This window comes from Prionailurus bengalensis, chromosome C2, assembly GCF_016509475.1.
Source record: "Prionailurus bengalensis isolate Pbe53 chromosome C2, Fcat_Pben_1.1_paternal_pri, whole genome shotgun sequence".
Lineage (NCBI taxonomy): Eukaryota > Metazoa > Chordata > Mammalia > Carnivora > Felidae > Prionailurus > Prionailurus bengalensis.
This window is the reverse complement of record NC_057350.1, coordinates 137,765,847-138,054,204: the sequence shown is the minus strand read 5'-3', so window position 1 is coordinate 138,054,204 and position 288,358 is coordinate 137,765,847. Positions and strand designations below refer to the sequence as shown.

The following is a 288,358-nucleotide window of genomic DNA, read 5'->3' as shown; positions in this document are numbered from 1 at the left end:
TACAAACTTTTTTAAAGCATGTATATATATCTCTGAGTAGCAGCTAGAAAGCATTACCACCTTGGCTAATTGCTTGCTACTGAATCTTTCCCTCAAGACCCTACAGAACTGTGAACGGTTGTATTTTTTTCTCAAGAGTTGCTGATGACTCATGCTAACATCTAGTAGCTAACACACAGACACACGTACGCTCCGATGTGCACACAGACACGAACACACACACATTAGGAAGGACTGGCTGGCTCAATTACCTTGTCATCAATTAATTTTCCAACTGTTCTTCCAACTTTAAGGGTATTTCCTGCCCATGTGCAGAATTTGCCCAAGTGCAAAAAAGGCACAATCGTTTACAAACTGCCTGCTTAAAAAGGAGGTAAATTATTTAGAAAAACCTAAACTGAAGAGTCATTTAACAGTGCAAATACCAGGTCACATTGATGGATGATAAGTAAATTAGATAAAGCAGTGCACCTGCTCTATGTTTTGTGGCCCTATAATCTGAGCAAAGTCCAACAGTTTGCATCGTTTCAAATGTGCACTAGCTGTTGAAAACAAGAAGTGTTTCGTGGTGTTATACTCTACACGTCTGTGTGCGAGTATTGCTGTTGTTCATTTGATGTGTGGCCCTCAATCATTACTAAGGGATTCAGTCATCCTTTCTATAAAGAAAAAAAATTGACATATTCCTCATCTATCCCATTGGGATGCGATATGAATTAATTGAGGATTGTTCTAACTTAGTAATATTTTTAGTTCTTCAATTCCAGACATTATGCAAAAAGCAAATAGCCTTGTCATAAATGTCTTCCTATTTTGTCCTATTTTCAATGTAGTGACACTCGGACAAAGTTAAATCCCAAGATCCCTTCCTGCTGCCAAACTCCAAAATGGAATCAACAGCAGTGACCTCACCTAAGTCTCCAGAAGGACTGGAAAATTACAACACCAGGTGGCTCTTGCTGGCTTATGTCCTCGGGAGACCTTTATAGGCCCTGTGCTGTGGAACACGAGGCCTACACTTGGCAAATTTACTGTGCTGTTTGCTTTGATCTGAATTTGCCTCCAATAAGTACCTTTGAAGCCCACATATTTCCTGAGACTACTACCCTGCAGATGCCCAAAATGAGCCATGAGCACTATTAAACTGTGTCTTGACCCGCTGTGGAAGCTCAAATGAACCATCAGTAATAGCATATAAGAGAACCAAGAGAGACCATAGCCAGTGATGGGTACAATTGCTATCAGGGTACTTCTTATCTATTTCAGAGACAGGCTGTAAAGATCTTGGAAAATGTTTGCCAAGTGCTTTAGGTCCTAGAAAAAAAATATTAGTGGAATCCTTTGAGACAAAAAAAAGGGAAAAGAGGGGCTTTTTTTTAAAGCAGAAAGAGCAAAGGGGATAATAGAAATTCAATTCAACAAATGTTTGTTGAGTGCCTACCAAGTACTAGGCTCTGGGCTCAGTACAAAGATGAATGAGGCGCTTATAACACAGTGCTCTGGAGGAGGAATGGGAAGACAAGTTTAATAACAAGAAGGTAGATTAAAATAAATTTCATGAGAAAGATGTTCCTGTTCTATTATCTGTTTTTTTATTCATTTGTTTTCGTTCCCAGCAACTGGCACTGTGCTTCACACAGAGGAAGTACTCAGTAATACCAAAGACATGAATGAACAAATAATTGGGTAAGTAACACTGGGGGGCGTGGGGGGAGGGAGTGTTTCTGTCCTCTTACCTCTTAATCTGCCTCCTTTTCTGCACATGCCCCTGCCTATGACATTCAAACGGCAGTCATCACTTAAATGGTGCCTTTTAGAAACACCATTTGTAGAATTTGAAGTTAATTAGTGGCAAATATCGCAACCAGCTGGCTGCCATTAATACAGGCACAACTGAAGCCTATACTGAAATAATACTGCTGTAGACTGAATGTTTGTGTCCCCTCCCCCCACCCCAAAATTCATCACTGACACCTATGCCCCAACGTGATGGTATTAGGAAGTGTGGTCTTCGAGAAATGATTACGTCATGGGGCGCCTGGGTGGCTCGGTCGGTTAAGCGTCCGACTTCGGCTCAGGTCATGATCTCGCGGTCCGTGAGTTCGAGCCCCGCGTCGGGCTCTGTGCTGCCAGCTCAGAGCCTGGAGCCTGTTTCAGATTCTGTGTCTCACTCTCTCTGACCCTCCCCTGTTCACGCTCTGTCTCTCCCTGTCTCAAAAATAAATAAAGTGTTAAAAAAAATTTTTAAAGAAATGATTAAGTCATGAGGGTGGCACCCTGATGAATGGGATCAGTGCCCACATAAAAGAGACCCCAGAGAGCTCCCTCACTGTTCCATCATATAAAGACACAGCCAGAGGACGGCCATCCATTAACTAGGAAGCAGGCAGTCACCAGACACTATATGTGCAGGTGCCTTGACCTTGGACTTCCCAGCCTCTGAAACCATGAGAAAAAAATGTCTGTTGCTTAAACTACTCAGTCTGTGGTATTTTCAGGACAGCAGCCCGAACTGACTAGGACAAGTATAGAATGCATGTTAGGAGTAAGGAGACCAGCTCATCCCCTGCTGCCCATGTCTTTCCCCTATTTAACAATGAAAGTCCTGCTTTCTGATGAACTCACTTCCAGGAAAACTAGGATGGTTGCTCGCCATTATGAGGGACTTCCTATGGACTTTTCCCCAAGTATTTTCTCTACCATTTAGTGCTGGCAAATCGAAAATGTTAGACTGTAACTTCCTGGACTGTCAGTGATTTTCCATCCACAAAAACTTGAAGCTCTTCTCCTCTCTCCCTTCCCTGCCAAATAGTCACTCTTTTAAAAGTTATCTGGCTCCTACTGCCCACCTCCCAAGACTCCCTAATTAGGTGTATCAAAAACGTTTGAGAGCTGAAATATGAATAGAATTAACTAATCTTGTCCTCTTTTTACAACTGCAGAAACTGGGATCCCAGAAAGGTAGTTGGCCAAAGTCTCAGCTTTCTGCTTGGCAGAGCAAGGCAAGTGCTCCAGGCTTCTGATTCCCAGATTAGTGCTATTTCTTTCAAATGTAGCTTTTTAAAAAAGTATATTTTATGTGCAAAAGGCCCAAACTTATGTTTTCTTTCCCCTTTTACTAGACTTGACAATTCCTTATAAAGTCTTTCACAATGCTTTTAAGATCAATGTATAATTTGATCAACAGGGATCTAGGTTTAAACACAGCATTTGGCTACTGAAAAAGCTGAAATAACATAAGCTCTTCTATTCGTGATTACAAAAGTCCTTTAAGTTTCCCACCAAAGTAGGGATGTTAAAAAGTACTTTTCTATTGCATTGATTACCGAATTCATTCCTCCACTTGCCAGAGTCCATTACTGCCCACTGGGTTCCATGATTTAATAAGGTGAAAGAGTAACACACACAACGTTTATCAGTTTAACAATGTCACCTAAACTGTACAAAACCCTGCCAGGCAGCATAGAGGATGAATTCCCCCTGAAGAGTTTGGTTTAAAAAAAAAAAAGTTGCCCTCTGAGAGTTGCACTACAAAATCAATAAAATGCATTGTGATGGAGATATGCAGAGTTGATTTATAAAGTCAACTGAATCCCAGACATGCATAAGACAAGTTTGAAGATACTGCCAATGGCTGGGTCATTCATAATGACAAGGCAGAGAAGCTAATAACCCTATTATAGAAAAGGATACATAAAGCTACCCTTTCCCTGGTGCTTCAAAATTCAAACCATGAAACCCCCTACCTTTATTTGAATCCTATTCCCACGTAACGTTCTGACTTTGACTGTACTTCCAAAATAGTTGGCCTACAAAGACAATATGCCCTAACCAAGGAATACTACTGTCCATCCCTGGTGATCTTCACCTTTCTCACTCAAATTAATAAATTCATGAGGTGCCTGGGTGGCTGAGTTGGTTGAGCATCCAACTCATGACCTGGTATCAGCTCAGGTCATGACCTAACAGTTTTGTGAGTTCGAGTCCTGCAGTGTGGAGCCTGCTTGGGATTCTCCCTCTCTCTCTCTCTGCCCCTCCTGTGCTCATTCTGTCTCTGTCTCTCTCAAAATTAATAGATAGATAGATAGATAGATAGATACATACATACATACATACATACATACATACATACATAAATGAATAAATTTCCCTGCTGGTTTGTACGTCAGTCTTCATTAATTTGGTTAACAAATCTTGCCTTGGAAGAAGACACCATTATCAGGACAGGGAAAACCCTAGTCTCCATAGATTTTAGAGACTTCCTCCTGAAATCCCCTGGCTGCCAGCCAGTTCACTTCTCCTAATGGTACACTGGGCTTGGCTCCATAACCTCCACACAGCATATGCCCTCATAATATTATCTTCATCTTCTATATGAGAAAACTAAAGCTGGGAGTTAAATGCTGGGAGCTAGTATAAGTGCGAGCTTGAAAGCAGACCTTTGACTCCAATTCCAGTATAGTTTCCTCTTCTGATTTTGTGGTAGACACGCCTAGTGTCCCAGAGCATATTGTCTTCAACATGTTGAATTTCAGTCTCAGCTGAAACCTACGTAAACTTAGACTACCCTCAGGGTGACGGTGCCCCAAGTCAAGACATGTCATTCATCTCTGCTTTCTGCCAAAACGCCTTTTCTGATGCCACAGAAGCTTGCTCAGCCCATGTGCAAGTACAGTCCAGAGCTTGCTCTCGGACACAGCCCTCAATCCAAGGGGAAACGAGAAGGTTGGATAAATATCTACCTATGGGAGGATATCCCATAGGTAGGATATAGGTAGGAGGATATCCTACCTATGGTAGGATAAATATCCTACCCTATGGGAGGATATCTTTAAGAGGTATGCTTTTCAGGAGCTCCCAGGGAAATCAAGTCTTTGTTTCCTACAACAACCTTGATAACACCCCCTTCTACTGGATCTTTCTCTTTCTAACTCTCCCATTCCCTGTCTACTGCTTTCTGGGATCATTTCCCAAACAAAGGGGAATAAATTGAGGGGAATCCAAACTGTGACAGATACATTCATCCACAGAGTAAACCAAGATAGACTTCCTTTTGTCCTGAAATCCAGAAAGTACCTCTCTCATTGCTGCTCTGGGACTCCCTGTAGAAAATCACACCCTCTGGGTTTCACAAGAGCCACAGAAACAAGTCTGGGGGCAGGTTTTATGGCCCATATTCTGACCCAGTAAGTCAGTCAATCTAAACTCCAGATCAGAGAGACCCTTCTGGGTTCTATAAAAGGCCCTAGAAGCCAAGAGAAGATATTACACTCTCCTAGAATCCAGAAGAACTCAACAGACTTTCCATATTGTGGGCTTTTGCAATTACCAATAGTCAAAGTAGTCCAATGATCTACTGTTCTATAATAAACTATCCAAAATTTAGTGGCTTAAAACAATGTCAACATTTATTTTGCTCACAGCAATACAGTTTTATAAATTCTATCTGTAATACAGCTTTATAAATTCTATCTTGACCCAGTTTTAAGGCCCTAGCTAGAGGCTGGTCAGTTCTTTTCTTGAGCAGCTGATGAAATCCACACTCCAAGCACCTCCTTCATCTGGGTCTCACACTCCGGGCCACTCTGAGCCTGGCATAATCACCCTAGGGCTAGGTACCAGACAAGCAGGGATAGCCCCATGCCCCATAACCTGCTGGTGTTATTCAAATCAGCCAATCTTCAGCCTGCTTGTCCTGCCTTGCCCTGCCTTGCCCTTTTCTTCCCACAGAAATCCCAGGCAAGCCACATTCTCACTGTTCTCTCTTCCCTCTAACTTGTGATGAAACCTGGTGCTTCCCCGAGGGACTCGCACAACATGCCATGTTCCCATCCACCCCCACCCCAGCCAGGGAACTGCAGGTTTAACAAGAATGTAAAATTCTCTCTGGCCTCTTTCTCTTGATCTGCCTCTGACCTCACCTCACCATGCCTCACCAAAGGTAAAATGGCTAAAACACTAAAAAATACTGCAATTTTGGCAGGGATCAATGGCAACATCTCATCTCTGTTCCATGCAGCACCATCTGGGGGGCTCAAAGACTAGGTGATAGACCCATCTGAAGACTTGCTTACTCACTCACCTATCTGTTAGTTGATGCTGGCTTTCAGCTGGGTCCTTAGCTGGAGACGTGCCTGGAATATTTACATGTGGTCGCGCCGTGTGACTGCTAAATGAGGGAGAGTTAAATGCTTTAGGAAAGTCACTCAATAGGTATAATTCTGGACTTGAGCACAGACTGGGTTCCAAGGGTGAACATCCCAAGGGAATATCAAGTGAAAGCTGTACCAGCCTTTCTAACCTAGCCTCACAAATCATGCAGATCATTTCTACTGCATTGTACCAATTAAAGTGAGTCATTCAGGCTCACTTACTGATGAGAGAAGTTTCAAAGAATTTGTGGCCAGAATGACTATCCCTTGCTAAATCTGCTATCATTGACCCTGCCATATCATGTTGTCTTAAAGATCTGGTCCTTGGATTCTCTAAGGTCCTAGAAACAGGTCCTTAGATTTTTTTTAAACCATGAGAGTCTGAGACCTATTGCAGTCTTTAAAAAGTATGCAGTTCAGCTTCCCATAAATCTACCTAGTATACGGCCACTCAGATCATGTTTAACCACTTTAAATGGCAACAGGGGAGGTCAACACTTCTCAAGCTGCCCATTTACACTGTAAACAGCTCTGCTAGAACATTTTCCCTTACCCAAATCTACCTTTGCTTGAAAATTCCAAGTCCTGGTTTCATTTGTAGCTGTAGGATTATCCAAAATAAATCTAATCCCTGTTGTACGTGATAGTCTTTAGATACAAATTATCTAAATAATTTGTGGTATTTAGAAGACAAATTATCACATCTCCTTAAACCTTCACTTTTTCAAGTTTAACATCTTCAGTTTCCTTAGCTATTTCCCATAGAATAGGGGCTTCTAAGATCTTTCCTTAGCCTTATATTTTAAACTGAGGGCAATAATTTAAATTTATCCTAATTCAATTTCATGTTTAAAAGTCTCTGTTCAATTTTCCTACCTGGTCTAATCTTTTCAAATTTTAATTGTCTGAATCTCAAGTTTGTCTTATTTGAAAATTCTCTCTATATTACATATAACTATGTATATATGTGTGTGTGTGTATATATATATAACTTTATATATATGCACACAAAGAGATAATACATATGTTCTGTCAATTCATTAATTAAAATGCTAAAGAAAACGTCAATGTACACCAACAGTGAAAACAGATTTATTCATCAACTCTCAACTAGTTATGCTTGGATGCAAAGATACTGAAAGATAGTTTGTTAAATATCTTTTAATATAAAATATACTATGGCTTATAATAGTATTCTGATCCTCCAGCTTGCTTTTTCTAGTTTTTAAAGGAAATACATTTTATTACTCTATTTAACAAGTATTTCGTAAATGCCCAAAATGCACTTGCCATCCCAGGCACTTGCACACAACAATGACAAAATAGACAAGTTTTTTTGCTTTCTATAGAGGAAGACAGATAAACAAGTTGATCATGGCAAAAAGTGATAAATGCTGGAGTAGTGAGTAAATGAAGCTATTTTAGTGTGAGTAATCGGGGAAAGCATCTTGGAAGGGATAACATGTTTAAATAAGACCTTAATAAAATAATCAACCCTGTAAGTATACAGGTTATATACTTTGTAAGTAATACAACCAAAAAAAAAAAAAAAGCGCATGCAAAGAAGCTATGGCCACACCTGAGAAACAAAGGGACAATGTGGTTGTGGGTAATGTGTGAGGCAGAAAGTGATACAAAACAAGACTGGACAGGTAGGCAGAGGTTATATTTAGGACCCCCAAGGCCATTATAAGTTTTTTTTTCCACACACAAGTGAATGGCCAGTTGCTGGAGTTAGAGAAGTCCCCAAGACTGGCCTCACTTCTGACACCAATTAAAAGCTCAGTGGTCCCTGAGACCACCATCAGGTTTCATAATTCACTTTATGGACCCACCAACTCACTGAAAGCTATTATACTTAGATTACAGATTATTACAAATGGACTGCACTAAATTCTCTTGGCAATCATGTGTAACAATACACGTGGGGTATCACCAATGAGAGAAACTCACTTGAGCCTTGGTGTCCAGAGTTTTTATTGGGCTTTGTCACATAGACATGAATGACTTCCCATGTGCTGACGTTTAGTCTCATGCCACTCTGAAGGTTGAACTGATACCACACGGTCCTAAATTCCCACCACAAATCAACTTGCTGGACTATGGGAAAAGGCAAAGATAGAAAAAATAAATATTAAAAAGTTGGGGCAAAAGACCAGACAGCCTAGGACCAGGTTGCCTTGCCTATACCAAGGCTAGCTCCCAATGATCACTGTACTCTAAAACGACCTAAACCACTCCTTTGTCAATTTACACTAAAATTTTGTCATTAATTGATGGCAAAGATAGCTATCTATCAATAGCTATATCTTATAACCTCTGTAGCTTTTTTTTGTGAAAGTATACATGTTTTCCCAATCATGCAGTGATTTAGACAAAATTTCTACAAATGCAAAGTGAGGAATGAAACAGTTTTTGAGAATGTGATATATATCAGACACTGCTACCCATGTCTATTAAGGTCATTTCATCTAGTTATAAGCAGATTTTTTTTTCAAATATTCTGGGGTATAATTCATCCAGGTCTGAAGTCTCAATTATATTCAAAGGGCCATCTCTGAGGATCAAAATGTATCTTTCTGGTGATAATTTCAGAATATACAGACATTCATTAATTTCATTTATTCAACAAATATTTATCAATTGCCTACTATCTGCCTGCAAGATGCCCTGTACTCACCAATGAGGACAGCAGGCACTGGGACCCACCCCACTGGAGTGGACAGCCCACTGCTATACAATGCAATAAGAAACTCACAAACTGTATCATCAAACAAACCTAGATTTGAACCAAGACAACTACTTAGGAGCTCTATGACTATGAGCAAATTACTGAATTTCTCTGGACCATAATTTTTGACTCTGCTAAATGAGACTAACACCATTCATCTCCAAGGGTTGTTGTGAGGCATAAATGAGAGAAAGAATTCATGGTAAGTACCTGACCTTTAGTGGACTGTTAGTTCTCTTCTGACCCTTATGTGATTTGATCTAAAGGCTGCATGCCTGTCCTCAATAACCTTCTCTTTTTTAAAGCCAAGATAGAGTGCAAGATTCTAGATATGACATTTAAAGTAATGGGATTATGCATTTCCTGAAATAAAAAATATCAATTGTTATAGTCAATTAAAAGATTCCAAGCCCACAGTCCTAGTCTCATTTTTCTTCATGACTTTTGGAAATGCACATTGTGGTAGCCAGTCTCCACAATGGCCCCAATGACCTCCATCTCCTGGTTTTCATACCTTTTCATCTATAATAGGCCTGGCCTGCATAACCAGAGAATATTGTGAAAGTGACAGTGTGTGACTTCCAAAGTTAGGCCATAAACACTGTGAATTCTACCCTGCCCTTTCTTGGATTGCTCCCTCTGAGGGGAGCTGGCTGCCATGTTGTGGGGGTACTCTATTAGCTCTATGCAGAGGTCTGCACAGCAAGAATAGAGGTCTCCTACCGAGAGCCAGCACTAACTTGACACTCTATGGAAGCCAACCTACAGCCCCAGAACAGCATTCAGTCCGCCCAACATCTTGACTGCAACCTCATGGGAGACCCTGAGTCAGAACCACCTAGGGAAGCCACTCCTTGTATAATAGAAGGAAGGTTACTGTTTTAAGCTGCTGAGGGCCATCTCAGAGGATGCTTTCAGGGTAATTTGTAATTCAGCAATGGATAACTAATACATTTGTATTAGGCCACTCGAATAGCCAAGAACAGATAACCAAGTGTTTTCAGAGGCTCAAACATGATGTAAAGACATGTCTCCTTTGTTTTCCAACACACATCAAGAGTTTATTTTCAGATGGTTTTGTTGTTGTTATTTTTGACTTTTTGGCTTTGGTTTATGTGTTACTGGCATGAAGGTACTGGTATAATAAAAGGTGGTCACTCTGATCATGAAAAACTAGGAACTAAAAATGTTAGAAGTGTTTCTAAGGAACTAGCCCTAATCTTGTAAATGTAATTTATTATCTCACCAGCATACCGGGTGGAAATGCAGTTCTTAGTTTTAGAGAGTCAGAAGAAGGCAATGTGGACTCCTCTTGAAATATGGATATAAAACAGCCCATCTACAAACTCTGCTTCCTTCCTGCAGGCATAGCTCTGTGCATCTGGCGGCTGAGTCTTCATACGCCATTATATTATCTGACTAACTTATAGGTACAAAAATTAAACAAGGCACAGAGTTGATCTTTAGGAAAGATGAAGATTAAAAGATGAAATGAAAAAAAAAACCTGAGGACAGGGATGGAATATCGTGAAATAAATGAACACAATTTTCTATAAAAATGTATCTCCTTAGCTAGATTTAATTTATATTAAGTTCTAAGAGATTAAATAAATTAAAGTCATAATTCTCAAATTCGTCTGTTATTCTCTGCTTTTTCACACTTCCCTTTCAAATCCTCTACCCTGCATATTCCATATACCCACATCCATGCTCACAGTCACATACTTCCCCACAAACACACCTCTTTCTTCTTTACAATAACTGTAAATTTCCATCGCTCAACAAAGGAAGGGTGAAAAATCCAAATTATTTGGTCACAGTCAGCACGCTAAAAGAAAAATAAGCCTAAAGTTAAAATCTGCATCCCCAAATGCAGAGACTTTAAGTAGACCTTATTTTTAGCTCCAATAAAAGAATCTACATCCCTTTGGTTCTTTTTAAGCTGGTTTCCATGTTTACAGAAGTATGCTTCTTAGTTCTGCACATCCCAGGAGGGTTAGCTAATCCTGTACCTGCTATTTACACAGTCACATTCCCATCACTGTGCCAGAGCCCTGAGCCGCCCAAGAGAATTTTCCTACAGGCCCTTCAAAACTGGAGGCTGGCCCAGCAAATCTTAGAACCTCACTCACAGAGAAGGTATTCTGAAGTTGCTACAAAGTACTTATTTCAATAAAAATTACAACCCAAAATTTAGTTTGGAAAACTCCCTTTCAGTACAAGAACTAAATAGCATAAAAACTTTCACTACCAAAGATTTTCATTCTGACTCATAGGCATCCTCCCTAAATTCCATTCTACTATTTAATCAAAGACTTTTTTTAAACATTCAATTCCATTTCTTAATCTCAGCTTCCATCCAAAACCAAGAATTATTTTAACAAAGTACTCTAATTGCCACTTCATTTCTCTTATTTACCTTAAGGTAATATTTAGATTAAATTATTTGGAACACGGGGATTTAAATGTCATACTCAAACATTTCAGAATCTTTTCTTAAATTTTTCATTGTAATAATTCAAAATCTTAATCTCCTTTTAATCATCAGCTCATTCACTGAAGTCTCTGATTCAAAGCCTTTATTCCCAAATTATTGTAACTAATATACAAACAACTGGATAGGATTAAGATGAAATGCAAAAGAAGGAAAGAAAGAAAGAAAGAAAGAAATAAAGAAAGAAAGAAAGAAAGAAAAGAAAAAGGAAGGACAACGAAACAAAGGGATCACTTAGAAGATGATGGAGTAGGAAGATTCTGTGTTTACCACCTCCCATGAACACACCAAGGTAACAACTCTTGTGTATTCCAACTCACTCTGAAAACAAGCTAAAGACTAGCAGAAGAGATCTGCAATAGCTGAACACATAAAGAGTAGGTCATATCAAAAGGGTAGAAGGGGTAGAGGCCTGGTCAGGAACCAAACCCCCAGGGGGGCTGCCCACAATCAGGAAGGATATCACAAGGATGGAACAGTGAGGGGATCAAGCCCCACACCAGGCATCTCTGTCCCTGGAAAACTTATAATGGCTGGCTTTGAAAATCAGTGGTGCTGAATTTATGGAGCTTTAAAAATCAGCAGGACTTAGCTCAGGGAGAGCCAGAGATCTATAGGAAAATGAATATGTGCTTTTAAAGAGCCAGTACACTATATCACTCAGTCTGAGACCCAAACCAGAAGCAACAGTTTGAGAAGTACCTAGATAATATGTGAAAAGATTTATAGACTAAGTTTAGGACACGTGCCAGAGGGTCAGAGATCTGTGGAACTCCCTCTGGGAACAGAAGTGGTAGTGGGCACCATTTTTCTTGCCCTCCTTCAGCCTACCTAGTCAGATGCTTATGGGTACCAGTTCTGAAAACTCTCCATCAACCTTGTTAGCACCACTTGCCCTATCCAGCATTCCCCTGTGGATCCACCTGCCTGGCAGGCACCCCTCCAAAGTGGCTCCCACACCACCATACCCAGTGGGCGGGCCCTGACAGGACCAATGCCCCTCTGGAGTAAATCCTTCCTTGGGGAAGGAGGGAGCTAGCCCCACCCACCAATGCATCCACAGTAGCTATAGTCCAACCTCTCAGCAAGCCACACTGGAGAAAAGCTCTGTCCACCAGCGCACCTGCAGAGTCATGGCAATTCATTGCAGCCACCTAGACTGAGAACCAGCCCTGCCCACCAGCATCCATCCCTGCAGTAGGTACAACTGTGCCTCTCAGCCAGCCACTAGTGGGCAAGTCCTGCCCACCAGTGCACTCACAGCAGTTGTGGCCAATGATTGCTAAGAACCAGGTCAAGGACAGCCCCGACACCCAAAGTACCAGCAGCAGTTGCAGCCCAGGCAGAACAAGAGGGCACACACAGTCCACACAACAGACACTCCAGGAGTGCCTGGTTCTGATGACTAAGAGGGATAGTACCACAGGGCACCACAGGACATGGTCTACATAAGACACTATTTTAAGGGGCGCCTGGGTGGCGCAGTCGGTTAAGCGTCCGACTTCAGCCAGGTCACGATCTCGCGGTCCGGGAGTTCGAGCCCCGCGTCGGGCTCTGGGCTGATGGCTCAGAGCCTGAAGCCTGTTTCCGATTCTGTGTCTCCCTCTCTCTCTGCCCCTCGCCCGTTCATGCTCTGTCTCTCTCTGTCCCAAAAATAAATAAACGTTGAAAAAAAAAAAGACACTATTTTAAGAGTAGGACATATAGCTGACCTGCCTAATACATAGAAACAAACACAGAGAATGAGACAAAATGTAAAGACAGTGGAATGTGTTCCAAATGAAAGAATAAGACAAACTCCAGAGAAAGACATAAACAAAACAGATAAGCAATTACCTGATAAAGAGTTCAAAGTAATGTTCATAAAGACACAAAACAGGCTTGAGAGAATAGGGGATAAATTCAGTGAGAACTTCCACAAGCAGACAGAAATATAAAAAAGAACCAGTCAGAGCTGAAGAATATACTAACTGAAATGAAAAATTCACTAAAGAGAATCAACAGCAATTAGAGGATGCAAAACAACAGATCAGTGATTTGGGAGAGAAAACAGTGGAAGAAACCAAACTGAAGAGCAAAGAAAAAAGAATACAAAAAAAAAAAAAAATGAGGATAAGTTCAGGGACCTCTAGAGCTACATCAAGCATACTAACATTCCCATTAGAGAAGTCCCAGAAGGAGAAGAGAAAGAAAAAAAGGCAGAAAACTTATTTGAAGAAATAATAGTTAAAACCTCTCAAACTCAGAGAAGGAGACAGAGGTCCAGGTCCAGAAAGCACAAAAAGCCCCACACAAGATGAACCCAACCAAGGAGGTCCACACGAAGACATACAACTATTAAATTAGCAAAGTGTAAAGAAAAAGAGAGAACCTTAAAAGCAGCAAGAGCACAGCAAACAGTTAAGTACAAGAGAAAGTCCATAAGGCTATCAGTTGATTTTTCAGCAGAAACTTTGCAGGCCAGATAGGAGTGCCATGATATATTAAAAGTGGTGAAAGGAAGACACGTACAGCCAAGAATGCTCTACTTGGCAAGATTATCATTCAGAATTGAAAGAAAGAGAAAGAGTTTCCCAGAGAAATTAAAGTTAAAGGAATTCAACACCACGAAAGCAGCCTTACAAGAAATGTAAGAAAGCACATGTTCAAGTGGAAAGAGAAGACCATTACTAGAAGTAAGGAAGAAATTTCATGAGGAAAAGCGAAGACATAGTAAAGTTAGGAGATCGATCACTTACAGTGATAAAAAAAATTATGTGCCAATAATTTGGACCACCTAGAAAAAGTGGATAAATCCCTAGAAACATACAATCTTCCAAGACATAAAACGCATCCAAATTAGTAGGAAAGAAGTAAAACTGCCACTATTTGCAAATGATATGATACAACATACAGAAGACTAAAGAATCCAGCAAAAAATTGTTATAATTAATAAATGAATTTAGTAAGATTGAAGGATACAAAATTAACATACAGGAATCTGTTGCTTTCCATATAGTAAAAACAAAGTAGTGGATAGAGAAATTAAGAAAACAATCCCATTCACAATTGCATCAAAAAGAATCAAATACCTAAAGATTAATTTAACCAATGAGGTCGAAGTGTTGTGCTCTGAAAAACTATTAAAATTGATATAAAAGATATTGAAGACAATACAAACAAGAAAGATCTACATGCTCATAGGTTGAAAGAATTAATATTGCTAAAATTTCCATGCTACCCAAGGCAATCCACAGATTCGATGCATTGCCTATCAAAATACCAATAGTATTTTTCACAGAACTAAAACAAATAATCTTAAAATTTATATGGAACCACAAAAGACCCCAAATAGCCAAAGCACTCTCCAGAAAGGAAAACAAAATTGGAGTTCTCACAATGCCAGATTTCAAGATATACTGCAAATCTACAGTAATAAAAACAGAATGGTACTGGCACTAAAACAAATACACAGATCAATATAACTGAATAGGAAGCCCAAAAATAAACCCACCCTTATATGGCCAATTAATCTATGACAAAGGAAGCAAGCATACACAATGCCGGGTGGGGAATATCTCTTCAACAAAAGCTGGACAGCTACATGCAAAAGAACGAAATACTACTTTCTTGCAGCACACACAAAAACAAACTTGAAATGGATTAAAGACCTAAATGTGAGACCTAAAATAATAAAACTCCTAAAAGAAAACACAGGCAGTAACCTCTTGGACATCAGCCTTAGCAACATTTTTCTAGGCGTGTCTCCTCAGGCAAGGGAAACAAAAGAAAAAATAAACTATTGAGACCACACCAAAATAAAAAGCTTTTTGCACACTGAAGGAAACCATCAACAAAATAACAAACAGGCAATCTTCTTCTATGGGAGGATATATTTGCAAATGATATGTGATGAAGGGTTAATATCCAATATATATAAAGAACTTACACAACTTGACACACACAAAAAGAATAATCTGATTAAAAATGGGCAGAGGACCTGAAGAGACATTTTTCCAAAGATAGCCAGCAGACACATCAAAAGATGCTCAATATCATTAATCATCAGGGAAATGTAAATTAAAACCACAATGAGATATCACCTCTATTCCAATGGCTAGTATAAAAAAAAAAAACAATAAATAACAAGTGTTGGTGAGGATGTAGGGAAAAAGGAACACTTATGCACGATTGGTAGGAATGTAACTTGGTGCAGCTACTATTTTGGAAAAAAGTATTTACCTGAAAAAAATGAAAACACTAAATCAAAAAAATATACGAACCCCTATATTTACTGCAGCATTATTTACAACAGCCAAACTATGGAAGCAACTCAAGTGTCCATCAAGAGATGAACTGATGAAGAAGATGTGGTATATATATGATGGAATATATTACTCGGCCATAAAAAAGGATGAGATCTTGCCATTTGCAGCAACATGGATGGACCTAGAGGGTATTATGCTAAGTGAAATAAGTCAGGCAGAGAAAGACAAATACCATATGATTTCACTTACGTGTGGAATCTAAAACACAAAACGAATGAACAACAAAATTAAAAATATAAAGAAACAATGGGGTACCACTAGAATGGCCAAAATGTGGAACACTGACAACACCTAATGTTTGCAAAGTTGTAGAGCATTAAGAAGTCTCATTCATTGCTGGTGGTGAAGCAAAATGATACCACTACATTCAAAGATAGTTTGAAGCAGTTTCTTACAAAATTAAGCATCTGATCCAGCAATCTCACTCCTTGGTGTTTACCCAAAGGAGCTGAAAACTTATATCCACAGTAAAACCTGCACTGTGGATGTTTATAGCAGCCTATTCATGATTGCTGAAATGTAAAAGCAATCAGGATGTCATTCAGTAGATGAGTGGATAAGCTGTCGTCCACCACACAATGGAATATTATTCAGTGCTAAAAAGACCAAGCCAGAAAAGACATGAAGCAACCTTAAATACATATCATTAAGTGAAAGAAACCAATATGAAATATTACATCCTATATGATCCCACCTGTATGATATTCTGGAAAAGGCAAAACTATGGAGACAATAAAAAGATCAGTAGTTGATGGCGAGCAGGGGTGCAGGGTGCCAAGCATGGCATGCGGAGGGATGAATAGGCAAAGAACAGGGGATTGTTAGCAATGAAAGTACCGGGTACAATGCCATAATGATGGATACGTGCCATTATACATTTGTCTAGACCCATAGAATGCACACCACCAGGAGTTAGCCATAATGTAAAGCATGGACTCTGAGTGACCATAATGCGTCAATGTGAACTTGTCGACTGTAACAAATGTACCACTCTGTGAGGGATATTGATAATGGGGGAGACTGCATATATGGGGGCAGAGAGTACATGAAAATCTCTGCACCTTCTCCTTAATTTTGCTGTGAATCCAAAACCACTCTAAAAAATATAAAGTCTTACAAAATTTTTAAAAAAGAAGAAGAAATGAAATTGTGTTAGGGCAATTCAAACATCAAGTCCAAATATTTAGATGGTATACATACTTAGCAAAGTGACTAGGGCTACGTTTAAGACATGTTTTACTGCTCCATCCTGTCAATTATGTAGTTTAAATATTAAAATATTTGGGTGGGGAGAAAGAGGCAAAGTGTGAGTCTGTTTTAGAATCTGCAGATCTTTGTTGGAGGAAGAGGTGAGGTGTCATACAACACTGGAGATAATCAAATTTTTGATCTTCGACTGGAGTTTCATTTATTAAGGATATTGCCAGTTTTACTTTTTATGTCTATTTTTGACAAACCATAAGATAGGTCTTCTACGAGATTACTAGTTTCCACCACCACTCCAAATCATAGATTTGAAATGACTGGATCCGTGCCCCATCCTGCCCACATACAGAATAAAACTCTTCCATATAGTACTGTTTTCTAAGGTATACATGTTTAGGTCTTTCTAAATCAGGATAAAATGAGTTGGGGCAAACCGTCTTTTTCAACTTGCTATGAAGTCTTGTTACAATAAAATAAAAAAAAATGGAGCTATGATAAAATAGAAGACATTGTGATGAGGAATCACTGAAGTCCCTGGACTTTCTATTATAAATGTGGTTCTCTTTCAGGATGAGCTTTGCTTCTTCCTTTTTTTTTTTAAATCAAAGCAGAACCAACAAAGGAAGACCTACAAATTCTGAAACAGAATCACAGAGAACTAGGCCATGTTAATAGCAAAGCAGTGTAATTGGGTGCATCTAAAAGATGCCATTGTTCATAATTTCCACAGTTTGCTAAAATAACTGTGTGTGAATAGAGTGGCCATTCTTAGAGCCCCATGCCATTCATAACGCCACTTGGGCATATGAGCAATCAAATGTGTCAAAATAATTTCTCTCTGACCTGGGGTTCAGATGCTAGAATTGCCAAATCCACAAGGAGCTTCCTGCAGGTTTTAGCAGTAAGAGAGTTCATCTCCACTGCCAATAACTAAGGAATAGCCACCAAAATTCCCTAAGCAATGCTTCACACACAGTACTGCGTATCACAATCATCTGTAGGACTTGAAACGTACAGATTTCTGGGTCACATCCTCTGAGCTTCACATTCAGTAAACCTGGGAAGGATTTGGGGAACACTTTTCCAGGTAACGCTGATGCTGTTGGTCTGAAGACCACACTTTGAGAACAATAATCCCAGAGAAGTGGCAAAGGAACAGCAAGCCCTACACAGCCTTTGGGGTCACACCTATATAGAATAGAGGTTCCCAACTTTGAATGCAAAATAGAATCACCTGGGAGACTTTTAAAAATACTAATGCTCAGGCCACAACCCCAGACCACTTAAAACTAGGGGAGAAGCAGCCGAGACAGCAGTATTTTTTAAAGGTCCCCAAGTGATTCCATACGCAGCCATGGTTAAAAACCAGTGAAGACCCCATATAATTGGTTCTCAAACTTGGCTGCACATTGGAATCACCAGGGAGAAAATTTTAAATACTGATGCTTGGCTCCTACTCTCAGATATTCTGGACATCAGGGTTTTAAAAGTTCCCAGGTGAGGGGTACCTGGGTGCCTCAGTCATTTAAGCATTCAACTCTTGATTTTGGCTCAGGTCATGACCTCACAATTCATGGAGTAGAGCCCTGCACTGGGCTCCATGCCGACAGTGCAGAGCCTGCTTGGGATTCTCCCTCTCCCTCTCCCTCTCTCTCTCTGTCCTTCCCCCACTTGAACTCTATCTCTTTCTCTCAAAACAAATAAATAAATGTCTCTTTAAAAATTCCCAGGTCGGGGCGCCTCGGTGGCTCAGTCGGTTAAGCGTCCGACTTCAGCTCAGGTCACGATCTCGCAGTCCGTGAGTTCGAGCCCCGCGTCGGGCTCTGGGCTAATGGCTCAGAGCCTGGAGCCTGTTTCCGATTCTGTGTCTCCCTCTCTCTCTGCCCCTTCCCCGTTCATGCTCTGTCTCTCTCTGTCTCAAAAATAAATAAACGTTAAAAAAAAAAAAATTAAAAAAAAAATTCCCAGGTGATTCTAATGTGCAACAAACCATGAGAACCAATGAAACTTACCTAAGTCAAATTTTCACATTATAAAAAAAAAGAAGAAATTGACCCTAAGTCATAAAGCCACCATAATGAAATTAGACTTATGGATGTATTTTTTCCCAAATTCAAGCATTTTAATAATAATTTTTTATTAAGCCACTACAAATGACTTAAAAAATAGAGAAGAATATGAATGTTTGTAAAAGCAAGTTAGAATTATGATTTTTTAATGTATAATTCATATGTAGAGAATTCACCTTTTTAAAATGTACAGTTCTATGACTTTTGACAAATGCAGCCATAGTCAAGGTATAAAACAATTCTATCCCACTGAAATGTTCTCTTATGCTCCAAAAGTTCTTTTGAATTGCCAGTAGATCAGGATATTCTGCCTCACCACCTCCTCTATCTCATCTCCAATATGTTCCATGATTCTTTCTCTGTCTTAGCAACGGGAGCTCAGTTTCTCTGAGGACACAGAAGTAGACATGGGGTGTATGCTAATATAAGTTAGTATATATCTACCTAATATTAAAATGGAATTGTATCATCAAAACTAAAGGCAACCAATGGAATGGGAGAAGGTATTTGCAAATGATGTATATCAGATAAAGGGTTAGTATCCAAAATCTATAAAGAACTTATCAAACTCAACACCCAAAAAACAGATAATCCAGTGAAGAAATGGGCAAAAGACATGAACAGTTTTCGAAAGAAGACATCCAGATGGCTAACAGACACATGAAAAGATGCTCAACATCATTCATCATCAGGAAAATACAAATCAAAACCACAATGAGTTGCCACCTCACACCTGTCAGAATGGCTAAAATTAACAACTCAGGAAACAACAGGTGTTGATGAGGCTGCAGGGAAAGAGGATCACTTTTGCACTGTTGGTGGGAATGCAAACTGGGGCAGCCACTCTGGAAAACAGTGTGGAGGTTCCTCAAAAAATTAAAAATAGAACTACCCTACAACCCAGCCATTGCACTACTAGGTATTTATCCAAAGGATTAAAAATGCTCCATCAAAGGGGCACATGCACCACAATATTTATAGCAGAACTATCAACAATAGCCAGATTATGGAAAGAGCCCAAATGTCCATCAACTGACAAATGGATAAAGAAGATGTTATATATTGGGGCGCCTGGGTAGCTCAGTTGGTTAAGCGTCTGACTTTGGCTCAAGTCCTGAGCTCACAGCACATGGGATTGAGCCCCACATTGGGCTCTGTGCTTCAGAGCCTGAAGCCTGCTTTCTATTCTGTGTCTCCTTCTATGCCCCTCCCCTGCTCGCACTCTGGCTCTCTCCCTCTCAAAAATAAACATTAAAAAGATTTTTTGTTAAAGACGACATATATATATAGTATATAACGGAATATTACTCAGTAACCATAAAGAATGAAATCTTGCCATTTGCAACAGCATGGATGGAACTAGGGTGTATTATGTTAAGCAAAATAAGTCAGAGAAAGATAAATATATGATTTCACTCATATGTGGAATTTAAGAAACACAACAGATGAACATAGGGGAAGGGAAGGAAAAATAAGATAAAAAGAGGGAGGCAAACCATAAGAGACTCTTAAATACAGAGAACAAACTGAGGGTTGCTGGAGGGGTGGGGGGTGGGGGAATGGGCTAAATGGGTGATGGGCATTAAGGAAGGCACTTGTCGGGATGTGCACTGGGTGTTACATGTAAGTGACAAATCACTAAATTCTACTCGTGAAATCATTATTACACTATATGTTAACTAACTTTGATTTAAATAAAATTTAAGAATTTAATTTAAAAAAATGGAATTGTATTGGGCACCTGGGTGGATCAGTGGGTGAAGTATCCAACTCTTGATTTTGCCTCAGGTCATGATCCCAGGGTTGTGGGATTAAGCTCCACTAAGCATGGAGCCTGCTTGAGATTCTCTCTCTCTCTCTCTCTCTCTCTCTCTCTCTCTCTCTCTCTCTGCCTCTCTCCCCCACTCACGCTCTATCTCTCTCTCTAAAATTAAAGAAAATAGAATTGTACCAAATGTGACTGGATTTTAATCTATAATTCTATTTTTAATTTAATTTTTTAATTTTAATTTATTTTTTTAATTTACATCCAAGTTAGCATCTAGTGCAACAATGATTTCAGGAGTCAATTCCTCCATGCCCCTTACCCATTGAGCCCATCCCCCCTCCACAACCCCTCCAGTAACCCTCTGTTTGTTCTCCATATTTATGAGTCTCTTCTGTTTGGTCCCCCTCCCTGTTTTTATATTATTTTTGCTTCCCTTCCCTTATGTTCATCTGTTTTGTATCTTAAAGTCCTCATATGAATGAAGGACATATGATATTTGTCTTTCTCTGACTAATTTCGCTTACTATCATACCCTCCAGTTCCAGCCACATAGTTGCAAATGGCAAAATTTCATTCTTTTTGATTGCTGAGTAATACTTCATTTTGTGTGTGTGTGTGTGTGTGTGTGTGTGTGTGTGTGTGTGTGTGTAAAACATCTTCTTTATCCATTCATCCATTGATGGTCATTTGGGCTCTTTCCATACTTTGGCTGTTGCTGATAGTGGTGCTATAAACATTGGGGTGCATGCGTCCCTTCAAAACAGCACACCTGTATCCCTTGGATAAACCTAGTAGTGCAATTGCTGGGTCGTCAGGTAGTTCTATTTTATATAATGCTATTTTTTAAAAGATTTAAATAAAAAAGATGGTTGGTCACCACTGGAGGATACTAGGGTAACAGCTCACTATTTTGAAAACTGGTAAGAAAAGGAGAAAAAATGAAGTATTCATTCTTGCTTTCTTTTATCAACTGTACCACTGAGTAATCAAAGCAGCAGATGAGATGAATTTCTCTTCATTGAAGAAGAAGCTACAAAGCACTGGAATAGCATACACAGCAACTCCTAATGAACTGAGGATGTATGAATGAGGTTCATAGGTAGCTGCTATCCCCCCAAAAGAGGAAAAAAACATGCATTGTGTACCTCCAGAAGGAAGAACAATACCCCCTATGAAGTGGTTTTGCAAAAGAAAGAAAAAGAAAGAAAGAAAGAAAGAAAGAAAGAAAGAAAGAAAGAAAGAAAGAAAGAAATGAAACTTGACTCTGATGGAGCCTCTGGATCCAAGTACCAATTTACAGGAAATACAGGGAACATAAAAACATGTTAAACTGCACCATGAGAACACAATCAGCAAAAAGCAGAGTATAGGAAACCAGAGGAGAAATGACCCAGTTCTTTCAACAAATGAATTCCAAAAGAAAGACGGACACAGACAGAGATGAAGGGAGAAGCTACAGTGTCAAAGAAACATCGAATATTTATCCTAATCAAGTGCAGTATGTGAACTGTATTTGCTAATTCAAACAAACTTTAAAATTTATTATACTTATATGAAAATCGTATGTGTGAACACTAAGGCTATCCAATTTAGATTTAAGTATAGAAACTGAAGGAGTCAATGCTACTTTCCAGTATGCTAATGGTATTTTAGTTATCTTTTTTATAAGTGTTCATTTATTTTTGAGAGAGACAGAGAGAGAGAGAGACAGAGAGAGAGAGAGCATGAACGGGGGAGGGGAAGAGAAAGGGATACACAGAATTGGAAGCAGGCTCCAGGCTCTGAGCTGTCATCACAGAGCCCAATGGGGGGCTCACACTCACCCCACAAGATCATGACCTGAGCCGTTGTCAGATGCCTAACTGAGCCACCAAGGTGCCCCGAGGCTTATGTCGATTTTAAAAGGGGCTTATCTTTAAAAAATAAGAAGAAAAGAAAAGGGGCTTATCTTTTAGAGATGTTTACTGAAATATTTATAGATGGAGTGATATGACATCAGATATTTGCTTTAAAATAATACAATTATGAGAAAAGTGAGTGGGGTAGAGGAGAACCAAGACTGGCCATAAGTTAACAACTGTTAAACCTAGCTAATGGGCATGTAAGGATTCATTATACTGTTTTGTCTACTTTTGTAAATGGCTGAAATTTGCCCCAATGAACACAAAAGGCAAGAAAGATTTGATTTAAAATATCCATAATAGCATAATTTTTTTAAGTTTATTTATTTTGAGAAAAACAGCACACGCACATGGGGGGTGGGGGGGTGGGGAGGGGAGGCAGACAGAGGGAATGAGAGGATCCCAAGCAAACTCGGGACTGTCAGCACAGAGCCCAACACTGGATTGAATCTCACGAACCATGAGATCATGACCTGAGCCTAGGGCAAGAGTTGGACACAACTAAGTGAACCACCCAGGTTCCCCCATAATAGCATTATTGATAAGAGACTAAAACTGGGGGGGGGGGGGGAGGAGGGAATGTGTCAATTGGTAAATGGATAAATAAAATGTGGCATGGCCTTACTCTATGCCTACAATGGCTGATCTATATGGTTTGACTACCTGCAATAGTACTATGCATGAGCTTCCGTGCAAAGATTGAAATGTGAGGATTCGAGGCAGAGTGGCCTGCTCAGAAAACAATCCCCACTGTATTCAACATAACGCCCACCAGCACGTCACTTCCCAAATGGTAGAAGGAGCAAGTGCTAGAAGTCTGAAATACGGAAGGTCTTGGGTCCTCCAACATCCTACATTTAAAAGGAAATGATATGATATTGATTTATAATTCTTTTACACTGAAAGTTGGTGTTTCAAATCCTGTTTCCTTAGGTACCTGGTTAATCCTAGATTAATAAGACAAACTAAAACATTCTTGTGTATTACCTGGATATCTAAATGCTTCAATCAGTGATAAAAATAAAAGACATTTAAAGGTAAGTAATATAGGGGGATTTCAGAGAGCATAAGGGAGACATGTTTTATTACGGGGATGGGGTTTCTCAGGAACTCTCCTGAGAAGGTAGCATCAGACGTGTTAATGTACAAGGCTCACAAAAAATAATATAGTTAATAAACACATGCTTCCATTCAGCATATTCTTAGGAATCATCTTCTCTCTACATACCATCAACAATGACAACAGAGAGATACAAAGTCATTGGCAGGGCCATATCTACTTAGACTCATGTCTAAATGAGATCATAAATAAAGGTGGAGGGTAAGCTCTAAGTTTTTGAAACACACAGTAATAAATAAATTTTTAAAATCAAATATTTATATCAGAACTTATTTATAGTGGCGCCTGGGTGGCCCAGTCGGTTAAGTGTCCGACTTCGGCTCAGGTCATGATCTAGTGGTTCATGAGTTCCAGCCCCACATCGGGCTCCATGCTGACAGCTCAGAGCCTGGAGCCTGCTTTGCATTCTGTATCTCTCTCTCTCTCTCTCTGGCCCTCCCCTGATCATGCTCCCTCTCTCTCAAAAATAAATGAACACTAAAAAAAAAATAATAATGACTTATTTATAAAACTGTAAGTTGCATTTAATAATATATCTCAGTGAGCATGCTTGCATGTCAGTACAAAGGCAAGAAATACAACTTGATTACTGCCATGCCATTGCCCATTTTCCAGACAGGAAACTTGAGCTTCCTCAAGTTTCAGTGTTATTTCAATTGTTTTGCAGAATTTAATCAGTCAACATTATACCTAATCACTATGCCGGCATTAAACAAAGCTTCTTGCTAAAATTTTAACAGCGGACCTACAGAACTACTCTTGGTTCCCATATCAGGTTGGGTTAGGTTAGGTTAGGTTAGGTTAGGTTAGCACTATCTAGAAAATGCAAACAAAGGCAGGTCAGAGACCAAGTCAACCAAGACCTGGGATCCAACTTGTCCCTCTCCCTCTCAGGCCCTAATTCTCAAGTTTAGAAGTTGGCCAGCTATTCTTTCCTCAATTTCTAAACAGCCATTCCGTCTACGTCTTCCCTTTCTGAAATTAATTATTGGTTCTGAATATTTTAATAAGATGAATTAAGATAGATTTTTGTTTTACACACTAGATTGAAAAATTTTCCATCTACCTTCAGATAATTAGAGGCCCCCTGGAGTGTTAAAACTTACTGCTTGTGAAATGTTCTTGGCTAATAATAAACATATGGTATAGGGGGCTGTTTCTTAGCAGGAAACTGCTGTCAACATGCTCATAGGGACCTGTCATCACGGGCCCACACAAGGAGGTGAAACAATGGATAATACTGGCTGGCTACATTCCCCCAAGAATAAGCACAGGGTAACTTTTCTGCCCCCCTTCTTGCAACAACCCTGAATATTAAACAAATGCAACTTCTGTCCAAAAGAGTGTTTTGCCTATAAATTTAACATGAAGACATCCAAAACAAAACTGCGTAAGTTCTGTACCTAAGGTCAGCAGAGAGCCGGTTAAAATGCCAGATCAACTCGGGGCACCTGGGTGACTCGGTTGAGCGTCCAATTTCAGCTCAGGTCACGATCTCACAGTTCATGAGTTCGAGCCCCACATCGAGCTCCATGCTGACAGCTCAGAGCCTGGAGCCTGCTTTGGATTCTGTGTCTCCCTCTTTCTGCCCCTCTCCTGCTCATGCTCTGTCTCTGCCTCTCTCAAAAACTAAAAAAAGAAATTAAAAAATTAAAAAAAAAAATACAAGATCAACAATTAACCAAAATAGAAGCTACTTGGGCATCCATAAATGAACATCTAATCCAAGCATGTTCACTTTATTAACTTACAGGGATATATAGTACACATTACATGGCAGCAATAGTTTTAATACGAAATTAAAAAAAAAACACAAGTCTGCAGATTTGGTAGATTTTCTGGGAGGTTAGTGTGCAAAGATGGGTGAGCGCAACTGAAAACCTCCAGTGCGCTCTATATTTAAACTGGATGTAAATAAACCTGTGACTTTCATAAGAGGGTGGCCTGTTCCTGTGCACTGTTAATATACACACACAATATGGACATTGCCCTACATCAGGACAGTAACACAAATCGAATCAGTAGCGTACACAAATATGGGCAGCGTAACTTTGTCAACCCATAGTGGTCACGCAGTGGGGAGCAATTTAAAATAGCGACCGGGGGCGCCTGGGTGGCGCAGTTGGTTAAGCGTCCGACTTCAGCCAGGTCACGATCTCGCGGTCCGTGAGTTCGAGCCCCGCGTCAGGCTCTGGGCTGATGGCTCGGAGCCAGGAGCCTGTTTCCGATTCTGTGTCTCCCTCTCTCTCTGCCCCTCCCCCATTCATGCTCTGTCTCTCTCTGTCCCAAAAATAAATAAACGTTGAAAAAAATTTAAAATAAAATAAAATAAAATAAAATAAAATAAAAAGCGACCAGTATTCTTGCTCAGAGAGGAATTAATTGAAAGTGTAGATGAGCACAGTTTTGATACAACTGTGTTAATATAAATAACTGGTAAGGATGAGTTAAGGCTAATTATACATGAGGTGGGTTTAAAATACGTTAGTAATTTCACCGAAACTCCTCCCTTCAAAAGTCAGACCCTAATTCTCTACCACTTGCATGTGGGCTGAATTTAGTGGTTTACTTCTAATAAATGGAATGTGGTAGAAGTGATGCCATCTTAATTCTAACCCTATATCAAAAGAAGGATGGCTTCTCTCTAGCTCTCTTTCTATCTTGGATTACTCCTTTGGGGAGAAGTCAGAGGCACGTCATGAGGACATTCAATCAGCTGCGTGGAAAAGAGCAGGTGGGGAGAAACTGAGGCCTCACATCAACAATCAACTTGCCAGCCTTATGAATAAGCAACCTTGGAAGTATTTATGCCAGCTCCAGGCAAGTTTCACATAGCTACCAAACCAGTGAACATCTGACAATCCCATGGGAGAACCCAAGCCAAAGCAGCCAAGTTAAATTACTCCTGAATTCCTGACCCACAGAAAGGGAAAGATAATAAATATTTACTGCTGTTTAAGCCACTAAGGTTTGGGGTAATGCATTCCACGGTAACAGATAACTCATACAAAGTATTCTGGGTTTTACTTACTTATTATTTTTCATTTACATCCAAGTTAGTTAGCATATAGTGCAACAATGATTTCAGGGGTAGACTCCTTGATGTCCCTTACCCATTTAGCCCATCCCCCCTCCCAGAGCCCCTCCAGTAACCCTCTGATTGTTCTCCATATTTAAGAGTCTCTTATGTCTTGTCCTCCTCCCTGTTTTTATATTATTTTTGCCTCCAGGTTTTTTGTAGTGTTTATTTATTTGTTTTTGGGGGGGGGAGGGGACTATGAGTGGGGGAGGGGCAGAGAAGGAGGAAGAGAGAGAGAATCCCAAGCAGGCACTGTGCTGTCAGAGCAGAACCAGATGAGGGGCTTGAACTCAAGAACCATGAGATCACAACCTGAGCCAAAATCAAGCTGGATGCTTAACCAATGGAGTTACCCAGGGTTTTGTTTTGTTTTGTTTTAAGATCAAAGATTGGTTACCAAACATTGGATGTGTTGATGTGCTCCTACACCGAGCACCCTTGCAGATGGACAGTTGATCTCCATTTTACTTCGTGAAAATGCTGAACCCAAGAGAACTTCACAAGTGACCTAAAATACTCTACCAGAAATATATCTTTTAAAGCAGAAATTGTTGTTTTGGTAATAAAAGGCAAGTAAAGTGTGGAAAAGCCCTCTACATAACTTCAAAGGTTCCTCCTTTACCCTCATGATGAAAATGGAGATTAAACATGATGTAAAAGGTTCCTCATGACCTAGCCCTACCAAAAATCTCAAGCTTTATTTTCTGTCACTCCTCCTAAATTATTCATACTTTTTGGCTCATAATATTGGTCAGCAACAATTTTGGAAGACTTTACAATGGTTTAAAAGTTAAACTTTAAAAAAAAAACTTTCTAGGGGTCCTGACTAGCATGCTTTTGGAGATTATCTTAACCTTTCATTGTGTTTGAGTTATTTTTCAACTCTTTTTAAGTTATAGAAAATGGATTGTAATGCAAATGGTTTTGTCTATACAAATGCAAATGAATTGTGTCCAGTGGAGATGTGGTTGATTATTGTCCTTTGGAGAGAGACCAGTTTTGCATCTCTTTGTAAATTCATCTCACTACTCCTCAATGTTTATAACTGCATGGTGTTTTTTTTTTCTTTTGAAAATTATGGGAATCCTACCGATTCCCTCAGTAATTACTCAAATAAGTAAAATCTTTGATATGTGTTTGTTTTATATTTGTATGAGACTCATGATTTAACTTTCTTTTATTGAGATATAATTGATATATAATATGCACAAATTTAAGATGCACAATATAATGATTTGATATATGTAAGTATTGTAAAATGATTGCCACAATAACATCCATCACCTCACAGAATTATAATTTTTTTCTTGTGATGACAACTTTTATGATCTACTAGCTTAGCAACCTTCAAGTACACAATACAGTATTGTTAACTATGATCACCATGTTGTACATTACATCCCCAGAGCTTATTTATCTTAGAACTGGAAGTTCGTACCTTTTGACCCCTTTACCTAGCCTCCACCCCTACCTCTGGCAACTGCCAATCTGTTCTCTGTATCTATGAGTTCATTTTTAGTTTTTTTTTTATTCTACATATAAGTGAGATCATACAGTATATGTCTTACTCTGTCTGACTTCTCTCACTTAGCTTGATGCCCTCGAGGGCCACCCATGTTGTTGTAAATGTTGTGGGATTTCCTTATTTTTTTATGGCTGAATGATATTCCATTGTATGTGTGTGTGTATGTATGTTTGTGTGTATATAGATATATAGATATAGATATATAGATATAGATATATAGATGTAGATATAGATATAGATATAGATATATAGATATATAGATGTAGATGTAGATATAGATATAGATACCATATTTTCTTTATCCATCCATCTGTTGATGGACACTTGTTTCCAGGTCTCAGCTATTGTATGTAATGCTGCAATAAACACGGGGATGCAGACATCTTTTGAAGATAGTGATTTTGTTTTCTTCAGATAAATACCCAGAGGTGAAATTGCTGGATCATATGGCAGTTCTATTTTTAAGTTTTTGAGAAACCTCCACTCTGTTTTCCACAGAGGCTATACCAATTTACATTCCCATCAACAGTGCACAACATTCTCCACCTTCTCGCCAACATATCTCTTGTCTTTTTGAGGATAGCCATTTTAACAGGTCTGAGATACTTCATTGTGGTTTTCATTAGCATTTCCCTGATAATTAACGATGTTTAGACACTTTTTATGTACCTCTTGGCCATGTGCATATCTTCTTTGGGAAAATGTCTATTCAGTGTTTCTACTCATTTTTTCTTATGAAAAGGAATTTTGGAGATGTTAGAATCATGTAAGCAAGTGAGACTGCACGTTAAATAATACAGGCTTCAGGGGTGAACTACAGAGTGACCTGCCACAAGTGTTCCCTGTTGCATGGTTTCTACCAGTCAATTTCCTCACTGGCTATTGTGCTTTGAAATATTTTTCCAGTCAAAGGCTATGTCTGCAGTGTTCAGAAGACATGCTCTGGCTTCTTAAGACTGGGGCTCCTTTATATACGGGGTGCTGTCCATGAGTTTCCCAATACAGACCTTTGAAGAGCATTTTAGTAATTCTCAGGAAGGCCAACAATTGCTGACTTCCTCAAGCTTGAACTTCAGGCACAACTGGACATTTCCACCAGCAATCAACCAAATTCGCAGTCTTTTTGATGTCAATTCCAGTATACATAACAATTCTCAGTCTCATTAAACCTGGCTGAAATATTAAGAACGCAATGTTTGCTAATCTAAGACTTGTACCGAGACCACAAAAAACTGCAGTTAGGAATGCCCTACAAAATCAAACAACTGTATTTTCCCAAAGTATTTTGTACAGCACTTTAAATAATTTACCAAGGGATTCCTGGGTGGCTCAGTTTGTTAAGCATTTGACTTTTTTTAATTTCTTTTTTACGTTTATTTATTTTTGAGACAGAGAGACAGCATGAATGGGGGAGGGTCAGAGAGCGAGGGAGACACAGAATCTGAAACAGGCTCCAGGCTCTGAGCTGTCAGCACAGAGCCCGATGCGGGGCTCAAACTCACAGACTGCGAGATCATGACCTGAGCCAAAGTCGGTCACCCAACCGACTGAGCCACCCAGGCGCCCCAAGCATTTGACTCTTGATTTCGGTTCAAGTCATGATCTCATGGTTCCTGAGTTCAAGTCCCACATCAGGCTATCTCTGCTGTCAGCAAAGAGCATGATTCAGATCCTCTGTTCCCCTCTCTGTCCCTCCCCCGCTTGCTCTCTCTCTCAAAAATAAACATTTAAAAATAATAAATAGGAGTTGCGGCAAGATGGCGGCTTAGGAGGACGCTGGGCTCACCGCACGTCCTGCTGATCACTTAGATTCCATCTACACCTGCCTAAATAACCCAGAAAACCGCCAGAGGATTAGCAGAACAGAGTCGCCGGAGCCAAACGCAGACGAGAGGCCCACGGAAGAGGGTAGGAAGGGCGGCGAGGCGGTGCGCGCTCCACGGACTGGCGGGAGGGAGCCGGGGCGGAGGGGCGGCTCGCCGGCCAAGCAGAGCCCCCGAGTCGGGCTTGCAAAAGCGGAGGGGCCGGGCGGACTGTGTTCCGACAGCAAGCGCGACTTAGCGTCTGGGAGGTCAGAAATTAACAGCTCTGCTCGGAAAGTGGGAAGGCTGGAGGACAAAGGGAGGGAGAGCTGCTGAGCCCCCTGACAACAGAGCTCAGTTTGGTGGGGAACAAAGGCGCTCGCCAGCGCCATTTCCCCCGCCCATCCCCCAGCCGAAATCCCAAAGGGAACCGGTTCCTGCCAGGGAACTTGCTCGTTCCGCGCAAACACCCAACTCTGCGCTTCTGCGGAGCCAAACCTCCGGCAGCGGATCTGACTCCCTCCCGCTGCCACAGGGCCCCTCCTGAAGTGGATCACCTAAGGAGAAGCGATCTAAGCCTGCCCCTCCTGCCCCCGAGCACCTTGCCTACCCACCCCAGCTAATACGCCAGATCCCCAGCATCACAAGCCTGGCAGGGTGCAAGTAGCCCAGACAGGCCACGCCACCCCACAGTGAATCCCGCCCCTAGGAGAGGGGAAGAGAAGGCACACACCAGTCTGACTGTGGCCCCAGCGGTGGGCTTGGGGCAGACATCAGGTCTGACTGCGGCCCCGCCCACCAACTCCAGGTATACACCACAGCACAGGGGAAGTGCCCTGCAGGTCCTCACCACGCCAGGGACTATCCAAAATGACCAAGCGGAAGAACTCCCCTCAGAAGAATCTCCAGGAAATAACAACAGCTAATGAGCTGATCAAAAAGGATTTAGATAATATAACAGAAAGTGAATTTAGAATAATAGTCATAAAATTAATCGCTGGGCTTGAAAACAGTATACAGGACAGCAGAGAATCTCTTGCTACAGAGATCAAGGGACTAAGGAACAGTCACGAGGAGCTGAAAAACGCTTTAAACGAAATGCATAACAAAATGGAAACCACCACAGCTCGGCTTGAAGAGGCAGAGGAGAGAATAGGTGAACTAGAAGATAAAGTTATGGAAAAAGAGGAAGCTGAGAAAAAGAGAGATAAAAAAATCCAGGAGTATGAGGGGAAAATTAGAGAATTAAGTGATACACTAAAAAGAAATAATATACGCATAATTGGTATCCCAGAGGAGGAAGAGAGAGGGAAAGGTGCTGAAAGGGTACTTGAAGAAATCATAGCTGAGAACTTCCCTGAACTGGGGAAGGAAAAAGGCATTGAAATCCAAGAGGCACAGAGAACTCCCTTCAGACATAACTTGAATCGATCTTCTGCACGACATATCATAGTGAAACTGGCAAAATACAAGGATAAAGAGAAAATTCTGAAAGCAGCAAGGGGTAAACGTGCCCTCACATATAAAGGGAGACCTATAAGACTCGTGACTGATCTCTCTTTTGAAACTTGGCAGGCCAGAAAGAATTGGCAAGAGATTTTCAGGGTGCTAGACAGGAAAAATATGCAGCCGAGAATCCTTTATCCAGCAAGTCTGTCATTTAGAATAGAAGGAGAGATAAAGGTCTTCCCAAACAAACAAAAACTGAAGGAATTTGTCACCACTAAACCAGCCCTACAAGAGATCCTAAGGGGGACCCTGTGAGACAAAGTCCCAGAGACATCACTATAAGCATAAAACATACAGACATCACAATGACTCTAAACCCGTATCTTTCTATAATAACACTGAATGTAAATGGATTAAATGCGCCAACCAAAAGACATAGGGTATCAGAATGGATAAAAAAACAAGACCCATCTATTTGCTGTCTACAAGAGACTCATTTTAGACCTGAGGACACCTTTAGATTGAGAGTGAGGGGATGGAGAACTATTTATCATGCGACTGGAAGCCAAAAGAAAGCTGGAGTAGCCATACTTATATCAGACAAACTAGACTTTAAATTAAAGGCTGTAACAAGAGATGAAGAAGGACATTATATAATAGTTACAGGGTCTATCCATCAGGAAGAGCTAACAATTATCAATGTCTATGCACCGAATACCGGAGCCCCCAAATATATAAAACAATTACTCATAAACATAAGCAACCTTATTGACAAGAATGTGGTAATTGCAGGGGACTTTAATACACCACTTACAGAAATGGATAGATCATCTAGACACACGGTCAATAAAGAAACAAGGGCCCTGAATGAGACATTGGATGAGATGGACTTGACAGATATATTTAGAACTCTGCATCCCAAAGCAACAGAATATACTTTCTTCTCGAGTGCACATGGAACATTCTCCAAGATAGATCATATACTGGGTCACAAAACAGCCCTTCATAAGTTTACAAGAATTGAAATTATACCATGCTTACTTTCAGACCACAATGCCATGAAGCTTGAAATCAACCACAGGAAAAAGTCTGGAAAACCTCCAAAAGCATGGAGGTTAAAGAACACCCTACTAACGAATGAGTGGGTCAACCAGGCAATTAGAGAAGAAATTAAAAAATATATGGAAACAAACGAAAATGAAAATACAACAATCCAAACGCTTTGGGACGCAGCAAAGGCAGTCCTGAGAGGAAAATACATTGCAATCCAGGCCTATCTCAAGAAACAAGAAAAATCCCAAATACAAAATCTAACAGCACACCTAAAGGAACTAGAAGCAGAACAGCAAAGGCAGCCTAAGCCCAGCAGAAGAAGAGAAATAATAAAGATCAGAGCAGAAATAAACAATATAGAAACTAAAAAAACTGTAGAGCAGATCAACGAAACCAAGAGTTGGTTTTTTGAAAAAATAAACAAAATTGACAAACCTCTAGCCAGGCTTCTCAAAAAGAAAAGGGAGATGACCCAAATAGATAAAATCATGAATGAAAATGGAATGATTACAACCAATCCCTCAGAGATACAAACAATTATCAGGGAATACTATGAAAACTTATATGCCAACAAATTGGACAACCTGGAAGAAATGGACGAATTCCTGAACACCCACACGCTTCCAAAACTCAATCAGGAGGAAATAGAAAGCTTGAACAGACCCATAACCAGCGAAGAAATTGAATCGGTTATCAAAAATCTCCCAACAAATAAGAGTCCAGGACCAGATGGCTTCCCAGGGGAGTTCTACCAGACGTTTAAAGCAGAGATAATACCTATCCTTCTCAAGCTATTCCAAGAAATAGAAAGGGAAGGAAAACTTCCAGACTCATTCTATGAAGCCAGTATTACTTTGATTCCTAAACCAGACAGAGACCCAGTAAAAAAAGAGAACTACAGGCCAATATCCCTGATGAATATGGATGCAAAAATTCTCAATAAGATACTAGCAAATCGAATTCAACGGCATATAAAAAGAATTATTCACCATGATCAAGTGGGATTCATTCCTGGGATGCAGGGCTGGTTCAACATTCGCAAATCAATCAACGTGATACATCACATTAACAAAAAAAGAGAGAAGAACCATATGATCCTGTCAATCGATGCAGAAAAGGCCTTCGACAAAATCCAGCACCCTTTCTTAATAAAAACCCTTGAGAAAGTCGGGATAGAAGGAACATACTTAAAGATCATAAAAGCCATTTATGAAAAGCCCACAGCTAACATCATCCTCAACGGGGAAAAACTGAAAGCTTTTTCCCTGAGATCAGGAACACGACAAGGATGCCCACTCTCACCGCTGCTGTTTAACATAGTGCTGGAAGTTCTAGCATCAGCAATCAGACAACAAAAGGAAATCAAAGGCATCAAAATTGGCAAAGATGAAGTCAAGCTTTCGCTTTTTGCAGATGACATGATATTATACATGGAAAATCCGATAGACTCCACCAAAAGTCTGCTAGAACTGATACAGGAATTCAGCAAAGTTGCAGGATACAAAATCAATGTACAGAAATCAGTTGCATTCTTATACACTAACAATGAAGCAACAGAAAGACAAATAAAGAAACTGATCCCATTCACAATTGCACCAAGAAGCATAAAATACCTAGGAATAAATCTAACCAAAGATGTAAAGGATCTGTATGCTGAAAACTATAGAAAGCTTCTGAAGGAAATTGAAGAAGATTTAAAGAAATGGAAAGACATTCCCTGCTCATGGATTGGAAAAATAAATATTGTCAAAATGTCAATACTACCCAAAGCTATCTACACATTCAATGCAATCCCAATCAAAATTGCACCAGCATTCTTCTCGAAACTAGAACAAGCAATCCTAAAATTCATATGGAACCACAAAAGGCCCCGAATAGCCAAAGAAATTTTGAAGAAGAAGACCAAAGCAGGAGGCATCACAATCCCAGACTTTAGCCTCTACTACAAAGCGGTCATCATCAAGACAGCATGGTATTGGCACCAAAACAGACACATAGACCAATGGAATAGAATAGAAACCCCAGAACTAGACCCACAAACGTATGGCCAACTCATCTTTGACAAAGCAGGAAAGAACATCCAATGGAAAAAAGACAGCCTCTTTAACAAATGGTGCTGGGAGAACTGGACAGCAACATGCAGAAGGTTGAAACTAGACCACTTTCTCACACCATTCACAAAAATAAACTCAAAATGGATAAAGGACCTCAATGTGAGACAGGAAACCATCAAAACCTTAGAGGAGAAAGCAGGAAAAGACCTCTCTGACCTCAGCCGTAGCAATCTCTTACTCGACACATCCCCAAAGGCAAGGGAATTAAAAGCAAAAGTGAATTACTGGGACCTTATGAAGATAAAAAGCTTCTGCACAGCCAAGGAAACAACCAACAAAACTAAAAGGCAACCAACGGAATGGGAAAAGATATTCGCAAATGACATATCGGACAAAGGGCTAGTATCCAAAATCTATAAAGAGCTCACCAAACTCCACACCCGAAAAACAAATAACCCAGTGAAGAAATGGGCAGAAAACATGAATAGACACTTCTCTAAAGAAGACATCCAGATGGCCAACAGGCACATGAAAAGATGTTCAGCGTCGCTCCTTATCAGGGAAATACAAATCAAAACCACACTCAGGTATCACCTCACGCCAGTCAGAGTGGCCAAAATGAACAAATCAGGAGACTATAGATGCTGGAGAGGATGTGGAGAAACGGGAACCCTCTTGCACTGTTGGTGGGAATGCAAATTGGTGCAGCCGCTCTGGAAAGCAGTGTGGAGGTTCCTCAGAAAATTAAAAATAGACCTACCCTATGACCCAGCAATAGCACTGCTAGGAATTTATCCAAGGGATACAGGAGCACTGATGCATAGGGCCACTTGTACCCCAATGTTCATAGCAGCACTCTCAACAATAGCCAAATTATGGAAAGAGCCTAAATGTCCATCAACTGATGAATGGATAAAGAAATTGTGGTTTATATACACAATGGAATATTACATGGCAATGAGAAAAAATGAAATATGGCCTTTTGTAGCAACGTGGATGGAACTGGAGAGTGTGATGCTAAGTGAAATAAGCCATATAGAGAAAGACAGATACCATATGGTCTCACTCTTATGTGGATCCTGAGAAACTTAACAGGAACCCATGCGGGAGGGGAAGGAAAAAAAAAAAAAAAAAAAGAGGTTAGAATGGGAGAGAGCCAAAGCATAAGAGACTGTTAAAAACTGAGAACAAACTGAGGGTTGATGGGGGGTGGGAGGGAGGAGAGGGTGGGTGATGGGTATTGAGGAGGGCACCTTTTGGGATGAGCACTGGGTGTTGTATGGAAACCAATTTGTCAATAAATTTCAGAAAAAAAAAAAAATAAAAAAAAAAAAAATAAAAATAATAAATAAATTACCAAAAAAGCTACAAAAATCGTATTTACCAAGGCACTTCTGTTAAATAAAAATACTGTTTTATGTTAATTTACAGGGCTATGTGTAGTGTATTCCAGTTTTCTCTCCCCTATATCACAAGCATTATCTACACACACACACACACACGTATACTGCTTTCCACAAATATGATGAAAACCAGGAAGCATACTCACAACTTGAAGACTTTGCCCTTGGCCTCTGGGCTGCTACCACCTTCCTCTGCAGACATGTCTGAATTCCCTACCACTGCTGCTGGAGACCTCCTTGTCTTTGTCTCTCTACTGACTATCCTCCGTCTATTCCTAACATTCAAAATATTTTCTTCTGAACCTGAATTCCTCATGTCATACAAACCGAGCACTGCTTCTGACTTCCTATGTGGACAGCGCCTGCCTTCCTTCTTCATAAGCAAGTGGGAGCTTCCCAACATTGGGCAGAGGCCAGCCAAGGTATCTCTGAATGTTGAGAAGGACACACCCTGCAGAAACTGACCAGGGGGGTTCTGCAGAGGCTGGCTTACTCGCCCACCAGGAAAAACCAAAGTGAAGTAACTATATGCAGAGCAGTGGAGAAAAGCCTGCAAAGGGTAGGCTTTTCTAAGAGTCAATTGCCAGGCTGGGCAAGTGCCAGACCTGGCCCTCTGCCCCATCTCTAGCTCCAGAGGCCCCCTTTCCACACCACATCTCTACCATCTAAGTTCAGCACCTACATGCTCTACAGCCAACTCAGGTGGGCTAAGTCACTCCACGAGAGGGCAAGCCCAGCCTGGAATCATTCTCCCTCTCTGCTCCTGGGGTCCGAGTGAGTAAGCTCCAGCTCTCCAGAGTTCTTTAAAAAGGTACTACCAAGGGGGTGCTTGGGTGGCTCAGTCAGTTGAGCATCCAATTCTTGACTTTGGCTCAGGCTGTGATCTCATGGTTAGGGGTTCAAGCCCTACATCAGGCTCTGCACTGACAGCACAAATCTGGTTGGAATTCTCTCTCTCCCTCTGTCTCTGCTCCTCCGCTGCTCGTTCTCTCTCTCTCTCAAAATAAATAAATATACTTTAAAAAAACAAAAAAGGTACTAACAGGGTTTTCTTTTTGGGTGCCAGCTCCCTATGTGGCAGCTGATTGAAAGCACATTCCCTGGTGCTTATGCCTGTTTTTAAATTAGATGGTCTTTTTTTTTTCTATTGAATTGTATAAATTATTTATATATTTTGGATACTAACCCCTGTCAGATAAGTGATTTGCAAATATTTTCTCATTAAGTAGGTTGCCCTTTCACTTTGTTCATGGTTTCCTTTGCTGTACAAAAGCTTTTTAGTTTGATGAAGTCCCACTTGTTTATGTTTGGTTTTGTTGCCTTTATTTCTAGCATCAAATCCAAAAAGATAATTGCCAAGACCTCTGTCAAGGAACTTACCACTTATTTTTATTTCCAGAGTCTTATAGTTTCAGATCTTTAACCCATTTGGAGTTGAGTTTTGTTTAGGGTATAAGATAAGGGTCCAGTTTCATTTTTTTGCATGTGGCTTTCCCAACATCATTTATTGAAGAGAGTATCTTTCGCCATTGGTTTTGTCATAAATGAACTGACCATATATGTGATGGCTTCTTTCTGGGTCCTCTAGTCTATTCAATCAATCTATCTGTTTTTATGCCATTTTAACAATATTTATTCTTCCAATCCATGAGCATAGAATATCTTTCCATTTATTTGTGTCTTTTTCAATTTCTTTCATCAAAGTCTTAAAAGTTTTCAATGTATAGGTCTTTCATATCCTTGGTTAAGATTGATCCTAGGTCTTTTACTCTTTTTGATACAACTGTAAATGAGATTGTATTCTTAATTTCTCTTTCTGATAGTTCATTATTAGAAATGCAACTAATTTGTACATACTGACTTTGTATCCTGTACTTTACTGAATTTGTTGATTAGTTCTAGTAGTTTTCTTGGTGGAGCCTTTATGATTTTCCATATGTAATATATCACATTATTTGCAAGTAGAGATAGTTTTACTTCTTCCTTTCTGATTTAAATGCATTTAATTTCTTTTCTTGCCTAATTTCTCTGGCTTGGACTTCTAGCACTATGTTGAATAAAAGTAGGGATAGTGGGCACCCTGTATTGTTCCTTATAATAAAGGAAAATATTTCATCTTTTCACTGTTGACTATGATATTAGCTGTGGGCTTGTCATATACGATCTTTATTATGTTGAGGTACATTCCATTTATACCCAGTTTATTGAGAGTTTTTACCATGAATGGATGTTCAATTTTGTCAAATACTTGCTTTGTATCTATTAAGATGATCATATAATTTTCATCCTCCATTTTGTTAGTGTGGAGTATCACATTGATTGATTTGCAGATGTTGAACCATCCTTGCATCCCTGCAATAAATTCCATTTGATCATGGTGTATAATCCTTTTTTTTTAATTTTTTTTAATGTTTATTTATTTTTGAGAGACACAGAGAGACAGAGCATGCGCAGGGGAGGGGGAGAGAGAGAGGGAGACACAGAATCTGAAGCAGGCTCCAGGCTCCGAGCTGTCAGCACAGAGCCTGACGCAGGGCTTGAACCCACAAACCGCAAGATCATGACCTGAGCCAAAGTTGGTCGCTTAACTGACTGAGCCACCCAGGTGCCCCAGTGTATAATCCTTTCAATGTGTGATACTACCTTTAAAACAAATTTTTTAACACATGCTGATTTAATCCTCTAAATTTTGTATATGCTGTAGCCAATGACTGGAATGGTTTCTTCACCACATTCAAGACAAAAATCCAAGATATTTAGCATAACATATAAGGTCATTCATGACCAAGCCCTGCTTGGTTATGTAGTGCCTCCACTACTCTCACATCCCAGTGATCTTCTGTTACACATCCTTAATATCCCTGCTCAGACATCATCTCCTTTCCAAGACCTCTGTAATCATTGGTGTATTTATAAGCAAAAAGATGTGGTATTCCAGGTAAATGAAACAGCATTGGGGAAGCCTCCTATATCTGGATGAAGCCAGGCATTTTGCAATACACAAGAAGTTTGGTGTGGCTGGAGACAGAGTGAGAGAATAATGAGAGATGACCATGCCAACCCATGCCTGGTCTAAAGCCAAAGCAAAGCCATTTCTTCAATTTATTGCCGAATGGAGATTGAAGGAAACAGACTGGAAATAAACCGTAAGAGATACAGGGAGGCCATGTGAGGAGGCTATTGCAATTGTTCAGGTGAAAGATCATGAAAACTTGGACCAGAGTGTTGGCAGTAAAGGCTTAAAAAATAATAAATAAAGTATATATAGTGAAAGACATTTGGAAGGTAAAAGAAACAGACCTTGATGATGGTTGAGGATGAAGAGGTAGGAAACATGTAGGAGAACACCTGTGTTTATCACCTAGATAACAGGACAGATTATGGTGCACCCACTGAGAGGATGAATAAGAAGAGAAGTAGAGCTTATGGACCTAAGCATCATACCCTCTGTAAGTATAATCTTTAAAATTATAAGAAAAAGGGTAACACATTTTCTAGAGCAATGAAAGCTCTGAAACATATCTGATTATATATACAAAAGCTAAATTTTCTGGGTAGGATATTTTAGTTCACTGGTAGGCAACCCACTATAATCAAACTACCGTCTCATGAAATCTTCAGGTAGTAAACTCTAGAGAAAGGAGAATAGCTAAGTAGGCTAAATGATACAGAAGGATAAGGCTTATCCTGGCTCAGATGAGAAGAACACCAGGTGGCCCTTTCCAAATGATTTCATCTCTGTCCCTTCATCTGAAAAATGAATTCATGAATAGCAGTCTTACTCCAAGTGCAAGATACATTCAGTCCTTCCAAACTGTGATGTTATTCATCCCAAAGTGGATTTTTTTTTAAGCTGAACTATCCAGTTTGGCTATCTACCTGAATTTAATCATGCAAATAATCACAAAGTATCCTTATTAGTTTGTTATGTTGATTTCCTGACTGAAAGTTCATTTTCTATCAGACATTCTATTTGAACTCTAATTCCTATAGATTTAAGATGCAGGCCTCCCTAGGTTTTCATAAGCAAGTACATCTTGTGTGATTACCTTGAAAAAAGGTAATTTTAAGTTGGTATATATATGAGAAATATTATTTGAGTATTGTCCATCACCACTAGACTGGTCGTAACTTAAAACTGATTGTAAAAATAGTAGCTAAAAAGATTAGAATAAAATAAAAAGAGAAAAATAATGAGCACAAAATATAATGGAAAAATTAAAACAATTAGGTATGGATTATTATGATCTAAGTAATTCCTATAATGTCTACCTAGTTGAAAAATAGTAAGTTGGTCAAAAAACAAAAACATGCAATATCAGATGACAAGATGAGAAATGAGGACAAATAAACTCATCATTTGACCTATTCAAGCAGAAGTATAAATAAGCCAATTCTTAAGATTTTGAAACTTTTGAGTGTGATAGGGACTGCAAACGATATTAAGAATAACAAAAATTTGTTTAGGAGTGAGAATGCAACATAGCAATGCTTTGGTTAATGAGGAAATTACGATATTGGCAAAGTGTGCTCAATAAGGTGATTTCTCATCCTGATAAAGCATAATTTAACTTTTTTAAAAAAATTATTCTACAAAGTCTTACTTTAAATCCTTTTAAGTGTATTATAGATGCTTTATCAGAAGTTTCTGTAGCCAACACATTTATTTAAAGCCTTCCCTAATGTCCAATAAAATGAACCACAGTAACGAAAATGTTACATCAAACGATCTCTAATGTCACCAGAAGCAACCCAACCGTATACATAAACCACAGGGAGTTGCTATTAGTTAGATACCAGGTAGACTAAGTTGAGTACAGATAACAGAACAAACCGATCTCCCAGCTTAAGAGTACTATACAACATTGCAAGAAAAATGTGGAGAATGCCCTTCAGGTTTCCATTGAAACTTTCAGCTCCAAAAATATACAATCCAAACAATGAGCAGGATACAAAAATGCAGGAAGACTGCTCTTACTCTAGTCTTCTTTCCACAGATCAGCAGTGAGGAAAGTTAGTCATACGTCTCTCTACGTATATAAATCCACAGTCTTCAAATCTGCTTCCTACACTGAGAGATATGGCCTTGAGGACAGCCCAATTTTCAGTGAGGAATCAGGTCGCCTGCACTAAGAAGAAAGCATTCCAACCAAGAAAATAAAAAGTCAATCCTTTGTCAAGCATCATTTTAAATTCCAAAATTACCAAAGAGCATGGCTTACCAAGAAAAGGGAGATCATCTATATTCAAAACAACAAAATTCCTCAGATTTCATCACAATAGGACACACCAAATTATCTGACTCATTGGACAGAAGTTACAACAAATTAAGGAAACATAATTCTCAGGCTGTGCCTTTGCACACCAATTTGCCTCTCTCAGGTCATGAAAATAGAAGCAGAGAACATATGCTAAACCATCTCCTAGCCATCCAACCCATTTTCCAGGCAGAGGACCTAAAAATCAAGCAGAAAAACAGCATCAATTACAACTTCATTCAAAGATGAAGCAATAAAAAAAAAGCTTGCGGGGCGCCTGGGTGGCGCAGTCGGTTGAGCGTCCGACTTCAGCCAGGTCACGATCTGGCGGTCCGTGAGTTCAAGCCCCGCGTCGGGCTCTGGGCTGATGGCTCAGAGCCTGGAGCCTGTTTCCGATTCTGTGTCTCCCTCTCTCTCTGCCCCTCCCCCATTCATGCTCTGTCTCTCTCTGTCCCAAAAATAAATAAACGTTGAAAAAAAAATTTAAAAAAAAAAAAAAAAAAAAAAAAAAAAAAAAAAAAGCTTGGGACTTGCACAAAATTTCTTGAAGAGAAGAAAAGAAACACAGAAATTGAAAAGATGGATAAAGATAGCACTTGCGAGGATTCATTTCAGGTTACAAAAGAATTTTTTAGAGTAAACTTACTTTCAATTTACAAATATATTAAAGAAAACATGTGCTTTATAAAATAGGAAAGTTGGAAAAGGAAAAAAAAAAAAAGAACACCAGAATTAGATAAAACAAGATCTGGCAATGCTAAGGAAAGAAATTAAGAAGAAAATAAAATAATAGTGTTGCCAAACTTAAAAATAAACTTCAAGCACACTAAGGAATCTACTCCTGAAATCATTGTTGCACTTACATGCTAACTAATTTGGATGTAAATTTTTAAAAATAAAAAATAAAATTTAAAAAAATACATAACACAAAAATAAAATAAAACTGTAAAATAAAAAAAATTGTGGATTGGATGAATAAACGGTGTTACCATGTTTCAGCATAGACAAATTCATTACAGTAGTGTAATACAAAAGTGTTACAAGACTTTCCATTCTAATTGAGAGTAGTTTGGGCCCCATTCTATATATGTTGAAATATTATTATTGCTAAAATTATCTTATAATTTCACTTTTCAGTTATACAAGTGAAATATTAATTATAGGAAAACATGGAGAATAATATTTTGATAAATTTTTCTTACATTAAAAAAAATAAACTACAAGCAGTAGAGAATGGACTTTGTACTTCAGAAAGCTTAATCAATGACATGAAGAACAGATTTAGGAAAACACAAAGAGGAGCACCTGGGTGGCTCAGTCGGTTAAGTGTCCAACTTCAACTCAGGTCATGATCTCTGAGTCTGTGAGTTTGATCTCTGATCTGTCAGCACAGAGCCTGGAGCCTGCTTCAGATTCTGTGTCTCCCTCTCTCTCTGTACCTCTTCCACTCACTCTCTAAGAATAAATAAACATTAAAAAAAATTTTAACAACAACAACAACAAAAAAAAACCACGGAGAAAACAACAACAGCACATAGACCCAAGATGACAGGCAGAAGATAGACATTAGAGACCCAATATACAGATCAGTGTTATGCCTAAAGAAAAGGGGGGAAAATGTATCATTTTGTCAAAGTTGTCTTCAGAGGCAGAACATAAATATATTGCTGGAAAAAAAAACCAAAATGTTCCAGGAAAAAAAAAGAGGTTAATAAAGATTGAAAAACTTCGAGATATATCCTGGTAAAGTTTTTACATTTCAAAATTGAAAAAGAATTCCACAAGCTTCCTTGTAGATAGAACTCTTCTACAAGGAAAGAGAAACGAGCTGACTGCAGACTTCTCCACAGCTTTAAGTGCTGAACAACAATGGAATCATATTTACTCTGTGAGTGTGTGGGTGTGCACATGCATGCATGTGCATGCATGCACAGGAGCACAAGCTAGTGTGCACACTCTCGTGCTTTTGGAAGACGTGATGAAGGGAAAGATAAGACACAATCCTCATGTGAAGAGAATTCTTGATAATGGAAATGACTGTTCTGGGCAACCTTCCGTTCAAAAACTAATCTTATTTGCATTTTTTTTTAATTTTTTTTTTTTTTTTTTGAGAGAGAGAGAGAGAGACAGAGAGAGAGAGAGACAGGGCATGAGCAAGGGAGGGTCAGAGAGAGAGGGAGACACACAATCCGAAGCAGGCTCCAGGCTCTGAGCTGTCAGCACAGAGCCCGACGTGGGGCTCGAACTCACAGACGGCGAGATCATGACCCAAGCGGAAGTAGGACACTCAACCGACTGAGCCACCCAGGCGCCCCAAAAGCTAATCTTAATTGTTTTTGAGGAGTGATTTCTGAGATTTCTTTTTTTTTTTTAATTTTTTTTCAACGTTTTTTATTTATTTTTGGGACAGAGAGAGACAGAGCATGAACGGTGGAGGGGCAGAGAGAGAGGGAGACACAGAATCGGAAAGAGGCTCCAGGCTCCGAGCCATCAGCCCAGAGCCCGACGCGGGGCTCGAGCTCACGGACCGCGAGATCGTGACCCGGCTGAAGTCGGACGCTTAACCGACTGTGCCACCCAGGCGCCCCTGAGATTTCTTTCCACAGCTATTAGTGGCTCAGGAGAGCAGCACTCGTTTTTAGGCATTCACAGAGAGAAGTCACACGGCAAAGAGTGACACCTCCCACAATTCTCTGATTTCATGCATTTGTGAAATAATGAAGGGGATCAAGAAGAGTTCTGCTAATGAATGAGAAATGAATGAGAAATGAAAACGAGAGTGGAGTAGAATGGCGAGGGTCACGGATTGCAGCCAGACTGCCTGGTCACTTACCAACTAACCGACCTTTAATCACATAACCTTTTGTCCCTGGTTTTCATCCGAAAAACCAGGATCAATAAAATAGTACCTGGTTCATAAGCAACAAAAGGGAGCTAAGGATTCATTAACTCCTTTTCCTTCATTGGTCAAGGATGGGCCCACGGTGCTAAGTCAGCCCCACTTCATTTGAATGCTGACATGATTCTCACAGCTGTCCCATCCCATCCTGGAGCAGAAAGTGAGAGGTATGGGGACTCTGGCTTGGGATGAGCCACTGTCTGATTTGTGTCCCTGTTTTGTGTCACAAAAACCTTCTGGGAACTGATCACCATAACAATGGCTAGAGCCGGAGGTGGTGACAAGAGGATGTGCATTCAACAGAGTGCCTCATTCCTTATCTTTGTAATCCCTCTGGAATTGGGTTTACTAGCTCAATCAGAAGGAGATGTCAGTACGTCAAGAACTGGACTTGAAGAATATGATAACATCTCACTTCAAGGCCTACCAAATTGCAGAAGGTGCCACTAGAAACAACATGAAGTCGTAACTGTCCAAAAGCCTTTTACTTTTTAAGAGGAGCTAGACACGGGCAATATTTAAATTTGCCTATGGGGAGTCTGAGATCTCTATAATGCTGTGGCAAGGGATAAAATTTCTCCTGCTGTTTAGTTTGTCATTCTATGTCATCCTGAGTAACAACAGGATGGAAACAATAAAGGGCAATCAGAACAATGTTCAAAATATCACTGCTCTCATCAGGTGCCTCCTCAAGTTAAATACTACAACATCCAGCCATAAACATAACACCCTTTAGCAGTGATAGCAACAGTTGAGAATTTCTTTAACACATTACTCCATCCAGGCATTAGCTTCTGAATAATCAGCAATTAAATACACTCTCACCTCAAATGCTCCAGGTGAAATAAATTTTCCAGTCTTCAAAAGGTTTTATCTCATGAAGATAAGACCATATTAAAAAGAGTCAATGCTATGTAGACTCACATGCCCTCGTGAAGATGGGAATGATTGTTAAATTAGCCTCCATTTATTTGTTCTGGATTGCCATTCAAGGACTAAGTTGTTCTCAGGGTGACACAAAGCAATGGAGATTTGTCATAGTTTCCTTACGTACTGACTCTTGACACTAGCAGTCTGTAGTCTTCTCAAGTGACTTCTGACTTTAGAACCGAAAACTAGTCTTTTGAGAAAGCATACGGCAGATTGATGAGCATCCTTTCTTTCCTCGAAAAAATCTTTTACCACTGTAATAAGCCAGATGGAGAGCTCTTTTCACTTTGATCTTTCCTCTAAGAATGAGAAATGCACATTTTTAAACCTACGCCCTTTATATTAGCTGAATGCCCGATAATAGTAATAATGATAGCTAACATTTGATGAGTTCTTATTCCATAACTAAGCACTAGTGCTTTGATTAGACACTCATTTTATTGTCACAAGATTATAAAGTAGATATTATTACCCTTATTTGAGAGCTAAAAGAACTGGGACAAAGGGTGTTTGAATAACTGACCCAGTGTCCCTTATGCTAGGCAGGAAATAACAGTACTCAAACTCAGTTCTATTTGGGTCCAAAATCCACACTCTTATTAATCACTACATACTATATTGTCCTAGTTGCCTTAGATTTCACAAAGAATCTGTATAGTTGCTCTCTCTGAGGGTTTTAATCATTAATACAGGTCAGTCAATATTTTATAGATCTACCAATGTTTCCCTTTATTTTTAGTTTTCAAGTCACATTCAGATATAGACTTTCTCGGTTAAGGTTAGCACAACATTCTTACAATTCCACCTTTTGCGTTTCCAGGAAGATAGATGATATCCTGTGATATAAGCTGAAATATTATGTTCTGTTGCTTGTATGTGTTCAACTTTACACTATTATCCACGTTCCATTCTTCTGTTTTGTTGTGACTTACTGTGTTGCACTATGTCAAACAAAAAGCCTTCTCCAATAATATAAGCTTATGCATCATCAGGGGGACTCCACCTAAAAACAATGGCGTCCAGTGACATTTAGCTGTCCTTTTCCTAAAATATTCCCTATTCCAGTCTACTGAGCTATCCCATGGCTGAAGTGGTTTTACTTTTACTTTAGGGAGAGAGAGAGAGAGCGAGAGTGAGAGCGCAAGAGCCAGGGAAAGGAGCATAGGGAGAGAGAGAAAGAATCTTAAGCAGGTTCCATGCTCAGTGCAGAGCCCAACACGGGGCTCGATCCCATGAGCCTGGGATCATGACCAGAGCCAATATCAAAAGTCATACCCTCAACCAACTGAGCCACCCAGGTGCCTCTCTATTTTCTGACATTTTAATACTAACTTCCTTCCCTCTGCTATCAGAAAACTTCAGCACACTATCCCTGAATCTCTGTAACTCTCAGGACTCTTCTGAGATTTACTCTGTACTTCCCATCCTCCGTCCTCTTGATTCCTCTACTATCTTGCTTTCTTCTCACTTATTTTCCTGCTCTCTTCTTGCTACTTCTTTAGCTTTTATGTGGAATTAACAGAACAATTTTTTTTCAAATATGCCAAAATTCCAGATGCTTGAGATTTCAGATTTTCTGCTCACTAAATTACAAAATGTTTCTATAAAAGTTTTCACTTCACTCTTATTTATTTTTTATTATCTACTTACTTCAGAACAATGTGCTCAAGTTCATCTATCACAGTGTACATTTGGGCTGGGTCAGTGGGGCTATGATACTTTAGGTACTGTGACTTTTATAGTTCAATTGCAAAGTCAAGAAAAAAGAGTTACAGGGACTAACACATTTTTGTTGAAGCCTTTAAATTGAACAATTAAATCAAATCACAGTATCTGAATTTCCTTCTGGTACAATTAAAAGAACATACATGTATTTTTATTTGTGAGTCTACCTAAATATTCTGACTTTCCACAAGATATTATAGAAAGCATCTTCTTATTCTACCCTTACCATTGATTCATGTGTAGCTATGATACACTGGAGATTCAAATTATAACTGGTTGGTTGGACATCCCCACACCTGTGATCAGTTTGTGAAAAAAGATACACAGTCATACCAACTTTTTAGTCTCCTTATATCTTCTTTATGTTTGTCATGGTTTGAGTTAATGTGTGTAACTATTACCTTAATGAAATTGATGTTATGGTCAATCTCATCCCCAGCCCAGATTCTTCACCCCTCTCTGCATCCATGCTCTTTGCCATGTGATTCTACAGTTTATCCCATTCAAATTGTAAAGCATATTGCCCTACGCCTTGACTTTGGGTTTAGCCACATGACTTTGACCAACATTTTGAAAAAGATCAGGTGTTATTTCTGAACTTAGACCTTACAAGTCCTCAGATGTTCTCTCTTTTATGTTTCTACTATTGCTAGAAGAGGAGAATGCCTAGAAAACCTGCTGATTCCAAGAGGAGGATGAGAAGTCCTTGGAGCTGACTCACCCAGCCAACCACCTCAGCCAAGAACATCCAACCCCATCTACCCACAGGCACATGAGCTAGATAAACGCTTGTTTTTGTATGCCACTACTTTTCGTGGTGACTGGCTATGTGCCCTTTTTATAACAATAGCTAACTAATATTGATATTTACAAGAGTGAAATGTTCTAAGACCAGCACTTAATGGATGCATGTGCATTCACCATAAGCCAATCTAAATCAAGAAGACTTCTCCACGATTTCTTAAATGTCCTGTTTTAAGCAAAACGAGGATTCAAAACACAGATATAATAGGAACTGCAAATTGCTGAATTCTCATAAACAATAGCTATAGACAACAAGCAATTCTTATTATACATAAGATTTGACTTGCTTTACCAAAAGGCTTAAAAATCACATTTTAGGACTATGACTACACTAAAGAGCAGACCTGAAAGCTACCTTTGAAGGGGATGACAGTTATTTAAAACATAGTCATTACATGACTAGCATTATCACTTGTCAATTAATTTTGGGTGATTTCTTTGATTTTCTTTTGTCACTAGAAGTTTTCTTTTTTTAATTTTAACTCACATGGGTCAATCCCAAAATTTAGCCAGTATAATAGCATGCTTAATTTTATTTTTGCATTCCACAGTGCTTGATAGTAGCAAACTAATTTCTGTGGCTGCATTTGATGAAAATATGCTGATGAAACTCATATTTCACATCATTGACTATAATGAGCCATTTTATCAAACTGTCCTTATGACAGTATTATAGAGAAAATGATAAATTTACTAATTTATTCACTTGAGATTCCATTTGAAATTTTTAAAAGAAAGGAAAAGATCAATGAAGTCAGGTAAATTAGGCTTTCACCAAATGATGTGTCTGAGTCTGTATAAAACAATACCACTAACCATCCCTGCACTTAATGAAATGCTAACACTAAATAAGGGTTGATTAATTATCACTTTTAATAAAATTCTTAAGAACAAATGTGTAGCTGTGCTACAATATGCCCTATCGTGAACACATATTCACAATGTTTACTCATAATCAGTATAATCACTACCATGGTTTTATATCAGAATTGTTTTGGTTTTTTTCACATTGTTGGAATTTTTTATTTTTACTAGATTTTTAATTTGAAAATTATCAGTAAGTAGCTATATCAATTAATGAGAGTTACCAATCATTTTGTGGGACATATCTAAAAACTTTGAAGTAACTGGAAACTGTAGCATAGTATCTCTTTCTGAAATGTTGATGGGGTTGATATTGGTACAAACACCATCACATGTACAATGTGCTAAAATAAAATGTCTTTTGTCAATTATTGTGTTCTATAGAATGTATGCTCTCTGAACTCTAGAAGCAGTATTAACTTAGAGCATGGCAGGGTCTTCATGGTCTGGATATATCCAAACAATCTTCAAGTGTTATATGACCATGACATTTTGTTTTGGAAACCTTTCTCAATATAAAATGAATTCATTGATTTTTTTTTCCATTTACAAGCCATCAGCAATGAAAACAATTGCTCTAATAAATTATTTAACTTGATCTCTTCTTGTGGGGTTTATTCCACCATGAATGACTCTCTTATCTGTAAGAATACACATAAGTAGAGAAAGGTTATTTTAAATGGCAACTATGTTCTTCATAAATGTTCACAGAAAAATGCATCGATGCCATAATAGACACTGTTTCCTTCCTTTCTAACTGTTCCCCTATTTCTACTGTTTCTCAGATACTACCGTAAAACTGCTGCCTTCCTTCAATCCAATTAATACCTTCCCAAATGATGAATTCATGATGATGAATTCTAAAATGATGATGAATTCTAAAAGCAGCTGTTAAGATTAGAAGAACATGACATTCTTAATGGCAGTGCACAGAGAAACAATGAAAGTATAATTCCGGGGAAAACAAGAACAGAAAATCCTCATTAAATAACGGAAACATAGTTTGAACTTTAAAATTTAGTGCTGACTGCCAATATCCTCTGGGGCTGTCAGGTGTGGGGAGAGTCCTTTGAAAATAAACTGTTTCAATATAGATCTATCTCTGCCATTCCAGAGCAATCAGCTGCTCTGTAAAATAATAATAAAAAGAAGGGAAAAGTTGATCTTATCTCTTTCCTCATTTGGTTATAAATGAATGGTCTGCTGTTTATACAATCTTAAAAACAGTACTACAGTAGTCAATGTATCTATGCCTCATCATAAAATATCCAATCATCACCACCATCATCTCTAAAAATTATTGAGTGATTTTTATGTGCCAGGCCCCAAGAATTTGCTCGTATTGGCGTATGCATTCCTCTTCACAACCTTGTGAGGTGTGTAATATATTCCTGTTTAACAGATAAAGACACTGAGGTTCTGAGAGACTCAGGCAATCACATATGTCCTATTATTAGTAGATGGTGGAGCTGGGCTCAGACCCATCACAATCCAGTATTTCTTAATGTCGAAAATTCAACTTCTGAGCCTTTCATTTGAGCCTCTGTGCTGTAATTCATAAAGAAAGATAGATGAGGAATTATTTGCTTTCATGACATAAAGAAATATAGCACATAATTATGCTTCCAAATATCATCAATAAACTACTGAACAAGTGATCCAGTTCTCTTTCTGTTAGAAAAAATTAGGGTTGGTCAACCCAGTATTTAGAAAGTTGACAGGTTTCACAAAGTGACTCTCTAAAGGCTATCTTTGCCACAAGAAGTTGGTCTAACTCCCTCATCCTAGACAAATGAAGAATTCTGTTGACTCAGTAATTAGGTCAACAGTTTTATTTCATGATTACTTTATAGATGGAACACATACAGCATAAAACCGCATGTAAAAAATATCCCATTCTCATTTTCAAAATTACAATGATGCCTTTAAAAGACATATACAAGAGGGTGCCTGGGTGGCTCAGTCTGTTAAGCATCCGATTCACTCAGGTTATGATCTCACCGTTCGTGAGTTCAAGCCCTGCATCCGTCTCTGTGTTGACGGCTCAGAGCCTGGAGCCTGCTTTAGATTCTGTGTCTCCCTCTCTTTCTCTCTCTCTGTCCCTCCCCCACTTGCAATCTCTCTCTGTCTCTCTCTCTCTCTCTCTCTTTCTATAAGAATAAACATTTAAAAAAGGAAGTAAAAGACATATACCAGATTCCCTTAAATAAATAGAAGATGGATGAACGAATGAATGGATAATACTTGGTTTTGATTCACGAGTTTATTTTCAAACGAAACCCTAGGGAGAAGGTGCCGTGTGGTTATGTGAAATTGTCCAGCGACTTCTCTGTATCTTTCTGACATTCAGACTCTGCCTCTTTCTTGTCTGCTGCTCCACGAGAACTCACCTCTGTTAACTGATGACACTGCCTGACGACTGGCCCCTGGGTCTGGTAAAACCCACCCAGCTTATTCTCAGTAAAGGTGGACATTAGAAAGGCTACAAGAAAACATCCAACAACCTTATGTGATCCAACCGAAACACATTTGTCATAATACAGAGGCAGTGTGTCTGCCCCCAAGGAAAGAATGTGTTCTTTCTTCTTCCCATACAGTGAGAATTATGTAGTGAACCATGCTTCTCTTTTGCGTTCACCTCCAGGAAGGTCAAAAACAAATTTAAAGCCAAATCATGCAAGACTTTATTGTGAGGTTGTTGTTTTTTTTTTTCCTTCTGGCATAATTTACTCTATTTTGGCTTTTCCTGCTGTTGGTTTTATTTTTATTTAACTAATTAAGCATCTCTCCAACTGGATTTCCTAGAACACTAATTCTTATATATAAATAGATATTTTGTGGGGAAAAAAGTTTCCTTTTTAAATGTATTTGTGAAATGTTGCATAATAACTATAGCCCCATGCCATCCCCAAGAGTCACTTAGTACTGATATAAAAAAAAAAATTCAAGGGGCGCCTGGGTGGCGCAGTCGGTTAAGCGTCCGACTTCAGCCACGTCACGATCTCGCGGTCCTTGAGTTCGAGCCCCGCGTCAGGCTCTGGGCTGATGGCTCAGAGCCTGGAGCCTGTTTCCGATTCTGTGTCTCCCTCTCTCTCTGCCCCTCCCCCGTTCATGCTCTGTCTCTCTCTGTCCCAAAAATAAATAAAAACGTTGAAAAAAAAATTTAAAAAAAAAAATTCAAGTCCATTTAACCAACATTCTAAACAAATTGGACATGGGTCAGTTTTGCCATGATATCTGTAAATATTCCAGAATATGCCTTGGAAAAGAAACACTGTGCTTTTTCATTATATATATTTCCTGAAAGCCACTTTATATCTTTGGGGGAATAAAGACAGTAAGAATGAATGAATGAATAAAAAAATTAGAATTGAAAATTTTCTCCAAAACTACATAATATATAATTTTAATTTCCAAGTTGTATTCTAAAGCACAGTCTGATATGCAGAAACCTGTATACCCATTATGACCAGACTATTTGAAGAAAGAATTTGAAGCAGCTTAAAGAGACACAAATTTAAGAGGATCACTGAAGAAAAATAAAAGATAAGAACCAAGTAAAGTAAGAGAAAGAAAAGGTTAAGTCAAGAAAAATAAAATCATTGAAAGAGAAGATATTGCAACAGATCACAAAACTTAACCCTGAAATAGTTACCTCCAAGATGTGAAAAAGAAAAAAATAAAGAAAATACACATGTGGTTTTAAAATGAATGCTGTCTGGGGCATCTGGGTGGCTCAGTTGGTTAAGCATCTGACTCTTGATTGTGGCTCTGGTCATGGTCTCATAGTTCATGGGATGGAGCCCCATGTGGGGCTGTGCACTGACAATGCAGAATCTGCTTGGGATTCTCTCCCTCCCTCTCTGTCTCTCTGTGTCTGTGTCTGTGTCTGTGTCTGTGTCTGTCTCTGTCTCTCTCTGTCTCTCTCTCTCTATACACACACACACACACACACACACACACACACACATGCACACATAGTGCTCTCTAATAAAAGAAAGCTGACTGTTATCAAAAGTTATAAAAAAAATTGGTCATTTGGAATTATAAGAAGGGTTTATCACTTAGAAAAATGATATTTAAGAGTAATAGTCTTGTAGACATCACTAAGCAATGTCATTTTAAATGTGTGTAATTACAGATTTGTTAAGTATGTTTTGGGAGATTCTTTTTTGATTTATATCATTATGTTAGTTTTAGAGGTACAACATAATGATTTCACATTTGTTTCGAGTGTGAAATGGTCTCAATAAGTCCATTTAACATCCATCACCACATGATAGGGAGATTTTTAATAAATAGTTCATAAATTGTAAGTGTAATGCTTTCAGTAAATAAAGCTAGAAAGGACTCTTTCTGTCAGTAGGAAACCCAGGTAAATGAGAGAAACGCACCCTCATATACAAACCTTATAAGAGAACAAAGAAAGCCTGTTTTGTAACTCACAGATGCCTTGCAAAGATCAAGGCTATAAAAAGAGGCTAGGTGGTAGATTTTGGAGGGATTGATGAAGAGATTTCTCTGGAGAGAGCCAACATGGCATGATTTAGGTCTTGTTAATAGGGCTCCGTAGGGGACTAGACGAATCAGCAGAAAGAGACTGGAAGCCAGGACCTAAGGAAGAAGATGCAAGTGACTAATCAGGAAGAGTAATAAATCCACTAGCCTGGCCCACTGAACTGTAAGCCTCGTGAGGGCAGAAACCACAAATGCCATGATGACCTTCGTATCGTCTATGCCGAGCACAGTCCACAGCACTACCATTATCTTACTCTCAGCTTGCCTGTTGCATCAAAGTACTATTACCCAATAGCTATCATTATGCTTTATAATGTACAAAGTCCTTCGCTCCACTCTCCCTCCATGAGATTTCATTTCACCCACAGAGTTCCTGTTCCAAAATTCTACTGTGCTTTTTCTCCCTACTTTCCCAATCTCCCTTCAAACTTGTCATTTAATCAAAAGAATAATTTCAACTATTATAATTAAGAAAAAGTAAAGTGCTTAAATATCCTTATTTCTTCATTCTAAGGTATATGGTTTACATTTAATATTTACAAAATTCAGATGTATCTAAAAATGGACCCATATATTTAATATAGCAGCATTTTTCTCCTCTTTAAATGTTATTAAATAAATGATAAACATCACAATCATTGGCCCCTTTGAGTGGAAGAAACATAGTAATTAATATCAATAAATACCTGGTATTTCATATTAACTTTCTTTTCTAATAATTGCTCTCTTGGGAGCAAAAAACAGAAAACAATTCCATCTAGCTAACTCTGAGGAAGGAATTTACTTGCTCACATAACTGAAAATCCAAGGGATCAAGCCTGACTTGACCCAGGCAATTGACCGATGTCTTGAAAGCTCTGCCTCCCTCACTATCTCTACTCTGCTTTGTTTTTTGTTGGCTTTGGGTTTTTTTCTGGTTGTTGGTTCATTTTGTTTGTTTGCCTTCATTTTTGTGGCAGGCTATATCCAAGAAAAATGACCATCCAAAGATTAGTTGGTCCTATGAGTTTTTATCCCATGGATGAGAGGGTTTCTTTGCTAACAGAACTGACAGAAAGCCAAGATTGTGATGAACTGAGGGGGAGAAGGGGAACAGCGAGAAGAGGATCAGGATTTTTTTTAGTTTTTTTTTTTTTAACGTTTATTCATTTTTTGATAGAGAGAGACAGAGAGTGAGTGGGGGAGGGGCAGAGAGAGGAGACACAGAATCCGAAGCAAACTCCGGGCTCCCAACTGACAGCACAGACCCCAACATGCCCGACGCGGGGCTCGAACTCACGCACCGAGAGATCATGACCTGAACCAAAGTCGGACGCTCAACTGACTGAGCCAGCCAGGTGCCCTGAGGATCAGGATTTCTACTGCACTTTCTTAGGTGACACTGCACAATAGAACCTCAGGTGGTATGGGTTTCCCCATGTTTGGATTTCCAATTCTTGTTAAATTCAAGTTGGGCCTCAGTAAAACGGCTTGTTCTAAAGAATGTTCAGAATAGGGTTAACATCCCACAGTGAAATCAGATGTTCCTAATTGACTATGGGAAACAAGAGTTACCATCTTTAAACATCTTCAATCCATTCAATCCAAAGACTACTAATACACTTCTTAGTCGTGTGTTGTTTTTTCATGACCGTTTCAGTGCCCAGGGTGTTAAAATTTTATCCTCTAGGACTTTGTTTATTCTACATTTCTTTTAAAGGAACCAGAAATCATGAGGTCTAGAAGGGACCATCATTGCCACTCGATCTGCCGTGGCTATTACCAGTCACCTCATAGTGAAAGCCAAATTCAGAAGAACCGAGACTTCCCAGAGGTGGCAAAGAAGACAAGTAGCATTCAATGCTCTTTCCGACATACATTTTTGTAAACTTAAAGTGTAAATCTGCCTGTAAAATCATTTAAACACATTTATCTTGATCTCCTTCTAGTTTCAAGGACATGTAACTTATGTTTCAGAGACTACAACATTGCTGGAAAGAAATGGAAGTTGCAACTGAGTTGTAACTCAGGAAATATTTCAGGCTGGCCCGCTGAAGTGTCTCAGTGCTTTCTTTGGATAAGGAGGGAAACAGAGTTGTTTAAAATTGAGAAGTTTCTCCCATTTCATTAAAAAAAAATTTTTTAAAGAACAAGAAATTTTAAAGTGCAACTGTCTCTAAACATGAAAATAACTCCTCCGAATATCCCTTTTAAAAAGTTTGCGAGCTGCAAAGACACTTAGTTTATGCCCTGTAGACTTGACCTTAACACCTTAAGATGTGCTACTGCTTTCAGTTGACTCGAGGGTATGAAAAGCAATTCCTCACACTTTATCAGCTTTTGACAATAGGCACTTATGGGCCTAAGTGATCTAAAATAGATTAATGAGGCACTAAAGTACTTTAATGAATAATGGAGCATTTTAAAATTTATTTTGTTTTTTAATTCATTTAACTGCAATCCATTTAGCAGCTGAAACACTCCCTCCTGAACACATTAAAAGGCATTTTACATTGAGGTTTTTCTTAATTTATTATGTTTCATTTATCATTTATTCATTTTATTAATATATTCATCGAATTGAGCTTCACCCTACAAACACTTTAGAAATCAATAGTTTTATTGGGTTCTACGTGCAACAAAATAACCTTTTAGTAGGTTAACTCGGGAATTCAGATGGAAGAGGGCCCACTCAAGAACTTTGATTCTGTCTCCTTGAAAGGTAGAGTTTTTAAAATAATCAAAGATGGTTTGCGGGCATTTTATTTCCTTCCCCTTTCCTTATCTTAGTCATCCATTAGTAACACTTACCCTCCCTCTCTCAGATTTACTCCTTTAAAGCACACCTGTACCCTTTCCTCATTGATTAAAATAATACAGATCTTAATGAAGTGATCCACGCCAGAGTCCCGTATGTTCCCAGCTTAGACTAATGAGGGGTCATGGTGGAATTTCATGCGTCTACATGCAGCATAAAGAAACTTCTAAATAATAGTCGGCAGACTAGGTAGAAGATCTTCTTTTCCCATAAAGTGACAAGGCTTTGGCAGTGATCTATGTGGGAAGGCTGCTTTGGCCCCTTAGAGCGACTTAAGTCTTTTTAAAATATGGTTTCCTTCTCAGCTGGTTAGAACTTTATCTGTGAGATGTCACCAGAAACAACTTTGTCCTTTGGGTCCACAAAACCAAGGCTCTTCGAAAAAACTTGTTTCCTTGGTCCACTCAACAGCCTTGGCCACCTTAAACCACCATCCTCCAAAGCAGTGGAAAATAAATGACTCTGTACTGCCTTGTTCAGCACTATCATCTCAGGCACCGGGCTGACACATGTAAATTCCACCTGAGGTTTCAGCCCACCCTGACAGGGGCTAAATTCTAGATCATTCTTGCTGCTGAGCCATTCCAAAACTTAGCACTGCAATTCTTCAATCACTGTGTTGTAGCCTCAGTCCTCAGTATCCATCGTTTTCCCTTGCCTTGCACAGTGCTTTACAATTTTCAATAAATATTTGTCACATCAATGAATGAATAAAAGAATCCCAACTTCCTAGGGATCCCATTCCCATCCAGTGTCCCTGCTTTGTACCCCAGTCTCTCAGAAACTAGATCACTGCCCATGTCTGAGTCTCTCAAACCTGGTGTTGGACCGTCCTTGGGACCATCTGGACCACTCCTATTACTTGAAGCTCAGAGTATTTCTTTCCTATCCTGAACTGAAACCACTCACCCTGGAGTTCTATTTAGATTTTTGAGAATTCTTTTTCATGTATTTTAAGACCACTCCTCTAATGTTCAATCTTACCATCTGGAACATAACTTTGGATACATTTTGAAGAGACCATTCCCTAGAATGACTGAGCCTGAGCCATAATTTAATGTTCAAACCTTCAGATTCTACTCTCTCCATCAGGTCTCTTTACTTGGTCTCTGCCTCCATCCCTCCTCCCCCAATGTACACTGTCATTGTCCCATGTCTGATCCACACAGGTGGTTCTTTTCTCTTTTTATACAGAAGGATCAGAGATTTTAAATATATTGGCTTCTACAACCACCTTTAGAAATACATTCTAGTGCATCTAACAAATAAAACATTCAGGTTTGGGGAAGGAGGGGGGAAATCCTCTAGATCATGCCACCAATATTTGCCCATCTCATCTCCTGTGTCAAGCTGTTGAGTATCTTCAGAGAAAATTACAAAATATTTATAGAGTACCTATTATGTGCCAGGTTCTCTGGTAGATGTGGAAGGTATAGATTACAATTCACATACTATCTACTTACTGATAATATCACAAAGGTATAGTTTTTACCTTCTATGAGAAAAAGTCCAAATTAGGTATACCATATGCACCAGGAGAAAAATAAAAGTAGTCCATAATGTCAAGAGAGCAGAAGCAACGACTGTTTAAAGTAAGTAAATAATTAACAGCTAAAGCATCACCTAATCTTTAAGAAATTTTATTCTCCCAATTCTCATCCCTATCTGATGGATAAACATCTATTGAGATGATCATGTGATTTTTATTTTTCGTTTCAGTAATGTGGTACATCATACTGACTGATTTGCAGATGTTGAACCACCCTTGCATCCCTGGAATAAATTCCATTTGATCACGGTGTATGATCCTTTTAATGTATTGTTGAGTTCGGCTTCCTAATATTTTGTTGAAGATTTCTGAATCTATGTTCATCAGGGGTATTGGCCTGTAATTTTCTTGTCTTACTGCATCCTTGTCTGGTTTTGGTATCAAGGTAATGCTGGCCTCATAAAATGGGTTTGGAAGAGGTACTTCCTTTTTTATTTTTTTTTTTGAAGAGTTTGAAAAGGATTGCTATTAATCCTTCTTTGAATGGTAGAATTCACCAGTGAAGCTGTCTGGTGCTGGACTTTTGATTGGAGGTTTTTTAATTTGATTAAATCTCCATACTAGCAATCGGTCTGTTCAGATTTTCAATTTCATCATGACTCGGTCCTGGTAGGTTGTATATCTCTAGGTATTTGTCCATTTCTTTTAGGTGTCCAGTGTTACCATATAATTGCTCATAGTAGACTCACGATCCTTTCTGTTTCTATGGTATCAGTTGTAAATCCCTTTCATTTCTGATTTTACTTATTTGAATCCACACTCTTTTTTTCTTGGTGAGTCTAGCTAAAAGTTTGTCAATTTTGTTTATCTTTTCAAAGAACCAGCTCTTAGCTTCACTCACCTTTTCTATTGTCTTTGTAGTCTCTATTTCATTTGTTTCTGCTCTAATCTTTTTTATCTCCTTCCTTCTACAAACTTTGTATCTCATTTGTTCTTTTTCTAGTTCCTTGAGGTATAAAGCTAAGTTTTTTGAGACTTCTCTTGTTCTTTGAGGTAGGCATTTATTGCTATGAACTTCCCTCTTAAAACTGCTTTTTGTGCATCCCATAAATTTTGGTATGTTGTATTTCCATTTTCATTTGTCTGAAGGTATTTTTTTTCTTTCTCCTTTGATTTCTTCTTTGACCCATAAGTTGTTCAGTAGCATGTTGTTTAACCTCCACGTATTTGTGAATTTTCCAGTTTAATTTACACTTTAGTTTCATAACTTTGTGGTTGGAAAAAAAAATGTTTGGTATGATTTCAGTCCTCCTAACTTTATTATTATCTATCTTGAAAATGTTCCTTGTGCATGTAAGAAGAATGTGTATTTTGTTGCTTTTGGATGGAATGTTCTTATATATATCTAAGTCCATCTGGTCCAACATGCCATTTAAGGCTGATGTTTCCTTATTGTTCTTCTGTCTGAATTGATACAAGTAGGGTATTAAAGTTCCCTACTATTATTGTATTGTTGTCTATCTCTCCCTTTAGGTCTGTTCATATTTGCTTCATATCTTCAGGTGCTCCTATGACGGGTATGTAAATATTTACAAACGTTATATCACCTTTTTAGACTGACCCCTTTGTCATTATGTAATTCCCTGCATTGTCTCTTACTACAGTCTCTGTTTTCAAGTCTTTTTTGTCTAAGTATAGCTACTCCAACTTTCTTTTGGCTTCTATTTGCATGGAATAGCTTTTCCCATCCCTTCACTCTCAGGATGTGTGTCCTTACAACTAGAGTCTCTTAGGGCGCCTGGGTGGCTCAGTCGGTTGAGCATCTGACTTCGGCTCAGGTGACGATCTCACGGCTCATGAGTTCCAGCCCCATGTTGGGCTCTGTGCTGACAGCTCAGAGCCTGAAGACTCCTTCCGATTCTGTGTCTCCCTCTCTCTCTGCCCTCCCCCTCTCGCGTTCTGTCTCTCTCTCTCTCAAAAATAAATAAACGTTAAAAAAATTTTTTTTAAAGTGAGTCTCTTGTAGGCAGTATATAGATGGGTGTCATTTTTTATCCATTCAGCCACTCTATGTCTTTTGGTTGGAGAACAGAGTCCATCTACATTTAAAGTAATTATTGATACGTATGTCCTTACTGTCATCTTGTTAAATGTTTTCTGTTTTTGTAGTTCTTCTCTGTTCCTTTCTTCTTCTCTTGTTTTCTTTTGTGGTTTGATGGCTTTCTTTAGTGGTATGCTTATGTTCCCTTCTCTTTACCTTGTATGCATTTACTATAGTTTTTGGTTGTATGGTTTCCATGAGGTTTACATATAACAACTCATATCTATAACAGTCTATCTTAAGTTGATAACAAATTAAGTTTGATTCCATTGTAAAGATCATTAATACTCTCACCTCCCCCTCCACCAACTTTTATATTTTTGATGTCACATTTTGTATCTTTTTATTTTGTGTACCTGCTATTACTGTAATCACAGTTATTTTTACTACTTTTGTGTTTTAACCTTTATACTAACTTTATAAATGATTAATACAATACCTTTACTATATATTTACCTTTCCAGTGAGATTTATTCTTTGATATGTGTTCTTATGACTAATTAGAGCCTTTCTTATCAGCTTAACAAAGGCTCTATAGCATTGCTTGTAAGGCCAGTTTAGTGGTAAGGAACTCCTTTAGCTCTGGCTTGTCTGGAAAACTCTCTGTCTCTTCTCACAACTGAATGATAATTTTGCCAGACAGACTATTCTTGGTTGGCAATTTTTTTCTTCAGTATCTTGAAATATATCATGCTACCCCCTTCTAGCCTACAAAGTTTCTGCTGAAAAATCTGCTGGTTGGCTTATGGGGGAAGGGTCCCCTTGTACATAAAAAGTTGTTTTTCTCCTACTGCTTTTAGTATTCTCTCCTTGTTTTTAATTTTTAACATTTTAATTAGAATGTGGGTTTCTTTGCATTTCAAATATTTTTTCAAGCAATATGAAAGATTATCACTTTGCAATATTTTTGTGTAAATTTCTACAATTAGAGGAAGGAAAAGTTATATTAAAAAGAATAAAAACAAAAAACCCCATCCTCAGAATAAATATTTGCCACAATGAATCTACTCAAAAAATAACTACACACATGAATACATACACAAAATTCTAAGAATGATTTCAGCAACACTAACATGAACATAGAACCTTCCAATGTGATTATTCTCAAAATGACTTTTTAGTATGGGACTTTGAGATCCCTCTGTGACGTATAGTAATGACTTATTTAATAAATATTTGGGGGTTATTTAAATAAAATCAGACTACAGCAAATATTTTGGAAAACTTTCATTGAAATGAGAAGCACATAAGTCAGGCCAGCATTTCAGCCATCATAAGCCATCAAACAGATTCAGGAATAAGGCCAGCTTGATGGAAGCCCAAGGCTGCCCCATCTTGCCCTGGTCAAACTTGGTATCACTGAACATAGAAACGGAATGAGGGAATTCAAATTCCATTCACCTTTAGACACTATTGAAAACAATATCTAGCTTGAAGGTATCCTTACAACATTTACACCTCGTTCTAAAAATTTCATAAATTGAAGAAAGGGGAATAAACAGAAAGTAAAAGCATACTAGGAAATGTATTTGACTCAGCAATATTTGGCAATGTGATTGCCCAGGAAAATCCACTACATTTTTTAAATTCTGCCCATAACTTGCCTACCCACATATTTCTCCTGAAACTGTGTGACAACAGTTTGTCTACTGTCACTTTTCTAGAATTGTATTTGTTGCTACTGCATTTCATATACTTAAATAGAGCTTGATTTATATTTTTCTTCTTATGTTTAAGACAGTTGAATAAGACTGCAAATAAGCATATCATAAAACCTTTCAGAGAAGGGATTGTTTTTTCCTAAGTAGTATTTGGCCTTTACCTAAAATTGCAATCAATCACACCTGGAAAAATGCATCTATATTTTAAGTGTAATTTTCCATTATTTCAGCTTGATGATACATTTCAGAATCTAAAACATAAAAGGTGTACAACTTTCCTGGAGAAATATGCCATCTATTTTGTTTTATACATCGACTTCCCCTTAAAATGTTTAAGCATGTATAGATAATTGAAGGTCTTTTTACTAATTTTCTACTTAAAATTACCTCCCCCCCAAAAAAAAACTATGCTAAAAATAAAAGTTCAATGTTGGGATGTCTGGGTGGCTCAGTCAGTTGAGTGTCCGACTTCAGCTCAGCTCATGATCTTGTGGTCCTTGAGTTCCAGCCCTGCGTTTGGCTCTGTGCTGACAGCTTGGAGCCTGGAGCCTGCTTCAGATTCTGTGTGTGTGTCTCTCTCTGCTCCCCCCCTTTCCCCCACTCACGCTCTGTCTCTTTCTCTCAAAAATGAATAAATATTTTTTTTAAAAATTTAAGTTCAATGTTAAAGCCATAAAATACAAATAGCTTGCTAGTTAGATTCCATATACAATACCAAAAAATTACCAGATCAAAGCTTAAAGACAGAAATATTTAGCAGCATGTTTTATATGCATTCTAGAAAGTTCACCAGACTAAAAGTACTAGGGAAGATAGGGTGGGGAGGCCTCCTATTAGAAATAATTCCAATTATTAGATAACTTTTTTATTATTCAGTGGACCCAATGACATTCAAAACTAAAGTATTTTACCATAATTATTGATCATGTCTTTGTTTTTGCAGAACATAAGCACTGAAAGTAAACAGGTATTACAGTCAACAGAAATGGGCTTGACTACGCTGAGCTCAACATCTAGATTGATACTGTTACCAGAAGCTGCCTGAAAATTCTGTCTGAGACGTCTGGTATCTTAATTAAAATTCCACAAAATCTAGCAAAGCTAGGAAGCTTTCTTTCTTCAGGAAGATAAAGAGAAAATATGTAATTCTATCTTCTGGCTAGCTCCCAAATGTTACTTCTCTCTTTGTGAGGTTATGAGATATACACAAGATATACTGGGTAACACCCTGTTGAAACGCGTCCCCCTTTTTCATCTTATTGCCTCCACCCTCCCAGGGGTAAACCTAATTGAATGAGAAGGTAGCCTGAGTTCTTACAAGATCCCCTGTAGGATGAATTTCTACCCACTCTGTTTGCCCTGGCTGATCATTTCACCACCCCTACATATACCCTTGGTCAACCTCTTCTTACCTACCTAACACAAGGACATACAGATCCAAATACAAATATATAGAGCACACTTACCTCTGCTTCTTATTTTCCAAAGACTGATTTTTCTGTTCTTTCTAATGTTCTACATTTATTTATTTATTTATTTATGTTTATTTATTTAAGAGTGTGTGAATGGGGGAGGGGCAAAAGGGGAGAGGGAAAGAGAGGGAGACAGAGGGAGAGGGATAGAGAGGGAGACAGAGGGAGACAGAGGGGGACAGAGGGAGACAGAGGGAGGGAGGGAGAGAGAGAAGGAGAGAGAGGGAGAGGGAGAGGGAGAAAGGATCTCAAGGAAGCTCCGTGCCCAGGGCGGAGCCCAGCATTGTGCTCAAACTCATGAACTGTGAGATCATGACCCGAGCCAAAATCAAGAGTTGGCTGCTCAACTAACCGAGCCACCCAGGTGCCCCTCTACATTTATTTCTGTTTCAGACTTTCTTCACTCAAAGCCTCTCTTTTCTCTTGGACAGCTGAATGTATACACTATTCATTGATCATGTGTGAGATTTGTTTCTTAATATGTTATTCTGAAACCTTTTTAAAATAGTTTATCATTCAGAGATGAATTTCCAGATTTATTTCCCTTGTGAGACATTAGTTCTATGGGTTCAAATGTTAAAACTAGGGACTATAGGGGCGCCTGGGTGGCGTGGTCGGTTAAGCGTCCGACTTCAGCCAGGTCACCATCTCACCGTCCGTGAGTTCGAGCCCCGCGTCGGGCTCTGGGCTGATGGCTCAGAGCCTGGAGCCTGTTTCCGATTCTGTGTCTCCCTCTCTCTCTGCCTCTCCCCCGTTCATGCTCTGTCTCTCTCTGTCCCAAAAATAAATAAACGTTGAAAAAAAATTTAAAAAAAAAAACAAAAAAAAAAAACAAAAAAAAAAAACTAGGGACTATATTGCCTGAGCCCAGTTCATAGACCCAAGTCCTCATCAAACAGAACTAGACAGAGGTCCTTTACTGAGTGACTGATATTCTGTCTAAGCAGCAGCCTGAGAACTTTGATCACCCTCATATTTCAACATATATTCCAAACAGAATAAAAAACAAAGACATAGTTGATCATTTGATTTGTTGATCAACTGAGAATCCATTAATCCTTTTCACTTTCAACCCCCTCATGTTCTCATTTCTCCCCTTACCTTAAATTACATCGTCAATCACTCCTTTGCCCTTTTGTTTTATTTTATTGCCTGGAAAATCTCCAACCTTGAGTAAACGCATTAATGCTGCCACTGTCTTGTGCATCTGAAAGGTGATAGAGAAAATCACTCAACCAGACTTACCAGGCTCAATTTAAGTTCCTTCCCACTAACTCCAGAAGGCCCTCCATGGAATGAACTAATAATACCTCATGCCCATTGCTTATCTGCTTCCCTACTTTCCTAGCCCTCGACTTCACATCTTCTGTTCTTGCTTCAAATTATACCACCTCCTGCCTGTCCTCACACTTAGCTGAATGAAAAAACAGAAAGAATCAGAAAAGAACTTGCACAAACTGCTCCCACCATATTTACCTACCTACCAACATCTATGTCCATAAATTCTGCCTTCCCAGATGAACTATCCAACTCCTATCAATGGCGAGCCCCTACGCTTGTAAATCACATGCATGGCCCCCCAAGATATTTCTCCAGTGATTCTTCCTTCTTTCCCCTGCATCTCTTTTGTCTCTCTCCTGGGTTATTTCTATCAACATACAAACTTGCTATATGCCCCATGTTCATATTCTTCCCCCACCTAAAAAATATAATATTTGTTCTCACATTATTCACTGGATACAATCCTATTTCTCTTGTCCCTTTAAGCAAACTCCTAGAAATTCTTGTCTATACTTGGTGTCTCCAAATTCTCTCTTCTCTTCTCTTATAGCACTCCAGTCAGGCCATTGCCCCGTACACTCCACCAAAATTTACCTGTGACCTCCAAATTGATAAGCCCAAAGAATAATTTTCTTTCACCTTCTATTTAAACTATAAACAGTGTTGCACACTGTCTATCCTTCCTTTCTTCCCAGAACTCTTTCTTCATTTGACCTACAAAAACATCACATTCTCTGGTTCTCCTCCTATATCCTAGGGCATTATAAAATCACCATTTTCATCTTTATAAGAGCATTATAAGATCACCATTTTCTATTATTTGTTACTTCTGTTATCTTCTATTATCTTGAAAATTCTAGGCAAGTCAATAAAACATAATGAAGAAATAAGAGGTACAGATATCTAAATGGAGAAAGCAAAATCATCATAATGTGTAGAGAGAAATTATCTACCTAAACTTTTAGTTACCCAGAAATAACTTTAACACAAAACGTGCAGCTCCTAAATGAAGAGAACTATAAAATGTTAGTGAGACATGAAAGAGGTCTTGAACAAATCCAAAGACATAATTGGAGAAACTTAAAATGGGAAGTGAATAGCTTATGGCAAGGCTAGAGAGTGCTTCGGAAACCCTTAGTTACTGAAATAGACACCATGGTCCTGGATTAGAAACCTTAGTATCACAAAGATGTTAATCTTAACAGATTGATCTACATGTTTATAAAATTCGAATCAAAACCACAGGAAGACGTTTCCTAAAAAGTGTTAAAGTGGTTCTCAAGTTTACCAAGAAGCCGTGACAAGCAAAACAAGAGAAAAAGAAAAACATGGAAACACTGGGAAAACTGGGGAAATCCAAATAGAGGCTGAAGTTTAATTAATAATGTTGTGCTAATGTCAATTATACAAGAGATATGAACAGACAATCACAAGAGAAATAAAACTAACAAATACATTTCGTTGTTATTACTGTTTCATTTTTCAGTTGTGATTTAAATTCCAGTTAGCTAATATACAGTGTAATATTAGCAATATTAATATATTACTGTATAATATACAGTATATTATATCTATACAGTGTAATATACAGTATATTATATCTATACAGTGTAATATATATTACACTGTAATAACATATAGTGTAATATTGGTAATATACAGTGTAATATTAGTTTCAGGTATACACTGTAGTGATTAGACACTCCCATACAACACCCAGTGCTCATCACAAGAGCCCTCCTTAACCCCCAACACCTATTTCACCCATCCCCCACCCACCTCCTCTCTGGCAAACATCAGTTTGTTCTCTATAGTAAAGAGTCTGTTTCTTGGTTTGCTTCCCTCTCATTTTCTCCTTTGTTCATTTTTTTTTGGTTTTTAAATTTCACAAATGAGTGAAATCATATGGTGTTTGTCTCTTACTGACTTATTTCACTTAGATAATACTCTCTAATTCCACCCAGATCATTGCAAAGGGCAAAGTTTCATTCTTTTTTATGGCTGAGTAATATTCTTCCGTGTGTGTGTGTGTGTGTGTGTGTGTGTGTGTGTGTCTCACCTGATCTTTATCCATTCATCTACCAATGAATTGCTTGGGTTGCTTCTATAGTTTGGCTAATGTAAATAATGCTGCAATAAACATAGGGGTGCATGTATCCCTTTGAATTAGTATTTTTATTCTTGGGCAAACATTCACTGGTGCAATTGCTGGATAGTAGGGTACTTCTATTTTTAACTTTTTAAGGAAACTCCATACTGTTTTCCAGAATGGTTTGCCAGTTTGCATTCCCATCAACAATGCAAGAAGGTCCCCCTTTCTCCACATCTTATTGTTTCTTGTGTTGTTAATTTTAACCATTCTGACAGGTGTGAGATGGCATCACATTGCAGTTTTGATTTGCATTTCCCTGATGACGAGTGATGTTGAGTATCTTTTCATATGTCTGTTGGCCATCTGTATGTCTTCTTTGGAGAAATGTCTCTTCATGTCTTCTGCCCATTTTTTAATTGCATTATTTGTTTTTTTGTGTGCTGAGTTTTATAAGCTCTTTATATATTTTGGATACTGAGCCTTTATTGGATATGTCATTTGCAAATACCTTCTCTCATTCCACAGTTTGCCTTTTAGTTTTAGTGATTGTTTCCTTCGCTGTGTAGAAGCTTTTTATAGTTTGATGTAGTCCCAACAGTTCATTTTTGCTTTTATTTCCCTTGTCTCAAGAGACATACCTAGAAAGAAGTTGCTACTGCCTATGTTCCCTTCTAGGATTTTTATGGTTGCAGGTCTCACATTTAAGTCTTTAACCCATTTTGAATTTATTTTTGTGTATGGTGAAAAGAAAGTAGTCTAGGTTCATTCTTTTGCATGTTGCTGACCAGTTTTCCCAACACCATTTGTTGAAGAAACTTTTTCCCATTGGATATTCTTTCCTGTTTGTCAAAGATTAACTTACAATATAGTGGTAGGTTCATTTCTGGGTTTTTCTCTTCTGTTCTATTGATCTATGTGTCCATTGTTGTGCCAGTACCATATTGTTTTGTTTACTACAGCTTTGTAATATAACTTGAAGTCTGGAATTGTGGTTCCTTTAACTTTGCTTTTTTTTTTTCCAAGATTTCTTTGGCTCTTAGGGGTCTTTCGTGGTTCCATACAAATTTTAGGGTGGTTTAACAAATAACTTTAAATTCAACTTTTCTAATGGCCAAGAAAGTAAAAGATTAATGAGGCAAGTTTTTGCCATCATATTAGCCAATATACAAATGATTATTAATGTCCAGTGCTGATGAGAATCTGTTCAAATAGACTACACTGTTGGCACAACTGATGAGCGTGTAAATTATACACGCCTCCTGGAAAGAGATTTGGCAATGTATAAAAACAATCTTTAGAATTCAAAAGGTCATTTCCTTTTGCTCAATATACAGGTGAAGATTTATATTTGTCTACTCGTCAATGTGCAGTTAATACTAGCAAAAAAAAAAGTGAAAATGACCTACACACATGCACAAGCACTTATGTACATGCACTAATAGGAAATACACACACACACACACACACACACACACACACAAACAGCATTTATTGGTGAGTGGTGACATTATGGGTAAATTTTACTTTGCTTCCTTTTACTTCTCTAAATTTCCTAATCTCACTGGTAGCATCTATTATATAATTTTGTTTTCTTTATATTTTTGTCTGTTCTTTAAAGTCTCTAATTTTTCTTGTAATTAGGAGGGGAATGCGCATTTTCACACAGAGGAAACAGTGAATATAACACACAAAAGAATATAAGAAATGTTTAAATGCATCAAGATTTTTAAGTAGTTAAATTTTAAAAAACAAAACAGATGAATATGGGTGGGGGGCAGGTAAAAAGAAAGAGGCAAACCATGAAGTCGACTCTTAACTACAGAAAACACATTGAGGGTTGCTAGAAAGGAGGTGGGCAGGAGGATGGGTTAAATAGGTGACGGGGATCAAGGAGGGCACTTGTGATGAGCACCAGGTGTTACATAAAAGTGATGAATCACTAAATTCTGCACCTGAAACTAATGTTACACTGCATTAACTGGAATTTAAATACAAACTTGAATGAATGAATGAATGAATGAATGAATGAATGAACAAAAACATATGACAAGAAATTTTAACATTGTCTGATATTTTGATATTCCACAGAAGACAATAAAATAGATTAGATTGCCAAATTAAAACTGAGAACATATGAAAACTAGAGAATATGCCGGGCTAATTGGCCTATTTTCATTTCAGGAGTGAACCAATCAATTTATGTAGCTTCTGGGTCTTTAGTTTCCTATTTCCAATTGACCCAAACCTCTGGTTGATACATTCTGATCCATCCCCCACTCTCCCCTTACTTCCTGAGGCCGCTAGGATGCTTGAGCCACTAAGACCGTTTAGGGTTCCGGATGGTTGTGTCAGGTGCAGGATTATGGGAGATTCCAACTTGCTCCAGGGGTTCCTATTTCGGTAAGACTTTCGCCCTCCAACACACAACGCTAAAAACTTACGCAATCATCCCCATGGACGTTGGGAAATTGCCACTGGGTTTTCAGAAGTAGGTGATGATGTTCACACTTTTTTTTGGAGGGGGAGGGGCCAAATTTCACAAAACAGTACTTTGCTTTACTGTGAAGTAAATATTCTTGGTGTTTTCTATTCTATTCTTTTCTATTTCTTTAACCTACTAAATTGATTTCATGAGCTTCCAATGGTCCCTCATCACAAGGGTAAAAAGCACTAGAATAGAAAATGTGGAGAATGCTAGCTGACAAAAAAAAAAAGCAAATAACAAAAATACTCATAGTCAGAGGCACCTAGGTAGCTCAGGCAGTTAAGTGTTCAACTCCTGACCTCAGCTCATGATATCAGGGTCGTGAGTTCAGTGCCAGGCATGAGGCCCTACTTAAACAAACAAACAAACCCTCAAAGCCAGGTGTTCAGAAATGGAACACAAGACAAATCTATGCAGAAAGGATATTCATCAGTATTTGGTTCCTATAGTGAGATTTAAAAAATAAATCAAAAGCAGGGGCGCTTGGGTGGCTCAATCGGTTAAGCATCTGACTTTGGCTCAGGTCATGACCTCACAGCTTGTGAGTTCAAGCCCAGCTTGGGCTCTGTGCTGACAGCTCACAGCCTGGAGCCTGCTTTGGATTCTGTCTCCGTCTCCCACTGCCCCTGCCCCACTGGCACAATGAATCTCTCTCTCTCTCTCTCTCTCTCCCTCCCTCCCTCAAATATAAATAAACATTAAAAAATTTTTTAATAAAAGCAAAGGTGGTTTTAGGAGCCATGCAGACCTAACATGAGAGTGAGGCAGCTATTCTCCTTTTGGCTCATTTAATTCCTTCTGATTATCATGTATAGAAAGCCTATCAATTCTTGCTAGAGAAAGCTCTTCAAAAAAAAGTATTTGTTTTTTTTTAATTGATCAAATAAGCACATGGAACAACAATAAAAATAACTGCAAATGTTCATATAGTCTTGCCAAATGCCAGGCACTGTTCTAAACACTTTTCACATATTTTATTTCATCTTCAGTATAATTCTATGAGGTAAATACAATTAATATCACCATTCTATAGATTAAAAAATAGAAATGGAGAGAAACTAAGTAGCTTGTTCAAGGTGACACAGCTAGTAAGTGGCAGAACCAGGATTTGAACCCAGGCAAGTGAGCTTATGCTCTTTAACTGCTATTCTGTGATTTAAAGTATCCAGAAGGATAAACAGTGAAAAGTAAGGATTCCTTCTGCTCCACTCTGAGCCCACCCTTTTCTCCCCACAGGACACAACCACTGTCACAAGTTTCTAATACACCTTTCTAGAGATATTCTATACATATAATAAACAATAGTAGATAAACAATATATATAATAACATATACAATAAATAATACATAAAATATATAATATAAAGCGTATAAAGATCTGTGTGTATAGGCGTATATTCCAAATGAATCTTTTTTCACATAACAATCCACTCTACATAAAATCTTCCACAGTTCTGTTATATTCTGTTGTGTGGATGCATCATAACATTTTACTAAGCACTATCAGTAAGCACTTTATTCTCATCTTTTGGTAGGTCAAATAGTGCTTCAACAGATAACCTGTACATAGGTCACTCGGTACAGCCATAAACAAATCTCCAGTATATATTCATAGAAGTTATATTTGCTGGGTAAAAGAATATGGGCATTTTTTATGTTTGTATTAACAAAGAGTAAGTATGCCTCAGAATGAGAGCCTTCCACAAGCCACAGTAGTTAGCCAGATTTTAATACTTCTTTTCCTTCATTTTCACTTTTAAGTAAAGTTATGAAGCATTTATGACTGGTGATACTGGTTCTCCAATTTATAAAAATTATACAAACTTTCCTTAGTGAAAAAGTCATTTAAAAAATTTTTATCGTATAAATATTAAGGTGGTACATGAAGGTAGTCCTTGGACCATTTAGAACAGAGACAAAAAAAAAGGCAAAGGGGGTGGTAAAGAGTCATCTTAAAACACATCCATATTCACTTCTAGAATTTAATATTTTTCAGTATTTTCAGGCTGATAAGAACAAGTGCCTGGGTAAGTACCAACTGGCTGACAGTCATTCTTTACCACTGGTTTGGCAACTTCAGTCTTATTCAAAATGGCAGGCCCTCAGATGCTTCCGCACGGTGATTTCACTCCCACCCATAGATTATACTGACCTCTTGGTCTACCTCTTGCCAACTCTTTTCATTTCCTTCCTCTCAGTACATAGTAAAAGGTACTCAAAAAATGTTGACGACTCAACATGTTTCAAGTTTTCTACAACCAACTATTCTATCCGTCAATCAAATTCTATCCATAGACATGTTTCATAGATTTTTACAGACGTTCCTAGTCCTATAACTTGTCTAACACCTTCAGTTTGCTAAAACGCTCTAGTTCAATTTTGTTGTCATATCTAATACATCTTTTGTACATTTAAGTTACTCTTAGGATCCAATACTTTCCCCTTCTCACATAGATAATTTGAAATAACAATGCATCATTCCACAAAGCATGTCAGCCATTTTAAATGTGGTCTTGCCTATGGACCCACTGAAGCTCTGTGATAAGAAGCTCCCCTACAGAAACACACAAATACATGCCTATGCGGTTACTTTCCTCGATTCTTTCATAAAGTATGCTCTTCAATGATATCAAAAATATCTAGTTGTGAACTTCAAATCGCTTTGGACTTGGAATTTGTTTCCAAGTTATAGTCCAGACTGTGTAGTCTGTTACCATATATTTCTACATTAAACTGTTAGCCAAATCTACTTACAGAAACTGCTGATCTCTGTCCCAGAGACCATTTTATCAAATCTCAGCTTGAAAACATTTAGTTATACAAACTATGCACTGTGAACTTATAACCATCCTACTGCCAAGCGGCCTTTGTTTCCTTTTTAAGTTTCCATAAAGACTAAAGTTTAAAACTTTGTGGGAGTCCAAGAATTGCTCACGTTATTCTAAGTGGAAAGTGCAACTGCTAATTATTATTTTTTTAATGGCACTGGGGAAATGCCACAGTAATTGTTAACTCTAATCCACAAGCCATTGTTTTTCAATAGCATCTCTATTCTTATTCAAATTTTATATTGAATATATTACTTTTACCATTGGACAAAAATAAAATATTGGGGGAATTATTAACCTTAAGGTTAACAATAACAACCTTCAAGGTCTACAATCCACCAAGGAAATATGAACTACAAACTCTCCAGAGAAACAAGTTCTTAAAATTATCACATAGTTTCATTTCAGTGTGTGACATCAGGTTTCAGTTTTATTCCAAATATCTCCTAATACAAGCTATGTGTGTGTGAGTCTTTTGAATCACTCTGCAAACAAATAGAAGTATCTTTTTAATACTTCTTCAAATCCTCTTTAATTTTATTTAAAATACTAGGATACAGGGGCACCTGGATGGCTCAGTCAGTTAAGCATCTGACTCTTGGTTTCAGTTCAGGTCATGATCTTGCGGTTTTGTGAGCTCAACTCCTCTGTCAGGCTCTGTGCTGGTAGTGCGGAGCCTGCTTGAGATTCTCTCTCTCCCTCTCTCACTACCCCTCCTCCATTCATGCAGTCTCTGGCTCTCTCAAAATAAAGAAATAAACTTAAAGAAAATTTTTTAATAAAATAATTTAAAATACCACGATACATACCAGACTTTCTATTCCTTGCTAAATAATGCATATCCTGCATGTCCTTTTGACAGTATTTTCCAACAGTTTGTCAGTTCTTTACCTTGTTTCTATTACTGCTTATTGAGGAAACTAATCAAGATAAAATCCTTCCCATTGTACTTACTAGAATGGATCTGGATCAGTGGGGTCACTTACTTTGTAACAGTAACCACAGCCACCACTTCCTAAGCATTTGTATGTGTCTGGTGCTGTTGTAAACACAGAAACGTCGACTACTTTCTATAAACATTGCAATGACCCCCCTGATAGAAATAATATTGTTGTCTCCAGTTGTGGATAAGGACACTGAGGGCTGGAAAGTGAAGTATTTTCCCAACGGTACCTACAGCAGAGGAAGCAGAATTGGGATTCAAGCCCAGAGCTCTCAGGCCAAACCCTTAAATGCCATGTTTATTCGCACTACCAAACCACTTAAAGTGGGTCTTGCATTTGACTTATATCTGGTCTCACAGGTGAGAAAAAAAAAAAGAACGTTATTCCAAGGTCACATGTTACAAAATTAATATTAATCAATCAGTAAAGTACAGGTAGACACTATTGACTGGAAAGGAGATAACTGCTTTTAATAAACAGTTGATGTCTTAATTCTGGAAATAACTAAAATATACGTTACCAACAACTAGCCAGTATCGTCTACTTTTATCTAAGTTAATTTATTCTTCATTTACTCCCATTGCTTGTTGATTCATTTTCAATTTTGAACTTCACCATGACTTTTATATTATTTCCTTTTTGCCCTCTTAAGTCTATGTCAGACATTCATGTCAGACATTCATGGTGCAGAATTTCATTCCAAATTGAGATGGATTTTCACGGATATTAGGACTGTGTGTCTGCCTTTCTCTATGTACACACACCCATATTAGCTGTATGTAAAATCCTTTTTATGATGCTAAAAATTGGTTTATCCAAAATTACATCCTCTACGATTTAAAAGCTTTCAGATACCATTTTGTATTTGCACTGTGTCTCGTTTTGTGCGGCTTTTCGAAACAAGAGACTACAGCACAGAATGACATTTTTTGCCAAGGGGCACCTGGAGTCAGAGGCAGAATTGGCACTGAAACCCTGTGCTATTAAATCACAACTCCCCCATCTGTTCCTTAATCTACCCAGCAGCATGGACGCTCAAAGGTTTAAATAAACAGGAGAACCACATATTCATCAATGGGATAAATTTCTCGCTTATCCTTCCTCTTTGAATATGGCTCATTATCACTACTGTATTGTACTGTTCGTCACATAAAAACAGGTAACTGAAGTACAACTGCATTAATCTTAGAAAATACCTGGAAGTAAAATGCATAGTAGAATATGATGCTAGACCAATATGTTGGTTTGGATAGCTTCTCTTCAAATGCATTTCAGCTCTGGTCTGTAGTGTGGCAAAGGAATATAACAGAGATTGATAGGTTTAAGGTGGGTTGTTTTGGGTTTTTTTCGAATTTCTTATACAGATGTCATAGAAGGATAGCAGACACTGGTATAATTGGTTTACTAAGTTCTTCTTTTAATTAATTGCTAACATTTAACCCTCAAAGACTTTACATAAAAACAGATTTCCAGATCTTTTTACTCATGAGGTCCAGTGGGCACCACAAACCGCATGGCCGAGTATCTGCGGTCCCTACCAGACAGAGGCTGTACCTCCAATCCACCACACCCTCCCCTCATCTGCCTCACTGACTTCTATTACCTGACTGATTTGTGTTGAACATGGAATCTGTGGCTTTGGAAGAACTTAACAAGCTGTGAAAGGTATCACAGGAAACTGGGCTCGGCAAAGTGAGATACTGTTAAGTCCAGTGACAGATTCATTACAAAATCTCAGTGAATTCCATTATGCAAAATGGTTAGTCCAGGCCCAGACTACTAGAAGGATTTAAAAACATAATCCATGAGGGGTGCCGAGGTGGCTCAGTCGGTTGAGCGTCCAACTCCAGCCCAGGTCGTGTCTCGTGGTTCATGAGTTCAAGCCCTGCATCGGGCTCTGTGCTGACAGCTCAGAGCCTGGAGTCTGTTTTGGATTCTGTATGTGTCTCTCTCTGCCCCTCCCCCACTCATGCTCTGACTCTCTCTCTCTCTCTCTAAACATTAAAAAAAAATTTTTTTAAGCATCAAAAACAAGATAAATTAAGGAATCATTTAAAAAAACTTAGTAATTTGGCATGTCAATAAATATTATCTGCTCTTGCAATAACCTGAAAATCCTTGATTAAAATTTTTAGCCTGTGACTGAGTCATTTTAATACCTAAGGAAACTGCAAAGTGCATCTATTCTTAACAGTCCCCTGGACCAAGGGTGACTAAAGGAGAAAATAGACTCCAACACTGTGCCCAAGAAATAGAAGGAAATTCCTAAATCTAAGGCCAAACCAGATTATGTCAAGACAGTTCCTCCAAGTAAATGAAGTTATACTACTCCCCCTACCCCCTCACACACACACACACACAAATTCTCATTTGTTTATATCATTTGTGAAATAAGAAACATTCATAAGAAATAACTTTCTAGAGCCTTCCACAGATACAGTCCTGTCTTAAATCCCGACGTGATGCAAAACTGTCAAGATTGAATCGAATTTGACCTAATTAGAAGAGTGGCTTTTCATCATGTCGGCACTGATTAAGGGCTTAGTTTACATTTAGGGAATGCCCCGCCTCCAAATGGCACTGCCATTAATCTGCTCGAGGGCGCCGACAAGAACGTTCAGTCATAATGCATTGTCAGGTATTTTTATCTCTTGCAAGAACTCGCTCTCATGAGCAATTATAATCTAATTAAAGTCATTAATGTTTACTCCTCTGGGAAATACAGTTATTCATAGAGATCAGAATCTTTTATGTTTTTCCATCTACTGTACAATTTATATCTTGCTTCTCACTTCTGAGAGTCTTCAGGAGTTATTTCCCTGTCACCCTAAAATAGAAACGTACCCTTTGGCAATGTTTTCAATATAGCTCTTTGCAGTTAAATTGAATAAAAAATGAATAATGTGTTTATTAAGAGTATCAGGAGCGGAGATGCAACTTTTCTCATTATGTTATATTACTGTTTCTGCTGAGCTACAAGATATTAATAATTTTATAACATAAATAGTATAAGCTTTGAAAAGTCATAACATCTACAGGAACATACCTGGACTGAAAATTCTTCCACAGAGTGGCAATATCCTTTAAATCAAAGTAAAATATAAATCTGGTACAAACTTTTAAAATTTTATCGTCCTGGGAAGTGTTTTTCATTTTTTAAAACAAAAATGCATTTTTATATTGGTGTTATGATATTGCTATCAACACATTCTCCAATATACCTAGGGGGTCCTTCAACAAGTAATATATGCATTAGAAAACACAAAATAAATTGTTTTATACTGTTTACTTAGCACTGCACATGCCACATACTCTATTTCAAAACACAGATAAAATTCAATATTAATGGGCAATAATGACTTACACCTTTTTTCAGGGTTTACTTTGTCAGGCACTGGTTTAAATGCTTTGTGTCACCTCATTAGATCCTCATACCTCATTAATTGGATCTTCTTTTAACAGAAGGGGAAACTGAGGCACAGAAGGTTAAGCAACTTGCCAAAGTCAACCAGCCAGTAAATATGGTGGAGCCAGAATACAAACCCACACAGTTTGACTCCAGTGCTGGACTTCTACTGTCTTTTCCTGTGCTCTACTGTTCCTTAAATATAGAGGTTCTCCTTTTCAAAGCTGTAGTCATTAAACTGCTATCTACAAGTTTCAAACTCTCCTGCTGTCCCTTCATTGCTTCTGTGACAGTACCGCAAAGTAGATTTTTTTTGAGAGAGAGAGAGAGGGCACAAGTGAGTGAGGTGCAGAGAGAGAGAGGGAGAGAGAAGCAGGGCTCACCCAAAGTAGGGCTCCTGTTTTTACCCGAAACGGGGCTCAAGATCACCCAAAGCAGGGTGTGAGCTCACCTGAAGCAGGGCTGGAGACCAGCCAATGTGGGACTCAAACTCAGCAACCACTTGATCACGACCTGAGCCAAAGTCAGATCCCCAACGACTGAGCCATCCAGATGCCCAAAGTAGATTTTCTTTTAAGTCTATGTCAGACACCAGGCCTGCCACTTAACAAACTGCATGGATCTAGGCTTCTCGTAGAAACTCTCTAAAACCTCAAGTTTCTTCATCAGCAAAATGGTACCTACTTCATAGAACTGCTTAGAACTGTTTTTGAATTAAACATGGAATGCATATAAAGCACTTAGCTGAGCGGTGCCTGGCTTGGAGCAATCACTTGATAAATGTTGACAATCCTATTACTATAGTTTTAATGTTCAACAAAGGGAGGACGTGTAGAGGATGCTCTATTAAGGAGTCCAGAGATGTCCTTATAACATTAACCCAAGTGCAATTTCACATTTGATACAAAACTATGTTGGTTTTGATTTGGGGTTTTTTATTTCAATAATGTGAATATGCTCCATGAAATAACCAAGGATATTATTGATGGACTTGCAGATATTTCTGATAGATTAAGAATACAAATTAAATAATAGGAAAGTGACTATGACTTTTAAGTTAAATTTTTTTTGAGAGAGAGAGAGAAAGAGGGTGGGGGATAGGGCAAAGGGACAGAGAGAGAGAGAGAGAGAGAGAGAGAGAGAGAGAGAGAACACTGAGCAGGCCCCACACTCAGTGTGGAGCCCAATGCAGGGCTTGATCCCACAACCATAAGATCACAACCTGAGCTGAAATCAAGAATCAGACACTTAACTGACTGAGCCACCCAGGCACCTCAAGCTAAATTTTTTAATGTTATTTTCAATAGTATACAAAATGAATGACAGTAAATCAGAAGAATATGTAAGAATTAAGCCCATGTTTTTATTTCCTTCAGCACTCTTTGTTAAAGCCAACAAACAATTCTTAAATAACAATATCTTGAAATTACATCCTTATGTGTATCTTCCTTTTTGTACGAGAAATATTTTTAAAGATATTTTTATCCAAACTTACCATCCCTTCACTTGTGAGTGTTCTGAGTGTTAGTGGTTTCCAAATTTTTAATTACCCTAAAGATAATGACAATTTTAACCAAGTAAGGTGCATTATGATAGAATGATTTTTAAAGAGTAAAATTCAAGTGGAGCTATTGAAGTTTACATTTCAGGGCTCCTCATTTGCATGGGACCCTTTGTAGTACCCTGAGATGTTGAGTTGGGGATACATTTAGTTTGAATTTAGTGAGAGTTATTTATGTAGTTTGCAGTAACTTCTCTTTATAGTTTTGTTATCACTGGCTTTCCTGACACACAAATGGATTCCAAAAGATTCCTACTGCCCACTCTAGTGAATTATCCAGCACTGTTTTGTTAAGGTAAGAAACAGAAGTCATATAATGATATAAATATGGTATCCAGCACTGGAATTATATCCATTGTAGAGAAGAAATAAGATTGCAAATATTTGGAGCCAAAAGCTAGTCTGGAAAATTATTACACAGATGTGTTGGCAGTTAATGGACAAAAATATTTATTTCTATGGATCTAGTGATGTTTTAGGGTTTCTCCCAACTTTTCTAAGTTTTCAACTTGCTACTTTTTTTCTAATTTTAAATAAATGCAGACTCTTGTGTCTGATTCTGCATTTCTATGTCCTTTTATATAAAAGAGCCCTAACTAGATGAACATAAGGGAAGGAAGCAAAAATAATATAAAAACAGAGAGGGAGACAAACCATAAGAGATTCAAATACAGAGAACAAACTGAGAGTTGATGGAGGGATGTTAGGTGGGGGGATGGGCTAAATGGGTGATGGGCATTAAGGAGTGCACTTGCTGGGATGAGCACTGGGTGTTATATGTAAGAGATGAACCACTAAATTCTATTCCTGAAATCATTATTATACTATATGTTAACTAACTTGGATTTAAATTTAAAAAAATAGAAAGCTTTAAAAACAAGCTTCCAGGGAAACTGGGAAATCTTTAACTTCTTGGAAGTGACTTTAAAGAGAAGCCCCTTTCTCTTTTCTGATAGCTGAAAAATACCTATGATGACTGGAATCAGAGCATCTATCCTGGATCTCAAGGAAGAAACCTCGTGTTAGGAGTGGCAAAACAACAAGGTAGAAGGAAGGATTGTTAAACTCCCATTCCAGATTTGGCCTGCTCACTTCCATAGTCATTGTTTTTCTGTTTTTAGTTTTGGAAAGAAAAATAAAATCTTTCTTAAGGAAAAAAAAAAAAAGCCCTGAACTGCAAAAGGGCTTCAAGGTCAAATCCTGCAACGCCTGGACCTACCCTCATAATGTGTAACAGAAAGCTTATTAGCCTATTTCCACACTTCTCCCAGATAGAGTCACCTACAGCATCAAATGAAATCTTTCTCACTGCAAAAAAGCAAGCCTTCCAAGAAAAAAGAAAAGATACAGATATGAGAGCATCGAACCAAGCAAAATTAAGAAATCTTTAAAAATCCTCCATTATTCTTTTTCATAAATCAGTTATGTTCCATATCTATGTCAATTTCATCATTTCATCCATATAGTCAAAGCATGCAATGATTTTATCTCACTTAAGATCTCACTTAAGTAAGGAAGATATTAATCTTATTTTAGATTCAATCCTTTTGGAATATACCCACTACCTGAGAGGAAAGGTTGGCAAAATGTTATCTTGATAAAGGCACAAAATTATGCCTATGCACACATAAATATAAATATAAATATTTTTCTTTGATTTTTCAATTTTGGAAAGGTCACAGTTAAGAAAGGCTCTCATCCAGAAACTTTCCTTCAAAAGAGTCCAATTCATTTCTGGGAAGGATTTCTGAAGGCTATAGTGACCTTCATTTAATGACCACCCTAAAATTTCATCTTAAATGCCTGGTCAATTTTTGGAGTGGCCCTAAAATCTCCAACTGGCCCAGCGAATCCCAAAAGCTGATATCTATCAACAAACACTTGTGTAACATCTACTGAGCATTTTGTTCTGGGCACCATGAAGCTACCTAAAAGCCCATCTTGATTTCACGGTAATTGACATAGCAAGTGAAATGACTGTGAGCTTTTAGGAGCCATATGAAATGTGCTAAGATGTCACTGAATCAGTAGTTGATATACCTACTTCACTGACTCCTGGGGTTGGGTATACATAGCGTTGCATCCAGCTTGATAAAAAGACTGCAATTTATTGACTACAACAAGCAAAAGACCCTTAATAAGCCCAATAAGTTTGGTCTTTACTTACACTCGATCACAATTAAAAAAAAAACATTAAAAAGTTTTCTTGAAAGGTTATGTACCCCAGTATTTGACAATTGAGGGTATTAGTCTTGAATTTTGTCGTAAAACCACTTTTTCCCAAGAAACCTGCTGCACAAGTATATTGGAATTGCATAGTATTCTAGCTCCACCAAGTGACAGTTTTGTACCATTGCTATGTTGCTGCTACTCATCTGCTAACCTCTGAGGGGAAGCGAATGAAAGAATGCGTTCTACGTATAACCTGTTCATCCAGCTGGTCAAACTTGAAGGGATTTTGCTCTACTCGCTCACAGTACCAAAAAAACCCTTACATTTCTATTTCTAAAATTCCATCCTCCACTCTGCCCTCCTAAAATATACTAGTTCTAAATAGAAAATCATACAATAGGATTTTTTGAAATTCATTATTTTACATTCCATTCTGAGTTTATGATAACAGTTGTTGAAGAAAATTGGATGAAAGTTTCTTATTCTCCCCAAATATTTGTGTTTTACAAATTAAAGTTTATATAATTCAGAGTAGTTATGCTGGGGGTAGAGATGACTTAAAATAACAAAATAAAATAGTTAAAAGGCAAAAGTTGTGTACTTTGCCCCGATAATTTTTTAAATTAAAATTAAAAATAAAAATCTACCCAGCATATAAGAAAGCATCATGAACATTTTTTTTAATGTAATTTTGAAGAGTAAGGGTTTCTCTGGCTAAAATTCCTGTGTATAAACTACAGAATAATGGGGGAGACCTTTTTTCATCAAATAGAAGGATATATTGTATTTCCAATAATAAAAGTTACACATGATTATTCAAAATAAATAATTCATGATATGGAAAAATAGTTTGTTTGGGTTTTTTTATGAAATTTATTGACAAATTGGTTTCCATACAACACCCAGTGCTCATCCCAAAAGGTGCCCTCCTCAATACCCATCACCCACCCTCTCCTCCCTCCCACCCCCCATCAACCCTCAGTTTGTTCTCAGTTTTTAACAGTCTCTTATGCTTTGGCTCTCTCCCATTCTAACCTCTTTTTTTTTTTTTTTGGAAAAATAGTTTTAAAAGAAACAAAAAAAATTAGAAACCATTCATAATTCCTCTACTAAAATGTAACCAAAATGACATTCTAATGGACATCAGGCTATTTGCTATACATATATTCACACACATTTCTAGAAGGTACAAAAATAGTATCAATATAATACAAGTTACTTTCAAGTTTTCTCTTTTCTTTTTTTTGATTTTTTTTTTAACGTTTATTTTTGAGACAGGGAGAGACAGAGCATGAACGGGGGAGGGTCAGAGAGAGAGGGAGACACAGTATCCAAAACAGGCTCCATGCTCTGAGCTGCCAGCACAGAGCCCCACACGGGGCTCGAACTCACGGACCGCGAGATCATGATCTGAGCCGACGTCGGATGCTTAACCGACTAAGCCACCCAGGCGCCCCAAGTTTTCTTTTTCCTTAATGGAGGTTATAATGTATAATATCATCTGATATAGATGCAGTGTTCCAAAATATGAATATATTATCTTTTTTATAGCCAATGTCCACTTGTTAAACATTTTTGTTGCTGCCAATATTTCCTCTATAATAGACAACTATAAATATATAATTTTGCAAGCCGTAGCTATATTTTAAATTTTTTTTTCCAACGTTTATTTATTTTTGGGACAGAGAGAGACAGAGCATGAACGGGGGAGGGGCAGAGAGACAGGGAGACACAGAATCGGAAGCGGGCTCCAGGCTCTGAGCCATCAGCCCGGAGCCTGACGCGGGGCTCCAACTCACAGACCGCGAGATCGTGACCTGGCTGAAGTCGGTCGCTTAACCGACTGCGCCACCCAGGCGCCCCATGCCGTAGCTATATTAATAACAGATCATCGTATAGCAAAAAAGCATTATTAGAAAAAATAATTAAATTAAACTTCATAATTAAAAGGGTCATTTCACCAGGGATGCCTGAGTAGCTCAGTCAGTTAAACATCCATGCCAATAGTACAGAGCCTGCTTGGGATTCTCTCTCTCCCTCTCTCTCTGCCCCTCCCACTCTCTTGCACACGTGCTCATACCTTCTCTCTCTCAAAAATAAACAAATAAAACTTTAAAAAATAAAAATTAAATTAAAAATACAAGGGTCACTTCACCAAAATGACATAAAGATTTTAAACACGTACACATCTATTTTTTTTTTAATTTTTTTTTTCAACTTTTATTTATTTTTGGGACAGAGAGAGACAGAGCATGAACGGGGGAGGGGCAGAGAGAGAGGGAGACACAGAATGGGAAACAGGCTCCAGGCTCTGAGCCATCAGCCCAGAGCCCGACGCGGGGCTCGAACTCACGGACCGCGAGATCGTGACCTGGCTGAAGTTGGACGCTTAACCGACTGCGCCACCCAGGCGCCCCTAAACACGTACACATCTAAAGTATAGCTTTCAATTTAAAAGCAAAAATCAACAGAACTAAAATATGTTGACATTATATAAAGAATTTATATAAAGAATTTTACATTATATATGATATGCATTGTATATGGAATTTTTATACACTTTGTTTATTGTTATATTATATTCTTATGTATTTACCAAAACATGGTAAGATTATAGAAAATCTGAACAACATAATTAATAAGCATGTTTAGAAGAACTTATCAAGCATACTGAATCCAGCAATGAAAAAATACCTACCCTTTTCAAGAACATGAAAATGTATATAAAAGTTGAGCACCTGTTACTCATAAAGCAAAATTCAACAATTTTTAAATCATTGTTTTCATATGGACCATAATGCAATTTTAAAATGACATTACAAAGATAATTTTTTAAATGTTAAATTTTTTAAATGTTTAAATATTTTAAATTTAAATGAAATTAAGAAATTTTCTAAATAATTCAGACTAGAAGAAAGCATGAAATAAAAATTAGAGAGAACACAGAACTAAGTTATAAGGAAAATAATACTGATGAAAATTGTATTATTTAGTTTGTTAAAAAAAAAAAGAAGAAAAGCTTAAAATTAATTCATCGAGATTTCAACTTAAGATGTTAGGAAAGGAACAAAATAATAAAAGTAAAAGAAGGTAGATATAAAATAATAAAATAGGAATAAAAATTAATTTAATAGGGTAAAAAAAATTAGAGAAAGAAGATCAGTTAACTAAAAATTGGCTCTAGAAAAATATTAATAAAATTGACAAACTGCTAGCAGGATTGATAAAGAATAAAAGAAGCCTTCCCCAAAAATGTTAAGATGAAAAAGTAGATATCATTACAGATGCATCATTATAGAGATTAAAAAGAGACTACTATGAATAACTTTCTCCCCAAAACTGCAAACATTTAGATGAAGTGCATAAATTCTATATATACATATATATTTATGTATAGGTGTACATATACATATATGTACATACATATATACACACACCCACATATACAGAAAACTTTGCCCAAACTAAATCAAAAGAAAAACTTTTAAAAACTAGGGGCGCCTGGGTGGCTCAGTCGGTTGAGCGTCCGACTTCGGCTCAGTTCACGATCTCACGGTTTGGGAGTTCGAGCCCAGCGTCAGGCTCTGGGCTGATGGCTCAGAGCCTGGAGCCTGCTTCCGATTCTGTGTCTCCCTCTCTCTCTGCCCCTCCCCTGTTCATGCTCTGTCTCTCTCTGTCCCAAAAATAAATAAATGTTGAAAAAAAAATTTTTTTTTAAAAACTAATAAATTCATTAATTAAAGAAAGGGAGGCAACAATGCACAATATTTCCACACATACACACACACACACACACACACACACACACACACAAACAGGCCTGTATATTGTATTTCTTGGTCCAATCTTATATAAATGCTTACAGAGACTGGAAAAACAAGGTATAATCCCTACTCGTTTTATGAGGCTAGTACAACTTTAATGCCAAAGGCAGTGTAGAAGAAAGGGCAATATCACTAGTGAATTTAGATAAAAATATGCTAAAGAAAACACTGGCAACCTGAATCTAGCAATTAATTTAAAAGATAATACCACATGATCAGGCTGTGCTTCTTCCCAAGAATATAGGTTGGTTTCTGATTAGAAAACCTATTAATACCGTTCTCTATATTAACATTTAAGGAGGAAAAATCATATGATTATTTCAATAGAATCAAGAAAAAAAAGTTTCATTCATATTTTGATTCTCTCAACAAATATATTACACGCATTAGTGCTTACTATGTTCCAGGCATTTTTCCAGGTACTGAGAAAAATCCCTAACTCCATGAAGTTTGTTTTTCACTGAACAAATGAATGAACAAACAAACAAACAAGATATAGGACAGCAGATGGTGTTACCGGCTATGGAGAAAAATTAAGCAAGGGAGGGCACTGTGGGAAGCTCCAAAGAGGTCAGAGGTTGAAATTTTATATAAGATTGTTGGCTAAGGCCCCACTGAGAAGGTGACATCTAAGAAGACCTGAAGGAGGTGAGGAACATATGGAAATATAAGAATTCTGACAGAAAGCACAGCCGGTACAATGGTTTTGGCCAAGAGGGTACCTGGACAATTTAAAGAACTATGTGTCTAGAGCAGAGTGAAGGAGGGACATTTGAAGGAGTTGGTATCCGGTGATAGGGCATGTATCAGAGAGTAGGAAATGAGGCTGCATAGGGCTTTGTCAGGAAAGCCTTTGGCTCTTACTGCCAGGGAGACAGGATGCCATTAAAGGAGGGAAAGAAAGAAAGAAAGAAAGAAAGAAAGAAAGAAAGAAAGAAAGAAAGAAAGAAAGAAAGAAAGAAAGAAAGAAAGAAAGAAAGAAAGAAAGAAAGAAAGAAAGAAAGAAAGAAAGAAAGAAAGAAAGAAAGAAAGAAAGAAAGAAAGAAAGAAAGAAAGAAAGAAAGAAAGAAAGAAAGAAAGAAAGAAAGAAAGAAAGAAAGAAAGAAAGAAAGAAAAGAAAGAAAAGAAAGAAAGAAAGAAAGAAAGAAAGAAAGAAAGAAAGAAAGAAAGAAAGAAAGAAAGAAAGAAAGAAAGAAAAAGAAATGGGACAAGATGTGATTACACATTAACAGGATCACTCTGACAACTGTAGCAAAATAGATCGTAGGAGGAAAGGATGACTGCAGAGTGACTAGTTAAGATCCAGGCAAGAGATGACAGTGACTTGGTAACACTGAGGGAACGAGAAGTCATTGAATTCTGAAGATATTTTGAATGTAGAGACAATGTTCTTTGCCGGCAGATCGGATATGGAGTCTGAGAAAAAGAGGATCCAAAGGTGATTCCAAAAGTGTGACCTGCACAACTAAGAAAATTCAGCATTCGTTTATGATTCAATACTTTAAATTTTTAAAAAAGAAAAATCACCCTTTTACCAAAGTACACAAATAAAATGTCACTGCGTTAAAAAAGAAAGCAAACCTTAGGGCAATCACAGATGGGGGATGAATAGAAAACAAAAGAAACCTCTCCACCTGACTAGAGAATTGCATGCATTCAACCTCCTAAACCAAGTAGAGGCAGGAAGAGCTATCAAGACACTTACATTCAGGTGACTGAGATCTGCAAGTTCTAGTGAATGACAACTGGGACCACATTTTCTGAACGCTCCCTTATGGCTGTCCTACATCAGTCCCCTAGCCCCCACTGAGAAATGGTCGGCCTCCAAATATTTTTAAGCCCATTTTTTTGGTAACTCGGGATACATTATTCTCTAACAACGTTAGAGACAGTGTATTACAGCTCACAGAAGTCCACTTAACCCATACCATAGATGAGTTGTATTGTGATTAATAGGCCCACAGAATCTAATCATCATTGACAGTATTGTCCCTCAGGGAAAACCGAAGCCAACTTCCACCCCGAACACCACAGAGCTTTTTCCTCTTAATGTAGCTGTAGGAATGGGAAGGTAAATTTCCCCCCTGCCTGCTATCCAAAGCCACTGGGGTAAGACTCCCATTGGCCTATAAGCACCAGAAAGAAAAATTTAGGAAATAAAAAACACGCCACAGTCCTAGACCACCCCAACTCCCTACCCTAACAAAATCCACCTAGATAGTCTCAGACATAACCAGAGACAGCAAGGAAGAGCCCTGATCATACCCAGAAACCACAGAGATCAGAACTTTTGATCCATTCCCAGCATGCTTTGTGAAGAGGACTTAGGGCAGCCAGGCCTAGAAATGGGTCCTTTCGTCAAGATTCCAGCCTAAGATAAATTTTTGAGTTCTATATTCAATCAAGAGCTGTCTGAACTGTAGCAAATAAATATTATCAATAGGAGGTTAGGGGATAATAAGACACTCCCTTCCCTGAGGCAGAAGAAACCAGGAACACATTATTGGGCCAGAGAGGCCCATTGGCCTGTCATTCATAGCACGGGATTGTGGGTAAATGGACTTCCTGTAGATGCTCTACAACACCCTTGGGAGACAAACGGGTGACAGGTACAGTTCCTCCCATTTTTCATGAAGAGGAAATGAAGCTCAGAAAGTATAAGTGGCAGACTTCCAGAAAGCTTTTCAAAAAATATGAAACAAACCTTCCACAGTCAGCCACTTCTCTCTCTAGGTGAAAAGTCCTGCATCAAATGAGAGTATTTCCTCTCGAGACTTGCTGAAAAGTCTTCTGGGATTTGTTGATGAAACATTTCTCAGGTCTCATGGGGGAAAAAAATGGTAATTTATAATTGTGACATTTTACAAATGTTTCAACCTTCTGCATAGCTAATTATGCTTCCTAGGGCTTTTCTACATTTTTCTTGACTATTGGAATTAGTGATGAATTACTTGGCATATTTCTTCTGATTACACTTGAAATTAAATCTTCTTATTTCTAGTGGGTTTTTCTCTCTCTACTTCTTTTCTAATTATCTGGACTATTCAGAAAGAATATTGATATCTATTCTCATTTCTCACAAATACATGTTACATAATTTTTATGCGTATATGTCAGACTTACCAAATTCATCTTCCAGCTCCAGAAAAGACACTCTTGGAGTCTACTTTATGTTCAAATTATCTTTATGAATTGCATTTTATTATGTAAATCCATCTTTCCATACAAACAGGACTTCTGAGAAATCTCTTTGGGCTGAAAGATGTAACGGGTTTTGAAATAGAGTTTTTAAAAAAAGATGATGGATACACAACATAGAGAAGATAAAGAGAAAAAGATGGACAGGATAGTAACAATAGATGCCTCTTACTCTTCAGTTATTTAAGCCATAAGAAATTCTTATTGTACTTTTATTGGCATCTCTGTTGAAGTTCTTCTTTAAGGCATCCAGCCTACCAGCCTTCTTGGAACTTTTCCTTTTTCTAATGAAAAGAGTAATGTACACTTCAGAAAGCTTCATTTTTTAAAAATTCATTTCTGAAAATAGAAGATGACTTTTCTGACTTCACTTGAAGTCAAAATGTAAGGCCCTTAACACTCACCGTCTCCCAGGATAACTAGAGAGAAAGAATAATTCAAAACAACACAAATGCCAGAGAAGAACAATAAGAAAGACTGGCCATTTCCCCCTGTTCGAGATCTAGTTTCCTAACATCTCTGCTGTCATTTGGAATGTGTGAACCATGCTGGTTAGTAGATGAAAAAGCTCTAGGTGGTCGTCCAACCACAATGGTCAGCAAAAGGACAATGGATAAGGGAGAATAAGCCAGACCAAGAAACAAAGAAAAAGACTAAGGACAAAATAGGCTTCTTTCTTTCCATTCATCACAAGGGCCTTTGCCTCTTAGTCCCCCGTGACATGCAATTTCCCTCCGAAACCTGAAAACGAGATCTAAGAATAAAAAGTGCATTTTAGCCTCGAGTCATTCCACCATCAACCAGAGGAACAGTCCCCCACAGAAGCAAGGGCAGGGGCCAGGAGGAAGAGAACAGCTGCTTGGCTCTCCTGTAGGGAGGGGACCAGCTGCTGTCACAGACACTTCCAAGAGAAGTAGCAGCCACTGCCTGAGAAGGGGTGACCCCAAACAGAGCTGGAGAGAGGTTCTACCATACACCAATGACTGGGATTTAAGTCATCCATGCTTTCTGTCTGCAAGGCTATTATTTCAATATATAATCCAGATTTTTTATTCCCTCAGCTTCTCTACCACTGTTTTCTTTTTCACATAATAGTGTTACATAAGAATATGTAACAATGAAACTATATCCTATTATATGAAATGTATATAAAGATGTAGCATTTGCTTTTCTATAACATATATTCATTCACTCAACAAACACAGAGGAATAAATGTAATGAATGGAGCACAGTCGGCCCTTCCCCCAGTCTCACTTTAATTCTTTACTAGTGTTTGAGCTAAATAATGCTTACAGAAACTGTCTGAAATCAGAAACTTCCAGGGATATAACCATGTCAAGGAATATTTATTTATGTGGTGAGATGGACACAGTAGATTGCTAAATTGGAAACGCTAACAGTTTATCACTGGCTGCAAAAGAGTACATCACGGGTATGTTACTATTTTAGTTACGATTATATATTCATTTCTTCCTTCATCAGTTATTGGCTATCTACCATATACCAATCACCTCAAAAAGATCCTTTGGCCTGTAACAGTTTACATTCTAGAAGGTGCGGGAAGCAAGGGGAGTGGGAGAGAGGGCGAGTAAGCCTGGCAATACACAACAGATGTAATAAAACAAGTATGTTCTGTAATATGTTTAAAAATCCTAAGTTCTTGGGGCGCCTGGGTGGCGCAGTCGGTTAAGCGTCCGACTTCAGCCAGGTCACGATCTCACGGTCCGTGAGTTCGAGCCCCGCATCAGGCTCTGGGCTGATGGCTCGGAGCCTGGAGCCTGTTTCCGATTCTGTGTCTCCCTCTCTCTCTGCCCCTCCCTCGTTCATGCTCTGTCTCTCTCTGTCCCAAAAATAAATAAACGTTGAAAAAAATTAAAAAAAAAAAAATCCTAAGTTCTTGAAGAAATGCAGCCTGGAGCAGGCCCAGGGGACCTGGAAATAGTGGGTGTAAGGAAACATGGGGGTGGGCTGCAGTGTTAAAGAGAGTTGTCAGGCTAGGCTATTTTGACAATGTGAGATCTGAGCAGAGACTGGAAGGAGAGGAGTATTCACAGAGACGGCCCCTCTTGGAAAAGAGCTAGAACAAAGGCCGGAAGATAGAGTATGCCTGGTGTGCACCAACAGCAGCAATGAGGTGAGTGTGGCTCAAGTAGAGGGAACAAGGAAGGAAAAAAAGGAAGCCAGAGAGATACTAAAGGCGGGCAGGTGAGGTGAGTCCTCGTAAGACACATAGTACAGTTGACTTTTGAATGCAGGTTCAAACCTCAGGGTTCGAGTTTTTTCAATAAATATAATACAGTTTTTTCACTGTTTTTTCATTAAATATACACAGAGTTTTTTCAATAAATATAATACAGTACTGTACACATATTTTCCTTCTGATTTTCTTTTTTTAAGTTTATTTATTTATTTTGAGAGAGAGAGAGAGAGAGAGAGAGCATGAGCAGGGAAGGGGCAGAGAGAGAGAGGGAGAAAGAGAGGGGATCCTCACACGAAAGACCTCAGGATCTGTGAGATCATGACCTGAGCCAAAATCAAGATGCTTAACCGACTGAGTCACCCAGGCACACCACTTATGATTTTCTTAATAATGTTTTCTTTTCTCTAGCTTACTTTATTGTAAGAATAGAGTATATAATAAACAGAACATAAAAAATATATGTGAATCGACTATGTTATCGGTACGGCTTCCTCCAGGTCAAGAGCAAAGTTCTTGGGAATTCAGAAGTCATACACAAACTCTTGACTGTGTGGGGATGGGGGTAATCAACTGTATTATTTTCTCCATATGAATACTAGAAAAGCATAAGCCAAAAAGGTTGCTTTTTTTTCTTTGAGTGACAGGATTACAAATAATTTACATTTTCTTTGTGCTTTGTTATGTACAGTTTTATTGAGATATAACGGATACACATTACTGTGTAAGTTTAAGGTACACAGCATAATGGTTTGTCTTACAGATACTGTGGAATGCTTATCACAGTAAGTTTAGTCAGCGTCCACCTTCTCAGATAAAGAAAAAGAAATTTCCTTGTGTTGAGAACACTTAGGATCTACTCCCTTAACCCCACCCCATACAGCAGCATTAACTGTAGTCATCATGCTGTGCATTACACTGCTGGTAATGTATTTATCTTAAAACTGCAAGTTTGTACATTTTGCCCACCTTCCCACCACTGTGCTCTGCTGTGCACTGGTTTTACAGCTAGGAAAAAAAAAGTCATCATAGGAAACAATTTTAATAAGATCTTAGAAGAAATCCAGGCTATCTTAACCCCTCATTCTCTGCCACAGCTGTGAAGAAGGTACACCTACAGAATTCAGAGTTCCCCCTGGCTATGGGTGCACACCTTGCAAGCCACGGTCTCCCTCCTCACAGCAAGGAAGATAAAAGAGAATCAACAGCCTCTAGCAGCCAGAAAATCAGAAACCCAGAGCACATCACGGCCTGCTGCCTGTTAGAGTCAGTCTCTCCAGTGGTTTGATCTGACAGAGCCAGGGCTTTGCCATCTAGACCTGGGAGTCTCACCTGCACAATTTTTGCCAGAGTCAGTCATATCCACGGACATTGACAGAACACCAGTGATACAATCTCTGTCGCTGTGGGTTCAATATACAGGAGATTTTTGGCAAAAACCTCTAAAATCTATTGGCTAAGTCTACGATTACAGAAAGCCATAATAAGGGATATGGCAAAGGTAAATAGAGGTCTTCCCAGAAGAACAGCCAGAGTATGTGGAAGGAAGGATGAGGAGGTCTTCCAGGAAGGAGAGGCCAGAGGTCAATTTTAAAGGATAAATGGGAAGGAGCCAGCAGGACGGATGGGCAGGCAACTGGTCAGAGAAGACGGTTTCCGGAAAAGTATAGAACATACAGACACAGTGCTCCCCAGACATGAATGTGAACATAATTACTGGACAGCCTTGTTAAAATGCAAGTTCTGATTCAGCAGGGTGGGATGGGGCCTGGGATTCCACATTTCTAACAAGCTCTCAGCTTTGCTGGTAGAAAGACCACATTTACAGGACGGAGAACCATATTTTGAGTATCCAAGGGCTAGCAGTCCCTTTCCAAGCTTACAAGGACCAATGCCTGGCTCCACCCCCAGACATGCTGATACAATGGGTCTGGCATACAACCTGGGCATCTCCCCCTGGTGGTTCTAATGTGCAACAACATCGGGCATTCGGGGGCCAAAAGAGGGCTCAGCGCCAGTGGGGAATTAGAGGGAAATGTACCATGAGGTCAGCAGATGCCAGTAATAAAGAACCGCCCCCCCTCCCCGAACTTCCACACTAAGAAGTCTGGATACTTGTATACCTATAGAGAGAGAGATACAAGTGAATAGACGGATAGATACATAGAACAACCTAGGAGCCTGTTAAGTTCTCCCTTCTTGAATAGCTAATAGACATCTCAAAACTGCTATGTAAAAATCCAAACTCCTCATTTCCACCCCACCCCACCAGAAAAGGTCTGTTCCTCCATTAGTCTTTCCCATCTCGGCAAGTCTCAGCTCCACCCTCCCAGGTGATCTGTGGGCCATGTTTGAATCCCACAGCTCACGTCCAAAGTGGCAGCAAATCCTATTGATTCTACCGTCAACATAGATCAGAATTGTCTGGGATTTCTTCAAAATAGTATGTGAGGGGAAGAATTGAGTGGTTTATATAGGACAGATAACTGGTCCTAAGTTAACCACTTTTTTGAAGGTGGAGGGACTTGGGAAATTGTCCTCTGAATTTTCCTATATATCCAAAGCTTTCCACCATGAAACGTTTGCATCTATATTTGCACTGCCTTCGTTACCACCCCGATGGCCTAAGCAACCACCAGTTCTTAGTGGATTATTGAAAATGCTCCTTAGGGGCACCTGGGTGGCTCAGTCGGTTGAGCTTCTGATTTCAGCTCAGGTCATGATCTCACAGTTTGTGAGTTCGAGCCCCGCATCAGGCTCTGTGATGACAGCTCAGAGCCTGGAGGCTGCTTCAGATTCTGTGTCTCCCTGTCTCTCTCTCTCTCTGCCCTCCCCCACTCACACTCTGTCTCTGTCTCTCTCTCAAGAATAAACATTAAAAAAAATTTTTTTTAAGAAAGAAAATGCTCCTTAATTGCCTCCAAACCCCTCTCTAATGGGCTTTCAATCTTGCCCCTTTTCCATCTATTCTCAACAAAGCAGCAGAGGCATCCAGTTAGGTAAGTTCACATTGCTCCTCCACTCAACCTTCTCCAGTGGCTTCTCATCTCAGTCACGGGAAAAACCAAAGACTTCACAACAGACCATAATTTGCTCCATCCCTGCTCCCATTTGCTCTTACCTCTTGGATCCTATTTCCTATTTATTTCTCCCTTCTAAATACATAAGTCTTCTCACCTTTCCTTTAAACCATGAGGCATATCCCCTCCTTACTTCCTTTCCAATGGCTGTTCCCTCTACCTGGAATGCTCTGCCGTCAGATGTCTGCAAGCCCTGTGCTTTCCTCCTTCAGGTCCTCACTCCTGCCATCTCCTTTGTGAGACTTCCCAGACTTCTCTATTTTGAACATGTTGCCTGGTAGATGACAGGTGCTCTGTAAATATTTGCTGATTGACTGAATGTTTCCGTCAATCAACTGTGCCTGGCCATCTTGGATGAGAGACCTCTACTCCACATAAAGTACTTGCTACAGTGCACCACACTATTGATAAACAGTAGCTCTTTTTATAATACATATTCCCTACAGCAGAAGTCAACGAACTTTTTTCTCTAAGAGACCAGCCTTTCCATAGGAGCCACACAGTCTCTGTTACAGCTATTCAAATCTGTTAGAGTAGCAGGAAAGGAGCCATATACTACAGATCCGCCAACGGGCACCGTTGTGTTCCAGTAAAACTTTACGGATTTGGCTCACAGGCTGTAATGTGCCAGTCCTTGCCTTATAGCAGAGCCTCCCAGTTTACCCCATACTGAGGGATGTGTAAAAAAATTGCCTATCTCATGTCAAACAATGCAACCAAAAGCAGGAGCAACAACCAAATTCCTCAAAATAGATGAAATAACTTTGAAACAATAAAAGACAGATGTAACCAATTCACTCAAGATGTATTAAGACATTTTGGCATAATTTAATAGCACTCTGTATTTCTTAGAAACAGTGGTGCATCTGACATTGATAACTTTTGATGAAATATGGTAACTTCTTTTCTGCTTGAAATACCTGGAATAGTTTCTACTTCCTGCACCTTGACTAATATAATGCACATTTGTCCAACCTGCCGAGATGAATTTTCTCATATTCTATCTATAGCTTTCTCCCGATCTATCAGTAAATTAACTAGACAGATAACTTGCTCTTTTGAAACAAGGTTAATTCCTAAGAGCTTTTTAATTGTTAATATAATAGTATAATTGTTTAAAATTATTTTAGTTAGTTTAATTGTTTAAAATTGTTTAAAATTATTTCAGGATAGCGAGCAAATTCAGATTATCTGTTTTATGGGCTTTTTAAATATCAGGACTATTTGCCTATCTGTCATTTTCTTATTTTCCTCCAGGCTGACCAATCCTGGCTCAGTGATCTAAAATGAAGCTTCTGGGGCACCTGGGTGGCTCAGTTGTTTAAGCGTCCGACTTCGGCTCAGGTCATGATCTCACAGTTTGTGGGTTGTGTAGGGCTCTGTGCTGACAACTCAGAGCCTGGAACCTGCTTCAGATTCTCTCTCTGCCCCTCCCCCACTCATGCTCTGTCTCTGTCTCTCTCTCTCTGTCAAAAAATAAATAAATGTTAAAAAAATTTTTTAAATGCAGCTTCTTCCAATATTACAAAAACTTTATCAATAAGGAAGCAGATTCATTTAGAGTATCAAAGTATGGCACATGCGGGAATATCTCTGATAAAATGGTCCACTCACAGCAACAGAGACTGAGAGGGAAAGGAGTCAGAATGCATAAGGTTTGCACACTAAAGCAGAACAGGGGACGGGGAACTAACTGAAAACAGGCTTTCGCTTGCTTCAGAGAAGCAGCCAGATGGGAAAGGTGCAATGTCCAAAGGCAAAACAAAATAACCGCATCATTTCTGTCTTCCGGTGTATTAAATCTGTCTTCAGCTGGGACCAATCTACTGTTCAATCTGTCCACTGAGTTTGTAATGTCACTGACTGTATTTTTCATTTCTAAAAGTTCTATTTGGCTGCATTTGTTTCTTTTTTCCAATCTTCTTGGTCTTTTTCATGGTGTCTGCTTTCTTTCTCATAGTTTTGACTCTGGTTACATCCTGAACTATTTTAAGCATGCTTATTTTATCTTTACTGTTCAGCAGTTCTCTTATCTGAGGTTCTTGACAGTATATTACTGCTGCTTATTGTGTATGCTGACTTGCAATGGTGGTATATTGTTTTCTTTTTTTTCCTTTTTTTTTTTTTTTTACAATTTTTTAATGTTTATTTATATTTGAGAGAGAGAGAGAGCGCGCACGTGCGCAGGTGGTGGAGGGGCAGAGAGACAGGGAGACAGAATCTGAAGTAGGCTCTAGTTCTGAGCTATCAGCATAGAGCCTGACATGGGGCTCGAACTCGCGAGCCATGGGATCATGACCTGAGCCTAGGTCGGGTGCTTAACTGACGGAGCCACCCAGGCGCCCCAAGTGGCATATTGTTTTCTTATGCACTTTGTAATTTTGTATTGTGAGTTCTTCAGGATGCTTCAGGACGCTATGGGTGGGAATCGTGTACTATCTGGATTGAAGGTGTTCCTCCAGAGAAGCTTTACATTTTACTTTGTCAAATACTCAGGGTTTTCACGTGCCCAGGCCATGTTCACATATTCACTCAAGAGTTTCCATGGGGCGCCTGGGTGGCGCAGTCGGTTAAGCGTCCGACTTCAGCCAGGTCACGATCTCGCGGTCCGTGAGTTCGAGCCCCGCGTCGGGCTCTGGGCTGATGGCTCAGAGCCTGGAGCCTGTTTCCGATTCTGTGTCTCCCTCTCTCTCTGCCCCTCCCCGTTCATGCTCTGTCTCTCTCTGTCCCAAAAATAAATAAATGTTGAAAAAAAAATTAAAAAAAAAAATAGTTTCCAGAACCCTACAACTAGGAATATCTTAATCCCAACTCTGGGTGAAGATAGGGATATAGTTATGAATTTTCATTAAAGACTTTTTCTATCTAAAATCCAAATGAAGACATACAAACGTCTTTCAGACACTTTTCAGCAGCAGTGAGTGGGTAGACTGTTTTTCCAGGTGAATCTTCAAAGGTCCCAGCTGTCCACGGGGGGTCTCAAATGCAATTTTTAAACTCTTGAAACCCCAAGACATTATCTTCTATTCTTGTGTAGGCACTAAGACAGAAACAAGACTTCCATCGCTCTCTCCTGATCCCACTCCCCAGCCTGCCAAAGCACCATTCAGTGAGATTTGGCTCTGGTTTTCAATTTGTACTTCATTTTCTGCCCATTGGGGATTTCCTCACATGCTTTCTCACTCGGCTATTTATATTTAAAATATAAATATTTAAATTTAAAATATAAATGTCATATTTAAAAATGACATTGTTTTCTGTTTTATCTAGCATGCGTGAGTGTTTTATAGCAGGAAGCTTTCTGGACAACCTGGTTTGTCATGTTGCCAGAAATAGAAGTCGCAAATGGTGGCATGATACCATCAAGATCAGTGGGATACATTAAAACTAAGCATCTCAAACCTGAAGAAAAGCCATTGCAATTTTTCAGAGACTGATAAAGTCATGCAACACTAAAGGTAGAATTTTACAAAGTGTCGTGAAATGTGGTAATAAATATTTAGAAGCTTCTTTTGAGGCTTCTCATTTTAAAGCAAAGGTAAAAGGCACAGCCACATCCAATGGGGAAACACGGGTTCTTTCCCACACAGTTGAAATGACTGAAACATAACAAAACAAAACAAAAAGCATGTGGTGAAACCTAAAATGTGTATCTTTGTCAGCAAATAGTGTTGAATGATATATGGAAAGCATTATAGAAGGGTGAAGAAACAAATGTTAGAACAAATTACGTAGTGTTGAAGGTTTGCTATATATTTCGATGAAACGCTGATGCTTCTAATATCTTTTCAGCTATGGTATTTTCTAGATCCTGTTTCCAATAATAAAACATGTGAAGTGCACTTTTCTAGTGTGAGCTACTAAAAAAAGACCAGATGATAGTTTTCCTCAATAATAAATAACTTCTTTTAGAAAAATTATGATGTTTAGAATGTTTCAGGCAACTATTTGAATTGGGATTTTTTAAATTCTCCAAAAAACAGTATAAAGCACTGTGCGTGAAATGCATTCCCTCTATCTTTCACAGGCAAGCTGCTGCAGCAAAGATGGTAAAGCTATAAGAGAGCAAAGTGCAGGATATTTCATAGGGGAGGTTGGCTTTATAAAAACTAGACATTTGAAAATATAGGGGACTCTTTGCACTCCTTCATGGAGAGTACTTTTCTTAGATCAGATTCCCTGGAGAGAAGATTGTGAGAAGAATAACGTATAGAAATTTTTACTGGAGAGTGCCCTCAAGATCAACTAGAGGGGAGGCGCCTGGGTGGCTCAGTCAGTTAAGCATCTGACTTCGGCTCAGGTCGTGATCTCAAGGGTTCGTGAGTCTGAGCCCTGCGTTGGGCTCTGTGCTGACAGCTCAGAGCCTGGAGCCTGTTTTGGATTCTGTCTCTCCCTCTCTCTCTCTGCCCTTCCCCCACTCGTGCACACTTCTCTTTCTCTCTCTCTCAAAAATAAAAATAAACGTTAAAAAAAAAATCAACTATGGGGAAGTGCAGAAGGCAATATTGAGCAGAGGGAGAAATTAAATTTAGTTACCAGCAAGCCACCCGAGCCTATATATCCAGCTTGGACCAGTCTTTTGATGAGAGCTGCCCCCTGGGAGGGGGTGTGACCTTGGGTGAGGCGTCCTTCCACTGAATGAAATACCTAGAGAATGACTTCTCAGTCACCAACACAGTGGAAAGGGCTGTGAACTGCACACCACAGCATCCAGTGAAGCAATCACACAGAGAACTGCAGGTCTAGACTGGCAAAATCCTTAAAAGAGTTGGCTGACTTAAAGATGAGTTCTTTATTTTCCTCTAACAACAACAAAATCAAGTGATTCCAACGTGCTGACTTTTGCTATGGGGGCAGTTGGGGGACATAAAAATTCAACATACCACAAAACATTCGCTCTAACAATAAGTGAGAAAATAAATTACTTCTTCAAAGACATTTATGCAATGGAGAGAGCATTTTGAAAGCAGAAGTTTGAAAGTGTTTCCATTATTGCATACTATTGTTTCCAAAACTTTTATGGCCTATAAAAACTCTAATACAGGCACACTTAAAGAAACCTGGAAAATTGTTTCAACTTGTGAAAATTCTTCCAGTGCGTGTAAAACCTACATGTTAATTTTTTTTCTTAATTATAAACTTTCAATAGATAGTTTTGTCTTAACAAAAATATTTATGTATTTTTTTAACCAAAAACTAAGTTCTTTGTTTTGTCTTGAGGCATTTCCAACCTGACTGAGAAAACAAGACATGCATTCATTAATCGAAGAGACAACCTACCTTATAACGTAACTAACGTAACTAACTTGAGTTTGCTCTTTGGTGAGTCACAAATAGAGACCAGACCAGGTGGAGTGGTCACAAAAAGGAAATGTTATTTGCAACAAATAAGGAGATCACAGAGAGTAACTTCCAAAGTCCTGACTTCCTGAGCAATGGTGAGTGTGCCTTTTATGTAGGGTTAGGATGAAAGAATATTCAGAAAAGGGACCCTTGTCATCACCTGTAAAAGCAAGCATGAGGTTGCACAGGTATACTTAGAACCTATATATGCATCCTATGTTAATATGTTTTTTTAATTGTAAGATTTATTTTACTTTATTTATGTAATTTTTTAAATGTTTATTTATTTTTGAGAGAGAGAAAGTGTGTGCAGCAGGGGAGGGGCAGAGAGAGAAAGAGACACAGAACCCAAAGCAGGATCCAGGCTCCAAGCTGTCAGCACAGAGCCCATTGTGGGGCTTGAACCCACGAACCCTGAGATCATGACCTGAGCCAAAGTCATACATTTAACCGACTGAGCCACCCAGGTGCCCCCTAATTTATGTAATTTTTTATTAGTTTTGAAAGATGAGTTTTACAGTTTGGAAACCATACTCAAAGATACACTTTTTGTATTGGGGTTTACAATATGTTGGAAGAACTTTTTCAACTATGACAGCCATTAAAAGCAAGTATCTTAATAAATGGAAAGCATAGGTTTTTAAATTTCTATATCACAAGTTTTGAATTAGAGGAAAGCCTTTGATCACAGAAAGATAGGAGGCTTAAAATTTTGTATGGTCTTCATTGGGGAGGGGAAGGGGGAAAAAAGTTAGGGAGGGAGGCAAACCATAAGAGACTCTTAAAAACTGAGAATAAACTGAGGGTTGATGGGGAGTGGGAGGGAGGGGAAAGTGGGTGATGGGCATTGAGGAGGGCACTTGATGGGATGAGCACTGGGTGTTGTATGGAAACCAATTTGCCAATAAATTTCACATTAAAAAAAATTTTTTTTGTATGGTCTTAATCCAGAACCAGGATAATTCATGGGCTCAAGGCTTCTGGGCTCCCCCAGTCCCAAATTAAAAATGTTCATTCTCTTCTAGATTGTGGCTGGTTACCCTCACTATCACTTAGCACAGTGGCCTCCAACTCTTTATCTTCATCTGTCACCATGAGTACCAACATTCTGTGCATGTACCTCCATTTATTTGTTTATAAATTTACACATGTGCTGCTTTTCTGATAAATTGTCTATATTATGTGACACATACAAAAATAGAAATTAAAAAACATAATTCTTTCCCCAAATGCATAAATTATGAGGAAATATCAGGCAGCCTCAAATAAGAGAGACTGTGCAACGTAAGTGGCATTTATTCCTCAAAAATGTCAATTTCATGAGGGAGAACGATTTAGAAATTGTTCCATGCTGGAGAGACAACTCTCCAGTTGCATGATCCTGGATTGATTCTTGGACCCATAAAGGAAATTTTGGAGGAAATAGGCAAACTTTGAATGGGATCTATGGATTAGATGATAATGTTACATAAATGCCAATTTCATAATTTTTATTTTTGTATGGTAAATACAGTCTAAATATGAAAGGGTTATAGGGCATCATGTATGCAACACATTTTCAAGTAGTTAAGAAAAAAAAACCCACAGCAGTATGTAAGTGTATATACTGCATGTTTGTGTATGTGTGTGTGCGCATGTGGGCATGTGTGTGTGTGTGTGCGTGTGTGTGTGAAGAGTGACAGAGAGAAAGAGAATGCTAACAATCTGGATAAAGACCATACAGAACCCTATGGATCTTTTTACTACTTTTGCAACTTTTCTATAAATTTAAAATTGTTTCAAAATAAGAGAGGTTATAACTTTAGTACAAACAAAAGAAAAAATAACTTTAAAAGCTGAGACAAAAATAGAAACTAGTTTAAGAGTATTTCCTTGGGGCACCTGGGTGGCTCAGTTGGTTAAGCTTCTGACTCTTGATTTCAGCTCAGGTTATGATCTCACAGCTTCACAGATTCGAGCACCGGTGGTGCTGAGCCTGCTTGGGATTCTCTCTCTCCCTCTCTCTCTCTCTGTCCCTCCTTCACTTGCGCTCTTTCTCAAAATAAATAAATAAACTTTAAAAATAAAGTATTTCATCCATAAATGTATAAAATAAAGTATTTTATTAAAATAACTTTTTTAACACAAGAATATTTAAAACTCTGGATATTTGTCCTTTCCTCTTCTTTATGAAACTATTCCAGAAGAAAACCTTCAATGATTTTTTCATTAGTAAAGAAAAATGAACTTTCCAGATTATAAAACCAATCCCTCTTGAAAGATCAGATTTAGTAATTTAAAAGTCACTTTTGGGGCACCTGGGTGGCTCAGTTAGATAAGCGTCAATTCTTGGTTTCAGCTCAGGTCATGATCTCGCAGTTCGTAAGATCGAGCCCCTCGTCAGGCTCTGTGCTGACAGTGTGGAGCCTGCTTAAGATTCTCTCTCTCTCTCTCTCTCTCTCTCACACACTTTCTCTCTCAAAATAAACTCTAAAAACAGTAACTTTTTTTTTAAGTTTTTTTTTCAACATTTACTTATTTTTGGGACAGAGAGAGACAGAGCATGAACGGGGGAGGGGCAGAGAGAGAGGGAGACACAGAATGGGAAACAGGCTCCAGGCTCTGAGCCATCAGCCCAGAGCCTGACGCGGGGCTCGAACTCCCGGACCGTGAGATCGTGACCTGACTGAAGTCAGACGCTTAACCGACTGTGCCACCTAGGCGCCCCTTAAAACAGTAACTTTTTATTGGTTGACATTTAATACTTAAGAATTAATGAATCGAGGGGCGCCTGGGTGGCGCAGTCGGTTAAGCGTCCGACTTCAGCCAGGTCACGATCTCGCGGTCCGTGAGTTCGAGCCCCGCGTCGGGCTCTGGGCTGATGGCTCAGAGCCTGGAGCCTGTTTCCCATTCTGTGTCTCCCTCTCTCTCTGCCCCTCCCCTGTTCATGCTCTGTCTCTCTCTGCCCCAAAAATAAATAAACGTTGAAAAAAAATTAAAAAAAAAAAAAAAGAATTAATGAATCGTAAGCAATTTAACAAATACATTTAATATCTATTCAAAACTATTCAAAAGACTTAAATTATTTCACTTAGGATAATGTTTACACTTTCTCATGAAATAAAATAGAAATCATTTCCTAGAAGACACTCAAATCTTGACCATTTTCTACCCATTTCCCATATTCCTGGTTCGCTCTCTTCCCTATTAGTATCAAAATGGGGTGACATCTTAAGAGGACTGAAGATTTGAAATATTAAGTAGGAGGAAGTGATAATAGTTTCAGCTGCAAAAACTGTTCTTCCTGAGACCTTCTCCTCATTCTAATCCCCAAAGAATGGTAAAATGATTATCTAGCAGCCAGTGCCACGGAACAATCCCCTGCTGCCTCCTTCACTCAGCCCGCTTCCCTCACAAAGGGAAGCCCTCCACCCAGAAATTTAGAGGCGTGGATGGACGGTGCACTGACTTAAAGAAAAGTATACGGTCCTTAAAGAAAAGGAATGCATATATGGCCCCTTTAACTCGACAAACAGACTCAAAATGCATGGAAACAAAGATTGCTTTCATTTGATTTTTATTTCAACTTTTATATTTCGTTTTATATTTCAACTAGCATGCAATACAAGTGCAGGGAGGGTTATGTAACTGTGAAATAAGGTTCGTGGGTAACACTGCAGCATGTATACCCACAGCAACAGCCCTCAAACACCGAGAGCCACTGAATGTCGGAACTTACAAACAGTCCAACTCCCCCAAGGGTGTCACGAATCTACTGTGTACATGATGTTGCTGAGTACTATGTCCCGTACAAGGAATTAGCTGAGAGAGAAAGCAACGTTCCAGAAGACAGTCTGCCCCTGTACGCGTCAGGAACCATCAGCATCACCCATGAATACTCATCCATGAATATATGGGATCAAAGTTCCTGTGGGGATTCTCTCACAGATGTGGAAAAACTAAGAATCTTCAACACAAAAGAGCCACATTTGCTGCAAACAGGAAAGCCTCATTAGAAGGAACAAGCGGTATGATTTGGCTTAAGACTGTGACACTTTTCGGGGCGCCTGGGTGGCGCAGTCGGTTAAGCGTCCGACTTCAGCCAGGTCACGATCTCGCAGTCCGTGAGTTCGAGCCCCGCGTCAGGCTCTGGGCTGATGGCTCGGAGCCTGGAGCCTGTTTCCGATTCTGTGTCTCCCTCTCTCTCTCTCTGCCCCTCCCCCGTTCATGCTTTGTCTCTCTCTGTCCCAAAAATAAATAAAAAACGTTGAAAAAAAAAATTTAAAAAAAAAAAAAAAAGACTGTGACACTTTTCATGTCGTAATTTGCATAACTGTCCATATGCAAGATGGTAACAAGAAAGCCAAAGATTTCTGTCAATGATTATGTTTCTTCTGACATAAGAACTTGGTGATGTAAAAAGACAAAGAAGTGGGCTCCAATGTTTTAACAAAGAACCTGGCTAGAATGCTATGACCTTATAGGTATCAAGACACCACATATGAAATTAGAAGATACCAGCTATGTGATATAGCAGAATATAGAAAATCTGAACATTTTGGGGTGCATGGGTGGTTCAGCTGGTTAAGCATCTGTCTCCTGACTTAGTAATTCAGGCTCTGCGCTGAAAGCCTGGAGCCTGCTTGGGATTCTGTGTCTCCTTCTCTCTGCCCCTCCCCTGCTCACCCTCTGTCTCTCTCTCAAAAATAAATAAGCATTAAAAAAAATTTTAAAAAGAAAAAAAATTTGTTCATTCCAATAGCAAAGGGGTGGGAAAAAAGTACAGATCTCACCGACTGTTCCTTATGCTTATTAATGCTCTTGAGCTAAAGACCAGTGGAAACAGCGATAGCTGAAAAAGTTGGGTTTCTTGACTTGTTGCAATAATGGAGAACACACCTGTGGGGGACCATAGGGCATCTCACCAAGAGGCAGTATTAGAGATCTGGGCTTATGTTAGTTCGGTGATACGGGGGAGAGGTTAAGAAAGCAGGACTTTGCCCTGGACTGGATGTTACCAGGATGTGGGTAATTCTGTGAGGGAGGCCTCCATAATTCTTATCTAGAAGGTAAGTCTAGATGAGTCTAAAGCTGTCATTGGTGAAGAAGCAGGAGCCATTCCTATCAGCCAGGATATGGGAAACATCTGGCCACTTCTGTGGTTTAGACATTGTTCCTGTCTTTGCCTATGCTCAAACATAATTATCGAGTGGTCTTGTTTTTTTTTGTTTTTTTTTTTTAATTTTTTTTTTCAACGTTTATTTATTTTTGGGACAGAGAGAGACAGAGCATGAACGGGGGAGGGGCAGAGAGAGAGGGAGACACAGAATGGGAAACAGGCTCCAGGCTCTGAGCCATCAGCCCAGAGCCTGACGCGGGGCTCGAACTCACGGACCGCGAGATCGTGACCTGGCTGAAGTCGGACGCTCAACCGACTGCGCCACCCAGGCGCCCCTTTTTTTTTTTTTTTTAATTTTTTTCGAGTGGTCTTGTTTTGTCTTGACCCACCACAGTCACAGAGGGGCCTTGTCTGGCATTGTTGTTTGTGTGTAACATAAGGCCAGGGCTTCGCTATGTGCTCCAGGGCTATTCCTGGCTGTCCAGATCTGCTTCTCTCTTTCTCACACTGATAAAATGGGTAAGTGCTCCAGGAACACTTCTGGGAATACTCAGTACTCAAGCTTGGGACTATTTTTAAATAAAAAATATATCCTAGTATTCATGACAGATGCACTAGGGCAAATGTACTGTGGAATAATAAGTTGTGAAACAGAAAATAGTTCAAGAGGTCCTTGGATTCATCTTCTTGCCTCCAGGATGGATCTCTCTATCTTACTTTAAAAGCTCCTCATTTAAAAATTATACAGTTTCTATGTGGCAGGTCTGTTACTATAAGAAGTGATCCCAAATTCTCCCTCATTAACTTGTAAGATGCTTTCTTCTTTCCTTCTCTGTGGAGACAATCAGCCAATATCCTCTTCGCTCTAAAAATAAAATCTCTGCCTTCTCTTCTCTGGCAAAAGTAGCCTCTATTCCCAAGGGAGCTATTATAAATATCTCATATTGCTCTCCCTCTTTGCCTCTGCTGCTACTCCCCAGGGTGCACCCCATCATGTCTTCACTGGAACACTGCACTACCTGAACACTTCCTACCTGATCTCTCTCCTTCATTCTGACACTGCTCCCCACCTCCTTCCACACAGCTGCCAGAGTGATCTCTGAGTTCATTTCACTAATGGACATTAGCTTCCCCCATTTTTACAAAGCAAATTCCAAACTCTTTAATATCACCCAGAGGGTATTACTGCCCTTCATCCACCTCACAGTCACATTCTGCAACACGGATTCTTCTCTGCACTGCAGCCACATTAAATATCTTTTAGTCCTGGGAAATCCATGGTCCTTCAACCCCAGTGCCTTAGCATATGCTCTTCCTGAAATGCTCTCCCCCCACCCCCGCTTTACCCAACTCACTTCTATTTATCTTTCAGATCTCATTTTAAACACCCTGACAACCTAGATTAGGTCAGGTCTCCTTATTGATGCATTCTTAGCATCCCCTGCTTCATTTAGCATGCATCACAATCAATTCACTAACCAGACATGAGTTGTGTATTTGGCTCTAAAACAGCAGAGACAGTTCTGGTCTTATTCATCCCCTCTCTTCAGGACCTGTTGGCATAATTCCTTTATTGGATAGTCATTCAATAAGTATTTGTTAAACAAATTTAAAAAACACAGTAACTTATGGGCTGGGTCCTCTTTAATTTCTATACATTATTTTTTAAACTAGAAAAAAGTACTCGGAAGTGATATAACATTCTGAATACAGCAGTGGAACCTCATCCAAGACACCATAGGTCCAATTTACGTTAGAAATAATACAACCCCTTCATGCTATTGGATGGCTGCCATATTGATTTACAACACCAGCTCATTCCACCAATGATTTAAGATAATACAGTAGTTTAGTTTAGTTCTGGTAAAGCCATTACCTAGTTACTCACTAGTCTCTCTGTTAGGATTCTCCACTTTCTTTCAACTACGTTAATAATAAAAGTATTGCGATCGTTATTCATTATTATATTAGGTTCTCTTCACATGTAATCACTTTAATTATTTAATAATTATTAGAAATTATTATTATCATTTTATGGAGGAGAAAGTGAGGCTATGTAGCTAGAGGAAGCTAGGATTCAAATCCAGATATATTTGATTAAAATAAGCCTTTAAGAACCAGGAGTCCTCTTCAGTATTATGGGAGATCCTGGCACTCAGTGAGTCTGGTGGGCCTCCTTCCCAGGGCCACCCAGTAACCGAACAGGTAGGTGTTGATCTAAGTGAGCATGTGCAGATCCCCTGGCTTTCCCAGTTGCCCTTTCCTGACCACCCAAGGACAGTTACCTGGAAGTAACCTGCTGCCATACTCTCATCCCCGGGGCTGATCCCCTTATCCTGACAACTACCTGAGCTTGTTCCACAACTGTTGTAACTTTTGGACATTGTGCCTGGAACTACCTGGCTCTCCCAGCCTGGATCAGCCATTACAGAAGCTTAGGTCCCAACTTACTAGACTCTAGCCTAGGTCTGGCTTTCCAACCTTCCCACAGACCCAACCTTACAATGATTCCAGCAGGTCCCATAGCAAATGAACTTCCAAAAAGCAGTGTGCATGTGTGTGTGTGTGTGTGTGTGTGTGTGTGTGTGTGTGTGTGTTTATGTGAATGTGAATGTGAATGTGCATGTGCTTGGGCAGGTAACTGAAATTTTCATTGAGAAAATAAAACACACAAATGACACACTATATAAACAAATAAAAATATAGTCCCGTGTCAAAATAGAGGATTCAGAGAAGATGTATTATGAGCAGTCAAGATGTGAATAATAGTGACGAGAGAGGTGCTCTATGAGGACTTGAGAAAGAAAGTGTGACTTCAGTCAGATAAGGAACTAGATTATAAAGGTCCTTGAATTTCCTAAGCATGTGTTTCCTAAGCTTAAATTATTTGTGTAAACTTACCATATCTATAAACTACCTATGCTACTTTTTTTAATTAATTAATTAATTAACTTACTTAAGTAATCTCTACACCCAGTTTGGGGCTTGAACTCACAACCCCGATTTGCAGAGTCATGCTCTCCTGGCTAAGCTAGCCAGGTCCCCCTGTATTGCTTTTAACATTTTTCGTTAAATTGATTCACCTTCCCCTCCCCCGTTTTTTTTTTAGTTAGTTTGTTTGTTTATTTATTTGTTTGTTTGTTTATTTATTTATTTATTTATTTATTTATTTATTTATTTATTTTTAGTAATCTCTACATCCAACGTGAGGCTCAAAGATCTCCAAGATCAAGAATTGCATGCTGGAGCACCTGAATGGCTCAGTCAGTTAAGTGTCTGACTTCGGCTCAGGTCATGATCTTGCAGTTCGTGGGTTTGAGCCCCACGTCGGGCTCTGTGCTGACAGCTCAGAGCTTGGAGCCTGCTTTGGATTCTGTGTCTCCCTCTCTCTCTCTCTGCCCCTACCCTACTCACGCATGCTCGCTCTCTCTCTCAAAAATAAAATTAAAAAAATAAATAAAAAACATTAAAAATTAAAAAAAAAAAAAAAAAGGTTGCATGTTCTTCCAACTGAGCCAGCCAGGCACCCTCGATTTACCTGTTCTACTGAAATACAGTTATTTCAGAGGAGGATTAAGATGGGAGAAGAGTAGGGTGACCCTAAGCTTGTGTCCTCCCTGCGAATAGCTAGATAAATATCAAATCATTCTGAACACCCAAGAAATCGACTGGAAGTCTTAGAGAACAAAGCTGCACTTCTACAAACAGGAAAAATGACCCCATTAGGTAGGACTGCGGAGAATTGCTTTGTGGGAGAAAAGAGCAGCAGGCTCTGCAGTGGGGAGGGATCCCTGAGAGGTGAGCTAAGAGTAAAGAAAAAAAAAAAAGAGTGAAAACACACGCAGGGATTGCCTAAGAAAATTGTTTCCCAAAACCACTGACGGGGGGTGAGAAGGGGGGGGGGGTGCGGGCAGGAGAGGGTTTCAATAACACCATTTTTTATAAACAGGAGAGCACAGAATCTGAAGTTTCAGAGGTCAGTCCCTGGTGGTGCTCCAACAAGGCAGCAGGACAGAGCCCTGGGAACAGACAGCATGGTCTGAGGACCCCTGGGTCTTTCCGGGAGAAGCAGTTCCCCTGCTTGGAGTGCATTTGGTAGAGGTGATATGGCCTCTCCCTGGGCAAAAGGCCCAGTAGGCACCACTGAGCTGCCCTGTCACCAATATAGAACAAAGGTGCCAGCTGAGGGCAACAAAGGCAGTGTGTTGCAATTTACCATAAACTCCAAGCTGCTGCCACCGGGCAGTCTCACGACTGGTTCCTGGGACAAACTGGCACCGACCACAGCACAGTGAGACCCTCCCCCAGAGGATTAGTGTGGGACAAGGCCAGGGGTTCCCTAAAGCACAGGGTTCAGAAACACAGCCACACCTGAGATAAAACCCAGGTGGTTGGTGCTGCCTGACAGACAGACAGCTGAGACACAGACAGGGTAAAGGAGGGTCTCTGATGGAAGCCCGGGACACAGGAGAGGTGACTGATTACATGCCTTTGAGTGCACAAACTTCCAGCTCTGGAGACTAGAGAACAGGCTGAAGCCATTTCAACCCTAGTGAACCAGCGCTGATAGACCTCAGTGAGCTAAACAGCACCACCAAGTGGACAAGAGAGCCACTACACCAAGCCCCATCTCCCTGCACCCTCTAAGCCTATCTCCAGTAGGGCAAGTCAGCCTGAAAATCAGAGCAGCCAGGCTGCTCCCCCAGAGGACCAGCACAAATCCCTTCCACACATTAAGTCTACTAATCATAGGGTGCTGCAAAGCTTCAGCTCTAGGGGAAACTGGATCCAGCTTCCTTTGGGTTTTTTCATTTGTGTTTCTGTTTTTGTTTTTTCTTGGTTACAGAAAGAGCAATTTTTTTAAATTTTATTTTATTATTTTTTTAATTAATTGTTTATGTTTTTTGTTTCCATTTTTTTCTATTAAGTTTCTCTTAACAACCAGACCAAAACATATCAGGATCCAGCTTTATTATTTTTTTTTAATTTTTTTAATTTAATTTAATTTTATTTTATTTTATTTTTCTTTTTCCCTCCAAAATGACAAGACAGAAGAATTCACCACAAAGGAAAGAACAGGAAGAAATAATGGCCAGGGATTTAATCAATACAGATACAAGTAAGACGGCTGAACTAAAATTTAAAACAATTATAAAGATTCTAGCTGGGATTGAAAAAAAAGCATAGAATACTCTAGAGAATCCCTTATTGCAGAGATAAAAGAGATAAAATCTAGTCAGGCCAAAATGAAAAATTCTATAACTGAGATGCAAACCAAAATGGATGCCATAATAGTAAAGATGGACAAATAGAGGAATGAATTAGTGATACAGAAGACAAAATTATGAAAAATAATGAAGCTGAAAAGAAAAGGAAACAAAGGATCACAAAGGTACACTCAGGGAACTCAGCAACATATTAAAACAACATAACATTCATATCATAGGAATCCCAGAAGATTAAGAAAGAGATAAAGGGGCAGCAGGTTTATTTAAGCAAATTAAAGCTGAAAACTTCCCTAATCTGGAGAAGGAAGCAGACACCAAATCCAACTCCCATTAAGTTCAAAAAACCCAGCTATTACCAAGTCATACCATAGTCAAATTCACAAAATACACAGACAAGGTAAGAATCATGAAAGCAGCAAGGGAAAAAAATCCTTAACCTACAAGACAAGACAGATCAGATTCACAGCAGATCTTTCCACAGAAACTTGGCAGGACAGAAGGGAATGGCAGGACATATTGAACATGCTGAAATCTGTTGCATTTCTATACACCAGTAATGAAGCTGCATAAAAAGAAATCAAGGAACAGATCCCATTTGCAATTGCACCTAAAACAATTAGATACCTAGGAATAAACCTAACCAAAGAGGTAAAAGATCTGTACTTTGAAAACTACAGAACACTTATGAAAGAAACTGAAGACAACACAAAGAAATGGGAAAGCATTCCATGCTCATGGACTGGAAGAACAAACATTGTTAATGTCTATACCACCCAAATCAATCTACACATTTGATGCAATCCCCATTAAAATACCATCAACATTTTTCAAGGAGCTAGAACAAACAATTCTAAAATTTGTATGGAACCACAAAAGACCCCGAAGAGCCAAAGCAATCTTGAAAAAAAAGACAAAAAAAAAAAAAAAAAAAAAAAAGCAAAGGTAAAGGAATCACAATTCCAGACTTCAAGTTATATTACAAAGCTGTAGTAAACAAAACAATATGGTACTGGCCCAACAATGGACACATAGATCAACAGAACAGAAGAAAACCCAGAAATAAACCTAGCACTATGTTGTAAGTTAACCTTTGACAAATAGGAAAGAATATCCAATGAGAAAAAATCTGTTCAACAAATGGTGCTGGGAAAACTGGACAGCAACATGCAAAAGAATGAACCTGGACCACTTTCTTTTCACCATACACAAAAATAAATTCAAAATGGATGAAACACCTAAATGTGAGGCAGGAAACCATCAAAATCCTAGAGGAGAATACAGAGAGCAACGTCTCTGTGACCTCAGCTGGAGAAAATTCTTACTATACACATCACCAGAGGCAGAGGGAAAAAAAGCAAAAATGAACTATTGGGACTTCATCAAGATAAAAAGCTTCTGCACAGCAAAGGAAACAACCAACAAAACTAAAAGGCAACCTACAGAATGGGAGAAGATATTTGCAAATGACATATCTGATAAACTGTTAGTATCCAAAATCTATAAAGAACTTATCAAACTCAACACCCAAAAAACAAATAATCCAGTGAAGAAATGTGCAGAGGACATGAAGAGACACTTTTCCAAAAGTATCCAGATGGCTAACAACTACATGAAAAGATGCTCAACATCACTCATCATCAAGGAAATACTAATCAAAACCATGCTGACATACCACTTCACACCTGTCAGAATGCCTAAAATTAACAACATCAGAAACAACAGGTGTTGGCAAGGATGGGGAGAAAGAGAACCCTCTTGCATTGTTGGTGGGAATGCAAAATGGGGCAGTCCCTCTGGAGAAGAGGATGGAGGTTCCTCAAAACATTAAAAATGGAATTACAGTAAAACCTTGGATTGCAAGTAACCTGTCCTACAAGCGTTCCACAAGATGAGCAAACATTTCTAATAAATTTTAACTTGATAAGTGAGCAATGTCTTGCAATAGGAGTAGTACGTGATGCCAAATGTCACATGATCACAACAGAATGAATGGTTCTTCTCTCGCTCGCTTGCTGCAGGATGCTTCTCTCTCCCATACTTGGATGTTCAGTCTCAGGCTGTGGTGTTTGTTAGAAATCAGAACGTTGGAAGGTGCCTGCAACTGGAGCTAGTCAGTACTTTGTCATTCAAAGCACCTATGCACCTTTGGACGGTCCTTTGCTTTTCCATACAAGAGTAAACTTAGGAATGCTTCGCTTCGTTCTAGGTCAGGATGCCGGCAGACATAGAGCCTTTGCTTATTGCCAGTTACATTAAATACAGTATATGACAAGAGTCTATTAATACTGTACTGTACTCAATGTATACAATGGCCCCCAGGCAGAGAAAGGTTGAAAAGAAAGGTGCTAAGAAGGAGATAATTACGGGGGAAGTTGAGAAGGAAATCATGGAGAAGTACAAACGAGGTATGCAAGTGGCCAAAATTGCAAGATCTTATAAGAAGTGTATGTCTGCATCTCGTCTGCAGAGGAGGAGGAGAAAAGGTGGAGGAATCCCTCACTTCAAATGAGATTAGGAGGATGTGTAAAATATGGGAAGCAGCGCAAAATTTTGTGGAAAAGCACCACCCAAATAAGGATGTAGCAGTGTGAGCGATGAATCTGTTTAAAGACAATGCAATGTCACATTTCCATGAAATCCTCAAAAGGAGGCAAAAGCTAGTGTCATTAGATTGGTTCCTTGTTAAAGTTGCACGAAAAGAAAAAGATTCCATTGAGCCAATAGATAGCAGTGATTCCACTGGTGATAGTGAAAGTCGTCCTACATAATAACCCTCCCATCCCTTGTCTTCCCATCAAAAACCAGCCATGAAGGTTTTCAAAGGTAAGTACAGGTTAATTTGTTTACTTTTCTTTATATTTTGTATTTTCTTTATTATTTTGTATTACATTACAGTATTGTAATCATTTTTATATAATATTTTTGGGTTATGGAATGAATCATCTGAGTTTCCATTATTTCTTATAGGGAAATTCACTTTGATATACAAATGCTTTAGATTACAAGCATGTTTCCAGAATGAACTGTGCTCACAAACCAAGGTTTTACTGTATAGCAATTACACTACTAGGTATTTACCTAAAGGATACAAAAATACAAATTCAAAGGGACACATGCACCCTGATGTTTATAGCGGCATTATCAACAATAGCCAAAGTATGGAAAGAGCCCAAATGTCCACCAACTGATGAATGGATAAAGAAGATGTGTATGTATACATACACACACATATACATATAATTGAATATTATTCAGCCATCAAAAAGAATGAAATCTTGGGACACCTGTGTGGCTCAGCTGGTTACGTGTCCAACTCTTGATTTTGGTTCAGGTCATGATCTCATGGTCATGCTCTCTCTAGGAAGGAAGGAAGGAAGGAAGGAAGGAAGGAAGGAAGGAAGGAAGGAAGGAAGGAAGGAAGAAATAGGTGAACATATGGGAGGAGGAAAAAAGAGAGGTAAATAAACCATAAGAAACTCTTTTTTTTAAATGTTTATTTTTGAAAGAGAGCATGTGCGCATGAGTTGGGGAGGGGCAGAGAGAGACAGAAACTGAAGCAGGCTCCAGGCTCTGAGCCAACAGCACAGAGCCCAATGCAGGGCTCGAACTCATGAACAGGACCGCAAGATCATAACCTGAGCTGAAGTCGGATGCTTAACCAACTGAGCCACCCAGATGCCCTAAGAGACTATTAAAGATAGAGAACAAACTGAGGGTTAATGGAGGCAGGTGGGTGGGGGATGGCCCAGGTGGATGATGAGTTTTAAGGAGGGCATTTGTTATGATGAGCACTGGGTATTGTATTTAGGAACAGAATAAAATATAATAGAACTCAGGAATCCTATTCCTGAAACCAATATTGCACTGTATGTTTAACTAACTAGAAATTAAATTTTTTGTTTTATTTATTTTTGAGAGAGAGAGAGAGAGAGAGAGAGAAAGACAAACAGGGCACCAGTGGGGTAGGGGCAGAGAGAGAGGGAGACACAGAATTTGAAGCAGGCCCCAGTTTCTGAGCTGTCAGCACAGAGCCTGATGCGGGGCTCGAACTCATGAGCCACGAGATCATGATGTGAGCTGAAGTCAGACACCCAACCAACTAAGCCACACAGGTGCCCCTAACTAAGTAGAATTTAAATAAAACTTTGAAGGAAAAAAAAAGAGATAAATTTATTTCAAAAAGAACTTTATACCATTATGTTTATGGCATTATAAATGCTAGTTGTATTTTCATATACACAGAGGACTCAAAGTATGACAAGATTGTAAAAGCATGTATTGAAGTACTACTTAAAACCATCTCACATACCAACAGTGGTATGCTAGACATGTCTGTGGAAACACCAACTCAAATATTTGTAGTTGGTCAACAAATGCGTGACTCTCCCAGGCAACAGTATCATACATTCTTCTTTCTCCTCCTCCTCCATCCTCCTTCTCATCTAACCTTCTTAAACGAACTGTATGTACTCATTGTCTCCCAATTTCTCTTCCCTCACCTTCTCTTAAACCCACTCCAATCAGGCTTTCACCCCAACCACTCCCACTTGGCTTCTAAAACACCACTACTTGTCAGTTTCTTCCTGCCCTCCTGGACACTCCCCGGCTTTCTTTGCTGATTTCCCCCTTTCTCCTCAGTGTCTTAATGTTGATGAGCGCTTGGATTCAGTCTCGTAACTCTTTTCTTCTCCCTTGGTGATCGCATCTCAGCCACATGCCTTTAAACATGTTAAATACAGTCTATATACTGATGACTCCCAAATTTCATCTCCACTTCAGATCTCTCACCTGAATTCCCAGTGTGTACTCTGCCTCCCTGACAGCTATACCTGGATATGTGGTAAATCTCTCACATTTAACACATTTAATGATCAATTCCCAACTCCCAATCTTTGCCTCCAAACCTACTCCACTCATGAGTCTTTCCATCTCAGTTGATGGCAACATCCTCCAGCCTCCCATCACTTCCTACCCAAATCTCTGCTCCCATCCAGCTCTAATCCCTCATTATCCCTCTCCTCAAAACTGCAATTGGATTCTGCCCTGCTTCCTTCCACAGCGTAATTTCAATACAAAAGCCTTGTAAAATATGTTAGATCATATCACATCCACTTACATATTGGATACTGATATTTCAAAGCAAGGTCTACACCAAAGTGGATTTAACTATTAAACATTTTTTTGAGGTTTCCCATCTCAAAGAAAAAAAACTAAGTCTTCATAATGCCCTACAGGGTCTTAAATAACCTGACCCCTCACTTCTTTGACCTCCTTTCTTCTGTTCTCTTCCTTGCTTATGCGGCTCTAGCCATTGTAGTGCATTCTTTCACATACATAGTCCTCAAAGGCTATGATTATGCCCATTTTGAGGATGAAAGAAAACTGGAGCCCAGAGAAGTTCCTTGGCCAAGGTCAACATCAAGATCTAGAGTCAGAATTTAGTCTGTTTCACTCCCAGATATGCCTCCCAAGTATACCCTGCAGTCTCACACATTCTTATTCTTCTCAAATAGGCCCAACTATTTTGGAATTGTATTTCTGACAAAGGTGAGACTTCATGTCAGTAGCTAAGTGGTATTGGGACAACTGAATATATATCTGGAAAGAAAATCAAGCTGGATTGCTTCCTCTTTTCTTATACAAAATTTAATTCAGGTAGAACAAAGATTTTACTATTAAAATGAATCCCCAAAACATCCAGAATAAATCACAAGTAAAATTATTTATAATATTAGAGGAAAAAGAGCAGAAACCCAGAACCACAAAACCCATAATCATAAAAAAAGAAAGAATGGTAATCTAGAACATAAATTTTAAAAACACTACATGACAAACATACCATAAACAAGGTGAAACACAAATAACTAATGGAAAAAATATTTATAATGAATATGTCAAAGAGCTAATTTCCTGAATTTACTAGGAGCTGGTACAAATTAAAAAAAGAGAATTGTTCTTAAAACAATTGTTAAAAGTACATGAAAATATGCCCAACCTCCCTTGAAATAAAAGAAATGCAATTTAAATCAGCAAGGCGATATCATTTTTTACCTAGCAGGAAACAAAAGGATTCTGATTTTGTTAGCTGCTCTCTGGCCTCAGAAAAAATTTTTAAAAATAATGTAAAAAAAGAAAAAAAAAAAACCTCATTAGCTGCTACTCATTAATCCCTACCCATCCTCAAAAAATGTTTAATAGTTAAATCCACTTGGTGTAGACCTTGCTTTGAAATATCAGTATCCAACATGTAAACCACCACCTGAACCACTTTTTAGGGTACCGTCCCTCAAATACTCACATGGGCCTGCCCATTCCTGGTCTTACACCCTTTGTCCACTTCCCAAAACCTTCTACTACACCCATAGAACTCCTGATCCATAATCAGCAAAAATCCCTATAACTTCATCCTGGCTCCAAACTCCTCCTCTACCACCTTGAATTAATTCAAACTGGGCTTCCCCAAGGGCACTGGTGGCCTTGTAGCCTTCTCTGGTGAAAGCAGTTCGTCCTCTGACATTCCATTGTTCCTCCCCATGTTTCTTACTATTTTTCGTCTCTCAGGTCATTCCTCCTCATTCACCTGTGACGAGGCACATGACTCACCTCCAAGCTCTGCCACAAATAAATTCTGGGGGACCTCACTGTCCACATAGGCAATCAATCTAATAACTGACCTCAAAGGTCCCTAACTTCTTCATCTCCAAGCTCTTTCATTTTACCCTAGCCACCCCTCCCATGGTGATACCTTGAACTTTTTCACTTCCTTCCACTGCTCCATTTCAAAAGTTTCTATTCAATGTCAAACAACCCAGGCTCTTATAACAGCCTTTCCTTCCAATTTTCATTAACTTCATCAGAACTTCAAATTTATAAATGTCTCTATTTTCTCTCAATCTATCTGTCCTAATGACCCACCTTTTTTTTTAAACTTCCTTACTTATCCACCTTCAATACCATGAACTACCATTTCATTGGTTCCCATTTGACATTCATAAACACTGGTTTTCCTTACTCACTGTTAGATCTCAGACCACTTGCTAGTACTTCAGAAGAGCCTTTCCAGATTGTCCTGTCTAGCTGAGGTCACCCCATGACTGCTTCCACAGAAATGTGTTCCACGTTTTCAACATGCTTTTCAGAATTAGAACCTTACATTTATACTACATTATGTGATAAATATCTGTCTTCACCATTAGACTATAAGGTCCACGAAGGTGAAACTGGGTAGGAGGGAGACTTTCGCTTTTCATGTTATCCCATTTTGTACTGTTTGAATGTTGCAGCCATCTATTAAAGGATTTTTTAAGGTAAAATCATGACTCTCATACAAACTAAAATGAGTAGATATCAGAAATTTGATTTAACCCATTAATTAATGAAGGAATCATTTTGAACTATAATTAGTTCAAAAGAGAATTCAAAGAACCACATGCATCTGGGCAATCAGCATTGCTAAAATGATTTATAAACAGCTTCAAAAGAGATCTATTCTCAGGATAGAAATCAATTGAATTCCACTGCACACAATTCATTTGCATTTTTATAAACAAGAATTATTTCATTATTATGAATTTTCTACAATATACAAAATTATAAAATAGCTCCAGAACAATGAAAAGCTGAGATAAGCTGGAATGGTACACCAAACGGACACTTAATACTTTTTTTACCTGTTTCAAAGGTTTTTATAATTTTTCCTACCCCATCAGTGTATGTATACTATACATTAATATATGTATGAATTACTACTTAGTTTTTAATAATGTTAAAGATTATCTGTGTAAGGAATTCTGACCCAATTTTATATGCATTTTTGTACATAAAAAAACTTGTAAATTTTATTTCAAATGTTTTGAGATCTAATTGACAAATAACATTATATTAATTTCAGGGGTACAACATAATAGTTTGACATTTGTGTATATTGAGAAATGATCACCTCAATATGTCTAGTGAACATCCATCACCACAAATAGCTGCAATTTTTTCCTTATAACTTTTAAAATCTATTCTCTTACAACTTTCAAAATACAACACAGTATTGTTAGCTACAGTCACCATGTTGTACATTACATCCCCATAACTTACTTATTGTATAACTGGAAGTTTGTACCTTTTGGCCACCTTCACTCATTTTGCCCACCCCCTACCCTCCATCTCTTGCAACCACCAACCTGTTCTCTGTATCTGAGTTTGGTTTTGTTCAGATTCTACATATAAGAAAGAGATTATATCGCATTTGTCTTTATCTGATCTATTTCACTTAGCATAATGCCTTCAAGATCCCTCCATGTTGTTGCAAATGGCAGGAAAAAAAATATTTCCTTCTTTCTTATGGCTGAATTGTATTCCATCATATATTTACACATACACCACAACTTCTTTATCCATTCATCCATCAATGGATACTTGGGTTATTTCCATGTCTTAGCTACTATAAATAATTCTGCAATAAAGATGGAAGCACCTATAGCTTTACAAGTTAGTGTTTTCATTTCCTTTATACATAACCAGAAGAATTGCTGGATCATACAATAGTTCTATTTTTAATTTTTTTTGAAAGAGAGAGAGAGCATGAGTTGGGGAGAAGGGCATAGGGAAGGAGAGAGAGAAAGAGAGGGAGAGAGAGAGAAAAAGAGAGAGAGAGAGAGAGAGAATGAATCTTAAGCAGGCTCCACACTCAGTGTGGAGCCCAACGTAGCACTCAATCCCACAACCCTGGGATCATGACCTGAGCCAAAATCAAGAGTCGGATGCTCAACTGACTAAGTCACCCAGGTGCCCCTCTGTTTTTAATTTTTGAGGACCCTCCATATATTTTTTTTTCCATAGTGGCTGAGCCAATTTACATTTCTATCAACAGAGCACAAAGGTTTCCTTTTCTCCACATCCTCACCAGCATTTGTTATCTCTTATCTTTTTGATGATGGCCATTCTAACAGACATGTGGTGATATCTCACTGTGTTTTATTGTTGTTTTTTTAAAAATTTATTGGGGCGCCTGGGTGGCGCAGTCGGTTAAGCGTCCGACTTCAGCCAGGTCACGATCTCACGGTCCGGGAGTTCGAGCCCCGCGTCAGGCTCTGGGCTGATGGCTCAGAGCCTGGAGCCTGTTTCCGATTCTGTGTCTCCCTCTCTCTCTGCCCCTCCCCCGTTCATGCTCTGTCTCTCTCTGTCCCAAAAATAAATAAACGTTGAAAAAAAAAAATTTAAAAAAAAAAAAAATTTATTTAAGTATTGACATACAATGTTACATTAGTTTCAAAAATACAACACAGTAATTTGAAAATTCTATACATTGTACTATGTTCACCTCAAAAAGCATAGTTACCATCTGTCACCATGCAACATTATTACAATATTGTTGATATATTCCCTATGCTGTAGTTTTCATCCCTGTGACTTACTTATCCTATAACTGGAAGTTTGTACCTCTTAATCCCCTTCATCTATTTCAGTCACTCTCCCACCCACTTCCCCTCCAGTTCGTTCTCTGTATTTATGATTGTTTCTGGTTTGTTTTGTTAGATTTCACATATAAGTGAAATCATATGATTTTGTCATTTGCTATTTCACTTACATAATACTGCAAATGGCAAGAACTCATTCTTTTTATAGTTGAGTAACATTCCATCACACACACACACACACACACACACACACACACACACACCATAAATTCTTATCTATTCATCTATCTATGGACACGTAGGTTGCTTCCATAATTTGGCTATTATAAATAATGTTGCATTTAATATAGGGTGCATATATCTTTTCAAATTAGTTTTTTCATTTTCTTTGGATAAATACCCAGTAGTGGAATTAATGGAGCATATGGTATTTCTATTTTTAATTTTTTGAGGAACTTCTATACTATTTTCACAGTGGCTGCATCAATTTACATTGCCACCAACAGTGCACAAAAGTCCCTTTATCTCCACATCCTCACTAAGACTTTTTATTCCTTGTCTTTGTGATAGTAGTGCCATTCTGACAGGTGTAAGATGATATCTTACAAGGTGGGTTTGATTTGCATTAGCCTGATGATATTGAACACCTTTTCATGTGTCTGTTGCCAATCTGTATGTTTTCTTTGGGAAAATGTCTTTTCAGGTCCTCTGCCCATTTTTATTTTTTAAAGCTTATTTATTTATTTTGAGAGAGAGAGAGAGAGAGAGAGAGAGAGAGAGAGAGAGAGAGAGAACACGCGCATGCAAACAGGGGAGTACCCAAGAGAGGGAGAGAGAGAATCCCAAGCAGTCTCTGTGCTTGTCAGCGTAGACAATCAATCTCACAAACCATGAGATCATGACCTGATCCAAAATCATGAGCCAGATGCTTCACCAACTGAGCCACCCAGCTGTCTCCACCCATTTTTAAATTAGATTATTTGGTTTTTTAGTGTTCAGTTATGTATGTTCTTTATATATTTTGGATATTAGTCTCTTCTCAGATAGATCTTTTGAAATATTTTCTCCCATTCGGTAAGTTGCTTTTCCATGTTCTTGGTGGTTTCCTTCACTGTGCAAAAGCTTTTTATTTTGGTGTAGTCCCTCTCATTTATTTTTGGTCTTGTTGCCTTTGCTCTCAGTGTCAAATCCAAAAAATCATCACCAAGACCAATGTCAAGAAGCCTCACTATTTTTCCTTCCAGGAGTTTCAGTTTCAGGTCTTACATTCAAGTCTGTTTTTAACAAATCAAGCTTTCAGAATATGGAATTGGCTGTACAATATCTAAAAAGAAAGCAATCTGGGGGAAACAAACTACTACCCAGCATGTGTGTGAGGATCTGAGGGAAGGTTGGCTAATGTGTAACAGCCTCAAGGAGCAGGCTGGGGAGAGCCAGAGCCAGGGGCTAGAAGCCATTAGCCTTTGGAGTCTCTGGACTGGAGGAGGGTTGTCCCTGGCTTCCAGTTTCTTTCATAAATGGCACTGCCCTCAAGGCAGGAGGGAGCTGAGGACAGGGGAGGAGCTGGACAAGGATAAGTGATAAAGCCTCCTTTGCCCTCCTCTGCTGGGGGGAAGGGAGACCATGATGTACTTCTGGAAACAGCCAGGGGCCAAAAAAAGCAGTAGTGGGGTGCAGTTGTGACAGTGGAGATCAGCTCAACAAGGGGCTGCACAGCAGGGACCACGGTGGTGACCGGAGAGGTGGTACTAGAACCCGAGTCAGAAGACGAAGTGCTGAGGGACAGGACCTAACGGGTGGATGAGCCACTGGAGGACAACGATATTATAACAAACTTGGGAGGAGGGGAAGAGTGAGACAGAGGTGCAGTTCACACACATACTAGACAGGCACTGTGGCGGCACCAGGGACCTTAAGACAACCAGGGGTCCCAGGGCCAAGCTGAGGAGCCTGCACGAGTGTCCGTGTGGACCAGTGCTGAGTGATGGTCAGAGTAGTCCTGTTGACCTGCTGACCTGCAGAGCAGCCTTGACCACGTGGGAGGAGAGGAGGAGTCCAAGGGACCCAAACTGTGCCCCACAGGCATCCTGATTATCAGATGGTGGGCAAAGCCACCAGGCAGGCAGGTAGCAAACCACCCAGTGATGATCCACATCTGACTGCAGGCATGGCTGTCATCACAGCCGGAATCAATTCATGCACGGATTTTTCTAGATACAATGCAGGGTTATCCTTCAATGCCTTTGCCAACAGATAGATGATTAGGGCCAGGTTGTTGTGCACCACACTCACATTCTCTTTTTTTCCCTCTTCTGTGGCACTTATATTTTTGATTTCACTCCTGAAAAAAACTTCAGTTTTTGGAAACAAGATTCTGCTCTGTTTCCAAATCCCACACTTTGAAAAGCATTTATAAACCTCAGTCTCAAAACTCTGCAGAAGACATATAATTGTTTCCTGGTTCGTATAATCTTGGGTTTTATACATATATACACACGCACACATATATACATATACACACATAAATGCCTGATGCCAGATTTTTCATAAATACTCCAGCTACTGTAAATATTGACTCCTCGGAATTGTTTTAGAAAATCAACGCAATGCATTAAAATCAAGTGTGGGGCAATTTCCTGGTCTCACGACAACTTTCATTTTGCCATTGAATTAGTATTAAATTGTATCTAACTCTGCACTGCAGACTAATTACACTTTGTATTTCTTAAGGCTTCATAAAGAAATCTTTTCAACCTTTAAAGAAAAAAGCAAGCACGTTGCAGAGCACGAGAGTCACGAACGCTGAACTTGCACTGACAAAAACAGTCACAACCCCCCCTTCCTCACCACCCCAGGTGGCCCCAGGCTGCCCTCCCTGTCCTCTACCCTCTCCCACCTAAGCGTCTCCTCTCCGGCCTATGGTCTTTTGCACCCGCTGCCCCGGGCTCCCGCCGTCCGCCAACGCCAGGAGCTGGGTTCCCCACGCCCTGCCCTCCCCCCCAACTGCACAGGAGGCCCACCTGCTTCTAGGCCACTTTGGCGCCAAACCTCGAATTTCTCTGGCCATCCTGCTTCCCGATGGCTATGCACACGGAGCGTCTAGTTCGGCCCAGAGTGGCCCAGGTGCTGCACCCTCAGATGTCTCCCAGGAATCCGCGGGGACGGCCGGCCCCTTCCGGTGCATTCTGGTAACCTCCGCCCACTCTGGGGTCAGCGGGCCTCGCCAAGTGCAGGTTGCTGCAGAGACGCAGACGGGCCAGGAGATCCAGATGGTCCCCTCAGTGGACACCTCGGGTATCCCCAAGCAGCTGTTCATCCTCATCGGCCCAGACGGAGCTGGAACTGAGAAGGTGATTCTGGCTTCTCCCCGCCCCGAGACATCCAACGCCAGACAGCTCCTTCTCACCACCTGGAATGACCTCATCCCTGGCGGGACCCACGTCGTCAGGGCCCCCACTTCTGTAGAAGGCCCACGTCCAGCGGCCGGAGATGGTAAATACTGTGTGGTCTGTAATAACAAAGCACCTGGCTGTCAGCATAGGGTTGTCAGTTGTGAAAGAGGCAACATTATTACAAAGGGGCATAAGGAAAAACTTGACCTACAGCTGTCAGAGCAACTAAGGCTGCATCATCAGTAAGCGGCACCTGAAGAGCTGTCAGTTTTTCTGACTGGAAAAAATGCTTAGAGATGAGTACGAAATAGGGATCTGTCCAGTGTGAACAGAAGCCCTTTAGGGGGAAAAAAAAAGGAGAAGAAGCCCTTTGATGTGCGGTGGGAGAAATCAAGGAACTGTGCCGCTTCAGCTGAGAAATAGGTCTTCTTGATGCAGGATGCTTGTGAACATCCAGCAGCCTTTGATATACAAGGATGGTATGGTTCTTCTGATCACGGATTCTAAAGCTGACACAAGCCAGGGGGCTCCGGACACACCGCAAATGTAGTAGCGTCCCCTGCCAACCTAAGTGAATCCCTTAACAATGCCAAGTCTTCAGAACACCATGGGAGAACCAGTCTGCAAGTGAGGTTCCTTGAGCATGTGATACCTTAGCAAAAGCACTTAATACCACAGCTTCTTGTCTCCCAGCCTGGCAGACAAAATAGTGGAGGAGAGAGCATCCATAGCATCACTGGAGACCAGTCCACCGTCACTGAGGTCAAAGACACCCTCCTTTTAGACACTTACATTTAGGTTTGTGATGCCTGGCCCCATTCCAGAATCCCTCAACATGTGCCACATCTGCAAGTCTACATCCCACTTGCTTTTCCTCCCCATGGGCTGGGCCAGCAGTTCAGTCACTTGGTCAGGAATGCAACATCAGCCTTGTGCTGCCCTACTGGAATGAGCTCTTCAGCCTTGGCCTGCCCCAGTGTGCCCAGGTCGTGAGTCTCTCCAATATCCTGGCAGCTATGGTCAACCACCTACAGAACAGCATCCAGGGAGATAAACTTTCTGGTTACTGAATAAAGCAAGTCATGGAGCACATCTATAAGCGTCAGGACTTCTGGTAACAGTATGGTGAAGCTGGATATGGACAGCTATGAGTATGCATACTAAGGTAAGCTATAGTTCTCTTTAGTCCAGATCATTCGGGTTTGACCAGCACAAACCAGATCGAAAATTCCAAGAAAATACAGAGATGGGCTTACAAGACTATGTTCAGAAACCTTACTCAGAAGACACCTACCAATTGGCCTGGATTTTCATCTGTCTGCTGGGACTTAGGCTGATGAGCTCCAACATAACAGAACTTAAATTTTTGTTTTGTTTTGTTTTGTTTTGTTTTGTTTTGTTTTGTTTTGTTTTGTTTTGTTTTACTGGTTGCATTGTCAATGCTTTGATAGCATAATCCCCTATATCCTCAAAATGGAGACAACAGAGTACAATGGCCAAATCACCAGAGCCAGTATCTAATGCACACCACACACCTGCTGAGAAGCAAAAGAATCTTCCCAGGACTGCTCAGATACAAAGACAATGAAGTAGTGGTATTTTGGTATATACAAATATTACCAGTATGTTAGCCATTCCTTTCTCATTTCTTCTTATTTGTTAATCCCAGACAATAGCAACCAAAAACTAACAGGATCCTTTTTTGCCACGAGAAATGTTTTCATGCCTTTCGGTGACACAGCAGGTTTTGGAACAACCGTTTAACTTAATTTGTATTTAGAAATTCTCAAAGGGCAAATAACAATAACAAAGTTTTATAATCAGAGACTATAATTAAGGAAAACTAAAAGAAATGTTTTGAAAAACAAAGAAGCCTTATATTCCACGGTAAATTCTAGCTCACTAAGAAAGAAAAAAACCTTAAGATAGACATTCGCAAATAATTTGCTATTAACGTTCCATTGAATGTTCAGCTTAACTTGTCACCTAATGAACACTATTTTTAAGAACACAAAACTAAGTAGACAGGATGATAGAGTTCAAGCCAATATTCTCCCAACCTGTTCCAAAGAATAAAACCACAAAAGATCACTATGCCCTTTTGCCTTGTGCTTAGTATAGTAATTTGCATTAATATGGTATGCGGTGGTTTATCTCATATTCAATACAACAGTGAATTGCCTATTAACAGTTGTTCTTTAAGAAAAAAAAAGATTAAAGCTTAGCAAAAATAAAATTTTCAGAGAAGATTTAATTTTAAAATTTCAAGAGGTAATTAGGTAACCTGTGCTTTTATTTACTTATGTGTTAAGTATGATATATTCCAACATATAGATACTTTTTAGAAAGTATTGGTACTTAAAATTATTTCTATTTGGCAGAATTTCACTTACCTATGCCATTATTATCAGGCATTTGGTGGAAATAAAAATCAGTACTACATGTTGAAACACAAATGTATGTAAAATTAACACTAAAACTATCACATGTCTATTGCTTAAAGACAAGAATTACCCAGACCCACATTATGCTCTTAATTCACCTGGCAATCTTTGCCTATTATGTTGCCCTTTCCTCGATGCAAAAGAAAAAAAAAATGACTACCACTAACTGGACAAGAAAAAGAAAAATAGCAATTTCTAAAGATTATTATTTTTAATTGAACTTTTTATGGAGATAATTTTAGATTCATGTGTAGTTCTAAGAAATGACACATAGATCACTTTGCTCATGTTACCCTAACGGTAACATTTTGCAAAACTGTAGTATAATATCACATCCAAGATATTGGCATTGATACAATCCACCAATCTTAATAAGAGTTCTTCAGTTTTACTTATACTCATTGTTGTGTGTGTAGGTGCATGTATGTGTATTAAATTCTTTATTATTACCTGTGTAGGTTTATGTATCCACCACAGTCAAGATAATTCACAGGTACCTAACCATAATATAAGAACTAAAACTATAAAACTCTTAGAAGAAAACACTGGTGTAAATCTTTGTGACCTTGGATTAGGCAATGGTTTCTTAGATATGACCACAAAAGCACAAGCAAGAGAAAATAAAGATAAATTGGACTTTATCAAGATTAAAAACATTTGTGCTTCAATGTATACTATTAAGAAAGTGAAATGACAACCAACATAGCAGGAGGAAATTTTTAGAAATCATATATCAGATAACAAGATTTGTATCTAAAATTTATAGAGAACTTAAAGAACACTTACAAGTCAAAAATAGAAACAAATAGCCGAATCTTTATAATGAACAAATTATCTCAATGGACATTTCTCCAAAGAAGATATACAAGTGGCCAATAAACACATGAAAAAATGCTCGGTGTCATTAGCACATCAGAGAAATGCAAATCAAAAGTAAATGAGATACCACATCACCCCCACTAGGATGACTGGAATCAAAGAGAAAGGTAATAACAAGTGTGGATGAGGATGTGGATAAATCTCCACCCTCATATTCTGCCAGTGGATTGTAAAATGGTACGGCTGCTTTGAAAAGTAGGCTAGCAGATCCTCAAATGGGTAAATGTGAAGTTACCATATGACCCAGCAATTATACTCTTAGGTATATATCCGAGAGAAATAGAAATATATGCCCACACACAAAATTTTACACAAATGTCCATAATAGAATTACTCAGCCAAAAAGCAGGAAGGACCTAAATCCAACATATGAACGGATAAATAAAATGTGGCATATCTATACAATAGCATATAATTCAGCAATATAAAGGAATAAAGAATGCGTATGTGCTACGTCGTAGGTGAACTTTGAAATCATTATGCTAAGTGAGAGAAGATAGTCACAAAAGACCACATATGATTCTGTTTATATGAAATATGCAAAATAGGCAAATATATGGAGACAGACAAGAGATTAAGGATTGCCTGGGGTTGAGGGAGGGGATTAGGGAAAAATGAATGACTTCTAGTAGTTACTGGGTTTCTCTTTGGAATGATGAAAATACTCTAAAATTGATTGTGAGAATGGTTGCAAATACTTGTGAATACACTAAAAAAAATGATTTGTACACTTTCGATAATTTTATAACTCAATAAAGCACTTATTTAGTTCTTAAAGGTTAGGGGAAAAAAAGGTAAATCTCAAGTATCCTTCATGTTGCACTTTTATAAGCATACGCACCTTCTTCCTAAACCTCCCCATCCCTATTTCTATTCAGGGACAATCCTAAAATTTTGTCACTTCAAAACTGTTACATAAATGGAATCATGCAATACGTAATCTTTTGGATTTGACTTTTTCCCCTTGACATAATTCTTTGGAGCGTCATCCAAGTCGTTGCATGTATCAACATTCTTTTTTGTTACACTGGTATGGATGTACCACAATTTGTTTATTACCTGTTGAAGAAGGACATCTGCAATGATTCCAGGTTTGGGATGCTAAAAATAAAGCTTCTTATGAATATTTATGTACAATTTTTTGTGTAAACGTAAGTTTTCATTTCTTTGGGGGGAAAACACCCAAGAGTGCAATAGCTGGATTATAGGATAATCACATTATTAGTTTTTTGAGAACGTGCCTAACTTTTTTCCAGAATGGATGTATCATTTTACATTCCCACTAGCAATGTATCAATGATCCAGTTTCTCCGCACCCTCACCAGAATTTGGTGTTGTCATTATTTTTTATTGTAATCATTCTGATAGGTGTGTAGTTGAAATCTCATTGTGGATTTAATTTGTGTTTCCTTGATGACTCATCCTGTTAAACATCTTTTCATGTGCTTTACTGCCATCTGTTTGTCATCTTCAGTGAAAGGTCTGTGCACGTCTTTTGCTTATTTTCTAATTGGGTTATTTTTCACTGTTGAGTTTTGATGTTCTTTGTATATTCAAGATAGTAGTCCTTTGTTGGATAGGTGTTGTATTATTTTCCTATGGCTACTGTAACAGATCACCGCCCAGAGGGTGTCTTAAGACAACAGAAATGTATTCTCCTCCAGTTCTAGAGGCTAGAAGTCCAAAACCAGGGTATCAGCAGGGTTGTACTACCTCTGGAAGAAAAGCCTTCTTTGCTTCTTCCAGTGTCTAGTAGGTGTCAGCATTCCTAAACTACGGTCACCTCTCTCTGTCTCTGCTCAGTCTTCACATCGCCTTCTCTGTGTGTTTGCCTGGTGGCTGCATCTCTCCACCCTTTACCTCCATCTTCACATCACCTTTCTTTCACCATGTATTTGTCAAATCACCCTCTGCCTTTCTCTTACAAAGATTCTTGTGATGGCATTTAGGGCCCACCTGGGTAACTGAAAATAATATCCTTATCTCAAAATCTTTAGCTTAACTACATCTGCAAAGACCCCTTGTCACAGCCCATCTATTTTGAAAATATTACCTAATAAAAGTTTTAAAGGAAAAAAAAAAACCTTTTTCCAAATAACATTTACAAGTTCCAGGGATTGGACCTGATATGTGTAAGTACCCATTATTCAGCCTACTACAGGTGGTTTGCAAACATTTTCTCCCAGTCAGTAACTTGTCTTTTTATCCTCTTAACAGGGCCTTTCACCCATCAAGAAAAATTTTTCATTTTCATAAGGTACAATTTATCATTTTTTCCTTTTGTAGGTCATGCTTTTAGTGTCCAGAAGTTTACCTTTTTTACCTTTTGTAAGATGGGCTACTTGAGAAGCAAATAGGTGAGGCCCATCTATTTCACGGCACTGGATGAAGAGTCATGTCTGCAATCCAAGATACTTATTACAGGAGTAAATGTAGGCTGGAATGAAAGAGCAAATTTATTTGTGACCTTTGTATGTGTGAAGGCCTCGATGGCAAGCTGGTATACCAACACAGAAAAAGCTCTGTTTTAAAAGGCAAGAGACAATTAACTAAAGGGAATTGAACCTGGCCAACTTGCCCTAGCATATTGTAGCAAAGGAGCTAGAATCAAACTGAATCTTGAGCAAACTAACAAAGTAATTCTAGATTAGATCATGAACCTGAGAAAAAATATAGCTACACAAAAACATTATTGCAACAATTGATGAAATTTGAATACAGATCCAAGATTAAGAAATAGTGTTCTATCAATGTAGAATGTTCCGGTTTCAATCGTTGTACTGAGACTGTGTTAAGAGAATGTCCTTTATTCCTAGGAAAGACATGTAAGGTTTCTTAGCAGTAGAAGCATTGTGTCTTCTACTTACTTTCAAATGGAATAGATCTGTTCCCAGGTAGAGATGGAATGATAGGTCACTCTCCAGAATGAGGTTTAGAACCTAAGGGGTCATGAGGGTGGGTGGCCAAAGGAGGCTGGTTGTTCTAGAATTGGGCATTCACTACAATGGTTCTCAGATTTGACTGTATATTAGAATCACCTGGAAGCGTTTAAAAATCCCTAGTGCCTGAGCGTTACTCCATCTATCTGCTTACCAAATCAAGAAATCTGGGGATAGATACTAGATAGTAATTTTAACAGTCCTCATGTGATCACAATGTGCACCAAGCTGGAGAAGCACTGTCTTAGAGTTCTGCTACTCCAAATGTGCCCCACAGGCCAGCAGCATCAGCAACACCTGGGAGCTTGTTAGAAATACAGAATCTCGGGCTCAGCCTCACGTCTAGTGAATCAGAATCTGCATTTTAACAAGATTTCCAGGTGATTTATATGCACATAAAAGTCTGATGAACATCAGAATCACCTGGAGAACAAATACAGCTGAGAAAGGCCCAGGCTTGTCGAGGCAGGATAAGGTCCACACCTCTGTATTTTTACCCAGTTCCTCAGTGAAAGAGTTTCAGTATCTGACCATCCCAATCTGTCTCTTACGTAAGGTAAAATTTATCTTCCCTCAGTGCACATTTCCATTCTCCCAATCTGGCAAACTTAGCCAACCACTGTTAGATGGAATAATTCACTATTTAATGTTCTGCAGCTGAGGTAATTTACTAGTAAAATTTACAGGTGCCTAGAGCTAACCATATTTTCTCTTCATTATAACTCCATACTAAATGGAAAAATCTGATGCTATTAATAAACATTACCTTTCTATTTGAGCAAAATAATATTTAAAGGATAAGAATGCTGGAATAATAGTAAATTGGAATTTTTTCCCATTGTTTCACATTGCACAAGAAGCTGATACATTTCATATGTAACTACACATGCTAATATAACAGGACTGCCGTAGGTAGTCTAAGAAATAATTAGCTTGGAGTTTTACAAGTATGTGGACATCTCTAGACTATTCTAGAAACTGCATTCTAGTTACTGTACCTCCTTTACCATTGGCCTCTTTCTCAGATATCAGCCCCCTTTTACTCTGATACATAGTACCGTCTTAAGGCAAAACTTACCTTCTCTCAATGCACATTGCCAGTCTAGTCCTTCAGCCCTTGTAGACCTAACAAAGATGCTGTTTGTTTGGGGTTTTTTGTTTTTTTTTTTTTTAATTTTTTTTTTCAACGTTTATTTATTTTTGGGACAGAGAGAGACAGAGCATGAACGGGGGAGGGGCAGAGAGAGAAGGAGACACAGAATCGGAAACAGGCTCCAGGCTCTGAGCCATCAGCCCAGAGCCTGACGCGGGGCTCGAACTCACGGACTGTGAGATCGTGACCTGGCTGAAGTCGGACGCTTAACCGACTGCGCCACCCAGGCGCCCCTGTTTGGGGGTTTTTTGAAGAAAATTGTTTATGAAAGAAATTATAAAAAAACATAATCAAATGGAATTAAGATTTCCAAGGATAAACAGAAATGTGTCAGAATAGAGTGTCAAAGGTAGACACTTGAGAATATTTGTATAATAGAAATGAATGTTGAATAAACATGCTTCTAGTCACAATGAATAGAGTTCAGTGTGTATGATTCAGAAAGTTGTTTTTTTTTTTTGTTTTTTTTTTTTAATTTTTTTTTTTTTCAACGTTTATTTATTTTTGGGACAGAGAGAGACAGAGCATGAACGGGGGAGGGGCAGAGATAGAGGGAGACACAGAATCGGAAACAGGCTCCAGGCTCTGAGCCATCAGCCCAGAGCCTGACGCGGGGCTCGAACTCACGGACCGTGAGATCGTGACCTGGCTGAAGTCGGACGCCTAACCGACTGCGCCACCCAGGCGCCCCATGTTTTTTTTTTTTTTTTTAATGAGAAGGAGAACTGTAGCAGAATTTTAATCTTTGTTTAATTTCACCTAAAAATTGGAGTGAGAGGGCACTGGAAGAAGGTAGCAACTGAAATTTCACAGTTTCAGGACTTTGCATGCAGTTTTGAAATAATCTCTGCGATTGTTCTTTTTATCCCTCCTTTGCTCTAGAATAATGAGCCATGCATCTCTGTAATGGGTGGCTAAATTAGGTGAGGTTGTTAATAACGTGAGGCATGAACACTTGTGGGAGGGAAATACAAGAAACCACTTCAAGAAACTGTGAGACTTTCAGTAAATCATATAACCTCCAAAATCTATAACTTGACAGAGATCAAACAAAACAAACTAATTTTAATTCAATTTCAACATTCTTATTATCCCTTTAACACAACTGTTTTACTGATCTATAGGTGCTTACTAGTTCATTACATCAACACATAACACAAAAGCAAACTTAGCCATAAAAATAGCATAACATTAGTGATTTGTGTTTCTAACATAAAGCTTTAATGAAAATGACCCATGTCTGGCAGGTGCATATCCCCTCCCCTATGACACACCTATGACATTAATAACAAATTGACAAGGACATTATTTCACCTGAGTATAATGCTAACTCAGAATCCTTCTTAACACAAAGTTGACAGTCATTGCTTCATTTATTCATGCATGCAAACAAAGATTTATTTACTCTGTGCCTCTTCTGGGATCCAATATAAAACAATACAGACACAAATCTGTCATCATACAGCTTATACATTTTAGGAGAGACATTGAAATAAGTAATTATGATGATGTAATGTGACATGAAAGATGAAACCATTTTTGCTATACTTGCTTTAGGATTAGACTCTTCTTAAGCTAGAAGCTTAAGAAAATATGTCATGAAACTTACCTAGTTCCCTATATAAGGACTTCCACTCTTTTTTTTTTTAATGTTTATTTATTTTTGTGAGATAGAAAAAGCACAAGCAGGGCAGGGGCAGAGAGAGAGGAAGACACAGAATCTGAAGAATGTGAAGCAGTTTCCAGGCTCTGAGCTGTTAGGACAAAGCCTGATGCAGGGCTCGAACTCACAAACTGTGAGATCATGACCTGAGCTGAAGTCAGACACTTAACCGACTGAGCCACCCCGGTGCCCCAGGACTTCTACAATTATTAGATATTCCTGCAAAAGGGAGGTTTGAAATGTTCATTATAGCTGCACACATTGCTACTCCAATAATATAGTGGTTCTATTATTAAGAGAGAAGAAGGGATATCAGGTAGGCAAGAGCAGTCTCTGCCTGAGTGTTTAAAAATACATTTGTTCTGTGAATGAATGAAATCTTAAAGTCACTCCATTGCTTCAATTCCTCCAGTTAATAATATTCATTTTCTCACTCCCATTTAGCAATACTCATTCCCTTACTATCTTAGATCATTAGCATCCTTAACTATTATTATTATTACATCATTGTTATGTAACTTTACACAGGTGTATACCTTGTTCTCCCAACTAAATTAAGCCCTATGAATACCTTTTTATTTATAGAATACCATCAGTATGCTATAAATTACTTCACTTAATAAGTCCGCTATTCTGTTTGGGCTGCTGTAACAAAATATCACTGTCCTGATGGCTTATAAACAACAGAACTTTACTTCCCACAGCTCCTGAGGCTGAGAAGTCCAGGATCATGGTGCTGGCAGATTCAGTTTTTAGTGAGGCTTCCTTGGTTCACAGCAGGTGACTTCTCCCTGTGTCCTCACAGAGTGGAAGGGGCTAGGAAGCTCTGTGGGATCTCTTTTGTAAGAGCACTAATCCCATTCATGAGGGCTCTGCCTTCCTGCCCTAAGTACTCCCAAAGACCCCACCTCCTAACATCCCATTGGACATAAAGATTTCAAACACAACAATTTGGGAAGAAAACAAATACTCAGACTGTAAGTAATTCCCAATATTTGAAGGAATAACATACTTCAAAAAAGAAAAAAGGGAAATAACCACTTTCTATCATGACAATTACTACATGTCTCAAATTGGGTTTTTTGTTTGTTTTTTATATTTTAGAGACAGAGAGAGAGAGAGAGAGAGAGAGAGAGCACACACGTACAAGCAGGGGAGGGGAAGAGAGATGGACACAGAATCTGAAGCAGGCTCCAGGCTCTGAGCTGTCAGCACAGAGCCCAATGCAGGACTCGAACTCACAAGCAGTGAGATCATGACCTGAGCCAAAGTCGGACACTTAACCAACTGAGCCACCCAGGTGCCCCTGTTTGTTTTTTAAATTGAATTTTTTAAAATGTTTGAGACAGAGAGAGAAAGAACATGAACAGGGGAGGGGCAGAGAGAGAGGGAGGCAGAATCCAAAGCAGGATCCAGGCTCTGAGCTGTCAGTACAGAGCCCGACACCGGGCTTGAGCCCACCAACCATGAGATTATGACCTTAGCCAAAGTCAGACACTTAACTGACTGAGCAACCCAGGTGCCCCACAAATTGGGGGTTTTTTAATGTTTATTTATTTTGTGTGTGTGTGTGTGTGTGTGTGTGTGTGTGTGTGTGTGTGAGAGAGAGAGAGAGAGAGAGAGAGAGAGAGAGAGAGAGAGAGATAATAAGTGGGGGAGGAGCAGAGAGAGATAGGGAGAGGGAGAATCCCAAACAGGCTCCATGCTGTTAAGGCAGAGCCTGATGCAGGGCTCGAACTCATGAACTGTGAGATCATGACCACCCAGGCACCCCTCAAATTGTTTTAAGTGTGCTCCTACCATGGATTTTTACAAGTATAACAACATTAATGAAAACAAAAATCAAGAAGCTCTAGATAATTCTAACCAATCATTATCCCATTAAACATATTTTAAGAAGGTGGAATTTACATGTGCGACAAAGTAAAGGGATAGAAAAATATTTTCCACACAAACAGAAACCAAATGAAGTAGCTATACTTAATTCAGACAAAATAGACTGTAAGCAAAAACTATAACAAGAGATAAAAAGGTCATTATATAATGGAAAGATGTCAATTCATTAAGAGGACATAATACTTGTAAATATACACATATCCAATATTGGAATACCTAAATATATTCAGCAAATACTAATACATTAAAGGGAGCAATAGGCAACAATACAAAAATAGGAGGGGAATTTAATGCCACACTTTCAACAAAAGATAATAATCCAGATAGAAAATCAATAAGGAAACATGGGACTTCAACCACACTTTAGACCAGATGGACCTAATAGACATACACAGAACATTCTATCCAATAGCATAACACTCATTCTTCTCAAGCACACATGGAACATTCTCCAGAATAGATCATTTCTTAGATCACATATCAAGTCTTAGCAAATTTACAAAGACTGAAGTCATGCCCTGTATCTTCTCCAACCACAATGGTATGAAACTAGAGATCACTAATAGGAGGAAAACTGGAAAATTCACAAATATGTAAAAATTAAACAACGCACTCCTAAACAACCAATGGGTCAAAAATGAACTCAAAAGGGAAATCAGGGCACCTGGCTGGCTCAGTTGGTAGAGCATGTGACCTTTGATATTGGGATTGTAAATCAGAGTCCCATGTTGGGTGTAAAAATTACTTAAAAATAGAAAAAAAAATTTTTTTTTAAAAAAGATCAAAAAACATCTTGAAACACACAAATGGAAATACAACATACCAAAATTTATGGGACTCAACAAAAGCAGTGTTAAGAGGAAAATTTGTGGCAATAAATGTCTGCATTTTAAAAAGGGAAGGAGCGCCTGAGTTGCTCAGTCGGTTAAGTGACCAACTCTTGATTTCAGCCCAGGGCATGATCTTATGCTTCGTGGGTTTGAGCCACATCAGGCTCCACGCTGACAGGATGGAGCGTGCTTGGGATCCTCTCTCTACCTCCCTTTCTACCTCTACCCTGCTCATGCTCTCCCTCTCTCAAAAATAAATAAATAAAACTTAAAAAAAATTGTAAAAGGGGAAGAAAAGAAGAAAGATCTTAAAGAATTAACTTTACACATTGTGGAGTCATAGTGAGCTAGTTTGATTCATCATGAAAAGAAGAAAGATCTTAAATAATTAACTTTACACATCAAGGACCTAGAAAAAGAAGAACTAAGCCACTCTGAAATGTACAAAAGTTATCTATACTTCTACTCTGGTGATATTTTGTCTCTTTGGTGGATCAGAGACCCCAAGCTCAGCCATTTCTATTCTTCAAGGCCCTATAAAACAGACTCAATCTAAAGTTTGATCATTCTCAAGACGAGAAGGGACAAGGTACCTTCCAAAGTCAGAACCTTCAAGACCTTGCTGAAGGCCAGCTACATAATTTGTGTGGGCCAATGCAAAATGAAAATGTGTGAGGCCCTTCTTCAAAATGCAAGACAAATGTGCCAGGAAAGATACAAAAATATAAAGTTTTTCCCTTTCTTCCATATCTCTCTCAATTCATCATTGTGTTTTATTCATCTGACATTTAAAGTCATTCTCAGTAAAAGCAAATTTTAAATTTCAAACATTAGCATGAATTGTACCATTCATCTTTATATCATACAATGCTAGTTTTAGATGCAAACATTTAACTTGAATGTGCACAATCACCAAAATCACATCATTCATATCTCAGAGCCCTTGCATGCATATGCATTTCATTCTTACCAGAACAGTAGAAAAGCTGCACAAGACTCACTGAACTGTTTTTAGTTCTTTAAATGTGCACATTCTACCAACATTTTCTACCTTCCACTAATGAGATGGACTGAAAAGAAAAAGAATTTTGGCTTGTCCTATCTTTTTCCTTTCATGTCATCATTTTTAGTGTAGGTTGTTAGAAAATAGTAATGTTCTTCAGTCATGTTTCATAGACACCATTGCCATTCTGTGTTCAATACAGCTTACAGGCTAATAACAAAACCTCAAAGACAATGAACAGGACTAGATCTGTAATGGGCATACTACAGTTCTCTACTAAAACACAAGTTTTCTGTCTGTAGCCACTCTATTTTTACCAAAGACAATTTGGGTAACACTGATTTGTTTGTGAAAAAGGTCTAGTCTCATTAAATTTGGCCTGGTTATTTACACAAGTGCAGCAAGAACAGTGATTTTATGCACGTTTTAAAATATGATATTTCAGTTAAAGATTTGCTAATATCCAAGGGGCTTCATTGGCTCCATATAATTAACTTTAGTTATTCTTAAAACTGTCTGATAAGAAGCAAACTCAGATTACGTTTTTAAAAGTCTCTTTCGGCTAAGAAGCATGAAAGTTCAGTGAGACCCAAAGTGAATATACTAGTTCAAAGATAAAATCGTTAAGAATTTCAAACAAAGAAATAGCCAAGAAATAACCCCACTATAATATGGTTAATTAATCTTTGACAAAGGAGTCAAGAATATGCAATGGGAAAAAAAAAAAAGTCTCTTCAACAAATGATGTTAGGAAAAGTGGACAGCTATATTCAAAAGAATGAAAACTGGACCACTTTCTTACACCATACACAAATATAAGCTAAAATTGATTAAGGATCTAGGGGCACGTGGGTGGCTCAGTTGGTTAAGCGTCTGACTTCGGCTCAGGTCATGATCTCACAGTCTGTGAGTTCGAGCCCCACATCGGGCTCTGTGCTGACAGCTCAGAGCCTGGAGCCTGCTTTGGATTCTGTGTCTCCCTCTCTCTCTGCCTCTCCCCAACTCACTCTCTCTCTCAAAAATAAATAAAACTTCAAAAAAAAATTTTTTTTTATTATTATTTAAAAAAAATTTTTTTTAATATTTTTTTTTCAACGTTTATTTATTTTGGGGACAGAGAGAGACAGAGCATGAACGGGAGGGGGGCAGAGAGAGAGGGAGACACAGAATCAGAAACAGGCTCCAGGCTCTGAGCCATCAGCCCAGAGCCCGACGCGGGGCTCGAACTCCCGGACCGCGAGATCGTGACCTGGCTGAAGTCGGACGCTTAACCGACTGCGCCACCCAGGCGCCCCTAAAATTTTTTAAATAAATAAAATAAAATTGATTAAGGACCTAAACATGAGACCTGAAACCATAAAAATCCTACAAGAGAACATAGGCAATAATTTCTCTGACAGGAGCTGTAGCAACAGGGTTGCCTGTATGGCTCAGTTGGTTGAGTGTCCAACTCTTGATTTCAGCTCAGGTCATGATCTCACAGTTAGTGCGTTCAACCCCCTCATTGGGCTCTGCAATGACAGTGCGCAGCCTGCTCGGGATTCTCTCTCTATGCCCCTCACCCACGCTCTCTCTCTCTCTCAAAACAAAATTAAAAAAAAAAAGTCCCCACTCCTTCTTTCCCTCCCCCATGGCTCCAACCTAAATCATCTCCCCACCCAAACCCCAAGCTCCCTGAAATTCCCTTGGAATCATTTTTGAAAAATTTGGATAGGTCTCCTGAGGCAAGGAAAAGAAAAGCAAAAATATACAATTGGGACTACATCAAAATACAAAGCTTCTGCACAGTGAAGGAAACAGTCAACAAAACTAAAAGACAGCTTACTGAATGGGACAAGATGTTTACAAATGGCATATCAGATAAAGGGTTACTATCCAAAATATATAAAGAACTTATACAATTCAATACCAAAATAAGAATAAGAATAATAACACAATTAAACCATGGGCAGAAGGCATGAATAGACATTTCTCCAAAGACACACAGATGGTCAACAAACACAATAAAATATGTTCAACATCATTCATTATCAGGGAAGTAAAAATCAAAACCACAATGAGATATCACCTTATACCTGTCAGAGAGCTAATGTCTAAAACTCAAGAAACAACAAGTCTTGGCAAGGATGTGGAGAGGGGCACGTGGGTGGCACAGTTGGTTAAGCATCTGACTTCGGCTCGGGTCATGATCTTATGATTCATGGGTTCCAGCCCAACGTCAGGCTCTGTGCTGACAGCTCAGAGCCTGGAGCCTGCTTCAAATTCTGTGTCTCCCTGTCTCTCTGCTCCTCCCCCACTTGTTCTCTGTCTCTGTCTCTCTCTCTCTCAAAAATAAATAAAAGCATTAAAAAAAAGAAAAAGGATATGGAGAAAATGGAACCCCTGTGCACTGTTAGTGGGAAGGCAAACTGGCGTAGCCACTGTGGAAAACAATATAGAGATTCCTCAAAAAATTAAAAATAGAACTACCATATGATCCAGTAAGTCCCCAAGAATACAAAAACACTTATTTGAAAAGATATATGCATCCCCATGATTATTGCAGCATTATTTACAACAGCCAAATTATGGAAGCAATCCAAGTGTCCACCTATAGATGAATGGATAAAGAAGACGTGTGTGTGTGTGTAATATTACTCAGCTATGAGCAAAGAATGAAATCTTGCCATCTGCATCAACATGGGAGGATCTAGAGAGTGTAATGCTAAGTGAAATAAGCCAGTCAGAGAAAGACAAATACCATATGATTTCACTCCTATGTGGAATTTAAGAAACAAAACAAACAAAACAAACAAAGAAAAAGAGAAACCAAGAAACAGACTCTACACTATAGAGAGCGAACTGATGGTTGCCAGAGGGGAGGTGGGTGGGGATATGGGTGAAATGAGTGAAGGGGATTAAGAGTACATTTATCCAGCTCCTGGGTGGCTCAGTCAGTTAAAAGTCTGACTTCTGCTCAGGTCATGATCTTGCGGTTTGGGAGTCTGAGTCCCCATTGGGCTCTCTAAGCTGTCAGCACACAGCCCACTTCAGATCCTCTGTCCCCGCTCTCTCTGCCCTCCCCACCTCCAAAGCTGGCATATGCACACGCACTCAGTCTTTCTCAAAAAAAAAAAATTAAAAAAAAGTATGCTTATCATGATGAGCCCTAAGTAATATATAGAATTGTTCAATTGCCATACTGTATACCCAAAACTAATATAACACCGTATGTTAACTATACTAGAATTAATAATGTTTTTTAATTGTTAAGAATTTCAAGATGACAGCAGAGCACTATACCAGGATGAAGCCCTACTGAGCATGGAGCCCCAAGTATAAAGGGTGTCACAGAAGCCATTTAGTGGGCATCCTGATGACGATATGGCAATTGGGGCAGCAAGAGACACAAATGGACACACAAAGTGCACGTTATCTCATTTGTTCACGTGCCTGTTCCACTGTCTCATCAGACTTCACTTACAAGTCACAAGTGCAAAAATAAATTACTAAGCACTTCAAGATGGCAAAAGCAGAGCATTAAACCGAGTGCAAGGCCTTTCTGAGCATAGGTCGCGGGTTCATGAAGCAGCCCTGCTCTCACTTTCCAATTCATACCCTCTGGCCTCAAGCAATAAAAAAATTTTAAAAATCTCTAACCCTTTTTTCTTCTTCTCTTTAATCTTCTCCAATGACTGTCAAACGTATTCATAAATATCCCAACCGCAATTAGTTTTATCATCTTTTCAATTCAAACAAGCAAACAACTGGATCCACAACTTATATTACCTGTTATTGTTTCCTATATTAAACATCTACCATAGTTTAAACCCTTTGGGTACTTAATCCTTCCAAGTAAAGAAGCTTATAAAATCACCTCTGTAAGAGGCAATTGCCCTTCCAGTTTTCTTCCTTTGACTAAACAAACAATGCTTAAGATTTTCCACTTTGGGCTGTAGCAGTACTTAGTGCTGTATTCTGTTCTAGACTTCTTCAGCCTAGAATGTACCCATTTTGTATTCTTTCAGAGGAGGGTTGAAAGGCAACATCCCCTACCATATTAGGTACTTTCTTCCATGGACTACTCTACTGCATGTATCTCCAGTCCATTCTTTTTTTTAATTTTTTTTTTTTAACGTTTATTTATTTTTGAGACAGAGACAGAGCATGAACGGGGGCGGGGCAGAGAGAGAGGGAGACACAGAATGGGAAGCAGGCTCCAGGCTCCGAGCCATCAGCCCAGAGCCCGACTCGGGGCTCAAACTCACAGACCTCGAGATCGTGACCTGAGCCGAAGTCGGACGCTTGCGACTGAGCCACCCAGGCGCCCCTAGTCCATTCTTATCTCAAGTCACATATTAACTCACAATCCATTAGAATATGTGTTCCATTAGAATAACAATTCGCAACCAGGAATTACCAGAAAGCCGTAGGGTGGATGAAGGGAGTCATCAGAAAAGGCCCCCATGTTGTGAGTCCTAGGATTTTTCTGAAAAGAAAACTAGAGCTTTAATAGATGTACAAATGGGTCTATGATCCTCCACACCTCAAAAATTTTAAGAATCACCTCACTGGATTCTCTTACTTGATAAACTTCAAAGTATGAGATTGGTCAGTATAATCTGGCATCATTCAGCATCTAACCCTGTTTTCCAAAGTTCTGGCACCTCTAGGAAATTATAATTTTATAAACAGAACTAGACACTTTGATTCACTTTTGTATTTTTAGGATGCAATTAAACATACATTTCTAGCACTTAAAAGATTTGTCAAATATATTTGGATTATAATTTAACCCACAGTACTTCACACAATTCATGATTTTATTTTTTTATTTTTATTTTTTGTTTTTTAACGTTTATTTATTTTTGAGACAGAGAGAGACAGAGCATGAACGGGGAGGGTCAGAGAGAGAGGGAGACACAGAATCTGAAACAGGCTCCAGGCTCTGAGCTGTCAGCACAGACCCGACGCAGGGCTCTAACTCAGGGACCGCGAGATCGTGACCGGAGCCAAAGTCAGACGCTTAACCGACTGAGCCACCCAGGCGCCCCCACAATTCATGATTTTAAATAAAGACAAATTAAATCACATCTGAATTTCTAAACCTAAATATATTAGATAGTGGCACTTGGAATCGTTCCAAAATTCCTGGAAAGCATGTCATTCTCTTGAAATAAACTTAGCATAAAAGGTGGCAAAGAGGTCCTTACAAGGCGTGTCTGAATCTGACTTGGTCAACGGTATTTGGCAAAGTTGGCAAAAACCTAGGAGAATGCAACAACAAATTCTGTGAAAGGCCCATGAATGTGGAACATAAGCAGTAGAGGACAACTGATGAAGGTACTGTTGCAGCAATCGGAATCATCAACACTGATACCACACGAACAAAGCACGTAATATACATCTGAAAAGGAGTCATTCCAATTTTTTGCAGAGCAAAAATCTCCACTATTAATAAACTGATGACACCAACAGAGATAAGCAGAATCCAAGAGGAATCCAGTGCAGTGAGGTCAGGAAACCACAGGACCCCACTAGCAGGTCACTGTTCCTGAATAGAAAAACCTACATCTGAATGTGTTGCCCCTGTGCTAAAATTCCAAAGAGCAACAGACATGAAGATCCACACTGGAAACCGAATCCAGACCAACACAGAGGCTTTGAGAGGGTGGCAGTTACCCCGAACATATAGCTCTTGAAACAAGCCCCCCCGTATTCTTTAGGTAAGTCGGCCTGGCAACTCTTTTGGACCACCTCAACTGATCTGCACTAACTGCACCTTCTTGGTTGAGATGCCTTGCAATGCTTTTTATTTTTGGCTGCAAATTTTCCACCTTGGCCAGGACGTAGCGCCAGTTACGGTGCGGTAGTAGGGGCGGGGGAGAGGGGGTCTAGACCACGCCCAGCAGGACCTCCTTGGTTAGGACAACACGGGACCACTAGGGCAGACCTGTGGCAGTGTGCGTGCGGAGTAGCACCTGCTCTGCGTCTGTACCAGTGCTGATGTGGCCAGGTCCTCGCCCCAGCTTCCAGGGCCGTGGCCACTGCCGGAGCCAACTGCCAAGACTCACGCCGCCAACCCACACCCGCAGAGCAGAGTGATTAATGGCACCGTGGAGGTTGGCGCAAGAGGCAGGCCCCTGGCCCCAAGTTGCAGTGCAGCCACCTACCGCCAAAGCCGGCAAAACATGTCTGGGTTGACCTTTCTTCTTGATGCTTCTGCACCTGTAAGCCACACTGCCCAGAGTAGAAAACTAAGAACTAGTGGAGGTGATGTGGCTCATAACACCTGGAGACCAAGTTGTTGGCTAAAGACAGATATTCTCATCTCTTCCACTCAAGCCAGAAAGGCGTGTGGTGAGGATTAGACAAGGGAAGGAGGTAAATGTTCTCTACAAAAAAAAAAAAAAAAAAAAAAAAAAAAAAAAAATTTCTTTATGATGAGTTGAATATCTAAATTGAAAACAACTGCTTAGGTTTCATTTACTTATTCTTTTATTGTCCCAATGAATATTTACTAACTGCAAATTGCTAATTAGAGGCTGAATATTCAACTATAACAGGCATGTATAGTTCTACCCTTATGCAAGTTGAATAAATAGGCAATGAGTGACAAGTCAATGCCACAAGGGGTACCAAAGGAAAAGTGCATGCATAGCACTAAGGATGTACAAATCGGACTATTAAGGAGGCTTTGGGAACAGATAAGGCTTTCTGGAAGAATTCACCTCTACAATGACCTGCAGCATGAGTAAGACTAACTGTCTCAGAGAGAAGAAAGACTGTTCTTGACCAACAAAACAGCATGGGCAAAAGCAGCAAGATGAATTACAAGGAAATGAAAGAAAATTCAGAAGAGGTGGAACATAGAACCATGGGGTTCTTCAATGACCAAATACCTTTAGGAGTTTGAACTCTATCTTAAATGCAGTGAGGAGCTATTTAAGAGTTTCATATTCAATCATATTTGCTTTGTCAAACCGTCATTCTATGAATAACATAAGGGAGTGGAGTCCGCGATCAGAGTAGGTACTGGTACAGTTCACAGTTAAGATTAGGTATTTGGCTGGATTGGGGTATGGAAAATAGTGGGGTTTGGACGTGAAAAATACCTAAAAGGTAGAATTGACAGGACTCAGTGATTGACGGGACGTAGAAAGGCTAATGGAGAATAAAATATCAACAAAGAAAATTTCCCAGACTTCTGGATCAGTAGCTTTACGTGTGCTAGTGCCATTTCCCGAGGGTTAAAGCGCCAGAGGTAGCCAGACAAAGAACCTGGGGCTGAATATTTCAGATATCTGCAACTTCCCTAATCCTGTTCATCCAAAATTTGTTTCCTATTTTGGTTTTAATGTTCCCTACAAGATGCCTCTGTGCAGCCGGCCGACCGCTTCGGCGGGCAGACAATCAAGGAAATTCTTCTCACAAGAGGGAGCCCTCGAGTGCAATCCCAAAGACGGGAAACTGTAAGACTAAAGAAACAGGAAGCTTTTGAACGCCCTAAAATACCCACCCTTAGAGATACCGCAGCCGATCCAACCCGAAAAGCCAATGACTCTGGGCAGAAACGTACGGACAGGTCAGACAGGCGCTCCCTAATGACTCCGCCCCCTCGGGAGGGGGCACGGTAGATACCCGGATGTGGATGCTCGGTGTGAGTCACGTGACGCAGCCCGGTGAGGCGGGACTCCTGGCAGCGCAGTCGCCTCACGTGACCTCCTGCCTGTCAGCCAATGGGTGAGCGCGGCGGCGAATTTCGAATGTGGTGGCGTTAGCCGGCGGGCGACTGGGGACGGGGCCTAGACCTGGAGGGGCCGAAGCGCAGGCTACGCCGGCCAGACAGCTTCGCGAAACCTTGGCATGTAAGAAGGAGGGCGACAGCTGCGGCAGAAGTGGTGGCCAAGGTACTGTTTTGGACGTACCTGTGGGAGGAAGATCTCCCGGCCCTCTTCCGGCAACACCCCCCGCCCCCGACTTTCCCCGAGCCCCTCCGTGAAAGAGAAAGCCGCGGGGTTTCCAGGTGTGGAACTGGGGTGTCGTGGTCCCTGTTCGTCTGCCCTCAGGGGTCTCTCTGTCGTTCTAAGTTCGGTGGCCAAAAGCTCGGGCTGTGGAGTCGGCTTGACCCCGACACTTTTCTCTGTTCGTCCACTCGACTTGCGCTTCCTGAGGCTCCATTTTCCTCTTGTTAAGTAAATGGGGACACGAACCTCCTGCCTTGCAGAATTTTGTAGATTCCGTGATCTGTAAAAGCATTAGTAGTTAAAGCCCGGCTTGACGTGAGGGCACACAAACTGGCAGCTGTTCTTTGTGCAGCCCTATGCCCTTGACGTCCTGTGTTGCTTCTTCGGTTTGCCTGGAGAAGCTAGCACTGGTCAGCGTCGTACCTGGCTGCCTCAGCAGCAGGAATGATGGAAGCATTATGACGGAGATCGGATAGATATTCCAGGTTCTTCTGAATCCAGACCCCTTGCCCGAATGCTCTAGAGACTGACCCTTCCCGCCCTGTGACCTGTTTCCATTCGTTCTCTCCACCACACCCCCTCTACTTCGGCCTAGATAGGAAACTTCTTATACGGCAGTTTTCTTTTGTGATTTTAAGTTAATTAAAGGTAATAACGAAAATATTTTAGGTACGTTGTTAAACTAACTTGATCAGTTGCTTAATCTGGGTGACTTTTCAAACATCTCCTGTTCGAACTTTAAAAACTCCCATTGTGATACGCTGTTTTTATACAACCCACTTAACATTAGTGCTTTAAAAAAAAAGAGTTGTGTTAGCTCTACTGGAAACATCCCAGTATGTGTTGTATCTACATTGTCAAAGAGAAAATAACAAATGAGGTCTACATTGAACACCCCCAGACAGTGCATAGAGGAAAATAAATACGGGCTGGAGAAAATACTCAAGAAAACGTAAGGTTCAGCAAAATTATTTGACTAGCTTGGAGCAGATGAAGGTATCTTTTGTAGTGAAAATTGTAAGTATGGTTGTAGGAAACAGGAATTATTTCTTGCAATTTTGTGATCTGCAAAGTGCAATCTAGGGTAAAAGATGTTCACGAAAAGCAGTTCCATACGCTTAGTAGCAGAGTATTTAAGCAAATCTGATTTGCAGCCCTGAAGGATTTAAATATATTTATGTGTTAATATATTCAGTAGCATATTTCACTGTCACTGCTTGTTTTACTACTTTCAACTGTATGTAGAACAACTGTTATTTAATGTCTTGTTCGCTATTCTCATGATTTACTAAGAGCTAACAGACCTGAGTTTTAAAAATAACTTTGAGGGGCGCCTGGGTGGCGCAGTCGGTTAAGCATCCGACTTCAGCCAGGTCACGATCTCGTGGTCCGGGAGTTCGAGCCCCGCGTCGGGCTCTGGGCTGATGGCTCAGAGCCTGGAGCCTGTTTCCGATTCTGTGTCTCCCTCTCTCTCTGCCCCTCGCCCGTTCATGCTCTGTCTCTCTCTGTCCCAAAAATAAATAAACGTTGAAAAAAAAATTTAAAAATAACTTTGAGAAAACTGGCATGTTGCTCTGCCTCAGTTCCTGCTCTTTCTAGTTCTATAATTGTTATAATAACCTATTAAGATTGCATATAGTGCTACATAGTTTCAACCTCTAAGGATTACCTTGACTGTCTTGGGAGTGTGTGCAAATCTTAAGCATTGGGTTAAAAGAGTGTGGAAGAATAACTGTTTCTTGATTAATTCTATCCAGTGACCTAATGTGATAAATTAATAATGTAGAGAAGAACTGGAAAACAAAGCCCACATACAAGATTACCTCTGAACTAATGCTGTAAGTCTAGTAAACACTAAATGCGGGTCATAAACATTGTCTGTAGGAAACATAAATAATAATAACATCAAAATATAACATTAAGTATTTCCCATAATGCCTGGTATATAGCAAGCCCCCAGTGGGTATTTGTTAAGGAATAAATAAGTGGCATATTACAGAGTCTTTGGGTTGAAATGCATATTTATTAGTTTTCCCTGTAAAGTACCTGAGGAGGATAACATTATGCCAAAATGTTAATGAGGTTTAAAAGCTGCAAAATCTAAGTTATTACCAGGTTAGCCAGCTTCTTTAAGCTGATTCTACAGTTACTAAGTCTATTTAATCCATTCTTTATGAACAACCTGTGTTTTCCATCTTGTTTTATATTTGATATTATCTCTTAGAAAAATTAAATACTTTTTACTGTTTTAAATTCCTAGGCAGAAGATGGCCAAGGAAAGGTGCCTTAAAAAGTCCTTTCAAGATAGTCTTGAAGACATAAAGAAACGAATGAAAGAGAAAAGGAGTAAAAATTTGGCAGAGATCGGCAAACGAAAGTCTTTCATAGCTGCTCCATGCCAAATAATCAGTAAGAGATTTTCACGTTGTCCTTTTGCGTCGCTTTTTAAGTTTATATTTAATACATAATAAAAAAAAATTTATCCTCTTTCAGCCAACACCTCTACACTGTTAAAAAACTACCAAGACAACAACAGAATGTTAGCTTTAGCTTTGGAAAATGAAAAATCCAAAGTGAGAGAAGCCCAAGATATCATCTTACAACTGAGAAAAGAATGTTACTACCTCACATGTCAGCTACATGCATTGAAAGAAAAACTGGCTTCACAACAAACCGGAGAAACTACTCAGGTATTTTCATTACAAACGTTGAATTTCTTAGGAAAAAATGTGAAAGCAGTGAATTGGTAGTTTAGATCAATTATGTTATATAAATTCATTACTGACCGATAGCTCTGTTATTAGTGAATTGATCGAAACATACATGATTGAGGCTTGTGCTTGTATAACTTGGTTCTGAAAGCAGGTAGCAAGACAAGGTACAGAAGAAATAGTTTAGCCTTTTGCACTGCTGGTCCTTTCAACCGTTCAGCTAAGTGAGTCAAATATAGGGCAACTCAGCTAAAGGTCTAAAAGTGATAGTTGAAGCGGACTAGTCCAAAAGTTTTAATCAGTGCTATAAATCTTAGCTTTTCTATGTAGTTGTGTTATACCTAGTGAGGTCTTATAAGAACTGCCTTAATTTGGGAGAGGGGGCATTTAAGTGTTTTTTGGAGAGTCCTTTTTACCCACTAGTTGGTTAAATAAGGAAAGGTATACATTAATTCCCAAACAAGAACTATGCTAAACATTTTGCTGTTTATATTTTACTCTTATTCTGTTGTATTCAAGGTTACATGGAAGGGTCAGCCAAAATGTAACAGATGTGGAGAAAGCTTGATATTCTTTGTGTCCCACTGCACATTGATCCCAAGAAGAGAGAAATGATGAGCCAGGTTCTCCTTTCCTCTTGCCAGGAAAACTACTTGGGGCAGAGAGAGAGAAAGCAGTGGTGCATGTCAGGTGTTGACAGAAACAAGTTTACTTTTTTCCTGGGCGGCCATCTGTTTGCTGTGCCAGTGAAGACAGTTGTGTTGGCACTTAGGCCAGGAAACCAGAGAAGAAAGCCAGACCATAGCGATTAGGGGAAGGGTAAAGACTCGGGAAGGGAATTAAAGTCACCTCTCCACTGACAGCAAGAGTCAGTGATGAAAGTGATTCCATATTTTTTCTGTGTATGATATACAGAATGTACATACACATACATATATGCAATATATACATATATGGTATAGCAGAGAATTGGCTATAAAAGATTTGATATAATTTTCCTTTATGTGAGGGTTAGATTATTTAAAACTTTTTGTTTTTTGGGATTTTTTCCCCTTCAGAATATAATCTTTCCTAATTTTTTTTCTTTTCCTTGTTTAGTCAACTAGTAAGAAAAAAAAAAAATCCCTCCAAAGACATTTGAATGTTCCTTTTCCCTTTCCAAAGTTTTTGGTGAAATCATATATAAAATAGTGAGAAATGAATACCCAATGAGACAATCACAAAAACAATGGGGGAAAAAATCTGTTATTGCAGGCCTTTTGACATTTATCAATGCTTTCTGAGTATTTATTAAAACATATTATTAGCTGGGGCACCTGAGTGGCTCAGTCAGTCAAGCATCTGACTCTTGGTTTCAGCTCAGGTCATGATCTCTCAGTTTGTGGGATCGAGCCCCATGTCGGGTTCTGCGCTGACAGTGGGTAGCCAGCATGGGATTTTCTCTCTCTCTCTCTCTGTCTCTCTCTCTCTCTCTCTCTCCCCCACCTCCCTCCCTGCCTCCCTCCCTCCCTCTCCCTCTCTCCTTCTCTGTCTTACTCTGAAAATAAATAAACTTAAAAAAAAACAAAAACATTAGTTGCTAGGCAAAAGTGTTCTTAGCATTTAAAACATCAGAGTTTGTTTTCTGCCATACATTTGCTATATGTGTCACTCCTCAACCATCATTCTATACTTGTGCTTACATGTTTATCAAGTCAATTAATCAGTAATGGAGAAACTTAAAATGCTTTAATAAGAAGAATGGGGTTTTTTTTGCCTACCAATAGTTAACTTGGTTTATAAGGATTAATCATAGAGTAATTTCTAATAGCCTTTTCTTTCCTAAATTTTATAATAGATCTTTTTAGTAACTTGTTACTAAATTATATTATTCTGTAGTTAAATATTCTCCTTTATTTACCTTCAGTAATACCACTACTTAAATTTAGAACATGAGCTATATTGAAAATAAATTTAAAACTTTTAACAGGATTAAATTTCTAGTTGTTTGTTTCTCTTGAACAGTTTTAATCTATCATAACATCAGCATATTATATGTGCATCAAATTTCAAGAAACAACTGAACTGAATTAGAGTGACTTCGAAGGAATCAGTCCAGAACTCTTACCTTCCTAATACAAATCTACAAATCTGCCCATATCTGCAGTGTGTTCTCTGTCTTCCCTCCTGTCACAGTGGGAGAAGTGTCTCTGCTCCTATCAAAGGCCAAGCCTTTCCCTGTGCATCACATTCCCCTTTTCTCTTGCCCTCAAGCACTTTGGTCCTGAAAGTTTGCACTCTTTCAACACGGATCTGCCTCTTGACTGACTCATTCTAGCTGTCATACAGATGTGCTTTAGCATCTTTTGCCTTAAGAGGAAAAGAAAATAAATGAAACCTCTCCTGGTTTCATATCCCTCTACCTCCTCATTTCTCTGCTTCCCTTCACAGCAGAACTTTAGCAGAGACAAACAGTGCGCTTACTGTTTTCACTTCCTCAGCTTCTATTTCCATTTGAACTCCCTCTTATCTGGCTTTTATCCCCATCATTCTATGGTCACTGTGCCAAGGTCCCCACAACTCCCATATTACCAAATTTAGTGGCCACCTCTCTTTCTTCTTGACCTTTATGTAGTAACATACTTTATAATCTCCTAGCTTTCCTACTACCATACTTTGTAGTTGTCCTGCCTTTCTGACTGTTACATGTCTGTCTCATTTGCTCACTTCTTCTTTAGTTTTAAATGTCAATTGTCCTAGATCCATCTTATCTTACCCCCTTCCCATGCTTTAAATACTCTGTTGGGAACTTCCAAATTTATAGCTCAACACACACACACACACACACACACACACACACACACACACACACATGACTACTACTTGATTTATCCACTGAAATATTTAGAAAGGATCTTAAACATTTTTTTTAACGTTTATTTATTTTTGAGAGACAGAGCATGAGCAGGAAAGGGGCAGAGAGAGTGGGAAACACAGAACCTGAAACAAGCTCCAGGCTCCGAGCTGTCAGCACAGAGCCCAACGCAGGGCTCAAACTCATGAACTGCAAGATCATGACCTTAGGTGAAGTCGGATGCTTAACCCACTGAGTCACCCAGGCGCCCCACGGATCTCAAATATTTTGTACAAAGTACAACTCTATTTTCCCTCTCCCAGAGATACTGTGTACTTCTGCCTTTGTCTGTCTGTCTTATTCATCTCATAAAACAACCTACCATTTGCTCAAGTCCAAACCAAAGAGGCTTGCCTCTCCCTCACTGTCCCCACTTCCACGCCGATTCAATCTCAGCATCTTTGTTCTCTCAACACCTTCTGCTGGGCTTCACCTCTGTAGCTATAGGACTCAAGTCCTAGCTGATACACGTCTTGCTAGATTTACTACAATGACTGCCTAACTCCTTCTTCTCTTGGCCCCTTTCAATCCATGTTCCACATAGTGGTCAGACTGATCTTTTTAAAACTTAAATCATTTCACTTCCCTGCTTAACGATTAAGTAACTTCGTATCACACTTGGACTAAAATCCAAACTCCTGACTCCCAAGGCGCCGCGTTACCTGGTCTCTGAGTACACATCCCTCCTGTTCTCACTATGAGAGAATTCATATATGTCCAGCCACAGTGGCCTTTCTTTTCTAAACACAGCAAAGCTTTGCCTACATCATGACTTTTGTATCTGTTGTTTCCACCACTTTTTCTTTGCCTCCTCTTCTCAGTGGCTGGCTCCTTTGCATTCTTTAGATTTCAGATGAAGGTCTAAGGGAACCTCCAACCTCAATCACTCTCTGTCACTTCAACTCTGAGTATTTCCTTCATAGCACTTTATCACTATCTGAAATTATTTATGTATCTCTTTCCTTTCACTTAAAATTTTTCTCTCCCTACACTAGAATGTAAGCTTTAAGAGAGTTGGACTTAAATATATTTTTTTAGCTGCTAGAGACTTGGTTCCTAGAACAGGGCCTGGCACCATAGTAGACTGTTGGTACATTTTTATTGTTGAATAAATGAATGTTTTGTTATGAATATTTCAGTTGTACCAGTGTTTTCTTTGTTTTCATATATTAACAGAACCAGGAAGTATGTCCCTCTGGAATGGCCACCAGTAGTGACAACTCCGGGGATTTATTTGTGAAGGATTTACCGTTGGTATCAAATTCATTATTATGATTACTAATGTCAAAAAATATTTAATTCTCTGACACATTTATGAAAGAAAATTTGCATCGTATTGATTCTTGTGTTTGGAGTCTGATGTTTCTCTACTAAAAATGCATTTTAAAAAATTTGATATGTTGATATTCTGTTACATGTAGCTAAGCCAAAACTTTCTTATATTTACCTTTTTGATGTTAGGATTAAGCTAGCTATTTAAATATAATTGAATTCCTTCAGTTATATTTTTGTGATATCATGTTTTTATTCTAAGAAGGATTGTTTATTCAAATGACAGTATTTTGCCAGTGCTACAAATAGTCTGGTTTAGAAATGAAATGTAATAAAACATCACATTTAGCACAGCTATCACCCGGTCTTGCTAATCCAATACATTCCTAAATACAGTCAGACCCCATATACTCTCTTCCCCTTCTCTTGGATCAAGTACACTTTGTTTATGAATTATTGAGATATAATTACATACAGTGAAGTGTGCAGATCTTAATTATACAGTTCAATGAGTTTGACTAATGTATACACCTTTGGAACCAAAAATCTCAATTATGATATAGAGCACTGCTGTCCCTCTAGCTGGGCTTTCTCAGTTTCAGTATTATTGACATTTTAGGCCAGATCATTCTTTGTTGTGGAGGGCTATCCTAAGCATTTTGGGATATTTAGCAGCATCCTTGGCCTCTACCACTAAATGCCAATGCCACTTCCTTCCCCCAGTTAAGACAACCAAAAATGTCTCCAGACAGTGCCATGTATCTGCTGAGGGGATATGATTATCCCCAATTAAGAACTGCTATAAACCATCTCCTCATATCCCTTCCAAGTCTACGCCCTTCTCTTCACAAAAGTAATCACAAAGACAGTTTCTGCCCCCATATTTTTAATCATGAATAGTTTAAAAGCTGTTGAACTGTAACACCTGACAAAATATTTATGTAATGGTCAAAAAGTAAAATGGGGTAATTGAATTTTTATAAGATTCCTGAAATTGTTATTAATTAGTTACCATAACTCTATTACCTAAACCTGTATTTAAAATTTGATGTCTAGAGGGAAAATTCTCTATAGGAAATAAAGAATAAAATTATAATTAGAATGAAACAGCCAGTAATAGTATTAAAGCATAAGGAATATTGTTTCATGAGCCACAGGGGGGACAAGATTTTTAAAGAAAATAAATAGTATTAACTTCAGAGGGGTCAGTAGTTAAGGCACCATAAAAACCTATGCTACAAAAAAAAAAAAAAAAAAAAATCACAGGTCAGCTAATGATGACATAGGCTGCTAAAGAGCTGAGTAATCAAATTGCATTTCTGTAATATATAAGTCAGTTTTGATTGGCTGTTTCTCCAGGTAAATGGAATTACGAGTTATGGCATGTCATCAGGAGTAAGTGTCCAAATAGATAAGGTAGTTCCTCCAGTGGAGTTGAATGTCACTTATAACAAACGAGGCTCCATATAATCAGCAGAAAGGTTTTTTGTTTTCTTTGATACTTAGCAGATTTAGAATAGAGTTATGAAATGATACTAAAGAAAGAGAAAAACTTAAGAAAATCTTAAATTTCTTTTTGTTACATAATTCTTAAATAAATTTCTGTTTTTCTTTGGCTAGACAAGTTCCTCTTCAGGAAGCTCACCTTCCAGGACAAGGAGAATCATTCCAAATAGAAGGTAATTCAAGTGAAAATGTAAAAATACTAAGGGCAAGATGAGATCTTTGAGAACAAGTAACATAATTAAATTTCTCTAATTTTTTTTTTTAACTTTTTAAGTATGCTCATCTGGCATTCTTCTGCTCAAAGAAAATCTGTTTATTTTACACAGAATATAACAGTTTAAAAACATATCTATTTATTTTGTTATCAGCTATCAGCTATAACTGGCTGCAGTTTACTGAGCCCTACTATTTGCCAAGCTGTGTTAGCCATTTTACATTATCTCACTTAACCCTCACAACAACCTTAGAATATAGGTACAGTTGGTCCCATTTTATATATACTCAAAGAAGTAAAGTATCACACAAAAAGTAGCCCAAAAGGTAAGAGCTAGCATTTAACTGAAAGCTGACCTCCAAAGCTATGCCATTCTTTCCATTTCTAAATTGGGGTGTCCCTGTTCTCAATGCTTTGAAGAAGGGATGGCATTTGAATGCTTTGAAGAAGGGATGGCATTTGAATAAGCAGAACCTTTCCCTAAAAATGCTTACTATATTTCTTACCTGAAAGGCTTTGTAATTATTGCAGTTTTACTGGGATTTCAAAGAACATCTTAGCTCCCACTTTCTCAGTGTACTGGTCTTACTTTACTTTAGAATATGAGGTTCTCTCCCACTGAATCCTATACACATAGATACATATAGCCAACTACTTTTTCTTTAAACCTTTAAACTAGGGACACACCAGCTCACGATCTCGCGGTCCATGAGTTGGAGCCCTGCGTCAGGCTCTGGGCTGATGGCTCAGAGCCTGGAGCCTGTTTCCGATTCTGTGTCTCCCTCTCTCTCTGCCCCTCCCCCGTTCATGCTCTGTCTCTGTCCCAAAAATAAATAAACGTTGAAAAAAAAAAAAAAACTTAAACTAGGGACACAGAAAACCCCCAGTTAGAACATGTTTGGACGTTATGTAAGATTCTTTCACAAGTCAGATAGAACCCATCAATTGATCATTGCCAAATAAATTGGATGGTAGTACTAAGTTCCCCAGATTTTTATTTGCTTATAGCAAATGCGGAACTACAAACTGACCTTTCATTTATTTCATTTTTAATTTTGAGTTCTAAGATTACTGAATTTAAAATTTCCATAAAGTTAAACTATTTTTTTCTCATTTATCTTTTAAATTCTCAGAGCAAATACCTATTTCTCAAGACAGACTGGGATTTGATTTGAATTCAGATGATGATAAATCTACTGATAATGTCTTACCTAGAACTGTATCTGTCCGTCGCAGTTTAAAGAAACATTTTAATAATCTATGTCAGTTCGATACCTTGGATGATTTTGAAATCAGTCATTTCTCAGAGCAGTCCTTTGAATTGGAAAGAATTAGATGTGTAGACCCAGTAGTAAATATGCACTTACCTGAAAATGTGGAACAAAATGTTTGTCAATGGAATAATGATCAAATTAACTTATCACCAAAGCTGATTGACCCAGAAAGATCCACTAAAACAAAAGAAGACATCTTAGAGTATAAACCTGAACAAACTAAAAATAAGCGCAGAGGTGCACAAGGAAGAAAAGGAGAAGAGAAAAGAAAAGGTAACAGAAGGAAAAAATCAAAATCTGTATCAAAGTATAAAGCGAGCAAAAGTGAAAATAAAAAAACTGTCTCCAAAGAAAAGTTGGATGAATCTGTCACTTCCAGTGATGCCTACAATTTTAATTTGGAAGAGGGAATTCATCTCACTCCTTTCCGACAAAAAATTAACAATGATTCTAACAGAGGAGAAAACACCAGTGAACCTGAAGTGAGCGTCTGTGAATCAAGTGGTTCAGGAGATGACTCTGATGACCTCTATTTGCCCACTTGCAAGTACAGTCAAGGTCTCTCCAGTGAACCAGCTGGGAGCCCAGTCAGCAGGCCGAGACCTAAAAGAGCGCTAAAACACAGGGCTGAAAAAGAGATAGAGGGCACTAAGCTTATAAAAACTCCTATCAGTAAGTGATCTACTTGTTCGCCTGCATTTTTAATGTTTATAATAAATGATCATTCCTGATGCTTATAGGCTATACTTACCATCTGTTTCTCTGGGGGAGGTTAGAGACTTGCCATCTGTCTCTTTGGGGGTAGTTACAGTCTGATTAAACAATGGCGGGTTGGGGGTGGAAATCACAATTGTATGGCTATGACCTACTTTAAGCTAATTTAAATCTTCTTTAAGAACAATACTACTTGCTATGGAGAAAGTATTTTTAACTTCAGTAAATGAAGACTTCCAAAGTAAGAAAAACTTTTTGGTGGAGTTAGGTTGAATTAAAATATCTTTTATACACTCACCTGACACAGGTCTTTGAAAATGAAATCAAATTTGAATCCGGTGACCTATCATTTTAATGGCTTTGCTTCATATTCAGTTTGACAGGAACCACGATTTTAAATTGATTCGTTCTAGTTAGTGAAAGGTGGCCAAACACTAAGCCAAACTTTTCCCTCAGTTATTGGGCTTAGTATTTTTTTGTAAGACATTTGTAAGACATCTAAAAACTGTGGCTTAGAAAATCTTGCTTTTATAGATCAAAAGTAGCATGGTTCAAAAGTTGATGATAACAGCCTGCATCTGCCCACAAAGATTCTCATCTGGGAAATTGTTATTGTGGTAAAACTAATATATGTGGTCAGGTTGTAGCATTCCCAAAACATCTGATCCTCAGGATAACTTTATAAAGTGCAGGTGTAAAACAAAATAATAAATAAATAAAGTGTAGGTATCAACATCCTTATATTGTTTATAAGAAAACTGAAAGCCTAAAAAATTTAAATGACTTCCCAAAGTTAGGTAGTGGTAGTATGCAACCATGTTTTGTTTTTTTAAATATGCTATAGTAATGTTAATGTAAATCAAGATTGGCAAAATGTTGATAATTACTGAAGCTGGGTAACTGGGGGTTCATTATATTGTTGTCTCCATATTTGTGTATACTTGAAATTTTACATAATAAGTTTTTCAAAGAAAAAAATTACACTCTAAGATAGTATTACTCAGAATTTTATCCCCAGATCATCAGCATCACCATTACCTTGAAACTTCTTAAAAATTCAGAATCTCAGGCCATACCCTTGAATCAGAATCTGCATCTTTTTCACAAGTTCCCTGGGGGATTTGTAGATACATTAATTTTGAGAAGCAATATTCCAGAATATAGCAAGTGAGTAGATGTTGCTTAACCATATTTTCCAAACTAAAAGTTGGAATAATTAGTATAGTGCAATATGTGTAAGTGGAGACAAAAAAGACAGTATTTGAAACCTAGATAACTCTGGAGAGCATGGTTGCTAAAAATAGTCATTTTACAGTTATAATTTCGTCTGTATTGGAAAAACAACTTGCTTTTTAGAGCTGTTTGAAGAATTGTCTTGCAGTGTTCTTTGTGTGCTGGGTACCTGACACCCAATATAGATCTAGCTCCAAAGTAGAATAACTTGAATGTTTATGATAGGAAAAACATTGGTAACTTTTTAACAGACTAGCTTTACCAGAGGGCATCCCCTTCCTGCTGGTTTGCACAGAGACTATGATGTAGAATTCTCGTTTATTTAATAAAGTGAGTTTACGTAGCTTTTTTAAGACTATAGGAAGCCACTTGGTAAATTATGGTTATGAAAAAGATGGAGGCCTTGATGATTCTACAAAGCAAGATGGAACTAAAATGAAATTCTGTGATTTAAGGTAATTCATTATGCCCAAGCTATCCTAGAAGAATTTTAATTTTTTTAAGGAATTTAAGTCTTAGGAAAAAAAAAAAAGAATTTTAAGTCTTAGTAACCTGTTGTATTAGCTCTTCACATCTATAGTAATTGATATTTCAGTGTTATCTGGGATGGAAAAATGATGAATGGGTTAAAAAAAATCTATATAATACAATGCTGGATTTGTATATGTTTAGGATCTGTAATTGCATATGATTTTAGTTCCTGCTTTGTTTTTTTTTTAATTTGGAACCATATTCAGTAAAAGTTGTTGTCTTCGTAGGTGCACTACCTAAAACTCACGGCTCGCCTCATTTTAGCCTGAAGGATATCACCAATGCTCCCTTGTATCCTGTATTGAAAGTCAGAAAACTTTCTCTTTCTCCAAAAAAGAATAAAGAAAGCCCAGCAGTGTCTCTGCCAAAGCGTAGGTGCACAGTCAGTATGAACTATAAGGAACCCACACTCATTTCGTAAGTATTTGTGGGAACCCACTTTTAATGATAAATGTCGGGGGTGAGGGGAGTAAGGTTTGGAGCTTTGTTCAAGAGTGAGTCTTATTTGAAATATCAAATTTTGATTAAAAACTGAAGTGGGAATATTAACACTGGCATATGTCACAATAACTTTATATTGAAGGGTAAGATGGTGCTGGGATGCTTATAATTATTCCTAAGAGTTCTTTTTATCCTTCTAGGAAACTGAGAAGAGGAGACCCTTTTACAGATTTGTGTTTCTTGAATTCTCCTATTTTCAAACAGAAAAAGGATCCCAGACGCAGTTCTAAAAAAAAAGTATGAAGCAAATACAGTGAAGTGTTTTTTGGATGCTGTTTAAATTCATCCTACTACACCTCCTATCTCTCCAAGAGAGAATCTGTAAGATAGTCCACAAAAGGGTTGAACTATTGCCATGGAATATTCTTTGACTGAACCCTAGATCATGAAAATGTCTTCAAAACTATACTTCAAATGTGATGCTTTTTTCTCATACCACTAATAAATTTGGTTTATTTTTTCTTTTAAATAAAAATAACCGGACATAAGCCCAATTTCTTAAACTGCCTAAAACTTTTAATTTTACTCAAAATGTATCTTCTGCGAAAGTAAAATGTGAGATAATGAACTGATGGTTGCTTAGGTTCTGGGACTAGGCAAGTGACTAGCTCTAAATACCAAGCTATCTAGGTGTATACTGTTCAGTGACACCTCAGCAAATTATTATGTTTGGACTTTCAGGATAGTTCCTTAATTAGTCGTTACCATAGTAGCGTCAGTGCAGATATAGAACATTTCCATCACTATACAAAGTGATTGCACTATTGGGCAATTTGAAATTTGGTGTTTTTATACTTTTAATATTTCTGTATTCTTACTGTTTATCCCTAGACTGTTAAGAATTGTTTTGTATGTTAACATTTTACGTGAATGTTATAGTGTACGTACCTTTTTGCAACTGACTTTGACTTAACTCACCATTGTTTTTGAGATTTATCCATGTTGGCAGATGTAGATTATTTTCATCGTACAGTTATATAAATAAACTAGACTTACTATTTTGAGAGGTAATTTGCTTCCACTATTTCCATTATTACAAATTAGCACTGCGGTGAATATTCTGCATTCTTGCACACATGTGAATAAGTTTCCATGGAGTGGATACCTAGAAGGGGAGCTGCTCTCTAAAGTGGTTGTACCAATTCTCCTGACACAAGGAGTGTTATCACTCTCCTAAGAGCAATTTATAAGTTCTAGTTTCCCCACACATTATCACTTGGCATTATTGGACATGAAATTACCTAAGCCAATGAATGTCAAATGGCTTTTCTTTGTTTTTTTTTTTTTAATTTTTAAAAAAACTTTTTTTTAACGTTTATTTTTGAGACAGAGAGAGACAGAGCATGAACGGGGGAGGGTCAGAGTGAGGGAGACACAGAATCCGAAACAGGCTCCAGGCTCTGAGCGGTCAGCACAGAGCCCGATGCGGGGCTCAAACTCACGGACTGCGAGATCATGACCCGAGCCGAAGTCAGCCGCCTAACCGACTGAGCCACCCAGGCGCCCCGCTTTTCTTTGTTTTAATTACTTATGAGATATTATCTCATTGAGTTAATTACTTGTGAGAATTCAAATATTGGTCACTCATTCCTCCAATTATTGTATATTTTGCCCACTTTTCAACTAGAGTGTCTTTTTCTTAATAGAATAGGGCTCTTTATATATTCTAGATAGTATTCCTTGTCTTTATTTACATGGGCTAAAGCTTTCTTTTTCTACTTTATTTTTACCTTATGTTTTTTGATGTTCAAGAATTTTAAATATTAATATCCTGTCACCTTTTTGCTTAAAATTTTTCTCTAAAATTTGTTTTGCTTTTTCACTTCGGTCTTTGACTGTGTAGCATTTTGTGGAATGGGGATCTGATTTTATTTTCCATGAGAATAGCCCATTGCCTTAGCACTATTCATTGACTAATCTATCTTTTCCCCACTGATGAATACCACTCTCTTTGTCACACACCGAAATTTCTTTCTATTGGTTTATTTGTCTAGCTATGGGCTGGGTACTGTATAATCACTTTTTTTTTTTTTTGGTTTGGCAGTAAAATATAGTAAGTATCATTTTGATCATTTTTAAGTGTATAGTTCAGTAGCGTTATGTACATTCACATTGCTGTGCAATCATCACTGTTACCCGTCTCCAGAACTTTTTCATCATCCCAAACTGAAACTCTGGCTCATTAAATAACTACCCATTTACTCCACCCCACCCCATCTCTTAGTAACCACTATTCTACTTTATGGCTCTATGAAATTGACTGTTCCAGGTACCTCATATAAATGAGTATATACAGTATTTCCCCTTTTGTATCTGGCTTAACATAATGTTTTATCCATGCCATAGCATGTTTCATACATGTCCACACATACCAGAATTTCATTCCTTTTTAAGCCTCAGTAGTATTCCATTGGATATATGTACCACATTTTGTTTATCAATGGGCATTAGGGTTGTTTCCACTTTTTGTCTATTAGAAATAATGTTGAGGGGCGCCTGGGTGGCTCAGTCAGCTGAGCGTCCGACTTCAGCTCAGGTCATGATCTCACAGCTCATGAGTTTGAGCCCCATGTTGGGCTCTGTGCTAACAGCTCAGAGCCTGGAGCCTGCTTCTGATTCTGTGTCTCCCTCTCTCTCTCTGCCCCTCCCCCACTCATGCCACATCTCTGTCTCTCAAAAATAAATAGACATTAAAAAAAAGAATGTTGCAGTGAACATGGATGTACAAAGATCCACTTGAGATCCTGCTTTTAATTCTTTTGGATATGTATCCAGAAGCAGAATTGTTGATAATATGGTAATTCTATATTTTGATGAACCAACATGCTGTATTCCAGAGTGGTTGAACCATTTTGCATTCCCACCAGCAATGCACAAGGATCCCAATTTTTCCATATCCTTGCTAATACTTGTGGGTTTTTTTCATAATACCTATCCTAATGAGTGTGAAGTGACATCTCATTGTGGTATTGACTTGCATTACCCCAGTGATTAATGATGTTAAACATCTTTTCATGTGCTTATTGTCCATTTATATACCTTCTTCAGAAAAATGTCTCTTCGAGTCCTAGTCCCATTTTTGAATTGGGATGTTTTTGTTGTTGAATCTTAGAGGAGTTCCTAAAACATTCTAGATATTAATCCCTTATCCAATCTGTGATTTGCAAATGTTTTTCCCCATTATGTGGGTTGCCCTTTTACTGTTGGGAGTGTCCTCTGATGCACAAGTTTTTAATTTTGATTAAGTCCAATTTATCAATTTTTCCTTTTGTTTTCTTTGCTTTTGATGGTTATACTTAAGAAATCATTGCCTAATCCACTGTCATGAAGTTTTTCCCGTATCTTTTCTTGTAAGTCACAAGTTTTTTTAAAAGACATGGATGCGGGGCGCCTGGGTGGCGCAGTCGGTTAAGCGTCCGACTTCAGCCAGGTCACGATCTCGCGGTCCATGAGTTCGAGCCCTGCGTCAGGCTCTGGGCTGATGGCTCAGAGCCTGGAGCCTGTTTCCGATTCTGTGTCTCCCTCTCTCTCTGCCCCTCCCCCGTTCATGCTCTGTCTCTCTCTGTCCCAAAAATAAATAAAAACGTTGAAAAAAAAATTAAAAAAAATAAAAATAAAAAAGACATGGATGGAATTGATTTCTTAATATTTTAGGCATTTTTTTATACCTATGATCATAAATTTGCCTATATCCTTTCCCACATACATTTTTGGTAGCAAGGCCACTCTTAAAATTAGTTGAACCTTCCTTTTTTGCTCTCTGGAACAAATGGTACCTATTCACATTTGGTAAAACTTCGCAATTGAGACTATTTTATCCTGTGCTTTTGTAGGCAAATTTTTGTCTTGATTTTTTTAATGATTATAAGAGTTCTCTAATTCTTGATTCTATTCAGTTAAATTACATTTTTCTTACAAATTGCATATTTCTATGTTTTATTTAATGGTATATTACTTAAAAAACTTTTTTCAGGGGCGCCTGGGTGGCTCGTTTGGATAAGCGTCTGACTTCCGCTCAGGTCATGATCTCACAGTTCGTGGGTTCAAGCCCCGCGTCAGGCTCTGTGCTGACAGCTCAGGGCCTGGAGCCTGCTTTGGATTCTGTGTCTCCCTCTCTCTGCCCCTCTCCCGCTCATGCTCTGTCTCTGTCTCTCTCTCTCAAAAATAAATAAAGGATTTAAAAAAAAATTTTTTTTTTCAAATCTCTATACTATGTAGTTACATCACTTTTTTTGTTACCTATTTGTATCTACTTTCTTTTGTACTTAATCCTTTTTGCCAGTTGTTAATCTTTTCTTATTTTGTTAATCTTTTCAAAGGACCAGCTTCTTTTGATCCTCAGTTTTTTCATTTTTTGCTTTATTAATTTCTGCTTTTGTTATTTTCTTTGTTCATATTCTTTGGGTTTATGCTGTCATTTTTCTAACTTCTATTTAGCTCCTTGATGTCTAGTTTTCCTCATATATGTTTTTTAAGATTTTATTTTTAAGTAATCTCTGCTAACATGGAACTCGAACTCACAACCCTGAGATCAAGAGCCACATACTCCACCAACTGAGCCGGCCAAGCACTCCTACTCTTAAGTTTTTAAAAGCATTAATTTTTGCCTCTTAGTTTTACTGCGTGACCTCTTTAGTGTTATTTGTATATATCTCAAGTTTGATTTCAAGTATTTTCTAACTTTGTGATTTCTTTTTTGACTTATTATGTAAAACAAATTTTTTTTCATACCACATTGGAGATTTCTATTGTTATTGTTCTTTAAGTGAGTTCTACTTTTTGTAATACATCAAAAAATTTATTTGTATGGTGTTGATTCTTTGGTATTTAAATCTTTTGTGACTAGTAAAAGTTGTTGAATTTTGCAAATGTTTAATTGTATATCCTTGAACATAAATTCTCTAATTGTTGAATGCAATGTTGCATAATGTTTTCAATCTTTTTTTGTATCTTTACCAATTTTGCCTGATTCATCATTTGCTACACACACACACACACACACACACACACCACCTTCCACAGAATTTCTGGATTTATTGATTTTCCTAGTGAATTATTACTTTTATCACTGTTGTAGTCACTTTTTCCTTCGTAATGCTGTGTCTTAATGTCTGATATAGCTAAGGCAACTTATATATGGTTAATATTTGCCTGTGTATGGTTAGTATTAGCATTTTTACTATATCATTTTTCCATTTTTTTTAAGCCTTCCTATGTTACTGTTTTAGATACATCTCATTAAAGAGTACATTACTAGATTTTGGTTTTGGTCCAAATTGAATTGTCACCTTTTACCTAACAAATTCTGTCCATTTACATTTATTGTGATAACTGCTATAATGTGATTTATTTCCAGCAAATATTTTTATGTTATCTACTCTGCCTTATTTTCTTTTTTCTCTTAACTGTTTACCATTGGATTAGTGGAGTTGTCTTTATTTCTACTTTTATTAAGTGGTTATCCTGAACTGGCTTAATTTGTATACATGACTTCCCAAAGCCAAGTTTCTGAAGAATATCTTTTGGAAGTCATTTTGATGAGGGTCAAATTCTCAGTCTTTTTTCTAAAAATGTATTTAATTTTGCCCTCACTCTTATTGAGTGTAGGTTGACAATTCCCTCAACATTTCATTTTCTTATGGACTTAATTTTGCTGTTGAGAAGTCTTGACAAATTTTTTGCTCATATTTTGGTAATTTATCTCAAGCATTTCATGTTCTTGACTTATTGTAAATGTATTTTAAAAATTCATTTTCACCTGTTTGCTGCTAGTTTCTAGAAATGTAGTTGCTACTAGTTTATGGAAATGCAACTGATTTTCATATATAGACCTTGCTAAATTCACTCACCAGTTCTAGTATTTTGTTTTCATAGATTCCTTAGAATTGTTTTTATGTACATGACCTTATAGTCTACAAATAAAGACAGTTCACTTCTTTCTATCTTGTGTGCCTTTTCTCCTTACTGCACTGACTAGAACCTCTGCTATAATGTTGAATAGATGTGATGAGAGCAGACATCTTTGCCTTTATCTCAACCTTGGAAGCATTTGGTCTTTCAGCATTACTGTGATGTTGGCTATAAGTTTTTATTGATTACTTTTACCCTATTGAGGAAGTTTCCTTTTATTCTTTGTTAGTTTTTTTTTTTTTAAAGGAATGGGTGTTGAACTTTGTCAAATGCTTTATCTGCATCTATTGAGATGAACATGTTTTTTTTATGCTATTCATATAGTTAATTACATTAGTGGATTTTCAGTGTTAAATGAACCTTGACTTAATCAGATATGCCCCACTTGGTCATGATCTCTGATATTTTTTATATATTGAATTCCATTTGCTAATATTTTGTCAAAGATCTTTGAATTTGTGTTTATGAGGGTTGTTGATATATAGTTTTCTTGTAAACTTTGTCCTGACTTTAGTGTCAAGGGTAACAATACTGGCCTCATAAAATGATTTCAGAAGTCTTCCCATGTTTTCTGTTACTTTTTTGCTTACGCTGAAGATCCGTGTATTTTATTGTATTATGTGCGTTTTACATGGTATTGTGTTGTACTGCATGTATATTGCTAATTATACTTTATTTTTTAAAGTTTATTTGAGAGGGAGAGCATGAGTGAGAGAGGGACAGAGATAGGGGGAGAGAATCCCAAGCAGGCTCTGTGCTGACAGGGCAGAGCCGGACACAGGGTTCAATGTCACTATCTCACAGTTCATGAGTTCTAGCCCCATATCAGGCTCTATGCTGACGGCTCAGGGCCTGGATCCTGCTTCAGATTCTGTGTGTCCCTCTCTTTCTGCCCCTCCCTGACTTGCCCTCTGTCTTTCAAAAATAAATTTAAAATAAATAAATTTAAAACAAGTAAAAGAAAAAAAAAAGAGTTGAACGCTTAACTGACTGAGCCACCCAGATGCCCCACTTTAATTTTTTTTTTAATGTTAAATATAGAAGGGAATGTTGAGTTTTCCACAAAACAACATACAACTATATAGGTGTGAATGTGTTGAGTAGAAGCAGTGCTGGCACACTGAATCAATAGCACTGTATGGGGAGAAAAGATTTTAATAAGAGCTTGATCATAAAATTTGTATGAAATGTGTATTCTATTCAATTTTTAAAACAACCAACATTAACCAAACTTAAGCACTCTCTTATAACCCTTTTCCTATTCTCTTGTTGGACTGCCCTATTGGACAAAAAGGCAGATTTTTTATTCTTAGATATTATTAAGCATAAATAGCATACCCATCTCTCTTAACTGCAGAAAATGGGTGGTTAACAGAGAGCAAAGAACAGAGACCAGTGAATTTTAGAAAGGGCCCAATAACCAAATGAAGTGGTATTGCAGAAAGCGCATATGCATGAACATGTGCAAGGAGGTCCTTACCTTCCAGCAAATTCTCCAAGGGATTGTTTTTTGTTTTTTTTTTTTTTCCTTCAAAGTTTATTTCTTTTGAGAGAGAGAGAGAGCCTAACTGGGAAAGGGGCAAAGAGAATTCCAAGCAGCCTTCGCAGGACCAGTGCAAAGTCTGATGCAGGGCTTGAACTCAGGAACCACGATATCATGACAGGAGCCCAAGTCAGACGCTTAACTGACTGAGTGACCCAGGTGCCCCTGCGAGGGATTGCTCTTGAAGAACTTAAACCTAGACAAATTAAAACTGACAACCTTCGGTTCAGATCAAAAAATTCCACACATACACAGATGTGTTGTTTCTCATCTTTTTAAACTAATTCTGCCAAGGTTGTGTTGGACTTCCCAATAACAAGAGGGAGCAGGAAGACTGACTTTTGTTTTCCTTGCTTTTCTCTGCGTCGCTTTTTAATAAACCCAGAGAAAATCTATGGCTTTGTCTCTGTTAGTTTTTTTCCACAAAAAAGTAAAGACACTACCATAAAAAAGCCAAGGCATAAGTATACATAAATTACAGTAGAGAACTTTTCATGGCACTTAAGGGTGTTCTCTCACCCCCTCTTTCAGCATCTTCTGTGTACTTTGTTGACGCTCTCCCTCCAAACTATTGGTTCTACTTTGCTAAGGAGAGAATGCTAGTTACGGAGGGCCCGGGCAGACCAGCTCAGAACAATACGGAAAAGGCCATAGGCTGCCACCAATAACCCTTCCTTGTACAGCTCTTAGAATCTCTTCAACATTGGTCTGAAGGACGTCAGCTAAAAGACATGACACATTATTAACCTGCCCATAGTACCTCAGTCTGATCTTGTTTCTACTTCTTAGGTTTCACAATTTAAAATTTTACTACTAAGTAATATGAAAACCTCGGTCTTCTTTTCACTATTCTAATGAATACAACCAGTTATTAAATGTGTTGAATACAACTTCAGAGCAATTTTTGATATGGATACATGGGGTGGAGTGGGAAGGAGACTTATCCTCCAATCCCAATGTTTGCATCCCTGTGGAAGGACAGACATCACCCCCTGGCCTCCCTGTGCCCCTCATTCATTCCTCCCCTGGGAGGGACTTACCTAATTGATGAGTTACAGCAAGGCCCTGGACTGCACGGTTTGGCTGTTCCGTCACCTGCGTCTCTTCAGAGTTGGCCTGCCTTCAGAGAGCACCACTGCTCTTGGCCATGCACTAAACACAGTGGTACAGGCTCTGCCCTTGGAGGGGAAGCTGGCAGTGTCTGCAGAGCCGCTGGCGAGTCAGTCACATTCTGGGGTTCAGTATTAGCCCATTTTCCATAGATATATAAGCCACATTCTTCAATATCCATTTTATTATTAATGAAGATATTTTGGTCATCATGTGGCTTATTCCTTTGACTTCTCAGTTGGTTCAGGATTGAGTAAGAAAAGGTACAGTACTTCTCATACCCCAACAGGATATAGGATTCTTTCCTGCAGTCAGCATTTTGAGTGAAATTAGAAGCTCATTAGGAGATGTCTAAGAACCAGCTATATTTTTACCCGCGTCTTCATTCATCTTTTTGCAGATGGAAAGCAGAAAAACTGGGGGGGGGGGGGGGGGGGGGGGGGGGGGAGGCTTAACTTCTAAACCAATAACACTCCTCTCTCACTGCTTTTTTCTCCCCTTTGTTTAATGAGCGACAGCAGGCAAAATGCAGTGGACCACTCAAAAGACACAGACCCAGACAAGTGTCTCTCCTCATGGAATTATCTCCATGGTGGTTTGTGAATTTTTATGAAATTTCCAACGAATGCAGCAATTCTAAACATCTTCAACGAAATGCCTAAAAGGCAAGAATTACGGATCTAGTCGATGGTCATCAACCATCGCCCCGTTGAATTTAATGGGCTAGAAGAAGAAAACGCAACACCACATTGAGAGCTTTTTAAAATATAATTTAAAACTATGTTGTACCAGTACAATATATTAATTTTACAAATGTAAAATTTTATCCGCTGTTAAAGCATTTGCAAAAACCACACATCCTACTTCAGCTTTATTGCACAATATCTATAAGAAAATATTAATTTTTAAATTAGAAAACATAAAAATGCTTTCAATATAGAAGAGACAATCTGATTTTAAAGACAATACTCTATAAGAATGTCTACCCAGAAAATAACAAACTTTCACAGGATACCAAGCTGGACAGATGCTTCGGCAGATTCAGTACAAAGCACTGTTTAAAACCAGTCCAAGATACTTAATCCAAAGTGTATCATCATTCTTCATTAGAAATCTAGATGCCACTCGAGGCAGTTTCTTAGACTTAAAAAAGTTGAGGCATTTTTCAGTGTGAGCATTCTGAATATCTCTTACCTATTAAAAACAATACTTCCCGCTTAACAGCCATTTGCAGGGTTTTTTCCGTCATGCAGATTATCTCTGGCAACTGTTTTGAACAATGATTAAATGATCACTTTAATTCACTTATGCTGATAAAAAACCCCATCAAGTTAAATACACTTTTAAAACTTAGTCCTTTACAAAAATCAGTTTATAAATTTGTATCATAAAAATTAGTGTCAAAGACCATCAAAATGGCCTTCATTTGTTTTGATATTAGTTGGTTCTCCCAGAGTTGGGATGGCAGACGTCCCACTTCTCTATGTAGTGTTAATCAGAAAATAAACCCAAGCGCTAAGCTGGAGTCCCGAGACAGGTTAATCCGTCTGTACGATGGATTTTAGTGGGATATCACCCTGGGTCTGTATTCCAATGTAGGTGATAAAATACTGACAGCAAATCTTGGTAATTGATTTCACCTCAGACAATGAACAGAATGTAGAGATGCAACAGGAAAAATGTTCATATCGTACATTATCAGTGGGGTTGTGTGTCTCATAGAAAACGAGAACAATCCTTATTAGTTAGAACAAGGATCCACCAAATTTGATACATACGTAGATTATGCATCTTTTCTTATTAAACCACATTGATTCGATCTCAAGTGTTCTCAAATGTATGCCTTTGTGCAACAGGAGATTGCCTTTTGGAACTTATGGCCTGCATAAGCAAAGTCAAATATAATATTACACATTTGTGTAGAGAAAATAATTATTAAAATAGTGGTTATGCGCTCACAAGTTTATTGTAGGTAGACAGAATTATCAAAAACCCAGATGCTTATAAAAAACTTTGCAGTATTTAGAATTTCTTCCTTAGGAATCAAAGCAGTTGCTTTTCTGGAACTGCATTTTTTCAGAACTGCTCAAAGCACCTCATCTAGATGAGTGTTTTTAAAAAATATATATAAAAAGTCTACAATGAGACTTCAAACATCACATATTTCACCTTTTACGGGCTTTTTATCATGTATCCCTTCCTTAAAGTCCTTCAGAATAAAATAAAAATAAACTCTCACATTCCATTAGAAAAAATGGAAACATTCATGGTCTGAAAGTTTCTGCATTCCCCCAAATCTTGGTACTATGTGCAATTTCCTCATACACAGGTTTTGAGGAAACCCCTGATCATCTATCACTGAATATTCAGCTAATGGACATGCCATAGAAAATTTACATTTAATAGTAGTAAATAGATTAAAATCTATTCCATAAAATAAAAATGTTCTATGACTTCAATTTAAATACGTATCTGAAAAGCTAAGAGGAGGTTTTTTTGTTTTTCAAAAGTGCTAATTAATACAGTTACAAGTATCTTCAATACATTATGTCCAATTCTTTATAAAACTAAACCACCTTGCTTTAGGCACACTGTTTGATGAGTTTCTAAGAAGCAGAGGGGGGAAAAATCACTTGTCAATTAATCCAGCTTCCTTAATTTTACTGAAGAAGAATTTCTCCAGGATATTGGCACATTTGTAGTATTCGCTTTCAGGGGGGTTGTATTCTTTGCAATTGGTAAAGACTCGCTGTAAATCTGCCATGAATAATTTCTTAGACACGTAGTACCTATTCTTGAGGCGTTCGCTCATGGTTTTCAGATCTGCACAGGAAAAAAAAATATTAGCAATCTTTGACTCCTATTTTAAACACTCGCGGACAAAAGGGAGACAGGGAGAGAAATTTATGTCATTGGTTTGGCTACATTTTTACCACCCCAATGCCCCTGCTTATAAGAAATTCATATGATCAAGGAAAACAGTTCCTAAATCTTAGGTTGTTTCTGTTGTGAGGGTTCCTTGTGTAAAATCACAGCATTTTAACATTGAAGGGACCATTATTAGTCATCTGGCCCAATCCCCTATTCAGCACAAGGAAGCTAAGTAGATTAGCAGTGATAAGTATGATAAACCAAGTACTGTTAGCTATTCATTCAGAATTACACAGAAGAGGCTCTATCTACACAGAGTAGAGCAGGTGGGACATTTGTACTGAATCACTGCATTACTTAAGTCGAACAATCAGACTGAGTTTGTTTCAATAAATTCACAGTTGTTTTGGTGCTGTAGAGACAGAACTAAAGTACAGAAACTGATCATAAATAAATCTGCAGATACACCAGTGTCCTTGCATATAAAGATTCAAATTAATTTAGTTCCATGCTCCATCCATGAAATAAGAATCACAAGCAATAAAAAAAAAAATCACACAAAAATTTTTTTCTAAAGCCAGTAAGCCTTGAGAGACTACTGTAAAATAGTATTTTTCCAATATATCTACTTCCTTTAAATTATATTGTTTTACAAATGAAAACAGTACTTTATCTAAACTTATAAGAATACCATGGGGCTTGTTTACTCCCCACTCTTAGGACTGATTTAAAGAATTCCATGCAGGGGCGCCTTGGTGGCTTAGTCGGTAAAGCATCCGGCCTCAGCTCAGGTAATGAACTCACGGTTCGTGAGTTCAAGCCCCATGTCAGGTTGTCTGCTGACAGCTCAGAGCCTGGAGCCCGCTTCAAATTCTGTGTCTCCCTCTTTCTCTGCCCCTTCCCCACTCGCGCTCTCTCTCTCTCTCTCAAAAATAAATAAATATTAAAAAAAAAAAATTCCATGCAGATTAGAAGATGTTAACATTTGTCTACTGATAGGTTCCTAGTTGACTCTAAGTCTGGTTTTATCATTAAAACTTATATTAACTGTGGGGCACCTGGGTGGCTCAGTTGGTTAAGCCTCTGACTTTGGCTCAGGTCATGATCTCATGGTTTGTGAGTTCGAGCCCCATGTAGGGCTCTCTGCTATGAGTGCAGAGCCCGCTTCAGATCCTCTGTCTCCCCGCCCCCTCTCTGCCCCTGCCCTGCTTGTTCTTTCTCAAAAATAAACATTAAAAAAATTATATTAACTGTGCATGGAAAAATAAGTCAAAATTGTTAAAGAAATACCTCTGACTACGCATAACCCAAATTCCCACTATATGATTAAATTTTCCAGAGGCAAGGAAACTTACAACCAACTACAGTGGGATTATCAGTTAGTCAGATATATAAAATTATGTACAACAACCAAAAATGGAAATTCATTTAGATCAAAATCTTAAATCTACCAAAACACCAAAGAAAAAAATGGGAAATATGTACTCTCGCCTATTTCCTCTGAACAAAGCTTATCTTTGGTAGTGCTATGTCATCAATCTGTGAGTTCAACATTCAATTTTCTTCTCTCACTAAAACAGTTTGGAAGAAGAGAAAAACTGGCAAGTGTTAAGATACCTAAAGGTTCAGCAAATACCCCACTAGCTGTCTCACCCGAGTGTGACTGAACAGATGAAGATGTCCTCTCATTAAATGAAAAAAGACTAATGAAATTAATTGTGTCTCTCCAAGTAAGTTAGATGTTTACCTTCCTTCCACCACATGCCTACCACTTAAGATACGCTACCTGATATAATTTTATGTTTTAGAAGGAAAAGACATGTAACCAAAAAGGGAAAAAAAGAATGAAACATGGCACAAAGAAGTTTATCCAAAAGCTTTCAAACTATTATTTGGAAGAGAGTGGATAAGAAGAGCTGGGGAGAGCCTAAAATACAGTAGGAACAAAACAAGAGTCATAGAAGTATTTGAACCTTTCAGAATAATTACAGCCAATTCCGTACATTTCCTTTCCATCTTTCTATTCTACTCAGTTATAAATAACATCTTTCTTCCTCCAGCCTTCTAAGAGGCTTGGTTGGCCAAAAGGCATGTGTTAAAAAAGAAGGTGATTACACATCAGTGATACCACACAGGAAGAAATCATAAAATTATTCTGTTTTCATCCCCCACCCCCACCAACTTGGGAGTTCTGGGTAAATAGGAAAACTCTAACTAGTAATCCACACATGGTAAGAAGACATGCTTGAACCAGACTACTCAGACAATGTTCTGAATGAGATGCCCCAAATGACACAGGTTAGGTCTCATTCATATGGGAGAAAAGAGTTTTTGAAGGCAAAGGGGAAAGAGAAGAAATGCTTTTAGAAAAAGCCAAGAAGGCAATAATGGGAGAAAGTAAAATTATTGATCTGTCAGTCTTGTCCTCAGAAAAAAGACCATCTTTTTGGGCATGACCATCTTAGGGGCAAGACTACACATTTTACTCAGCACCTAAAGACACCTCAAGAAAAATATCACTACTCCCCTAAAGAGCACCATTTACTGTTTTAATTCTCTTTGTCTAGAACACACCTCAGTTCACCACTGGTCTTGCTCAACGGGGCCAATATTGCCCTCGGAAGCATTCAGCTATGCACACAGGTGGTATCCAACTGGAAAGGCTCATCCCTTTGCTTGGCTGGACCAGGAAAAACACTTCCAGAAAGCAGGCTGAGAGTAGGCTATGACAGACAGGACCTTCTAGAACTACTATTGCAGGTCTTCAGAGCATACATGAGCAGGGCTAAAAGATAATTATTCTCCCCAAACTCACACAACCTCCCAACGAGGGTTTCATAAAAGGAGTGGAGATGGTACAGGGTCAGTTGGAGTTAACTCCAGAGGTCAGTTAACTTAAGTTTGGAAATGGGCACAAATGGTCTTTACATATACTTTTTAAATGTTTATTTATTTTTGAAAGAGAGAGTACAAGTAGGGGAAGGGCAGAGAGAGGTGGGGGACAGAGAATCCAAAGCGGGCCCTGTGCTGACAGCAGTGAGCATCTGATGCAGGGCTTGAACTCCCAAACCAGATCACGATCTGAGCTGAAGTCAGATGTTCAACCAACTGAGCCACCCAGGTACCCTGGTCTTAACATATTTTTTACATGATGGAAAATACCGAGGGACACATCACTGGCTCAGTCAGTAGAGCATGTAATTCTTGATCTCAGGGTTGTGAGTTTGAGCCACATGTTGGGTGTAGACATTACTTAAAGATAAAACCTCTTAAAAATTTTTTAAAAAAGAAAAGAATATACAGACTCCCCAAACACCGTTCCATACAGAATTCTAGACTCAGTCAATCTTTGACTGACTTTGGTTTTCGTAACTGAAATACACAGAAGCAAGGCAGAAAGCAAAGGGAAAGAAAAGCATACAGATGTATGTCCACTTTAAGGAGTACAGACTACCCAAATCATTACTATGACTATATAAAACACATTCATGTGAAAATTAAGGCTATAGAAAACACCCACAAATAATTCTGTTGCCAGGGAGCTAATGGGTCCCTTTCATTCTTCCTTTCATATTTTAATACTTGCTTGGTACCAGGAATAGATTACAGGTGGAAAAGGGACAGAAGACACAGGCTGGCTCCCAAACAATGGCCACACAAGTGACTGAAAAGAAAACATTTCAGCTAGTTTTCTGTCATCTACACAATGCCAAATTAGTTTAACTGGATTCTCAATTGGTTCAACTAATCATTTAGCATGGTGCAGGTACAGCACCAAATCCCACACTTCTACATTTCTAAAGGCATTTCTTGTTTGTTTGGTATTGGATGTGTAATAAAGCTTTAAAAAGGAGTGTAAATAGGGACACTAATAGTATCCATCAAGAACATGGAAAATCAAGAATTTCTCCCTCTGCTAGGATAGCAGGCAAGCAGCTTAATCCAACTTCTTTTTATTGCTTTCAAAAATTCTCAAAAGGCTCACAATATATCAAGAGGACAACCTGAAGTTTCTCCATTTGCAACCAAATGGGGGAGTATAAACAAGGCTGTGTCCACACAGCCAGCTTTCACATCCAGTGCTGACTGCAGTTCCCCGCGTGGCCTTTCTGCATCGAGTGCTGTCGGGTGCAGCTCTGAAAGGTGCAAGCATGTCTCCTGAACACAGCCACCCACGTCTCCTTTATCACGCTGCTCTACGTCACTGGCCCTCCGCGGGGACGGGGAATCCCACCGCCCGTCATCACACAAACCCTACCCTACCACAGAAGATTACAAATCAACCTCAGCAACCGTTTGTCCCCCACACCGCCATCCAGAGAGTGTTACATCTATACTTAGAAAATGTTAATGGCATTACCCATGGGGAACCTTATAACTTCATAATATCCCGGAGCTTCTGTTCTCTTCACAGGTTCCATGAAGGGCCAAGCGCTTTGATGGCTCTTGAGTAAAGAAAAAAGTAAGGTATCTAATATGGAAATTCCATGTGGGAAATCATTTCAAAATATCTGCATGAGGTGAATGAAAAGAAAACACCCACCTTCACCTGCTGGAGGATGCTCTTGAGCGTGCTGTAAAGCTGGTCAGGGTCTTTGGGCTCTTTACTTGAAAGGAAAAGAGCAAACAACAAGGAACAATGATTAGTTTTTTGCCCTCCTGCCAGGGGATTCCTATTCAGCTCATTTTCACAAAACCCTAAGACTGGAACCATCCCAGCACTTTTTATGAAAACTGAAACGCAGCAAGTGCCGCCTGAGTGATTACAGTCAGTTTGCCCGTTTCCTCCAAGTTGCGGGGAGGAAAGAAAAATCACTTCCATTAACATCCTCTCGCCCATCTGACTTACCTTTTCTCTCTTCCACTCGGCTTCCAGCCTGTCTCTCCTACATGTCAACGAAATTAAACACTGAATGAGAACTGCTTTCGGTCAAGAGAACAACAACATTAATACTTATCAAAATGCAATAAATTATACGCATACCTAAATAAAAGTCTATTTCTGGGAAGAGACAGAAATCAACTGCAATTAATTTTCTTCCGTATATGGCTACAAACCTGAAACATTTCCAACATTCCCAAGATAACCAACACTACTTTAGGTTAGTGTTTTTTAAAGGAGGAACTCCAACTTTTCAGAGGAGAGTATAAAAAATAAATATGTCAGTACCGGGGACATGTGTATATTTGAAACTCTAAGTCACATTTTTTTTGCTAATCACATGTGAAAGAGTTAAGCTGTTATTTTAGGTTAGAACAAACCTTATCCCTCACGGTCTCTATTTTATTTGGCAAAGAACCTGCTTGCAATGCAAGATGGTTTAGCGCAGCAGAAAGAAAACACAGCCTCAAATCCAATAGACCTGGATTTGATTTTTTGCTCACTCCTTAAAAGCTAACTTATCCTAGATAGATTACTTAACTTTTTGCCTCTACAGTTTATCAATCTATAAAACAGAACTCTAAAAATTAGGTGACGTTATCGCTTTTGAGATTAGTTGATGCATGTAAAAAAAAAAAAACAAAAAACCAGAAAAATGCCTGGCAATATGGTAGCTATTGTGCCATTAACAGGGATGATATAGGGAAGTGAAATCTCTAGGGCTAGAAGTAAAAGTAAGATGTGCTATAGGGTAGCCATTGTAATGAAGGAATATATCTTGCCCAAATAATGTCTTATTTTTTTTCTGGAGAACTGTAGTTTGTTGCATTTTGTTTTCTGTATTAAATCTTCAATATACTAGAAGATGCTGGATTTGAACTGAATCAAAGCATAGCTATTCAATACTTTCGATCTACAAAAACAAGCTATTTTGTGTGTTTTATCCCAGGATGAGTCACCTCTCACATACTCACAGATAAGAACCCTTGGGAAAACTAAAATAGGGAACTTGAAACAAATTATATGTTTCCAATCATCTTTTTTAGAAATGCTGAGAGACTGATTTGGCCGAGCACACATGTGGGCAGGTTGCAATCATGACGGCAACGAGCAACGGGTACGAACAGCAAAATGTCTGGAGATCCGAATCAGGCGGCTTCTAATTCTGACAGTTACTAGCCATGTACTATGTAAGCTCAAAGGACTTAATCGTTCTGAGACTCAAATTCCCCATTTGTAGAAGTAGAATTCCCCTGTGCTCTAACAGCAACCTCTCGATAAATGGCAGATATTATCAGATACAAGAAGGGGTCATCTGAATTCTCCTTGATTTGTCCACGCTGAGAAGTAGAGAAAAGACATAAAGGGAAAGCATGCACTCCCTTCCCAAGACTACAAACACCATGAATGGAGACAGGCAGAGCAAAAAGCTTTCCAAATCACGGCACTCTGGCAATTGTTTCAAACCTATCTCATGGCATGACCAAAAGGTTTTGCTTTTAAAAGAAGATCTATACATACTAATTCCAGGAATGCTTTCTATTGGAATCTGTCGAACTCCATCTTTAAAACACGAAAGTCCAGGGTATACTTTTCGAATCTGGGCTTGTTTTCTTTCTATCAGCTTTTTAATGATCTGTAAAGCACAGGAAGAAAATGTGTTTAGTGACAGAAGTTTGTGGCTACAGATTAAGCTACTCAACCTAGGAAGTTGGGCCCCTAAATATAGCCTTCAGGACACAAAAAAGGAGAAAGGGTGAATGCCATTTTACGGGTAAGACATGAAAACATTCTATTACACACCATGCCCCTTCGGTGGCATTCACACAACTGTCTTTGAAACCTTGTCCCCTGCCATTCAAAACAGCCAAGACTGAGAGAACACACTGCCCTCAGGGGCGGCGGTCCTCCCTAGCACAGGAGCCAGTGATTCTGTCTTGCTTCTCTGAGGGGCCTCTGCCCAAGCTGCAGCCAAGCAGCCCTGTGCATCAGCTAACCTAGCTGAGCCCCGAGTCAAGACCCCTTCAGGTCCCCAGAGCAGGAACTATTCCCTTCGGACTGGAGGGCACATGAACAGGCCTCAGAAAGTTGCCAATGACAGGATGACCTTACTAGCACTCAAAATTGCCAAGGCTTGGGTGCCTGGGTGGCTCAGTTGGTTAGGCGTCCGACTCTTCATTTTGGCTCAGGTCGTGATCTCACGGTTCATGAGTTTAAGCCTCACGTCAGGCTCATACTGACAGTGCAGAGCCTGCTTGGGATTCTCTTTCTCCCTCTCTCTCTGCCCTTCCCCGGCTCATGCTCACTCTCTCTCAAAACAAATAAATAGCCCTAACCCATGCTGTTTGCATCAAAAAAGCAATTCCAAATTGTTCAGGCAACACAACTGTTGTGAGCATTCAGGACCTATAAGGGAATTTTGTAAAATAATTCCTAATGTACTTAGGTTAACTATTTCCAAAACAGTACAGTTTTCCATTTTAAAAAAAAAAAAAAAAAAAAAACAGAAAAAGATAAATTAAAAATAGCCATCCAGAAACTGTCATCACTGAATTTTGGAAAAGAAAAAACAAAACAGTAGCAGTCATTAATTGAATTTACAAAGGAAAACAAAAAATTCCAGTTCCTAACAGCTTGATCTCAAACACATCGTTGGTAAATGTTCTAGCATGAATACATTTTAATCCTAACAAGTAAACAAAGAACTCCATAATGTGAATAGGACTAGTCAAAGTATATTCCTAACAAATCTAGTTCAATGCTGTCCAATAGAAATACAATGTGGGGCACCTGGGAGGCTCAGTCAGTTAAGCATCTGACTCTTGATTTAGGCTCGGGTCATGATCTCACCATCATGGGATCAAGCCCCATGTTGCGGCTGGAACCTGCTGGAACGTGACCATGGAACCTGCTTGGGATTTTCTCTCCCTCTCACTCTGCCCCTCCCCAACTTGTGCTTTCTCTCTCTCTACATAAATATTAAAAAATATATATATATAATGCAAACCACTAATGTAATTTTTTTTTAATGTTTATTTATTTTTGAGAGAGACAGAGCATGGATGGGAGAGGAGCAGACAGAGAGGGAGACACAGACTCCGAAGCAGGCTCCAGGCTCTGAGCTGCCAGCACAGAGCCTGATATGGGGCTCGAACTCACGAGCCTTGAGATCATGACCTGAGCCGAAGTCAGATGCCCAACCGACTGAGCCACCCAGGCGCCCCATCACTCATGTAATTTTAAATGTTCCAGTAGCCACACTCTTTAAAGTAAAATGTAACAGGTAAAATTGGATTTTAACAGTATGTTTTTATTTACCCCAATATATCCAAAATATTATCACGGCTGTATATAATCATTAAAAAAAAATAAAGATATGTATGAGATACTTTACATTCTTTTATTCATAACAAGTCCTCAAAACTGTAGTGCATCTCAATTTCAGCAGTCTATATATCAAGTGCTCAATAGCCAATATGTAGCTAGTGGCTCCCATTCTGGACAGACAGATCTAGATGGATGCTACCCCTTGTTTATTTATGAATCTAAGTCTTTTTTTTTTTTTTAATTTTATTTTTAAGTAATCTCTACACCCAGCATGGGGCTCAAATTTACAACTCCAAGATCAAGAGTCACATGGCCTACCAACTGAGCCAGCCAGGCACCCCAAGTCTAAGTTTTTGGGTTTTAAGTTTTTGTATTTATTTAGGTAATCTTCTACACCCAATGTGGGGCTTGAACTCACAACCCCAAGATCGAGAGTCATATACTCTTCCAACTGAGCCAGCCAACAAGCACCCCTCCCCCAGTCTAAGCCTTTTTTTAGAATTTCTTTTTAATGTTTATTTTTGTGAGAGAGAGAGAGGCGGGAATGAGCAGGGGAGAGGCAGACAGGGAGGGAGACAGAGGATCTAAAGCAGGTTCTGCGCTGACAGCAGCAATACCAATGTGGGGCTCCAACTCATGAACCGTGAGATCATGACCTGAGCTGAAGTTGGACACTCAACCAACTTAGGCACCCAGGTGCCTCCCTCCTCCAGTTTAAGTCTTTTTAAAAGAGAATCCTAATGGCAATCTCTTAAATAAACACCTTCAAAAAATATAACTTCAAAGTTAAATTTTAAAAGCTTTTCTCTTTATCAGGAATGCTCTCAGATGTGATATCCCACCCCAGTGGGTTCCACACCCCTTGTGTAGCACCTTGAAGGTTTGGGGTCCTAGTGAGTGACTGGTAATGGCAGTAGAGGGTTTCTTAACCCCTCTGAGCCTCCAAGGATCGCTTTGGAAAAAGGAGACATTTCACTTCTGTTCCAGTCTTTTATCTTCACTTCCCTCGAAAATGTCTCCACTTCTCCACCTGTCATCATCCTTCTCTCCTCAAATCCTTCTCCCGGTCCACCACTGTCCATTTTAGTCTCCCCAAACCAAAGATTTAGGGGACTCCCCCATCTGTGATATGCCAAGAAGTCTTAGCACGTCTTCTTACAAAGAGATCACGCTAGTTGGCCTCACCCTTACTTTGCATCCTCCAAACCCAGCCCCCCTCATTGTTTCACACTTGGATGAAGATTTGAGAAGTATCCCCACCTCTCAGGCCCTTCGCCCCAACACGCACAAGCACTCATACACTCACCTCTGTCTGCTCAGGGTCTAGTCACACTTTCTCAAATAGTGCCTTTTATCACTGGCACAGCTATGGTCCTAGCTGAATCTATTTATGCTGGACTCTGAATCTTTGCCCATGCTGATGGGATTTAGCAGGCTCAAAACAGCTCAAAATATATCTCACATGAAGACACCTCCAATGATGCTAGACCCTTACAGATCGCACTTTCCTCCTGGAGCCAACGCTCACAAAGTAGTCCTCCACTCCCACTCTGCTCCCCTGTCCAGCTGCAAACTTCTCTATCTCCACCAGCCACAACCACAGTATATTCTGCTCTTGCATGCTTCTAGGGGCCAGGAAAACCCTCTACACACTTACAACTTTGTTTGCTACCACCACTAGTCCTTGCCTTCCACAAGGAGGTCTTCAAAAGTCAGAATAAAGAGACTTGTGACACTCACTTGAATTCTGTGGAAGAAGATACTACATGAATCCAAGTATTTTATTACGGTGAGTTCACGTCTCTTTGAAAGGAACTAGGTTAACACCTCCAAGCCAGCATGAGCCACTCTGAGGCACGTGTTAGAGAAGGCTGGAGGGAAACAGGGAAGGTGAGGAGAGAGGGAGAGGAGATCCAAGAGGAGGGGAGAAAGAGGAAGGGAGAGGGAGCACTGTCGTCTAAATAAGTGCCTGCTTTTGCTAGCTCCTTGTGTGTGCCTTTCCCCTCTATGTAGTAAGAGCCAAAAGATCCAGACTAGGTGAATCTGCAGGGGAATCCTGCTCTCAGCTTCCACCCAGAGACACAGGAGTCCTGCTCAGAGGAGGAATGAGGGAAGGGCAGCTGACTGCCCGGTGATGGCTCTAGTTGGCCGGCAGGCCCCCCATGCTGAACACTAAGCCGCTGAATACAGACCTGCTCATTAAACTCCAAAGAGAACAATGAAGAAAGCTAGCTCTTCAGAGAGAGACAGAGGGGGGAGGTGGGGGGGCTTCTGTGCTTTTATTAACTCTCCAAGTACCCTATTTGTAATTCTAAGGCTGACATCTCTTAGCAAGAAACAACAAAGGTTGTTATTTTCTAACTTAAAACAAAGGGGGGGGGAGCTTTTACTCACAGTCATGCTCACATTCATAAGAACAAGTCTGACCCACTTCAAGTAAAAGGAAAATATTTATTGAGCTCCTACTATGCACCAAACTCTATGTAAGGAGTTTTACATCTGTCATGTTGGTCATGTCTGACAAACAACTAAGAACTAGGGCTAGGAACATGAGTAGAAACCAGAAAACAAAGATGGGTTGAAGACAGACGTGTTTTTTTGGTTACCTGCTAGGAGAAAAGTGCACTAGAATGAAGAACAGAGGTATGAAGTGGAATTGATGTGCAAAGACACAGCCGCAAAGCCCGTTCTTGAATGCCAACGAACTACGGGAGCAAGGAGGTGGCTTCACACAAAATGCATTCATTTCATAAACGGCCTCTGCACACTCCCCAATTCTGCTCTTTTTATGGTATTTTCTTTTCTATCTTGGATAAATGTAAAATTACTATGCAGTCAAATCTATCAACCTTTCCCCTTACCGTTTCTCTTTTAGTTCCTGTGCATAAAAGACTTCGCCCCATAATCAGGTAACAAATCACTGAATTCCTACAAGTATAAGCCTTCAGAAGTTGCAACGTTAAAAGAAGAGATGGATACATACGAAGATAAACCCTAAGTAAGATAATGAATAACAAAAATTCAAATGACCGGATCAAACATATGCTAGAGAAGTTCAAAGGAGAAACTGAACAGGCCCAAGTAATCCGATTTGTATGTGCGTTGGGGAGAGTGAGGTGGGTAATGGAGAAAGACACCAAGATAGAGGCTTAAAGCATCAGTAATGACCTTTAGAGAAGAGTTTAGGAAACCAAAGAGGTAAGTATGGGAAGGATGCAAGAGGCCGGAAGGTAAAAGGCTTTGAAGGTGAAAGTAAGATACGTCATCATATTTATAAGTTTTGTATTTTACACCAATTTAACAAGTGTTGACTCTTTTCGGAATGGTGCTTAGAGAGGAGACAGATCAAGGATACGATCAAAGAAGAAATCTATACAAACCACTGTAAACTAAGGCTACGTTACGTGCGAGAGCCATGCACCTGGCACCCACTGGTACGCAACTCACCCAACGAAGACCAACCTGTATGGAAGGAATTTGAGTCACATGCTTACCTCCTTCTGCTTCTTAATGATGACAGAAAATTCTGTGTATGGGATCCGTGGATTTAGCTCACATCCCATTAAAGTGGCCCCTTCATAATCCTTGATGTAGCCAACATATTTGGTTTTAGGTATTTTAATTTCTTTGGAGAAACCCTGCAATGAGATTAAATTCATTCATATGGGTGTTGTGCATCAGGTACTTACTGAGGGCAAACCACGTGGTAGGCCTCAAGATACGCTTCTTTCAAGTTCTCATCACATTATTCGGGGAAGGATTAGCGAGAAACCCCTCCACGAAGTTCAAAAACATCACAAATCAAACTGTGCAAGCAGGAAGCAAGATGACATAAACCCATAATCCTCGTAAAACACGAATTATACAAAACAGTTTTCACAGAAATTAAAATAAGCTTTAAATGCATAATTTCTCCCAACATGGGGAGGGAACCGCAGGATTCTCAACAAATCAAACACCGATCTAAATTCTGAAAGAAAATCTTATCCAAAAGTATATTAATTAGGGGCACCTGGCTGGCTCAGTCAGTACAGCATGTGACTCTACATCTTGGGGTAGTGGGTTCAAACTGCACGTTGGGTATAGAGATTACTTAAAAATAAAATCTTTAAATATATATACAAATTCGTTTAAGTTTACTTAGAGAGAGAGAGCATGCTCAAGTATGCATGAGTGGAGGAGGGGCAAAGGGAGAGGGAGGGAGGGAGGGAGGGAGGGAGGGAGGGAGGGAGGGAGAGAGAGAGAGAGAGAGAGAATATCCCAAGCAGGCTCCTTGTTGTCGGTGCGGAGCCCAATGCAGGGCTCAAACTCACAAACCATGAGATCATGACCTGAGCCAGACACTTAACTGACTGAGCCACCCAGGAGCCCCTATATATATAAGAATTAGAACTTTGATGTTGAGGAAATGAAACCCCTACTGTATAGGCAAAAACTTCTAGACCATCATAATGTGTAGCTGTTTCAGTGACATTTATTTAAAATTTATTCTTTTACATACTTGAACCTGCAGTAACCTAGTATTTCAGGATATATATTCTAAATATATATTATAAACATAACTCTCCTTACAGTGCCTATTTCACTTCTTTGCAGTAAATTACTTGAAATTCAGAACTATCACCAGCAGTTTCCTGCTTCCCTTTCAGCAAAAACTTATTTTCCAAGCAATCATTGCCATAATCCTCAAAGAGGACTACAGACAAGTCATTTAAAAAACATGACTGATATTTCAAGCTTTGCAATGTATTTACAGCCTAAGGATGATGTTTAAGCCCTCAGTACAACAATCCCACCAAGTTCTCCCAAGTGAGTTGTATTTAAAAAGTCACAAACAGGGGCGCCTGGGTGGCGCAGTCGGTTGAGCGTCCGACTTCAGCCAGGTCACGATCTCACGGTCCGTGGGTCCGAGCCCCGCGTCGGGCTCTGGGCTGATGGCTCAGAGCCTGGAGCCTGTTTCCGATTCTGTGTCTCCCTCTCTCTCTGCCCCTCCCCTGTTCATGCTCTGTCTCTCTCTGTCCCAAAAATAAATAAAAAACGTTGAAAAAAAAATTTTTAAATAAAAAAATAAAAAGTCACAAACAGATCCTAAAGAATGAGAAGAAAATAAATAGGAGATGAACTATCTGACATCAGAGGAAAATAAGCTCTCTAGTCACACAAGACTTACATAAAAAAAGAAGTTAATAGATTTTATGTATTCATGAAATACAGTTCTGTACATGAAAAAGCCATAAACAATGTTGAGACAGCTGATGAAAGGTAGAAAAATCACAAAATAAAAGGTTAATATCCTTAGATACAAGACTTTTCATAAGTCACTGTGAAAATAAAGATTTTAGTAGAAAAAGAGGCAAAAAGACAATGAATTGGCAATTCAAAAACAGAAGAAGAAATACAAAGGATCAACGAACAAGAAAAAAACATGTCAAACTTCACAAAGATCAAATAAATGCAAACACACACAATTTATCTAGGAAAGGAGTAAAAATATATTCCTGAACCCCTTACATACTGCTGACAAGAACAGTTGTTACAGTCCCTGTCAATGCATAACAAAAACCTTGAATATGTCTGGAAACAACTCTACTTCTAGACCCTTATTCTAAGCAAACTTAACATAGATGAGGGCAACACGCATACACACACACACACACACACACACACACACACACACACTTATAAATGTACACCTGTGTGCAAGAAATACTTAAATGTCCTAAAAACGTGGTAATGGTTTAATGATTTTCTACTTACACCATAAAATTTCAGAGAGCCATCAAAAATTACATAACAAATGATCAGAATATAGTAAGTGAAAAAGGCAAGTAATTAAATCACATATACTACGAGCCAAGTTTTTATTTATATATATACACACACATGAACACACACACACAGAGAACAATTACTAGAAAGGTATATATCAAAACATTAACAGTCAATCTCTTTGGGACGGTAAAATTGCAAGTGGGTTTTCTTCATTCTGCTTTACTAGGTCTTCCAAGATTTCTACAATAACTGTGTTATCACTTTTGTAGTTAGGAAAGTGTTTAGGAATTATAAAGCACTATTAAAAAAAAAAAATATGCAGCCAAAGAATAATCCTTAAAAAGTTGAGCTGACAGGGTTGAACCACTATTCTTATTTGTTTGCAGTCATGACTACACAGGTATATACAATTGTCAAAGCTTATCAAAATGTTGGTTTAAGATCTGAGCATCTTATAAGTCAAGTATGCATCATTTTTCTAAATTTAGATATAATTCTTTAAATACTACCTTTAACCCCCCCCCCAAAATAAATAAAAAATAAAATAATAAACAAACAAATAGTATCTTTAACCCGAAAAAAAAAAGCTGAGGTGAAAACTTCTGGTAAGAAAGGACCAAGGTGGCAGTCACATTCCTAGCCTTATGTGCGCTGCTGAAGAACGATTGTCTGAAGCCCTTCATAGACTTCAGAATTTTCTTTCTGCTGTCATAAATGGCAGCTTCCCAGAGACTGAAACTATTTGATAGATGGAGAACTCTATTTACCCAGTCCTTAGGCTGGAAATTTCTCCTTAGCCCGGGGATACCATATATTAGAATTCCAGGATGCAATAGAATACTTCATTTATAGATGACATTCATTCATTCACCCAACAAATATTTATTTAGTACTTACTATGGGCTGGTTATACCCTCTAATACAGTCTGAAGCTTACTACTGACTTAAGGATTAAAAAATGCATGTCCTTCTTGTAAGTAGAAAATGATAGAGGAAAAACTTATTTGGATGAAGGCTACCTGAGAATATACTAAGAAAAGAAACAACAGAACAAAGTTACACGTGAACAACCTACCTGTTTCTTGAAATAACCAATTGCATATTCATCTGCATATGTGAGAAAGTTCAGGATGTCATGCTTTATATGATATTCTTTCAAGTGATTCATCAGGTGTGTTCCATAGCCCTATGTGAAAGTTAGTACACAAACATATTAGGTTCTGGAGAAAGGACATTCCTACAAATTCACTGGGAAATGTTGGCAAATTTAGGAGTTGGTACTTTGATACATGTTAACAACATAGACTAACATCCGTTCTCACATTTTTCAACTTTGAAGACGACCTACAAAACCCAAAAATTCAAAATCCTTGAACTGAGATATAATCAACATTTAAAAATACAAGCTTCTGGCTCTTTGAAAAAAACACACCAAAGCTACAAGCGGCTAGTTCAAACCTAAAGAGTGATGGCTGAATATTAATAAAGCAGTTTGGGGACTAAATATTCTGATTTCTGCTTATCTTTAAAGTATTTGAGAACCTGAGATACAAAGAGCAAGGTAAATGAAAACTGCTAGGGGCGCCTGGGTGGTTCAGTTGGTTAAGCATCCAACTTCAGCTCAGGTCACGAGCTCATGGTTTGTGAGTTCGAGCCCTGTGTCGGGCTCTCTGCTGTCAGGTCGGAAGGCCCCTTCAGATTCCGTCTCCCTCTGTCTGCTCCTCTCCTGCTCATGCCCTCTCTCTCTTTCTCAAAAATAAACATTAAAAAAAAAAGTGCTAATCTTTACTAGAATACTAACCCAAGCGTTTCCTGTATGTATACAAATCAGCAACCCTTCCAAAGAAATGTAATCATATCACACAGACAGGGTTTTCATCTTTGTCTTATCAGGCCTTTCCAAGCGAGGTCTAAGAAACCCAGGATCTCTGAGAGAGTCAGAAGACATAAGAAGTAAACTAAAGACAGTGAACAATGCTGAATAAATTAATGATTGAAATACGAAAAAAAAAATGCAAGTATCAGGTTTTTCAGTCATATACAAAGCTTAGACAAAATCTATACATTTAAAGTGACTGTTTTAGAACTTCATTAAAAGAGGGGAAAGTAAATCCAAGCATCCAGACACAAATACCCTCACATAAATATTTTAGAATTTGGTGACACACTTTTCTGAAGAACTCAAATGTGCTTACTCATGGAAATGTAGTTGCACAGGGGGAGAAGGATCTTTGGAGTCATTTGATCTAATTCTCTATCCCATGTGACACTAGAAGGCTTCTGCCATCTATCCCGAAAAGGCGAGCTGTTAGAGCCCCGCCAGGATAGGGGGATCACTTGGTCCTTACATAGGCCAGTTCATTTTCAGATATTGTTATGGTTGGGAAGTTCTTCCTAAAGTTCACCCGAGATCTGACCCTTTCTTATTTCTACTCATTGACCTTAGTTCTACTCTTAGAGTAACAAAGGATCATTCTTGCTCGTAATAACTCTTCAAGCCCTTCAAGACTATACTCTCTCATGCCCATCCCTACCTCCCAAACCCCATGTGAAATACCATTGAGGTTTTAGTCCTTCCTTAAAAGGCATGCCTGGAAGACCCCTTATTAATCTAATCATTGTCTTTAGGGCTTTCTCCTGTATATCCATGCTCTTCTAAAGCAGAGATCCCCGGACCAAGCATAATAATTAGGGGATGGTCTGCCCAGTGAATAGGATAATAGTATTACCACCTGATTTTTCCAGAAATTATTCTTCCATTGATGTTACCCAAAGGACATCTTAGCTTTCCACAAACATACCCCAATACTGAAATATTGTGATTTCAATAAAACTTCGATAAAAAGAGGAATGAAATGTCTCTTTCCTTGAGGAGAAGATGGTAAAATGGGGAAGATAAACCCATAAATACAAAATAACACTATAGAGCTGTGCTGTTCAATATGGTAGCTCATAGCCACATGTGGCTTTTGAGCAACTGAAATGTGACTAGCTGAAACTGAGATGTACTAGAGTGTGTAAAATACACATCAGGGAAAAAAAGCTCAATAACAGCTTACCCTTATTACATGTTGAAATGACAGTATTTTGGACATGTTAGGTTAAATAAAAAATACAAAATGAATTGCACCTGTTTCTTTTTACTCTTTTAAATATGGCTACGCAAAAATTTAAAATTATGTATGTGGTGGGGCACCTGGGTGGTTCAGTCAGTTGAGTGTCTGACTTCAGCTCAGGTCATAATCTCATGGTTCATGGGTTCGAGCCCCACATCAGGCCCTGTGCTGACAGCTCGGAGCCTGGAGCTTGCTTCTGATTCTGTCTCTCTCTCTCTCTCTCTCTCTCTCTGCCCCTCCACTGCTCACGCTGTCTCTGTCTCTCAAAAATAAATAAATGTAAAAAAAAATGTTTTTAATTATGCATGTGGCTTGCATTTGAGGCTCAAAGTATATTTCTATTGTGTAGCATTGGTATAGAATCATGTATTTGTACCTATAATAAAGAAAAAGGCTGTATGGTATTTAAAAGGGGGAAGGAGGAAGGTACTTTTCCTTATGTTTAAGCTAGGCCTTAATAGAGTTTGTCAAATGGAAAGCAAGGTAAGAGGATGGATTGGAAATGTAAATGTAAAGAAAAACAAACTTATATAAAAGTATTATAAAGAAATATTGGAAAGTGGGTTTATAACATAGGGGTACAAAAAGGCTTCCTAAAAAAAATGTAAAATGCAAAAGTACAAAGGAAAGAAGAGATTAAGTAGATTACTTCAAATTTTAAAACTCCTTAAAGATATTATAAGCAATTGAAGATACCATAAACAAAACACAAATGACAACTGACAGCACAGTTGTAAGATATATTACAAAGATTTAACATCTTCTATGGGATCAGTACAAAAAAAAGAAAGACAGGGGTGGCCTGGGTGGCTCAGTCGGTTAAGCATCCAACTCTTGGTTTTGGCTCAGGTCATGATTTGGTGGTTTGTGAGCTCGACGCCCACATCAGGCTCTGCACTGACAATGTGGAGCCTGCTTGGGATCCTCTCTACCTCCCTCTCTCTCTGACCTTCCCCTGCTCTCATTCTGTCTCAAAATAAATAAACTTTAAAAAGAAAAAGAAAAATGGTCAAAGCACAGGAACAAGTCATAGGTATCACCAAAAAAAATAAATTCCGACGTTCAACTTCAATAGTAATTAGAGCACTCCATCGGGAAATGCAACATACTGTCACTCAACAGTATGTCACCACCTCTAAGGTTGATGGTATCCAGTGTCAGTAAAGACAGGGGAAATGGTACTCTGCAAAACCATTTACACTGGTAAAAATGTAAATTGGTAAGCCCATTGAGAAGGGCAATCTAGAAATTTCTTTTTTTTTTTTTTTTTACTTAAGACAGGCCATATTCAATTCTGTGTAATTCCACTTCTCAGCGTTCAGAAAAACATTTCCAAAAAGAGCATTGTTTGTGAAAGAAAACATCTGTAAATAAACATAACTGTCTTCTTTTTAAAAATTTTTTAATGTTTGTTTATTTTGAGAGAGTGGGGGAGGGACAGAGAGAGAAACACAGAATCTGAAGCAGGCTCCAAGCTTTGAGCTGTCAGCACAGAGCCCGACGTGGGGCTCAAACTCACAAACTGTAAGATCATGACCTGAGCCGAAGTCGGATGCTTAACAGACTGAGCCACTCAGGTGCGCCAAACATAAATGTCTTCAATAGAGAATATTATATAAATTATGTTGCTTCCACATTATTAAATACTATAGAAAGAAAATAGCTTTATATCAGCACTAATAGAAATTTCTGCAATGATGAAAATGTTCTTTATCTATGCTATCCAATATAGTAGCCGTCAGTCACATGTGGCTATTGAGTACTTGTGTGACTGAGGAACTGAATTTTAAATTTTAGTTAATTTTAATTGATCTAACTATAAGTTTAAATAAGCATATATATGCACTAAAGTTGAAAGAGCTCTAAGACATTATGAAAAGTGTTTATGTCAACAGCAACAAAACACATAGCCACTCTTATAAACAGGTACATTTTCCTGCACATAAATCAGTAAAGAAGCATCTGGAAGGTTGTACACGAAGTTGAGAATAGCGGGATGGCAGGGAGAAGGGGGAGTGGGATTTTTGCTTTACCTAAAAGTGTATTTATGTATGATCTATGTAATTAAAAATTATGTTTAAAGAAAAATTAAAACTAGAAAAAAGAAAAGGTTGGCTAGTTGGAGGGAACTGCATGGGCACAGAAATAGCAATATTTAGGAATTCATAAGAAATGCATCTTCTGACAAAACTCACTTTAACATAGATAAAGTTGATGGAAGAAAGCGAGGCTTTTGTTACAAGGGGTTAATAGGCCATAAACTTTCTAAGCTTTGCCCACAATCCAATAATTTTTCTCAAGAAGAACAGTAATGGTTCTTTTGTAAATAGCTTCTCAAAACCCACATAAGATATTGTTCATCACTGGCCACTTATTTGTCACCTTGCCAAATAAATTTTCCAGATTCCAATCGCTTAAGAGTAAGGGTTTTATCTTTTAACTTAAATCCTGTCTAGTACTGTGACTGGCAGTAGAGGTAAAACATTTCCTTGATTAGCTTAAATGTTTCCTTGGCAGGCAATTAGCAATATTAAACCACTATATACAAATGTTTAGATTTTCACCCTTTATTGGTCCACCTTTATTGTTAACTATCACCAAAGGTTTTATTTACTTATTTTTTTTTAATTTGAGTTTCTGATACCTTATTTTTTCTTTCTTTTTTTATTTTTTTTATTTTTTAATGTTTATTATTGAGAGACAAGAAGACACAGAGCTCATGAGCAGGGGAGGCGCAGAGAGAGAGAGGGAGAGACAGAATCCGAAGCAGGCTCCAGGCTCTGAGCTGTCAGCACAAGCCTGATGTGGGGCTCAAACTCACAAACGTGAGATCATGACCTGAGCCAAAGTCGGACGCCCAGCCAACTGAGCCACCCAGTTGCACCAAAGGTTTTCTTTTCTAAATCCATCTAGCAACCTCAGTGTTTATTTAAATATTAAGATATATAAATATTAGCTCCATAACTTTAAGTGTGCATGATAACAAATCCAAATAGTTTTGAGATGACAAGATAATTCTAAAACCAGGTGACGAGCTTCAAGTAAAATCTCAAATGTTATCTTGCGTGTGCTCTGAGTGAGATAAAGTCACATACAAATCTTATTTCCTCATTCTCAGGAATTTATATGCAAGCTGGATTCTCTAAAACGAGAGGAGGCAAATTTGAAAGTATCATTTAGCCAAGATTTTTAACATATTAAATAGAAATCTAAAACCTCCACTTATGAACTTGAGGTTTTTTTCCACATAGGTGCCACCAACACTTGCTTTTATCAAACTTCCCCATTTATCAAGACTAATCTTCATTTTCTAGAACTACAGTTTCAAGTCATTTACAAAAAGTGGCTTTTCTAGTTCCTCCTACTGGGTTTGTAATATTTGGCCACCTGCCTGCAAATCTTTAGAAAATTACATGGTTTGGGAAAAAAATAAACTGCCCTTCTGGGAAGTAATAAGACAGAGTATCCAATTCATATTAAATACCTTTAGTTTTCCTCTGGTGGCCCTAAAAGCGTCCACGTCACCCTCAATCAACCTCTCCAAACAAGGTGCTTGGTGTAAGTTTTCTCTGCAAACAAAAACTTTGCAATCTTTTTCTGAAATCATAAACTAAGGACGTTTGCCAGTTCCCTCTCCCTATGAAAAGCCAAACAAATTTTGCTTTTAAGTACGTTTCTAAACTCTGCATACTTGAAATTGTTTCCCACTTTGGCGAGCAGAAACTAAAAAATGATACGCACAGCAACAGCACCATCTAAAGACACGCTGTCAGAATTCCTTGGAAAAAGTGCGAGACGTCAGTTTTGAGCCAATTTGGGCTCTCACCTTCCCCAGTCAGAATGACAGATGTATGACTGATGAATTTTGTTTATCCTTTGCTGCTCAGTACTATGAGTCAAAGACAAAAAGCCCCACTTGTGCTTCGTGAGAAGAAATCAGCAGCTATCATGGGCTCTGTGACCAGAGTAAAGCCGTTGATGAAAACCAAAGTACCCACAGCACTGGCTGTAGCCCTCAATCAGAGAATGATTCCTACCAGTGAATTACTGCTGTTTTTTGTACATGGCATTGCTTCTTTGCAGCTAGAGCAAGCAACAGTGTCCCTAGACCTGCACTGCCCGATATGGGAGCACTGGCCACATGTGCCCAGGGAGCACCTGAAATGTAGCTAGTCCAAATGGGGACGTGTTCTAAGTGTAAAACACATCCTAGGTTCCAGAGAGTTAGTACAAAACAAAGAATATAAAATGTCTCATTAGTGATTCTCTGTGACATTGAGTACAGTGACACCTCTTTGGGTAGTGGGTAAAATACGTTGTTAAAATTAAATTTGCCGTTCAGGCTCTGCTCTGTGAGCTTGGAATTCTCTCTCTCCTCTCTCTCTCTGCTCCTCCCATGCTTGTGTGATCTCTATCTCTATCTCTCTCAGAATAAATAAACATTTAAAAATAATGAAATAGAAAAGAAAAGAAAAGAGAAAAGAAAAAAGAGAAAAGGAAAGGGAAAAGGAAAGGAAAGGAAAGGAGAGAAATGAAAAGAAAAGAAAAGAAAAGAAAAGAAAAGAAAAGAAAAGAAAAGAAAAGAAAAGAAAAGAAAAGAAAAGAAAAGAAAAGAAAAGAAAAGAAAAGAAAAGAAATTTTGCCAGGGTGCCTGGATGACTCTGTCCGTTGAACATCCACCTCTTTTTTTTTTAATTTTTTTTTTAATGTTTATTTATTTTTGAGACAGAGAGAGACAGAGCATGAACAGGGGAGGGTCAGAGAGAGAGGGAGACAGAATCCGAAACAGGCTCCAGGTTCTGAGCTGGCAGCACAGAGCCCAACGCGGGGCTTGAACCCCAGACCGTGAGATCATGGCCTGAGCCGAAGTCGGATGCTTAACCAACTGAGCCACCCAGGCGCCCGAACATCCACGTCTTGATTTCGGCTCAGGTCATGATCTCACAGTTTGTGAGAGGGAGTCCTGTGTTGGGCTCTCTGCTGACAGCGGGGAGCCTGCTTGGGATTCTCTCTCCCTCTCTCTCTGTTCCTCTCCCACGGGCACTCGTGCTCTCTCTCTCTAAATAAAAACTTAAAAAAACGAAAATTTAATTAAGAAAAGAAAATTAATTTTGCCTGTTTCCTTTTCTTTCAATGTAGCTACTCGAAAACTTAAAATTACATGCGTGGCTCACATTTGCACACTGCATCATATTTCACTGGACAACGTTGCCTCAGACATTCCAGTCATTTTTCTCAGCAGCTATCTAATCCTGAGTTAATTGTCTTCCCACTATTTGCCCTAGTTTTGCATGATAGTTTTTAGGGTTCCCAAAATACCAAATGAATAATAAAAACACATTTCCTGGTTCCATATTCCGAAAAGCAGCAGCAGAATAGAACAAGACATACACTAGATCTGAGGTCTTTCTGACAACAGAGTCTACAGTTTATTCCAGTCAGACTGCAACACCAAATGCAGTTTCAAGGTAACAGCCTCGCTCCGGGGGAGGAAAGAACCAATGCCAAGGCCAAGTGGGAAGGTAAATGAGCCACACACACAGACACACACAGGTAGGCATGCACACGCACATGCGCACACACACCCCACATTCCAAACCCAGCATGAATACTTCTAAAACACAGACCTAAATTTCTTCAAATTTTTCATGACTTCCCTTCTAGAATTTCTTTAGCCCTTGACTGGTTTTAGAGACAAAGCCATAAGACATCTTCCTTAAGTGTAAGCCACCTAAATCATGTAGCCCACGCCACATCCTTTCTGGTGGTTCAGCATTACCAACTGTGTGTGTGTGTGTGTGTGTGTGCCTGTGCGTGTGGAAATTAACAATGAACAGTGAGATTTCTTTTCAAACCTCCCTTCACTTGCCATAGACCGTACTTCAGTTGCATTTGGGGCTGTGTGGGGTCCTTGTTCCTTGCCCCAGGTCCAAACCATTGGGAGAAGCTGACCTATTGGGATATGGAACCATCTACTCTTGTCACACACATACACAGACACCTGCAGCCAGAAAACTCTTCTCGGAAAGTCCTGAACTCCACTTTAGACATTCTGCAGACATGATACAGAGACAGACCTTGCCAAGCTCCACAACTTTAGGGAGAAGCACTGCATTCGGTTTTTCTTCTAACACCTTGGGTTACCCTTACCTTGACTTGCTCATTTGAAGTTACAGCACAGAAAACAATCTCTGTGAATCCTTGGGATGGGAACATACGGAAACAGATACCACCGATGACACGGCCATCTTTAATTAGGGCAAGGGTTTTGTGTTTCCTGAAAGAGTAAGATTATGGCAAAGTTTTACCTATTTTGGTTATATAAAAATACTTTTTGGGGTGTGCCTTATGAACCAACCAGGACAGGAGGGGAGTGGTTTTCTGGAGTGTCTATGGCTGCTTCCTTTATCTAACCACTATCTTGGCAGAACATTCTTTTATTTTTATTTTCATTTTTATTTAATACAGAATGTTTCAAGAACCTGCACGTCATCCTAGCTCAGGGGCCATGCTAATCTTCTCTGTATCGTTCCAATTTTAGTGTATGAGCTGCTGAAGCCAGCACAGAACATTCTCAATGTGGACTCTAGAGTAAGCTTGCCTGCACAAGACTTCATTCATCCAAAAAAAATGTTAGCCACCTACAAAGGGCCTGAGGTTTACAAATAAAGGACAAAGTATGTGTGGAGGTGCTCACCGGTACTGGAATGGTGCTACACTCAATGCCAAGGGTCCCAAATTGAGGGTTCAGAGGGAAGGCACAGTCGTGGACAAATGTGGCATATGTTTCTGAAGACTTTACTCTTACTCAAAAATATTACAGAAACATGATGGAAGAGAATACAAATCCACATGTACAGTTCGTCAAAACCTGCACTGTAGCATCTCTTCAGAACTTCCAAAATGTCACAATGAATGGTCACATGCAGGGATCACAGTCCACATAGGCTGTGGGTCTATATGCATTAAAATACATTCAATTAGAGACCTTTAGGTTTTCTGTTGTTGGGGTTTTACTAAAAGCAACGGATTTTCAAATGTACCTGTCTGATAGCCCAGGAATCTTCCCATAGTTAAGACCCAGCAATAGTGGTACCTGTTAAGATACCAAAATCAAGCATGTTTTTGGCTATGAAAAGTTGGGACCCTTCTTGGTGTTAATACTTCACTACTGTAATGAATGAAGCACAGGATAGTCACCAGCCACTCAAAGTAGAAACCTTCGTTATTATTAACAAAAAAATGTATGAATTGTTGATTAATCTTACTGCTTTTAAGCATGGCACTTAGCTTGATGGAGCTCTGTATTCCCTGGCATGACAAGAGGCAGCAGGATTCAGTGACCCTGGCTGACTTCTAGTATCTGAGTGGTTCCTCCTTCATTTAAAAAGGAAATAAGAAAGAAAGAAGAGCCAGCCAGTCGAGCACCACTTACGGGTCGAAGACAAGCCGTGTGATATACTCTTTGGGCATCCGGGGCAGCTGGTGGGAGAACACATTCTGGAGACCGACTAGCCACATCAGAATCTTCTTGTTGGGTTTCTGGTTCAGGGAATTGCCGACCACGTGAAATTCAATCACACCCCTGCGCTCCTCCAGCCTCGCTGCCTCATCCCTGGCTGAATGTGCTGACAGTAAATTGGTCTGCAATGTGGGAGACAAGAGAAATCAGGCAGAGCTCTTCTCTTAAGACAATGGAGATGGGATCTCTCAATGTTTCTCTTACTTGTTCTAATAAGATGCTCATTTGTGGATTTTCAGGGACCCAAACAACATATACCAGTTACGAAAACAAAACAGAAAAGGGAGACAAAACATTTTGAGAGATTACAGTATTATATGTGTACATGCATACTTATTGTAGATTAGGAGTCATCAAACCTTCCTGCAAAGGGCCAGTTCATAACTAGAAGGTCTCGGTGACAACTAGTCAACACTGTTGCCACACAGGCATACACACGTGAATGGGCGTAATAGTGTTCCAATAAAACAGTATTTAAAAGCAGAGGGAGAGCAGACCAGATTTGGCCTGTGTGCTACTCTTTGGTCTCGAGAAATCCCATCTGGCTGAACTTTGTAGAACCCTCAGGATGACAGACCCCCCCCCCAAATTCTCACTGCAGTCCCGACAGTGGCAGTCACGTTTACAGTGTCAGCACCTCTTTTTGGAAGATAGTTTTCTTTCCAGAGGGTCATCTGTTGACCCACTCTCCACCACAGCTGGTGGCACAATCCCGTGCTGGCACTTCATGCTCCCCATCCTATTTAATCCACCCAGGGATTAATGTGCAGGTAAATGTTCAACAAATAGCTCCCGGGGAAGAACAGCCCCAAACGGTAGCACTTGCTCATCCCGTTGGTCTACAGCTGGCTGCCCAGGTGACCAGGTTCCACTGTGGTCAACTTCAAGCTAACATTGCGTTTAACAACCAGCTCACAAAATTCCTGAAAATTTAACAACTGCCTTGTGCACGCCTATACGAGCCAACTCCAGTTCACTATCAAATCCACCCAACACATCTGGAAATGTGTGATCACATCCACACGTCACAGCTGAAAAACCGAGCTGAACTAATCTGCGAAGGTACTAACTCCTTGAAAGACAAGTACAGAAAAGGTACTACAGTCTTAGATTCCCAGGACTGGATATATCTAACAAGAAATGAGAAGAATAATCTTACAATGAGATCTTTCTCTTAAAACATTCCTGTTCTCTGAATTATCCTCAATACTATCAAACAAATATCTAAGGAAACATGACAAATTAAAAATTGATGGAGCAGAGCCACGCTAAAAAAATTTTACAAGATATTTTATAAGATAATCTCCAACACATCTCTTCATTTCCTGGAAGCTGTCACAAATGTCTTAAACTGCCCTGCCCGTGGATGCAATGCAATGAGATAACAGCAAATTTTTTACCAAAAATGCTTTACTTGAATCGAATCATGAATAAATAGACAAATCCAAAAGGGGTCATTATGGAAAACTAGGGAGCAGGATTCTTCAAAATGGAACTGCCATTTAAAAAAAAAACAAAAAACGGACTGGGGAACTGTTCTAGATTAAAGGAGACTAAAGAGATGAAGAGAAAGAACTAAACGCAATTCATGACCCGTGGCTGATCCTTGAACAACAGCAACAAATGTTATAAAGGACATAATATGGTTATATGGGGAATTCAGATATGGGCTCTCTATACATTCGGCCAAGGGTCAGACTTTCTTATAAAGGGGCCGGGTAACAAGCAGTTTAGGCTTTGTAGGTCCTACACCAGCTGTCTTAATTATTCAAATCTGCTCTTGTAGTGCAAGGCAGACATAGACAACATGTTTAAATTATACTTTATTTACAAAAACAGCCAGTGGGCTAGATTTGGCCTGTAGGCTGTAGTTTGCCAATCCATATATTAAAAAATGTTGTGACCTGGCTAAATTTTCTGAGTGGTAGTTACACTGTGGTAATGTAAAGGAATAGTCTTCATCTTAAGAAATACAGGTAAAAATAGGGGTGAAATGTTGTGACATCTATATTTAATCCTGAAATGGTTCCAAATGGTTCACAGGAGAGAGAGACAGAGGAAATGCAAATGTGGCATGTCAACAATTGGTGAATCTAAATAAAGAAACTAGAGGGGGCGGGGCGGGGGGGGGGGCACCTGAGTGGCTCACTTGGTTAATTCTTGATTTTGGCTCAAGTCATGATCTCACAGTTCGTGAGTTTGAGCCCTGCATTGGACTCTGCTCTGACAGTACGGAGCATGCTTGGGATTCTCGCTCTGCCTCTCCCCTCTCATGTTCTCTTTCTCTGTCTCTCAAAAAAATAAATTTAATAAAAAAAAAATTAAATTGTAAAAAACTATGAATCTCCATCATGAAATTTTTATAACATTTGTCAGGATTTAAATTTTTCAAGTTAAAGAGCTGAGGGAGGTGGGAACACCTTCAGCTGTGTGAGATTATTAGCATATTTCTCTGTGGTGTGATATCCACCCAGGGGAACCACCTCTCCACCAGCTTTTCTTGCCCTCCACACCTTGACCACCTGGTTGAATGTAAACCAGGGTAGCATAACATGCTATCTCTCAGTGATACCACCCCCCACTTCCAACAGTTGGAGACAGAAAAGGGCTACCAGCTGGCTGCTCTGGTTTACCCTGCTGACCTCTGGTCCAAGCATTGCTGCAGGGTCCGTGATGGTAGACATGACCTCGTCAATTAATTCCATTGGAATATCCCCCATAACCCGGGGTTTCTTGGCCTCCTCCAAAGCATGAGAGTCATTCATTTTCCTCTTTTCTCCTGTGATGATCAAAACAAAAGGGCAAACAATGGGTGATCTTAAATACAAAGCAGATAATACGTGACAACTAATCCAGCTAATTTTTTATTAACATTGATGGGCATGGAAGTCAACTCTCCATTTACCCAGGAAGGGGTGGCTGTGGAAGATGGGAAAGAGAAGGGAGGAGGTCCCAATAATCACCAACCACAGATACATTCAGAATATTTTCTACTTTCTATGATAATTTTTTAACTTGCTATATGAGTTATGTGTTCATTTGCAAACGCAAGGGGTGATTTCAGTTATCACTGGTTATTAATCTCTAAATTTAGTCCCTTTGTGGTCAAAGAACATGGTTCATATGATAACAAAACATCAAAAATTTCTGAAACTTACTTTAGAACCTAAAATATGACCAATTAATTATAAATGTGTATTGTCTTCTTGAAAGTAATGTGTATTGTATGACTTTTAGGAGTAATGATCTCTGTATATCCATTAGAGTAAGCTTACTGATTATGTTTTCAGAGTTTCTGTATTTTTTTGATAGCTTTGTCCATTTGAACTATGAATTACTCAGAGATGTTACTTCAAGCCTTCAACTATTGGTTGATTGGGTTGTTTCTCTTTCCAGTTCTGGAAATTTTCTTTTATGATGTATGCATGCGTGTATATGTATAGGTACGTGTATATTATGTATGACTATATATATTTGACCTATACTAATGAAATGTTTATTTTGCTAGTGAATTTAATTTTTTCATTATAAAATAACCCTCTTGGGGTACCCAGGTGGCTCAATCAGTTAAGGTTCCGACTCTTGGTTTGGGCTGAGGTCATGATCTCATGGTTTCATGAGTTCAATCCCCACATCAGGCTCCGTGCTGACAGTGTGGAGCCTGCTGGGAATTCTCTCTCTCCCTCCCTCTCTTTCTGCCTCTCCCCCACTTGTGCTGTCTCTGTCTCTCTCAAAATAAATAAACTTTAAATAAATAAATGAATCCCTCTTTATCTCTCACAGTACTTTTTTGCCATAAAATGATACCCCACAAAGTGAATAGGGCCATTCTCGACATGTCACATGCTGGGAAAAGCCAGGCAAAGGCAAAGAGAACTTTTTCCCACTTTCTTCCTTAGATTACATGGTGGCTTGTTTGTCCTTTCTACTATCATGGTTGGTTTTTCCTCTTTTTTTCCCCCTGTCATAAATGTATTTTTACAATAAGTTTAAAATTCGTTTAGATGTTCAAATCTAATTATTCCTCACTTGTGAATCCCACTAGGCACATTTCCACACATCTTTAGTTAAAGGAGCAGAACAATGTAACGTATCTTGTCTATATGAGATGCTTCCATAAACATTATACCACTTATTAAATGGCTTTTGTTGAGTTCTTGTTATTATAACTCTTTTGTAGTTGTAAATGAGAATATTTTCAGTCATTTGACCAATATGCCTCCAAATTCTATGATTCCCCAAAAAGTAATGCTTTGAACTATTTATTTTGTAGCCAAGGTTTATAATAACATGCCCCAAACTCGATAAATTGCTGTTAGTGTCATTGTAAGAAAGTATCTGAGGCTACATCCAAGCTCACTGGCAAAGAGTTTCTGCATTGATGAGTGGCATCTCCCTTGGAAGTGAGAAAGTAAATGGTGGCACACATGTTAAATATGTGGTACTGCATTTAAAATTCTCTTCTTTCCTCTGGCCTGACACTTCTTTAATGTCAAGATTTGGTCATATCTTGACAAGATGTTAAGCCCATGGACAGAAGGACAACCTTCAAAACATTCTGTAACTAGGAAATGCCTTTAGGGTTAAGAGATGGTTTTGCCCACATGGCAGATTACATTAGCAGCCAAATTCTTTACCCTCCTGGTATCCACACTCTTGCCATGTGACTTTGTGGTTCTTCCTACAAAAGAAGTAAGAGTACGTTTCTCCACCCCTTGAATCTGAGTTCGACCATGTAATTGGCTTTAGTTGACAAAATAAGGCAGGGGTGATGGTATACCAGTTCTGAGTCCAGGCTTCTAGAAACTGTATTTCTACTTGTTCTCTGGTACTTCTGCCATTGTCAGAAGGACATATTCTCCTCCAAGAAAAGCAGCCCAGTGATCCCAGGAGGAAGATGAGAAAAATCTGGAACAGAGATGCTCCAGTTTAAGTGCTCTAGCCCAGAACAGAGCCCCCAGTCAATAGGTAGGCTCATGAGCAAGCCTAGCGAAGACTGACTGAATGAGGTTGGCTGAGATCAACAACCTACCAGGAAACACAGAATGAGTGAGCTATGATAATAAATGATTATGGCTTTAAGACTCTGCATTTTGGGTTGCTTTGTTGTTTAAGACTCTGCATTTGGGTTGCATTTTGTAACTAACCAATTCAGCTCAAAGTGATTTCCAGCCATAAAAATCCTGGACATACACAATCTGTAGCTGGTCTAAATCTACCTTTTGCACTCCTGAGATAACAGGACTTCTGTGGCAATCATTGCCCTCTCTTATGCCCCCTTACAAGCTTACCTGGGTTTGACTCAAGCCCAGAAGAGCCTTTGCAGGAAGGACTGGTGCTCCCTCCATTAGGTTGCTCAAGGGAAGATGAGTTTGAATTATATGAAATGGTCCCAGCTACAGGAGGTGGACTGATAACTAGCCCCAAAAAGAAAAACAGGAATTAGGTGACTCCTTTCTTAAGCAATAAGGAACCACGTGCACATGCAACCATCCCATTCCTGCCCAACACCACAACAAAATCATGTTTAAAATAAAAGCCATGGAGGGACACCTGGCTGGCTTGGTCAATGGAGCATGTGACTCTTGATCTTGGGGTCATAAGTTCGAGCCCCACGTTGGGTGTAGAGATTACTTCAAAATAAAATCTTTTAAAAATGAATTAATTAATTAATTAAAATGAAATAACAGCCATGGGGCCAAAATGAACATGATAATAATAAATGAATCATTAAATAAATAAATAAGTGGAGAGAAGGTAAAGGTCTTCCTTATAGGAGAATACCAATAAATAAAAAGGAAGGAATCATGGACGTTAGGGGGTAAAAAAAACATTTGACAGCCAGCATGTAATAATTGATTCAAGGAAGAATCATCTGTGCAGGCTAAACCTTGGGAGTATAATTTCAATGAAGACAGGCTAGTTTCAAAGTATCTCTCTACAAAAATACTTCTTTATTGCAAAAGGAAAGATGATTAACACTGCAGTGGAGAAACCATGTAAACACTATCATAACCAAGTGATCAAGTTTATACCAACAATTAATGAGGGAGGCCAACATCATGTGCCTCCTGAGGTCAGACAAAAATTGCTATAAACCACAGGATTGTGATTAGAGGCAAAAATGGAAAATAGCCTATAGGTTAGGTAATAATATTGCATCAAGCTTAAATTCCTTACTTTGATAACTGTACTGCTGTTAAGTAAGAGAATGTCCTTGTTCTTGGGAGATATTCACTGCACTCTGTAAAGGGGTATGAGGTTTGCAACTTTCAAATAGTTTAGAAAAAAAAAAAAGAAGGGAGGATGATAAACCAAGTATGGCAAAATGTTAACAAGTGGTGAATCTGGGCGAAGGATATAGAATATACCAGCTTTCTTTGTCCTATTGTTATAACTTTTCTGTAAGTTTGAGAATATTTACAAATTAAAAAAATTCTTTTCTTTTCTTTTTTCTTTTCTTTTCTTTTATAAAAGCCATTGTCAGAAATAGGATATTGCTTTGCCAGTGTGCTGCTGATTTGTAGCTAGTGTGGTGAGAGCAGATGAAGAATACAGATATTTTCAGTGGCACTGGTCACGTACAGGACAGAGTATAGCAGTAAAGCCAGATGCCCAGAGAGAACGTTCAACTAAGTTTCAATGCAGCCACAGTTCGGTCCCCAGAGGACGTTCTGAACAGCCAAGAAAGTGATGGAGTAAGTTTACAGAGAGACACCATTCCACAGCACGGAGAATATACCAGAGTGCCAGGCCATATATATATATATGTGTGTGTGTGTATATATACACACATACATATGGCTTTCCTTCCAGGAAACAGGCCTTCTGAATCTCAAAGTGCACTGGAGTGATTGCACACAAAGGGGAAGCTCTGGTTATTCTGAAGATATTTGAGTATCTTGCAAAACTTCAGAGCCATCATTACGAATGTCATTTATCACAGCTGCATAGATGTGCAGACATGCCAATTAAGTAGATGATTACACTCTTCTTTCCCCCCAGAGAACACACTGCAATTACAGTAAAAAAAAAAAAAAAAAAAAAAAAAAAAAAGGAGAAGGCAGCCTGTTTCTGACAGCTTTGGGTAACACTAAAGAGGACAATGCAGTTCAACCGGGTTACAACCTCAGCCACACAAATAAATGTGGAACTCCCCGAGAGTCAGACACAACCTCTGCCTTCTCCATCCTGTGCTAAGACATTAAATGCGCTAGAAGCTGAACACACCAGGGAGGCATTCCAGGAGGGCAAGGATTAAGGGGAGTTTTCACAAAGAGGAATCCTCTCTGGAAGACCCTCCAGCAAAGAACTCAGCTGATCCTGCTGAATTGCTTTGGTGTCCTCCTGCCTGAAGGAGGAAACTGCTCTTCACTCACTCCTCCCACAAGCGTCTATCTGCCGGCACATTCACAGCACATGCTAGAAAGCCTGGCTCGAGGTCTGGCTGGCTCTTCATGGGGTGTAGTAGTTGAGGAATTTCACAGACTGGGCATGAAACCCAATTCCATCACTTAGGAGCTCTGGTTGTGGGCAACTTGGTGCTCCTTTCTGAGCTTCTATTTCTCATCTATATAAAGGGGATAATAATACCAACTTCTCCGGGCTTGAGCTAATTCACTATGAAGCAGACTTCACAGGCAAGGACTTAATGGAAGTCTGTTATTATGATTGTGGCAAACAGCCTCTGACCACCACACTCACTGGAGACAGAAGACTTACAGAAAAAAAGTGGGGTTAGGACAGCACGAGGTAAGTGCTGCGTGACACAGCGGTTCTCAAATACGGCTGCACGTCAGAATCACCTGGGGAGCTTTTAAAATTCTCAATGTCCAGGCTAGACCAATTACATCACTCTTTTGGGAGAAGCCTCAGAAATCAATATTATTTTCAATCACAAGTGAGGCCACCACACAGCCAAGCTAGAAAACCAAAGATAAAATATATTCAAGGTTCTGTGAAAGTTTGGAAGAAAAGAGATGCAGTCCTTGCTGGAAGGCATGGGAGGAGCAAGGAGAGGGTTTGTGGGAGAGATGTTATTTGAAAACCAGATGAGATAAAGACAAAGTGAACAGCACAGGGACAGAGAGAGCAATACAGAGGACATGCCCAGTCACTACAGAGGATATGTCCGTAAATGCTAGAAACTGGGGTCTCTAAAAACAAGAATTCAAACAAAAAGGATTTGATCCAAACCAAAATACCTCATTCCCTAAGTACTCTGCTTTGTAGGGATTTAATTATATTTACATCCAAACTTAGGCGCTAGATAAGAAAAACATTATTAATCACCTTCTCAAATGCATTATGCTGAGTGAAAAAAGTCAGACTCAGAAAATGGTGTACCATATGATTCCATTCATATGACATTCTAGAAAAAGCAAACTCCAGGAACAAAAAACAAATCAGTGGTTGCCAAGGCTGGTGGTGGGGCAATGAACGAACTACAGAGGGTTGCAAGGGAATTTTCCGGGGTGAAGCAACTATTCTGTATTTTAATGGTACTGGTGGTTTTTTAACTGCATGTGTTTGTCAAAATTCACAGAACCGTACAGTAAAGAAGGTGACTTTTACCGTTTGCAAAAAAGATTTTTTTTTGCTAGAGGCAAAAATACTATACGCTGAGCTAGATGTACTAAAAACTCTAATATGGAAATTCTGCATTCTGCTTTCCCCACGGCCACATAGGAATGACTGCTTTGGCATCTCTTGCCAAACTTCTCTGAGTCTTCCTAGCGTCAAAGGCAGCAGTTCAGAGCCTCTCTCTGGGATCAGTGGGACTCTAGAAGTCACATGCCTTCTTCCGTCACAAAATACTAGCTGCTGCCACCCAAAGCAACGGCAAGGATGCTCTGGCCCCACTAGGAAGAACTTCACGACCTGAGACTCAAGATGGCTCTCCTCCACTCACCACCCTACCTTTACCCATGACAGTAACTTGCTGCACGAAACTGACATCACAGATTCCGAAACCAGACCAAGGCTTGATTCCTGGGCATATCTGGCCACTACTGACCAAGACTTTAAGTGTCTTTTTAAAAAGCCAGCATTTGACTACAGAGCTGAGCTGTACGGCATTTTACACCTCCTAATGTGCAAGCTAAGCAAACTCAATAGCACAAGGAGGGGTTGTTTTAACTGATTTGCACCTGCTCTCTTCATTAACCGAGATGCACATGTAAGATTTGCCAAGGTGTTACTTTTTGGCCGGCTCTGTTCTTCGATTTTTTGACAAAAAAAAAAACCACAAATAAATGCAGAGTGAGCTGTGACTAACACATTCTGGTTGTTCTCTGATTTATGCAAAAAGAAATTTACCTGTTTGGATTCCTAGCTGGCTGGTTCTAGAAGAGGCTGAGAGAAAATCCTGATCCCAGATAGGAGAGTTTTGACTATAAACTTCTTCTTCTAACATGGATAGAAACCTAGACACAAGAGTGAAAGCAATAATAAGATCAAAATATATTACTAATATATTACTAGAAGGATGAAAACCCTAACCATTTATGGCAAGCACCCCAACATCAGCCTCTCACCTTCAACTCAGAAATACGATCGCGAATTATGACTCAAATGATGATCTGTGGGTGGGCCTGGTATATTCAAATAAAGAAATGCATTTCCACAAATTTATTCTCTTTTGATTCTGCACAGATTGACATAACATAGAATGCACAGAGCATACATCAGTAGGAATGCATTCCACTGAGCATTCCTCAGTGAGCCCCAGAGCAAGATTCCCACCATCTATGTAGCTGTCATTGTTCACCGCAAAACTAGTATTTATCGAACGCTTGCCATGTGCCTGCACTGTTCTATGAACTTCTTATTGAATCCTCATACCAACCCAGTGAGTTACATATTTTATTTTTATTATCACACGCCTACTCTTACTACATGACAGACATTGTTCTACGTGGTTGATGTATTATTAACTCAGGTGCTCTCCTAACAAACCTATGAAATGGAACCCATTATTATACTCGTTTTACAGAAGAAAAACTTCAAGCAAAGAGATTAAATAACTGGTACAAAGTTCCACAACTAATAAACTGCAGGGCTAGGATTAGAATAAATGATTGAGGGGCACCTTGCTGGCTCAGTCAGAAGAGCATATGACTCTTGATCTAGGGGTTGTGAGTTCAAGCCCCACGTTAGGCACAGAGAACCAGGGTACCTAGGTGGTTCAGTCAGTTAAGCATCTGACTTTGGCTCAGGTCATGCTCTTGTGGTTCATGAGTTCAAGCCCCACGTTGGGCTCTGACAATGTGCTGACAGCTTGGAGCCTGAAGCCCACTTCGGATTCTGTGTCTCCCTCTCTCTCTGCCCCTCCCCTGCTCGCACTCTCTCTCTCTCTTTCTCAAAAATAAGCAAACATTTTTAAAAAAGAACCAGTGACTACTATGTTATACTTCCGGTCATATTATAAACCAAATGGATGAGACCTTGTTAGAAATACGGATAACCAAGCCCTACCTGGGCTTACTGAATTGAAGTCCATGAGAACAGGCCTGGGTAACCACATTTTGATAAGTACCTTAGACTTCTGTACACCAAAATTGAAGAACTATGATTTAACTACACACACAGATCTATACATCTGGTACTGAAGTACCTTCCTACAAGCCTCTTCTTGAGGCACATTAATTCTAGCGGGAGGATACAGAAAAGAGACTAAGAGCCTTGGGCTCTAGAATCCATTTGACAAGTTCAACACTTAATTTCTGTGACCCCTAGGACACATTCTTAATTTCCTCTTCCTCAGCTTCCTCTTCCATAAAACAGAAATATCAACAGTAATTCCTGTGCAGGGTAGTCGTGAGGGATACGCTGAGGTGCAGGCGCGAAATGGTGCCTGACCCCTAGTAAATGCTCCACTCATTTGTTCACCAAACACTGACCGAGTGTCTACCCAGCGCCAGATACTGTGTCAGATGCTGTTAGGACAGAGTGAACAGAACCACCACCTTGCCCTCCCGAAGTTCACATGGCAATCATGTAACAAAGGTTGAATATGAAGAGTCTGCTCTCCTGTCTCTGAAATTCTGAAATCTACAAGCTCTTTAAAAAAATATCTTCCAGGGGTGCCGGGGTGGCCCAGTCGGTTAAGCCTCTGACTTCAGCTCAGGTCATGATTTCACAGTTCGTGAGTTGTCGCCCCCCACATCTGTCTCTGTACTGAGCTTCAGATCCTCTCTCTCCCTCTCTCTCTGCCCCTCCCCTGCTCACTCTCACTCTCACTCTCACAAATAAATAAACATTAAAAAAAAAAAAAAAAAAAGATCTTCCATAACCCATCTGGCAACAATCTGACCCAAACAAACATAAAACTATTTATAATTTTTATAATTATAAATGGATTTGATTTAGGGGGATTGCCTGCATCCCTAAAGCCATGATATATAGTATGCGTTATTTTTAATTTTTTTTTGTTTATTTATTTTTGAGAGGGAGAGGGGCAGGGAAGGGTTAGAGGGGGTTGGGGACACAGAATCCGAAGCAGGCTCCAGGCTCTGAGCTGTCAGCACAGAGCCTGAAGGGGGGGTTCAAACTCACGAACGATGAGATCATGACCTGAGCTGAAGTTGGACACTTAACCGAATAAGTCACTCAGGTGCCCTAATAATATATGTGTTATATATTACCTTTACAAAATATTGTAAATTTGAACTGTGAAACATTAGTATCAAGGTTTTGGATAACTGATCAAGGATCTATATCATCCTCCTCATCACCATCACTAAAAGTACCACTGTTCTCATTTATCAATGACTGCAAAATTCTAAATGGTTTCAGGGATAGGAGAAGCTTGCTTTGCATAAGTGAAAACAGATGGGGGAAGGTCCTAAGGGGTCTTTTTACTTGCTGCTCGGGTTAAATCTCAGATTTAAAAACAAACCACTTGAATGAACACCTACCTGCACTCCATAGTTTAATTCATGGTTTCTAGAAACTGCATGAGTCACTTCTACTTCCTAAGCAAGCCACCATTATCTTACGTTTTAAAACATTTTAGTGTGTTTCTTACCAATTATGGAAAGGCTGACAGCAACACATTGAGATCATTTTGATCTTGCTGATGAGAAAGAAGGTGCCTGAGGTCTTTTCCTCTTTTCCTACCTTACACAGCCCTCAAGATTTTCCCAACTGCCCTTCATCACAGAAGTAAATTTCCTTTCCTTTTCTAGGCTCTTTCTCTATCAGTAATTACACGGTCAGAACACTCTTCACAAAGCCCTCCAAAGACTCATCAAGGAATAATGCCATTAATAATTTAGGAAAAATAATTTTATATGCACATGTATGTGTGTTTTATGTATATACGTAAATACATTTATTTCATTGTAATAAAGAACAGCCTCAGAAATGTCATGAGAAAGTGCTTGCTTTATGTATATATATATAAACACACACACACACAAATATAAAATTGTATATAGAATAAAAGAACACACTACATGGAGAAATAGAGAAATATCTAAAAACACTAAAAGTAGTTCAGAGTGGTAGGGCTATGGGGGAGTCATTTGCTTCTTTGTTCTCTCTTAATCAAAGTTTCGTATTTTCATCAGCAGGTGCATTTATCACTTGTAGAATGAAATACAGACACTAAACATTTTTTAAACAACCCTGTAAGTAGGTGGATGGGAGGAGAGGCACGAGTTAAAGCCAAGTGGAAGAAAAGGGCACATAGGAGGAGGACAACAAGGACGTAAGCCCCGCAAGTACATGTGAGAGCCACAGCCACCCCGCACAATGGCATGAAGCCAGTCACAGCTCTCAGTCTGAGACAGTGCCCAGGACCCACACAGCACCTCAAGCTTCAATATATATGATTCAGCTGCCAAGGCTGTGGGGATAAATCCCTATTGGGCCCAATGTTGTTATATTCAATGACAAGGGATTTCAAAGGAGAAGTGGGTGGTAGTTTTACCCTACCATTAGTAATAGAGAAGGAAAAAAAAAAAAAAAAAAAAGCAGCACTGATTTTTTTAACTCGGTAGCAGAAGCACGCCAGAACTATGGGATGAAGGAACGTAACACGTTATAATTAGCAAATATCTCCAAGAAGCAAGATGACTTTGCTATGGGGGAAAAATTGTTACTATGTTAGGTAATTAAAATTTCTCTTTAAGTACCACAAAAGGTGGGGTGGGGGGGGGTCCTCTTTGTTCCTTGGCTTGGAGACAGAGAATGACAACCATAATCTGAAAGTGTAAAATGCTGCTTATGTGGCAAATGTAATAGAGAAATAAGAAAATTGCTTTAAATCCCTAAGGAAAGCTAAAAGGCAGCCACTGAATACACGAGTGTGCCCGGAGATCATAAGCCATTTAGGGGTAAACACCCAAACTCCAATTTCAGTGGTGCTGAACCTTCTTTCCTGGAGAACGCCAAAGTGTTCGTGTCATGCCTGTCTCAGGTACCAGCTGCTTAATAATACATTGAAAATCAGGTAGCTAGGATTTATGTACAAACATTGGGCATTCAGCTAAAGCTCATCAGAATTACCCATGATGCCCTCTACCCACGGCTCAAGATTTGTGTTACACTGCCAAGGAATTTTCAGTCAATTTCTATCAAAAAACCATTTTTGTGGTTGTTTTAGACCTAACTTATTCTTTAAAATTAAAGCTATGTTGGGGCGCCTGGGTGGCTCAGTCAGTTGAGCATCTGACTTCAGCTCAGGTCATGATCTCATGCTTTGTGGGTTGGAGCCCTGTGTAGGTCTCTGTGCTGACAGCTCAGAGCCTGGAGCCTGCTTCGGATTCTGTGTCTCCCTCTCTCTCCACCCCTCCCCCACTCGTGCTCTGTCTCTCACACTCTCTCTCAAAAATAAACATTAAAAAAAATTTTTTTTAATTAAAGCTATCTTTCCTGAGAAACAAACTGGGTAATACAATAATTGTAACTTAATAAAAATCTAGTTTCCCTGCTAAAACAGGGTATTATCAGTCTTTGGTTAAAGAATATCTCCTTTCTCCATCTCTTCTCTACATGAGCAGTTCTTAATGGGCGGGGGAAGACAGACTCTATCATACCTAGAAAGTCCTTTCAAATTATACCTTCGACTTCCCCAACACCAAAGTGCTGCTCTGGGCAGAATGATGCCCCAGAATGAACCGTCTCACTCATGTCTTGCTGTCACTGCTCCATGACAAGTTGGCCACTGCATCCTCAGCCCCTCTCATGAGCAGTCAGCCTTTTAGCTTCAACTTTTGGTTCTTAGCACTGAAAATGCACTTCCAATGTCAATGTTACAGCACTGCAACTCCCTATTCCTTTGACACACTTCTTTCATTTGAAAAATACATAAGTGATTATTTATATGTTGGAAGATCTGGCAGGTACAGAAAGCAAGGTGCATAGGAGTCAGGTATATTCTCTAAAAAACTGAGTAGAGGGGCACCTGGGTGGCTTAGTTGGTTAAGCGTCTGACTTCGGCTGAGGTCATGATCTTGCGGTTCATGGGTTCGAGGCCCACGTCAGGCTCTGTGCTGACAGCTTGCAACCTGCTTCAGATTCTGTGTCTCCCTCTCTCTCTGCCCCTCCCCTGCTCTCTCTCTCTCTCTCAAAAATAAACATTAAAAATTTTTTTTTAATAAAGAAAAAGAAACTGAGTAGAGAGGTACAAAGATCATTTTAAAGGAAGCCTCTCTACTCCTTTCCAGCCCACTGGTGGGGTCTAGTTTAGAGTGAGGGGGCAGGCCGACTGTGGCTGAGGCAGGAGTGATTCACCAGGTCTTAGAAAGGGTTAGAGATCTGGGATGGAAAAAAAAACCAGCAAACTAAAGTTGTCCTGCACCACTTCTGAGTAGATGGAAACTGCTTCTACCACTCTCCCCCATGGTCCCCTAGCTTCCTGGCAGCTTCCCCATCCCGAGACCCAGACACAATGACTCGGGTGGGATGAGTAGGGGCTCAGGGAGCTACAACTGCCAGCAACACAGATTGCAGCTAATAACAGATGCGTTGTGCAATTCCCAAGACGACTCACAAAGGGAGGTGAGAAGGAGAGGGTCCCTTCTCCCTCCTCCCTGGGACGCTTTTGCTATCATTCCTGACCTCGTGGCTGATACAGGCTTTGGAACGTGTGCATCGATCTCAAGCTCCAGGATCAAAGACCTGCAGGAGTGCTCTCTTACTTTGGGAAGTGGGTGAGGATTAGAGTTCGTTTCTCAAGTGGCAGTTTGTCTTTTTCCTGCCTCGCCTGCTCCAGGAGTTGTCGTCTCATAACTGTGAAGACTGAGCGCAGCAGTGTTCTCCCAAACACCTGGGTGGTTTCATACCGAGGTAGACTGTCACAGAACTGGGGCACGTTGCAGTAACACAGCCACCTGTGGTCAGAGGAGACAAGCACCATCAATATCCCTTCAACATCCCAGATGATCTGAAATATCCAAGCATGGTGACTCTCACACCACTAACCACAGGGGAAGAAACTAGGTCAGTATCACTGCCAGCTAATGGAACTTGAAGTCAGACTCGCTCGCCCCGATATAAGCAGTTGGGTCCAGTTCAAGGACAACCATTCTATTCTGCAACATCGCGTGGTGAGTCCTGTAGTCAGACACACCTGGGGTCAAATCCTTGCTTTGCCACTTAATGGGCTGCTTGACTTGGAGAATTTAATTATGTTTTTAAGTCTCCATTTCCTCATCTGTAGAATGGGGACAGCAATAATACCTACTTTGTTGGGTGATCACGAGCATTATATGAGATACCATATGGAAAGCGCACAGTGCAACTTGAGTTTCTGGTACGTAAATGGTAATTTAAATAAAAAGAAGAAATTAAGAAGAGGAAGCTGAAGAAGTCCCATTTGTGACAGATGAGAATTCCACCATCTAGTTCTCTGAGTAAAATTTAAAATGCCTACACAGCACTCACATACCCCCAAAGCCTTGGTGGGAAGATAAAGATCTTCAAGACTATTCAAAACTCAGTCAAAACACAGGAAGTAATGAGCTCCCACCATCTGTCGCTAAGGTGCATTTTCAATGACTCAGTCTCAAACTTAAAAATGCACTTTGGCATTGCAAAAGCTGGATGTGTGCCCAGGCCCAGAGGGAAACCAGGGGCTTTCTTGAGATCAGACCACAGTTCTGGGGTACACTGGCTGTGTAGGGCATACAATGTGGAAAGCTCACTCACCCAAGAGAAGCTAGAGAATGCAAGTTTATTCAACACCAGCCCTCTTTCTTTACAGTCTCCCAGGATGCAAGGTCTCAAATTCCCAGGACCCAGCAACACAAATGTACAGTGGGGGTCAGGGGGTGGCACCAGACCAAGGGTCAGAAGCTTCGTTGCACAGATCTTCATTCCTTGGTAGCAGATCCAAATATCTCTTTCCAGGGCAGGACCTGCTTTCCAAAAATTAACACCCCTCCTCTCTGTGTGCCTTCCTGATCTCCTTTAAAGTGGGAGGGAAATGGGGCGCTTGGGTGGCGCAGTCGGTTAAGCGTCCGACTTCAGCCAGGTCACAATCTCGCGGTCCGTGAGTTCGAGCCCCGCGTCGGGCTCTGGGCTGATGGCTCAGAGCCTGGAGCCTGTTTCCGATTCTGTGTCTCCCTCTCTCTCTGCCCCTCCCCCGTTCATGCTCTGTCTCTCTCTGTCCCAAAAATAAATAAACGTTGAAAAAAAAAAATTAAAAAAAAAAAATAAAGTGGGAGGGAAGGCTGGCTCTAATGAGCCCAAACTGGTACTGGGAAGCTCCCAATGAACTTTCAAACCCTTAATAAAGAGTGGAATAATAGTGGTTACCTAACTTTTGTTGGTTTTTTTTATCTCACTCTGTATGATTTCATACTTCCCCTGTGCGTGGTGGTGATGGCAGTGGTTCATCTTTGGGAAAGAAAACTTTCGTTACTGTTAGTTCATCTGCCTAAATTTAAACCTGACCTTAAAATCCTGCTACCATGTCTTCTCTTCTCTCGGCTTTTCTGTCTTAATTAACACCCAAATGTCACTTTGTTGGTTACAATTCCAAAATGGGCCTCTTACGTGTTGATCTTGTCAAATCATAAACAGTGACCTCGGTAACAGAAAGGCCAGGAAGCGCATTTATGTTGTGCTTCCTAAGGCACTGCACACAGAACTGTATCACCTTCAAGGCTAGTCTTTGCTGGGTATTAGTCCCTGGCCACTTAATGACGTTCTAAGATATTCAGGGCTGAAGGGAGGCCAGCCGCCAAGTGGCTAATCATGAAACGACTAATGTTAAGAGTTAAACAGTTTACAGACCTTAATAATCAGAAATTCGGTTTCATGAGACTTAGACCATCACAAGACTATCAGTAAGACTTAATATTAAAAATATATCCAATTTTCTGCAATGGAAGACAGAAGACTCTCAGAATTTAGACCAGTACTGTCCAAAACAGCAGTTTATACTGATACTGTGCAGATACAGTAGCCATTGGCCACACGTAAGTACTGAACACCTGAAATGTGGCTAGGACAACTGAGAAGCTTAATTTGTAATGTCATTTAATCAATTTAAAATTTACTTTTAGTGTGAAATATTTTTCCATGAAATATAACTTTATTGCTTTGGTAGGACTCCACTGAGCTTTAGCCATTTTAAATTGAGTGAATGAATTGAGATGTGCCGTAGGTATAGAATACACGTTGGATTTCAAAGACAGCACAAGAGAAGGTAAAAATATATCATTAATAATTTTTCACGTCGATTACACAGTGCAGTAATATTTATACATTAGGTAAAATAAAGCATTATTGAAATTAATGTCCTGTGCCTATTTACTCTTTAAAACGTTAACTACTGGAACATTTTAAATTACATTTGCAGCTCACATTATGTATCTATGGAAGGTGCTGATTTTGAGTCTACAGAGCATTTCCATCTGTGAAGGGGTCACAGATGTCTGAGACTCTACTTAAAAATGATGTTATTTCTGCTACAGCAATGGTAGGTTTTAAATATCACCATAAAATCATGAAGTGTTATAAAGAAGGGCGTAACAGGCCATGCAATCTTCCCAGGGTAGGGGAAGGCAGCACAGACCATTATCGTCTAGTAAAATGTTTCAAGTAATGGACTTCCATCCATTTCTTCTAAGAAGCATTTTATAGACCATAGTTTATGCTTTTTAGCTTTGTTTTGTTTTTGCTTCCAAGATTAATATTCTTTTATAAATCTGTCAAGTGCACAGCATGATAAGAGAGAGTCTGAGTCAACGTGTGGTGTTTTAGTGCTGTTTTAACAAATGACATCGTCATCGCGCATAGTGGGATGAAAAGAAGAAATGGGAATTTGTGTGCATCTCTGCACACACACTCCTCCAAACACTTAACTGTAAGAAAAGATTTTACCTAAATGACTGGTGTCAGGTCATCTAAGAAGTAATGACAGGGATATGGTCCATTCATTTTCGCATGCCTAATAAGAATGGCATGTGTGTGCAATTTACTGGTAGTTCAAATAACTCTCTCAGATTTTTGACACCATTATGATGCTTTGCAACCACCTTGCTTTCTTCAAAATGTGAACAGAACTATGGAACTTGAACACAGAAGACCACGCCGCCCTACTTACTGGCGTGAAAATCCTAAGGTTTGTAGGAATCCTGTGATCTCTCCTAGTGCACCTGAACTAAAGGCTAGGGTCTCCTCTCACCTCATCCACCTTCTCTCCATGCCTCCCGATACTGTCCTAGATGTACATGCCTGATGATGAACGCTCAGTAACACACAACAATGGTTACGTAAAAAAATCAACTTAGTTATATCAAACTTGCTCTGTATTCCTACAAAACATCTCCCCATATGTGAAATTTGAGAAACACAACAAATGAACATAAGGGAAGGGAAGGAAAAATAAGATAAAAACTGAGAGGGAGGCAAACCATAAGAGACTCTAGATGATAGAGAACAAACTGGAGGGAGGTGGGTGGGAAGGATGGGCTAAATGAATGACGGGCATTAAGGACAGCACTTGTTGGGATGAGCACTGGGTGTTATATGTAAGTGTCGAATCACTGGGGTCTATTCCTGAAGCCAAGACTACACTATATGTTAACTATCTTAAATTAAAAAAAAAAAACAAAAAAACTCCCCAATATGGGATGACCGTTATCAACTTTCAGACAGTCTGCACAACTTAGCATCTAAGACTAAATATTTGCCACTTCCAACAGCAGATTCTGTTTGTCAGATGTATTTTAAGAAGTCACATTTCTCTGACACTTTATTTTCAGGTTATTTCTTCATGAAACCATATTAGTGCACCATCATGAAATTCAGGGAACTTCAAAATACTTGTTCAGAGTTTGTTTGTTTGTTTGTTTGTTTTTCCCTAAAACCACAGTGATTTCTGGGGGATATATATTGCTATTATTAAGTATATGTTAACATTACTGTGTCATATTTTCAATATATAAAAGTTTTCTTTCAGGAAGTTTTCTTTCATTTTCTTTCATTTTCAGGATCCAGTCTCTTCCACAGAGAATCCTGTATCACCCCACCTCCGTGCTGACGTACAAGCTCCAAGAAGTGTTCAACCGCTTTGCTCTGATTGCTACAAATGCTGTAAATTATATGTGGAACCAGCATGACAGGTCCTGAGGCTCACTTACACATCAAGATAAAGCCTGGTGGTGCCTGCAGCCTGTAATATTACCCATTTTTGAGAAGATTATATCAAGGAGACACCATGCTGTAGTGGCGTGCGGTTTATTAAAATCCTAAGTGGTCATGACAGTGAGGTTTTACTCTGAAACAATTACTGATTCTCATAATTTTCACAGGTTGTTTCTCTCTACTTCCCTTTCTTCGTCAACATGGCGTGACAGTGGGCAAGCGGGGGAGGTGAGTGTTGTCTACCTTCGTTTCCTTATTTATTATTAACAGAGGCTCTTGGTCTACATTCCACCTAGAAATCAGCAGGTTTCAGAACTCATCAGGGTGTATTCATTCCAGACTCTCAGCAGGTTTCTTTTCACCATTGTCAGACTCCACTCTTCTGCCTTCAGCCCTTGGCTCAGGATACTGGGCTGGAAAGGAATCTGCGGCTATCTTTCTATTCCCTATGATGCTGGCTTCTTAAGTCGTATTCAAATAACTATCCTTCTATTCCCTATGATGTTGGCTTAAGTCGTATTCAAATAACGACACTCTCATTAAGTTGTACGTGCTCTAGCTTAAGAGTCCCACGCTGGCAGTGGCTGAGTTTTAGAGAACAACGTGTGTGGGAGGAAAATGATGACTAGGCATCTCCCCAGTGCCTGTTCTGTGTGCCAGACGCTACACACAACACTCAGTACTCATGAGGCTCGGACAGAGGAAGAAACTGAAGGTCAAGGAGGTGAAGTGACTGGTTTAAAGCACACAGAATTAGCGAGAAATGGAGCTAGGATTCATACCCACTGTTCATTTCAAAGCTCCATCTCTAACTTTACTACTCCTTAAGTATTATTTGTAAGTGCCACCCATTTCTGGGTAATTTCCAAGTGCTACATAGTATCTTTACAGTTTTCTAAAATACACTAATATCTCCATGCTGCTTCACATTTAATTCTTCTTGATGAAGCACTTTTTCCTCTGTTAGTAGTGGTAAATACTTTCAGGGGTCTGCCTTTGGCAAATATTCAGCTTTCCAATCGTTAACAGGCAGGTTTAAGACAAAGATAGATAAGACAGATGATAGATAGATAGATAGATAGATAGATAGATAGATAGATAGATTTTTTAAAGTAATCTTTATACCCAACATGGGACTCAAACTCATAAACCCAAGATCAAGAGTCACATGCTCTACTGACTGAGCCAGTCAGGTGTCCCTATATTTTTGATAGATGTGTTTTCTCAACTCTTATTATAAATGACAGTTAAGACACTATAGGACCTATTGTTCATGCAAAATTCTGAAATGAAGGTATAGAAATAAAGACATAATTTTTAAAAAACTGATGCTAGGCACCTAGGTGGCTCAGTTGGTTAGGCATCTGACTTTGGCTCAGGTCATGATCTCATGGTTCATGAGCTCGGACCCCGTGTTGGGTGAGCTTGAGACCCACTTCAGGTGAACCCCACTTCTCTCTCTCTGACCCTCATGGGATTCTCTCTCTCTCCTTCTCTCTCTGCCCCTCCTCACTCACTTGTGCCCTCAAAAAAAAAAAAAAAAAAAATTGGTGTTGAAGATATCTGTAATTCTCATAAAAGTCAATTAGTAAGAGGAAATACTTTATAACTCAAATTATATCTATTATAAAAGAAGGGAGGACAGAGAAAAGGGGATATTACTCATGAACATCAGGTCAATGATCTGAGAGGAAAGCTTATCTCATTCCTACATGTCACCTGCTATTATAGAAAATAATCTAGGTAGAAGTGCTCTTTGCACTATCAAAAAACATTGCCTACTCTAAGTCAGGAATACCTCTTGAACCAGGCTTGATGTGTCTATAAAATATAAGAGGGAGTCAGGAGCCTCAGTAGGTAGAGCATACGACTCACCATCTCTAGGTCATGAGTTCGAGCCCCATGTTGGGTACAGAGATTACTTAAATAAATAAATAAACTATAAAAGGGGGAAAGTACAAAAAGGTAAATAAAATGGATAACTCAAGCCACTCTCTTACTTAAATGAAAATAAATGTAGTCATCCTGTTTTGTGTGGCCCATGTTTAAGATTTTTTTAAGTTAATTCTATTATTCTGCAATTCATAAACAATAAAAACAAATTCCCACATTAAGGAGAAAATGTGCAATCCAGGAACATTTGCACAGTCTGATGTCAACCAACAGGGAAACGGATGGGTTAATTATAGTACATCAACCCAACAGACTATAGTGTAACCAGTAAAATATTTGATATGATGTTAAGTAGGGAGACATAAAGGATGCAAATTCTATATATTTTTTCATTCTAACTAATATAAAATATTAGTTAAAGGGCAAAGACTGGAAGACAACTTGTATAATGATATTAGTTCCATCATGGTTCTGGGACTAGGGTGATCATTCCTTCTTTATAAAAATTCTTTACCACTATTATACTCACGGTCATTGTTCTTTTGTTTTGTTTTTTTAAATGATTGAGGTTTCTATATAATAATTACGGAGTCACAGTATGGTTATCTAGATCGCTGATGTTCAATAGAAATATAATGCAAGCCACATAACTGATTTAAAATTTTCCAGCAATCTGATTGAAAAGGTAAAAATAAACAGATGAAATTAACTTTAAAATATCTTCTTTAATCGAATATATCCAAAATATTATCATTTCAACATGTAATCAGTACTCATGAGGGGCGCTTAGGTGGCTCAGTCAGTTAAGCTTCGGGCTCCTGATGTCAGCGCAGGTCGTGAGCTCACGGTTTGTGGATTAGAGCCCCGCACTGGGCTCTGCACTGTGGGCACAAGTCTGTTTGGAATTCTCTCTCTCCCTCTCTGCCCCTCCCCGTGCACTCTCTCCTTCTGTCTCTCTCTCTCAAAATAAATGTAGTTTAAAAAAAAGTTCTCATGAAATATTTTACATTTTTTTAAATTTCCTATTTTTTGTATAATCTTAGAAATCTCAATGCTAGCCATATTTCAAGTGCTCAGTAGCTCCATGTAGCCATCAACTATCATACTGGATAGTATAGGACTAGGTGGTTTGGATCTCTCACCCCCCAAAATATCGTGACATTAATAAAAAGCTACATTCTAGAAACATTCTCTCTGAATTAATGGATTACCACAGTAACTGGGCAACCCTCGGCTCACAGACACAGGCAGCAATTTTATGTCTGCAACAGGCTCTACGAGGGCCAAGGGAAAGGAACTGATCGTCTGATTACCTTGTGTAGTTCTCTTTGTATCCAGAAATATCATCATTGGGAGATCTCAGTCTTCGTTGAGACGGTGCCTCCAGATGCCAATAGTTGATGCGGTTTAGGAACATTTTTGCCAACTCAACTATGGTTTGCCTTTCTTTGGCTGGCAGGTGACTAAACTTGTACTGCACAAAGTTATTCACACCCTTAAAAGGAGGGAAGGCCATTTATTCATATAGTTATGCGAGCATACTAATTCTGAACACCCACACAGCACCATTGACGGATATTAGCAAGAGAACAGACACTTCTCTACTCACAAAGCCTCTTCCTTTTCCCTATTAGAAAACAGGAATGCCCGGAGGGAACTGCACCACAGATCACAATGGATGAAAAGCGACAAGACAGAGAAGCTGTGAGTTGCTATTCTGTGCCTGCTGCAATCCTCAAGCGTCACAGAAAATCAAACTCACAGACTGAAAAGGTCAAAACCTTTCAAACGATAAAATAGGACTATTTTGTAAACTAATTCTTCCTGCACTATCCACATAGATTATATACGATGAGGTTCTTGGATAAACATTATGTTTTTGCATTACCAAAATGTGAATCCAAAGGCCACCAGCACGTCTTCCATTGAACTAAACCAACAGAATTTAAACTCTTTACTATCACTTTTTTTGGCAAGCTTACCAAGGGGAAAAAAATTCTTATTCAGAATTATGAGCTTTTAAAAGAATCTGTGGATTCATTTAATCTTTCTGCAGAACACTCCCATCTAATCTAATTTCAAATAAAAGAACAATGAATTCTTGTTTAACAGAGTTTGGAGACAAAATAAAATTTCTTCTACTGAAAACTGATAAAAATACATTTATTTGTACTAGGAACTCTGATGTCCTATCTTCTGTAATCATTCTCGTTAAGAAATTCAGTCAAGAGAATCTAAGATTTATTTAGCCAAACAATGATAGGCTAAAAAGTGACTCTGACGAGGAGTAGAACACCTCACAGAGAAAGTCTATCCATGTCAACAGATTCCCCAAGTAAACCAGTTTCTTTCCAGGAATCATAATGTAACAGAAAGTCAATTTCTGGATGCAAAATCTCATTTCCTATTTGTGCTTTTTGCTTGACTTACAATGTTTTTGACAATGCTCCTGAATTCCCTCACCTCAACAGGCTTTTTCAGATAGTGCCAAATAAGAGGACAAAGACTTAATTTTAAAACATCAACACCAAAACAGAGCACATTCCGTGTGTTCTTGTGAACTACATGTTCTTAATTTTTTTCTTCCCCAAACACACAGTGAATTCTGAGTATACAGCAACCATAAAAGACAAAAGCTAGATCATTTATTAAATTAAATATTCACTTGTGATGCAAAGGGTCCAAAACAATTTCTCCATACTCATCTCTAAGCATCTCTAAGCTGGGTATAGAGGATGGAAGGAAGACGCATGTAAAAATGCAAAGAAGATTAGGTTTGTTCAGCCTTAGAGCAATAAAAAAGGGCTTCTCTCTCTTTTTTTTCTTTTTACCTGTTCAATACTAGGTTTTTCAAATGGGGGTTTCTTCTCCAAAGAGCCTTCAACCACAGGTTTTCCTCTTTGTAAAATAGACTTTCTCAAGAGCTGCAAAAAATAATCATTAAGAAAAAGAAAATCAGTGTCTCTCTCTCTCTCACACACACACACACACACAGACACATACATAGCCTCTGAAGGGAAGTAACCATATTTTAATTATCTTAACTACATGTAAATAAATCCTTAAATCAGTAAAAATGGGTGACTACCAGGTAACCCAAATTTGCCTTCACACCCATGACCAGAGCTATGAGAAACTAAGACCCCTTTCATGTTCTGTGCAGACTAGCACAGTAGCAGTAGCCACCGGGACTCTCTCTCCGACTCATTTCCCTTCTCCCCACTATTTCCAGATTCCACTGACCCAGAGGCCTGGCGTGCAACACGCACATTTTGCACATGCCCACCTAGGCCAATGCAGGTGCGCTCAAGAGGGATTTATTTAACCCCCTGAAAGGCAGAGATCCATTCTGCACAAGTATGGCCAGGGGAGAGGGATGTCTGTAGCTCCCATATGTCGTATGCATCATCTAGAGCCCAGGAGGCCCTTCGGGAAGGAATTCTCTAAGGCTCTCAATTGGCAACTTTCACTGCTGCGGTCTTTTCTCATTTCCTTTCCATCCATAGAATGCAGGCCAAGTGTTCTGGCATCTCAATGCCCACAAAACAAAACACTGCTCTTAATCCTTGCCACTGGAATTTAAAGCCCTCAAAGAGCAAATATCAGAGAGAAAAGGGAACACAGAGTCACTAATCAAGACCTAGTTTGAAAATAAATTTGGTATTGAAACCCTTTACTTTCAACCTTTGCTTGAATCTTTCGTAACATTTACATGGGGGCCAGTCATCACATGACCACACATTTAAGTTAAATCTTTCCCTCCTTTCTCCACTTACTGCCTCTTCAGTGGAAACAAAACACAGCAACCATTCTCCCAGGAGTTAATGGAAACGGACAAATGGCCAAGGTTGAGGATCACCATGTGCTCCCCCTGGGCCATGTTTTGCAAGGGCCTCAATTCCTTCTAGGGGTGCCAATACATTATTAGCATGGGACATTCATTGATCTTTTCAAGGAATTATGCCCATTTTTACAAAAATAAGTATGCAAAAATAAGTCACTATATCTGTTTCTAAGGACACGGAAAGCTTGATCATAAAATCTAAATACAAATAAATTCCCACTGCCTACTTTTTTTACCCAGTTAAAATAAGACCTCTTGGGAACTTGGTCCACTAGGGGTTTCAAAACGGAGATAAACTAACAGGTTGGGGAGTGGCTGAATCTCAGTTTCTTCACCTACAAAAGGACAGAGCTGGGATAAGTGGGCCCATGAAAGACATTTAATGCCAGCACCAATCATTTGCATCCTTACTTTGGCCAGGCACTCTTCACAGTTCTTTACAGGTCTTGTCTCCTGGAATGCGCATAACAACCTTTTGAGGCAGGTGCTGTTACTGTCTGTACTTTACAGATAAGGACACAGGGAGAATGACCCGCCCAATGTCACATTTCCAATGTGATGGACCCAGGGTTCAAACCCAGACAGTGGACTTCCAGAGCCACATTAACAGGGTCGAGATACACCCAGCTTTACGAGGCAGCTTTTCACTGGGTTTATCTTCAACATCTAAGCCTGAGGTTTTTAAGATGTTACACAAATGTGTAATACATTTCATTTTAATTTAATTATTGAGACATAAGACACAGGAACTGCCTTTCAAAAGCTAAGGCATGGGTGATTTATTACTTATTTGCCCAAAAAAGGACTCTGGGGGAAGTGGGGGAGAATGCTGAATAGTTGAGGTTTCGTTCCCATGGGCCAACATATTTGCACTGTTGAAGACGAGGGAGGTGAGAGAGAGAAAACGTACTTCAAAGCAGAGCAATGCTTTCTGGCCTATTTGGTTAGTTATAAAGGGAATCGAGAGGAGGCTGGCAGGATGGAAACCTTGACACCACCTTCACTTCCAGCCGGCGGTGGGGGCTGCCAGGGCACTTCGTTCCAAGACAAATAATAGCGGCAGTCATGCAGACGTTGTTTTTCTTCGACGAAGATCTTTTTCCAAAGAAGCTCTAAACAGCATGACCCTGCCAGGCTTCAATCTGGATGACTCAGGCTTCATAGCCATGTCAACAAGTTGTCACCTGGAGTAGCCTAGTGCCTGCTAATGGTAGTGGGGGATTCAGCTGTTTGTCCTCTTTCTGCCCACCCCGCTCCTCTCTCTCAATCTCTCTCTCTCTCTCTCTCTCTGTGTCTCTCTCTGTCTCTCTGTCTCTCTCTGTTTCCTCTCCCTCACCTCCCATTAACCTTTTTAGAACTAATATCCCCTAGGGGTGCCTGGGTGGCTCAGTTGGTTGAGTGTCTGACTTTGGCTCAGGTCATGATCTCATGGTCGGTGGGTTCAAGCCCCGCGTCGGGCTCTGGGCTGATGGCTCAGAGCCTAGAGCCTGTTTCTGATTCTGTGTCTCCCTCGCTCTCTGCCCCTCCCCCACTTGTGCGCGCGCTCTCGCTCTCTCTCTCTCTCTCTCTCTCTCTCTCTCTCTATCAAAAATAAATAAATATTTTTAAAAATTAAAAAAAAGGATACCCCCAAAACCTAAAAATACAATTCTCCTATCTACCTATCTGTCTCCTATCTACCCCAAACCCCCATTAGTACTCCCCCCCAAAAAAGACAAAAGTAAATAAATGAGAAGGGAAAATTATGTATCAAGTAAATTCACATTAAAAAAGGGAGTGTGGTGCCTGGGTGCCTCAGTTGGTTGGACATCCAACTTCAGCTCGGGTCATGATCTCGAGGTCAGTGGGTTCAGGCCCCATGTCGGGCTCTGTGCTGACGGTTCGGAGCCTGGAGCCTGCTTCTGATTCTGTGTCTCCCTCTCTCTCTGCTCCTCCCCTGCTCCCGCTCTACCTCTCTGTCTCTCAAAAATAAATAAACATTAAAAAAAAAATTTTTTTTTTTAAAGCTATGGAATTGGGCACAAAATTTGCAATGAGATTCCTAGCAGCCAAAGCAAAAGAGGGAAGTCAGTGGAAAATTTTCCTATCCTTATCATATGAAATGAAGCACGGTGCTCATTAAAAGAGGCAAACCTTGGGGCGCCTGAGTGGCTCAGTCGGTTAAGTGTCTGACTCTTGATTTCGGCTTAGGTCGTGATCTCACAGTTCGTGAGACAGAATCCCACATCTGGCTCCATGCAGAGTGCAAAGCCTGCCTGGGATTCTCTCTGATCTCTCCCTCTGCCTCTCTCTCTCTCAAAATAAACAAACATTTAAAAAAAGGGGCGGGGGGCAAACCTTTCCTGGCTACAAGCTCTGAGTACACTGTTTTGTTTGCTGTCTTTGTTTTTAAAAGAATCTTGTAAGTATTAAATAATACGACATAATCAACAGTGCCTCAATAGCAAGGTGTTTTTGTTTTTAATTATTTCCTGTCAGCCCCCTTTAAAAAATGTCATTTTTGGAACTTTTTCTGTCTGTTCCCACCACTAGTTCCTCTCCCACACTGTCCATCCTGACAGCAATCAGAAACTGGGGAGACAACGGTCTGCAGAGAGGGGACGGACGTGACCCAAATGCAGCTGAGGCAGAGCCACGAGGAAGCAGCTACAGGGAGTGGCAGCAGGAATCGGTGACTGGGGTCAAAGAGACACAGGGGACAGTGGTGAGGTGCCCAAATCTGGAAATTCTTGATTCCTCCCCTTGAAGCACGAGAGTCAAGGCCCTGGTGCCACCCTCCAACCAGATCTCCTCCCATCTTCCCCTGGCTCACTGGGCTCCACCACACCGGCCTCCTTACTGTTCCCACATCACATCAGACTCACTCAGTGCACGGCCTAGACAGCAGTCCTTCTGCTGCCTGGAAAGCTCTTGCCCCCAGCCCTTTCCGGCAATGGCTCCTGTCCCCCAATTCAGGTTCCTGCTCGACTGTGGTCTCCTCAGAAAGGCTTTCTTAACTGCCCTTCCTCATGATCATGTCCCCCCACCGACCACCATCCCTGCCATTCTGATTCCACTTACCCTACTTTGTTTCTCTTCACAGCACTTATCACCACCTGCAAATATATTATTTACTGGTTGATTGTCTGCCTCTTCTACTGAAATGTCAACTCCATGAGGGCAAGGACTTTGTTTTGCCCACTGATCTATCCCTCATGCCTACACGAGTGCCATGCACAGACCAGGTGTGCAATACATGTCTGGATGGATGAATGGATGGGTGGATGGAAAGAAATCCATAAGCAAAAGCAAATAAAGATATTCAAATCTGCATACAAATATGAAGGCTCTCAAGGAGAGTGATGTGTTCAGCACATGGCGGGTCACTTTAGAGACTCCCTCATGGAGAAATGCATGCTTCCACAAACTCTGCGGGCGAAACATACCATGAGCTGAGAACCTTCCCACCCCCGACCTGGGATACAGAAACGGAGCACATCTGAACAATGAGAGAGAGAGAGAGAGAGAAGAAAAGCCTTCTTAAAAGGGTGAAACCTCACCTTAAATAGATAGAAATAAACTTGTTTGGTGTCTGCATCTTCTTCCCTGTGGACGCAGGTAAAGAGATATTCCACATCCAACACTATTCCCAGGAGTCTGTTCATCTCTTCCTCTGACACGTTTTCCAGGTGGGAGACATGGGCAGCTGAAGACAAAGATCGAGGGAACATATGTGACACGGGAGCTGGAGACAGCAAACGTTCTTGACTTTAAAACAGAAGGGTCTCTCTCTAAATCTTCAGGGACACCAATGCATTAGGTTGCACTGTAAACAGAGGAATTTCTGAACTCCTGAAAGACCTCAGTCTTCTCTCAAAGTCAACTTAAAATTAAAAGACTGTCAACTTGCTGAGCCCTGGCCTCCCCCTCCAAGACCCAAAGTGGGCCAGCAGCTAATGTGTTCTAATAAACGTATACTTTAAGATCCAGAACTTGTCGGCACCAAAGTCTGGTCCTCATAGTGTTGAATTCTTCTTCTTTTTTTTTTTTTTTTTTTTTTAATTGAAGTAGAGCTGATGTGAAACGTTACATTAATTTCAGGCGTCCAACGTGGTGATTCGACGAGTCTATATGTTACAGTATGCTCACCAGCCGTGTAGCTATCACAAAATCACCGGCTATATTCCCTATGGTATACCTTTCGTTCCCATGACATGTTCATTCCATAACTAGAAGCCTGAGCTTCCCCCTCCCCACTTCACCCAATTTGCCCATCCACCCAACCCCTGTCCTTTGGCAACCACTGGTTTGTTCTCTGTATTTATGGGTTTGTTTCTGCTTTTTGACAGTATTAAATTCCTATGTTTCCACATAAGAATTCCTATGTTTCCCCATGCCTGTGAATAGTTCAGTGAGCCAAGAATATCATATTAGTGTAAAAACTGAATAACGGCCCTTTCCCTCAGCCTTTCTGAGCAATGCAATGAAATCTCACTATCGTTGCAGCCAAGTCCCAAGACCTATTTGAGCTTCAGATTCAACGCCTTCCATCGTCAAGCCCCCAAATGCATTTTTCCCACCTTTGTTCTATAAGATCTCTAGTTAGTGACCTAGCCACTGACCTTCTCTCCCATGCCCCTGTCCTCTCTTCTACCCAAATCCAGTCCATCTATCAAGGTTATTGCATTTAATCCTCAAACCATCCCATGAATAGGTATTAGTCATCCCATCTGACAACTGGAGAAACTGAGGCTCAGAGAGAATGGATGCTGTTTCATCCAATGTCACTTAGCCAACAAGGCAGAGCCAGGGTCTAAAAGTGAAAAATGCTTGACCCAAATTCCAAATTCCCAAAAAGCACACTTTTTGTTGATTAGCTGATTCACTTCAAGTCCTTCCTCACTTACAAAGGTTCCTCTAGGTAAACCACTCAACCCCTATCCCAGGAGCTCTCCTGGGTCAGGATCCCCTCTCTCATCTCTGCATCCCCAGCATTTATCACTATGCTTGCCACAGAATAGGCAATGGCACTTTGAGGGAAACCTCTTAGGTACAGCTCTTGGCATGCTGGCTTAAAAATGCTTAGACACAGAAGTGTTTGAGATCATTTTTAAAGAGAGACTAAACCACGTAGAAGATTTCCCTTGCCTTCTTTTTTTTTTTTTCATTTTTTTTTTTTCAACGTTTATTTATTTTTGGGACAGAGAGAGACAGAGCATGAACGGGGGAGGGGCAGAGGGAGAGGGAGACACAGAATCAGAAACAGGCTCCAGGCTCTGAGCCATCAGCCCAGAGCCTGACACGGGGCTCGAACTCCCAGACCGCGAGATCGTGACCTGGCTGAAGTCGGACGCTCAACCAACTGCGCCACCCAGGCGCCCCTTCCCTTGCCTTCTTAAAAGGAGATGGAACTGGGGCGTCTGGGTGGCTCAGTCGGTTGTGCATCCGACATCGGCTCAGGTCATGATCTCACAGCTCGTGAGTTGGAGCCCCGCGCAGGCTCTGTGCTGACAGCTCAGAGTCTGGAGCCTGCTTCAGATTGTGTCTCCCTCTCTCTCTGCCCCTAACCTACTCGCATTCTGTCTCTGTCTCTCTCAAAAATAAATAAACATTTTTAAAAAATTAAAAAAAAAAAAAAAGAGATGGACCTAAAGATTATTGAGGAATACTTGTCAGGTGTCAGGCATGGGTCAGTCTACCCCAGAGACCATGGTGCTCTTGTCATTAATCCACGAAACTCAATCATCAGACTGGGACAGAGAACGCTGCTGGTACCCTGGGCTATCTCCTCCCCTTACCACTTCAGGTATACCTTCTAGCGTCCAATTATGGGCAGCTCCATTTCTCTACCTAAGGGCTTTTCCAGTCACTGTAATCTGCTCTGCCATCCACCTGCCCCTCAACAGCAGCCCTTAACCCAAAGCCAAGACATCCGCCTATAAATAAATACCCCAGATCCCTCATCCCTCAGGCTGAATAACTGGCTCCCAGATTTCCCACTCCCCACCCAAAATTAAGTAGCAGTTGCCCAAGGTGGGAGCTGGCTCAGTTAATTCACCCTCTCTTGGCCGCTTTTTCCTCATTTCACCCTTCTACTCCCCTAGCTTCATGCCAAATAAACTACAGGCATTCAAATCCCTGTCTTAGGATCTGCTTCTGAGGGAGCTCAAACTAAAATATGCAGTCAAATGCATTTTCAGAGACTCAAGAGGATTAAATACCAAGAGGCTGAGACTTGTAAATTGTCCACAAGGAAGCCAGATTAAAGAACTCAGAATTAGAGAGGCAGAGGACACCCAACTTTCCTTCCTTTCTCACGTGGAAAAATGACGAAAGGCAGAGTGATGGGCCCAAGGTCATGGACCATTGGTAAATCAGCGTGATGTGCACATACGTGTGCGTGGTGTGCATGTGCATGCACATATGCACCCCCTAGAACACTTTTCAAGGTTAAGAGAAGAAGGAAATTTGCTTATCTGTCTGCCTTGGGCACTGTGGAATAAATCTAATGGATACATCTAAACTAGAAAATGCCGGGGCGCCTGGGTGGCGCAGTCGGTTAAGCGTCCGACTTCAGCCAGGTCACGATCTCGCGGTCTGTGAGTTCGAGCCCCGCGTCGGGCTCTGGGCTGATGGCTCAGAGCCTGGAGCCTGTTTCTGATTCTGTGTCTCCCTCTCTCTCTGCCCCTCCCCCGTTTATGCTCTGTCTCTCTCTGTCCCAAAAAATAAATAAACGTTGAAAAAAAAAAATTAAAAAAAAAAAAAAAAAGAAAATGCCAACACTGTATCATCACATTACCAAATAGAAAAAGAGTAACCAACTAAACTATTTCTCAGAACTTAAGTAACTTGTATCGTAAAAAAAAATTACAAATATATATGAGTATAAATAAAACATTAATATTCAAATCTATTACTTCCTACTTGGCTATCCAACATGTGACTTCATCATTTCCTAAAAGCTACCCAAAATTAGACTTCCTTTTAGGTATAATGTTTGCCAGGTCACCTTTTTTTTTTTTTTTTTTTTTTTTTTTAAGTCTGTGCAAAATTTTCCTTGAGGTCAGTCTGGAGCCTTTGGGACACAGGCCTCATTCTGAAGACAACTAGGTCAAAATTTTTATGTCAGTTATTTACAGAAATAATTTTACTGAAAACTGCTTTTGCCTTGTAATGTTTAATTGCTTTCCAGTGATAAGCTATGAAAGCAATCGGTTTAGAACATAACATCAATTCCTTCAGATTCTCCACCATACGAAACAGTCTAATTAAGGTGCTAAGGTAAGTGGGTTTAACTCATAGAAGTACAAGCCATGATTTATTTTTAAAACCAGTGGTTCACTTTCTTTAAGCCACAAAACACTTAACCAAATGAATTCTTCGTCTTCTTTTTTTTAAGTAGGCTCCGTGCCCAATCCAATGCCACTCTTGAACTAATGACCCTGACATCAAAACCTGAGCTGAGACCAAGAGTCAGATGCTTAACAGACTCAGCCACCCAGGAGCCCCAGCCCAAAGGAATTCTTAATCAGAATTAGAAAAAGTTGCTCTGATTGAAACAGAAGTTGGAGGCATCTACTATCAGAAGACGAGCTTGGGGGCATCCCCTCCCCTTGTTGGGGCTCTACAGTTTGAAAAACACTGTTTAGAACCATCATCCAGCATATTCTGAAAAAGAGACATTAAAATGCTTAAAAAGTAAGACCCGAGGAAATTTCTTTCCTGCTGATTCTGCCCATAATGAAATCCATGATCTCTCCTCAAAGCTCTGTGTGTAAGCCAAAGCACAAAGGACTAAGGAGCTGAAGACTGGGAGGCCTGTGGGTTAAATGGAACAGCAAGTTTCCCAGAAGGAGGGAGGGAAAGGGGAAAGGCTGTGCCGGGCAAATGGGGCTAACATTTGCAGCACAAGAGGGTAGGTATCTGTTCCTCTGAGAATAAGGGTGGGTGTGGGGTGAAACCAGCCCCCAGATTCAGGTGAACTTCCTCACTGTCTCTCAGAGTAACCACTTTTCCCTGTCTCTACCTTGCTGGTCATTGGGATCTCAAGCCTAGAGTACCAAAATAGCCCCAGACTGTTTTCTCTACTCCCAGGATACCCTTCCTAAAACACCACTTTTTTCAAACAACCCCTTCCCTACCAAATCCAAAGACTGACTCCTTGTGGCTGCTGACCAGAAGTGGACAGGACTTACTCAGGAGCCCACAATCAACCCCAACCCATGCAAACACCCAGGTGCACTTCACTCTAACTACAAAGCTAAACTATTTACTATACTGATAATCAGCTCATATTTAACTAAAAACAGTCACTCATAATTGAAAAAAACCCTTCTTTCAATTTGGAAAGCAATCTGTGCTTCAGTTTGGAAGCACATTACTAAAAAATAAAAATAAAAGTAAAAATCTGTAAACTACGTTGTACAAATGTATAGCAGTTAATCTGCCACAGAACTCGTAAGGCTGAATCATTGCTATTTAAAGCTTTTGTAGGGGCCCCTGGCTGCCTCGGATGGTAAAACATGCAACTCTTGATCTCAGGGTTGCAAGTCTGAGTCCCATGTTGACTGTAGAGATTACCTAAAAATAAAATCTTCAGGGGCCCCTGGGTGGCTCAGTTGGTTAGATGTCTGACTTCAGCTCAGGTCATGATCTCGAAGCTCTGTGTATTCAAGCCCTGCATTTGGATCTGTGCTGACAGCTCAGAGCCTGGAGACTGCTTCAGATTCTGTGTCTCCCTCTCCCTCTCCCTCCCTCCCTCCCTCCCTCTCTCTCTCTCTCTCTCTCTGCCCCTCCTCCACTCACACACTCTCTTTCAAAAATAAATACACATTAAACAATTTTTAATAAAAAACTAAAATCTTTAAAATAAACAAATAAAGCTGTTGTATATGCTCCCTAGTTTGGCTTCCCCCACCAGGGAAGTTTGCATCGATGTAGACTCTCAACTGTGAGAGCATAATGTGCCTTCCCCCACTCCTGCCTCCAGTGAAGAATCATTCTCAGTAATTAAATTAGCCTTTTGAAAATTAATGAGTCCCCCACTGCTTTGATTTGCATTCACTGAAATGCCCTTGGAGGTGTTTGTTTTTCCGTGTTACTGGCCATTTGTATTTGTTCTTTTGAGCACTATTCATGTCCTCCGCCTGGTTTTCTTAGGATGTTGGTCTTTTTCTCATTGCCTTGAAAGAGCTTTAAGTCCTTCATGTTCATTGTAAATGCTCCTGGATTTTGTTGCGGTTTGGGGTGGGTTGTAAAGCAATCTTAAATTTTTTATAGTCAAATCTATGTTAGGCCTTTCTTTAAGGCCTTGCTTGCAAAGGTCTTCCCTACATAACCAGAAGATGACAAAAATGTATTTTCTCCTAGCTCTTTAGCAGGTTCTTAATTTATTTTATTTTTTATTTTAGAAAAAGAGAGCAAGCGAGAGGAGGGAAGGAGAGAGAAAGAGAGAGAATTTCAAGCAGGCTCCATGCCCGATCCCACCACTCTGGGATCACGACCAGAAACCAAGAGTAGGACACTAACCAACTGAACCACCAAGGCAGCCGAACAGGTTTGTTTTTAAACTATAAAACATTCCTCCACCAAAATGTCAAAGTCATAAAAGACAAAAAACAAAATAATAGAGAAAAAAAGCTGAGGAACTGTTCCTGATTAAAGGAAACTAAAGGGACCTGCTGTGAAATTGTAACTTGTAATAAAATATATATATTTAGTCTTTGTCCCCTGTCCTGGCACAGTGCTTTTTCCTCCCCACCCCCCACTGTGCTTCTAAAACCCTTGGAATTTCCTAATAAGAGCAACAATGTGAAAGGAGGTATCTTTTGTTATTCATAACAAGTCCTCTGCAACCACACCTGAATTTAAGTCACTGACCTTTTAGAAAGTCCCTATGGATGGGGGGGCTGATTGCCAGGGGAACCAAATAAGTGACTAAGGGTTGGAATTTTCAGTCCCACCTTCTCTACCTATGATGGGGGTGGGGAGTGGTCTGGAGGCTGAATTAATCACTAGTAGCCAAAGCTTTAATCAATCGTGCCCATATAATGCAGTCTCCATAAAAACCCCAGCTGAAGGGGTTTGGAGAGCTTCAAGGCTGGTGCACAAAGGAAGGTGCTGGGAGAGTAGTGTGCTTGGAGCTTCGTGCTGCTTTCCTCCAACCTCTCTTCCAACTGGCTGTCCCTGAACTATAATCCAGTGTTGTTGTTTTTTTTTAATGTTTATTTATTTATTGAAAGAGAGAGAGAGAGCGCGCAAGCAGGAGAAGAGGAGACAGAGAGGGACACAGAATCCCAAGCAAGCTCCACACTCAGTGCAGAGCCTGACACAGGGCTCGAACTCATGAACTGTGAGATCACGACCTGAGCCGAAATCATGAGTCGGATGCTCAACTGGGCCACCTGGGCACCCCTGAACAGCGTCCTTTTATGATAAACCAGTAATCAAAGAAACTGTTTTCCTGAGATCTGTGAGTCACTCTAGAAAATTATCCAACCCCAGGAGGGGGGCATGGGAATCTCCAGCTTACAACCAGTTGGTCAGAAACACAAGTGAAACTGGGACTTGCCATTGGCATCTCAAGTGGGAGGAAGGAGGGGGACCGAGCCCTTAACCTGTGGGGTCTGTACTGACTATAAGGCCATTAGCGTCAGAACTGAGTTAAGAATTGCAAGACAGCCTGTAGCTGTCCACTGGAGCGCCAGAGTATTGCTGATGAGAAAAAGCCCACACATTTGGTGCCAGAAGCGTTCGGGAAGTACTGATTGTGAGCAAACTGTTTTCCTTTCACATGACAACTAAGCACACTCGGGATTCTAGACTGGGTGCTTAATGTGAAGGACAATATCAGTTGGGGTCAACTGATAAAAGTAGAATACAAACGGTAGATTCAAATATTACATTAATGCTAAAATATACTGAAGCTGGTAACTGAACTGGGATTATGTAAAAGAACGTCCTTATTTTTAGTAAATACACATTGTAGTATTTAGGGGGAAAGGGCCATGATGTATATATATGCAACTTATTTTCATATGGTCCAGGGGGGGGAAAATGTATATACAAATACACACAGGAGACCCTGGGTGGCTCAATCGGTGAGGCCTCTGACTTGATTTCAGCTCAGGTCATGATCTCATGATTCATGAGCTCGAGCTCCAGTCGAGCTCCACTGACAGTGCAGAGCGTGCTTGGGATTCTCTCTCTACCCTTTCTCTCTGTCCTTTCCCTCATGCATGCATGCGTGCTCTCTCTCTCAAAAATAAATAAACCTAAAAAAATACACACAAACTCAAATATGTGAGTCTCTATGTATATTTATACATATATGAGAGCAAATAACAAAGGAAATCGGGCATAAATCTGAAGTAAATCTGAGCAAAATCTATATGGGATGTCCTTTGTTACTAGTCTAATGACTTCTCTATAGGTTTGAAATTATTTCCAAATAAACGGCTTTTTAAAAATCTTTCATCCCCACCCCCACCCCCGCCAAAAAAAAATCTTTCATTCACTTGCAATTTTTTTTTTAATTTTTTTTTTCAACGTTTATTTATTTTTGGGACAGAGAGAGACAGAGCATGAGCGGGGGAGGGGCAGAGAGAGAGGGAGACACAGAATGGGAAACAGGCTCCAGGCTCTGAGCCATCAGCCCAGAGCCCGATGCGGGGCTCGAACTCATGGACCGCGAGATCGTGACCTGGCTGAAGTCGAACGCTTAACCGACTGCGCCACCCAGGCGCCCCATCATTCACTTGGAATTTAATAATCAAATATAAAGGACCCTGTTTTCATTCCAAATAGTCTTCCAAGGACATGGCACAGAGCATCGATATAATTTTCCAAAATTGGCCAACCCTTTACTTGTGGGAAAAGCTTGCTCTTTTTGGTGGGCCATGGCTTCCCCCAGGGTCCATCGTGTGCAGAGGACAGGGGGAAGCGGAGGGAAGGTGTGAGCCAGAAGACTGGGGGGGCAGGGTCTGCTCTCTTCATGTCTCTCCAGGAGGATGTACCTTGGCACCTCTCAGTGCAACACCCAGGGTGCCCCAGAGAGACCTGCCAAAGGCCTGCTGCCAAGGATCACGGTGCAGCTGTTGTCTTGCTGGGAACAGGAAGCACACTGTCACCATGTGCTGTGACCCTCTCTAAGCTCTGGCTCCGTGCATCACTGGCCTGCACTTCTCTTGAGGACAGCCTGCCCGTCCTCACATGCCCTGCAGTGTGAACAGGCAGCAGCTGGGCGGGTGGCTAACATGTCTCCGCTCCCTTGGACTGGAAAGAAAGCAAACAGCACAGCACCCGTTGTGTTTGTAAGCTGTTCAAATATATTTTTTTTGCTCATGGGAATTTGAGGTCAAAGCTAGAAGAGGTAAAACAGATTCCTTCAATGAAACCTTCTGAATTGACTAACATCTAAAAGTTTATAATTTACAAGTGGTTTCCTCTTTTGTAATCTCAGATCTGGATGGAGAAAAAGAGAAGTTTAAGATTAAGAGCCCTTTAGATGAGTTCAGTCCAATATATATAGAATATAAGACACATATGTATATATAAGTACACTAGCAGCCACTTTTAAAAAGGTGAAATTAGGGGTGCCTGGGTGGCTCAGTTGGTTAAGCATCCGACTTCTGCTCAGGTCACGATCTCACGGTTCATGAGTTCGAGCCCCGCGTCAGGCTCTGGGCTGATGGCTCGGAGCCTGGAGCCTGCTTCCGATTCTGTGTCTCCCTCTCTCTCTGCCCCTCCCCTGTTCAAGTTCTGTCTCTCTCTGTCTCTCAAAAATAAATAAATGTTAAAAAAAATTAAAAACAATACATAAATAAAAGGGCGAAATTAATTTATTAATACATTTTATTTAGCCCAATATATACATTATTCAACATGCACTCAGTGTAAAAAATTATTAATATTTTGCATTCTTTTATAATACTAAGTCTTCAAAACCAGTGTGCGTTTTACACTTTCAGTGTTTTTCAATTCAAGCTAGCCACGCGTGACTAGTGGCTACTGTTTTGGACAGTACCGGTACAGATTTTAAACTGTGAAAGCTCCCCTAAATGCTACCAGCCATTTTTTTAATATTAAGGAATTCAGTGAGTGCTTATCAATGAAGGAATAAGCCAAATTATGCCCAAGGAACTGAATATATTAGGAACTAGAGAAAAAGTACTTAACCTTAGTCTACTATAGGAAGCCTACAATACACTATTATATAGTTATATATTATATAATCATTTATTATATATCTTAGATGTATAATTAAGAATAATTATAGTTATGCAAGGAACATTGCAGTACAGCTCCAAGAGGCCTTTATTCTCTCCACCAAGTTCTAGACAAGTCAAACCTTGGGGGTGAGCAGGGTTCCCCTGGAGAACGAAGGAAAGGCACTGTGGGTGTTGTGAGCCTCTGCATCCACAGTAGAGGTGGGAGAAAATAGAACCTTCAGAGGGGCGCCTGGGTGGCTCAGTCAATTAAGAATCCAACTTCGGCTCAGGTCAGGATCTCACAATGTGTGGGCTTGAGCCCTGCATCGGGCTCTCTGTTATCAGCATAGAGTCTGCTTCAGATCCTCTGTCCCCCACCCCTCCCCCGGCCCCTCTCTGTCCCTACCCAGCTCATGCATATGCGTGTGCTCACAGGCTCTCTCTCAAAAATAAATAAGCATTTAAAAAAAAAAAAAAAAAAAAAAGACCTTCAGAGAATATGGACCAGCCTGGTAGCCAAAATGCAGCAGAGACGGGGCGGGCAGTGAGGGCTAGACGCCAGAGGCCCAACAATCCTCAGCGAGAGCTGAACTTCACTCTGAGAATAATGGGAGGCTCAGAGGGGCTAAACACGAGAACGCTTAGCTCAAATTAGATCACTACTTTCTTGGGACGCTGAGTGCACAAGGATGGAGCTGGGGACTCCAGGTGCTCCTGCTACAGAGAAGAAACCTGAATTCAGGGAAAGCTGGAAGGAGGCACAGGCGAGAAAAGCAACAGGAAGGACTTCATGATCGAAGGAAGGTAGGGAGAAGTAACTCACATGAAGCGAGCAGAAAAAAAATTACCAGATGTATCTATCCCCTTAACTCCTACTGCATACCAGACTCCCAGCTCCTGACAACTCTGAAACCTATGTGTAAAAGACAGCATTAGAAACACAAGGGGGCCTGGCTGGCTCAGTCGGTGGGGCACGCGACTCTTGATCTAGGGGTTGTTGGTTTGAGCCCCACATTGGCTGTAGACATTACTTACAAAGAAAATCTTTACAAACAAAACAAAAGGGAGAACACCCAGCCAGAGAAACATGCTGACTTGACCCAGATGGCTGGGTCGAGTGTGCTGGGCCCCCTATTTCTATCATTTGGCATCTACACAGTACATTCGTAAATGGGAACTAGAAGTGATTAACTGGTGGAGGTCTGTGCAGTGTGGTAAGGCTGAAGAAAATGTGTTGGTTCAATGATTTACCTGTGATTTAAATGTCTGAATTAGTCCATGAGGAAAACACTGGTAGTCCCTTCATACCTCATGCTATTCAAGAAAATAAGCTCTAGTGTAATTGGTTAGTGCTAGTCTTTACTTTCCTTAGAAAGTTTCCACTGTAAATAAGCAAGTAAGCAGAGGTAACCATAGTAAAAAAGAACTGTCAATTTGTACCATTGTAATGTTTAAACACGAGTGTATCTGTGTGATATATGTGTCTTTATCAGGAAAAAGTGATGGCACGGGAACAGTAACCAAAAACCTCCTACTTACAACTGCAGAAAACTATCATTAGTCAAATTTAATAATCAGTGTATCCTGGCAGAGGTCAGAACAATGAACTTCAAAATGACAACAAAAATTCCAATTGTGTTTGATCACAATGGAGCATTTCCTCCTTCCCAATCATAGAAGCAGACTGCTATTCAATCAAATAAGCAATCCCCAAATAGGGAACTTTTATTAATACTAAAATAAGGAGAAATGTTTGGGCCAATGAAGTGCTCTGTTAAATTTCTGTAATCTGAACTTGACTGTCCCAATCTCAAATGACAAATAATTTCAGACAATGGACTCGAATGTTGCCAGGCCAGCGCTATCCAAAGGAAATATAATGTGAACCACAGGTGTAATTTTAAGTCCTCCATTTGGAAGACCATTTTCCATTGGAAAAAGAAACAGGTGAAATTAATTTTAATAATATATTTTATTAACCCAATATACTTAAAATACCATTTCAACATATAATCACTATTAATGAGATAGCTCATCTTACCTTTTTCATACTAAGCTTTCAAAATGTGGCACGTATTTTATACGTACAGCTCATCTTAATTTGGAGTAGCTATATTTCAAGCGCTCACTAACTCAAGTAGCAAGTAGCTATAACGTTGGACAGCATGGGTCTAGACTACCCATTTTATTCTGTGGATGAAAACTCCGAATCACAAAGGGATTGGGAAAGTGCTGTGCCAGGCCTAGAATTCTGGTTTCCTAATTCACAACTGAACATTCTTTCCACTTGGCCAGACTGTCAGTCCTATGTTTTGTACCCAGGAGACAGGGAAGAGTGTCCAATGACAGGCCAAGGACACCTGGGAGAGAAGTAACTGTCAGGAGACCGCATGAAACCAGAGCTCACTGTCAAAAGAAAATGTATGGCTGAACCAAACAGTATCGGACAGCAAAGCAACAGAACAGACATCATCTCAATCGATAAGCCTGAAGGTTATGTGTTGATAAGCACGGGAATGTTACACGTTGAAACATGTGCATGATCACTGGGGACTAAATCCACCAGGCTCAGCATAGTGACTGTGGAATCAGAATGGTGTACACAAATTTAAATATATTTGAGAATTCATGCCATCATTTCTAACAGAATTCCTTATACCCTAATCTCTACTGTTGGCATAATTTAAACTGCATAAATAGGAAAATACATGTGGAACTTGATTTAAATACTCTGGCAAAAGAAAAAAGTGAGGGGAGAGAAAATTGGCAAATTTTAGTAATTATTAAAGCTGGGTGATGAGTACAAGGCACTTATTAAACTATTCTTCCTACCTTTACATACTGTGAACTTTTCCAGAATAAAAAGTGTTTTAAAAGGAGTATAAGAGAGAGGAAACATAACCTCAGAAAAAGGTTTTCTAGAGCCCTGATACTAAGACCAAAAAATAAACTGTGAGATTCTGCCAATAATTCTAAGAGCACTTGAAAATGTACAGACATTTCAATTTTAGAAAAGCACACTGAAGAGAGACAGAGGTAAAAGGGGTGGGGAGGGAAAGGACAGAGACGAGGAAAAATATTTTTAAAACACCAACAACCTCAATACCCTGAGAAAATCACTGTCAGCAACTCAACATAATCCTTCCAGATCCTTTCCTGTTAGCATATATTGAAAAAAAAATGTCATATCTTCTAAACTGATAAAATGAGATTATACTCATGATGCCATTCTTAAGTCAGCATGCCTTCGTGGGAATGACCACCTTCCAAGCAGTTCTCGAAGGGTGCAGCGGAGGGCTGGGCACGTGACAGATGCTACACCAATCAGATCCTATCCGCCAGGGATGTAAATCCTCCTAAGCTGATACTCTCGGGGGCTGGGCAGATGGAGCTGAATCATCCAGGGGGGGTGTCCTGGACAGAAGGCCCACAGATTTCTGCAGCTGAGATCCCTGAACAAGACTAAAACTGGGTCTCCCTGTGTTTTCAGCTTCTGGAAGCTACCTTCTTATAAACACTGTTTTCTTATTTAAGCTAAGCAGAACTCCTATCTGTTGGCCGAAGTTCAAGAACTCTGGGAGTATGGTAATACTACCACTAACAGCAAGAAGAGCTAAGAGTAATGCATTAATTTGCCAGGTACTGATCTAAAATTTTTATGTTTTATCTCATTTAATCCTCGCAACAATCCTATGATATCAATACTGTTACTAACTCGGTTTCAGAGCTGAGAAAATGGAGTTCCAGGTAAACTGAATAACATGCCCCACTCACAGCTACTGGTTGTAGAACCAAGATTTTATCTTGGGCTGGTGGATCCTTAAGTCCTAAATTATAAAAGCTCCAATTAAGCTACTTTATGACTTGCTTTTTTCATTAATGATATGTTAAGAATGTCTTTCCATATTGGAAAATACAGCATTTTTAATAGCCATATTGAATTTTATAATATAGATTGTCATAATTCAAGCAATTATCTCCTACTCTGGGATACTTAGGTTGTTTCTAGTCTTTTAATATCATGAATAAAGCTGTAATAATGTTCTTTTAGTTTTGAGGACACATCTTGCTTTACAAATAGGTTAAATTTCTGGCATGGATCTGCCAGGTCAAAGGATATGTACTTTTTCCCCTATTCTTGATTGTGTATCAAATAAGGGTATTTGTTTTCAAAGCTAGTTGAGAAATATAAAAGGGAACAAAGTTAGCTTTTCTTTGTAAAAGGCCATTTCTGCCTTTGGGCATTCATGTGTGTTTACATGCTCAGAATGGAGACAATCTGCTCAGCTAAGAAAGAAGGCTCTGTTTTTAAATGTTAATTGATGTAAGATAATTGGATTTCCCAATCAATACCAAATACAGTTCAAGCACAGTGCTTAAGAAGTTCCTGAGCCAGCTTTTTATTGCATCATATTTCCTGAGGCAAATTCTAAAGGGCACTTGCTCTGGGATCAATTGTGGAAAAGGTAAGTTATAAGCAAAGGTGTTTCTGTAACTCTTGGAATCCATCCTTTGCACTGGTTTTTTCAAAAATCAGAACTTACGTTATTTCAGACACCAGTTATACAATGATGTAATTATGTGTTTATGGTATGTTTATTTCTTTTGTGAGATCAATGTTCTCTATTTCCTTTCTCAGAAGGTTACTTCAGTGCAGTAACTTCCTGGGAGGATCACATTATCTACTTTTCTGCTCTGTGAGGATTGAAATACTCTCCAGCTGAGTACAAAATAAAACTTCAGACTCGGCCTGACATCACGCTACCTTGAAGGCTGATGCTGCACCGTTTCATATCACCAGGAAGCTCGAAAGAAAGATGATGTCAGAAAGAAGCCACCTACTTACAAATGGTCAGGGGGAAAAAACTGCTTCAGTGACCAGGCTCTGCCCAGAACAACCCTGGACAGTAAACTGAACATGCAAGACGTTCTCTGGGAGACTGGATAACCAAAGCGGGAAAAGTAAGTATAATATTCCAAGATGGTCCTTTATGAACTAGAATTTTAGTATCTAGGGAAAACTACCCGTTAACTTTTATCTACCCAAACCAAATACAATTTTTAAAATTTTATCTTAAAACGAGTATCGAGACAAGAACATATTAGCACAGTCCAGTTGAGTAACTCTGGCAGAGCCTATCTTTCCAAACTGACAATGATTATCTTGCCAGGGATAGATAAGAAAGTTGAAAGGGAGAACACAAGTAAACATTCACCAAACACAACCCCAGTGAAGAAAGAGCTACCAGATGCAAGAAAATGAACACTATAAAGATAAAATGAAGCACTTCCAGCAAGTTCAAGGAATCAGAAAATAAAATAATAAAAATAATAATAACAATAACGATTAGACAAAGACCCAGTTGGTTGAGGCTTAGATCCTGGAGATCAAAGACCTTCAGGCTCCCATCAGAATGAATGAGGACACATTACACTCTATTCTAAGCCGCTCAATGGCCGTGGTCCATCTTATCCAGCAATCCCCCAGTGGAATCCAGCTCTTAGGGAAGGGGGGAGAGATGGATAAGGACTCAGTGCAAACAGTGCAGAGCTTGTCTCACATGAAGCAAATTCATGAGACTAAATAGACTCTTTTGTTACTGCCTCAAAAAGAGGTAAATAGCATGCGAGTTTGGTTAACCCACGGAATTCAGTAAGTTAGAACTTTCAGGCAACGAGGACATCGTTCACGTTCCCTTGAAGATTTAGGAACTCACCTAGGGCATGGCTACAACTCCGGCAGGATTCTGTTAGACTGACAATTATTTGCTGCAGATCAGCTCTGGGGGGAGTAGGAGAAGGGTTGGGGTTTTTCCAGCCATTACATTTACAAGACTCCTCGGCCTAAAAAGGGAATAGAGAAAATCATGTAACAAGCAGCAATGGACTCAACATTTTACGTGAGATCAATACACACTAGTTACAGGACAGCTATCCTCCCCGCTCCTGACTTTGTAACTTTCGACATATGCACAAGAAACAAAAACAGAGAAAAAGGCAAAGGGAGTGTTTGATCCAGGCATTTTGTGTTTTCGTAGTTTTTTTGTTTGGTTCTTTTCTGCTGGCTGGAATGTGAGTGCTGCAGCTCAGACAGCAGACCCATACACTTTGGTATCATTGCCCCAAGCAAATGTCCATGGAGTGGTCAGTTCCTAGGGAATCCATCCAGAAAGCTTCCCGAGGCAACAAGCCAGATTCCTGAGGTACCTGGAACACAGCCGGGGCCTTGGCCATGATTGAGCCTTGCAGGTTCGAAGGCCCCCCCCCCCCCGCTGCAACTCTGTCCCAAGGACCAGAAAGGAAACCCGCGAAACTGAGGAAGTTAGCAATCTTAAGGACTTGAGGAGGGACACGCCCAGGGGAAGCCACATTTGCTGGCTTCCAAGTCCTTCCAAGTAGGCTCCAGCTTTAGAAAGAGAGAGGGTCTCACCGTGTAGTCTGGGATTTCTACCTGTGATATTTCTGAGGTTTCCTGAACTGCAACACTATTATTTATTATTTTGGCAACACTTACTAGATATCTTCCATACTCTCCATATTCCCCTACCTTCTTTGAGAACAGTGAATACAATCTAGCCTTTTTATAGTGATTTGGGTTATAAAATGTAGGACGAGGGATAGAAAGATATCAACTATTTTCAAATGTAAAAATAGCATGAAACATAGCTGGCTGATTGCGGGTGAGAGCCTTCTATGTACACTGTCCAATATGTAACCACTAGCCACATGTGACTGTTGAGCACTTGAAATGTAGCTAGTCCAAACTGAAATGTGCTGCAGATTTACATACCAGATTTAAAACACTAGTGCAAAAATAAAATATCGCATTATTAATGTTCACACTGGTTACATGTTGAAACATTAATATTTTAGGTGCATGGAGTTAAATAAAAGATATTAAAATTCATTTGACCTGTTTCTTTTTACTTTCTTAATGTGGCTACTGGAACATTTAAAATTACATATGTGGTTCACATTCTACTTCTTGGGGTAGCACTGGTCTACAAAACATCGCATAAATTTTTGTGCTCAGGCTTTGTGTTCGATCTTTGATCAGAGATTTTTTTCTTCCCGCTTCCCACCACCTCCCACCCGCCAGCCCACAAACCCCACAGCAGATGGCTGAAGTTAGTAGAAGTCTAATTTGTAGAAAATTGGAGAAAGGCTGCTACCTTAACCTCACACAGAAAATTCTCCAAGACAGGGACAGTTTCTGAAGTGTGTGCACATATAGGAGAATAAGAAATGAAAGAATACATAACTGGCAAGGCAAGAAGGGCCAAGGTGAAAGAAGGAAAACGTGTTTCTACAGATAAGACCCTATGCTTTTGAAGATAAGTCCTTTGCAGTGGGCCCTGCGAATGCTGGCAAGCCCAGCCTGCTTCTCACATTTTATCACATTTTATCATCCATGAGGATGGAGAAGGCAAGACCAAAAACAGCAGCTTAACAGCACAACCCCCAATGAGTAGTAGCTCAAGCAACCCTCTTATGTTTGGCCAGGCATCAGGAAGGATCTGACTATCAAACCCTACTCCTCACTTACTAAGCTGAACTGGGCCGTGAAATTCCCTATAATGAGCCAGCCACTTCTTCAGAGACTGGAAAGGTCTCAAAGACCCATGTTTTTGGAGAAGGACTCTCATGACAACTTCCACCCAAGAAAGCATCCCTATAATCTTTGTAGGGATGGAGGAAAACACCCCCATTGTGGACCATTCCTCTCCTAGCAGTGGAATAGCTACCCAAGGGACTCCCACGGCCTCTGGCTTCTCTGAGCAGCTGCCCTTTCCAAAAAAAAAAAAAAAAAAAAAAAACTCTTGGTAGAAAAAGAAAAATGATGACAATAGTAGTCCCAACAAATCGATTAAATACAGCAGGACAAATCTAAAAGGAAAAATAGCAATGGCCCAAAGCCTTTCAGTTTGCAGAACTAAATTCCAAGCCAAAGAACTACTATGCATATTGAGTCATTCATTGAACAGTATGTATTGAGGGCCCACTCTGTGCCAAGTACTTCTGCTAAGTATGGAAGGAAAGAACTAAAGATCCTGCCCTCATGGTGATGACGGATGGAGCAAACAGGCAACACAAATTAACGAAGTATATAGTATATTAGAAAGTGACAGTGCTATGGAAGGAAAGATGAAGAGATGGGAGAGGGGGTGGGGGATAGGATAGAATCTGCAATTTTAAGTAGCCTTTTTGAGAAAGGAGCAATAAAGCAAAGACTTGAAGGAGCAGAGGGAGGCGACCATTAGATGTCTGGTGGAAGAATATCCCAGACAGAGGAAATAAAGCAAAGTCAAGAGTGGCTGGCTTGATCAACAAAAAGCAAAGACCAGCATGGCTAGAGCACAGTGAGCAAAGGAAAGAGCTGAGCTGGAAGTAGGAGGAATCCTGCAAAGCCTCAGAGTTAGTAAGAAGGACTTCAGCTTGGTTACTTGACCTGTCGTGTCTCCCTCTCCAACAGGATCCTCTGGGCTTGAAACAGGGATAGGGACAGAACACAAGGACATGAGCCAAGATGTCTCCAAACTCATTTGTTTCTTTCATTTTTTCCTTTCCTCACTTGTGTAAAGCCTTCCCACTTTAGCATCACTCATAGAGGCATCCATTTTTCTGTCACTAGTTTATGTGAGCAAATAATCCAATTTCCTTTCACTTTTAACTTCCAATCCAGGATCAACTATGCATTATTCTATTACACAGGGAAGCACAATAACTACTCATACATTCCAGAATTTATAAATCTCTTTGCTTATCTAGATAGAAAGGAACTCTACTCTAATACCTTAACCACGGCCCAGCAACAGAACAAAGGATTCTTCTGAAACTACCAAAAGATGCCAAGTTGTCTAGTTAAGAGTTTCATCACTTAGCCTTTCTGGCAGTGACAACTTGCCCACAAGAACATGCCCCTCGCGAAGGACCTCCTGCACCCATCCCTGGAAGAGGAGGAGAGGAAACACAAGAAGAAGCGCCTGGTATAGAGCCCCAACTCCTACTTCATGGACGTGAAGTGCCCGGGGTGCTACAAAATCACCACCGTGTTCAGCCATGCACAGACGGTGGTGCTGTGTGTGGGCTGCTCCACCATTCTGTGCCAGCTGACAGGAGGAAAAGCAAGGCTCACGGAAGGATGCTCCTTCAGACGGAAGCAGCACTAAGTGCACCCTGAGTCAACGTGAGTGGGGAACTATCCCAATAAACAGATTTTGCATATGTTCAAAAAAAAAAAAAAAAGTTTCATCACTTACTAAGGCCCAAGATTAACTTTAGGCTAGAGATCAGGTGGGTAATAACAAGTTCAAAACCCCAAGGAATTATGTAATCTGGGATTCTGTCCTCATTCACTTTAGCTTTTGACAAACGATGGATTTTGCATCTGGGCACATTAGCAACGACAGCCTACATCTCCTTCTTTGGCAGGTTGTCTATGGGAAGGCAGGAAAACTAGTAGGAACTCTGCATGGACCAAAGTAAGACTAACCACTGCCAGCATTTGTAACTCCAGATTCTCAGAGAGACAGTGACCCAGTGGGACATGAATTTCCTTCATTATGAGGAAGCCTGAGAAGCCAACTTGCTCTGAACTGATCCAAAAGTATTTCTAGCCTATGTACTTCACCTCTACAAGAGGCATCAGCCTTGACAAAACACTACTCCGCAGTTCAAAGGTAGGAGTCTACAGGTAAATCTCTCCATACTGTGCTTGGGGCTGAAATCCATGGGATCACGCCATAGCTAAGGCAGTGTTGGGAATGGATTATCTCAGAAGACAATGCTAACGGGGAATGTTTTCTCTGTATTTGGACGGTGGGTGGGAAGAATGCAGAGGGAAAAGAATAGACAGAATGTGAACCTTTCCTACTGACTCACGCACTGGCTACGTATTCATTCTTCAAACACTGAGCACTACTACATATCAATCATAGGACCAGATACAGAAGACACACAAGAAATTTCTCCAGAAATAAAAACCTACCCCAGTGGTTCTCAATGTTAGAGGCACACTGGAATTACTGGAGAGCTCTGCTAAGCCTAACACCACACCTGGCCCTAGATCAATTAAATCAGGATATCTGGGTATAGATCCCAGACATCAGTATTTTTTTAAGCTAGTAATTCCAATGTGTAGACAAACTTGGGCATCTCTGATCTAAAAGGAAGAGTTACTAGTAATGGATCCATTAAAAACACACACACTGGGGTGCCTGGATGGCTCAGTCGGTTAAGCGTCCAACTTTGGTTCAGTTCATGATCTCATGGTTCGTGAGTTCGAGCCCCACACTGGGCTCTGTGCTGACAGCTCAGAGCCTGGAGCCTGCTTCGGATTCTGTGTTTCCCTTTCGCTCTGACCCTCCTCTGCTCACACTCAGTCACTCTCTCTCTCAAAAATAAATAAACGTTAAAAAAAATAAAACACACATGCATACTAATAGGCCATGTCAGGAAGATCTATACAGACAAGGGGCTTTTCAAGTGGGAGGAGAGAAGGGGAACAAGAGTTCATTTTAGAAGGGAAACAGCAGATGTGTGCTTTGGAACATACTTCTTACCCATCGCTTCATGTATAGCGAAATATGTAGGTGCCTGCTTTCTCCATAACATTTCTATGTAATTAGAGACCAGTGGTACTCTCCTGAGGCTGGGTGACAGAGGAGAAAAGAGGGTGGTTAACATCTTTGTGTCAGAATTTTCTAGGATTTTTATGAAGGGATAAAAGAATATGTATAGTTTAAAATTCAAAAATTATCACTATAAACAAATACATTATAAAATTACTCCTTTTGGGGGGGGCTATCATTTATAGATCTCTGCCTGAACCTTGCCTTTTTTAGTCATGATATTTATCTTAAAAATTCAGCCTAGGGGCACCTGGGTGGCTCAGTCGGTTAAGCATCCAACTTCGGCTCAGGTCATGATCTCGTGATTTGTGAGTTCGAGCCCCACACTGGGCTCTATGCTGACAGCTCAGAGCCTGGAACCTGCTTCAGGTTCTGTGTCTCCCTCTCTCTCTGCTCCTCCCCCACTCATGCTCTCTCTCTTTCAAAAATAAACAAACATTAAAAAAGAACTTTTTTAATAAAAATAAATATTCAGTCTAAATTAAAAAACAAAGGTTGAGAATCATCGGCCTAGAATAGAGAAGACTTTGGGACTGAATCAAATAGGTGATGCATACCTATTCCTCCTGAAGCTCTGCTCAGGAAATACATTCTCAGATATTTTCCCAGATAGCTGTATGGAAAGAGACGAGATCTTCTTGCAGCAAAATCTAAGAACTAGAACATTCTTTCAGGCCTTCCTGAACAGCCTTCCTCAGACTCTGAAGAAGCAAAGAGGCCAGGGATAGAAAAAAGGGGCCAGGAGTTTGAGGCTATCCACCGTCGCAAAAAAAGACTGGCAGGAAACTCAGAAAGAGTTCTTTCTGAGCACTCCTGCAAGGGCTCTTTCCCTTTCTCCACTACCCTTCAACACCCTGCCCTCAACCAATAGCAGCAACAGAAGGAATGGAGGCAAACTCAAGGTCAGCAAAATGTTTCAGCTTAGGTTGAAGTTGGTAGAAAGACCACAAGTGACAGTATACAGCATCAATGCCATGGTCAAGAGGAAAGGACTTGCAATTAAAGAAATACAATTTCAAATCTTAACTCCAACACTTACTATGTGAACCTAGGGTGAATCACTTAACCTCTCCAAGCTTCCTAATCTATAAAGTGGGTTTTAAAGTACCTATCTCACAAGACTGTTGGAGGTATTAAGCAATTAATGTGGGTAGATGCTGAATAAATGGAAATTGTAACAAAGATTACAGTGGCACTGATAATGATAATATGCTAGGAGTATTCTGTTAGGTGAAAGGTGAGCAAGGAACAAGGGCTCTATAAATCATGAGGAACTATGACAGTTAATACTTTAATTTTTTTAAATGTTTCATTTATTATTGAGAGAGAGAGAGAATGAGCAGGGGAGGGGCAGAGAGAGAGGGAGACAGAATCTGAAGCAGGCTCCAGGCTCTGAGCTGTCAGCACAGCCCAACGCGGGGCTCAAATTCATGAACTGAGAGATCATGACCTGAGCCCAAGTCGGGCGCTTACCGACTGAGCCACCCAGGCGCCCCGACAGTTAATACTTTAAAGCAAGGACTTGAAGAGGATGCAACCAATGGAAGTAGTTGGAGGACACTGGCCTCAATCACTATGAAAGAGGTTACAGATCTTACTGAATAAAAGACTGAGCAGCTTATAAGTTATGTAAAAAATTATTTTCCTCAAAGAATAAATCAACTCCATGTCCACTATAGGCGAGAACAGTGGGAAGTCACTCAACAGCTCACTGGTGATCTCGGTGGACATTTTTACAAAAAGCAGAGGTGAAGAGAAAATAATGACCGGGTTACATATACACAATCACCCAGTAAGTATATAATATATCAAAATCCATGGGATATGGTCAAGGCAACATTTAAAGGAAAACATATACCCTTAAATGCATATACGGGAAAAACATGAAGCTTGAAAATAAGTAAACTATTCATTCAACTCAATGATCTAGAAAAAGAGTAACAAAATAAACTCAAGAAAAATTGACAAAAGGAACTTACATAAAAAATTTTTCAGGAAATCAATAACAAAGAAAATCATATACCTAACCAATATAATAAATGGTTGATTTTTTAAAAGACATTAAAAGAAACAAACTCTTGACAATTCTAATGAAGGCAAGAAAAAAAGAACAATGAGAAAGGAAATACAACTACAGATTTATTTTACAACTATAGGTAAGTACTCTGTAGAACTTTATACCATTAAACGTGAAAAACTAGATGAATCAAGTGACTTTCTAGGAAAATATAAATTATCAAACCTGATTTAATAAGTAGTAAAGTTTTCTAACAACCCTAGAAGAAAACGAAAAGGTAGTCAAAGAGCTAAAAAAAGGCTCCAGGATCAGATGGTTTTATAGGTAAGTTCCAGTTAATTCTCAAGAACTATCCAAAATAAATATCATGTGAACCACACATAAAACTTTTAATTTTCTAGTAGCCACATTTTAAAAAGTAAAAAAAAAAAAAAAAAGTAAAATTAATTTAAATAAACTTATTTAATATAGTATGTCCAAAATATTACCGTTTCAACATGTAATCAGTATAAAAACACTATTAACATGACATTAATATATGATAGAACATTTCCATTCAGACCAGCCACATTTCAGGTGCTCAACTGTCATTTGTGGCTGGTGGCTACCATACTGGGCTCAGGAGAGATTAGTCCTTTGTATTGTAAACTGTTTCAGAGCGTTAGAAAAAGACGCACACTCACATGTCACTCTACGAATCCAGTATAACCCTGCCACAAAAACAGAATACAGACAGCAAAACACACTGAAAAAATCACTAGCCCAATCTCACAAAAAAATTTTTAAAGAAAATGGAAATAAAATATTTGTAAATTAAATCCAACAGTACAATTAAAATCATGCATTTTGACTGACACCTAAGAACTAAGCAAAGTTTATCACAAGAATGCAAAGATAATCAATCACTGCAAACAAATTACATTAACAAATTAAGAAAAAATAATTACAATGGATGCCAAGGAAGCTTTTCATAAAATTCTGTGTCAATTTCTGATTTTAAAAATTTGCCAACTTGCCATAGAAGAAAATTCTTTTAACTCAAAAACATTATATTAAATAAAGAGATACATTATTCCTATTAAAGTTACCATAACAAGGAAGCCCTCAACACATCCACTGTTCAACACTGTCCTGGAAGTAGATAAAGACTGTAAAAATTGGTAGGCAATTCTTAGAGATTATCAAAACTTATACAGAAATCAGTAAATTGACTAAAGAATAAGATCAACATATAAAAGTCAGAATCTTTTCTCTATGTCAGCAAGAACCACTTAGAAAATGTAATAGGGGGAAAAAAAGATCCTAATAGCAAAAACCATCAAATACTTAGGAATAAATCTTCAAGGAGATGAGTAAGATCTGTATACAGAAAACTATAACTTTCTACTAAAGACTGGATAAATTTCTGTATTGAAATGAAGAAATATGCATTGTTCGCATGACAGGATGTAAACGTATTAATTTTACAATTTACAATATGGTAAATCTGTAAAGATAGCAATTCTCCTCAAACATATAAGTTCCATAAACCAGATCAGTTGAAAGAATATACACTTATGACATATATAACAAAGTATTAATATTCAGAATTTATAAAGATCATCTATAAAACAAGAAGTAAAAAGCACAGTCTGACAGGGAAAAATTTGCAAATCCAGATGATTCCAAGAAAAACGGATGCTAATGTTAAATAAACCTATACAAAATGGTCAAAATAACTAGTAATGTAGAAATGAAAAAGTAAAAGCCCTGTGAGGTATTTCCTCATACTAATTAAGTTGGCAAAAATACAGAAAAAGTTGACATTGATATCTAAGGTTGACCAAGATGTGAGGAAACACACACCCTCATATAACATGTGTGGCAGGAAACATTGGTACAGACTTTCAGAAACCAAACTGGACTGTTTGTGCCCTTTGGCCCAAGGGCACTACTTGGAAGCTTTCCTACAGAAATACTCACATGTGCTCAATTATATCTGTACACCATTTATTAGAGCAAAAGAAAAAATATATGTCAGGTAAAATCTGATCATTAATATAAGAATTTATAAAATTATGTAGATTGGTGCCACAGACTATTATGCCACATTTATCAATATAACTAACCACGTAGACTTGGGACCCCTCCAGGTCCCAGTAAAAGGCAGAAAAAGCAAACTACAGAACAATACTAAGCATAATCCAATATATCTTTTAATAAAATAAGAGAATATGTAATTTAAGCATGTAATATGTATTTGGATATATACAGAGAAACTAGACGGATACATACTTATGGAGGGGGGCAGAAGTGGGAAAGGGAGAGGGACATTCATATTGTACTTTATCATTCTTTTTCTATTTTAAAGTTTATTTCTTTGTTTTGAGAGAGAGAGAGAGAGAGAGAGAGAGAGAAAGCAAATGGGGCAGACAGCAAATGGGGGATGAGAGAGAGAGAATCCCAAGCTGGCTTTGAGCTGTCAGTACAGGGCCCAACATCGGGCACTATCTCATAAACCCTGAGATCATGACCTGAGCTGAAATCAAGAGTCAGATGCTTAACCAACTGAGCCACCCAGATGTCCCCACACTGTACTTTATATTTTTCTCTACGGTATTCATATTCATGGGTTATTTGCTAATTTTCTTTAACATGAATTCATCTGAGGGGAAAATATAATTCCAGAAAAATATCCAAGGACCGTAACAGAGGCTCAGTATAAATCAGTCATGGGGGAGGAAGTGCAGAAACCACATCCTTATCACAAACCACATTTAAGAATTCAAGGATCCAAAACTTTTCCCCCGTGGGGTTGCTTATAAAATCTCCCTCCCTTTCCTGAGGTTCAAGCCAAAAAATAACAAGCCTGCAATTCTTGAAAAAGACAATATAGATTTTTAGAGTAGAAATTCTGACTTCATTATTACAACAGACTTAGAAGAATCAGCCCATAAAGAAAAGTTTATTCTACTCTTTGTCTTAACATGACAGAGAAGAATGGCCGTGTTCATGGGGGTCTGATAATGGGTAAAGATCTCAGGGCAGAGAGATTTGCTAAAAAAAAAAAAAAAAAAAAAAAAAAAAAAAAAAGTTACATCCCAAGTATTAACTTCACTTCCTTAAGCTACCTGTGATAGAAGTACTTAATGAATTCCACCAACAATAAACACTTAAACATGTAACTGAATAAAGGACTTTTCTTTCAAAATGGACTCACTCTGCTTCCCCCACTGAGTCTGGGGATCTCAGTAGCTTTCACAAAGTAGACTTTTATTTCTTTTGTTCAGAACAACTGAGACTGTTTCCAAATATATAGAAAATTCCCTGAAAACTAATCGGAAGATAAAAGGACAGAGAGAGCAAAGGAGGGAGAAAACATAAGCAAAACACTGAGAAGTATAAAAGTTTTGTGAGCCCCCCAGCACTGGAGCTGAGCTGGCCGGTGTGCAGCAGGCAGCCACAAGTGGGTATCCAGTCTCCAAAAGGGAGTAGGTCCAAGTTCAGATGCATTCTAAGAGTAAAATAAACACTAGATTTCAAAGACGTACTGTCAAAAACAAAAAATGTTAAAATATCTCACGAAGAATTATTTTACATTGATTACATGTTATAATGAGATGCATTCTAAGAGTAAAATAAACACTAGATTTCAAAGACTTGGTGTCAAAAACAAAAGAAGAATGTTAAAATATCTCATGAAGAATTATTTTATATTAGGAGCGCCTGAGTGGCTCAGTTGGTTGGGCCTCTAACTTTGGCTCAGGTCATGATCCCACTGCTCATGGATTTGAGCCCTGCGTCGGGCTCTGTGCTAACAGCTCAGAGCCTGGAGCCTGCCTCAGATTCTGTGTCTCCCTCTCTCTCTGCCCCTCCCCCACTCACACTCTGTCTCTCTCAAAAATGAATAAATGTTAAAAAAATTATTATATATTATATATATATAATATATATATTATTATATATATTATATATATATTATTATATATTATTACATGTTACAATAATATTGTATACTAAAATTAATAAAATTTAATATTTGGTTTTTCTCTTTTTTTTTTTTAATTTGGCATAGTGGGTGCCAAGTCCGGGACTTGAAACACCAGACGGGATCTTATTTGAAAACAGATATGATTTTTTGTAGATATGAACAGTTAAAGGATGCTGAGATGAAATTATCCCGAACATCAACTGGGCCCTAAAACCAATAACTGGTGCTTTTATAAAAGAAAGGAGAGATTTGGACATTGAGCCATAGACACGGAGACACACAGGCCATGTGAAGACAGAGGCAGAGACTGGAGTGATACATCTATACACCAAGGAATGCTGAAGATGGCCAGGAGGCAAGAAAGGATTCTTTCCAGAGCCTCTGGAGGGAGCATGGTTCTGCTGACTCCTTGACTTCAGACCTCTGGCCTCCAAAACTGTAAATAAGGAAAGTTTCTGTTACTTGACCCCCCTTATTGGTGATAATTTGTTATGGCCGTCCTAGGAAACCAATACATATGGCCACTGGAAAATTACATATGTTAAGTCACATGCGTGGCTCATACTACATTTCTACTGGCTATTGCCGCACTAGAGTTTAAAAGGGATCTACCCCCAAAACCCGTCTTTGCTATAGACCCTAAGAGTTTACGCCTAGGACAGTCCTAACATTTCCTAAGTGGTTCTAAGTGGTTTGAGTTATACCTCTCTGAGATACCTGGAAATCCCTTGAGCTTGGCCCACTTGTTTCAGGATTTATTCTTTTTTCTTTTTTTAGTAGGATATACAAAGCACTTCTTACATGTGTACATGCACTTGGGCACTTGGAAACCTAAGTGCAAAAAAACTGTAGTATGTGTGGGACTTCTTGCCCAATTTACTGAAGAGGACATACTAAAGAAAACATTCATTGCCTTTATCCTTGACTGCCAGCAAAGCACTTTCTGCCACATGTTCCAAGCTGTTGCTACCATGCCCTCTGCCTCAGCCTTTAATTCTCCCTTCCAGATGTGCAGGCCCAGCCACTGTTCTTCCAGATAAGAGGTTTTCCTTCAAAATACCTTTCCCACATCTCTCCTTAATTAGGCAAGACAGCTGCTATCTACGGGAACTCCCAAGGGGACTGGCCTTGCAGCTTTAACAAAGTACCATCTGAAGGACAACCTTTTAGGGAGTATGCTGCAAAGCCAATTACTGCTGCAGCTAGCAACCCAGGCACAAGGAGGAGAGAGCTCCCCAGATGACTTCATCTCCCCCAAGAGCACATCTCTGCAGACTTGGCAGAACCAAGCAAGAAGGAAAAAGCCACCGGATTGCTTCAACAGGCCCAGGATGTAAATGGTCTTGCCCCAGTAGAATCCAAGGTCAGATGGCAAGAGAAGGCAACAGCCTTCATTGTAGTATGCAGAAGCCAGGATGGAGGACGAGAAGGAAGCTACACTGGAGAAACACAGGATCATGACTCAGATGACAGCTGGACAAGGGAGCAGGGTGCTCACAGTTCATTCAGTGTCGATGAGTGAGACAGGCGTGAAGATATTTGGGTGACATCCAGAGGAACAAGAGAAAGACAGCCAAGATGACTAGGATTCAGTCATGCTTACAATACTGGGAAGTCCTATTTGCTGGAAAACTTAAATCAGTGACAGGGATGTCTCATAGCAAGAACACACTGAAGGGAAACTGATGGAGTAAACCTGTGCCTCCAACATGTATTAAGCACCTAAAATGAGAAAAAGCACTTGTATACTTGTTCTTATCTTATCCTGTAGGAGGAAGGTATTAATTATCCCCGATATTCAGAAGAAAAAGCTGAGGCTCTAAGATGTTAGGAGATTTGCCAGAACTTTCTCAGTCTACCCTGCAGAAGCACTCATTGGGTACATTGAGGCAAATAACTGGTCCTGTGGTTGTGTGCAGAGGTCCTCACTCTATTTTACTACCTCTCTACTCCAGGTGAGACAAAAGTAGAATGTTTAAAAGTCAACACCAAAACCATTATTAGATACAACTTCACACCTTGCTCTTACAACCAAAAGAGCAGATAATAATAATGGGGCACCTGAGTGGCTCAGTCAGTGAGCACCTGTCTCTTGATTTTGACTCAGGTCATATCCCAGAGTCATGGGATCAAGCCCCAGATCAGGCTCCACACTAGGCATGGAGTCTGCCTAAGATTCGACCTCTCTTTCTCTTCCCCTGCCCCTCTCCCCCGCTCACACTCTCTAAAAATTAAAAAACAAAAACAAAATTAAAAAACAGAAGAGCAGGTAATGATAAATGTTGACAAGGATGTAGAGAAATGGGAATCTTCATTGTTGGAGGAGATGTAAAATGGTAGCCACTGTAGAAAAGAGTTTGGCAGTTTCTTACAAAGTTAAACATAGATCATGACCTGAGCCAAAATCAAGATTCAGATGCTTAACTGACTAGCCACCAAGATACCCCTTGTCTATTTTTTTCTTTTGTTGCATGTGTTTTTGGTGTCATATCAGAAATTATTGCCATATTTGATGTCATGAAGCTTTTCCTGTTTTTTTTTTTTATATTTATTTACTTATTTTCAGAGAGAAAGTGTGCACATGGGTACATGAGCAAGGGAGGGGCAGAGAGAGTGAGAAGGAAATCCCAAGCAGGCCCTGTGCTCAGTGCAGAGCCTACTTGGGGCTTGATCTCATGACCATGAGATCATGACCTGAGCCGAAATCAAGAGTCAAATGCTTAACTGACTGAGCCACCCAGGTTTAAGGTAAGGGTCCAATATCTTCATTCTTTTCCAAGTTAATATCCAGTTTTTCTAGCTCACTTGTTGAAAAAACTGCCCTTTCTCCATTGACTGGTCTTGGCAGAAATCATTTGATCATTTACGTGAGGGTTTATTTTTGGGCTCTCTGTTCTATTCCATCCTGTAGGAGGAAGGTATTCATCTATATATTCATGAGATCAAACCCCAAGCCAGGCTCTGTGCTGACAGTGGGGAGCCTACTTGGGATTCTCTCTCTTCCTCTCTTTTCCCGTACCCCACTTGCTCTCCAGTTCTCTCACCCAAAATGAACATTTTAAAAAATAGCTTCATTTAACTTAACCAAAATAAAAAACTTCTGTGCATCAAAGAACACAATCAATCGAGTGAAAAGGCAACCTACAGAATGAAAAAAAAATATTTGCCCATCAAATACCTGATAAAGGGTAATATCTAGAAGCTATAAAGAACTCCTACAACTCAACAAGCAAAGAAGAAACAACCCAAAAGGGGATAAGACTTGAACAGACATTTCTCCAAAGACAAATGGTCAATAAGCCTATGAAAAGACACTCAACATCTCTAATCACTAGGGAAATACAAATCAAAACCATAATGAGATACCTACCCCCTCATACTCATTAGGATGGCTACTGACCAGAACCAGTGTTGGTGAGGATGCAGAGAAACAGGAACCCTTGTGCATTATTGGTGGAAAGGAAAATCAGTGCAGCCACTATGAAAAACAGTATAACAGTTCCCCAAAATATTAAAAATAGAATTACCATATGATCTAGCAATTTTAAAGAATTGAAAGCAGGAACTTAAAGAAATATTTGTACACCCAAGTTCACAAAAACATTCTTTATAGATGGTAAATTTTATGCAAGATGTATTTTACCACAACTTAATTAAGTTCAACATAAATTTACCACATGGCCCAACAAACCTATTCCAAAGTATCTGCCCAAGAGAAATGAAAACATGTATCCACACAAAGATTTGCACACAGATGTCCACAGCAACATTATTCATATTAATTAGCCAAAAGGCAGAATGAATCCAAATATCCATCACTGGTGAATACATAAACAAAATATGGCATATCCACACAGTGGAATATTATTTGGCATTAAAAAAAGACTGAGATGCATATATATATATATGCTACATGAATGAACCTCAAAAACGTTATGCTAAGAAGCCAGACACATACTATATAATCCTATTTATATGAATGTCCAGAAAAGGCAAATTTATAGATCTAGAAAGCTGATTAGTCTGGGGGCACCAGTGTGGCTCTATAGGTTGAGTCCAACTCTAGATTTGAGCTCAGGTCATGATCCCAAGGTCATGAGACCGAGCCCCATGTTGGGCTCTGCGCTGAGCAGGAAGCCTGTTTAAGATTCTCTCCCTCCCTCTGCCCCTCTCTTGCTCCTGCACCCTCTCTCATAAGGAAGGAAGGAAGGAAGGAAGGAAGGAAGGAAGGAAGGAAGGAAGGAAGGATGGATGGATATAAATAGATATAGTCTGAGGCTGGAGTGCAAACGGGGTTGTCTGCAAATAGACACAAGGATCTTTCTGGGGAGATGGAAATCTAAAACTCAATTTCCTAAAAGTCATTGAATTGTGCACTTAAAACCAGAGACTTTAGGGCATCCAATTATATCCCACTGAAGTTGTTTTTCTGAAAAGGCAAGAACTGCTAATAACTAATTATCACTTCAAATACAGGTCTTCTGGAAAGTTGCACCAAACTGTGTCCCAAAACTGAAGCACGTTTTCTCCTCACAAATTAAAGAAGCTTAATAAGCTACATTTGGGAAAAAAAACAAAAGACAAACCAGAAAATGGGGGTCTCCATCTCTGTCCTTCTCCGATCTAAAAAAGCAAAAGAAGTTAGTCATCTAGGTGGCCACACCTCTACTGTCAGAATCTGTCAGCAAAAGAGAAACAGCAAAGGATGGGAATACGTCTTTAAGTAGGTTGTCCTGTTTTTAAAATGAATGGAGACTTTGAAACAATTAAAACTTGCTAATAATAAAGCCGCATTGCTGGTGCTTCTTTTGGGCTACCCTCATCCAACACTCTTGACTTGCTGACATCCAACTTTCTGGCATGTTCACAGCTTCATTCGAGCCTGACAGGAATCCAAATGGATTTCTGTACAGTGAACCGAGTTCCCCTCCTTGAACTGTGGTATAAACAACACGGTGCAGTCTTGGCCGGGGAGGGGGGGGGACTGACACGTTCTGGATCTGGAGACAAGGAAAGGTAGTGAAAGCCAGGATGGAGGAGGACAGGTGAGAGGGCTAATATTTTCATGTGCCTCCATCGTGAGCTGCCTGGATTCTCCTCTCAACGGTGTGCATGTGTGACTGTGAAAAAAAATCTCTTAATCCTGTTTTAAAAAACAACACCTGGAATCTCTGTAAGAGGTAGTGATCCCAATGAATTTGGAGGTGAACTGCTTTGGGGGCAATGTGGATAATGCTCTCGTGATTTCAAGCAGTGCTTCCCAAACTGTAATCTGCTCAGGAATCACCTAGGAAATCTCATTAAAATGCAGATTCATTCAGTAAACCTAGGGTGGGGACCTAAAATGCTGCATTCCTAGAAAGTTCCCAAGTGAGGACCACCCTTAGAGTATCAAAGACTTGAAAGGACAAAGAGGTCTGATGCATGTATTAATACCTTCCTCTTTTCCCGGGATTAACTTCAGCTTCTCATACACAATTAAAGTGTAAATAGCTAGGTAATCCTTTAGGGGACACAGACTCTTTCTCTCTCCACTGTGAAAGTCTTTCCAGCTCACACAGATGTACATGGAAGGCCAGCAGGCACCATAAAGCTATGACTTAAAACTGGGATTTAAAAAATCTGGGTGCTTTCTTTAAGATTTTAAGTAATCTCTACACCCAATGTGGGGCTCAAACTCACAACCCCAAGGTCAAGAGTCACATGCTCCACCAACTGAGTCAGACAGGTGCCCCCCAAATCTGGGTACTTTGGGCACAAGTGAAAAGAAGGTGGTAGTGGGGGGGGGGGGGGGGGGGAGACTTCCCTCAGAAGACAAATTTTCCCAAAATTCAAAGTAAAAACAGACGTAGAAGGGGAGAAAAGATAACCAGTGTGGCAATCCAGGGAGAAATATCTCTGAAGACCTTAATGAAGAGTGCCATTTGGGTCTGGAAAGTCACAAGGACACAGAGCAAATACTGAAGAGTAGTCAAGGATACACAAGGAGAATGGAAAATATATCATGAGGAAATGACCTAGGTATAAACACCCTAGTCAGACGCTCCTCTTCCAAGCTCTCAAGATTGCTCCAACATCAACAGAAAACCTTCGTGACCTTGCCATCTGGAAGAAGTCCTATGCCTGGGCTGGAGCTCAATCAGGAACTGCCTGCCCTCTTTATGCTAAATAATCAGGTCTGCCGGAATCAAAGGCTCACACCCTCAGGCATTATCTCAAAAGGTACTAAATGACTCCAGTGCTACCAAATTGCCTAGGGATGGGCCAGACTCTTCATCACATCTGAGGCATGTCTCCAGGACCAACCCAAACACACATCACCCATGGAAGGGCCTCAAGAGGTCCTGAATGACACCAAGGCCAAGAAACTGGTGCCCCAGAACCCTAAATCCCAAACAATCACTGAGATTTTTTTTTTTTAATGTTTGTTTGTTTATTAAGAGAGAGAGAGAGAGTGTGTGTGTGTAAGCAGGAGAGGGGCAGAGGGGAGGCGGGGTGGGTGGGGAAGAATCCCAAGCAGGCTCCACGCTGTTGGTGCAGAACCAGACGTGGAACTTGATCTCACAACCATGAGATCATGACCCAAGCCATGATTAAGAGTCAGACACTGGGGCGCCTGGATGGCTCGGTCGGTTGGGGGGCCAACTTCGGCTCAGGTCATGATCTTATGGCTGGTGAGTTCGAGCCTCATGTCAGGCTCTGAGCTATCAGCTCAGAGCCTGGAGCCTGTTTCAGATTCTGTGTCTCCCTCTCTCTCTACCCCTGCCCTGCTCGCACTCTGTTTCTCTGTCTCAAAGGCAAATAAACGTTAAAAAAAATTTTTTTAAAAAGTTAGACACTTAACCGACTGAGCCACCCAGGCACCTCTGGAACCTCTTTTAACATACACAGGACCAATCTCAGACTTTATTGGTGACCTTACCAAAGCGACAACTCAGTCTTCCACACAGTGGAAAGACTTGTCAAACTGTTTGGCTGACACTGAGCAGGCCAGACAACCAGCTGACAGATAGAATTTGTCATTCTTCAGCCTGCTGTTCTGGCACCAAGTCAGCCGGGATGAGCAAAACCAACAGTGCCATACATAAACACTGCTCCTTGGACAGCTCACGTTCTCATGGTATCCGTCGTTATCTGGGCCGATGACTCACACATCCACATAACCAGCCGAACCTGCAAAGCAGAACTTCCAGCCTGCATTCCCAACTGCCCACACCTGGCATCTCTGCCCGGTGAGCTTTACATTAGGCTTGGCCTCAACCCCAACAACCCTCTTCAACTAGCCTATTCCCTCCAGTGGCATTGCCTTTCCTTAGGACATCTGCATTCAGTGCCTTCACCCAAGGCCGTCTGATTCTTCTTTCCAAGTCTCTCCCAGATTTGCACCTTCTCCATTCTCATGGGCAGGGCCCCGGGTCAAGGTTTTAATAGCCAGTTAGAAGGAATAGCTTTCTTCTCACTTTCAGTATATCCCCACTCCTCCTCCATCTAACAAGCACCGGACACATCAGCCTACTCTCAAATGCCATCTGGGGCACCTGGGGGGCTCAGTCAGTTAAGCATCTGACTCTTGATTTTGGCTCAGGTCATGATCTCATGGTTCCTGAGATGGAGCCCTGAGTCGGGCTCTCTGCTGACGGTGCAAAGCCTGCCTGGGATTCTCTCTCACTCCCTCTCTCTCTACCCCTCCCCCACTTGAGCATGTGTGTCTCTCTCTCAAAATAAACAAACTTAAAAAAAATAAATAAAATGCCATCTAATTGGGGCACCTGAGTAGCTCAGTCGGTTGAGTGTCCAACACTTGATTTCGACTCAGGTCATGATCCCAGAATCGTGGGATTGAGCCTGATACCAGGCTCCATGCTGAGTGTGTAGCCTGCTTAAGATTCTCTCTCCCTCTCCCTCTGCCCCTCCCCTGCTCATGCTCTCTCAAAAGAACATAACATAAAATGCCATCTAACAACATCGAGCACTTCTGCCTGATACTTTCCAAGACAATTTTCGCCTACATCATCTTATTTTCCTCTCCCTCTAACCCCACAGGACAAGTAATTCAATGCTTACAGAAGGGGTGTGGCTTGCCTGAGCTACCCCAGCTGGCAAAGGAGCAGGGAGCCAAAACCAAAACCTAGAGCTTTTCGCTGGCACTCTAAAATATCTCGGGTCTCCTCCTTCTTAAAGTGCAAAGACTTACTTTTATTTAATGAGTTCAGTCCAAAATTTTCTACCTGAAACTCAAGACTTTCTATCAACTGATTTCTTCTTCACCCAAAGAGAGGATCCTATTTCCCACTATTTCTGTGTACTTGTTTTTCCTTTTCCTCCAATTTGGCCGACCTCTTTAAGATCAGTAGTTATTATTTAGCTCTGCTTTTAACTGTAACAGTAACTACCATTTTTTTGAGCAAGTAGAATATTCCAGATACTAAAGCAAACTGCTAAGTGGATTACCTCATTTTACTATCAAGACAACACTTGACTACTAAAAGACTCACCTGACTAAACACATCCAGAAAAAGGACTCTTCTCCTCCACTCCAAACCTGCCTCTCTCATAGTCTTGCCCAGGCTGGTAAATGGAGCTACCATCCTTTCCATTGCTCAGGCTAAAAGCCTAGACATCAAGTTCATTTCTGTCTCCTCCTCACCACCATCCCCCAACAAATCAAGTCCCGCTGCCTCTGAATTCATAGTATTGCTCAGGATGTCTACTCCTACCCCCTCCACTGCCATCCCCCGTCATAAGCCACCATCCCACTTATACCTAACCCTGCAGCAACTTCAACTGGTCCTCTTTTCTTCCTCTTGCACACTTTATTTTTCCCAAAACAGCCCAAGGAGATGCTTTAAAATGAAAATCTTATCTGAATCCATCTGAAACAACCCATCAACAGGTAAATGAATACGCAAACTGGTTCATCCATACAGTCGAGTACCTCTCAGCAATAAAAAGAAATTAATCACTGATAACATGCAACATAGATGAATCTCAAAAAAACTACACTGAACGAAGAACAGGATATACTGTGTGGCTTCATTTATATGAAATTCTGGAACATTAAAACTAATATATCATGATACAAAGTAGATCAGTGGTTGCTTCTGATAGTGAGGAATTTGAATGGCAAGGAGAAGGGAACTTCCTAGGGTGATTAAAATGTTCTGGGGGCGCCTGGGTAGTTCAGGCAGTTGAGCATCCAACTTCGGCTCAGGTCATGATCTCACTGTTCATGAGTTTGAGCCCCATGTCGGGCTCTGTGCTGACAGCTCAGAGCCTGGAGCCTGCTTCTGATTCTGTGTCTCCCCCTCTCTCTGCCCCTCTCCTGCTCATGCTCTGTCTCTGTCTCAAAAATAAATAAAAACATTAAAAAAAAACTAAAAAAAAAATGTTCTGGGTCTTGATATGCATTTGTTGAAAGTATCAGAAATGGAAATGGGGAGCACCTGGGTGGCTCAGTCAGTTAAGCATCTGACTTGGGCTCAGGTCATGATCTCATGGTTCAGGAGTTCGAGTCCTTCCTCAGGTGAGCTGGAGCCCTGTTTCAGGTGAACATGCTTTTCTCCCTCTCTGCTCCTCTCTCACCTGTGCTCTCTTGAAAGACAAGAAAGAAAGAAAGAAAGAAAGAAAGAAAGAAAGAAAGAAAGAAAGAAAGAAAGAAAGAAAGAAAGAAAGAAAGAAAGAAAGAAAGGAAGGAAGGAAGGAAGGAAGGAAGGAAGGAAGGAAGGAAGGAAGGAAGGAAGGAAGGAAGGAAGGAAAGAAGGAAGAGCAAGCAAGCTAGATCATTTTTTAAAAAAGAAGCGGAAATCAGATCATTTCACTGTGTGAAAATTAAATGCACTTGGCCATCTGGCCCCATCTACTTCTCCCACTTCATCTCCTACACTTGCCCCCTTGCTCCCCATCTACCCACAAGGGTCACCTGGCCACCCTTGAGCATACCAAGCCATTTCTCCCCCCAGAGTCTGTGCACTCCCCACCTGGCATCCTCTACACACACACACACACACACACACACACACACACACACACACATACTGTCCCCACCCCCAAGCTTCTTGTTATCATTCAGGCCCCAGACATTGTCCCATCCACTGAGAGACCTTCATGGGCACATGTTGGAAGGACTCCCCAGGCACTCTCATTTACTTCTCTGTTTTCATTCTCTGTGTGGCACTTACCACTTTCTGTTATTTTCTTGTTTACTGTCTGCTTCTGCTACCAGAAAGCAAGCTCTGCAAGAATAAAAACCCATCTGTCACTGTATCCCCAGCATCTAAATCAATGCCTGGCACACGATGTAACAGTTTGTTGAATGAATGGATAAAGTTGACAAAATCACACTCTCCATATTCAGCTATGCAATCTGAGGCTTGTAAAGGGTAAGTAATCTCCCCCTGCTCACACAGCGAGAAAGCAGTATTTCAGCATTCAAACCCAGGCAGTCTGCTGCCTAGGTGCACGTTCCAAACCACTCTGATGTCCTGCCCCCTTCACTTTTGCTTCTCTGCTGTTTTATATCGTTCACTCCACCTAGGCTGAGCCTCTCTCCTACACTTCCAGCTGCCCCCAGCTTATCATGGTTTTTCTCTGCACTGACTTCATGCTTGATTATTCACTTGAATTTTTCTTTCCCTCCATATCTGTCTCCCCAGCAAGATGTGAGGCTCCTTGTGGCTTTCACTTCCTTTGTCACTCACCGCCCACCAGGACAGAGCCTGGGCACAGGTACCTAACAATACTCATGGACGTGTCCCCCTGGAGGTGGGGTGAGTCAGGTAGTCCTATGGGTATGTGCAAATCCCGGGTTACATGACTCACTTTGCTATTTCAAAGTATGCTGACCTTGACTTCGTTGGCATTCTGCCATCCAGTTTCAACACCAGCTTGTTAGAGCTGATGCAAATTAGAGCTGCCACCATCAGTCACTATGATACTACTCAGGTCTCATCCCTGTACTTCTGGAATCTCCTGCATACCACAGAAGCCTCACAGAGGGCTGCACAGACCAAGAGCATGCAATGGATGGGGACTTTTTAGGAGGGCATAGAACTAATGGAAGGATCCTCGTATGTCCCGCCTGAGGTGACTGAAGGGGTTACTCAAAGCCTCCTCCTAAGGTTAGGTGATGTATCACTCCAAATGGATCATTAAAGATATTATTCACACTTGATGCAAAATAAATGTATTCACCTCCTGATTTAAAAAGTAATAAACCCTGTGTCTGTGCTTCTGGTACAAACAGAAGAACAAATTAAAGAAAGCCGACTGTAGCCTTTAGTCTAAGTAGGCAGCAAAGCAACAAAAATATAAACAGTAGTTAGAACACATGCCTTTGGGGGTGCCTGGGTGGCTCAGTCAGTTAACCATCTAACATCGGTTCAGGTCACGATCTCACAGTTCCTGGGTTCAAGCCCCGCGTGGGGCTCTGTGCTGAGCACTCGGAGCCTGGAGCCTGGTTTAGATTCTGTGTCTCCCTCTCTCTCTGCCTCTCTCCCCCACAAAAAATAAATAAACATTAAAAAAGAAAACATGCCTTTGTAGGTGATTTTTTTTTCGTTCACTAACACAGTATAGACTTTTAGAATATGTGGTAGGGCCTTTTTCTCACTTCATAGGTTTTAACTCGCTGGTTTCACGATACTCACAACACACTTTTGAGAACTGATTTGTAACTTGCAGAAGAGGAGACGGTGGTCAAAGAAGTTCACATCATCCTCTCAGAAAAGGACTCACGGTGGGTGTGACTCTCCCTGCTCGTCTTACAGCAGAAGCCCAGGCCATCTGACAAGTACTGCCTATGTCATCAGGTCTAACTGTAAGCTCACCAGGGACCACACTTAGCAACAGAGTCAGAAGATGCTGTTCCAGCCCCAGCCCGGCAACCACACAGCTTCGTGCGAGTTGCTAAACCTCTCTGAGCTTCAGCTGCCTTGTCTCCACACACAATCTCCCCTCTTCCAGTCTCATGAGGCCTGTGAATATGAAATTCGCTGTGAACACAAAATTACCCATTCAGTTAACAAATATGTATTAAGCACCTACTATGTGCAAGGCATAGTCAGTGGAACTGGAATACAAAGTGAACCAAAGTCCCTGCCTCATGGAACTTCTATTGTCACAAAGTAAACAATATGTATTTCCAAGTGTTGAAAAATGAGGAAAAGGAAAGCAAAACAGGTAACCTTACAGAGTGATGGGGTGCTGCTGTATTTGGCGGAGGGTGGGGGGGTGGGGGTGGTCAGGAAGGCTTCTCTGAAAAGTTGGCATTTGAATAACAAACCAGAATGAGGTTTGACAACAAGCCACACCAATACCTGGAGAAGAAAAGTGTGCAATGCAAGGGGTATCAGCATGCGTAACTGAATTCCAGAGATGAAAGCAATTCAATATTATAAAGATTCAATTCTATTTCAATTGTGATGAAAAGTGATGAATTGTCATAAGGAATTTAGATGGGAGCTACCTAAGCAGAAATCTAAAGCAGCCCATGGAAATAAATGTAGAATAAACAAACAGCATTAGTTATAACACCCCCATGTACATGTGCACACAAGTAAAAACGTAAAAAATTCTGTTGTGTTAAATACATCAATTACAGGGGCGCCTGGGTGGCTCAGTTGGTTGAGTGTCCGACTTCGGCTCAGCTCATGATCTCACAGTTGGTGAGTTCGAGCCCCACGTCGGGCTCTGTGCTGACAGCTTAGGGCCTGGAGCCTGCTTTGGATTCTGTGTCTCCCTCTTTCTCTGGTCCTCCCCTGTTCACATTCTGTCTTTCTCTCAAAAATAAATAAAGATTAAAAAATAATTAAATACATCAATTACAGAAAACATTACTTTATAAGTGGATAGTCCGTATGATTCCATGAAATAATAAGCTTGCATATTTCATGTGAGTTTTCAAGGATGAGTTGCTATGCCAAAACTGTGTGGGGCTACAGAGTGAGTAATCAGCGTTCCTCACTACACTCTTAGAGAGAAGGGGGCCTTTAGTGGTCTTAGCACACACTTCCAGTATGAAGGAAAATGATCTCTTTCCTGCATTTCCATCCCCTTGGCCAATAACACAACAGGGGTGTCAATGCCTACTGGAGCTTTATGTGCTGGGTTCTGGCCAGCCTTCTAGAAACCCTGCCACAGCTCCCACCATGGTTCTGCGTGGCTTGCAGGATACAACGTACAACTCTAGATATCTTTCAGAACCAAGGATGGGTGACAGCAAGACTTCCCATGGGTATTTACCAGTAAGGACTCACCACTACAGATTCCAGAGGAGAAGGAAGTATGCAGGCTGGCCGTTCAGCAGCTGCGACATCACAGGCCCCCAGCACCCACCTCCCCAGCATTCTGTTCCTCCTTCATCCCAATGCTTATCTACAGCCCTCCTTGGGTTTTTTTGTTTGTTTGTTTTGTTTGTTTATTTATTTTGAGAGAGAGAGAGAGAGCGCGCATGTGTGTGAGGATGGAGGAGGGGGCAAAGAAAGAGGGGAGAGAGACAGGGAGAGAGGGAGAGAGGGAGAGAGAGAGAGAATCCCGAGGAGGCTCTGGCAGCCCAGTCAGTACAGAGCCTAACGCAGGGCTCGATCCCCCAAACCCTGGGATGGTGATCCGAGCTGAAATCAAGAGTCAAACGCTTAACTGACTGAGCCACCCAGGCGCCCTCCTCCTTGGTTACTTGTCCCCATTTCTGCCCTCATGCGTTCTTCCCTATATGCCAAGAACTTTCACATATGCTAAATTCTGGAATATCAAATTCCCATCTTTTGAAGATTTAATTAAAATTCATTTTATGAAGTTGTCCACATCCAATGACTTCCATCCTGAAAATGGCTGACAATTTTTAAACTTATTTTTAGGTTAAAAACATGTGTCTTGGGGCACCTGGGTGGCTCATTCAGTTAAGTGTCCAACTCTTGATTTTGGCTCAGGTCATGATCTCGTGGTTCATGGGTTTGAGCCTCACATCAGGCTCTGCACTGATCGGGATTCTCCCTCTCTGCCTCTCCTCCTCTCTCTCTCTCAAAATAAATAAATAAACTTAAATAATAATAATAAATAAAAATGTCTTTACAAACTACTCCTATATGCAACAACATGGATACAGCTCCCAGACATCCTGTGAGTGACAAAAGCCAGATGCAAAAGAATTCATACCATGTGATTCCATTTATGTCAAGTTTAAGAAAAGCAAAAGTAATCTCTAGTAATAAAAGTCAGAATAAGGGTGAGCAGAGGTGGGGAGGAGGCACCAGGGGGCCCTCAGAAGTGCTGGCAATGCTCTCCAGCTTTATCTGGATGGCAGCTGCATGGCTGTGTGCCTACACACAAATTCATCAAGCTGTATGCTTACGATATGAGCACTTTACTGTCTGCATAATAAAAGTAAAAGGTAAAAAAAATGACTTCCTTCTGAATTGTACTGAAACACTGCTGTGTGTGCAATCCTCTGTGGAGCTATTTGGGGACGTCTAAATGTCCCGGACAGTCCGTTCCTTACCTCTCTGACACATCTGGAACCTTCTACAGCCTGAGTAGGTATCACTTTCATCTTCCTTCAACAAGGAATTGTAATGGGCCAGCACAGTGACCATTCTTGACTGTTAGCTTTAAAACAATCAAGGGCATGCATCGGTCTGCCCTAGGCCAGTAATAAAGAACACTTTATTTTGTTTGCTTTATGGCAAACAATGAACTAGAAAAGCCTTTGAACATACTCTCAATAGGAGTAACAATAAATGTCAAATGAGAGCAATCGAACGCCTAAAACGAAATCCTCTCTGTAAACCACTGAGATTCAGAACACCATCCCCTCCACCCCACAAGAAAGTCTGGAAAGAGGACGCAAAATCTCTTTTGCGCTGGAAAGAAAATCTACGTGGGCCGGCTCTTCCCTGAGCAACCGCCGCTGCTCCCAAGAAGCTGTTTAACCTCTTTGGGTCTCAGTTCTCCGCGAGTAAAATGACCTTCCTTACCTTCCTCTTGCCCCAGGCAGAAGAATCAAATGACACGAGGCATAACACTTTGGCAAAACACTATCAACACAACTGCTGATACCAAGGGAAAGTTTCCAAAAGTAAAATAAAATAGACGTAGGCGGAACGCCTGTATCCCAAGAACTTTCACATACGCTAAAACTATGTCATCCTCACGTCGATGAGGTGCCACCTTGACTCCCGCTTCCCCACTAGGGAAACTGAAACCCAAGACCCTGAAGTGGCTGCCCCATCGTGCCCGGCATGGAGGGTGAGGGAAGAGCATTCTCCACGTTTCCTCCAGGCAGCGAGCGAGCGCGCAGAATAGGAAGCACGCCCACGACTCTGCCACAGGTGCCTTTGTGTTGGAATCAGATTAGCAGCAGGAAACCATTAAGAGTAAGACACCACTGACAACTGTTCCTAAATAACTACCTTCCTCTCGCGGAGACAAACCAACTAAATCAGAGGCCACCGAGCCTTGGAAATCCAAGTTTTATTGGCACTGCACGGAGTATCCAGATCTTTCATCTGAGAAGCACATGTTCTGATTGTTCCGAGGGACCTCATGTGAAACCGTGTGTTTCCACCTGGACGTTCCCCACGACGGGTTAGACCTGTGGATGTAGCTGATAGAAACAGAATTAAATCCCGCCTATGTGGCCAGGTTTAAATCTGCTCAGTAGTTTAAAAACAAAAAACAAACAAACAAACAAAAAACAATACACCAGCACTGCATCACAAAATGCTATGTGTAAGCACATGCTTCCTGAAACAAAACGTTCTCTTTTGCCCTATAAACAACTTTCTCAGTTACATAAAACTGCAAATTGCAATCTGAAGGCTTTGCGGGCTTGAATTTCCATCTTCCCTGAAAGTTTATGAGGAAACAATTAAGTTTGGTCATCTTTCTCTAGGGCTTTTTATATTGTGCCTGCCAATTGAAATATTTTTCCTATGTGTGCCTGGCTCCATGACACCGCCTCTTAGAGAAGTTACCACATGTGAAATAATCATGTGCTATAGATGTAGACGTTATAGCTACACCCTTCCATGTTTTCTGTTTTGCTATCATAATTCTACTTATCCGTTGAGTCTCCAAAAGGATATTTCTAATTTGGTTTCTGTTTAACACAAAATATCACCTTAAAAAGGTGCCTGGGGGAAGAAACTTTTCAGGAAGACGGAAGGCTTTTAACACTGAACTGTAGTGACGGGAAAAAAAAAATGAACTGTAGTGATGGATACACAACTATATAACTTTACCCCAAAGCATCTGACTGCACACTTACAGCCCGTGAGTTTTGTGATCTATAAATTATAGTTCAATAAAGCTGTTTAGAAATATGCCCCATGATTCGCAGAGTGAGGTTTTTCAGGTTTCAAGTGCTATTCAAATTAACCTTAAAAGCATTAATGTTTCCTAGGCTGCAAATGTATTTACAGTATTATGGGTCAATATAATTTTCCTTTAGAACAGAGTTCCTCAGCTTTGGCCCTGTCATTTGGGGCCCGATAATTGTTGTGCAGGTCTGTCCTGTGCGGAGTGAGATGCTCAGTAACATCTCTGGCCTCTACTAACTAGCTGCCTGTAGCACTTCCTCCCTCACAGTAACAATGACCAAAAATGTCTTCAGACACCGCCAAGTATCCCCTGGGGGGCAAAATAGCTCCTAGGTAAGGGCCGCTGCTCTAGATGTTGCAGCTGAAAAAGAAATTTGCTCTTTGGGGGAGCGACTGACAGATACAAAAGCACTGGGGGCTCTCCACAACTTTAGGGCTTGTTCTAGGGCCCCAAGCACCAGTTCCTGGCCAATGCAGGACAATTTTTCTCTGCCTCTGCCCTCTGCATATTCTACAAGCAGTGTTACTTTTAGATTACAAACCATTATTTTTTAAGTGAGGCCTAATTTTACAGCCCGTGTCACTCTCCAAGTATGGCAGTCAGCCCAGAAATCAAAGCAACTGGGTTCTCCATAAATGCTTTGTGGCCACCGGGGCCGACAGACAACGCGGCCATTCCCATTAGCCAGCATTAATCCAACACTTTTAGGTTCTAGGAACTTTGGAAGTAATCAAGGCTCAGAGAAAAACCAAATGACTTATGGCCAGGATCACACAGAGGCAGAGCTGAGACTGGAGATACCTCTAAGCCCCACGTTCTTTCCTGACGTCCACGTTAACAGCCGATGCCCAAACTGAGCTGCAGGAGGGGCTTGGCAGGACCAGACACCCATCTGGATGCCTCAGACATATTAGCCCACTTTAAATCCTCCCTGTTATGCAAAGAGGTGGTATTATTATTCCTACTTTACAGACAAGGAAGTGGAGGCTTGTCCAAGGTCACACAGCTGGATATCCTGAAATCTGAACTCCAATTAGTCTGAACTCACAAGCACAGGCTCTTGGCCACTATACTGAATCCTCTCCTGAAAAAGTGACCTATTTCATTAGGAAGAGTCAGTGGGATATTTTTTTCTTTCCTTTTTTTTTTTTTTTTTTTCTTTAGTAGATAAATAATACTTAAATTCAAGGAGATTTAGATTTGGGCTACTCATAGATTTACTTCAGTTTATTTTATAACACTAAAAACCCAGTCCTGCAAACACCTGTGAGATACCTAGAAATGTCCTACGTGAAAGAATCCCCTCTACCCCACCGTCAAGAAGCAGTCAGGCTAAAATTTCACTACTTTCATCCGTAAGAGCTAATCATTTCCTCTGTTTTCTCTTCTCTAATTCATTCATCCAGTCAGTAACCACATCAGTTAGAATCTATTCAGAGACAAACACATATCAAATAATCACACAATTAAATATTGTGATAAAAGCACTAGGAAGGAAAGGTATACACAAGGGGGTTCCAAACAATTTATAATGGGAAGGCTGGCCCAAGTGGGGGGGGGGGCGGAGGTAAAAGAAATACAAGGAATGTGAGATCTGCAAGAAGAGTTGGGAATTAATTTGAAAGTGAAGCTTTCAGTACCAGTAAACAGTGTGTACAAAGGCCCTGGGGTAGAAGGAAACCACGGGTGCAAGGCCCCGAAAAGGAGCCAGACTTAGCAGCGGTCAGGCCGTGCTGGGCTTCGTGGATCCCAGCAAAGAGAAATTAAAGGCCCCAAGTAGAGATATAATGTGGTCAGATCTACATTTTTAATGATCACACTCCCGTGTCACACAGGAGCAAAGAGATTCTCTGAAGCAACCTTTGCCAGAACATAGTTCAAAGAACTCTACCCTGGATCCTGCAAAACAAGTTTGTTTGTTTCTTCTTTTTTCTTCTCTCCAGGGTGTGGCATACCACCAGGGCTGTGAACTAGCTCCCTCCTCCTTCTGTTGCGTTTGTGAAGTTTAAAGGCCAGATCTTTTATCAGGTCTGGGACCTGGTTTTCTTTTAACAGCCCCCAGTAAACTATTCATCCCTTTCCAGGTCCCTCCTCCTTCTCTCACCTCTCTACTCCCTCCAACTTGCCAAGGGGCCATCAGTGACAAAAGGTAGAGGGGAATCCTTTTGGGGCTTTCTTATGTGAGGATAGAGACAAGCTGAGAAAGAACCACAGAACTGCTCTCTCACACTCCCCTCACACCCAACCAAGCACAGTTAAAAAAGAAAAAAGAAAGGCAAATCTGAAAGACTGTTACTCCCCTGGTGAAGATTCCTGGATTCCTGGGGCCACATACAATGCCCCCCAACCTGGTGGCCTCAGCCAATGCAGCGCAAGCTCCCGTTGGCCCAGCTCCAAGCTTTCACAAGTGCTTTCAGTTTCTCCTCTTCAAGAAGCTTCACATCACCCCACCCCGCACTGCCAAGAGTCCTTAGCACCCACTGACACTTCCTCCAGGAAGCCATTCCTACCCCACCCATGCCAGCCCATGAACTGCCCTCCTCTGAGTTCCAACAAAAAACTAAGAAAGCAATTTTTTTTTACTTCGCTGTGAATGGTTCACTGCACACCTCCCCCGCCTCCAACATATGCATACACGTGCATGTGCCCGTGCACACACACTCCCTCAGCAGCTCCAGAAGGACACATTCTGGGTACCACAGCCCCAGCATCGAGCACAAAGCCTGGCACCGAGCTGGGACCCCTCTAAGTATTTATCGAATGAATGAGCAAATAAAAATAGACACTTTCAGAGTCTCCCGGGAGCAGAAAAAAGAGGCCTTTAATGAGAAGCTTTCCCTTCCCCAAAGTTTGGTCGTGAATGAGAACATGAAACACTCAAATCACAAACTTTAGAAAAGCTGCTACATCTCACTCTTCAGAAGTTTGAAAGGATCAAAAATATCAATGCAGGGCACATAACCTATGCTCATGGTTTGGGGACCAAAACTTCTGGGAAGTTTTCGGGCGTTAAGGCAAGAGCAGGCAGCAGGGAGAGAAGGGATTCATGAAGTGAACACGGTAAAACGCCGGGACAGAACCGCTGAACTGACACTACGTGAACCCACGCTGGCTGCAGAACCTCAAGTCCACCAGGTAACTGACCTTGTTTTCGATTCCGGGCACAGATCTCGCTTCGCCTAATGCCCTTTGTAACCACCTCTTGGCCCTTCACCTTTCTTAGAAGCATACTCCCCTCTATCTTCTTTATAGTCCTTTCTAAATACCAACCATGTATTGACCTCAGAGGAAGACAGTTTGCCTTCTTGACTGAATCCAAAAGCGATTAATAATAAATCACCCAGGTCTGAATTGGGGCCTTGCTGCTTGGCGTGTGGCCACTGGACTAGCATCACATCATCTGAGAGTTTGTTAGAATCGCAGACATCTCCACCCTGATTCAGAATCAGCATTTTAACAGCTCCCCAGGTGATTCCTATGCACCTCAAAGTTTGAGAAGCACTAGGCTACATCCTACATTCACTCAACAAATACTTATTAAACCAATACACGGTACACAGTAGGCATTCAACATATACATGAGGATGGGAACGGTGTGGGAAAAGGGGTAGGCAGAGACCTTCCACTGCAGTTGAGAAACTCCAGTAAATACTAAAAACAGCATCGCTGTGGAGAGAGGTTCCAGCAGGATTAATAATCTTTACATCAAAATTCAGAAAGTGGCCCTTGCAGCTTGGCTGTGGGAATCTGGAATCTGGGAACTTGACCCTGTTTGCAGCAGGCGGGAGAGATACATGGGAGGTGTGAGTGTGTCTCTTCCCCGCCTCAGCCACAGGCCGCAGGAGCTGACAAGGCCAAGTCCCCGCCCCCCTCAGCTGTCACCCTGTCAAAACAAAGCCGCTGCTGACAGCGCAGGGCCAGCCTGCCCCGCGGCCTCGGGCAAGCCTCCCACCCCGGGAGCGCGGCGCCCACATCTGGATCTGCAGCTAAGGGGCAATAGGGTGCCGGGAGCTGGGATGGAGAGGGGATGGCAAGAAAGGCGTGTCCTCAACCTGAGCAGTGGTGCCCGCTGCGCCGGGCTGTCACCTTGCCAAATCCTGTTTACACCTCGAGCAGCTGGGACAGCGTTTTAACGAAACAAGTAATAATACAATAACGACGGGGCTGTCACCGCGCGCAGCAGCGCCTCCGCCCTCAGCCTAGGATGTTGGGAGCTCCCGGACCCTCGCCTCGGGCTGTGCCCACATCGCCATCCGGCGCGTTCCGCCCCTTCGATCTTCCAAAGCGCCGGAGTCCTGGAGCCTAATTCACTCTCACCCCTTCCACCCAGTTCCTCCCAACGGGGCACGGGGAGAAGACGGGAGAAGAGGGGGCTCTCAGACGCCCCGGGTGGGTGTCTCCTCGGCCCCGGGGCGCCCGCCACTTAGTAAGCGCTGCTCCCCTCTCTGGAAGGTGCCTCAGGCGAGCTCCTACAGAGCAACAAAGCCCCAGGGCAGCCCAGGAGCGCAGACGCAGAGGCAACTCCTTCCAAGGGGGAAGAATGAAAGGCTCCGGGTCTCGGCGATCCCCTCCGTCCAACCCAACAGGACTCTCGTCCGAGAAGAAGCTAATTGGGCGCGGGCGACAGCAGCACTTCCGCGGTGCAGCGGCCCCAGGCGGGAGGCGGGAGGCGGGAGACGGGGGCGGGAGGGGGAGGGGGCGAGGGTCCCGCGGGCTGGGCCCCGGCGCCCCCCCCCCCTTCGGCGGCCCGGGAGCGGCGAGGGAGTACCTTGCAGGCGGAGTACACTCCGAGTTTCTCCAGTTTCTTGGCCCGCGGGGCCGAGCGCAGTTGCGCCTTCTTCACGGCGATACGGGCCGAGCCGCCGCCTCCCGGTCCTTCGGCCGTGCCCGCCGCCGCCACTGCCGTCGCCGGTCCGCAGGCGCCCGAGCCCCCGGCGGCGGCGGCGGCGGCGCACGGGGAGCCCTGCGGCGGCGCGGGCGGCGGCGCGGGGGGCTGCGGGGGCAGCGCCCCGAGCCCGGCCCCTGCCCCGGCCCCTGCCCCGCCGCCGCCCGGCCCGGCCCCGCCAGCCTCGGACATGCCGCCCCGGAGCACGGCAGGAGGCGCCGAGTGTCAGGCGCCGCCGCCGTCGCCGCCGCCGCCAGGGTCTCCCTCTCGGGCTCTGGTCGCCGGGAGAGCGAGACCCTCCCCCCACGCCCTCCCGCCCCCTCCGCCCACCCCCCTCCCCGCCCCCGCCCTCCCCCGCGCGCGCCGCTCGCCGGGCTCGCTCCGGCCGCGGCCCGCGCGCTGATGGTGGCGGCGGCGGCGGCGGCGGCAGCTGCTCCCCCAGGAGGGAGGGGACTAGCGGCTCCGCCGCCGCCGCCGCCGCCGCCGCCGCTGCACACGCCCTCCCCCGGTCCTCCTCCCCGGGGCTCCGCTCCGCGCGCCGGCCGCGGACATGTTCCTGGGGCTGCGGGCTGCGGGCTGAGGGTGCGTGCCGACGGGTGCCGACCTCTCCGTGCCTGTCGGGCCCCGGCGGCCCCCCTCGGCCTCTTTCCCGCTGCCCGCGGGGTTTGCGCCCCCCACCCCCGCTGCTCGGCACCGAGCGCTCGCCCGCCAGGGGGCGAGGCCAAGCTCGGGGTGAGGATGAGGGAGGGGGTGAGGGTGGGGGTAGGGGGTTGGAGCGCAGGCACCTGCTGGCCTCCTCGGTCTCGGCGGCCTCCCCCCGCCCCCGCCCCCGCCCCCGCCCCCGCCCCCGGCAGACCCCCGCTCTCCCCAACGAGGCAGAGCCTCCCAGTCATTTGTTCTTCCACTCTATTCCACACTCTCCGAACGGAGACAACTTCCTCCACCCTAGCGGGAGCCAGAGGAAAAAAAAATATTTTTGAAAAGAACCCGTCCAAGCTAATCCTTTTCTTTGTTACTAAGTCACCAAAATAAAGGCGTAATGTTTTCTATTTCTCTTTTTAAATACTTTTCTGTGCAACTTTTTTCTTTTTTTTTAATTAAGAACGCTTTCTTCCTATAGCAATTCCTGGATCCCGTCTGCCAGAGGGGGGAAAAAAGTGTTTATCAGTATTTTCTGTAATTTTTTTTTAAGAAGCGCTGGTGGTTAAAAAGAACGGTTGTCTAAAAGCACTAGCAAAATGAAAACTGTTCGCAGTGGGAAAAGTTTGAATTCAAAAAGTTTGTTAACAGGGCTCATCTCTGCATCGATGGGATTATAACCTTGTTATTTGCTTTGTATAATGTTCCATAGTTTTCAAAATTGGTATCACTAGCATTCCTACTAACCAGGAAAAAAATGTAAGCCGCATCCCAAAGAATGACTGTTGATTTGGGCCTCACGCTTAAAAAACAATTAAAACAAAACAAAACAAAACAAAACCTCGACTCAGCGTTTTCAACTATGGTTGAGAACTGTCCTTTTCATTGTTGATGACAATGAGGGTGGTGCGCACATTCCGGTTTTTCATTTGAAAGTTGTGCGCCTTGGTCGGCCTTTCTAAAACAGTTTTAAAAGCCCAACGCTATTTCTCAGGTCCCTTCACAAGTGCGATGCTTTCATAATAGGAGTCATAATTTTTATGTAATATGGGTCATAATGTGCGCATTATTAAATTCTTTGCGTGCCATGTAGCTCTCAGCCAGAGATGCCTTAAGGAATGCGCTTTTCTCTGGAAACATTCCCCTTGCCAGTCCCGTTTTTTTCCAGTTAATTTTCTCTAATCTTTTCCCAGCGTCTCTGTGTTCTTTTGACTTTTAATGCAGTGACACATTAAAATGAAAAATAAAAAGTTTGTATATCTAAACCGCGACAGTAGACCACACAAAAGGAAAGAGCCTCTCCCAACTTGAGTCCAACCTAAAGGGGGGAATGGCAGACTCCAGTCACTTTCCATCAGGACAGTCCCTTGCATGCTTGACGTGCTTCTCCTTACCTCTCCTCTCCTGGCTTAACTGAGGTTTCGCAGATTAATTGCCATTCTCCCCACAGCAGAACAAGAATCTTAAAGGCTGTGAACCTCTGAACAAAGTCTAACATCATGATGTTGGCAGATATCAATGGAGGTTTGGGTTCCGCAGGTAGGCGTTTGTCAAACTTATGGGATGCTCCACTGGAGGTTTATGCATTTACTGGATATAAATTTCCCTCAAATATTCTTTAAAAGTTATAAATATTAAACTCTAGTTAATGATGATCATGCTGAAAGTTTACGGGTGCAGCATCATGATATCTGCAGCTTGCCTTGAGATGCATCAAAAAATAAGGTGAGGGGCACCTGGGTGGTTTAATCAGTTAAGCGTCTGACTGATTAACTGATCAGTTCCAAAGTTCCAAAGTTGGAGCCCCGAGTTGCACTGTCAGTGCAGAGCCTGCTCGGGATTCTCTCTCTCTCTGATTCTCTCTCTCTCTGCCCCTCCCCCATCTCAAATAAACATTTAAAAAATAATAAATTTTAAAAGTGAAAACATTTTTAAAAAAGATTCTCTCTCCCTCTGCCCCTCTCCCCTGCTCGTGCCATCTCTCTCTCTCTCTCTCTCTCTCTCTCTCTCTCTCTCTCTCTCTCAAATAAAACAAAATAAATAAAAATTAAGATGAATTGATATATTTGTGAAGGGGCAAATAGGCAGATGAACAGATTAGGTAACGAAACAAGTCAGTGAAATGTTAATAAGTGAATCTAGGTAGTGGGGATAGGAGTGATCACTGTGCCATTCTTTCAACTCTTCTGTACGTTTGAAATTTTTCATAATAAAATGTTGGAGGAGTACGCTAGCTTTAAGATTAACTCACCCATCACCTGCCCTCTCCCCAGCCAGCCCCAGAACTCAGGAGGCAGGCTATTTCCAGGATGTTTTGAAGCAGAAGAAAACAAATTCATTTCAATCCAGCCTGAAAACCATCACTGTCTGAATGGTGAATGGCTTGTGACATCAGCTGAACATTATTTTTCATTATTTCCCCACTCAGAGCACCCAGATGACATACTGCCTTAGGCTGAAGGCCCACAGTTTCAAGGCCTATTCAAAGTGTGTTAGGAACACCAGGCAGGGACATTTCAAGGGCAAAGGATTCAGAAGTCTTGCTGCCTCCTCATAATCAGGCTGCTGTGAGCACTCAGTAAGTTCCTACATGCGGGGCCCTTTTACAAAGTGAGTACCAAGAAAACAAAAGGCAATGTTTTGGTTTGTGAAGTATTTGCAACCGTGGAAGGATTTTAATTTAAAATGGAACCAGAGCAGGCACCTGGCTGGCTCAGTTGGTAGAGCATGTGAGTCTCGATATTCGGGATTGTGAGTTTGAACCCCACATTGGGGATAGAGTTTACTTAATAAACAAATTAAATAAAACGGAACCAGAAGATACAAAATGGAGAATCTCACGCATGCATCCTCAGAAGAACAGAACTTAAGAACTGAGAATGATTGCCTGCAAATACCTGATTTATAAAAGACCGAGACTTATCTCCTGACCAATGATTATGCAATAAGAATCCTTTCCCAGGGGCACTTGGGTGCCTCAGTGGGTCAAGTGTCTGACCCTTAATTTCAGCTCAGGTCATGATCTCACAGTTCGTAAGTTCGAGCCTCACATCAAGCCCCACATGAGGCTCTGTGCTAACAGCTCAGAGCCTGCTTCGGATTCTCCCTCTCTCCCTGCCCCCCGCCCCCCACTAATGCTTTCTCTCTCTCTCTCTCTCTCTCTCTCTCTCTCTCTCTCTCAAAATAGAAAAATAAACTTAAAAAAGAAAGAAGGAAAGAATCTCTTGTCACCCATCCTCAAAGCCAACAAACAAACTTAACTGCTTGGACTCTGGCCGGACTTCCTCCCTGCCCATAAACACAGCCCACCCCAAGCCCTCAATGGACACACCTGCAGCTTGCTGCAACATATGTTTCCTGATTGGCAATTCCTCTGCTATTCCCAAAACAGTTCAATTTCTAGTCATTCAAACTTGCCTTGATTTACCTCTTTATTTAGGTTAACACCATTTACTGAGGTAAGGAAGCCACAATTAGAAAATGAAGGGCTTGGGGAATAGGAATTGTAGGGGGCCGTTTGACCACTGGGGTTTACTTCTGGCATATTAATACTATAGTACATGATGTGGCTGTTACAAATGACGACCTTTATACAAATGTAATAGCAGAAATAGATCTCCAAGAAGTACTATTGAATGAACCCTGTACAGTATAATACCATTTGTATTAAAAACAGGCACACTGACATATAAGTACAATTCTGCATATGTCCAGTGGGTGCATGTAAAAATGCAAAAACAGGGGCGCCTGGGTGGCTCAGTCGGTTAAGCGGCCGACTTCAGCTCAGGTCACAATCTCGAGGTCCGCGAGCTCGAGCCCCGCGTCGGGCTTTGGGCTGATGGCTCAGAGCCTGGAGCCTGCTTCTGATTCTGTGTCTCCCTCTCTCTCTGCCCCCCCCCCCCCATTCATGCTCTGTCTCTCTCTGTCTCAAAAATAAACGTTAAAAATTTTTTTTAAAAATGCAAAAACAGCAGAAAGATACATAGCAAACTCATATATACTTGTCTTTCACTGGGCATCCTTAAGAATAAAACTAATTTTTCTCATTTTCTCATTTATATCCCCAGGTCCTCACTCAAATTTCTTAGTAAGTACTAGTAGTCATTTCTACCTTATTTTTTTTTTTAACATTTACTTATTTTTGAGAGAGAGAGAGAGAGAGACAGAGAGAAAGCGTGCACACAAGTGGGGGAGGGGCAGAGCGAGAGAGGAAGACACAGAATCTGAAGCAGAGAATCTGAGGCAGGCTCCAGGCTCTGAGCTGTCAGCACAGGACCCTACACAGGGCTCAAACCCATGAACCCATGAACTCATGAACCGCAAGATCATGACCTGAGCCCAAGTTGGGCTCTTAAACCGACTGAGCCCCCACGTGCCCCATCATCTCTACCTTTAAACTCTATATGCCATCTGTTCATATTTATCTCCACAGCTCTCCTCTCTCACCCAGACTACTAATAACAGCTTCCTAACTTGTCTCTGCTTTTGCCCTTCCTCTACCAATTCCCTCTACCATTGAAAACTGTAAGTGCAAACCTGATCCCATAATTCCCTGCGTGAAACCTTTTAATGGCTTCTCATAACGTTTAAAACACAATCTCAACTCCATAATCCATTCAGCAAGTGCAATCTCTCCTAGCCCTTCTCCCCGATGTATCGTATACTCCAGCCAAACTCAGGAAGCTCTTTCCTTCCATGGAGCCTTCACTTTTGCCATATTCCTTCCTATCAAGCCAATACAGCATCTGTAAAGCACCGGCAAGCCTGAAACCACAGATAGACTGAAACTGTCCCCACTGAGGGCCCAGACTCCAAGGGCAGAGTCTGGGTCAGGTATTATGAGAAGGAGGTTTAGCCCTGTGTGTAGTCAATGCCTGGCATCCTTTCTGACACGGCCACCTGTTTTTAGAGATAGCGGCTTGACGTGACCATAAAATAAAGGCATGTGAGGTAGATGCCTTTCCATGGAGCTCTTTGGGCCAAATTCCCACCGGAGAAAGTGACTGTGATTACTGCACATTTATTTTAATAACCTCCAAAATAAAAGTTTTCCTTCTAAGGAAACATTACTGAAAAATAATTATAAAATGAATCCTAGGGGATGGAGACATAAATTATTTTTCCCTAGTTTTCAAGCATTTATGCAATTGAATCATCTTTTCTACAATGTGTCTTAGCCATGCCCCAAATACAATCTCAACTCCATAATCTGTCATTAGTGCTATTTTATTCATTTGTATTTTTAGTTGTTCCTAATAAGAATTTCCCACATTAAATATGAGTAGTCCCAAATGTATTTGGCTGAGCATTGCCCTTGTCAAAAAAGGTTTTTTTCCCCATTGTTTTGTTTTAAATACTGACACGTTTATTTACCAGCCTACCTACCATTTGCAATAAAGGTACAAAGTAAGCAAAAGAAATGAAGACTTCTTTCTTCTGAATTCAGGCTAAATGGCTACTTGTCTAAGGCAATATGTGAGTATCTCTTTGAATAACTTGAATATTATATTTAAAAATCAAATTTTCAGGGTATATGACTGGCTCAATCATTAGAGCATATAACGCTTGATCTCAGTGTTGTGAGTTCAAGCCCCATGTTAGGTGTAGAGCCTACTTAGAATCCAACTTGGGGAACTTGGGTGGCCCAGTTGGTTGAGCATCTGACTCTTGGTTTCAGCTGAGGTCATAATCTCCAGTGGGTGGGATCAAGCCCCACATCTGGCTCTGCACTGGCAACTCAGAGTCTGCTTGGGATTCTCTCTCTCCACCTCTCTTTGTCTCCCCCAACTCATGTTCTCTCTCTCTATTTATTTTTGAGAGAGAGAGACAGAAAGACAGAGTGCGAGCAGGGGAGGGGCAGAGAGAGAGAGAGGGAGACACAGAATCTGAAGCAGGCTCTAGGCTCTGAGCTGTCAGCACAGAATTCGACTTGGCTCGAACTCACAAACCGGGAGATCCACAAACCGGGAGATCATGACCTCAGCTGAAGTCAGACTGAGCCAGCCAGGCGCCCGTATTTTGTCTTTGTGTGTGTGTGTGTGTGTGTGTGTGTGTGTGTGTTTAATGTTTATTTATTTTTGAGATAGAGACAGAGCCTAAGCAGGGAATAAACATTTTTAAAAATCAAACTTTCAAAGAATCTAGATTTTCGGTAACATTCTGAAGACAGGTTTCCCCCACTTCTGGAAAGTTCATGTTCTGCCACTTAACTTTTATGAAAGACCTACATTAGTATGGTAATGAGCTTCTTTTGTAAAAGCAAAATCCTCTTCAGACTTCTTTCAGTTGGTGAAAACAGATGCTGAGATATTGTTCTGGGATAGTTCTTCTATTTTTTTAGTACTTTTTTTTTTTAAAGATATATATCTATTAGGTTAAGGGTACTAATTGTAATGGTCCCACTCAATGAATTTTTATATGTGCATATACTTGGCCACTCATGATCCAGATTAAGTTATAGGACATTCCCAATACCCAAGAAGTCTCCCTTTTGCCCCTTTCTAGTTAGTACCCTAAGGCAATCATTATTCTGGCTTTATCATTCTAGATTAGTCTTGCCTATTCTTGAACTTCATAGAACCATAATCATACATCATGAACTCTTGTCGTAAGTCTCCTTTTTGAATACAGTTATATTTATGACATCCACCATGCTGTTCCATGTAGCCATATGTCACTTCTTTTTACTGTTGTGTGATGTTCCATTATATGATTATACCACAGCTTATCCATTCTCCTATTGATGAACATTTCCAGTTCCTTACTACTATGAATAAAGGTGCTATGAATATTCTTTTTATTTATTTTATTTTTATTTATTTATTTTTGAGAGAGAGAGAGAGAGAGAGAGAGAGAGAGAGAGAGAGAGAAGGGCAGAAAGAGAGAGAGAGGAAGAGAGAGAATCCCAAGCAGGCTCCATACTCAGTGCAGAGCCCAACACGGGGCTCGATCTCACGATTGTAAGATCATGACCTGAGCTGAAATCAAGACTTGGGCGCTTAACAGACTAAGCCACCTAGGCACCCCAGTATGAATATTCTTATAATACTTTTTTTGTACTCATATACACTCATTTCTCCCATAGCTAGGGGTATGGTGGCTGGATCATAGGGCAAGTGTACGTTGAGCTTTGACCAGCACCGTCAATTTTCCAAAGTGGATGTACCGGTTTATACTCCTATCTGAATTATATGAAAACACAGTGCTGCACGTGCTCATCAAACTGTGGTATCATCAGTCTCTTGCTTTCACCATGTTGGTGGCTATAGAGTGCTCTTTGTGGTTTTAATTAGCATTTCCAACATGCAGAGTAATGTTGAGCATGTTTTCATTTGCTTATGGGCATTTCAGATTCCTTCTTTTGTGAAATAAATACCCTTTCAAGTCTTTTACCCAGTTTAAAATTAGTTCGTCTTTTTTTATTATTATTATTATTGATTTGGTAGATTTTTATTTTTAATTTTTTTTTTAACGTTTATTTATTTTTGAGACAGAGAGAGACAGAGCATGAACGGGGGAGGGTCAGAGGGAGGGAGACACAGAATCTGAAACAGGCTCCAGGCTCTGAGCTGTCAGCACAGAGCCCGACACGGGGCTTGAACTCACGGACCGCGAGATCATGACCTGAGCTGAAGTCGGCCGTTTAACCGACTGAGCCACCCAGGCGCCCCGATTTGGTAGATTTTTAACGTATATTTTGGATTTGACTACTTCAATGGATCTATATGTTGCAAACATCTTCTCTTAGTCTGAGACTGGTCCTTTCACTCTCTTAATAGTATCCTTTGATGAACAGATACTCTTCCTTCTTGGTCTGGCTTATTAATATTCTCTGCTGTATTTAGTGCTTTTGTCTTCCATTTAAAAACCCTTTGCCTGACCCAGTTAGTGAAGATATTCTCCTGTGTGTTCGTTGAGTTTTATCATTACCTTTCACATGTAAGTCCTGTTGCCTCTCAACCAATTGCCGAGTCAAGTGTGAAGGAGTGGCCTGCAGCTTATTAAAATTTTCTCTTTGTGTGCCATTTTTAAACCACCATTGTGAAATGTCTGGAGCAGGAGTTCCTGACAGCATGACCTTATAGGTCCATCTTTACTGAAAGTTCACTGTAGTGTTTTGAGGAACAGTTTGGTATCCCATTAAAGATAGCACGCTCTCTAATTAGTTTTTAAAGCAGCCAGCGTCACCCTTAGCCTCAGGCAAGAGGAGTCCCTGCTCTGGGACCCATAGTATGTAGAGTCTCTCCTGTCATAAACACGCAAAAGCAGAGTGGGGGAGGGGACTCTCTGTCTCTGGTCACTTGCTCTGAGCCCTTAGACCGGGCCACCCTGTAAACCTAGACATTCATCCTTTCATCTAACCTAACCATCTCAAACCCTAAGGAGACTCACTTCCCTGCCTTTCTTGTCTCAGATCCTCAAGCAGAAGGCGCCTGCGTCACAATACTGAGAAATCTTCTGTGTGAGAGAGACACAGTGTAGAAATGCAAGTAGGATCTGAGTGGCAGAAATGCTTAGGTAAGAGGAAAGACAAATTAACTTGTCAAAGCCGCCTTCTTAGTGTGAATGCAAAAGGCTCTTGCATACAAAGTATTGTTTCCCAGAGTGCCAAGCGGCCCTTGTCTTCCTTCCCTTTGTCCTCCAGTTCATGCTTCTGAAGGTCCTCATCACTTAGCACGGTGTTCCCTCATGCTGCGGTGTCTGAGGAACATTTGGTAATATTACACAAGTTTTTACCCTCATATGGGTACGGGGTAAACATTACGTATGGGAAGCGTGGCAAGTTTTTTCTTTGGCAAATAGGTGAACATTCGATGTGTACACTGTGAACAGTTTTATAACATTATTTAAGACTTCGCTGAACTTTCTAAAAAGCCAATAAAACCTGTAGCTTATTTTCATACCTTTGACTAGAAATTTGATAGCGATTATAACTTCATCTTGCCTTTTAGCTTTGGTAGGTCATTTTGAATATTTTAGAAGATAGCATTTTTTTTAAGTGAAAAATAATTTAAAAACATTTTTTTACGTGTATTGTCATTCACATTTTTGAGAGAAAATACATTCAAAATTTGTACACTTTAATTTTTTTTAATGTTTACTTATTTTTGAGAGGGGGGCTGGGGAGGGGCAGAGAAGAGGGGGATAGAGGATCTGAAGGGGGGTCTGAGCCAACAGCAGCGAGCCTGATGCGGGGTTCAAACTCACGAACCGTGAGATCATGACCTGAGCCAAAGCTGGCCGCTCAACCAACTGAGCCACCCAGGCACCCCCAAATTTGTGTACTTTAAATACAATTACATTTTGACTGATGTACATGTATTACTTTGAATTAAAAATTAAATGAAAAAAGACATGGGGCGCCTGGGTGGCGCAGTCGGTTAAGCGTCCGACTTCAGCCAGGTCACGATCTCGCGGTCCGTGAGTTCGAGCCCCGCGTCGGGCTCTGGGCTGATGGCTCAGAGCCTGGAGCCTGTTTCAGATTCTGTGTCTCCCTCTCTCTCTGTCCCTCCCCCGTTCATGCTCTGTCTCTCTGTCCCAGAAATAAATAAACGTTGAAAAAAAAATTAAAAAAAAAAATTAAATGAAAAAAGACAAAGAAAAAAAGAAAGTCCATAAAAAATAAAATAACTTTTTCTGGCAAATGGTGAGTATTCAGTAAACATTAGGGGTTCCCTCTTGCCACCCCATCTTCCTTCTCTTGCTTTTAACTTGACATCAGATTAAAAATCATTTCGCTTTCTCTTTTTCCCCCCTCTATCCTCCAAATACAAACATACATATCCTGTTAGGAATTCAGTTGCTTCATGGAAATAGGTCTAGAATTTGAGAGACAGCAGAATTGACAGGCGACACATTGGAATCTAGCTGTGGCCCAAACAGAAAAATTAGATAAAATTCAATCATTTACGATGACCAATACTTTTTAGTAGAATTCTGACATATAGCCTATGTCAGGCACATCTTGGCCTAATGAGAAGTCGGGGACATCTCAGAAATGTGGGTGTGGTTAAAGGAAATGTAACTGGTTCTTTAAAAAAAAATTTTTTTTAATATTTATTGATTTTTGACAGAGAGAGACAGAGCGTGAGCAGGGGAGGAACAGAGAGAGGGGGAGACACAGAATCAGAAGCAGGCTCCAGGCTCTGAGCGGTCAGCCAGAGCCCGATGTGGGGCTCGAACTCACGAACCTTGAGATCATGACCTGAGCCGAAGTCGGACGCTTAACCGACTGAGCCACCCAGGCACCCCTCTTGCCAGCAGTTTGACTTAAGGGTTAGGCTGCCAGCCCTTGGCAAAACCAAATGGAAGTTTCAGAAAGTTCGCACTACTGGCCACATCAGCATATCTTCAGACACACACCTGGGATGATTTTAACAGCTGGAATCCAATTTCTGAGGCAATTCGAGAAACTAAAATTTGTAGCATTGAATAATAAAATAAGAATAGCTAACCGTTTGGGGGTACTTACTATATCCTAGGCGCTGTGTGAAGGGCTTTTTACTTATCCTTACCTGGATGTTCTCATCCTCACCAGGATGTTCAAGTTATTAATTATCCCCATTGTAGGGATGAGGAACTTGAGCCTCAGAGAAGCTAAATAATTTGTACCCGAGTCTCTCCGGCTCTTAACAGGTAACTTTCAGCCAGTAACAAGTGTGGCTGCCATTTATGGAGAACTAAAGGCCTAAACAAGTGTTATAACTAACTTTATCTTTATAACAACTCTCATGGGGAGCACTTAGGAGTCCTGCTTATAGATGAAGGACCTTCTGCTGCAACACCTAGAAATTACGTGTAATAGACATAGTAACTGTAATGGCTGCAGGCCTTGTCCCCCACCTCCTGATCTGAAAGCAGAAAGGAAAGTAGGCTTTCTTCTGTCAGCCTGTTGAGAATCCTGTGTCCTGTGCACAAGAGGTATTTTTCATTCTAGAGCAGCACTATTCAGTAGAACTTTCTGTGGTAATGAAAATGTGCTACCCCCGCACAGTCCAATATGGTAGCTATTGACCATGTGTGACTGTTGACATATGAAACATGGCTGGTGAGACTGATGAAGTTTTCATTTGATTAACTGATGTAATTTTAATTTTATTTCATTTTAACTAGTTTATTTCTCTTATCTTAAGTAGGCTCGACACCCAATGTGGGGCTTGAACATTGACCCCAAGATTAGGTATCCCATGTTCTACTGACTGAGCCAGCCAGGTGCCCCTTAACTAGTTTAAATTTAAACAGCACCATGGGTGGGCCTGGGTGGCTCAGTCAGGTAAGTGTCTGACTTTTGATTTTGGCTCAGGTCATGATCTCATGGTTTGTGGGATTGAGCCCCACAAACCTGCTCTAATAGCACAGGGCCTACTTGGGATTCTCTCTCTCCCTCTCTCTCCGCCCCTCCCTCACTTCTGTGCTCTTTCTCAAAATAAATACATAAATAAAAAAAAAAAAAAAGTTAAACAGCACACATGGCTAGTGGCTACCATATTGGCCAGGACAGGGTCAGACTGTTTGGTGACCAGGTTCCCAGCAGCAGACTCTAAGAGCTTCTGATATTATATCCTCCTTTCTCTTAGTCCTACTCTTGGCCAGCTTCTGGGGAACGTATCTATAGACTAAGGCACAACTAAGAAAGAGAGAAAATATCCAGGATCTTTTTTTACTCCCTTTATCAAAAACTGAATATTTAAGTGCTCAAACACTTATTTCATTTGTTCATTTCTTTAACAAATATTTATGGAACTCTTCTTGCATGGCAGACCTATCTACTAAACGTCTATGCTTTGGCTCTGGGGCTAAAATGGTAAGCAAGACAGAAATGGAGAGAGAGACATGAATTAAATGATCACACAGAGACATCGTTAGAAACTTGAAGAAAGGAAAAGCATAAGGAGTTGGGAAGGTGTTTGCAAGGAGGAGGATTCATGCGAGGTCTCTGGAAACACCTTTCTGATCATTCTCAAGTTCAGCTCGTAGAAGTGATGTTTCAGCTGAGAAATGAAGAATGAGCTAAATTAGTGCCAGCAGAGGGAAAAGCATTCCAGCTTGAGGGAATAGCATGTACAGGCCTGAGGTGGGCAGAGCATGGACACGTTTGAGGAACTTTAAAGAAAAGGAGTGAGAGCGAGAGGTGAGGCTGAAAATCAGGCTCTAAAGAGCCTCATCTGCTGTATCAGGGCTTTTGACCTTTATCCTAGAAGCAGTGACCAGCTACTAAAAGATTTTAAGCAGAGGAGTGACATGATTGGAAAATAAACTTAAAAACCAAAACCAAACAGCAACAAAAAACTTGGCTTTTAACAAGGGCTTCATTGTTCCCCGTTCCTTCCTTCCTTCCTTCCTTCCTTCTGCAGCAGCCAGGCAGGTGACTTCCCCAGATACAGGGCTGCAGCTGGCTCTAGAAGCAAATCCTCAGAACAGACTGGAAGTGCTTGGTCCGGGGCCCAGAGGATGAATGGAGCTAAGCTGTGTTCTCTCCTCTAATGCTCTGTGTGTTCTCTCTATGTGTTTCTACCATTAAATAAATACTGGGGTATTTATAAAAACTTCAGCAAACCACCCACTCCATTTTCTCTGCCACAGGCCCAGAAGCCCTCAACTGTAACAAGCTGTCCCAGAATGTCTGTGATATCCAAAGAGACAGCTCCTCAAGGACCAGTAAATATAGCTCTCTTCCACACAGGCTGGTGCCTGCTGCCTCAACTTTTACAATCATGGTTGTGGAACATCTAGGAAACGAATTTGACAGGGTTAGGCCGAACAAGGGCAGGCCCCTAGAGAGCTTGGCTTTCAGTATTTTCTAGTCTGGCCATCTTTCTGTTGAGCCACATGGAGTCGTTTGACTTTCAGTTGGGAGAATGACAAACCAAAGAATTCACTCCAGTGGGAAGAAGGCAAGAAAGGAAGAGTGAATATGAGACAAAAGACTTGTGAATGTATTTGAACTTCAGAAGTTTCAAACCAGAATCCAACTCCTTAAGCAACGTGAATCACTGAATGTCTCCTTCTTCCAAAATGAACTGACTTTACCTCTGCCCCTGGCATGACAGAAACATCACCCATTTTGCTGGTCAACACTCTTGAACTTGATTGTCAACTCTGTCACTTACCTCAAGCAAGTTAACTCACCTTCCAGAGCTTGGGGTTTTTGTTTGTAAAATAGGTTAATAGTGTCTGTTTGCAGCATTGTATGGATGTAAGAAAATGTGGATGAAATACTTAGAAATAGTCCCTGCGCTGGGGTGCCTGGGTGGCTCAGTTGGGTAAACATCTGGGTCTTGATTTCAGCTCATGTTCTCACAGTTCATGAGTTTGAACTCCGTGTCAGGCTGCACATCGACAGTGCGGAGCCTGCTTGGGTTTCTCTCTCTCCCTCTTTCTCTGATCCTCTCCTGTTCTCTCTCTCTCCCTGTCTCTCTGTCCCTCCCCCACTCACCCTTCCTCCCCTCTCTCTCAAAAATAAACTTAAAAAAAAAAAAAAGAGAACAGAAATAGTTCCCTCACTGACGTTACTGTTATCCATTACTGCATCTGTGTGTCTACCCTCATTACACTGAACTCCTTAAGCACAGACACCTGCCGTTGGCCTTTATGCAGATCTAGTGCCTATTCCTGTAGGTGTTCAGTAGATAAAATGAATAATCGCTACAGCCGTCTTATAATAAAGGGATTCTCCTCCCGTGTGGTCAGACTTCCCAACATAATCTATCTTCTATTTTCCTATAACCTCTACTGTTTGTCTGTTTTATTTGTTTTATTTAAAAAAAATTTTTTTTTCAACGTTTTATTTTATTTTTGGGACAGAGAGAGACAGAGCATGAACGGGGAGGGGCAGAGAGAGAGGGAGACACAGAATCGGAAACAGGCTCCAGGCTCTGAGCCATCAGCCCAGAGCCCGACGCGGGGCTCGAACTCACGGACTGCGAGGTCGTGACCTGGCTGAAGTCGGACGCCTAACCGACTGCGCCACCCAGGCGCCCCTGTTTGTCTGTTTTAGACATGAGTTCGGAAAATAAAATTATGGGCTACATTTGCAGAAAGATATTTTGCTAGAGTGTTTGTACTTCCACCCACATATTATTTTATTAGTAAACTTATTTTTGAGCATTTGGGGGATTACAGAAAACCTGAGCAGAAAGTAGATTTCCCATATGCACCTCACTCCCTTCCCTCCATATTGTTAACATCTTGCATTAGGGTGATACATCTGTTATAATTGGTGAGCCAATATTGATACATTATTATGAACGAAACCCATTGTTTACATTAAAATTCATTCTTTGCATTGTACGCTCTATAAGTTTTGACAAATGTATAATAACTTGTATCCACCATTACAATATCACTCGGAATAGTTTTACTGCTCTAAAAATCTCTTGTGCTCCATCCATTCATCCCTCTCTCCTCCCAGCTCCTTGATCCTTTTATTATCTCCATCGTTTTGCCTTTTCTAGAATGTCATGTAGCTAGAGTCATAGGATAGGTAGCCTTTTCACATCTGCTTCTTTCACTTAGTCATATGCTCTGGGGATTTGTCTAGGTCTTTTCTTCGCCTGATAGATCATTTCTCTCCATCACTGAATACTATTCCACTGTATGGATGTACCACAGTTTATTTATCCATTCACCCACTGAAGGACATCTTGGTGGCTTTCAAGTTTTGGCAATTATGAAGGCTGCTGGAAGCATTCATGTGCAGGTTTTTTGTTTTTTGTTTTTGTGTATGTAAACTTTCAACTCATTTGAGTAAATACCTAGGAGTGTAACTGCTGGATCGTACAGTAAATATATTTTTAGTTTTATAAGAAACTGCAAAACTGTCTTCCAAAGTGACTGTACTGTTTTAAATTCCAACCAGCAAGAAATGAGAGTTCCTGCTACTCTACACCATCTCCCCTCTCTCGCTTGCTCTCCCTCTCGCTCTCCCTCTCTCTCTCTCTGATAGAAGAGAGGTCTATCAGTGTTTGGACTTCAGCCATTCTAATAGGTGTGTACTGACAGCTCATTGTTTCCATTTGTAATTCTCTAATGACACACAGGTATTAAACACCATTTCCTATGCTTATTTGCCATTTGTGTATTTTCTCTGGTGAAGGGTCCGTTCAGATCTTATGCCCATTTTCAAATCCAGTTGTTTCATTTTTTATTGTGGAGTTTCAAGTGTTCTTTGCATATTTTGAATACCAGTCATTTGTCAAATATGTGTTTTATAACTATTTTCTCCCAAATTGTGGTTTGTCTTTCCATTCTGGTATTTTGCAGATCACTTGTTAATTTCAGTGAAGTTCAACTTATCAATTTTTCTTGCATGGATTGAGGTTTTCATATCTAAAAAGTCATCGCCAAACCCAACGTTACTAGATTTTCTCCTATGTTATTTTTTGGGATTTTATACCTTTCTGCTTTAAATGGAGGTGTCTGAACCACTTTGAGTTAATTTCGTGTAAAGTGTTAGATCTGTGTCTCATTTTTTTTTTGTTTAGTTTTGTGTTTGAGGATGTCCAGATGTTCCAGCACCATTTGTTGAAAAGATTACCCTTTCTCCATTGAATCGCCTTTGCTCCCTCGTTAAAGATCAGTTGGCTATTTTGTGCAGGTTTATTTCTGGGCTCCCCATTCTGTTCCGTCGATCTCTTTGTCTATTCTTTCACCAATACCACGCGGCCTTGATTAGTGTAGCTTTAGAGTAAGTCTTGATGTTGGGTAGGGTCAGTCCTCCAGCTTTGTTCTATCCTGTGTTGGCTACTTATGTGTTTAAAAGTAGTTTTGTTGTTTTCAGAAAAATTATGCATGTTTATTAAGAAAAATTTAAACCACATAGAAAAGTAATGCATATATTAAAAGTTTACTATTACAGAAGATTGATTTTTAACCAGTGAGAAAAATATTAATAATGCAAGAGGGGAGAAAGTATCTGAATCATTAGTTTCAGAGAAAAAGAAAGTTTAGGGCCCTACAACTATGTATAAAAACTCAACCTTTCTCTTAATTTAAAATGAAAAGAAATATTAGTAAGCTCCCATTTTGGGGGGCGCTTGGGTGGCTCATTGGTTAAGCCACCGACTCTTGATTTCAGCTCAGGTCATGATCTTGTTGTTCATGAGTTCAAGCCCTGTGTCCGGCTCTGTGCTGACAGTGCAGGACCTGTTTGGGATTTTCAGTCTCCCTCTCTCTCTGCTTTTCCCCTGCTTGTGCTGTCTCTATCTTTCTAAAAACAAACAAACAAATAAATACATAAAAAAAACCTCCCATTTTTCTCTTTTGTGCCCATTATTAATCAGAATAGAGGAAATAAAACTCAGAAAAATGGTACAAATTGGTATAAAATGTGTAGATGGCTATTTGGCAATATTTGGAATATATGTTCCTTGTAGAAAGAAATTTGTTTTCCTCATATGGTATCCCCAGGCTAAAAATAGTGCCTGACACATAGTATATCTTCAATAAAGGGTTGTTACATAAATTTGGAAAATTCAAAATGTACTTAGTCACTAATAGAGGAATGCTACTACCTGGAATTTACCAAATGAGTATATGTCCAGGATTTTTTTGGTGCAGCATTGTTTGCAAAGGCAAGTGTTATTACCAGACTCAGTGTTCATCAATACAGAAAACATTAAATCACTTTTTATACAATCATAGAATAGAATATTATGTAGCTATTAAAAAAGAATAAGGTAGATCTATATGAACTGATATGGAACAGGGTCAACAATATTACTGCTAAGTGAAAAAGCCAAGTATAGAACAGTAGATCTATAATACGAGAATATATAACATACAACCAACTTGTTTTCTGACCCATACTGGAAGGATTCATGCTGTCCAGGGAGTCTCTCTTTGGTTGATGGATCAAGGAAGGAAGAAAAGAACACTTTAACTTGAGAATCCACTTACTAGCTTACATTTTACACTGTAATAAGAAGCAAGTTCAAGCTTTATAATTGCTTTTCTTTTAAATAGATTTTTTAAAAGATTTTATTTTATTTTATTATTATTATTTTTTAACATTTATTTATTTTTGAGACAGAAAGAGACAGAGCATGAATGGGGGAGGGGCTGAGAGAGAGGGAGACACAGAATCGGAAGCAGGCTCCAGGCTCTGAGCCATCAGCCCAGAGCGCCACACGGGGCTCGAACTCACGAACCACGAGATCGCGAGATCGTGACCTGAGCTGAAGTCGGACGCTCAACCGACTGAGCCACCCAGGCGCCCCCAAAAGATTTTATTTTTAAGTTATTTCTACATCCAATGTGGGGCTTCAACTCACAACCTTGAGATCAAGAGTCATATATTCTACCAACTAAGTCAGCAAGGAGCCCCAAATTTATTTACTTGTTTGTTTGTTTATTGTTTAAGTATGATTTATTTTTTTAATAAAAATGTATGAAGTTTTTACGTAAAAATATAAAAAGGGAAGATTTATTTATTTGAAAGTACCATAATTATTTAGGGAAAATGATATATGTTCATTTAAAAATTTATATAAAATCATGGGGTGCCTGGGTGGCTAAGTCGATTAAGTGGCCAACTTTGGCTCAGGTCATGATCTCATGGCTTGTGGGTTCGAGTCCCGCGTCGGGCTCTGTGCTGACAGTTCAGAGCCTGGAGCCTGCTTTGGATTCTGTGTCTCCCTCTCTCTGTGCCCTTCCCCTGCTCTCTCTCTCTCAAAAAATAAACACTAAAAAATAAAAATAAAAAATAATAAAAATAAATAAAAATCTATATAAATTGACAAAAATAAAAAAGTAAAAATCTCTTCCAAAGATAACACTAATATCAGTTTGGTAAGCATTTTCTAGCTATTTCTTTATGCATTTGTACAATTTTACAAAAGTGAGCTCACCCTACTTATGCTGCTATGTAGTCTCCTTTTAATCAGATGATATTCACTGGACTTTTTCTAAATAAATCAGTTTGTTTGTATAAGCTTTATAGTATGCCACTGTTTTGACAAGTCATTTAGCAAACTAATCACTTATTTTTAAGCACTATAAACAATGCTGCCTCATTCATTTTTTAAAGAATGAATAAGCACACATATAAAAAATAAAATAAAATAAAATAATAAATAGGCATAAAGTAACATTTTAAGTGTGTATGTAAAATAAAATAGCAATACTATGAAGAATAATCACCTAGTCAGACTTTCTGTGGTTTGAACATTCAAGAAGCACCAACACGTGCAGCAAGACTGTAAATGTGCTCATACTCCCTGTAGTTTTGCTCATTATAGCAAAAATAGTTACATTATTATAGGTAATAGTTAAATAATGTTACATTTTTACATTTATCATAGAACATAATACAGCAGTTAAAAAGAATAGGGCAAGTTGGTGGGGGCTCCTGACTGGCTCAGTTGGTAGAGCATGTGACTCTTGATATCTGGGTCATGAGTTCAAGTCCCATGCTGGGCACGGAGCCCACTTTAAAAAAAGAAAAAGAAAAAGGAAATCACAAAACAAACAGGGTAAGTTGATAGCTACCAACTTGAAAAGTCCCCATCCCATACTAGGCAGTGAAAGAAAGCATTTACAGAATAATTTTGTGGTTATGTTACCCAGTTATTTCTAAAAATACAGGAAACTTGATTTAATGGAACCTACAAGTGTATTCCCATATAAAAATTCATCATGCTGTACATTTAGAATTTGTGCCATTGATAATATGTAAATTAAAGCTAAACTTAAAAAATAGGTTGTGTAGGGGCACCTGCGTGGCTCATTTTGTTAAGCATCAGACTCTCAGCTTCAGCTCAGGTCATGATCTCACAGTCCACGAGTTCAGGCCCCACATCAGGCTCTGCACTGATAGTGTGGAGCCTGCTTGGGATTCTCTCTCTCTTTCTCCCTCTCTCTCTCTCTCGTGCTCTCTCTCTCTCCCCCCCCCCCCTTTGTCCCTCTTCTGTTCACACTTTCTCTCAAAAGTAAATAAATAGAGGGGCGCCTGGGTGGCTCAGTCAGTTGAGCATTTGACTTCAGCTCAGGTCATGATCTCAGTTTGTGAGTTCAAGCCCCATGTCGGGCTCTCTGCTGACCCCTTGAAGCCTGGAACCTGCTTTGGATTCTGTGTCTCCCTCTCTCTCTGCCCCTCCTCTGCTCATGTGCTGTTTCTGTCTCTCAGTAAGAAATAAACATTAAAAAAAATAATAAAAATAAACAAATAAAGAATCTTAGTTCATGTCCCACTTAGAATTGGTTTAAAAAAAAGTAAATAAATAGACCTAAATTTTTTTTAAAAAATAGCTTGTGTCTACCCCACACTGGGGGTAGAGTTTACTTAAAAAAATAGGTTGTGGGGTGCCTTGGTAGCTCAGTCAGTTAAGCATCAGACCCTTGACCCTGGCTCAGGTCATGATCTCACAGTTTGCGAAGGCTGCTTGGGATTCTCTCTCTCCCTCTCTCTGCCCCTGCCCTGCTCACACACTCTCTCTCTTTCTCCAAATAAGTGACTAGACATTAAGAAAATAGGTTGTGTCTATATTTATATGTATATATGTAAACACATAGAAACTGTCTGGAACAACATACACCTGATTTTTGGCAATGGTTACCTTTAGAAAAGTAGACCTCTGCTTTTCCTCTATATACTTCTGTATGGTTTGAATATATTAAAAAGGAGAATGCATTAATTGGTATCCAATCTATCAATAAATATAAATACATCATGTTTATATTTAAGTTAATAAAATAACATAAATGAAATAATCACTTAATAGATAAAATTAACAGACGACAAATAGATTTTGGAAGAAAACAAGCTGCTGAGAACCTATGTAGAAATACACCCATCTTCTTCCTTGGGAAGTATTTTAGGACAATGTTTTCTCTATCTTAGCCTCTCTGGAAAGAAGTTCACATTAAGTCACCAGCTAACTTCTTTAAATACCCTAATCCCCGCCTGACCTGATGTGGAGGTGGATGGGAATACCGCAGCCACCCTGCAAGGTGCCTGACCCTACCCCAGGGAGCAAGAGCCTATAGGAGACTCGCTACTTGCTTAAGGAACACACCTCACTCCTTTCCACACTTGTGGTGGTGGGGGGATGATACAACTGATGGAAATGAACACGCAGGACTGGCATGCGTGGTATGAATTAAAAAGTAATTGAATAGGGGCACCTGGGTGGCTCAGTAGGTTAAGCATCTAACTTTGGCTCAGATCATGATCTTGTGGTTCATGAGTTTGAGTCCCGCATCAAGCTCTCTGCTGTCACCACAGAGTCCGCCTGAGATCCTCTGCCTCTCCCCTGCTTCTCTCTCTCTCTCTCTCAAAAATAAAAAAAATTTTTTTTTAATTACAATTTTTTTTTAAAAGTAGTTGAATAATAAGAAACTCAGATTAAAACAATCAAATGCCCTGTCCTACCAAACTGGCGAGGATTTAATGGTGCTACCCCATATTGGCATGGGATAAGGCAGTGATGAGAGGGAAGCTAGATAAATTAGCAGAGGTCAAAGGAAGGAAGGAGAGCATTGTCAAACACATTAAGTTTATCCCAGGAATCAGGGCAAGCCAGTAACAAGCCTTAGACAGTTGGATCGCCTGCTCTGAGGAGAATACATTGAGAAGCAACCAGACTGGACATGGGTAGAGCACCTAAGAGGCCAATGAAGTAATCCCGGCAAAATATTTTTGTATCCTAGAACAGTGGGAAAGGAAACAAGTGGATGAGTAGAGGGATATATTGAAGAGAGAGGTCTGACAGGTCTTGGTGATTGATTGCATCCATCCATCCAGAAAGAGAGAACAGTGTGCTGGTGGTGGTAATGACAGAGGTATCTATAGCATCTAGGGTTCAATCAGTAAAAGCTGAACCCTAGGACTCACGGAATAAGAAAATCATTGCTGAAATTAGACCTTGCACAGTCTGTGGAAGCAACTGAACATCTGGGAAGGGGCGTTAAATCCCTAACCAGGCAAGCTGAGAAGCTAAAAATGTCCAGCCACTGAAGTAGGACCTCAAAGAGGAGACTGATGGAGAAGTCTTGAAGAAGCATTTGCCTTCGGAGATCTAAAGGCAGGCAGATGCTGGTGGATCTGGGGCTGCTGTTGGCCAACAAGGCCTACAGTCCAGAGGAAGAGCTGAAGTAAGAGCAAGGACAAGCTGGAACCTGCCGGGCACCTCTGCTTGCACAGGTCATCTCATTGAACTATGATGGCGTTCACAAGTGGTGCCTCCAAATTCCTTTCTTGGCCCACTCTAACCTGGAACTGCACAGGGAAAGGGACTCTGCAAAAACAGTTGCCAGCTTCACCAAGTTACTGGTGGGAGATTCTGGAGGAAATGCATTGAGTTCCGTTTTAGACACGTTAACGATGAGTTGATTGTCATATCTCCCCACGGAGATGCCCCGTAAGCACCTGTCTTGTCCAAATTTCATCACTACGCAAACATATTGCTCTAGTTCTAATCCATCCTGGGGTGAGAAAGTGGAATGCAGCTTTGGATTATGAACCTAGGAATGAAAGATATTGGTCAGGAGTGAAGACAGTCTCAGGAAACAAAAAGACGGTTCAAACAAGTCTATAACTTTCAGGCAGTGACTT

At 40.1% G+C, this 288,358-nt stretch overlaps 2 protein-coding genes, 2 non-coding genes and 3 pseudogenes across 5 annotated transcripts; 4 read left to right on the top strand and 3 right to left on the bottom strand.

Moving 5' to 3' along the window:
* The first annotated feature begins 119,697 nt into the window (after positions 1-119,697).
* On the top strand, positions 119,698-121,922 carry LOC122491039 (annotated as a pseudogene).
* A 16,044-nt stretch (positions 121,923-137,966) lies between these two features.
* On the bottom strand, positions 137,967-141,381 carry LOC122491038 (annotated as a pseudogene).
* SGO1 (shugoshin 1) lies at positions 140,551-154,784 on the top strand. Of its 2 annotated transcripts, none has more exons than XM_043595507.1 (8): positions 140,551-140,867; positions 143,185-143,333; positions 143,418-143,614; positions 147,705-147,778; positions 149,421-149,479; positions 150,654-151,466; positions 153,500-153,689; positions 153,914-154,784. In XM_043595507.1, the coding sequence occupies exons 2-8, from the start codon at positions 143,192-143,194 to the stop codon at positions 154,014-154,016; spliced, it is 1,578 nt and encodes a 525-aa protein (XP_043451442.1). In that variant the 5' UTR covers positions 140,551-140,867; positions 143,185-143,191; the 3' UTR covers positions 154,017-154,784. The 2 variants fall into 2 exon arrangements, with proteins under 2 accessions (XP_043451442.1, XP_043451443.1); XM_043595508.1 differs by having other exon boundaries at positions 140,697-140,983.
* Positions 154,785-163,085: 8,301 nt separating this feature from the next.
* On the bottom strand, positions 163,086-266,376 carry KAT2B (lysine acetyltransferase 2B). Its single transcript, XM_043595506.1, has 18 exons — positions 266,053-266,376; positions 234,070-234,196; positions 218,705-218,850; positions 214,153-214,245; positions 212,635-212,816; positions 204,973-205,164; positions 199,145-199,251; positions 195,118-195,243; positions 192,469-192,605; positions 189,740-189,948; positions 188,455-188,581; positions 180,264-180,374; positions 176,911-177,054; positions 171,611-171,725; positions 170,057-170,093; positions 169,751-169,814; positions 169,568-169,652; positions 163,086-165,159 (listed from the first exon to the last, which is right to left on the bottom strand). Exons 1-18 carry the CDS (start codon positions 266,359-266,361, stop codon positions 164,966-164,968), a joined length of 2,505 nt encoding a protein of 834 aa, XP_043451441.1. The 5' UTR covers positions 266,362-266,376; the 3' UTR covers positions 163,086-164,965.
* On the bottom strand, positions 188,763-188,869 carry LOC122492448. The gene has a single exon (XR_006299635.1). It is a non-coding gene; the product is annotated as a U6 spliceosomal RNA (small nuclear RNA).
* On the top strand, positions 216,541-216,625 carry TRNAQ-UUG. Its single transcript has one exon. It is a non-coding gene; the product is annotated as a tRNA-Gln (tRNA).
* Positions 236,736-237,577, top strand: LOC122492039 (annotated as a pseudogene).
* Positions 266,377-288,358: the final 21,982 nt, after the last annotated feature.

Bases quoted from the DNA above. Each gene is read 5' to 3' on its own strand.
- SGO1 (XM_043595507.1), top strand. From the start codon at position 143,192: ATGGCCAAGGAAAGGTGCCTTAAAAAGTCCTTTCAAGATAGTCTTGAA. The intron at 147,779-149,420 runs GTTGGTATCAAA...TTCTTTGGCTAG, and splicing joins TTATTTGTGAAGGATTTACC to ACAAGTTCCTCTTCAGGAAG. The intron at 153,690-153,913 runs GTAAGTATTTGT...TTATCCTTCTAG, and splicing joins AAGGAACCCACACTCATTTC to GAAACTGAGAAGAGGAGACC.
- KAT2B (XM_043595506.1), bottom strand. From the start codon at position 266,361: ATGTCCGAGGCTGGCGGGGCCGGGCCGGGCGGCGGCGGGGCAGGGGCC. The intron at 199,252-204,972 runs GTAAGAGAGCAC...TCTTGTGTCTAG, and splicing joins ATCCTCACCCACTTCCCAAA to GTTTCTATCCATGTTAGAAG. The intron at 189,949-192,468 runs GTCAGCAGGGTA...CCCACATTGCAG, and splicing joins CAGCAATGCTTGGACCAGAG to ACCAATTTACTGTCAGCACA.